The 286,214-nt window shown below is 46.3% G+C and overlaps 8 protein-coding genes, 1 non-coding gene and 1 pseudogene across 16 annotated transcripts; 5 read left to right on the top strand and 5 right to left on the bottom strand.

Annotated features, from left to right (window-relative positions):
• Positions 1-14: 14 nt before the first annotated feature.
• On the top strand, positions 15-11,269 carry SIRT3 (sirtuin 3). Of its 2 annotated transcripts, none has more exons than XM_054027350.1 (8): positions 15-343; positions 1,138-1,318; positions 3,769-3,969; positions 4,779-5,011; positions 5,170-5,270; positions 5,513-5,674; positions 6,322-6,531; positions 9,183-11,269. In XM_054027350.1, the coding sequence occupies exons 1-8, from the start codon at positions 268-270 to the stop codon at positions 9,201-9,203; spliced, it is 1,185 nt and encodes a 394-aa protein (XP_053883325.1). In that variant the 5' UTR covers positions 15-267; the 3' UTR covers positions 9,204-11,269. The 2 variants fall into 2 exon arrangements, with proteins under 2 accessions (XP_053883325.1, XP_053883326.1); XM_054027351.1 differs by lacking the exon at positions 9,183-11,269 and adding an exon at positions 6,977-7,353.
• A 1,524-nt stretch (positions 11,270-12,793) lies between these two features.
• Positions 12,794-34,588, bottom strand: RIC8A (RIC8 guanine nucleotide exchange factor A). Its single transcript, XM_054027349.1, has 11 exons — positions 34,263-34,588; positions 32,094-32,295; positions 23,669-23,716; positions 20,905-21,519; positions 20,085-20,179; positions 19,219-19,369; positions 17,992-18,087; positions 17,545-17,689; positions 16,717-16,861; positions 15,593-15,712; positions 12,794-14,195 (listed from the first exon to the last, which is right to left on the bottom strand). Exons 2-11 carry the CDS (start codon positions 32,175-32,177, stop codon positions 14,075-14,077), a joined length of 1,620 nt encoding a protein of 539 aa, XP_053883324.1. The 5' UTR covers positions 32,178-32,295; positions 34,263-34,588; the 3' UTR covers positions 12,794-14,074.
• A 1,554-nt stretch (positions 34,589-36,142) lies between these two features.
• BET1L (Bet1 golgi vesicular membrane trafficking protein like) lies at positions 36,143-46,976 on the top strand. Its single transcript, XM_054027355.1, has 4 exons — positions 36,143-36,232; positions 38,006-38,097; positions 38,912-38,968; positions 44,627-46,976. Exons 1-4 carry the CDS (start codon positions 36,214-36,216, stop codon positions 44,792-44,794), a joined length of 336 nt encoding a protein of 111 aa, XP_053883330.1. The 5' UTR covers positions 36,143-36,213; the 3' UTR covers positions 44,795-46,976.
• Positions 46,977-47,065: 89 nt separating this feature from the next.
• ODF3 (outer dense fiber of sperm tails 3) lies at positions 47,066-59,958 on the bottom strand. 2 transcript variants are annotated; one of them, XM_054027354.1, is made up of 6 exons: positions 59,642-59,958; positions 57,689-57,889; positions 57,160-57,261; positions 56,164-56,285; positions 54,306-54,443; positions 47,066-49,117 (listed from the first exon to the last, which is right to left on the bottom strand). In XM_054027354.1, the coding sequence occupies exons 1-6, from the start codon at positions 59,748-59,750 to the stop codon at positions 49,028-49,030; spliced, it is 762 nt and encodes a 253-aa protein (XP_053883329.1). In that variant the 5' UTR covers positions 59,751-59,958; the 3' UTR covers positions 47,066-49,027. The 2 variants fall into 2 exon arrangements, with proteins under 2 accessions (XP_053883329.1, XP_053883328.1); XM_054027353.1 differs by lacking the exon at positions 54,306-54,443.
• A 20,364-nt stretch (positions 59,959-80,322) lies between these two features.
• Positions 80,323-82,280, bottom strand: LOC128837358 (uncharacterized). The gene is made up of 2 exons (XM_054028488.1): positions 81,771-82,280; positions 80,323-80,847 (listed from the first exon to the last, which is right to left on the bottom strand). The coding sequence occupies exons 1-2, from the start codon at positions 82,171-82,173 to the stop codon at positions 80,339-80,341; spliced, it is 912 nt and encodes a 303-aa protein (XP_053884463.1). The 5' UTR covers positions 82,174-82,280; the 3' UTR covers positions 80,323-80,338.
• A 1,898-nt stretch (positions 82,281-84,178) lies between these two features.
• LOC128836638 (secretoglobin family 1D member 2-like) lies at positions 84,179-86,987 on the bottom strand. Its single transcript, XM_054027096.1, has 3 exons — positions 86,865-86,987; positions 84,966-85,153; positions 84,179-84,405 (listed from the first exon to the last, which is right to left on the bottom strand). The coding sequence occupies exons 1-3, from the start codon at positions 86,917-86,919 to the stop codon at positions 84,382-84,384; spliced, it is 267 nt and encodes an 88-aa protein (XP_053883071.1). The 5' UTR covers positions 86,920-86,987; the 3' UTR covers positions 84,179-84,381.
• A 27,890-nt stretch (positions 86,988-114,877) lies between these two features.
• Positions 114,878-197,550, top strand: LOC128836099 (NACHT, LRR and PYD domains-containing protein 3-like; annotated as a pseudogene).
• TRNAG-GCC (transfer RNA glycine (anticodon GCC)) lies at positions 180,019-180,091 on the top strand. Its single transcript has one exon. It is a non-coding gene; the product is annotated as a tRNA-Gly (tRNA).
• Positions 197,551-205,708: 8,158 nt separating the features above from the next.
• INCENP (inner centromere protein) lies at positions 205,709-233,177 on the bottom strand. Its single transcript, XM_054024875.1, has 17 exons — positions 232,938-233,177; positions 232,020-232,130; positions 226,749-227,530; positions 222,392-222,443; positions 220,453-220,486; positions 218,625-218,721; positions 217,852-217,903; positions 216,112-216,229; positions 215,889-216,023; positions 212,081-212,190; positions 211,879-211,999; positions 210,761-210,883; positions 209,813-209,988; positions 209,394-209,505; positions 209,021-209,119; positions 206,914-207,073; positions 205,709-206,058 (listed from the first exon to the last, which is right to left on the bottom strand). Exons 1-17 carry the CDS (start codon positions 233,072-233,074, stop codon positions 205,844-205,846), a joined length of 2,634 nt encoding a protein of 877 aa, XP_053880850.1. The 5' UTR covers positions 233,075-233,177; the 3' UTR covers positions 205,709-205,843.
• A 374-nt stretch (positions 233,178-233,551) lies between these two features.
• On the top strand, positions 233,552-269,103 carry LOC128837374 (inner centromere protein-like). Of its 6 annotated transcripts, none has more exons than XM_054028516.1 (18): positions 233,552-233,631; positions 234,055-234,193; positions 234,926-235,039; positions 245,957-246,732; positions 247,746-247,797; positions 248,729-248,762; positions 250,129-250,234; positions 251,291-251,384; positions 252,526-252,661; positions 252,737-252,871; positions 255,707-255,816; positions 256,156-256,276; positions 262,854-262,946; positions 263,803-263,933; positions 264,145-264,232; positions 264,565-264,675; positions 267,590-267,749; positions 268,756-269,103. In XM_054028516.1, exons 2-18 carry the CDS (start codon positions 234,063-234,065, stop codon positions 268,968-268,970), a joined length of 2,607 nt encoding a protein of 868 aa, XP_053884491.1. In that variant the 5' UTR covers positions 233,552-233,631; positions 234,055-234,062; the 3' UTR covers positions 268,971-269,103. The 6 variants fall into 6 exon arrangements, with proteins under 6 accessions (XP_053884491.1, XP_053884488.1, XP_053884494.1 ...); XM_054028513.1 differs by having other exon boundaries at positions 263,770-263,933; XM_054028514.1 differs by lacking the exon at positions 233,552-233,631 and adding an exon at positions 233,652-233,742 and having other exon boundaries at positions 263,770-263,933.
• The last annotated feature ends 17,111 nt before the right edge of the window (positions 269,104-286,214 follow it).

Below are 286,214 nucleotides of genomic sequence, written 5' to 3'. Positions count from 1 at the left end.
CTGCCTGGCTCAGGATCACCTTAAGCAAACAGGCCGGTGCTTTGCCCTGTGCCCTGGATCCCCCTTCTCCAGCCTCCAGGTCACTAGTGCAGCGAGTCCCAGGGGGATGCAGGAGATAGTGGCCGCCCCGTGCCATGCTCCCTGCAACTAGACAGTCACTTAGTCGTCGGGGTGTGGGGAAAAGCAGGGAAGCAGCTACAGCACCTCACTCGTTCTCATCCACATCGCACAAGACTCCACTTTCTGCTACAGGGCAAGGGCAGGGGAATGAGCCTGGGGTTACGGTTCAGAGTCGCGGCTGTTAGAAATGTGTTTCCTGCTGCGAGTCTTCAGGGATTCACGGGTAAGCAGCATATTCGGGGGGGGGGGGGGGGGGGGCGAGTGTGAAAATGATCAGAGGGAAGGGGGCAGGCGGATTTGGGAAGACTTCAGATGAGTGGGAGGGGAACGGCAGGGTAAGTTGGCTGGGGCCTGGGGGAGAGTGGAGTGGCTTGGGCAGCAGAGTACAGAGGGGACTGGGGAGAGCAAAGTACAGTAAATGAGTTTGTAGCATGTAGGGAGGGGAGCTTGCTGGCAGTGGCATACTGTGTAAGGCAGAGTGTATGTTACATCTGTAGCCATACCTGGCTGGTCTCAGGCTTTTCACCTGAGACTCAGGCTTTTCAGGGGTTTCTCAGTGATAGAGCCAGGCGCTGAGTTTGCATGGCATGGGCTACTGGCTTTGCTTGTACCAAGTGTGCCATTAGGAAGCTCTGTGGATTTGGAGGTGCCCTCTTTTAGAGGAGATGTAAGAGTGATAGAGAGACAAGGGGCGGGAGGTACTTTTACTGGACCAACTTCTGTTGGAGAAAGAGACTAACTTTTGTGCCACATTGAGCTTGTCTTCAGGTCTCTTTCACCAACAGAAGTTGGTATCACCTCACCCACCATGTCTCTCTAATATCCTGAAACCAACATGGCTACAGCTATACTGCATGTAAGAGGGATGTCACTTGTAATGCCATAATTCCTGGTAAATGCAGGGAGCTGACTGTTCTTTCCATAACTCTGGGTAGATTCCTTTAAACCGGTCACCCCTGGCCTTGCCTTTCTAAGGGACCGTTGTCAGCTGGTCCAGGTTGTTATGTTTTGTTTCAGCCTGGCGGAATCTCTGGATATGCAGTCAGAGAAATCATTCCAGAAGGCCTGTTGGCTCCATGGGGGGCAGAAATCTTCCCTTAGCTTCCTTGGGATCTGGTTTTATCCCCACAAGTGGAACTTCCCTGCAGAGGGAGCCTCTGGAATGCCATGGAGAGATGGCAATTGCCTGTGGAGCAAGGTACGGCTGTTTTCTCATTTTGTGCTGTTCCCTGTCACTCTCGAACACAATCCTGATAATTCTCCACAAACCAGGGCTCTGTTATCTTATGGACTCATCAGACTCTCTCACTGTCTCAGAAATACTCACCCCCAGGAAGGAGAAGATGAGGCTGTTATAATTAAATTCACCAGATACTGTAAAGAATGCTGAGAGCTTGGAGCTAAGATCAGTGTTTACCATCTAAATGCACGGCTCTCTGTCTCTGTGAGCCACGCTGGTGCAGTATCTGCTGCCATGGGAACTCTTTATGAGTGGATCAAACAGCAGAGAGGCTTTGAAGAGAAATATTGGCCACTGCTAGAGATGGGACATCTAGTCTTATGCTGCAAAGCCCATGCTCTTGTGAAGACAATGTTCAACCCATGGAGGCCACATTCAGTGATTCTGTGCCCTAATAATCACCACCACCAGGAGTCACCAGGAACCTCTGGGCTCTGCTCTCATGTCTGGATTTTGCCCTGATCAGAGTCAGTGCCCTGTGTGACGGGTTGGGTCACAGAAACCCTCTTGGGACTGCCACCTGAGATGCTGAGACCATCTCTGAGCCCGTTTTCCCTGCCAGCTTGGGACTTCAGTACCCTGTCTTGTTGAGCCAGACACGCTAGCTTGCTGCAAACACAGACCCAGGTCTGAACCACGTCCCCCAAAAGCTGCAGACTCAACTGAAAACAGCTTAAAAAGTGCTCCTGTCTCTAGCACCCAGACATCCAGTTCCCAATGGGACCCAAACCCCAAATAAATCCGTTTTACTCTGTATAAAGCTTATACAGGGTAAACTCATAAATTGTCCGCCCTCTATAACACTGATAGAGAGATATGCACCGCTGTTTGCTCCCCCAGGTATTAGTCACTAACTCTGGGTTCAGTAATAAGCAAAAGTGATTTTATTAAGTACAAAAAGTAGGATTTAAGTGGTTCCAAGTAATAACAGACAGAACAAAGTAAGTTATCAAGCAAAATAACATGCAAGGCTAAGCCTAATACATTTAAGAAACTGTTTACAGATGAAATCTCACCCTCAGAGATGTTCCAATAAGCTTTTTTCACAGACTGGACTCCTTCCTAGTCTGGGCCCAATCCTTTCCCTTGGTACAGTCCTTGTTCCAGCTCAGGTGGTAGCTAGGGGATTTTTTTATGACTGCAGCCCCCTTTGTTCTGTTTCCATCCCCTTTTATCGCTTTGGCACAAGGCGGTAATCTTTTGTCTCTCTGGCTCCTCACCCCTCCTTCTAAATGGAAAAGCACCAGGTTTAAGATGGATTCCAGTACCAGGTGACATGGTCACCTGTCCTGTGAGACCCCCAAGCCTTCATTCTTCCCGACCTGACTCATAGGAAGGCTAGCAAGTAAACAGAGCCATCCACAGTCAATTGTCCTGGCTAATGGGAGCCATCAAGATTCCAAACCACCATTAATGGCCCACACTTTGCATAATTACAATAGGACCCCAGAGTTATATTTCATATTTCTAGTTTCAGATACAAGAATGTTTCATTCATACAAATAGGATGAACACTCAGTAGATTATAAGGTTTGTAATGATACCTTACGAGAGACCTTTTGCATGAAGCATTTTCCAGTTACATTAAATTTACACTCATTAGCATATTTTCATAAAATCATATGGAGTGCAACATCACACCCTGGATGAGCAAACATTGCTTAGGTTGTTTGGGGCGATATTCTTCTCATGTGATGGATTGTAGATTCTCATTTCCTCTTCTGCACTTAAGGCTGAGCAGTGATTCAATTAGGTATCTGCCATCTGCACAGGGACTCTACTAAGGGGGGGAATCCTGGATGGGATTCAGGGAGGGTTGAGGTTTCTTCAGTCCTTAAACTGGGCAGCCCTGTCAGAGTAGCATAGAAACACAATCCTAAGTGCTTTCTGGTTGCCAACCAGGATGCAAAAGGGGTTCCCATGTGCATTAGCCATGGGGAATCGTATACTAATTTGGAGATTAAAAGCTCCCTTAACCCCAGTGCCTTGTCCATAATCCACCCAAATACACACATGGTGGTCCTGTGATGCTTACTGTCTTATTTAGATTGAAAACATCTTTGGGGTAGAGACTGACGTTTTGTTCTGCGTTTGTACAACACCTAGCACAGTGGGGTCATGGTCCAAGCCTGGGTGCTAGCACAATAAAACAATAGATAATAAATGTCTGTTAAGTGCTTTGATATCCTCATATGAAAGGGGCTGTAAGTGCAAAGGAATATATTGTGCTCCTGGGGGCTTCATACTAACTGCTACTATGTTTTCTCCCCTGAATTACCAAACAATAGCACATGAACCTACAATTGAAAGATCAGTTCCTGGCTTCCTAGGAAACACTTGGGATGTTTTTCTCCATCTGAGCAGTGTAAGTCCTTTTGTTACCTGCTGCGTTTCCTTTCTGCTCCTAGAAGGATCCAGGGGGCCAGACTGGTCTCCTTATCCACTGCTGCCATGGGCATCTTTGGGATTGGCCGAGGAGGAGATGGCAGTGGAAACCGGAAGCTCACCCTGCAGGACGTGGCAGAATTAATTCAGAAGAAGGAGTGTCACCGGATGGTAGTGATGGCTGGAGCTGGGATCAGTACACCCAGCGGCATCCCAGATTTTAGGTAACACCTCATCACTCTCACAGATGCTTATTGGAGCCAAGCCAGAGCTGGAATTGATGATATTCCAAACCTAGGTAATACCAGGGGTCTGCCACTTACCATTCCTCTCCCTCTCACTAGTACTGGGGGTACTGATCCCAGCTCCAGCCATCACCACCACCTTCTCATTAGTGCTAGTTTGTGGCATGCCAGCAGCATTCCAGACTTCATTAAAAAAATCACCGTGTCTGCTGCTTCTCCTTCCCTGGCATGCTTGGACAATGCCACAGTTAAGATGAGTGCTCCCTTCAGCAGCTCAGACTCCATATGACACCTTGATCCAGATCCTCAGGCCCAGTTGAGTTGTGCTTATTGCTTGATTTTGCCTCTGCACTTCCCCAGTTCTGGGGCTGTCCAGGAGCCAGTCTGGCCATGGCATAAACTAGAGTTGAAACAGGGGCCACTCTGTCAGCCCAGGATCACTGGAGCACAGTGCACTTGCTGTGGCCCTTCCCATCCTCAGCAAATCCTGAACATGCCTCATACATCAGGGGATCTGGAGTTGGGTGGTGTAGAGCCAGCAATGCCAGTTTGACATCACCTGAGGGGGTTCCTCTTACATGCAAGGGAAATCCTCAGCTGCCCACTTAAGGCTCCTTTGCCCTGCCTCAGCTGCAGAAAGCAACCAGATAGGGCTCAAGAATTTGGTCATTCTCTTCCTGAGAGAGTGTCATGTCACGCTCTAGGGGTAGGTGTCTTTAGAAACCTCTGTGCTGGGTTTGTTTTCCTGTGGCATTCTGACTGATAGGCTCCCTTTGTCCCCTCTGCAGGTCTCCTGGGAGTGGCCTATACAGTAACCTTCAGCAGTACAACATTCCCTATCCAGAAGCCATCTTTGAAATTGGCTACTTCTTCCACAATCCTAAGCCCTTTTTCACTTTGGCCAAGGAGTTGTACCCTGGCAATTACAGGCCCAACTACTCCCATTACTTCTTGCGACTCCTGCATGACAAGGGGCTCCTTCTGCGTCTGTACACCCAGAACATTGATGGGCTGGAAAGAGGTGAGTGTCGCCTTCCTGGCTTTCCTTGATGGACTGCAGGGAAAAGACAAGATGGGGTGGAATACGAGAGTGGGGCTGTTGAAACATCAGATGAATTTGGGGCCAGTAGGTTCAATTTCCTTGTACTGAGTTGATCGTCTCTCCATCTTGTGTTCAAGTTGCTGGGATCCCTCTTGATAAGTTGGTGGAGGCTCATGGCACCTTCGCCACTGCCACATGTACCGCCTGTCGGAGATCCTACCTGGGTGAGGACTTCAGGGTGAGTGGCAGTTGCGGGGGCATCAACACAGAGACGACAGAAGCAAATTCAAAGGGAGCCTGCAAGCCAGTTACCTTGTCCTCATGGCCAAGAGACTACGTTCCTGTTCCAGGGCAAATTTTGTTTTGTTGTGATATGATGGCAAACCCATGTGTGCTTGTGGGATGGATGGAAGATGTAATGGTGGAATTGCTATGCTGCCTAGTAAAGCATGTGGCTGCTGATGGGTTTTCTTGTTTCAGGGAGATGTGATGGCAGACAAAATCCCCCACTGCCCAGTCTGCACTGGACTCATCAAACCTGACATTGTGTTCTTTGGAGAGGAGCTCCCACACCGGTTCTTCCTGCACGTGACAGATTTCCCCATGGCAGATGTGCTCTTTATCATTGGAACCTCCCTCGAGGTCTGTGACATAGATCATAAGAGGGCTACGGGGATTCAGCACTTTGGGACTCAGGCAAATAGTGCGAAATTGAACAGGGCGTTAGGGGAAATGGGGGGGGTGGGCGGAATTCAGGGATCAGGAAAACGAAGAGAGGAATTTGAGGACATAGGGTGAGAAGCGGAGTATTCGGACTCTGTGTGGGGGTATATGGAAACAGAAGGCAGCTAGACAAGGTCCATGGAGCTCAGGATAAGGATGTGGGGTTGGATCTCTGGGGATGGAAGAGATGAGTTTTGTGGATACTTGAGGAGGTAACAGTAATAACTGGGGTGGACTCTGCTGGAGAGATGCCCCCTGCCAATTCAGTGATGTGCCAGCAGGGGGTACAGTAGATAATAGCTTTTGTCTGGGATATTCCTCTCAGCCAGTTTTCCCAGGTTATGAGATGCAGCGTAAACTTTGTTATTAAAAGAGGAGCTGTGTAATACGGAAGAGTCAAGCTGTGAGATTTGGGGCCCTCTGAGACCCTGCATTTTGAGTCCCTGAGTTTCAGTTTGTGGAGTGCAGTGAATTCATTTTGTGTGGGCTTTAGACTCCCCTACTGACCTCCACTCCTGGGATGAAGCTCTCTGTTTCTTTGCTCCTTGTGGGGGGATTTTTTTTAGGTGCAGCCCTTTGCCAGTCTGGCAGATGCAGTCCGCAGCTCTATTCCTCGTGTGCTGATCAATCGAGACCTGGTGGGACCATTTGCGTACCAGCCACAGTACAATGATGTGGCCCTGCTGGGAGACGTGATCAGTGGGGTGGAGAAATTTGTGGAGCTGATGGACTGGAAGGAGGAGATGCAGGAGCTAATCCGGAGGGAAACAGAAAAGGTATGAAAGGCTCATGAAGGCCTCCCTCAACCTCGTTATTCTTTGTTTTAAAAAATATTCCAGTGCCAACAGGTAATAGGAATTGTGGGGACCAGAAAGTCACAGCAAATACTCACCAGCAACTACACACCACACCACAGAAACACCAACCCAGGAACCTATCCCTGTAGCAAACCTCGTTGCCTACTCTGTCCCCATATCTACTCTGGCAACAGCATCAGAGGACCCAACCACATCAGCCACACCATCAGGGGCTCATTCACCTGCACATCCTCTAATGTCATATATGCCATCATGTGCCAGCAATGCCCCTCTGCCATGTACATTGGCCAAACGGGACAGTCCCTCCGCAAAAGAATAAATGGACACAAATCGGACATCAGGAATGGTAACATACATAAGCCAGTAAGTGAACACTTCAATCTCCCTGGTCATTCTATTACAGATTTAAAAGTCACTATCATTGAACAAAAAAACTTCAGAAACAGACTTCAAAGAGAAACAGCAGAACTAAAATTCATTTGCAAATTCAACACCATTAATCTGGGCTTGAATAGGGACTGGGAGTGGCTGGCTCACTACAGAAGCAGCTTTTCCTCTCCTGGAATTGACACCTCCTCATCTATTATTGGGAGTGGACTACATCCACCCTGATTGAATTGGCCCTGTCAACACTGGTTCTCCACTTGTGAAGTAACTCCCTGCTCTCCATGTGTCTGTATATAATGCCTGCATCTGTAACTTTCACTCTATGCATCCGAAGAAGTGAGGTTTTTACTCACGAAAGTTTATGCCCAAATAAATCTGTTAGTCTTTAAGGTGCCACCAGACTCCTTGTTGTTTTTGTAGATACAGACTAACACGGCTACCCCCTGATAGAACCATATTCACGTCTACAGTCTATTCCTCGAGGGAGGAAGGGAGAGCAAATTCCAAAGGATAAAAGAAGCCACTAGGGTATTTAACAACGAATGCAGAGAGTTTATATCGGGAGACAAGAAAGTAGCCAGGGTTGTTAAATACATTTTCAGCCAACATCAGACTTGTCTCAACCAAGAAAAGAGAAGACCAAGACTGTGGAGTATAGTTCCCTAATGATGGAATGGTTTAACAGTATTTAACTGAATATCAGGGTGATCCTGATCTAGAATGATGTGGATATTTAAAAAGTACAAGCTGTTTTAAGGGAAGTCTGTTCTGTTTATTTACTGATGCATGTCCAGATAGACTTTTCAACCCCTAAAGAAGTGAAGAGGGTGATGGAGACTTGCCTAAGCCAGAGATCAGTTTACCAGAGACAACAGCTGTGCAGTTAAGAAGCATACAAAAAACAAAGGGTTAGGGTTAGATGCATTTAAAAGACAAATCATCACAAGCCTGATCCAAAGCCTATTGAAATCAATGCAAAGACTCCCATTGACCTCAACAGACTTTTGATCAGACTCCAAGTCCAGGATAACATGCACTCCAGGGTGCAGACTGCAAAAGTTCCCATAGAGATTCTGAAGGACTGGAAAGTTACCAATATCACTCCCCATGCCAAGAGAAATACCCCTGCCGTGTGCCAAACTAATCTGCACACATTATAAACACAAAAATGTGGTGGCTTTTTTCCTCCTCTGTTTTCAGAGCAGAGACTGTCGGGAAGTCTCAGTATTAAACTTCGTTCATTTTAGAATATTCACGGTAGGTCAGATCCTCAGCTGGTGTGAACTGACATCGCTCTCTTGATTTCAATGGAGAGTCAGTAGAGCTAAGCTGCTTTGTGCCAGCAGAGGATCTGGCTCTGTAATTGTATTGATTCCTTCTGAAGTGTTACCATAAATAAAATTAACCTATAATTGCCAAAATAAATAACGTATTCTCTTTGCTTTTTCATGGGTTTGTTCTCTTATTTGCTGATTTATAGAATCATTTCATTTGCAATGACTCTCCCATTCATTTGTATGAAGTAATGAGGTTGTGCAGTCATCCCTGTTACTAACAGGAGTAAAAGCATTTGTCTAGTCTGATAGTAATGAAATGCTAAGCGCCTAATCCTGCAAACCCTCGGTCCTATGAGAAGTCCCACTGACACAGGTGGTCCTTTGAGATCTTCAGAAGAGATTATAAAAGAGCAAGCTATTAATTATTTTATTTTACACTAACATTAATTAGGGACCATTAATAGTTGTATTTTATTTTAGTCTAGTGGAGCATTTAACTCCACGGATCAAACTCTGCTGGTATAAACGGGTACAGCTCCATTGGTGTCAGTACAGTTTTGCCCATTTGCACCAGAAGAGAATTTGGCTCTGTATTTTTAAACAAAGTGCTGTGAGAGGGATGATGTAGTATGGAGATCCCAGACCCCATTTTAACATTGCTGTTTCATTTTTCACTATCAGATTATGGGTCATCTACAGAAAGGATGATTAGTCATTTGTCAGAGGGTTTTTCATGGTAAGCCATTTGAGGGTAACACGAGAGCGCACAGCCCTTCATGTCATGGTTGTGCTGCTGTAACTCAATGAAGCAAATCCAGTTAATTGTGGCATGCACGCTCTTTCTCATCACCCTGGGCTTTTGGCCTGAGTGTCACTAGCTGAGCTGAGGAACACTGGAACACGTGAATCACGTTGACGAGCCATGAACATTCTTTCTATTTTTAGCTGGATGCAAAAGACAACTAGGACAGCTGCTCTCCTGCTGCTGGGAAATGATGTTCACCTTGAAAAGGGGTAGATGTCATCCCCAGCGAGCTGTGACAAGGTTACAGAAGAGAGCTGGGGAAAATGCTCTCCAGCTTTGCAGTGGCTACTGAGGACCCCTTTGGCTGTATCCGAGTGCCCTGCCGCAGTACAGAAAAGATCATCACACAAGACTCTTAGGAAGTGAAGACCGAATGGCAGGCTGTGGACTGGCTATTGCAGGAGATTTTCCCAATCTGACACCTCAGCTGGGCACATGTGCCCACTGAACGCTGTGACCTCTACCTTTTCCTGTCTTCCATTCTCCCAGATCACACATTTGGAGAGACTTTGCCTCTCCTTTTCTGTCACATAGCTCCTTTAACAGCTGTATAAACTATCATCCAACTTTGTGATGTTCACTATTAGACTGAGCCAGAGTTTCATTTCCCTCCCACCAGGCATACTGGACTCCCACCAGAAATTCAGGATCAAATTTTAATAAGTTTCTTGTGAGTCTGGGTGTCCCAAGTTTTGGGTGCCCAACCTGAAATACCCTGGAGCGGACTGTCAGAGGCGAGAGCTCAGAATATCCTGAAAATCAGGCCTATTTATAGTACTTCAAGTTGGGCACCCAAAGTCACTAGTCCGCTTTTGAAAATGTTAGTTGATCTGTCTCATTCTAATGCTGCTGGGATAAGTACCCAGCTCCATCAGACAGGTTCATAGAAAGTTTCTGGTTCCCTGAACCAGCTCTTCGAAAGAGCAGGTTTCGAATGCAAGCAGGGTTTTTTCAATTATTTATTTGTTGCAAATTTGTCATGTTTATTAGATGGGTGAAATTGCTGCTAATCAGGAAGTGAAAGGTGTCAATGTGTCTAGAGATGATGCCTGGAAACCTCACTCCTGCTGAGCAAACAACCCTATGGGCCAATTTAAGCTGCTGTCTGAATGGAACGTGGTTTGATATCTGCACAGCAATAATAATTATTAATACTAGTAAGCTTTAATCCCTTTGCAGATGTCTACACATGGTATTTCAATGTCTGTTTCACACATTTCCCAGGGTCAATGCTTTGATTGCACTTCCCCCAATTTGGTTCATGCCCTTTGTTATCCTTCATTTCTCTTAATTATTCACTTAGCAACTATTCACCCTTTAAATGCTGGCTCAGTTCCTGGCACAGATTTACAACTCACAGAATGCTCCAATCAAGGGTTTATTGTCTATTCACTGAGCCTTATAGGGAGGGAATGTTTGCCAGGACACCAGGGTTATTTCCTCCTCTTCTCAAAAGGTGCCATGGGATATTTAATTTGCCCATCACCAATGGGCAAAAGGGATCCATGTTTAATGTCTCATCAGAGAGCACTACTAACAGTGAGAGGCCCCTTCCCCCTCACACTAGAGAGCTATCATTGCACCTGAGCCCAAGTCCCAGCATAGGATTTGAAATCACACCCTTCTGGCCTAGAGGCGAATGCAGCAATAATTAGCTCGTCTATTACAATGATTTTTCTGGATGTGACCTTTGACCAATACTACGTCTAAAGAAGCACAACAGAGGAGATGCAAAACACCTTGCTCAATGTGGTTATGGTTAATATTTTGAAATGCACAAAAGTCAAGTAATTTGAATGTTAAGGCTTCCATAGCTACTGTAACTCTGCGTCTTTGTACATTTCTCTCCCTTTATATTGTGTTAACTTTTACGCCTTAATATGTATGTGGCTAATTGACGGTTGCGGTATGAAACCTACCTTTGGATTATCTGTCTTCTATGCATTTAGAAACTTCAGGCCAAATCCTCAGCTGGCATAACTCAACAGCACTCCATTGACTTCAATGGATGTATGCTGATTTACACTAGCTGAGGATCTGGCCCTGTCATTCCTACCACTGTAGTAACAGAGTTTTTTGCCCTTGCACTTCTTTTAAATGAAGTCTGTGATTGAGCTCACAGTCAAATGAACAGACTTGTTTATCTGAATGTGTGATTCAAATATATTTGAATGTTCTTACATGGCTGTGGGTTCAGCCATTGAAATAAATGTCATTTGAATTGATAGAAACACTTCTGCTTTTATTTAGGCTTTCACTTTGCAGCGCATCAGACACTTAGCCTAGCTGGAGTTCTGCCCATTTGTACGCAGTTAACATTTTACTACAAAACAGCATATGTTGCTTCTCAACCGTATTTCGTTATACACGTCAAAGGTGCTTTTCTTGACTTGAGCCTCAACTCTGCAAAACCTTATACACAAGATTTACACATATAGGCAGCCCTATTAAAGTCAGTGGGACTACTCATATGTTTAATGTTGAGCACATGTGTGGAGCTTTTGTAGGATCAGTGCCTAAGTCCATTACAAGATTGAGTTTTAAACATGGCCTATTTCTGAGGAATTTGAAAACAAGGAAATGGGCGAGAGGTGAGTAAAATACACCATGTTTTTCTTTAATTCCTTGAGCGGGCAAGGTTTCTGCCAGATCTAACATTTTGAAAAAGATCAGAGGTTTGCACTGAAAGTTTACTATTATTTTTTCCCAACTTCTATCTTAGAAAAATAAATACAATAAAATGGCTTGGCCCAGAATCTCCACACTTGATTGCTCCTGTTCTCCTCAGGGAACCTGCTGTCTATTAGTGAAGATTAGTGGATTAATTTTTGAGTTATTCAATTTTTTTTCTCCTTTTAAACTCCTTAAAAACTTCCACAAAGTTCTTCAGTAGGTGAAGAACTAAACATGCATTTTTAAAGAAGTAAATCTCTAGCCTTTTTCCCTTGCAGAAACAGCCTTTAAAATGTAAACCACTTGCTAAGTATACTTAGAATTGTTTTTCTCCCCTTAAAAATTCACAGTAGGAGACATTTTTAGGAAAAATCCCCAATTCTCCAGTCCCCCCCAACCGCCCTCCACAGCTGCACTTCTGCCCGCCAGGGCTCCAACACTACCTTGATTTCCTGGACCACAACCTGTTCAGCGATAAGCCACAAGGCCCAACCCTTCCTGTCCATCCTCTCTGTACAGGAGAGAAACACCACTATGCTTAACCTACTCTCTCATTCAATATGGGTCAGAAACCCCACTATCTACATACAAGCAGGTAACCATTTTGCCCAGTTTGTCCACTCCACAAACACTAGCTGAAAACCTCATTCTGCAATTCGGTATATGCCCTTAGATATTCTACACAGAGCAGAAAAGGGAACTAACATACATGGACTGTATTACTTATTTTTAATAAATTACAACCATTTAAAAAGTAATTGGAATACTTATGCTCCTATAGCTACAGTACATGTGGCGAGGGATGGGGGGCAGAGTTAAGGGTGTTAGTAGAATCCTAACTTAGAATTTCCTGAATCTCAGGTGCTTAGATGTTTCAAATTAAACATTCAGTGATATGTTTTTTTTTAAACTAGAGATAGTTTCAGCCTTAACTGTCTCTTAATATAGCCTATTATTTGGGAATAAAACTAATGTTTGGAATGATCATGGCTATATGACGGACCCCCAGAAACACTGGCCATTTTCTAATTTGCTTAGAGTTGTGACACCACTCAGATGAATCATTGACACGCACTCGTCTGTCAGAAGGTTTCCTTTATTCTAGTGTAATTCTTTCTATTTGTGCTAATATGTTCTGAAACTCTTGGTACAGGAGACAAATTGGAAGATAGTTTCTCTTCTTTAAACAGAAAAGTCTACACCAGAGTGCAGGAGGGGATTTGATACCAGCCTGGGAGTGCAAAGAGCTGGGGATTTGTGGGAGCTGAAGCAGATGATTCAGCAGGAAACTACACAAGGGTCTCTGCCTTTCGTTCAGAAAGCAGAATGGGAGAAGTTAGTCCAGAAAACTGAGGGTAGTGGAAACAGGAACACTGCACAGTGCTATAGGCTACAAATCAAAGCATTGCTGGCAAACAGTCACCTGCAAATGTCAGTCCTGCAGTCAGTGTGAGTGCTGAAAGTTTCTCACAAGAGCTATATTCTCATACCCCCACATGTGCTCCCCACACAGCACATGTATCCTAACATGAGTCCCGACAGGCAGATGTGCTTAAAAATTACACTCACATTCCCACCTGTACGCTCCACAGCCACTCATGTATACACCCCTCACACGCCCACAAATATTATCTATATGTATACCTAAATATTACACGTTGACGTGCCCATCTGTACATATACAATTGCATACACCCAATATACCCAGGCTCACCCATACAAGTACATACCATCAGTATGCAAACATGTAATGCCCACACTCTTTTAATCATTACACGTATGTCCCAGGCATATACTCCACTTATACATACACATTCACACACATCTCATGTTCCCAAATTCCCACAAATGTTCTCTGACATAGGCATACCCTTGTGTGCCCTTACAAATGTATGCACGCTGCACAAGTGCCTCACATACTATAAACACACCCACACCCCATAAAAACACTCAGATGCGCACACAGTGATGTGCCTACACAGAAGTCAGCGCACACAATGCTCCACATGCTACTGGACCCAGTTGGTGTAAGAAGATATTCCCTCCTCCCCCTTCCCAATGTTTCTTTATAAAAGTCCTACTGGACAATCCTGGGCTTGGGTTGGAGTGTGAGATCCTCAGGGACACGGAGGGAAAGAGACCAAGATGAAACCAAGCTGTGGCGAGCTCTTTGGGAAAGGAGAGGTGGTTATGGGACCAGAGAGGAGGTGGTTGTTATCTGTCTGGGCAGTGGACTCCAGTCCTGATTCAGATCCCACTGGGAAAGTCCTCACTCAGTACTATCCTCTGGATGCAGCACCAGTTCTGGAGGGAGAGTGGAGAGCCCACAGTCCTTGGAGGGGGGTTTGAGAGGTGTGAATCAGTCCAACCCCAAGTCAGAGTCAGACGATGACCTCTCCTCTGCCAGCTCATGCACAGCGTTCTCCAGAGAGGTGAGATTGCCCCCTGGAGTCATCCCCATTGGCTGGATGACTTGCTGTCTGCAATATGGAGGGAAAGAGCAGAGTTAGTTTGGCAAAGGGAGTTCTCAGGAGAAACCACATAATGTTTCTGGAGGGGCTACAGAACTGGGAGACTGGGGAACGCTCACATCGCTGAGCACTCTGAGGGACCTGTGGGCACCTCTAGATGGCAGCCAGGGAGAATGCTTTGTGGGATACCAGCGCAGTAGAGGCCCCCTAGTTAAAGAAACAGGCCTGGTTCCAGCAACAACATTCCCATGCACCCAAGGAAGGAATAAACCTGTGAAAAGAACGAGGGGCTGATTTTCAGAAGTTCTGGGCATCCACAACTCACACTAAGCTCCCCACCTCTGAATATCCAGCTCTGTACTTCCACTTGCAAAGCTCCAAAAGGCAGCAGAGAGAATCCCACAGCCCAGCAAATCAAGTCCAAGGAATGGATTGATGCCTTTTCTCAAGCAACCCGAAGAGTGCAGCCCCTGGGGCAGGGTGTACTAGGGGCCCAGAACCCCAGTCATGTTGGAATTAGCATTGGAGATCCCAGGAGCCGCCACTCTAAGCTCCTGCTACACTGGTTGGGTTCTAGAATCTCCTGGGCATTTCTGGCACCGTCCGGAGTAGCACTGGGCAGAGGCAGGGAGTACTAGCTGAACCACTGTAGTGTAATGTTAGGACTGGCACCAGGATGAGTTTCTCTCTCTCTGACACACATGTGCTATCAGCATTAAATGAGCTGCCCTTTTCCTTCCCATCTCGGTGCCTTCTGAACTCTCTAGGTAGATCCCGGACCCCTGTCTGCAGTGCCCCTTAATGATGGATGAGCGCCTACTAGAGAAGGCTCTCCTGCGGGGAAGAAGAATTGGTGCCACTGGCTGCCATCTGTGGCTGAAATGCTACTTCCTACCAGCAGCCACCCAGGGGCAATGCCACCATCTGCTAGAGAACTCCGAGGCTGAACTCCGGTGAGGTGAGGTGACAACTCCTGATGCACTGGGAGGCGGAGAACACATTATGTGGTAGTTTCTTAGTCTGTTGCTGTCTCAGTGAGGTTTGGCTAAGGCCCCTGAACTCCTTTTGCTGGGGTAACAGAATCCAGCTCTGTTAATTTATTCATGTGTTAAATCTTCCCAGCAATCACCCCAAGTCCATCCCCTATGACCTTCCAGGGCCCTGGACTGCTACCAAACACTCACTGCATGGAGCTGGGATTCCCCTCCTCCTCAAGGCATATACGTAGTTGTGTTCCCATTAAGACTATCCTACTGCACTGACCTGCCATAGTCATGACTCTATGACAAACCTGGGTCTCCCCAATCTCAGTGTCTGACCTATATTAGCCAGGACTTTTTCTTCTAGTGCATTCCCACTGCATCCCCAAACCACAACCGCGCACGCTCCGTTCTCTCTTCTGATACCTGGACAGCTTGTCAAACATGTTAACCAGCTTCATGGCTTCATATTCCTTCTGCTCCTCAGTCATCCCTTCCATGGGGTTGGGGAGCTTCTCCTCCACACGGCCTGTCACTGGGTTAATGCTGAATGCAATAATGGGAATAGGAGGTAGAGAGAGAAAAAGAGACAGAAGAGAGAAACAGGTTAATTGAAAAGCAGCCTGCGTCTATGAGTTTACAATAGCATGAGAGCAGAGCTGGCCACAGAGCACATGCTCTCTTCTCTCCTTGGGATACTAGTGCTGGTGGTATCACAGAGGAGAGCCAGGTGCTCCTGACACTTGCCCATGCTCCACTGCATCATCCCCCACTCTCCTTCGGTAGGAAAGTCCTGCAAAGCCCTCCCGTCCTTCTCTGGCCACCAGAGTGGGAATACACCCTCTCCTCGTCACTTTCTTCCAGAGGCCTCCATCTGTAGAGACCTCACCTCCCTCCTCTTCCACATACATGTGGTCCATGTGATTCCAGAATTGGTGGACTAATGGCCTGATTTGACATGGCCAATCCTAGGTTCAATCAGAGCTCAGTAGGACTGGAGAGTCCCCTCTGTCCACCCCATCACAGCTAAGCACTGCTGAGGAGAGAGAGGAACACATTCACTTTGGCTGCAGACAGGGACCCAGCAGCTGGAGGTGGGTCTGACCAGAGCTCTAACCCAACCCTCATTATACACGCTACCCCATCTCCATTGGTGCAATAAGGGAATCTGTTCCACTGTAGATGACGTGCTCTACTGCCAGTGAGTGGATACGGGCACACTAGCAGCTGTCACGCAAAGGGAGCCATTCCCAAGGTGGGTGAGGCACTGGAGTCGGAAGTAGGTAATTTTTGGATGAAATGCCATCAAATGAAGTGAGTAGTGAGGAGGAGAGAGTGGGTGAAGCCCTGGGCAGGGGGATGCAGGGAGAGGATGGGGAAAGAGCAGAAAGGAATAGGGTGAGAAAAATGGGTAATGGGGTAGGTGAGAGCATAGGGACAGGATGGGAAAGGGAGCTCGTGAGCACAAGCTGGGCATGCAGAAAGGATTTGTGAGCATGTAGGGACAGAGGGACTGTGGGAAGAGGTGGTGTAGGGAAAGGGGTCCTTACTTGGGCTTAGCTTCCTTGTATTCCTCTGTGTCCGTGTCTTCATCCTCAGAATACTCTCCCTCTGCCCGCCCTCCTGCCATGAGGCCTCGTGCTGCCAGGAGCCCAGCTGCATTGCCATATCCTGTGTACTTTACAAATCGCGACACTGACGGGGAGAGAGACACGAGAGTCAGCACATCCTTGTGCTGCCCACCAGCCCTCCTGGGGACAGGCTGGAGTGACAGAGAAAGTGACCAGTTTTAAACAAGAGGCACCAGTCAGCATGGACAGCCACTGAATAAATCCTCATGTGGAAGAGGCAGGTGGAAATGCAGACTGTGGCATTGATAGTCAATACACTGCTCCTGAGTGCTCAAGCAGCAAGTTCAGCTCCGGGTCCTCCTCCCCCAGACAAAATCCCCTAATACCAATTCTTCCCCTGGACTTTTTGACAGCAGAGTGGAGGGTAAAGCAAACAAAACCAGATTTATCATCTGACTCCCCACACTGGGAGGGCTGAACAATGGGTCAGTGGAGCTGCATCTGTTGACAGTAGGTCTGAATGCCCAGTGTGTCTGTGAGGTGCGAAGGAGCTGTCTCCTTGCAGAGTGTTTCACTGACCACTGGCAACTCCGCCTTCCCACAGTGCACTCCTGTACTACCTGCCCCAAGCACCGAATGTCTGGAAAGTGTGTCTGAGAGGTGGCAAGGTGTGTCCTCTAGCCTCGGAAGGTCTGATGTGGTGTAAACTCTAATTGGCTTTGACCGGAAATTGGATTCCATGCCCTGCCTCCCTGGCACTAAGATCCCAGAGGATCTCATCCGTCCTGTGACATTTTCGTTACTCACCGCTCTCCTTGCAGAGCACAAAGAGGAACTCGGCTGCGCAGTGCTTCACGTCGGTGTCAATGTGAGTCATCAGGCGCACAAGCTTGTTCCGCAGCAAGTTCCCCACCTCGGGGCGATTTTTCACGTCCCGCAGCGGAGGCAGCACCTGCAAAGCCACAGCAAGAGGGATGAAGCTGGAACAGCACTGGGATTTCCAGAATACCTTTGTGCCACAATGCAATTTACAGATTAAATAAATGAATAAACTATTGGGAGTGCGGCAAGCGTGTAGGCAAACGTTGCAGGTATTGTGGGGCTCATAGCCTTGGATAGCAGAATCTATATACGGAGAGAGAGGGGTATCTGTTTGGAGGCTGGTGGTATCCATAAAGTTTGTATTATTCTTCTCTCACCTCAGAGGAATCAGGAATGAGTATCATTTGGATTCTCCCTACACCAACACGGTACCTTAGCTTTGAGGAACTTCCTCGTCTGGCGATGGACACGGGCACTCTCTGTCAACAGGTTCAGCACAGGGGTCAGGGTCTCCTTCAGTTTGTGACCCTGTGAAAGAGCCCAGAAGAAACAACAACAGGTCATCACAAGCTAATGTAGTTCTCATTGTCCAGTTCCTAGCAGAGACAGATCCCAAAAGCGCAGGCCTGCGTGGAAAGAAATGAGGACTGAGGATTCCAGTTCTGTGCCACGGCAGCTTTCCCACTGTGTCAGTGCTCAGAGCTAGCAGCTTCTCTGCATTCGCTATATGGCAAGGGGCTGCCAGAAGCACACTGGAACACAGGAGTGACAGCAGAGAGAGCTGGGAAGTCATGCAGCCACGCTCAGAAAAGCTCTCAAAGTATTTCTAGAGATTGAAGACCACACCCAATGCGCTGCTGAGTCGGTGACGTTTTTAACGGATTTGCTTCATATAACACCTTTCTGTCAAAAATGAACTGAGAACTTAAAAACAATTTTATTTTTGGCTTCAGGGAAAACTCAGATTAAGCTGCTGGAGTAGTAAATCCAGGAATTTGAGGGGGGGGCGGGGAGGGACTGGGTGTTAATCCCAATGATCTGCCTTAATGAAGCCCACAAAAACTCCACCAGTCCTCCACCTCAAAGTGAGATTGGTGACAATCAGTCCTCAGATCTGCTGAGTTAGTCACGGGAAAGAAACAGCTAACCAATCAATCAACTGCCTACTGTACAGAAACTCACACTGTCATATCCAAACAGCTGACCAACACAACCAGTAACTAACCAGTTCTAGGGTTTCCAATTCAATCAGCGGTTCAGCACCCTGATCAGTCAGTCAACCAACTCCCATCCAACGAATCTTGCCATGCAAACAGCCAATAAATCTATTACTTTTTAATCAACAAGTTAATCACCCTACTGTCCAGTCAACCAGTGAACCTAGTCAAACACCAACCATAATTTTTTGCCTCTGTCAGGAAAATATCTGCCACTTCTATTAAAGGTATAGCTACAAACTACTCTGGTGAATTCCAAACCAGACATCACTTGCTGACATTCCTGTGGTCTCCTCGTGAGGTGTTCTGGGGTTTTTTAAATGGAAAAAGTAGCTCTGCTTGTCAGGGATGGAGGGCCAAATCTGCCCTACAGTGAGAAGAGAAGGTACTGCATGGAAAGATGGTGCAATGAAAAACTCTGAACAGCATCTCCTCTACCTACCCTGTCAAGTCGTCGCTCTAAGAAATCCAGCAGGACACTGACTGCATCCATGTTGACGCCCATGTACTCAAGCGAGCCTGGCCGCACCTTCGGGGTCAACAGGACATCCAGACACATGAGTGGGAGGTTGCCCAAGAGGTTAACTGTGTGGCTGAACATACAGGGAGAGGAGGAACAAAGAGACAGCCAAGGCTCTGTGTTAATGCAGATTCTTTTACTCTCCAAGGAGTAAGTTAATTTCTAAATTCTAGCAATATGACGCACCGGAGGGTAAGATCAAAAACTATCATTTGCTGGGACCTGCAAGTGGACTCTTCTACAACCAAACTAATCAAAGGGTGTGCACACAAAGGTCAAACATGACCTGATTTTGGGAGGTCTCAGCTCTCTCTCTAATGACAATTGTCAATGTCAGTTGCACAACATGACTCAGGATATGGTTAGATATTTAAGGCCAGATTGTGAAGACCTTTTTCAAGTTGGTGAGCAATTCTTGCTCTGACAAGTTGTCCCATTCCCTTCAGCAGGACTACACCTCTACCTCGATATAACGCAACCCGATATAACATGAATTCGGATATAACACGGTAAAGCAGTGCTCCGGGGGAGCGGGGCTGCGCACTCCGGTGGATCAAAGCAAGTTCGATGTAACGCGATTTCACCTATAACGCGGTAAGATTTTTTGGCTCCCGAGGACAGCGTTATATCGAGCTAGAGGTGTACTTGTAGAGAAAGGTACCATTCAGCATGAGTGAGGGTATCAGAATCTGATCCTTAGTGTCAGGATGGCTTAGATAGTAGCACCTTCTCCTCTGGGTAAGAAGGTTATATGGGTTCAAGTCTTATGCCAGGATAATGATCTTCACCTATGAAATTCTTCTGTCCGGTCCTCTCCATCAGCTGAAATCATCAGGCAGTGACGCAGGAGAGCGCCCAGGCGTCGGTACAGAGCAGCATCTTCCTGGCCCCAAAACAGAAAACAAGAAACCTGATTATGAAAGGGAAGCACATTTCTGCAGTCCCTGAAATCCCAGAGTCTGTTTGCCATTCTGCCGCTCTACTGCTGTTTTGGGAACAGAACACTTCTGTACATTGATACCAAGAACAACCAAATCTTGGTAAAGTGGAGTAAGATACAAATCATGGCAATGTCCCCAAAACTCTCTTTCAGCTTCCTGCCCCACTCATACACTTGCTTGTCCTTTATCTTGCTCCATATCCCTCCCAAATCCTCTATCACACTACATGGTTAATCCAGGGACCAGCAGAGGCCACAGACATTCCCAAGAGTTAGCCATCGGCAACCTCCATCACACCCATTAGCTAATATAGAAGGCGGAAAAGGGCCAGGACTTGGCCATTTCAAGGGCGAGTTACATGAGCGTTTTGCCCTCTTCCAGCACAAAAATTATTTTTAGTCATAAGAAAGATTACAAAAAGTAAGTTTTTAAAGTGCTATAATTTGTTAAGTGTTAACAGTCTATAGGGCAGAGACAGCAGAGTTGTCAAACTGCTCTAGAAGTGAAGGCCCCATGGGCTGTTTCTGTTCCTACATGTGTGTATGTAACTGTGAGTCCACAGACTGGAGGCTGCACCAACATCAGATGCAACAGGGAAGAATTGCTAAGTGGAGGTGGAAAACCACAATCAAACCAAGGCATGGGCAGTGACTTCTGGGAAACTTACCTCATCTACCTCCCTCTTGCTGGAGTCAAATGTGATGTTGAAGAGCACCTTAAGGATCTCCATGGCACGCTCTGTCTCCTGGCGTGGCAGGGGCAGGGGAGGGCTCCCCTCAGTGGCTACTTCATGGGGGTCCAGCCATTTCACCCCTAGTGTCAGCTCCAGGGTGTCTGTCATCAGGCTGATGCCCCTGAGCTCCTGGGCCAGCTGCTGCCGGATGTCCACCCTCAGTGCTGTCAGCAGGAACAGAAGACGCAGGTCAAAAAACTTGACTTCATGGGGGAGGTTCTTCTCATTGTAGAGTTTGATGCGCTCCGTAAGACCCACCACGAGCCGGGCCTCAGCCGTCAGCTCTTGTGCCCGGGGACTGCTGAAGACGATGTTGCAGAGGCATTTGAGGGCCTCCAGGATCACATCTAGGTCTGGGACTTCCCGAATGAGCTCCTCTGAGTAATCAATGCCAGCGTGTCTGGCCAAGGTTTGCAGGCCTTCCCCAGTGGTAAAGGGGTCAAGACAGCCTTTGTCCCGGGACAGGATGCGGATGCTTTCCAAACATGTGACTTGGCAGGAGGGCTGGAGCTCTCTCTCCAGGAACTTGATCAGTAGCTGGGCCATTTTCTGGGGAGTTGGAAGGGAAAAATGAAGACAGGGCAAACAATGCCTTAGTTCTGACATTTCAACAGCTGTTCTCACAAGTGGGCACTGTGTAATGCACCACGCTGAAACAGATAAGCAGTATCTAGAGATGGGCCTACCATAAAGTTCAGATCAAGACGTGAACTTTCCAAAGCTCAAGGGCATTTGGCTCCAGAGTGTGGGTTCTGACCCACATCTAGAAATAATGCATGGAAAGGAGTACAAAATTGGAGGTGGAGGGGGTGATGTAATGGGAGTCTCAAGGTCAGAGAGCAGGTGATACTGTGGATGGGGGAGCAGGCTGAAGGAACTGAGGGAAGGATAATACAAGGTTAAGGGAAGGATGGAGGATCTAGCTGGGCTGAGAAGGGGGGGGGAGAAGAGAAAATATCTCAGAAGGTTTAGATATCGTAGAATGTCACTAATTCTCACCAATGACTAGGAGACTCATTGGCCCAGACTCCCTGCTGGGTAAACTGGGATAGCTTCATCAATACTGATTTACACCAGCTGAGGATCTGTCCCATTGTGAATTGCTGACATCTTGCAGATCAGCGAGTAAGAAAACAAAACAGCAAGAAGAGCAAAGGTACAACCCTGCATAGTTTTGTTTTAATGTGTAACACTTCATATGACACTAGTAAATGTTCTGCATATGTTGCATAAGTAATGATGCCACAGTAAGAGAAGACCTTACTACAGCTCGCTCACTGCCATTCAATCTGTGATGAGAGGTGAAGGTGAGACAGTCATCTGCCATGTGAGTGAATTTTGGAGACTGTGGATCTATGGGGCATGAATCAGTGGGGTTTTGCAGTAAATCTTAAGCCTTTCTGGGGATGATCCAAAGTGAACTAAATGAGGAGGGGGCCTTGCAGAGATAGCCTTTATGAAGAATAATGGATATATGATCACTTCATGCTTTGTTGCAAGATAAGAGTTTCAAAGTCAGGATCCTTCTGCCACCCAACTTTTGATGAAGTTCTTGAAGCACTGGAGTTTTTTTATATTGTATATTTTTAAGGCTGTAAAAACCATTTAGTGTAAAAACACCCCCCCTTCCCTGACAAATAGTGTAGCATCAAAACTCCACAGAGGGAAGTTGGGCCTCTCTAATGGCGTAGCTGCTCTCTTGCAGGTAGCTGGAGTCTCCATTGGGTCCTAATACTGTTTTGTCCTTTTGTAAGGCAGGGTGATGCATGTAAGGGGTTGTCTCTGGTTAATCAGATTGCTCCTTTTAAAAGCTCTTTGCCATAGGATTCATCGTTGCTTACTGCTACAAAATCCAAGGGTATTTGGCATATTTCTCACCCTCTATCTGTGGAACACTTGTGTGTAGACACAAAAGACATTTCCATTGACTGAGGAGGTACAATCATTTTGTACCACAATACATTTCTCCACTGTAGATAAAGGGTCTATGCAGGTGGAGAGTATTTTTCTGGCTACCTGGGTGGTGGCAGGTGTGTGCCTCTGTGTATATTACATTCTGAAGGCCACATTCAACTCTGGCATAATTTCATTGACTGCGGCGGAGTTAAAGGCGGCATGACTTTGGTTTGTGTGTCAGTACAGGTGGCAAGCGTTTTCCTGTATGGTATGTCTATTTAGGTGACGTTTGTGTGGCCGTGTGTACATGCATGCACATGGCGGGCATTTGTCTACCTGTAGGGGTGGTGGCAGGAGTGTGGTAGGGTGTGTATCCAAATCCAAAGTAGAGAGAGTGCAGGCAATGTGACAGAGGAGACAGACAGAGAGTGATTTTCTATTCCAATGTCTGAAATAAGAGATTGAGGCAATAGCTTTTTCACACTAATTATCAAAAACCATAAAAGACGTCTTATGAAAAAGCACTGAGGAATAACTTGCGTGGCCCTGGGGAAGAAGGAGAGGGACAACAGACGTGGCATCGTGCTATGTAGAACCTGCCCCGGATCAGAAATGGACACTGCTGACAAACTGACACAGGGGACCACTGTTCTAACTCAATGCTCCTCCATCAGTGACCTAGTCCCAATGAGAGAGCACTAGCTTCTCTCTGGGATTTGCCATCTCTCACCAAGCCCTTTGGCATTCACTGCTCTGCATTCAGGTACCTCTGGATGGCCATAGTAAGAAACAAAGGACATACCTTCCTCTCCTCCCGCTCTTCATCTTCAAAGGTGAAACACTGAGACTTCTGTGAAAACAAACTAGAAATTACTAGTCTCAAGAGGCAAAAACCAAAATGAGAAAATAAATTTGCTCTACAGGATACAAGGAATGGTTCAGGGACAGCCATTGGGCTGCTTCTACCCAGCCAGACACATAATATGAGAGCTACGGGCCAGTCATTGAACTGAAAGGCAGCAATGAAAAAGGAAATCATTCTTCTTGCAGAGAAGAGCCAATTCATGGAACTCACTGCTGCAGGAAATCAGTATGGCAATGTTTATCAGAAGTTATTAAAAGGGTTTAAGATATTTACATCAACACGTAGAACACAAGTATCTGAAGTCACTGAACCAGGCAAAAAGTTAACAGAGAAATCAGGATTGCTTGCAAAGTTCAGAAAATCATTTCCCCCCACGGTATAGCACAGTTGACTAGACTCATTATGGAGAGTTTCACCTTCCTCTGAAGCATCACGTAGGAGCGACTGAAAGAGGCAAGATACTTATATGCCTAGGAGACAATTCTGCTAGCACTCTGTTGCAAAACTGTTACCCAGGGTTATATATGTTCAAAGAGCCAACCCGCAGGCACTCCACAAGGCATGTTTCCAGCCAAATTAACAAAAGCAACAGGGGGGAGCAGGAGTCACATGAACTGGATTATACCATTACAAGTCCTTTATATATGGTTGCAATTAGGGTCTGATCCAAAAGCTGCTGAAGTAAATGGAAAGACTCCCACTGACTTCAATGCACTTTGGATCAGACCCCTGCTTCCTGGAGTTTGCATTACATTTTAAATGACCACTTACACACCCAGACTGTTCTTCAGACACTTCTCTGCTCCATGTCATCCGTCCTCCTTCTGCTTCCTGCCATCCATCCCATTAACCCTCCTTCCACTCCATTTTCCTGCCATTCCTTCCACGGTTTTGTGTGACATCCTTCTTCTTAAATCTAAGCCTCATTATTTCACATTTCTCTCCATTGCCCTGATCTCGCTCCTTGTCTGTCCAAGCCATTCTGAGATTTATTAACAGGCATATTTGTACTGATCAGCCCCCGATCTTCTACAGGTGCTCTAGTTTTGTACCATTAACAAGTTTCATCCCTTCACTGCATGTTCCTTCTTTTAGGTTACTGAAACGTAAATACCTTTTTAGGATGACACCTCAAAAATGAATTTCTCTTTTGTTCTCTGTGGAGTTTTAAGATCCCTTAGCAATCTGTATATGCAGGTGGTTCCTGTATCATGTCTGCTTTACAAGGTCCTGGGCTTGATCCTCGTGGAACCTGCAGCTCCCCATTTAGCTGGCTAACCTACAGCATGGGATTCTGACTTGTATTGGGTACAAACATTTCCACACGTTGTTAAATTTGATGCAGGAATCACTGTGTGAAATTCTGTGGTCTGTGTTACACAGGAGGTCAGGCAGATGATCACAATGGTTCCTTCTGGCCTTAAAATCCATGACTCTATAAAACAACATGAAGAGTTATGGAAAGAACAGATGAGTAGGGATGAGAGCTGTCATGTAGGAGAGGCTTGTGTCCAGCGTTGCCAATAAATCCATTCTTTTCTAAAGTCCATTGTGATACCTATATGTCTCCCACTGCTGTGTGGTTGTTTCTGAGCACTTCCCAAGCACTTAAATATAGAAACAACAACAACAAACTCTCTCTCTCCTTTTCTTCTTTCCAGGCCCGGGTGAAACGCAGCTTGAGTCATTGTTTTTTATTTGCTTGTGTGAGTGGGTGTGTTGAGTGTCTAGTGCCTTGATTGAAGTAGAGAAATGTTATTTCTTATGAGAATAAGCTGCTTCTGGCTCTTTATTCTGTGGCCTATGAGGCCATCCCGGATGTGAGTGATTGTCTCGGTGAACTAAGAGGATAATTCCTTGCAGGGAGAGGTGCTGCGTTCTGGGGTTGAGTGGTGGCCATCTGAGTTTGCAGTCTAGAAAAATTCTACGGGGCTTTGCTTTGCTACCTCCATAGCCAGGCTCTCTATCTCCCTCATAGCAGTGGCAGAAGTTGGTACTAGAAGCTGGCTGTATCAGAACATATTTTCCACCACTTATGCCTGAGTTTCTTCTTGCTTCTTCCATCACGGTGTGTCAGTGTTAATATCTATAGTCATAATCAGGAAGTGCTTAGCACTAGTGCTAGTTCTTCTCCTCCTTGGCCTCTCAGTTGGTTCGGGTTTTCAATAAGCAAGTTTATGAATTTGCCAGTATCCAAGAGATTCTCGGGATCCACCACATCCTCCAGTTTCTTAGTATAACAGCAAAGCTTCTGCTACTCTGTAGCCCAGTTCCCTCCATCCAAAGGGCTTCAGCTGACAAGGACTGCTCCATGCTTTCAATATCCAAGCAAGCAACTAGCCCAGGACTTTGATAAGTTACCTTATTTGCAACCCTGAACAAAGACCACACCCAGACTGTACAGCACCTTCCCCCTGCACGAGGCCGCTTCACACTGGATCAGAAATGTCTGAGATCTGTCTAAAAAGGTATTTTTAACATTGTAAGTGACATGGGCATTAAGACTTTGGCTGCACTAGAAGTGCTTTACCAGTATAGGAATGTCAGCACACTACACTGGCAAAGTGCTGCTAGTATGGACACAATTTATACTGGCAAAGCTGCACTTTGTACACTGTAAAAACACTCCCCATGAGAAAAACACCAGTAAAAATGCAGTTTTGTTGGCATAGCTGCATCTACATGAGGGGCTTCTGCTATGTCAGTCAGGGATCAAACCTCTTCACATGCCTGGCCAATGTAGCTATGCCAGCTGAAGACTAGTTTAGACATAGCCTTACTCTGCTCTCTTTATCCAGCTCTGTAGGACCCATTGATGCACGTGGACTGGCTGTAAAACACGCCAGAAGCTAAGCAGGCTTCTATTTTGCACATCTTTCTTTGAAGAGAAAGATTCTATTTCTACAATTTTTAAAAAGATGTAAGCTGGGAAGGACCACCTCCCCAAACTAGGAAGGCAAGAGATACATCCCACACCTAATACAGAAGGCTGCTTGGCAGCTAGGTGAAGGCTCTTGGTCTTAACAAGGCACCTAAGGTGGGCACCAGTCACTTCGGAATTTACACACCCTGTTGCATCTTAAATATTCTAGGTCTTGGCCCTACTCTCTCTCCTTGGTGATATTTCCATTATCTCTTCCACTGCCACGTCCTATAGTTTCCTCGATTTGCTCTGGATTCCTTAATAGAGCTGTTATACTAGCTTCTATCCAGCCCCTTTGTTTTCAAAAGGTTTAAAATATAGACGCATAAATTGCCCTCTCTCACTTCCTTCGTTAGCCTTATATTGATCCTGTCCCCACCCTTTGGTTTGCTCAGCTTTCAGTTCTTCTAATTCTTGATTAGCTATTCCGGACATGATCTTGATTTTCAATATAATTTTATATGTATCCTTCATCCCACAGTCTAAACAAAATATACAGCATCACAGCTGGGTAAAAGACTGCCAGGCAAACAATCAGCACACTGCACGAAAGTGGGAGAAGGCTGGGTGATGTCTAGGGACTTCAAAATGGATTACTTAAGATCACTTGACCCATCCCTTCAGCGTGTCATTTTCTCCCCTTGGATCCCAGGCAATTCAGATACACTCAATAAAGCGTATAGGTCTGTGTCTTGCTCTTGACTCTCAATGCTATGATTTAGGGAACTCCCTATTCTTCTGGAACACAAGAGCCATCCCTGAAGCCCCACAGTCTCCTTCATCTGCCTCTCATCCTTCACTCTGAAAACATGCGTGTTTTATCTTGCCTCTGCTTTTCACCCCTCTGGTTTCGGTTTTCATGGCAATTTTAATGCACGATTAACCCCTTCACTGTTGAACTCTGGTACCACTTCTGTATGGCAGCTGAATGCAGCAGCATTGTTTCAAGTGCTAAGCTGGCAATAGATCAGAATTTCATTGGTGGCACACCTGCTACAGCATCTGCAGCATCACTGGAGGTGCATTTTAACCAGGTACGTTAGTCAGCATTGAAGCAGCTAATTTCATTCTATAACCTTTCCATTCCTCTCCTGACCCTATTTTATAGCTTAAAAGTGCCTCCTCCTTACCCCGGATGATTCTGTTCCTTCCCTGAACAAACTGGACTTTGGTTTTTTTTTTTTTTAAACTTTTGAGTGGCAGGCACACAGAATTTGTCCATTTTATTCTCCATCAGGATCGTTTCCATCACATTCAAGTTGTGTCTTGCTCCTCCATTGCTTCAACCTTATCAACTAACCCCAACTTTACACTCTCTTCCACATCTGGCTCTGTGAAATTCATTGTCCCTACATTCCCTCACAATCAGGTTAACTTCATTTACATACCGTACTACCTAGAATTACTGGCACTGTTGCTTTGATGTTTCCCCACCTCTATGGCTCCTGTCAAGTCCTCTACACTACTCAAAACTAAGTCAAGACATTCCTTTCTTCTCAGCTCACTCTTATAAACCGTGCAAGGAAGCCATGTGTTTACGTTTCATCTCTTTGAAGCTGGGGCACTGGGCCAGATCCTTAGGTGTTATGAAATGGGGGGAATGACACAGGTGGCTTTCCACCTCTGCCTCTACTCCTGGAGGCAGAAGGGGACTGTTTTGGTCTCCAGTGCAAATTAGAGCAGCTCCAGAGCTGCTCTAAAGCCAGTTCAGTCAGTCAAAGATTGCCATGCCTCCTCCCCCCGGCACACCCACTGCACCCAGAAGGTGGTCCCAGGAACACGTGATGCGGTAAGCTGCCTAGGCTAACTTTCTGCCACCCAAGGATTCCCCTATGCAAAGGGAATCCTCAGCTATCCTGTTAGCACAACTCTGTGGTCCCTTTGCACTCCAGGAGTGGCACAGAGGGGATGAAGCAGGAGCGGAGAATCGGGTCTTCTTCTAATTGTCTGTAAAGGACCACGTAAAGATATGGCGATGCATGATAATAAGGAATAGTAATAATGTCCATAAATTCTGATTTATTCTTTTTGCTTGTTGTCCAGATATGTATATAGACTTGATTTTCAAACTACGGGTAAGTCATTTTAGCCTCTGCAGCTGGTAGCTCTGGGGTGATTTAAAGGCCCTGGGGCTCCGAGCCACAGCTGGAGCATCAGGACCGTTAAATCGTGAAAGGCCACGCCTCTTCCAGTTGAGGCCACGCCCCCTCTCAGGACTCTGGCATACTGGTAAGTCTTAAGTTACTTTCACCCCGTTGGTACCTTTCACGTAGTCTCTCAATAATACACAGCCAATCTAAGGGTCTTATTCAGATTTTACTCAGTCATTTTCCAGCAAAGTTCCGCTGAAATCAATAGAAGTGTTAAGCGAGTAAGGAAGGAATAACTAAGGAAGGATCAGAGGGTTTGGCCCATTGCTCACCATGGCAGACGGATTAGAGGAATCCCTCTTGAACATCCAAAGCATGGCATTTCAAATCCAATCTTTTAAAGAACTAAACAATTTTCATACCTCGACATGATGCATCATTCAAAGGTTTGAGCCAGATACCAAGATGAGCCCAGTCTATGTAACTCCAAGGTCTCAAAGCATATTATCCTATTCAAATCAGGCAGGGGTTGCTGAAGCAGCTAAAGGAAAACACTACAGCACCGAACTGTGGCTGCACCCTGTGCTAATGGGCAAGGGGTGGAGGGTGGGCGTAGCCTTCTCTCGTTCCCCACCACCTTTGCCATACTGGATCAGACCAGTGCTCCGGAAGCTCCTGCTTCCAACAGTGGCCAAGGATAGATGCTTCAGAGGAAAGGGTAAAATGGACAATTATAAACTAACATTTCCATGGGGGAAGTTATGATTTATGTCCCAACAGAAGAGGGTTTAAAGACTTTTATAAATGTTTTATCCTATCTAATGTAACTGCAGATATCCTTGTTAGGTATGTAAATGTCCAATCCTTGTACCCTCCTCAGCTACTTGTCTGAATTATATCTTGTGGCAGTGAGTTCCACAGGTTAATTATGCAATGTGTGTGTAAAAAGCATTTCCTTTTACCAGTTTTAAAGGTATTACCTTTTAATTTCACTGGATCAGAGAGTCATAGATTTTAAGGCCAGAAGAGATTATTATGATCATCTAGTCTGACCTTCTGCATAAAACAGGCCAGAGAATTTCACCCCTTGGGCCTTTATGACAAGAAAAGGTAAGGATGTGCTCCTGACTGATCTGTCCTGTAGCACTCATTATTTTATATACAGGACCTCTCTCACGTCCCCTTTCCAAACCAAATACACCTCCACCTCGATATAATGCTGTCCTCAGGAGCCAAAAAATCTTACCACGGTCTAGGTGAAACCGCGTTATATCAAACTTGCTTTGATCCACCGGAATGTGCAGCCCCGCCCCCCCAGAGCACTGCTTTACCGCATTATATCCAAACTCATGTTATATCAGGTCACGTTACATCAGGGTAGAGGTGTAGTTCTGTCCTCTCTTCATACGGAACCACTTCCATGCTCCTAATCACTTTTGTCATCCTTCTCTGGACCTTTGCCATTTCTGTTGTATCCTTTGGCAATGCAGTAACCAATACAGATTATAATAGGCCCTGAATTCTCTGCCGGGATAAACTGGCACAGCTCCATTGCAGTTAATGGAACTATCCCAATTTACACCAACAGAGAATTTGATCCACTGCTTAAGGCGAGGATGTCATCAGTGTACATAACAGTATTATCATATTTTTGTTATTAATCTCCATCACATTCTTAATACTCCCCAACATCTTTTTTGACCAATATTGTGTATTGCCCAGATGTTTTTATTGTGCTGCCTACAAACAGGGCCTAGGATTTTTTCCAGAGTGATTTAGAACCTATCAACATGTATTAATAGTTCAAATTGTTCTTTCCAATGTACATCACTTTGCACCAGTCCACAGTGAATTATTATTGCCCCCGTGTTGCTCAATTGCCTATTGGCATCTGATCCAGCACCCACTGAAGTCAGTGATAGTCTTGCCATTTACTTCAATGGGCTTTGGCGATCCGGTCTGTTGTAGGGTCCCTCAGGAATTCCTGACATTCTTTTGAAGTCTTGAGAGACTTACATAATTGTCTGTCATCTGCAAATTTGACTTCCTCCACTGTTCACAATGTCTTCCAGATCTTTATTGAACAGCCTGACATGAATTCTTCAGGCACCCTAATGTTAACTTCCTTTCATGCCCATTTGTTGAAAAGAATATATCTGGGGCAGGGATCTCCCATCATCTTTTGTGGTGAAGACTGACACAAAGACATTGTCTTAGCTTCTCTGCAATGTCTTATCCTCCTTTATTGCTCCCTGACAGTCTAGCCGACTTGCTAACTCTCTCCCCGGCTTCCGATATATTCTCAAAAAATGTCTTGGTGTTTGTTCTGCTATGTTTAGCTATATGCTCTTCAAATTTCCTCTTAGCGTCTTAATTCCTCTTATATTTCATCTGCCACGGTTTGTGTTATTTTTGCTGTACGTCACTTTTATGGGGTTCTACTGTTTCTTAATTGAGACTTCCACTGGATTAAAATTGCCCGGTTGGAACAGATGTAGCACGCACAATTTTTTCCTGGAAAATGACACTTGTGCAACAATATTTGCAGCTTTCTCTGCTCACTTTCCACCTACTTCCGCGTGATGCAGAATGAGTCATGTAGGATCTGATGGGCCAAATTAATTCCCCAGGTGACTCCTTTGAAGTGAATTTCACCTGCACTTGCGTATTGGTTCCTGGGCTGAAAACGTCATGTGAGCCTATTCATGTAATGTTTTGAAACATTTCCAAGCTGGTAGCAGCAATCACTCATTCCAGCAGTTTGTTCTTTTCATGTCCTATTTTTGATTCCTCTTATCGTCAACTTTCAGATGAAGCATATGTGGCAAATCTCTACTGTCAAAGTGCTTCCTTAATTATCTTTAATTGTGAGCCATAATAATTCTGCTCCATCCATAGCTTCCTCCTTAGGCCTCATATGTTACCTCCAAACCTTCCTTTACCATAAAGGGCTCCTCCTTTCTATCGCTCACTATTTAGCCCCTGCATGGAAATTCGTTTCCCTGCCATGTTTCCCTTGCACCCTTGATGCTAAAAATCCAGCCTGAGTGCTTTATTTCCAGTACATAAGTGAAGCAGGAAGGGGAGATGTTTACTAGATGCTTAGGAACAGTCACTGTCAAAACATGCAGGAACCACTGAAGCTACAAACAAAAGATTTACCCGCTAAGCAGCTTAATGGCAGTTTTATTGAAGCGATGCACAGACAGATGTAGGTAGAGGAGACAGACGGGGACAGCTGGGTGGCACAGAAATCCCACAGCATGACTTCTCCAGCCAACCTGCTCCCGGATACGTAAACAGGGAAAGCTGAGGACTGGCTCAGGCCAAGCACAAACACAACACTCACCTCCTGGTTGTAGATCTGCAGCACCTTGAGGATAGCATCTTGTTCCCCGCTTTCCACAGTCTCTACCACATTCTTGAGCTCCATTGCCCTAGCAGCTTGGATATGGATTGGAATGATATGGAGTGGGGTGGGCCGCCTTGCAGCGTTGCCGGATAATTACCCGGATAATTACGGATGCACCGGGACCTTGATACACAGACAACTGGGAGGGAGAGGGGAGGAACAGAGAGAGAAAAGCAAATGAAATGGCTCACTGTTACATCCAAAAGGTAGAGCAGATGGATGACCCCTGTAAAATCAGGCACTAACTCCCTCTCTTTCTCTCGCCCTTTAATCCTCTTCCTCCTCTCTCTGCTTTCCAATGTTTAATAAATGCCCTCCCACCAACGCACTTAGGAAACCTCCCTCCCTTTCCCAGCTGGAAGATTAACACAGAACAGATAACTACAGCTCCCTGCTGCCCTCCTCCTCCACCCCCTATCCTGATTTCTGTTATCACACAGCAAAATCCCAGAAATGACCCTGTGGAGTAAAAGAGATGCACAATAGACAGACAAGCACCATCCAGGCTGGGTTAAGGTGGAGCTGCCCTTTAAGGTGGCATGAAGAAGTTCCTCAATTAAAAGCACTGGGATTTTGCTTTGTTGGTTCAATAAAGAATCTAGAATACTGAGACATCTGTATAGCTCTGTAATTGGAGAAGTTGGGAGGATATACCGAACGCACTATAAAAACTCCTGTCTTGAGGACAGATAAAAGGCATCTATAGGCCAAAGCTTGTATCATCCAGGAAACCAATGTATTTTACTATGATATTAAATAATTAGATGTGTATTTATATGCAGATAATACTCAGATTCCTTGGGGCTAGGCATGTGTTTAAGGTTGTTTGTAAAGCCTTGTGTTGATATATGGTCCTGAGAGACATAGTTAATAAATAATATAATACATTATTGAGTACAATTCCATAAGTTTATGTATGTTTATATTTTCTATAGCTAGATGTTAATTCTGCACTAAATATTGGTAGTGTAAAATTACACAGTAAGGCCACGATCCTGCGATGAGTCCCCTGCAAGCCCCCACCCCCGACTTCAGTGGGGCTCCATCCAGACCTCATTGCAGGGTGTGCACCAATTCTATGGCATTACCACAATAAAGTTGAAGGGTGCCTACTGACCATCCACCATGATGTGCACCCTGAAGTATGAGAGCTACTAATAGGGCAATTTAGGAAGACAGAGAGGAACACAGCTCAAGAAGCACCAACCGCCCCCCAATCCCACCCCCCTCAAAAAACACCCTAAAATAAATTCTATACAGTTGTAGATTTAAAGATGGAAAAGGTGGCTCATCTAATCCACCCCCTTTGGGCCATTGCAGGATTGTTCCCTACAGCGTATTCTCCAGCTCTTTGTCCAGGCCAGTGTGATGGAGCTTCCACCACTTCCCATGGGACTAGGGCATTTAGACCTCACTATTTGTAATTTACATCCTGTTTTTCCATCTTGCATTTTTCTGTTTAACTCATGAGGAACTCATCCCATTAGTTTTAATTCCACACCCAGTACCATTCTCTCTTTGATGCCCACACCCACCAAAAATGTATAGAAGCTGGTCTTTGTGCTCCTCCCTCTGGTTCTGGTTCTGCAAACATTTACACATGTGCTTAACTTTAGTTCTGTGAGCAGTCCCTTGAAATCAGGGGAACTACTCATGGTAGTAAAGTTCAGCATGTGTGTAAGGTTTCTGCAGAATCGGGGCCTTGGTCTTTGTTTAGCCAAACTACACATGTGCATGTTTTTTAACCTTTCATAATAAATCAATCTTTTCAGAAATCATGATCATTTTGAAGGGACAGAATGGGACAAATAGTAACTATTTTACTAAAAGTAGGGCCTGGGACTCTGCAGTAGAGACAGAGGGCATAGAAGCAAAATGTCTGCAACAATTAACAATAACCATTATAATAATTATTAGATTAGCTTTATTTTAAATGATAAAATGTTGCTAAATCAGTTGAAACAATTCCACCTTCCAGATCAATGAAAAAGAGTACAGTATAAACAAACATTAGGAGCTACTATATGTTAAATTTATATATATATATATATATATATATATACACACACACACACAAATAAAAGAGAGAGAGAGCGAGCACATTACCTTTACTTTAGCTTTCCTTGCTCAGGTTTCCTGCCTTATTTCCTGAACACAGCAGCTGTCCCTCCAATGCAACGTTTAGTGAGGGCACCTGCTTTGTTTTTAAACAAAAAAACTTGTTTTTTCAAGCTCGGACGCGGGCGGCAGGGTGGAATGCGGTGTCATTTGTCCGGCTGAGCTGCTGTTCCTAGGGCAGGGTAGGGGGGAAGAGAAGATCTTTCTCTCCTCCCCCTCCCCACTGTCCAAGGCGAGCGGGAAAGGGAGGGTGTGTGTGTGTGTGACTCATACGGAAGTTGTGACCCGTGCTGTTAACGCTGCATCCGATAACCGATTCAGAAGGGGTGGGTGGCAGCAGCTCGGGTAGGGAAGAAGACACAGACAAAGAAAAGCTGCATTACTGGAGGTTTGGAATCGGGGGAGGGGCAGAGTTAACTTCCAGGGATCCGCCATAAGAATGTTAAACAATGGATGCTGAACACCTTTTTCTGGTAGGATTAATGACAAACAATGAAAAATCCTCTCCTCTCCCATTGTGTTTGAGACTGAGAGTCAGATGAAAAACAAATTCCTAACGTAAAATAATCAAGCAGGGCTGGGCAAACCTGTTCTCTCTCTATGTTTTTCTCCTATTCGTTTTTTTTAATTAATATTTAAAGCTATAAAATATAAAATAGCAAACATTATGGAACAAACAAGGCATGTGCTAAATATCACTGCTCAGTCGCCGTTTTTCTTATCTCTTCCATCTCCCTATTTGTTCATTCTCGGTGTCCCAATGATGTAAATACTTACTGCCACGCAGAGAGTTCCTCCCTGAGTGGTCCCGCTGATGGAGCTCTCTAAAGCCTAGATCCTACCAGCTGTTCCCCATCGCTGGAACCTTGCACCTCTCGGGGGCTCTGTGCAGGCGTCTGCTCACACGAATCAAATTGCAGGCTCAGAGATAAATAAATAACATTTTGTCAGTGTGAGAAGGAGACACGGGAAGTTTAGGCCAGGATGTTAGACTTTGTTAATTAAAATAAACTATAAACATGTTTTCTATTCCACTCAAAGCTTATTTTTTTTAAATGTAAACATTCCTATGTTTCACGTTACAACAAGCCCATACCAAACAGCATTGCAGTACTATCACTCAGGTTTAAAAACTGAACCCTGGGGGGATAGTTTGCAGCACTGAGGCCTACCACCAGGTGTGGCACTGTCTAATCTGCAAACCCTAAGCAAAGGTGAGCAGCCAATCAGGATGTTGGAATCTCTCCAGGATTGTCCTGGAGTCTCCAGGAGAAAAAGATTAATCTTTAATTAAAGCTTATCATGTTATGGGATGAAACCTCCAGGAACACCTGGCACCAAAACTGGCAACCCTAAGCTTGACTGACCCGAAAGGGTGAGAGAGCAGGGTGGGTTACAGCCCTACAGGGACCCACACATCACACATTTCAGAGTAGCAGCCGTGTTAGTCTGTATCCGTACTCCTGTTCTTTTTACACATCACACAGGTGTAGTGCTGATGTAGACTTATATCAACACGCAGACCGATGTGGGGCCCCATTGCAATGGATCTAACACAACTAGCGTTCAGCCATCAGACAGAAGGGGCTCATCCACCCTCTTGCCCATGGGTCTCCAGACGGTGGGGCACGACCCCGTACCCTGCTCGGCATAGGCAAGCCTGGCCTCCCTGCCCAGCCAGCCGAGGGACACCGGGGGACTGGATCGGAACTGGCCGGACAGAGGGGCCCAGTTATCCGGTCAGAGGAGAGGGGAGGGGAAGCTGCTGGGCGGGGCGCTCCGGGACCGGTGTCTCCTCCCCCCCAGAGCAGCCCGGGCTCGGTGGCAGGGGAGGCCCCGCCCCGGGAGGCGGAGTCGGTGTGAGGCCCCGCCCCCGCCAACCGGAGCCGCCCGCCAGCGGCCGAAGCCGGATACGGAGGTACCGAGACAAGACGCGGTCATGGCGGACTGGGGTCGAGGTGAGACAGGGCCGGGCTTCGTGCGCTGCCTCCTCCCCCGGGCCAGCGGGAGCCCCGGGCCGGGCCCAGCCCAGTCCAGTCCCGAGCTCAGGGCCGCCGCTATCTGTCCGGGCCCGGGCGCCCGCCTGGGGAGAGGGAACGGCGGGGCCTGGCTATCGGTGGGGGTCTGGGAGTGAGGTGGGGAGCGGGGCCTGGCAGTGGGGTGGGGGGCCTGGCAGTGGCTGGGGGTTGCTGGGGTTTGGAGGAGACTGGGGGGACAATGAGGCCCATGGCACTGTGGCAGTAAGGCACGTGGTGGAGGGTGGGTTTGGGGTGGCTGAGGTGTGGGGAGGGACCTGTCAGTAAGATATTGGGGTGGGAGGACAATGCAGCCCATGTTGGTAAGATTTGGGGTGGGTAGTTGGTTAGATGTGGGTCTGTGGGGCAGCAAGGGGCATATCAGTACAAAATAGGTGTGGATGGGGTTGGCTTGGTTTGCTGGTAGTTTTGAAGTTAGGGAGGGGATCAAAGGATACGACAGTACGATCAGGCAGTCACTTTGGTTTCTTGTTTAAGTATCTTGCGCATGTGGGGTTTTCTAAATAGTAATTTCGTAAAACAAATTTAAAGTTAACATTCTAGGAAATGGGTTACTCCTCCACCTCCCTCCCTCCGGCAACCGCTGCCATGGAGGATGCTCCAATAGGGCTGTCTCTTCTAGATCAGTGGGGGCCGTGAGCAGGTTTCAGGGGGTCTGCCAAGCATGGCGTCACTCTGCTTGCTTCCAGGGCCGGCTCCAGGCACCAATGCAGCAAGCAGGTGCTTGGGGCGGCCAACTGAAAGGGGCGGCACGTCCGGCTCTTCGGCGATAGGTCCCTCAGTCCCTCTCAGAGGGAAGGACTTGCCACCAAAGAAACAGCGGTGGTAGAGCTGCTGCAGAAGTGCGGCCGATCAGTAATGGACTGAGGACTGGTGAGGGATGTTTTGGACTTGTGTGTGCATGCTCATTATGAACTACAGGCTTCCCTGCCATCCAAAGATTTCAGCAGTGGTTCCTCCATTTAAGTAATACTCCTTACTTAAGTTGGCACGGTGTAAGCCAGATAGTCATCCTCATATGGAAATTGTTACAGAAGAACAAACTATTATTATTTATTATTGCATATATACACAAACACACTCTCTAGCCCAAGCTTTTCCAAAATATGCACCTGTGCAGCTAAGGGCAGAATTAGGCATTTTTTTAGAGCAGAGACTCAGATGTAGAAAATGTCTTTGTCAAATGCCTGATGAATTTGCTATTCATTTCAGACCAATGATACCTGGCACAGTAGTTCAGGGCTGAGAGAAACAGTTTCCTGAAATATTATTGCTCATAGTTGCATAACCTTCCATTTAGCATTTGTCTGAAAAGTAGCCTTAAAAAGAAGGCATTTTCCCAAAAGCAATGGTGTGGTGTTTTTTCCGTAGTTCCTTGTAAATGACTCTTGCAAGCTCCATAAGGTTTTAGTAGTAATGTTTTGCAATTCTGTAGTACCTTTTCATCAAAGGATCTCAAAGTTCTTCACAGGCATTGATTTTTACAATACCCACATAAAGTAGGTAAGCATTATTATCCCCATTTTACGACTCTGCAAATGGAGGCATAGAAAAGTTAAGTGACTTGCCCAAGGTGTCAAAGCAAGTCTGTGGTAGAACTGAAAATAGAAATCAGAAATCATGACTCCATTCCTCAATTTTAACCAGTAAAATACATTGCCACTTGTTGTATCATAACCAATAGGACTTTTTCAGGTCAGAGTCCAAATGCTGTGGACGATATGCTAGATGTGGAGAATAAGCGTATGGCGGACAATCTAGCCACCAAGGTCACCAGGCTGAAATCGGTTAGTTGCTAACTTCACATCATACATTTTCTTTACTGTTTTACATGGATGTTGAGAGTACATAGTAGGTTACATGGGGCTGTCTTATTTATTCAGCTTTTGAGAAGCTTTTAAGTACATCACTGTCTGTTACTGGTCAGGTAGCTAACTTTTGCTATTGGAATGTCCTGGGGAATTTTATTGAAATCCTCATCCCTTATTTGGGATTTAACTATGTTACAGGGTACAAAATTGTCTGGTTTTAGTGGCATCCAGAGACGGAATTCGGTTTGGTAAGTGAATGGGGTGTGAGGTCAAGATATGCAAAGATATATTGTTAAGGGTGCCGTCTTTGGAAGGTCTCAATAAAACCATATTAAAAATATTCATGAAAAAGGTGTGTGTGTGCAGTGTTCCCTCAGGATAATATTTCTGAGACTAAATCAGTTCCATTGGCTTGAAAAACCTTGATTTACGTACACTTCTTAATGCAGAGACCACAGTGTTAGCAGAATACTGGAGTCTGTTTTCCATTTTCACTCTTCCGGTATTTGCATGGTGACTTCATACACAAAAGTTTCTGTCTGTGGTTGGTTGTAGGGCAGAATTTCTGATGCTGGAGATCTCAGGAATTTCTACTGCAACTATTGCTGTGTAATAGACATTCAATTTTTTTCATTGGACTGTACAAACACATTGTGTGTATGTGTGGGAGGTGGTAGGAATGGTGGGCCACTCTTGTTTGTGTGCTTGGAATTTCAACAGCTTTTAATATGTTAGGAGTTGATCATTTCACTTGGACACGCTGACACTTGCTTTCCTCTGTCTTGAGTAGCTGGCACTGGATATTGACAAAGATGCTGAGGATCAAAACCGCTATCTGGATGGCACGGTAAGAAACTGATAGAAGTCCATAAGGAGTGAAAACTTCTGTGCTGAATCTCAAGAGTTGTCTTCATTGTTTGAGTTTCATAGCAGCCCAATAAACAGCACCAAATTAAATTCTAGCAATTGGGTTTGGCAATGTCTCAAATGCTGGGTGATAAATGTGAAGCTATTTTGTGTGGGTCTTTTGGTACATAGTCCAACAGATACATACCAGCTGCTAATATCATTGCGTCTGATCAGACTAACACAGCTAGCAACTAGTAACAGGAACCATTGGAATAAAATGGTGTATTTTAGAAATACAGATGGAGATTATCTATTTATTGGAATTAAAACCTCTACCTCTAAAGCTAATATTCAGTTATAGGCCTTTCTTGGACATTTTTGTTTGTAACTTTGGAATTGTTTATAAATATGTCAGGATTACTTCCCATAATCTCTGAAACCCATAAAATTAATCAGGACTTTGTATTCACTACTCTTTTTGGAAGTGCAGAGGCTGGGACTCTGTGCAAATGCGTATCTACTCATGTCATTAAGTATCTTATTCCTTCTACTTACCACCTTAACTTTCACAGGTATTGTGAAAAACAAATATAATTTATAAAACAAAAATAAAATCTGGTTAGGTATTCTAAACTCTGGCTGCTGATGGAAGATCCAGGAACTTCAGGAAAAGCTGAAATTGCTGTGCAATGTGTGGGCTAGCAGATGCCCTAATTTATCATTCTAGGGGAAAAGACCTTAATTTCTAACCTCCATATTTTTAATGTCCAATTTATTTCCCCTTTATTTAACAAGCTTAACTTCACCCCCTATTGCAGTCTTAAATTGCTGTACAAATTGTATGGTAGCAACAGAGAGAGAAGATCTGTAACATAGAGCTTACCCACTGAGGTTTTTGGAAGAATTCTGAAAGGAAGGGAATTCAATGCAGATGTTTGAGGATGGGACTGAGGTGGTCATGCTGTTACTTCATGAGCGAGATCAGGCAGTGGCTTTTCTGCACATGTTGGAGTCTGGAGAAGCTGCGACATGGAGGCCATAGAGAAGGTAACTGCAGGATTGAAAGCAAGATGGGATGAAGATCTATATGAAGTCTTCAACAGGGGTGAGATCCATACATTCACATACAAAGTCAGAATTGGGAAGGAGAGGAGAATGGAGGTTGATGGTGAAGGTTAGCAGCAAGATTATGGGCAAAAGGCCTTCATCTGACTCTTAAATCAACAAGGTATGTTCAGGAGATGAATTTGTGCTTTTACCCAAGAGAAGCATTTCAAATAAATGTCTTGGAGGAAATTGGAGCAGAAGCCACAAATTACGTGTAATTAAGGAAGACTGGAGGGAAGGATGTAGCATTAAAGTTATTGGATAACATGTTCATTTGAGTGTGGCTGAAAAATTATAGCAAAGGATAAAAATGGGAGCGATAAGATCATAATGGAGAGGGAGAAAGTAGATGGAAGACAGCATATGGCCAATAACTGAGCCCTGTTAAGTTCTATATAGGAGGGTTCTTGATGCAGAAGAGAAACCACTACTAGTGACGAACAGCAGTTGGGTAAACAAGGGAACTGGAGATGCCTACACATCTATGGAGGTAGCGTAACAGGAAAGAACGGTCCAAAGTCTGCATTGAAGTCAAAGGTGAAGAGGAAAAAAGAAGTAGCTATCATGAGAAAGGAGACAGTCATTGAACTAATCAAGGGAAAATACATTCTGTGCTATATCCAGAGTCGCGCTTCAGACTGCCGGACTTCAAGAATATGGTTCTCTGAGAGGTGACTGAGAAAATAGCCTTTTCTCCAAGCACTTTGAGAAAGGAAAGGTTGGAGGTTAGGAGAAGCTTTAATTAGCGTGAACAACAGTAGATTTGGGTAAGGAAAAGGAACTGCTGACAATGATAATTATGTGAGAAGGCAGAAACAAAAGATGGGAGAGGAAAAGTGGGGCTTGAGAGGAGAGAATTTGCATTACACTAGGGTCTTTCATTATCTGATGACACAGCACTGAGCAATATGGTGTTCTAGTCTGCAAATACCATTATAATGTAATGGAAAGAAACTGCACCTTTTTCTAAACCTTTGGGCTTGTCTATGCATGGAGTTATCCCCGATTAACTGCATGTATGGGAAGTCTGATTACAGAATAAGTTTCCACACCTGGAATCAGGAATAACTCCATGTATAGACAAGCCCTTAAAGATAGATAAGTAACATTCTGTATTACTAGCTTTACTGTATATGGTGTGTTGTATGACATAATTCAAGTATCAGGGGTAGCCATGTTAGTCTGTATCTACAAAAACAACAAGGAGTCTGGTGGCACCTTAAAGACTAACAGATTTATTTGGGCATAAGCTTTCATGGGTAAAAAAATCTCACTTCAAATGCAAACAGATGGTCATCATACCAAATGGACTGAAGATAAAAAATCCATTGCAATCAACATACTACACTGACTATGCTGAGAGATTGTGCCATACACTCAAAGAAACTGAGGAACCACCTGATGAGCATCCTGTACAGCAGACAGGAGAAGATCAAGAATGAGCTCTCAAAACTGGAGACTCTCATACAATACCAGCCTTCCACACTAACTTCCACATGGCTGGACTTTACAAAAATGAGACAAGCCATTTACAATGCACACTTCACTTCTCTACAGAGGAAAAAGGACAGTAAGCTATATAAACTCCTACCTGCCACAGGGGGCTACAACGGTGGTACCCTCAACTCATCTAACAACATTGTCAATCTTTCCAACCACACACTTAGCCCAGCAGAAGAGTCTGTCCTATGTCGGGGACTCTTTCTGTCCCACCATCCCCACAAACACGATACAGTTCTGCGGTGATCTGGAAGCCTACTTTCGTCGTCTCCAACTCAAGGAATATTTTCAACGCACCTCTGAACAGTGCACTGACCCACAGGAACCCTCCTACCAACACTACAAGAGGAAGAACTCTGCGTGGACTCCTCCTGACGGTCGAAATGACAGACTGGACCTCTACATAGAGTGCTTCCGCAGACGTGCACAGGCTGAAATTTTGGACAAACAACATCACTTGTCCCATAACCTCAGCCATACAGAACGCAATGCCATCCACAGCCTCAGAAACAAGTCTGACGTTATCATCAAAGGGGCTGACAAAGGAGGTGCTGTAGTCATAATGAACAGGTCGGATTATGAACAGGAGGCTGCCAGGCAACTTTCTAAGACCACATTCTACAGGCCACTATCCTCTGATCCCACTGAGGAATACCAAAAGAAACTACACCATCTGCTCAAGAAATTCCCAGCAACAGTACGGGAACAAATCTACATGGACACCCCCCCCCCCCCCCCCCCCAGAACCCCGACCAGGGGTATTCTGTCTGCCACCCAAGATCCATAAACCCAGAAACCCTGGACGTCCCATCATCTCAGGCATTGGCACTCTTACAGCAGGATTATCTGGCTATTTGGACTTTATCCTCAGACCCTATGCTACCAGCACTCCCAGCTATCTTAGAGACACCACCGACTTCCTGAGGAAACTACAATGCATTGGTGTTCTTCCTGAAAACACCATCCTGGCCACCATGGATGTAGAAGCACTTTACACCAATATTCCACATGAGGATGGACTACAAGCTGTCAGGAACAGTATCCCTGATGAGGCCACAGCACGCCTGGTGGCTGAGCTTTGTGACTTTTTCCTCACCCACAACCACTTCACATTTGGGGACAACTTATACCTTCAAGTCAGTGGCACTGCTATGGGTACCCGCATGGCCCCACAGTATGCCAACATTTTTATGGCTGATTTAGAACAACACTTCCTCAGCTCTCGTCCCCTAGTGCCCCTCCTCTGCTTGTGCTACATTGATGACATCTTCATCATATGGACCCACGGAAAGGAGGCCCTTGAAGAATTCCACCTGGACTTCAACAATTTCCACTCCTCCATCAACCTCAGCCTGGACCAGTCCAGACAAGAGATCCATTTCCTGGAAACTACAGTGCAAATAAGTGATGGTCACATAAACACCACCCTATACCAGAAACGTACTGACCGCTATACGTACCTACATGGCTCTAGCTTCCATCCAAGACACATCACACGATCCATTGTCTATAGCCAAGCCCTAATATACAACCGAATTTGCTCCAACCCCTCAGACAGAGACAAACACCTACAAGATCTTTATCAAGCATTCTTAAAACTACAATATCCACCTGGGGAAGTGAGGAAACAGATTGACAGAGCAAGACGGGTACCCAGAAATCACCTACTACAGGACAGGCCCAACAAAGACAATAACAGAACACCACTGACCATCACGTACAGCCCCCAGCTAAAACCTCTCCAGCGCATTATCCACGATCTACAACCTATCCTGGAAAATGATCCCTCACTCTCACAGACCTTGGGAGCCAGGCCAATCCTCGCTTACAGACAACCCCCCAACCTGAAGCAAATACTCAACAGCAACTATACACCACACCACAGAAACACCAACCCAGGAACCAATCCCTATAGCAAACCTCGTTGCCTACTCTGTCCCCATATCTACTCTGGCGACACCATCAGAGGGCCCAACCGTATCAGCCACACCATCAAGGGCTAATTCACCTGCACATCTACTAATGTTATATATGCCATTATGTGCCAGCAATGCCCCTCTGCCACGTATATTGGACAAACCAGACAGTCCCTCCGCAAAAGAATAAATGGACACAAATCGGACATCAGGAATGATAACATACAAAAGTCAGTAAGTGAACACTTCAATCTCCCTGGTCATTCTATTACAGATTTAAAAGTCACTGTCATTGAACAAAAAAACTTCAGAAACAGACTTCAAAGAGAAACAGCAGAACTAAAATTCATTTGCAAATTTAACACCATTAATCTGGGCTTGAATAGGGACTGGGAGTGGCTGGCTCATTACAGAAGCAGCTTTTCCTCTCCTGGAATTGACACCTCCTCCTCTATTATTGGGAGTGGACTATATCCACCCTGATTGAATTGGCCCCGTCAACACTGGTTCTCCACTTGCGAAGTAACTCCCTTCTCTCCATGTGTCAGTATATAATGCCTGCATCTGTAACTTTCACTCTATGCATCTGAAGAAGTGAGGCTTTACCCACAAAAGCTTATGCCCAAATAAATCTCTTAGCCTTTAAGGTGCCACCAGACTCCTTGTTGTTTTTGTATGACATAATTGAGGACCCTGTTGTAATGCATATGTAGACTAGGACAAAACTAAGGTTGCTCTGAGGACCCTTAATTCTGCATTTTCTGATTTGTGTGCAATTAAAATACCTAAAGTTGCATTGACATAGGTTGTTGTTATATTTTTGGGGGTGTACATTGCATTTAATAGAACTTTACTTGCCCTTCAGATATCTAACTGCATTGAATGAACTGAAGGTAATATTCTGTCCCTGGAGCCTGAGTGTGAGAGCAGCAGACAGTGATTTCTTAAAGACGGATTGCTGCTTGTATTTTGCTTTTCCCTTTTTTTTTTTTTTAATTTATTCTAGACTTTAGAGTTAGTCAGTTCCCCGGGCAGCTAGTGACTGAAATGGTTCTGCTTAAAAAAGTAGCACTCTCTAGGGAAAGCCCCATTTGTTTTATAATTTCTCCATTTCACCTTTCTGTCTCCCTCAGGACTCAGATTTCATGAGTGTGACAGGCCTGCTGACGGGGAGTGTGAAGCGTTTCTCCACCATGACACGCTCGGGAAGGGATAATCGCAAACTGCTTTGTTACATTTCTGCTGGACTGGTGGTTGTCTTTTTCATCCTCTATTATCTGGTCTCAAAAGCACGGACTTGAGTGGGGTCCTCATGCTGGAATTTTTATGGAAAGAAAAACTTTGGTCATGATAAACAGAGACTTGCTCAAGGTTATCCTCAATCTACCCTTTCAAGAATAGTTGGGATATTCCTGAAGGACCAGAAAACCTCTCTGGACTCCAGGTTACTGTCACTTTTCTAATCAGTCTTGGAGAGATTCATCAATTATATTCATTTTATGAATATAGTTCATTTTGATCTTTTTAAATGTATGTATACCACAACTTGATCTCCTAGTTGACACTTAGCCTTTGTTTATTGTCCATGACCTTTAGCCTTCATCTATTGCCTGGCTCATAACCATGTCGTGTCCACCTTAATGACGTGCCATGTTGTTAATGTGAAAGTGTCTGACTCAACCCATAGTAGCAATGTGCCTGTGCTCCATTCATAAATGAGCAGAGCTGGGGAGGCTGCATGGTTTAGTCTGAATATGGGACTGGGAGGCAGGAGCTGTTGAGTTCTAATCCAGCTCTGTCATTGGCTTGCTCTGTGGTCTTGGGAAGTCAGTTAATCTCATTTTATGTTTTGAAATACATTAATACCAACAGCATCTCACTAGGCTAGAATTGTTGTATAACACTCTAAAGAACTGAATTGTGTGTGGTAGGTACTGAGTTGAGTAGTTACTACTTGTTACAAAAATCCATCAGCCATTCATGGTATCACAGCAGGATTTTACAACCATGATAGCTTGGTTTTACCTGCTTGCTTGTCTTATAGCCGAGGATGGGGAAAGGCAGTAAAGAGATGGCTGGTGGCAGTAGCACAAATATGGCTCTTGTAACACATACACACGTGCTCAGTTGCAACTGTAGAAGACATGCAAGAGTTGAAAAACTGAAGAGGAAAAATATTACTTTACAAAAGGCTTGGAAACTATTGTTTAAATAATCTAGAAGGGGAAGTTATTTGTACAGTTGGTACTAGCATTCCCATAATACATTTCCACTCCATAGATAAAAATGGAGTTTAGATCTGTCATCTTAAGTGGTCTGATCAGAGGGATGATTTAAAATAGGAGGTAACCTTAGAATTCCCAATTCTTTGTCCCCTCCACAGTACATCACCTGGTAGGTACGCTGCATGTCACTGGGTGACTGTCTGGAGTACATACCTGAGCATGTATTGTCTATTGTTTGTGAAGCCATCACTCCAGAGCTTTCAGCACTTTGAGATACAGTATGTACCCTGTTCTGTGATGATTCTACATAATTCTGTGCATTAGAATGCTGTGTGAATGAAGGATGTTAATTATCTTTCAGCACTACATCTTTATTCTGTACTGTATGTTGGTTAAGAATGCTCATTCCAAACCACCCTTCTCTCCCTTTCATTGACCTTGTTATGTCCCCTCTCATTCCAACCCATGTATGTTCTCCCATCTGAATTATTTATATCTGCCTCCAGTTATAATAAACCATTCTAAGAATACTGCTATTGTTTAAAAAAAATACCCCAAACTCTACACATTATTTTAAAAGGCTCTTATGGTACAAAACGACTCTACCATAATTGTTTTCTAGTGTATATTAATTGTTCCAAGGGCTTCTCTGGATTCTCCTGTAAGATAGCCAATCATCAAGCAAAGCAATCTCTTATTCCTCTTGATGTAGCCACCTCTCTAGGACCAAAGAACATATCCTCTATACAGTTATTCTCCCCAAACAAACTCATATTCCCTAATCCCTGTATATATTGTCTGACCCTGACAAATGACACTGTGAGACAGTGAAGAATTCCTCTCTTACAAGCCACAGAACATTGATCCTTCTGCAGATTTAGATCCAGTTTTCTTAATCTGCTTCTTACCTTGAATATTGATTTTCTAATGTACTAGTTGATGTACTGTAACTTGTGTCCTTATCCTGTTCCAAAGGTAGAATGTGCAATAGGGATGGAGAGAGAAGGATGCAGTGATGATCCACTCTGGCTCTTGGCTCAGTTGACTCAGTCCTGTTTGATTCTTGTCTTTGGTAAGACTTGGCTGTTCTAAGCTCATTTTACATGCTTAAAAAATTTGGGTGGCTCACTTGACTATTCCGTCTGCTTCCCTCAAGCAAATCTTTCCTAACCAAAAAACTCCAAAGCACTAATTCTTGCCAGAGCAATGATTTCTTTATTTTGCTTTTTATGGTGTGAATAAACTTGTACTGTCTTAAGATGCTGCACCAGTAATGTTATATGTATGTTCTTATCATGGTCCGAAGCTGTATTATACTAGCCAGTTTCCAAACATGTACATGATTAACTTTTTATAGAACCTATTGCCTTGGAACCTGCATTGATGCACCAACATTAAATACATCAGTAATACAATACGCACTACACTGGGCAGTGGAGATTACATCCAAGCTCTAAGATGCATTAGACCAGAAGGTGTGACAAGATAGCACCCTATGGGATCTGCATGTATCCATGAAGAAGAAGAGAAATTGTCCCCCACTGACTTCTGTGATGAAGAGGACAAATGACCACTCAAGTACAAATCGCCCATCTTGCTCAGAGTCAATAATAGAGCTGGTCAGGAACTTTTTAAACAATTTTTGTTGTTGGAAAATGCTCATTTGTCAAAACCAAAACTTCCCCTGGGTTTCAACGGATTGTTTGACACTTTTGTCCCAATTTTTTTTGTTTTTGGAATGAAGTACTTTGATTTTTTTATTCAAAATGACTTCTTGTTTTGAAATTTTAGTTTAAAAATATTTTTAAAATAAAGGTCAGCATTGTCCTCTGGAGTCCAACAGTGCGCTTCCCCATCACCACCTTCACACTAACCTTGCCTTGAAAGGCTAAGTAAAACTTTGAGAGAACAAAATAAATGGGGGAAGGGACTGTTCGGGTTCCCAGCTTGGTTAAGTGGGGCAGACAATTTGTCCTTCCCAATAATTGTTAACCTTCTTTGAGTGCCACAGCTGAGCCCAGGCACTGCTCGTAGCAAGGGATGGTGCAGAGTTGCACCATTTCTGCATGGAGCTTGGGGAGGAAGCCTCACAGAGACAGGATTTTCCCCTATAATTCAGGAGGAGAGTATCTACTTCTATACCACTTCAACAGGAGCAACTTCCCACCCCTGCTGTGTCAGGCCTGCTCCAAGTGGTGATGTGTAGCTGCAGGGTGTCCATAGGTCGTCCACCTCCTCTTTAGGGCAGTATGCTTCTCTGGAATAGTTCCTATGCTTCCGGAGTGCAGCCTGCAGTTATGGTTGGCCTGCATGTGGACCTTGCAAGGCGCTGCATGTTCACAGCCATCCGGCATACAGCAGCTGAGAGAGCAAGAACAGCGCTTCTCCTAGGTTAAGGGGATGTTGTTTGGCAATCTAGGCTTACTTTGTTTTAAAAAATTCTAATGAAACTTTGTTCTTAAATTTAATGAAAAGTTTTTTTAATTTAGGATTTTAACATTTTCTAGCAATTCTAAAATGGCAATATTTTGCTAAGGCTTGAGAAGCAGAAGTGGTTCTAATCATCTGCTCCCCATCCCCATTATCCAAGATTAATGAAGAGGAAAATGTAAACTAGGAATGAGTGATGAAAAGCCCATTTAATTTTTTAAAGTTTTGTTTTAATAAGCTAAAGATGTAACACATGTAAAAACTTGTTTTAACCACACAGTATCCCTTTAAACTTTAGTCTGTAACTCCATCTAAAGGTAGATTGAAGTATTCAGCTACTTTGACATGATAAATACTGACTCCCTGATTTATTTTCTTTACATGGTGATACTACAATAGAACACAATAAAAGGGATAAATGACACATACAGTGAGGGTCATCACAGGAGTAAACAAACAACAAAATAGCTCAATAGTACAAAATTGAGTGACTCTTTATGTATACAGTTGTGAATTCCCAGTTTCTGGAACACAGGATCCAGATGCTGCAATGCACTAGTGCCAGGGTTCAGACTCTCAGCAGGTAGATACAGCAAGATCCACACGCCAGGGTAATACTGCTAGCTTCAGCATGTCCTCTTCATTAAGGGGGGATATGGAAAATTTCTTCATAGCCAGAGGCAAGTTAAATTATTGCAAGTGATCATTTTCTGAATATTCGTCATCCTTTAGTGCTAGAACTTGTAGAAACTTATTACTTGTTTGAAGATAGATGATTGTTAATTATAAGAACTTGTATAAAAACTGGCAGCTTTAAAACATAAAGCAACATGATATAGAAAAATAAATGTAGTTTCTGTAAGGCGGCTTGCGTGAAGGTCAATAGACATCCACTATCAAAGGCATTGTATACTCAGAGTGTCGGATTCCAAAGGTAACAACTGGGGCACAAGGCTTGGTCAGTGTTATCTGGAGATGGAAAAGTAAATATAACACATCAGGATATTCGCCATTAACTAGCATCAGGTTTGTTAGTTTCTACTTTCTATGCTACATGACCTCCCCAATCAAGTACAAGATCTGGACAGTCCAGGTCACCTATTGTCTCACACACACACCCCTTTTACTAGATTCCTATCAGTGAAAAGAAAGTTTGTAACTGAAGGGGCAGGTTGGTGCACAGACTGTCTTGATCATACAGCCAGATTAGAATGGTTGAAGAGCAATCAGCTTCTCTGAACTCCAGGTTAGATGTTACAAAATTTCCTAATAAGAGGAGGGGTGTCTGGTGGTGTTTGACCTTTGATGTTGGCAGTCTGAAAGTGCAGCTTCTTCCCTTAGATAAGTAGCCTTGTTCCTTCTGTATGCACCACACCCTGCATCAGTTTCTTTATGAAACAGATTTCTCATAAATGTTAATAGTTTGTGAGGTTTACTTACCCAGATACTCCTATAGATCCCACCTTGTCCACTTTATGCCTCTCTCCTTTTATTGTTGCTAGAATGCATTTAACTGTACCCATTAAGTTGATATTTTTATTCCAACACTCTCTAATCAGTTGTTTCTATAATAACTTTTGACATTACTGCCATTTGGGTTAAGAGTTCCTGTGCTTTTTTTCTTAGACCAGAGATGAGTATTTTAGGAATATTGGTGTAAAATCTATTCAATATCTCTTATTTCAATGGTCCCTTTTAAAACAGTTTTGTTTTTTATTTAATACCCCCTTCCCTCCCCCCCCCCCCCCCCCACACACACAATTAGAATTAGGGATGAGCTGTGAAGTTGTAGGCTGCATTGGTACTTGCCCAAATTTCAAAATACTTCCAATCCTATATTCTATCTTGAGCAGGCTTCTAACTGAAATATTTTAATTATTCTTAATTATGTCCCCTTGTACATATAACTTGCATTATTGAAAGAAAGGGATGTGTGTGTGTTATGATGACACAGCACAGGGCAGAGTGATATAGTAATTGCCAAGTGCGTCTTTCAGGTGAAACTTAAACTAGGGCTTTTCTCTGTGTGGTTATTAAAAATCCCACTGGCACTTTATGAAACAGTTTGCAATTTGCAGTATCTTGGCCACGTTACCAACTGGGATAATTCTGCCTTCCTCCTTGCAGTTTCAATAGGGTACAGTATCTCTGACTTACTTTTCTAAACTCTGCATTGATACAATATTATATGCTGTAAAAATAGTTGCCACATTTCATCATTAGGAGACAGCAGTGGCAGATTAAAATGATCCCCAAACTAGTTTGTAAATTTTTAAAGCTGCCACTTTAAGATACTTCAGGCACTTCTATATATAAGCAAATGTGATATATATTTGTAAAAAATCAATACAGGTGAAAAGCTGCACTAATTTTGATGCTGTTCTTCAAATATGTTTGTGTAAATTTGTGCATTTGTTTAAGTAAATAAAATCTATTTATTCAAGTCTGAATATTGGTTACATCACAGCAGACTTTTCAGAAGCCTTCTCAATCCATCACTAGCTTCGAACACTCAGCAGCTGTCCTCTCACTGATCTGCCACATACCGTTCCTCCATCTCCTTCCCAGTCGTCCCCTATTATGAGGACCTCCCACCGTTCCTTCCAGGATAACTTTATCAAGATTATTTCCATCTCTGTGCCTGATGTGACCATAGGACCTAAATTTACACCTGTTGATTTCCAGCAACATGGTCGTCTTCTCTCTAATAATGCTGCTAATTTAAGCATTTGTCATATTTTCCATCCAGGAGATATGCAGGAATCTTTGCCAACATCAAATCTCAAAGGCTTCAGTTTTCATCTACTTGCCAACATTCATTACCCGTAATTCACATCTATAGGTCGCTCTTGAGAAAATTAAGCTTTTCACCAATCAAACTTTCATACATTTTGAGATGTCATGCTTTTTCTAAATTTTAGTGAGGGAGACCATCTACAATTTAACTATTAATCATGATGTCCACTTTCATCCTGTTTTTGTTAATCGTGTCAACATACATGCACTTAATTTTTACAGTATTCAGGGATAGTCTATGTTCCTCACTAACTTTTTACAGATTCCAGCATTCATTACATTCCACCAGTGGTTGTAGCAACAGGTATTGTCATTGGCATATCTAAGGTCAGTTAAGAGGGGGTCCACCAATGGAAATCCCAGTTCCTTCCACTTTATCAAAATCTTCCAGGTTTGTTTCATTCTGCATACCTCTTGAAAAAGTTTGGGACAGAATACACCCTTGTCTCACGCACAGCCCAGTGGAAAACCACTAGCTATTGCCTGCAGCAGTGTCGTCTGTTGTTGAAGGTAAAGACTTGCAAATCTGCCATTATCCTCCAAAGATGATCAAGTTTGGACAGTATTGAACACTTTTGAGTAGTCCATGAAACACATGATCAATGGTTGGTTGTACTCCCTGCATTTTTCAATTATGTGACTGACTGACGTTCACAGTTTGATCACATGTGTCTTGTTCCTCTCTGAAAACAAGTTGTGGTGGTGGTGGTAGTTCTGCTTCTGTCATTTGCTTCATGCGATCGTGGATTAGGTGGGGCAAATCTTTGGTCAATTGTGATATTGGGCTGAGGATACAATTGTTATTCTCTGTTATGTCCCCTTTCTTTGGTAATGGCAGACAGACTCCCTTTCATCTAGTTGTCTGGCCAATTTCTAGGCGTCCATACGTGGTTGGAAATTTTCCACACGAGTCACTTTAAACAGTTCTGCTGGTACTTTACCTTCCCATGGTGTTTTCCCTGGCTTCATTTTCATAATAGTACACACCACTTCCTCTTGTGGGATTGATGGCTCTGGCTCTGTACTCTCTCCTTTGTTGCCCTATATTCTGAGTGGCTCTAATGAACCATAAAGATTGGCAAAGTAATCTCTCCTTCAGAATTTGATATCCCTTTCAGTGAGGATTCTGCCATCATGATCTTTTGTTATGTTCAATTGCAGGGAAAACTTTTTGGTAAGAAGTCTAATCTCTGTGAACAAATTTTTTGTATTATATTACTCTCTCTGTGATTCGCAAGTTCCATGCATTTTGCCCTGATGTATTCACTGTTGTCTCATCTAATCTGCCTTTGGATCTGTTTAGTTCCTTTTACTCTCTCTTTCATTCTTAAGTCTCTAAGACATTCTTTTTCATTCTGCATTATTGTTCCACTTGCTCAAGCTATTTCTCAGTCATCTGTGGTACACTGCGACACTTACTTTTCAGAATGTATAATTTGGCAGCTTTGAGCATGATAGTTTTCATGTTATTCCAAAGTTTATTCAGGTTGTTCTCTTCTACCTGTGACAATCCCTCAAACCCATTTTGGACAGAAGTCATGTAGTTTTTGATGATTCTGAACCGATCCAAATGTAGCGGACCTGCTGAACATCTTATCTCTTTCAGTTTATGTTTGAGGCTAACGGTTGGTGGTCTCCCAAGTGCAGACTGGGAGTCAGTCTGTATCCATTGGATGCTCTATCTCCAACATTGCTGTATCATTACATAGACAATTTGGTTCTTTGACATACTTTCAGGTGACTTCTATGTGTTTAAATATGTACGGTGATGGGTGAAGATGGTGTTTGTAAAGACCAGGTGATGAGAGCAGCAGAATTCAACTAAACGTCTTCCTTTCTCATTTTGTAAACAAAAAACATTGTTTCAGTAAGCTTCATGAGAGCTTACACTTCCAACTTCACCGTTCATAGAACCCTTCCCTGGGCACTGCACCTTGGCATGATGGGAAGGCTTGCATATTCCAATGAGCTTGATAACTATGCCAGCAGGAGCTTTATCTCCTGACAGAGCCACCCAAGCTGGACAAGTCAAAGGGTAGGGACCAGACAAAAAGTAGTCCAACTGGCTGGTGCTGGGTGCAGAGTGGCATTCAAGTAACTTGGCACACTTCATGCCAGTGTTTTGGCTGGATGAGTGCCTGGGGAGGGTAATGGAACCCTGATGGAGGAAGTGCCATGGGAAGGTGGAAAAGTTCAATCAAGTATTTAATCAACAGCAGCTAAAAACTAGAGGGGAGTCCATAGGAAACCACCTTCTGTACTTCCATGCTAGAACAAAGGCGAAACATTAATCTCCATGTGGTGCTGGATGGCAAGACCCCGAGGTTAGAAAGCACAACAAACTATACTGGGGGAGGAGGTTCTGGCCATTAAGAGTACCAGTTGCAGCTATGATGATTCTGTACCAAATCCTTCAGGATAAACCTGATGTTTGCACCAAGGAAGAGTGACTTGAACCTTTGTAAATGAACGATCAGAGTAGACACATGGAATGTGAAGAGTATGGGTGAAGGGAATCTTTCCATGTTGACCAAAGAATTGGAAAGATATAAGAAATATGTGGAATCTCAGAGCTGTGATGGGGAATGGTTGTGGCCGTTTCATTACAGGGGACACTGAGCAGTGTACTACTCAGGATCTGAGAAAATGGGGTCGCAGTTATCCAAGGAGACATCAAAGTGTGTGCTTGGATAGAATTCAATCAGCAATAGAATCATTATGGTTTGTCTTTGAGTCCACATATCAATCATACAAGTTTATGCTCGTACAACAGCAGCTGACAGTGAAATGATTGAGTTCTATTTGTTTAAACCTTTTTCTTTAATCCCAGATGCACAAATATAATATTTTGTATTTTTGTACATGTGCTTTTGTACACGTGCTCATGTAAGCTCAGATATCTGATGAATACATACCCAAACAGATGGAATGAAAGATCCTGCTGGAATTGATATGCACAAGGATTTCTCAAAGAAACCTGTCCAGTTTCTTGACTCTCTACAATTAATCTGTCTCAATAATGCATTAATATTTTGAGATGTGTTTTTTTAAAATTTAACTTTGACTTGTTCCAACATGGGCTCTTCGGGGCAATAATTAAAACATTAATTGTAGCTCTTCCATGCAGATTGATGTCCCTTCTTACCAATACTCATCTTAATGCATTGGTATATTGAAGGATCTTGTCCTTGCTATATGAATCTGGATTTTTATATGCTGAACTCTGCTGGAAAAAGTTTTCATGATAGCTCTAAATCAAGACTTGTCAACTCAAGGAGTTTAAATACAAACCAGCCCTGTTGCCTGTGTCTGTTTTGTCCTCTGACTCAAGTAAATTACCCTCTAGATTTCTCTGCCTTACCTTTCCGGGATAATAGTCTCCTGGTCCAGGATGTCTAACAGTTCCTGCAGGCTTAGTCCGGGAGCTCATGCTGTACTTGGGGGCTCTCTTTTTGTACACATCAACGTCTGTCTTTTTATATGCAGCTGGACCCGGGGTCTGTAAGAGAGTCAATGGAATCATCCATTGAAAATGGCTACATTCAATATCCCCAATTTGAGAGGAGCAAAGGTTTATCTGTAACAATTAATTCTAACAATTTTTTTATTTTATTTTGTTTTTGTTTTTTTGCAGAAGGGCAAGTTTCCCCTCTCAACAGTGTCATGTCCTTTAGAAGTTTACATTAGATGTCTGAAATCTTATTAGCCTGAGCCACTTCACTTTTGACAGACTGCAAGGGGACAGTGGCTCAAACTGAAATGAAAGTGCCATTGTTCTGTCTCTGCAAACGTTAGGCACCTATGACCGTCATTGGCTTTTATATATGGTTTATAGTAAAAGATTTGTTTAAAAGCCCAGTGTTTTCAGTAGGTTTTAGATAATTAGCAAGAATCTGTACATGATCATTTTTCATCTAATACAAAAATAATCAGTTTGTAAATATGTAACATTCCATGGTATTCAGCTACACAGTCTTATTTCACTTAGTATGATGTTATCATAGGCATGAAATCTGATGATTAGTTTGGAAGGTGGCACTAGGAATGTTGCTACAGCCTTCTACCTAGGGGGATCATTATTTCCAGAAAATAAGCTTGAGCAAGATGTCAATTTTATTTTCCCACACCCCTCATTGTAAAACACAATGCTAATCATTTAAAAAAAAATCATGTTCCAACTCTTACCACACAGCAGCATCTTAGACGTAACAATTATTTGCTCTTGTAAGAAAGCTGTGGTCCTTCAGATGCTGCTGTGTTTACTGCGGGCAATTGTTGACATTTTAATGACTATTACTGGGTATTTTAGAAAGACTTTTTACACATAGGTTTCAGAGTAGCAGCCGTGTTAGTCTGTATCCGCAAAAAGAAGAACAGGAGTACTTGTGGCACCTTAGAGACTAACAAATTTATTAGAGCATAAGCATAAGCTTTCGTGGACTACAGCCCACTTCTTCGGATGCATATAGAATGTCCATTCTATATGCATCCGAAGAAGTGGGCTGTAGTCCACGAAAGCTTATGCTTTAATAAATTTGTTAGTCTCTAAGGTGCCACAAGTACTCCTGTTCTTCTTTTTACACATAGTTATTATCTGGGGACATGGATCACTGTAGGTATTTCAGTAAGAAAAATTCTTTGGAGATGGCAGAGAAATTTGAGTTTGAAATGTTGCTACTGCAGATGCACAATAAGATGTCAAAATACTCAGTAACTATAACATTGGAGCAAAAGATTTTTCCTCTAGAACATAAAAAATATATTGCAATATGTGTCCTGATGTGAAACTTCATATCTGAACTTCTCTTACTTAACACATTTCTTGTCCTCATCCCAGTTCCAACTCCTTTTCCGGATGGAGTTCAGGCAACATGGTGCTTAGGCATAGCACGAGAACTAGGCCTGATCTGAAAACTATGGTAGTCATTGGAAAGATTCCCATTGATTTTGATGGGTTTTGGATGAAGCCCTTAGACAGGTATTTGCTGCAAATACAGTGAGAGCCCTGACTTGCCAATGATTCAGTGACTAAGAACAGCCATGTTTGCTGCCAGTCTTCAGCTGCAGCACTTGTATCTGTTCATGCTGCAGAGCACTTGTATCTCTTCAAGTACTAGGAAAGAACCCACCAATGCTTAAAGGCCTTCAGTCTTGGAGGCAGTGACTGACCACTGGTTGTCAATGAGAGCAGCTGGAAAAGAAATGGAAAAGCAGCTTACCTTATGGAGATCCTCATCAAAGCGACCAAGCTTACTCTTCCATTTCATGGAATAACAAGGGCTAGCAGTTTTGTCCACTGTGTTGGGTCCCATCACCCGAGGGATAGTGTATGCGCCAGGACCTGGAGGGGGGAACCATGATAGTTATGTACAGTGTGAATCCTCAGGGATTAGAGGGAGCATCATATGGGAGAGAGGCTTTCAACAGAGGCTGGAGAGAAGGAGGGATATATATATATATTGGCCTACTAATCTTGACGATAGTATGTCTCAAAGTCTGGGTGTAACACTGACTTCTAGTGAGCTTTTATACCTCTGTGCCAAAGGAGTTCTTCTCAATTTTGAGACATAAGCTGCCTGGCTGTGGTATCAATGTCTAGTAACTCTGAGAGTTGTCACAAAAGCATTGAGTGTTTTCAGTTTTTTTTTTTCCTCCCCTGGAAATATTCCTGTTGGTTTCTGTCCCCCATTGCCCCTTGTTAATTGAGAGGAAGAATTTAGTTTCTTCAACTTTCACCTCTTTTGACACTGAATCAGTTAAATTGTCTCTAAGAGCCCATCTCCACTACAAATACAAATGGGATACAGTCTTGTTATAACATACATGTCCATTGACTCGTTTAAGACATGATTTCTGTTTTAGTGTAGACAGGGCTGTCCTTAACCATGTACTGTAACTGAGCGAAAGCTTTGGATGTGAGCAAGTCTTAAGCCCAGTTACAGAACACTATTAAGGTTCCATTTGCACTACAAATTGGAACTATATTGTAACCAGTGCAGAGGACAACCATATTAAGCTCAGGACCATCTCTAATTCATGGCTTTTAAGAGCCCCAAGTTCAAACTACACATGCTATTACCAAAGCTTTCTTCCTTCATTATAATACTTTGCTGTGGAGTCAGTCTCAGGAATTTCACTTTCTTTCTGGCTTTTAGGTTAGGTGGCAACTACAGGACTCCTAGATTGGTTTCCTTTATTAGTTGTTGGATTTTTACCTGGAGTGCTGTCTACACTGAAGCTCCTAGTCCTGAATGACATGGAGTGCACAGGAGCAGATTCATAAACATGCTTTTTTGACTTCTCTGGTGAATAATCGCCTAGACAAGAGATGAGCAAAGTAACAACAGTGATCCTTTCATGCCAAACAGGTGGCTTGATCTGTAGGTTCAGTCTGTGCAAAATTGCAGTGTCCCAACCAACCACATCATGCTGCACGGCCATTTTCCCCCTACATCCCATCCCCTTCGTCCTGCTTTGCCAGTTCTCCTCCATCCTGCTCCCACCCCCTGCACTGCTGTTCCCCTCCTCCCAGCCCTGTGGCCCTGCACTGCCCTTCCTTGAATCCTGAGTCTACCACCCATGTTGTTGTTCCTTCCACATCCTACCCTCAAATACTGGAGCTGTTACTTTCCATTTGAAAACATCTATACCTCATTTTGCTGTGGTTTATATTCCCCTAATGTAGGACACCCATAGGCACATTATCCTCACCTTGAATAAATGGTTGAAAGAAATATTACTCACTTGGGCCAGGTGTGACCTCAGTTTTCACCTTGGGGCGCCCACACATGGTATAAGCTGGGGCAGCTTCCTTTCCCTTCCTGGTCATTGCGGGTTCCACATAGTAACGAGGACCCGGAGAACAGGCTTCACGGAGCAAAGGCCTTGCCCCCTTAAAAGTGTAGGCAGGGGCTTTCCTTTTGGTGGGGTTGTGCTTCAGGTAACCTAGGAAGAAGGGCTACATTTCATATGCATGTGTCAGGTTTTATTTTAATTCCCCTTTGGGTCTTGTTGCTAAAGTCGTTTTAGAGCTTTTGGAGATTCATTTTTAAGACGCTGGCTTTACTTTTGGTTTGTAAGATGGACATACGGTCATTATTATTGCCCATTCATCTCAGTTTATGGGTATGTCAGAGGTTTCTCTCTTGTTATAACCAAGCCTAAGCTGTCGCCTTCTGAGCAGTTCTGTCACTGGACAAAAGGGATGAATCACTAACAAATGGCAAAACTCATTGATTTCAGTGGGGCCAGGATTTCATCCACGGATTGCAAAAGTGAGCTGTACTGTGCTGTTCTTATTACAGAGACTAAAGCTTGTCTACCTCAGAAAACTTACCAAAATAGCTATTCAGGTAATAATTATTCCAATAGTTCTTTCAGTACAAGCCCTCATGTGGACACTCTGATTCTGAAGCTTATATTGAAACAACTATCCCTGGAATAATTACTCTGGAATAGCTATTTTGGTACCTTTCCCAGCATAGACATACCCTAAAGCCAAGAGAATTTTCTTGCAAACTAGCTTGTAATATAAGAGATTCTAAAAATTACTTCCAATTACACAGAAGAGTAACTCCCAAACAAAATTAGTTTGAAATACTAGTTTTAAATAATTTGGGATCAAACAAGAAAACTCGGTCTTAACAATGTGATGCCTAGTACGACTGAAAAGGTTGACTTTCCCATGTGAAAACACTGGTGATTAGAGTATGCCAAAGTTGTTGTTAAATCAAATTCTGGAACTACAAAATACTTTGGTTATTTAACAACCAGCTGTTTAAAATAACCAAAATAATAAAAAGCACCAAACTCAAATGTAAAGAACACTTATTACTTACCACTAATTTTAAACCTTGTTTTCCAAAGCATTCTAATGGGGATGCTACCTACCATGTGTCCTGCTGCTGGGAAGTACAATACAGTTGTTCAAATGGCAGCTTCCCAATGAGAGTGACAACAACTTCCTAGTGACATTATTTCTAAAAATCTATATTGAAAATTCCTTCTGAATTTATATTCTTATTGATCGATGCCTTAAAAATGTGCATAATACAAATAGTTCAGATGGTGATATAATTCCTTAGCTAAATATTGACACTTTATTCGAGGAAGACAAAAGGTATGCAGCAGCAGAAGTGAGAGGTGATGTAAGAGTCAAGCTGCCTCTTACAAATGTCTGACTATCATTTGCATCACAGTCAGACATCTAACACCTTGCTCTAATTTTCTGGGGAGCTACAGCCATAGGTGGTTGGCAGTGAGGTTAAGCACAGCAGAGATATTCTTTATGAATTTCCCAACAACTTCTCCTTTTTGTAATTTCTACTCCAAGGAAACGTGTTTCTGGTTCATCTTTGTGATGTCATGAAAATTTACCAGCCTACCGACAAAATCTACTCGCCACAGAGAGATTTAAAATAACGATTGATGGTAAAGAAAACATCATTTGAAATGGTTCAGCATAAGTCTGTACTAAGCAGAATCACCCTGTCCTATTTCCTAGGTTATAATGAAAATTAATACAGACATCCCGTAGGAGGGTTTTATTAACTTTCACATCAGAGAAAGTGGAATTATTTGAATAGAATATGTGAGAGTTTGTACTAAATGAATTGTTTGAACTGATCTGGATTTAGTGTGTTTAACTCATGTTATCAACTATGTTTCTTGAAACTCTGTATCTTTCTGTCCTTTTACCTGTTGTCCCCTGTATTGAGTACTTTGGTCCTGGGCTGGTAAAGTGGGCCATTATTGGGCCCCTTGGACGATGAGGCCTCCAGGTCCCCACCCAAGCGCTGTCACCCATGGTGGGAGCTGGTTACAAAGCCTAAAGGGAGAGTAGAAAAGTTAATAGCAGGATTCTCTTAAAGAAGCAAAATTCTATTTCTTTTTTGCATTTCAGTGAAAAATTCTCAGTCTGGCCCTGTAATTGTACTACACCTGAAGCCTCATCTGCTGAATACAGTCTCCATGTTAATGGAACTGAGAGACATAATGTTTTATAGATTGCATTGTATCAGGAATAAAGGACCCCTGCTCATAATAATACATACCTAGTTTATTTGCTTCTTTAGGCCATTGATGCTAACGCATTCAAACTCAGTGGTCTACCTGTTTTGCTAATCTGCATTTTCTTTTATACCCGTTACCCTGTTTATGGTATGGTGAGGAGCAGGGAGACATCAAGGTGTGAAGCATTCTATCAGGACCTTCTTCATTGGTAGCACTGCACAATGGCTGGTGAAATATGCTCAATAAGCTAATATGGGGGAGGGTGTGCATTCTTGTGAAGCATCAGGTGCTAGCCCTGATGGAGGCAAGGTATTCAGCTAAATGCACTGGACCAACAATCTGATCCAGCATGTCAACTCCAATGTATAAGCAAACCCATTGAGACAATGGATATAGGACAGTGGGCAAGTGTTGACGAAGTTACTAGCATATCAGTATTGTAGTAGGAGTATCTTGGAAAGCTCTTGGTATCTGGGTGTCTGCTGCTGCCAGTAGCATGGTGGTACTGAGGCACTAAAACAGCTGTTGGAAGGGAAATTGTAGGTGTTTTCCATCAGTGTGACTTGTCATGTTTACCAGAGGGAGAATCCTCTAGGGAATAGGAACAGGAAACCTGACGCCTGTGATATTAAGAATCTTTTCAATGCAGTAGACAGGGCAAATCCCTGAATCCAGAACAAGGACTCCTCTGACATTGCAGAGGGTCTGGTTTTCTCCCCTATCAGATAATTGTTATAAAGCAGATCCTGGTTTTATTTGGTGACTGCTAGTAACCTTTACATCCTGTATCCTCAGCAATTGTAGGATCCGCCTTCACAGTGTCTTTGCCACTAAGATTTTCTTGTCAGAGTTTGAACTTAATAAAAATCTCAGGTCTCCTACAGGTTGTTCATTAGACAGTATCTCAGCAGAGCCCAGAATCCCTCAGGCTGCAGTTCTGTTCTACTCGGATAGGAAATATTTTCTGCCATGGGCCTATCCCTAAACTTGTACACATAGTAGGGGTGAAATCCTGTCCTTAGTGAAGTCCATGGGACTTTTGCCATTGTCTTCAGTGGGGCCAGGATTTCACTCCTATTCACTAGTATGTGCACTTAGCCCTCTGCCTCCATTCCTTTAGCTATATATCTCCCTATCTCACATGGTTTCATGGGACTTTTTAGATTACACTGCTCTCATCTGTAGCACACTTTTTGAATAACTGGGCTGTCCGGCCCTCAGGTAAGCTACCTTATTATCCCTGTTCAAATTACTCTGTATTACTCTCCTTTGCCTTGATGCTTACAAAAAAATTGACAGCAGTTAGCCCACCAGTATGCTGAGACCACTGCCTATTCATGCTGACCAATATTATTGCATAGTTTCCTTGTACTCTTCTCTGCTTGTCTGTATCTATCTGTTGCCTCTTATCTTTCTGTTCTCTGTCTGTACAGCTTCTCTCACAATGAGGTCCTGGGCTCCTAGGCACTATGGTAAGAAGGAATTTCTAGAAAACCGCTCACTCTACCTCTTTCTTCTGCAGAGTCATTATTGTACCTGCTGGTATCTCACTCATTGGACACCGTGTGCTCACCTGAGCTTCACCTGTACTTGCTGCTTTGCTGCTTTAAGCATCAGCTGTGTGACTCTATTTTCTCTGTATCCGCAGCAAAACTTGCTGTGCTTTGAGTCGTGAACCACCCCGTCTACTGCTGTTCCTTTTTAAATATGCTATGACTCAGGAGATTTATTTTAGAACAGTTCCTGGTCTGGACTGACACAGGTGTCTGAAACCCAAAACATAAGAGCTCTTCAGCTGGATACAAGAATGAAAAACGAAGAAATAACATTAGCATAACAATTCCTTATTTTAAGTCTGCAAGTACATTAACCAAACAAACCTGGAGGTTCAGCTGTTCTCTGTAAGAACTGCAATTTTCCTCTTCTGTATAGGTCCAAGAGGGTTAAATGTGCCTCACATACATTATGTGTATGTATTACACACTTTAAAATGTGGTTACAGAGAGAACAGTGACAATGTAAAAATGACACTCTTTGCTAACTGTCCATCTTTGATTTTTATCTCCTGGTATGCTGGGAGATGCAAAATGTTAACTACAGCTGGCATCTCAGAGCCAGTATAGTTACAGAGAAGGGAGCTGAATGTTATCCTGCCTCTCCAACTCAGCTAAGTTCCTACTGCAGAATCTTTTGTTACTGGCGATGATGTACAGGAAGAGGCAGATCCTAGGTGCAGTTTGCAGCACTGGATGTTAGAAAAATGATTTTTCTTTGGGTTTGTAAATTGAGCCGATATGCTGTGAAAGCCACTGGATATAATGGCCTCGTGCTGCGCTCATAGAACTCCCACTGATTTCAATAGGACTTCTGTGTGAAGAGTAATTGAAGGATCAGGCCTTAAACATAGAAGACCATGATGCCATTTTCCATTCACTTTTCAAAAAAATATAACATACTAAAATATTCCATGATAACCTATAACCCTGATGCTGTACACGTTGGAATTCAACATGCAGAAGAAACAAAGCTAGTTTTGGCTTATTGCTTCTATAGGGAATTCTCAGCAGGTCGAATCTGAGGGAAGCACTCTTCTTCCTAGCAGTTCCAAATTCCATGTAAAGCCATCTCACTATTGGTACACCAGCCAGGGCTGGCTCCAGGGTTTTTGTCACCCCAAGCAGTCAAAATAAATAAATAAATAAATAAACCGCGATCGCGATCTGCGGTGGCTATTCAGCGGGAGGTCCTTTGCTCCGAGCGGGAGTGAGGGACCGTCCGCCAAATAGCTGGACCTGCCGCCCCTATCCGGAGTGGCCGCCCCAAGCACCTGCTTGCCAAGCTGGTGCCTGGAGCCGGCCTTGACACCGGCAGTCCACAAAAAATGCTCAGTGTGTCAATTGCAATGCTAGACTGTCTGGTAGAGTTTTGAAGACTTGCAAAGAGTTTTTTTTTTTTGTGGACCGCAAATGCTTTACAACTATGTTATAAAGCTACTTCTCTGACGCAGATGGTGTCCTAAATAAAAATAATTCTGAGTCTGCACAATGAAGTGTCAGATGTTAGCAGATTGTGTTTGGAATTCGGTGGGTTTGGACTTAACTGTGTTTTCTTGCATACCCTATCTAGCAAATTACAGCAGTTTACTATAGGACAGCTAACAGTTGTGTGAATATAGCATTTTTACACCATTTCCATGATTTTTATCTTCTGCAACACCTTTTTTTGTTATTACTATTCTATATTGAAAAGAAAATACATTAATGCATTATTTTAAGAAGAAAACAGTTTTAAATATACCAGCTTGGAAATATTAAAACGTTTATGGTTTAGAGAGAAAATAATTTGTTAAAATTATCCCGTTAAGCTCAATTTGCAGTAAAGGGCAAAGAGTGGATTCAGTTCTGCTCCTATAGTGACAAAACATGAGTTTCTGAATTAAATCAGACTCAATATAGCTAACTATAGAACTAGAAGCTATACAGAAATGAAGATGCTGTGAAATCTCCAACTAGATAAATAGGAAACAATTCACCTTTCTTGTCCTTTGAAGCCTAATTACATGTGAATAAACCCTGCCCTCTCTGCTGCCCTTCTCACTTTTCTTTCAGTAATAGAACTGCAGAGTTTTAGGAGAAGGTGGAATGCTGGCAGGGCAGGCTTAGGTTTCTCCCTCCATGTGGACTTGGGAAGAACTTTCATGAAATTGTCATAGAAACTCACAATTACTTGTACAGTGGCTCAGGAGGTTCTAGAACACTGTCCAGTATTAGGATTCTAGCCCCTGGTGTATGTGTTTCATGAATCATTCCTATAGCTTTGGCATCACAGTGCTACTTTTTGACCTTCACATCTGCACAAGGACTTTGTGCCCACAGGGTAGTCCAGTTCAAACCGCAGTGATAAGTCTTTCTGTCCACTTCTCTATCGTCAGTGCTGATCCATCTCTTCAAGTGATACTATTTAAATAGTCAAATCCTGCTTACCTAGTGCTTGTGGCTGCTTTGTGTATACATTGAGCTCTTCCTATGAAATTCCAAAAAGAGTGCATTGGGTGTTTTGTAGGTTAGGGGCAAACCTTTCAGTCACCTGAACGATTGAGCCTAAGCCCTGGTTTCAAGAGTGACATAGACACTTAAAGCAAGATTTTCAAAGGTAAAGATGGAGATAGGTGCCTTGTGAGATTTTCAAAATTGCCTAATCAGGTTAGATGCCTAATTCAAATAGATTTCAAAGGAAAAGTCAACGGATAAGTGCATATGTCACTTTTGAAAATGGGACATAGGCTCCTAGGCCACTTAAGTATTTTTGAAAATTTGACCATTAAGATGTAAAACCCAATGAACTTGCTTTGGAAGTTACAAGAACAAAACAAATCAGCCAGATTTGCTCCTTCCATATGATTACATGATGGGTTGCATGGTCTCAACATTGATTCAGGGCAGGTCTGTCCAGGGATAGGCAGATGAAAAATGTGAATTACCTCTCTTCTTTTTCCTAATGATTTCCGTAGGAATGGAACAATGAAGCATTACAGTTCTATAGCAGGGGTGGGCAAACCACAGCTTGTGAGTTGTATGCAGCTCTTTTACAGTTAAAGGGCTGCTTGTGGAGCCCCCAAAGGCGCCCCCCCTCCATTTTCCATCTACCAGACGGGGGGAGCTCGGGGCTTCTGCCTTGCGGCGAGCTGGTGGGGCTGGGGTAGGGTTGCCAACTTTCTAATCACACAAAAATTAATACCCCTGCACCTGCTCACTCCATCCCCTCTCCCTCCCTCCCTCACTTTCACCGGGCTGGGGCAGAGGTTTGGGGTGCATAGTGGGTATGGGCTCTGGGCTGGGGGTGCAGGCTCTTGGGTGGGGCTGGGGATGAGGGTTTTGGGGTGTGGGAGGGGAGTCCGGGCTGGAGTCGGGGATCAGGGGGTGTGAGGGTGCCAACTGGGGGTGGGGCTGGGGATGAGGGGTTTGGGGTACAGGAGGGGGCTCAGACTGTGTCAAAAGCTTCACTGTCACACTGAATGCTTCCCACCATCCACTAGGCTGGTTACCCCACCAAAGAAGGAAATTAGATTAGTTTGGTGTGATTTGTTCTTGGCAGGTCCATGTTGGCTATTATTTATCCCCTTATTATCCTCTAGATATTTACAAACTGATTGTTTAATAATTTGTTCCAGTATCTTTCTGGATATCAAAAGTTACTCATAGACTCATAGACTCATAGACTTTAAGGTCAGAAGGGACCATTATGATCATCTGGTCTGACCCCCTGCATGCTGCAGGCCATAAAACCGTCCCTACCCCTTCCCTAGACTCTGCTGTTGGAGTCCCCAATCCTGTTTTAAGTGACTTCAATCAGCGGAGACCCTCCTGCTAGAGATCCCTGCCCCATGCTGCGGAGGAAGGCGAAAAACCTCCAGAGGCTCAGCCAATCTGCCCTGGAGGAAAATTCCTTCCCGACCCCAAATGTGGCGATCAGTAAGACCCCGAGCATATAGGCAAGAGTCTCCAGCCTGACCCCTGTCAGCCATTATACTATTTACCTACCATTGCTTGGTTTTCCTTGACTACTATGCTTTACCATTAAACCATTCCCTCCATAAACTTATCTAACTTAATCTTAAAACCAGACAGGTCCGTCGCCCCCACCGTTTCCCTCGGAAGGCCGTTCCAATATTTCACCCCTCTGACGGTCAGAAACCTTCGTCTAATTTCAAGCCTGAACTTCCCCACGGCCAGTTTATATCCATTCGTTCTTGTGTCCACATTAGTACTAAGCTGGAATAATTCTTCTCCCTCCCTTGTATTAATCCCTCTAATATATTTAAAGATAGCAATCATATCCCCCCTCAGCCTTCGCTTTGTCAGACTAAACAACCCAAGCTCCTCTAGTCTCTTTCATACGACAGGGTTTCCATTCCTCTGATCATCCTAATGGCCCTTCTCTGCACCCGTTCCAGTTTGAGTTCATCTTTTTTAAACATGGGAGACCAGAACTGCACACAGTACTCCAAATGAGGTCTCACCAGCGCCTTGTACAACGGAAGCAGGACCTCCTTATCCCTACTAGATATACCTCGCCTAATGCATCTCAAGACAGCATTGGCTTTTTTCACCGCCACGTCGCATTGTCGACTCATAGTCATTCTGCGGTCTACAAGGACCCCTAGGTCCTTCTCCTCTTCCGTTACTTCTAACCAATGCGTCCCCATCTTGTAACTAAAATTGTTATTAGTCATCCCCAAATGCATCACCTTACACTTTTCACTATTAAATTTCATCCTATTTCTGATACTCCAATTCACAAGCTCATTCAAGTCTCCCTGCAGGATATCCCTATCCTCCTCCGAATTTACAACGCCTCCCACCTTCGTATCATCCGCAAACTTTATCAGCCCACTCCTGCAATCGGTTCCGAGGTCAGTTATAAATAGATTAAATAAAATGGGTCCCAAAACCGAACCTTGAGGCACTCCACTAGTAACCTCCCTCCAACCGGACAGTTCACCCTTTAATACTACCCGCTGCATTCTCCCCATTAACCAATTCCTTATCCACCTCTGGATTTTCATATCGATCCCCATGTTTTTCAGTTTAACCAATAATTCCCCATGGGGTACAGTATCAAACGCTTTACTGAAATCCAGGTATATTAGGTCCACCGCATTTCCCTTATCTAATAAGTCCGTTACTTTCTCAAAGAAGGAGATCAGATTCGTTTGGCACGATCTGCCCTTCGTAAAACCATGTTGTAATTTATCGCAATTGCCACTAACCTCCAGGTCCTCAACTAGTTTCTCTTTCAGAATTTTCTCTAACACCTTGCACACTACAGATGTTAAACTAACAGGCCTGTAGTTACCCGGATCACTTTTTTTCCCTTTCTTGAAAATAGGAACCACATTAGCTATTCTCCAGTCTAACGGGACCACCCCCGAGTTTACAGATTCATTAAATATTATCGCTAATGGGCCTGCTATTTCCCGTGCCAATTCCTTCAATATTCTCGGATGAAGATCGTCCGGTCCTCCCGACTTAGCCCCATTAAGGCATTCAAGTTTTGTTTCTACCTCGGATACGGTAATTCCCCATCCTGAATGCCCCTCTGTAGTGGTGCTAGTATCCCTAATACCTTCATTGGCCTCATTAAACACCGATGCAAAATATTCATTGAGATATTGCGCCATGCCTAGATTGTCTTTAATCTCCTCTCCGGCAATAGTCTTCAGCGGTTCCACCTCTTCTTTCTTTGCTTTATTCCTATTTATGTGGCTGTAAAACCTCTTACTATTGCTTTTAATTCCCCTCGCTAGGTCCAACTCTACACGGCCTTTGGCCTTTCTCACTCTATCTCTACATTCTCTGACTTCACTTAGGTACGTTTCCTTACTGATCCCGCCCCTCTTCCACTCTTTGTACGCTTTCTGTTTTTTCCTAATCGCCCCTTTGAGTCGGTCGCTCATCCAGCTCGGTCTAAATCTCTTGCTTAGTAATCTTTTTCCCTTTTTTGGAATGCAGGCCTCCGACAGCTCATGCATCTTTAACTTGAAGTAATCCCAGGCTTCTTCTGCCTTTAGATCCATTAATATGTTTGCCCAATCCACTTCCCTTACCAGTCCCCTTAATTTGTTAAAATTGGCCTTTTTAAAGTTATAAACCCTAGTCTTTGACTTAATTCTGTTACTCCTCCCATGTATTTTAAACCGAATTAGCTCATGATCACTGGAGCCCAAATTGTCCCCTACTACCACTTCCTCAACGAGGTCTTCACTACTTACCAGAATCAAATCTAAAATGGCCTCCCCCCTCGTCGGTTCAACTACCACTTGATGGAGGAATTGATCAGCAAGTACATCTAGGAACATCTGAGCCCTATTATTGCTACTAGCGTTTGTTCCCCAATCTATATCCGGGAAGTTAAAGTCCCCCATAATTACACAGTTTCTATTAGTAATTACTTCTCTAAACACATTAAATAGTTCCTTATCCATATCGTGGGTCGATCCCGGCGGTCTATAGCACACTCCAAGCACTATCCCCGGAGAGGCTCTAGTAGTCCTATTACCCAGTGTGAGTATTGCCCAGACGGACTCTGTGTTATCTAATCCATCCACTATTATTTCTTTACAGCTTATTTCACTATTGACATACAATGCCACCCCCCCACCTTTACCTTTGTTCCGGTCTTTCCTAAACAGCGCATACCCCTCCATACCTGTGTTCCAGTCGTGACTGCCATTCCACCACGTTTCTGTTATTCCTACGATATCTGGTTTCAGCTCTTGGACCAAGAGCTCCAATTCCTCCATTTTATTACCTAGGCTTCTGGCATTGGTGTATAAACACCCCAATGTATGTCGTTTAGCCTGTCTCCCATTATTAGCAGTATATGTTGCGGGCCTCCTTGCGTCCTTCCCCCCTGTCCTTCCTATCTCCAATCTCATCTCCCCAGCTATTTCTCCTCTCATTTTACTCACCTTTTCCATACTGGAATCTGGCGTGGAGATTAGCTGTGCATCTCCCAACCATCTCCCCAAACTTCCTAGTTTAAAGCTCTTTTGATAAGATGAGCCAGCCTCCCTCCCAGAAGTCTATTTCCTTCCCTACTCAGGTGAAGCCCATCCCGCGAGAACAGGTGTCTGTCCCCGAAAGCCTCCCAGTGGCCATACATCCCAAAACCCTCCTTATAGCACCACTCTCTTAGCCAACTATTTATTCTCACTATCCTATCAGCCCTTTGCTGCCCTTCCCTTGGAACGGGCAGAATCCCACTAAAGATAATCTGAGCCTCTATCTCCTTGAGTGTCTTCCCCAGCCTAGCATAATCTCCCTTGATTCTCTCTAACGAGAACCTAGCCGTGTCATTCGTTCCTACATGAAGGATTATCAAGGGGTTCTTACCTGCTCCTTTTAGGATCCTTTTCAACCGCAGGTCCACATCGCGTACCTTTGCGCCAGGTAGACAGCACACCCTTCTGTTCTCCGGGTCTGCCCTGGTCACAGGCCTGTCCAATCTCCTCAGTAAAGAGTCTCCAATTACATACACCTGCCTTCGCCTGGCAACAGTGCGATCTAGTAATCTAGTCTCTAATCCCTCTAGTCCTGACCTGTGCCTGTTCCTATCTTCCCTTAAGCTCCCCCTTATGCCTTCCTGATTCCTCCCGGGGCCCAGAATTGGTGCTGTCTCCATCAACTCCTCCCCTCTCTCTCTTGGACTAGCTGCTCTTCTCTTCTTCCTAACTCTCCCACCTTCAGCCGCCACCTGCTGCCCCTCCACCTCGCTATCCAAACACTCGAACCTATTCCTGAGTTCTATTCCCCCCTCACTGGCCCTTCTTTTCCTTTGCCTGCTTCTCACAGTCACATGCTTCCACCTCCCATGTTCTCCCCCTTCCATTCCCCTCTCACCGTCCTCTGCCTCTACCTGCACCGCAGGGCAGTCTCCTTCAGCCCCTCCTTGCCTGTCCTCCATCAGCTGCTCAAACCCCCGCCTAAACTCCACCAGGGTATCTACCTGCATCTCTAGCCCCTTAATCTTTTCCTCCAGTAACACTATCAGGCGACACTTCATACACACATACCTGTGTTCTGGCTCCCCTGCTAGGACCATATACATACCACAGCTTCCACATGCCGCCATCTGCATTCTGTCTGCTGCTGCTGCTTGGCTCATGGCTGCTGTACTCTCTGCCCACAGCACCTGTGGACTCAGAGCACACACCACACCGCGCCCTCCTGCCTCCCCCTTTACCTCCCCCTGCAAACTCCCTCTCAAACTCCCCTGTTAGCCGCCCTGTTTGCTGCCGCTAACTGGTCTATAGTTCCCCAGGTTCTCATCCTCCCCCGCCCCCTTTTTTTTAAAGATAGTTATTAAGTTTGCCATTCTCCAGTACTCTGGGACCTCATCCATCTACTGTGAGTTCTTGAAGACAATTGCTAATGTTCAGAAATTGCTTCACCTAGTTTCTTAAGTACTCTAGGGTGAATTTCATCAGGCCCTGATGATTTGAATACATCTAACTTTATCTAAATCTAACTTTTCTAACTTACTTAAATATATATAAAGTTCTTTGCACTTATTGTATATCACATTTCATCTAATGATCTCAAGACATTTCACAAATATTAATTAAGCTGCACATGTTCCCAGTACAATAAGTATTTTTATCCCTGTTTTAACAGATGGGGAAACTGAAGAGAGAGGATGACTTGTCCACAGCCCTCAGTGACAGAGCTGAAAATAGAATCCAGGAGTCCTAATCCCATCTGCCAGACTTCCCTGTGTTTGCCTGTATCACATATTAGCCAAATGATAGTTGAATTAAAATATTCAGGAACACAACATCTTGAATCTTGTGCTAGGCTGCAGTGGCAATACCTAAACACACAATCAGTGAATTACCAGAAGGTTGACAGGGGCCCTTACATGTTCAGCAGAAAGACCATCAATACTTTTCTTCAGTGCAGCCAAAGCTGCTTTAGTAACGTCATCAATGTTGTACTGGAAAATAGTCCAGCATAAAGCTGTTCAAGCCCTTAATAAGTGTCCAGAGACAGCCAGGAAGAACCTCTCCAGCAGAAGCAATCCCTGAAGCACAAAATACACAATAAAGTTTAACAAGGTAACTAAAAAATATTTTAAGTTATTCATTTTTCACTTAATTGATGCAGTGTTTCCACAAGAGCATCAAACCCTACCGCTGCCCCCAAAATCTAATTAGGTTTATGCTTATTTCACTGGTCTACAATTTTTGAGAAATCGTCTACTTCAGAGATAAAATGCGCTATTTATTATGCATTTTGATGTGCTGAATTCAAATATGACAATTAAAACAACTAATTGGCTACTGTTTCTAAGATATTTAAGTTTTTACATTTTATGTCTATGTATATTGTGTAGTAGAGTTTGAATCATAAATTGTAAACCTAGGTCTTTTCATGTGTTTATGGTTGCTTTACATGATAATATTTCACCTGTCCTGTTTATGTAACACTTTCAAAATCAGCAAAAGGGTTATATAAATAAAATGTATTATGAAACAAAAAGGCAAAAACTATTATGTACATAGTTTAGTCCTATTCAGTGTCTACTCGGCGCTTCTTGGCTTGTCTCTTGTATTCATTAAATGGAGCATCTCTTGTCACTGTCCAGCAATAGTCTGCAAGCATTGATGGGCTCCATTTGCCCTGATAGCGTTTCTCCATTGTTGCAATGTCCTGGTGAAATCGCTCGCCGTGCTCGTCGCTCACTGCTCCGCAGTTCGGTGGAAAAAAATCTAGATGAGAGTGCAAAAAATATATCTTTAGTGACATGTTGCAACCAAGGCTTTTGTATGCCTTGAGTAGGTTTTCCACCACCAACCTGTAGTTGTCTGCCTTGTTGTTTCCGAGAAAATTTATTGCCACTAACTGGAAGGCTTTCCATGCCGTCTTTTCCTTGCCACGCAGTGCATGGTCAAATGCATCATCTCAAAGAAGTTCACAAATCTGAGGACCAACAAAGACACCTTCCTTTATCTTAGCTTCACTTAACCTTGGAAATTCCACTGAGGTACTTGAACGCTGCTTGTGTTTTGTCAATGGCCTTGACAAAGTTCTTCATCAGACCCAGCTTGATGTGTAAGGGCGGTAACAAAATCTTCCTTGATTCAACAAGTGGTGGATGCTGAACACTTTTCCTCCTAGGCTTCAATGACTGTCGGAGTGGCCAATCTTTCTTGATGTAGTGGGAATCTCTTGCACGACTATCCCATTCGCAGAGAAAACAGCAGTACTTTGTGTATCCAGTCTGCAGACCAAGCAAGAGAGCAACAACCTTCAAATCGTCACAAAGCTGCCACTCATGTTGGTCATAGTTTATGCACCTCAAAAGTTGTTTCATGTTGTCATAGGTTTCCTTCATATGGACTGCATGACCAACTGGAATTGATGGCAAAACATTGCCATTATGCAGTAAAACAGCTTTAAGACTCGTCTTCGATGAATCAATGAACAGTCTCCACTCATTTGGATCGTGAACGATGTTGAGGGCTGCCATCACACCATCGATGTTGTTGCAGGCTACAAGATCACTTTCCATGAAGAAGAATGGGACAAGATCCTTTTGACGGTCACGGAACATGGAAACCCTAACATCACCTGCCAGGAGATTCCACTGCTGTAGTCTGGAGCCCAACAGCTCTGCCTTACTCTTGGGTAGTTCCAAATCCCTGACAAGGTCATTCAGTTCACCTTGTGTTATGAGGTGTGGTTCAGAGGAGGAGGAGGATGGGAGAAAATGTGGGTCCTGTGACATTGATGGTTCAGGACCAGAAGTTTCATCCTCTTCCTCGTCTGACTCAGGTGAGAAGGATTCTGGTGCATCAGGAACCAGCAGTCCTTCTCTGTGGGGTACTGGGCGTATAGCTGATGGAATGTTTGGATAATGCACAGTCCACTTTTGCTACTTTGACACACCTTTCCCAACTGGAGGCACCATGCAGAAGTAACAATTGCTGGTATGATCTGTTGGCTCTCTCCAAATCATTGGCACTGCAAAAGGCATAGATTTCCTTTTCCTGTTCAACCACTGGCGAAGATTTGTTGCACAAGTGTTGCAGCATATGTGTGGGGCCCATCTCTTGTCCTGATCTCCAATTTTGCAGCCAAAATAAAGGTGATAGGCTTTCTTAACCACTATGGTTATACTGCGCTTTTGTGATGCAAAAGTCACTTCACCACAAACATAGCAGAAGTTATCTGCACTGTTCACACGAGTACGAGGCATCTCTGCTCACTTTGGCTAAACAGAAATGTGTCCCTTTGCAAAATCAAACACTGACAAATAAGAGAGCACAACACTGTATGATTTCTAGAGCTGACACAGGGCAATTTGTTCAGCAGAGTGATGTAAGCTTCATTATGACTTCTAGGAATAACATGATGCAATTCATATCATGTATGACGCAATACCAGCTTCAGATTGCATCATTCATTGTTTTGCCTAAAAAGCAAGTACTGTCCAAACCCAGTCATAGATTTATTCATAGATCCAGTCAAAGATGTATTTTAGTCATTTTCTGGTTTAAATTGAGATCCCTTCCCTTTATAACTCACTTATCCTCCGCCATTCCCAAGTCAAGGGTCGTATATACTGACCCAATAGCGTTTCTTGAAAACTGGAGCCAATCAATAATTTTAAGCATCATTTTCGTTCTCAGTGACCCAGAATTAGTAAAGTTTGACTACCTTTATTTCAGAAGCATTTTGGCTGTAGAGCAGTGTTTTAGATGTAAGCTATTTTGTAGGGATGCATAGCTCCCGAATCACCAGCCCATGGGCGCGGCAAACTGCTCCCATGGCTACGAGGCAGGAGTGACCTTCAATCCAGCGTTTGTGTTTGGGAAACTTATTTGGCTGATTTGATTGTTTCCTCGCAGCTGGTGTTCACGCGCTCAAGAGATGGGTTCGTTATCTTATGTGCATGTATACTGCCTGGCTTTTCTATGCGCAGGAATGTAACCACTAAGAAGTGTTGTAAACAAAGTAAGGAGAGAAATAAAAACCCCAGGAAAAGTTTTCCTGGGAGGCTTTTTGCAAGAGGCTTGTAAAGCTCTCTGGCTCCCAACAAACCTGGCGTTCTGTTTCCTGCGTCGTCACCACAGCTGGTGACCCCGACGTGATGCCCCTCTACTCACCGGCTGGATACGCCGAGCGCGCCCGCGGCTGTTTGCCGCCCCTTATTCGTGAGTATGGGGGGGAAACTTTCCAGTGCCCAGAAGGAGCACGCAAGAGAGTTACAAGTGATTATATGACAGCGATCATGTGTCGCTGTCCCGGTCGCTCATATTGAGGACCTTCTAAGGGAAATAGATCGCCAGTGCCCCTGGTATCCGGACTGCGGGTCATTACAGCTTTTTGATTGGATACGGATTGGGATCACCTTGTATAGTGAACCCCGTGCCCCAGTTCAGCCCCTGCTGCTCTGGCAGCGTTGTAAGGAGGCGCTGGAGGGGTTCGGCCCCGACGGCCTTAAGCCGGTTTCCCCTTTGCCCCCAGGTGATGGGCCACCCCCCTCCTGCCCGCAGCTGACCCCCCCTGCGCCGCCGCCCATGGCGGCGCCCCCATGCCTACCGGTCGGGCGGGGGGGCGATGTCGCCGCGGCGGTGCAGCCGGCGCGTGAGGCCGGTCTCTTGACCGACAAGGAATCCAAGTGTGGGTTCGAGGCGTTCCCCGTCTCTAGGCGGGATAATGGAAACGGGGGGCGAGTAGTGGACTGGGAGGCTCTCCCCTACTCGGTTCTGCACGAGCTCTGGGGGATCTTGAAAGGTGTGTCAAACGGTTATCACTTGCTCCCCCAAGATTGGAAAGACATGTGTCGCATGGTGCTGTCTCCCGCTCAATATGTTGTGTGGGACAGCGAGTACCAGCGAGAGGCGCTTGCGGCAGCAGCACAAGGTGGAGGGGCTTATCTTGCTGAGCAGTTATATGGCACAGGGCAGTTTTCGGGCATCCCCGAGCAGGCGGTGGGCAAGCCCCGGGTAGCTTTTCCCATCATTGGCCAGTGTGCCCGTCGCGCGTTTCGCAGGGTCCCCGCTGCGAGCGAGTCCTCTAAGTCCTTCGACCCTGGTGGAGTTGCTGCAGGCGTGTACTGATGTAGGCACTCAAACCCATCAGATGGCCCTGCTGACAGCTGCCCTGCACAAGGGGCAGAAGCCTCAGGGGAACTGCTTTAACTGCCACCATCCATATTGATGATTAGGCGTACGGCCCTCCCCCTTCCGTTGGCTCACTGATGAGCCCGTATGGGTTGCGCAGTGGCCGCTTTTCCCCAGAATATGTGCAGTGTATATTGTAGCAGAGGTAAAGGAAATGCAAACCTACCAATATAGGTTGTGTTGTCTTGTTCAGATCACTGTGTGTTTGAAAGCAGGAGTTAGAAGTAAAAGGCAATCAAAAGACTGGGAAAGTTAATTGTGTCCCTTTTAAGTAAAAATCTTTAAGCTGTAGATAGCTTTGGATTTGGAAGCAAGCCAGAAAGCATTTGTATTAATGCAAGTTTCTAACTAATAAGGTAGAAGCCACTGAAATCTAGGCTGCCTATGAACAAATACAAGGAAACATTTTAAGCAACGACTGACTGCCCAGAAGGGGTAGACCTCTGTTCTTTTGTTTTTCAGATCATCAGAGAAAACGGATGCCAGCTGAACAGCATTCAATGTACCATGCATTTACTGGTACAATAGGGATTATTTTTGTGTTGTATGGCAAAAATTGTTGTTAAAAATTGCATACCAACAGTCTTTGGAAGCAAGGACATGGAAGGTTAACCCACTCCCCATATTGCCCATGGGATCCTTCTGGCTACCTCAGATTTCTAGCCAGAGGGCTGGGGAGGGAGGAAAGCAATTAGACACCAGAGGTTGTACCAAGTGCACTCCTCAAAAGTGGGTGTGCTTGTCCCGGTTTGTTGCTCCAAAGCTCTGTAATAAAGTTATTTTACTGGAAGAGTGAAGGTTTCCTTTGTAGGTTAAAAGAAGCCGAGAAAAGGAGAAGAGGAAAAAGCACAGAATGAGTTAACTGAGAGGAAAATACAGCTTGCAGGCTCATCCAAGGCCACAGCCAAAACTTGGCTGACCCCCAAGACAAGGGGGGGCTTAAATGTGCCCGAGCAACTATGAGATCTGCAAAACACTGCCAGGCATTAATGAAATGTGTTAGGTTTCTTTTCTCACAGGTAGAAAAGTGTTATTCAAAGATCCTAGCACCCCTGCCATTTATTAAAACCAGGAGACTGAGTCTATGTAAAGTCCATCAACGAAAGACTGCTTTGGCTCCATGCTGGAAAGGCTCTTTCCAAGTCCTGTTAACCACCAACACCGCTGTGAAGTGCCAAGGACTGACTGCCTGGACCCATGCTTTTCACTGTAAAAAGACCCCTCCACCTCGGGAGGACCTTTTGACTGATGATAAGCCTATTTCTTCTTCTAGCCCTGCTGTGCCTTCTGGACAGCAGGAAAAAGGAAAAAAAGACAAGGTGAAGTGCTAGTAACCTCTCCCTTGTCCACTGACAGACCTACTGTTGCTCTGAATTTTTCCAGAAAAAGCAAAACCATTACAGGGTGATGTGCTAGTAACCTCTCTCCTGTATGATGCTAAACCACACTGTTTCAGGAAAAGAGAAGAAGGAACACTTGCTTCCTTGAAACCACAAAGTCCAGGAATTCCTGACTACAAGAGACATTAAGAACTGACCCTGGTGAAGAAACAAAGAATTATACACTAGCAGGAAGAAATTTGTGGAACCCATGCTTGGGAACGTGGTATTGATTGGATTTTGGGGTTTATTCTACAGGCTGCGCCCTGTGTTTTGAATAAGTCCTTCAGTATGTATTGCCTTCCCTAATTGGATTTTAAATGATAAGTACCAAAGGCACCTTGTTGCCATTGCCCCTGCTATCTTCTTTATTACACTATTACCCCTGTAACACATCCAAATACAGACAATGACCCAGAAGTTGCTAACAGAGATGGTATTGAATATCACTAAGGCTGGGAAGGCATTGCAGTGGGATCTAGCATGTTCAGGCTTGGCCCACTGCCCTTACAGACACATCAGGAGTACCATCTGATCTGTGGCCATAGAGACATACTTGGAGACTTTCTGAGTAAAAGTGCAAACGTTCTCAATGCTCCTTCCAAGCATATGGACCAGTTGAGGGGGTGTGGCCTTCCACATACCGAATCCTGCCGGGTCCAGGGGGAGGATGCATGTGGGATTGAGTAATTCACCAAGACATCTGGGAAATTAGACTACCTGGTATGCCCAGTTAATTTTAGTTAGTGCTCCTGGGATTACACCTGACAGGACGCTTACTTTTTCAAGTTAATGACAGCTGTGTGTATGTTAATGACACCACATTACAAGACATTTGGGTCCACCTGGCACAAGTATTGAATCAATCTGATTCCTACCTGGCCGTTGCCCCGAAAATGCAAGGTCTGTTAAGTACCTGCCTTGTTCCTGTCTGCAAACCACCCAGCAACATCTGGGGTGTGAGACAGTAAAAGAAATGTGTTGTTTTAAGCTTACTGATAATAGTTTTGTATGTAATAGCAAATTGATATGCTGAAATGTTATGTTTAAGCTATCCGCTAGGACGTTTTTCCTCCTTGGTGGGATTATATCTAGTCATAGCCACCCTTAGAGTGGATAAAGACCCTCTTATAGTATGGGGTCCTAGTTTTGATTTTTGGCGTTTTACTTTGCTGCTTTGTTTAATGTTTACCCAATCTAGTGACATTGTGCATGCTACCCTGCGAAAGTGCTTTGTTTAAACACTGCATATAAAATAAAACAGGGGGGGATGTAGGGATGCATAGCTCCCGAATCGCCAGCCCATGGGCGCGGCAAACTGCTCCCATGGCTACGAGGCAGGAGTGACCTTCAATCCAGCGTTTGTGTTTGGGAAACGTATTTGGCTGATTTGATTGTACCCTCGCAGCTGGTGTTCACGCGCTCAAGAGATGGGTTCGTTATCTTATGTGCATGTACACTGCCTGGCGTTTCTATGCGCAGGAATGTAACCACTAAGAAGAGTTGTAAACAAAGTAAGGAGAGAAATAAAAACCCCAGGAAAAGTTTTCCTGGGAGGCTTTTTGCAAGAGGCTTGTAAAGCTCTCTGGCTTCCAACAAACCTGGCATTCTGTTTCCTGCGTCGTCACCACACTATTTCAGCGTTAACAATTTTTAACTTTCAAAGAGATGCAAAATAATACAAAACACTGAAGTCTGCTCTTAGTTATATAAGAAACACCAGTGGTTTCAGTAGAGTTACTCCAGGTTTGCACTGATTTAACTGAGAGTATGTCTACACTACGAAATTAGGTCGAATTTATAGAAGCCGGTTTTATAGAAATCGGTTTTATACAGTTGATTGTGTGTCCCCCCACATAAAATGCTCTAAGTGCATTAAGTCAGCTGACCGCGTCCACAGTACCGAGGCTAGCGTCGACTTCCAGAGCATTGCACTGTGGGTAGCTATCCCACAGTTCCCGCAGTCTCCGCCGCCCATTGGAATTCTGGGTTGAGATCCCAATGCCTGAATAATGCAAAAATGTGTCGCCGGGGGTTCTGGGTACATGTCGTCAGGCCCCTCCCCCTCCATCAGAGCAACGGCAGACAATCGATTCACGCCTTTTTACCTGGGTTACCTGTGCAGACAACATACCATGGCAAGCATGGAACCTGCTCAGCTCAGCTCACCGTCACCTTGTGTTATCTGGGTGCCGGCAGATGTGGTACTGCATTGCTACACAGCAGCAGCCCCTTGCCTTTTGGCAGTAGATGGTGTATTACGACTGGTATCCATCATGGTCGTATTCCAGTTCGATCAGAGGCACCTGGGCAGACATGTTTTGTCTCCTGGAAACTCAGTCCTGCCAGCAGTCCTATTGAACCGTCTTGATGATGATGGCTAGCAGTCGTAATACAGCATTTTCTGCCAAGCACTCAGAAGATGCCGATGGCTATCAGTCATGCTGCACCGTCTGCTGCCAGCTTAAGATGTAAAATATAGATGGACCAGATTTGTTCTGTATTCATTTGCTTCCCCCTCCCTCCGTGAAATCAACGGCCAGCTAAACCCAGGGTTTTGAGGTCAATCTTTGGGGGGGGGGGCATTCAGTGTGACAGTTGTTTGTGTTTCTCCCTGATGTACAGCCACCTTTGTTGATTTTAATTCCCTGTACCTGTACGCCATGTCGTCACTTGCCCCTCCCTCCCTCCCTCCGTCAGACACTAGTTTCACGCCTTTTTTCAGACCAGACGCCATAGCACTGGGATCATGGAGCCCGCTCAGGTCACCGAGGGAATTATGAGCACTATGAACACCACGGGCATTGTCCTGGAGTATATGCAGAGCCAGAACATGCCAAAGCAAAACCAGGAACAGGCGAGGAGGCGATTGCAGTGATGGCAGCGCAGCGACGAGAGTGATGAGGAAATTGACATGGACATAGACCTCTCACAAGGTACAGGCCCCAGCAATGTGCAAATCATGGTGTTACTGGGGCAGGTTCATGCCGTGGAACGCCGATTCTGGGCCCAGGAAACAAGCACAGACTGGTGGGACTGCATCGTGTTGCAGGTCTGGGACAATTCCCAGTGGCTGCGAAACTTTTGCATGCGTAAGGGCACTTTCATGGAACTTTGTGACTTGCTTTCCCCTGCCCTGAAGCGCCAGAATACCAGGGTGAGAGCAGCCCTCACAGTTGAGAAGCGAGTGATGATAGCCCTGTGGAAGCTTGCAATGCCAGACAGCTACCGGTCAGTTGGGAATCAATTTGGAGTGAGCAAATCTACTGTGGGGGCTGCTGTGATCCAAGTTGCCAGGGCAATGAAAGACCTGCTGATATCAAGGGTAGTGACTCTGGGAAACGTGCAGGTCATAGTGGATGGCTTTGCTGCAATGGGATTCCCAAACTGTGCTGGGGCGATAGACGGAACCCATATCCCTATCTTGTCACCGGAGCACCAAGCCACCAAGTACATAAACCGCAAGGGGTACTTTTCAATGCTGCTGCAAGCCCTGGTGGATCACAAGGGACATTTCACCAACATCAACGTGGGATGGCCAGGAAAGGTACATGATGCTCGCATCTTCAGGCACTCTGGTCTGTTTCGAAAGCTGGAGGAAGGGACTTTCTTCCCGGACCAGAAAATAACCGTTGGGGATGTTGAAATGCCTATCGTTATCCTTGGGGACCCAGCCTACCCCTTAATGCCATGGCTCATGAAGCCGTACACAGGCAGCCTGGACAGTAGTCAGGACCTGTTCAACTATAGGCTGAGCAAGTGCCGAATGGTGGTGGAATGTGCATTTGGATGTTTAAAAGCGCGCTGGTGCAGCTTACTGACTGGATAGACCACAGCGAAACCAATATCCCCATTGTTATTGCTGCTTGCTGTGCGCTCCACAATATCTGTGAGAGTAAGGGGGAGACATTTATGGCGGGGTGGGAGGTTGAGGCCAATCCCCTGGCCGCTGATTACGCGCAGCCAGACACCAGGGTGGTTAGAAGAGTACAGTAGGGTGCGGTGCGCATCAGAGAAGCTTTGAAAACGAGTTTTGTGACTGGCCAGGCTACGGTGTGAAACTTCTGTTTGTTTCTCCTTGATGAACCCTCTGCCCCGCCCCCGGTTCACTCTACTTCACTGTAAACTAACCATCCCACCCTCCCCTCCCCCCTTCGAGCACCGCTTGCAGAGGCAATAAAGTCATTGTTACTTCTCATTCATGCATTCTTTATTAATTCATCACACAACTAGGGGGATAATTGCCAAGGTAGCCCAGGATGGGTGGGGACGAGGGAAGGAAAAGGACACACTGCAGTTTAAAACTTTAAAACTTTAACACTTATTGAAGGCCAGCCTTCCGATGCTCGGGGAATCATCTGGGATAGAGTGACTGGGTGGCCGGAGGCCGAGGCCCTCGCACCGTGTTCTTGGGCGTCTGGGTGAGGAGGCAATGGGACTTGAGGAGGAGGGCTGTTGGTTACACAGGGGCTGTAGTGGTGGTCTCTGCTTCTGCTGCCTTTCCTGCAGCACAACCATACGCTGGAGCATATCAGTTTGATGCTCCAGCAGCCGGAGCATCGACTCTTGCCTTCTGTCTGCAAGCTGACACCACCTATCCTCTTCAGCCCGCCACTTGCTCTCTTCAGCCCACGATTCAGCCCACCACCTCTCCTCTCGTTCATATTGTGCTTTTTTGCACTCTGACATTGACTGCCTCCATGCATTCTGCTGTGCTCTGTCAGCGTGGGAGGACATCTGGAGCTCCGAGAACATATCATCCCGAGTCCGCCGTTTTCTCCTTCTAATCTTCACTAGCCTCTGTGAAGGAGAAACATTTGCAGCTGGTGGAGGAGAAGGGAGAGGTGGTTAAAAAAGACACATTTTAGAGAACAATGGGTACACTCTTTCATGTTACATTTTGCTGTTCACATTACACAGCACATGTGCTTTCGTTACAAGGTCGCATTTTTCGACTTATATTGAGGGCCTGCCGGTTTGGTGTGAGAGATCACTCACGCAGTGCCAGGCAACAGATTTCAGCTTGCAGGCAGCCATGGTAAGCCACAGTCTTTTGGCTTTTTTAACCTTCTTAACGTGGGAATGGTTTCAAACAGTAGCTCATTTCCCATACCAAGCACCCGTTGGGTTGGCCATTTAAAATGGGTTTGCAATGTAAAAGGAGGGGCTGCGGTTTCTGGGTTAACATGCAGCACAAACCCAACTACTCCCCCGCACACACACCCAATTCTCTGGGATGATCACTTCACCCCTCCTCCCTACCGCGTGGCTAACAGCGGGGAACATTTCTGTTCAGCCGAGCAGGAACGGGCACCTCTGAATGTCCCCTTAATAAAATCACCCCATTTCAACCAGGTGACCGTGAATGATATCACTCTCCTGAGGATAACAAAGAGAGATAAGGAATGGATGTTGTCTCCATGCCAGCAAACACTGGGACCATACGCTGCCATGCTTTGTTATGCAATGATTCCAGACTACGTGCTACCGGCCTGGCGTGGTAAAGTGTCCTACCATGGCGGATGGGATAAGGCAGCCCTCCCCAGAAACCTTTTGCAAAGGCTTTGGGAGTACATGAAGGAGAGCTTTCTGGAGATGTCCCTGGAGGATTTCCACTCCATCCCCATACACGTTAACAGACTTTTCCAGTAGCTGTACTGGCCACAATTGCCAGGGCAAATTAATCATTAATCATTAAACACGCTTACTTTTAAACCATGTGTAATATTTACAAAGGTACACTCACCAGAGGTCCCTTGTGTGCCCTCAGGGTCTGGGAGCACGCCTTGGGTGAGTTCGGGGGTTACTGGTTCCAGGTCCAGGGTGATAAACATATCCTGGCTGTTGGGGAAACTGGTTTCTCCGCTTCCTTGCTGTGAGCTATCTTCATTGTCTTCATCATCATCTTCCTCATACCCCGAACCCGCTTCCCTGTTGTGTGTTTCTCCATTGATGGAGTCAAAGCACACCGTTGGGGTAGTGGTGGCTGCACCCCCTAGCATCGCATGCAGCTCCACGTAGAAGCGGCATGTTTGCAGCTCTGCCCCAGACCTTCCGTTTGCCTCTCTGGCTTTGTGGTAGGCTTGCCTTAGCTCTTTAATTTTCACGTGGCACTGCTGTGCGTCCCTGTTATGGCCTCTGTCCTTCATGGCCTTTGAGACCTTTTCTAATATTTTGCCATTTCGTTTACTGCTACGGAGTTCAGCTAGCACTGATTCATCTCCCCATATGGCAAGCAGATCCCGTACCTCCCGTTCGGTCCATGCTGGAGCTCTTTTGCGATCCTGGGACTCCATCATGGTTACCTGTGCTGATGAGCTCTGCGTGGTCACCTGTGCAAACAGGATATGAAATTCAAAAGTTTGCGGGGCTTTTCCTGTCTACCTGGTCAATGCATCTGAGTTGAGAGTGCTGTCCAGAGTGGTCACAATTAAGCACTGTGGGATAGTTCCCGGAGGCCAATAACATTGAATTCCGTCCACACTACCCCAATTCCGACCCGCAAAGGCCGATTTTAGCGCTAATCCCCTCGTCAGAGGTGGAGTAAAGAAACCGGTTTAAAGGGCCCTTTAAGTCGAAAAAAAGGGCTTCGTCGTGTGGACGTGTCCAGGCTTAATTCGATTTAACACTGCTAAATTCGTAGTGTAGGCCAGGCCTGAGAATTTCTATACACTCCGACTCCTTTGTTATTAAGTGGGTGTAATTATGCCCAAACAAATGTAACGGTGTGGAAGATGATGTAACTTACACATTGAGGGGCCATAACAAGTTGTGAGTGAAAGTAGGATGTCTGTTATACCTTATATGTTCTCATTTCTAGTAATTTTCTTTCCTTTATTTACTTTTGTCTTCTGACCCTTCAGTTTATGTATTATTCCAGTGTAGACTCGTTTCATTCCGTATCAGTGAGCCTAATTTAGAGGCTCATTTAAAGAGGGAAGGTACAAATTGGTTAGTAAGAGTGAATTTTAAATAATTGAATCTTTAAATAAAAGAGTGAAGTGACTAATTAATTGTAAGGGAGTTTAAGCAAGTCACAGAGGTTGGGACTTTTAGGGCAGTTGTGTGGCTAACTGCCCTAGTCTGCTTTGAAAATTTCTAGTGAGTATCCTGTGGACTTGTGAGGCAGAAATACAGAGACAGAAGGGCAGGGGTTGATTAAAAGAATTTTCAGTAAAACCTTTTAGTTTGTAGTGCATCTGAGCTCACTTGGTTCAATCCTCCAGTTTGATTTTGCACTGAAGAACTGCTGCTGCTTTTTTGATGATTCATTGGCTCATTCTTTGTCTTCCCTGCTTCCTAGCTGTATTCCCTCTTTCACCACTATGTGGGACCTATCAATCTTTTATAGTCCTCATGATTAGTGACCAAGATGTACAGAAACAGCAGGACAAATATGGATGCCAGACAGTTCTAGGTTGAGTGTGTGCAGTCTTCTTTTGTGAAATCTTTTGTCCCATTTCCATGATTCTCAGCTCAGATTCCCCATTTTATTATGTTGTGGGGAATCTCCTCTGTTTAATTTGTGTGTATTATTTTGTGAAGTTTCACTTTTTAAATGGGAGAGAAATTTGTATGCAAAAAATCCACCACCTTGAAGTATAGTGAGTAAATTGTGCTTGGAAACATGAAGGCCCTTTTAACCAGCCCCAGTGTTTGCTTTTATGAAAGTAATTAAACACTTTGGTGCATCTTTGCTGGAACTATGGCTGCATCATTTCCAGGATACTGTCCACATGCATGTTCCAACCCTAGGGTTCAAAGCAACTATCTTGTATGATCTTTTTCAGGTACCAGTTTTAATGTATGTGGTTTAAAGGAAACTCTGAGGAACTTAGTAAATGTTGCCAGTTTGACATAGATTTGCCTCAGTTATTATCATAACAAAATCTGGCATTTTCCTTTCATACCTACTGTACCAACAATGGTAGTGATACATGGATTTCTTCTTTGTAATATTGAATTATCAATGTAAATGAATGACTTGTGCATTGATATAGTGTTTGTCATCCTGTGATCTCTAAGCAATTTACCATCTAACCTTAGTTATTTTTCAGTAATGTATCAAGTATAAATTTTAATAGCTGATTAGATCCTTTTCCAAATCAAGCCCTCTGACTCCTGCACTAATAAAACAGGACACGAACAAAGAACTGAACTGCTTTTGGTTTATTGAAATAAAAAGTTTAAATCTAAAACATCATCTGTGGCTTTTTTATGCATTAGAGATTAAAAACTCTTGATCAAAGAATCAGGAAGAAGAGAAAATTAGAGAGAGGGAATCAACAACAAGCAATCAGCAGGTAGGATTATGATGAGCTTTTCAGTGGTGCAGATCGCTGGAGTTATGGTGCCTCTTAACACTTTTCCAGGATATTTTTCTGAAACAGAGATTAACAACAGTGAATGGAGAGGGCTTAACTCTGCTAAGAAGATAATGCAGGTAAAGTGCCATACAACCAGCTAAATTGAACATTAGGGATCTAGTACAACATTTTGGAGCATAAGAGCTGGCTGCACAGTCACTTTTGTCGTGGCAGTATTAAATCTGGGTGTTTTAAAATCATGAGATTTCATCTTTCTAACAGTAGGTTCTGCCAAGCAAATTTGATTTTAAATATGCCTAAGCAAAATTGAAAGGAATCTATGCAATGACTTGTCATGATAAGCAAGACAGGAGCTATTTCTTACTCTAGAAAGAGGAGTAAAATCTCGTAAAGTTATTTTTTCACCAGTGTAACCCTTTGGATCTGAATATGCTTCACGTAGGGCCTGATACAAAACCCAATGAAGTCAGTGAGAGTCAACTGACTTCAGTTTGTTTTGGATTAGGACTTTACATTGCTTTTACACAAGGGTATTTATTTTGACTTCAATGAAGTTATTCCTGATTTACACTGGTACCCTTTATTTAATAATAATAATTAATAAATGAAATTACCATCAATTCCCCTATGGCTTCTGTATGTTCCCGTGAAAATTTAAGCACACATCCCTTAAACTCGTAAGCAGCAGTCTTCATCACGTCACCGGTTACAAAAGGAGCAATTGACTCCATGTATTCCGGAAGAGAGCCAAAGAGGTACTTGTTAAGAATGTTAATGAGAACTGGACACGTATCAGCAGTAACTGGAATGCAAACACAGGAAATAGAGTTAAGCAGGATAATATCAAAATATTTTAAACTATTTATTGCTAAAATATTTAGTGCAATTTCTCTACTGTCTTAAAACTCATGGTGCCGATGCCATAGTAGAGGTTGTGATGGCTATTCCATTCGAAATGTCTGTGATCTTGTGCTTATACCTCTATCACTGTGTTCGTACGGCTGAAATTTTTCCTCGTTTTCACTGAATGGGGAATACTTGTAGAATAAGGTACTACTCAATGAGAGTAAGGGTATTAGTTTGTCCTGTTGTGGATCATTTCTTGCCAGGCGATAACTCCAAATCAGATTATATTTTGAAAAATCAAACAGACCACGGATGTATATTTTTTCTCAATAAGGTCAAGAACTTTGGATATTTTTGAAGAAATTTGGTTGAGTACAACACAGTGGGCATGTCTACTATATCACTGTTTTTACTGATTTAAGCAAGACATGGGTGTAGATGTCTCAATGTACACAAGTGGGATATACATATTCAAATACCATAAAAAATGACATTGCTTAAATGGTCAGCCTTTCCCCAGCCTGCCCTACTTCGGTGGGAGGGGGAACAATGAAAAGATAGAAAGACTGAAATGCAAATACAGAGAGAGAGAGAGGGAGAGAGACTGAAAAATGGAGATGAGATGGGGAATAAAAATTGTTCATAATTTCTTAGAATCGGTTAAACTATACTTAGGACACCCACTCATCCCAACCAAACTTTTGAGAACATCTGCTCTTTCTAGGACTTGGGTTGGTCTCCTAGTACATAGTATAGGCTTTCTTCTACCAAATCACCCTGCCATTCAGTTTTTTAAAACTGAATCTCACTGGGAGAGTGGGGAAACTACACTGGTTTTAGTTTGCAAAGCAAAATGTTTTGTATATTCAAACTAATTTTGTGAACTTCATGAAACAAAACAAAGCAATGCATGAGGATCCCTTAACCTCTTAAGTTCCCTCTAAGTTCACTCATCCCTATTTTAATCAAACTCTAATAGCCCTTGCTAACCCAAATTCATAATATGTAAGGTAGTGTTACATGTTAGGCTACAATACCAAGTTGATACTAATGCCCATCTTTTTATCAACACTGCTTTGAATCCTATATATACTTATGTCAGTTGACCTGATTCTGCTTCCAGTTTACCTGATGTAAATCAGGAGTAGCTCCAATGAAGTCATGGAGTTGCATCAATCTAAAGCCAATGTTAGAGCAGAATCATGCCGTGCTGCTTCTTAATCAAAGGTGGTAGAAGTTATGCACAGGTCAGAATACAGGTGTAGGTAGATTAAATTGCACAGCTGTGTAGCTTCCACTATGTGACATTCAGGGCCAGATTCCACCACCATCACTAGTGTTGAGTAGTACCTTACTCCTTGAGTACCCTATTGATTTCATAGACTAAGGTGGCAGAATCTGGTCCTCAGTAAGTACAAAATAAGTGTAACTGACCTCAGTTGTTTGTCTTTCCAGTCTAGAAATAGAAATGCATTTGCCGTGGGAACCTTATAAACTTCTTAATGCTGATTTCAAATAGCCTAATTCTTGAGGCTTCAAGAACTTGAGGTTTCATATAAAGACCGGCCAATTATATATATTCCATTGTGAAACACCTACTCATACAAATCATCCCATTGACTTCAGTCACTAAATGTTTTACAGTCTGGCCTGTAAGTAATACTCACCAGAGTAGCAGCACAGTGTCAGGCTGATCAGCAGAAGGGCAACTGGCAGCTTCATGGTGAAGATGATGATTTATCGCGTATCACGACTCAAACTGCAAGAGCCAATGAACTCGCTTAGGAACTTTGCATGCAGCGATCCAATATATAAGCACAGCAGCAACATCTGCTCCTGCCAGCAGCGTCTATGCCAGACCACATGGCCTCATTAACACTGGAATCCATCCCATATTTGCCAATGGAGTGGAAATAAGAAAAAAATGTAAAAGTTGTTCTTCTTTATTGTTCTCTTGGGAATGGAATAGTCTGAAGAATTAAACATCTCCAGTTCTTGTTATGTAAAGGTGCAGCATGTGCACTAGAGATCAAGAAAAGGGCAGGAGTCACATGTTATGTAAAGAACAGCATATAAAGTACAGTTTGTTTGTAAATTAATGGAGATATCCTATCTCCTAGAACTGGAAGGGACCTTGAAAAGTCATCAAGTCTAGCCCCCTGCCTTTACTAGCAGGACCAAATACTGATTTTGCCCCAGATACCTAAGTGGCCCCCTCAAGGATTGAACTTACAACCCTGGGTTTAGCAGGCCAATGCTCAAACCACTGAGCTATCCCTCTTTCTTGTCCAACTGTAATTTCTATGAGTCTGCAGTATTTGTGTTAATATTTGGTTTGATACAAATAAATGTCCCCCTAAGTTACTTGTATTGCCCTCCCCTAACTTAGTCTGATGACAGAGCAAACGGCATGTGCAAACTGAATAGCTTTTTACACTTTCAGCGAGACAGGTGGTCTCTTAAGATACCATCTGCCTAGATTCTCACTCTTGGATCTTAACTCCTTAGCAGGAGACCAGTGGAACTCCCATGGTTCTTAAAAAAAATGTTGACCTCTGAGCAAATGTAAGGGGACTGTTGCCCCCTTACTAACATTCAGTGGGGGTGTTTTCGTTGGCTAGCTCCCAGCACTAAAAGGGGAAGGGTCGATGGGAAATCAGGAGCCTGAGACTGACAGTCCCCAGGAACAATGGGGAGAGGCCAATGCTCCAGATCAGCCTGATTGATACGGCAGGCAGGCTAATCAGGGAGTCAGGAGGGTCCTGTCCTCCATGGGAACTGGAATGGCCTGAGTCAGAGAAAGTGGGCCCGAGCTAAGTTGCTGGAAGCAGAGCTGCAGCCCCAAAGCCAGAGCAGAGCCCAGAGAGAGCAGAGCTGTCCTGGGAGGAGAGCTGCAGCAGCCAGAGCCAGAGAAGCAGCCCAGGGAGCTGAAGGCAGAGCAGCAGCAGCAGCCGTGCTGAGGCAGAGTGAAGCTGGAGCTGGGTGCGGTGAGCAGCTGGGGAGAGGAGGGAGACCCTGGGCGCAGGGAGACACCTCAGCCAAGAGGCTCTGCAGGCCAGACTTGGAGGGGGATCATAACCCTGACAGGGTGGGGGCAACGCTGGGAAGAAGGGTCCTGCCACTTAGAGCCTGAGAGTGTGTGGCCACCGCCAGAGCAAGTGTCCAACCCACAGCGTCTCTGCAGCACAGCCAGAGCCTGAGAAGGAGGCCTGGGACCTACAAGGAACAGACTGTGAACTGCCCTGACGTTCCAGAGACACTGTTTGTGATGTTCCCTGCCACAGAGCGGGGTGATGTTTTCCTTTAACTTTTCCCATTTTTCCTTATTCTTTTTTTAAATTAATTGCTAATTAAACAACTTATATTTGCTTTAAATTGTATGAAATGATCAGTGGGTCAGGGAGGTGCCCAGTGCAAAGAGAGGACCCTGGAGTGGGGACACCCTAGCCCCTGTCCTGGGTGACCACAGCAGGGTTGGGGGTCGAGCCCCCCAGGAATCCTGGGCCCAGCCTTGTTGGGGTTACGAGGACTCTGCCAGACAGGAGAGTGGAAGGGGAGACCTCAAGGGCAGGGAGGCCTCTGGGTAAAGGAAGTGGGAGCGAGGACTCGGATCCTTTCACTAGCCCACTTCACCAGGGTAGTGCAGAAGCCAGGAAAGGTCCCCACAATAGCGGGACCATTCCCCCGCTTACACATAGCTGTAGCATGGTAGAGGGTGAGCCACTGCCCTCCACTCCCTATAGGTATAAATGCTGCCTCTGAACCAGGGCCAGCACAACCCATTAGGTGACCTAGGCGGTCGCCTAGGGCACTACGATTTGGGGGGCAGCGACCGCGGCGGTATTTCGGCGGCGGGACCTTCCGCTGCCTCTGTGGGGGGGTGGGACCTTCCGCCGCCTAGGGCGGCAGAAAAGCTGGCGGCACTCCTGCTCTGAACATTCCAAATAGTTCCTTCTTGTTGTTAGAAGAGCTTCCAGTTTGCTGTGCTTCTGCATTGCTCCAGCTCTTTCTGTTTCTCTTTCCTTTACATGATTTATGCATTCTTCAAGATAGTTTGGTAGGTTGCATGAATTCTGATACCTTGGCCTCAGCAATCCTGTATATTTTTGTAGCACTTCAGTGCTTGTTTTGCCTGTGTTGAGATGAGTTCCTGTCTGCATCCTGTAAAACTTGCCCATACCGGTATTGCCCTAGCCTCTTCTTTTGTCATTCAGTGTTGCACGCATTCGAAAACAATATGCATTTCCTCAGCTTTTGGGGGCGAAGCCAGACTTTGAGGCACCTGCTCCCCTACTTGGTGTAAATTTTGCTTGTGCCAATCAGAAACGAACACAAACAGGTTTTGGGCCCCGTCCCCTATGACACTTCTGTGATGTCATAGTTGGTACTTTATGGGCCTACCTGCCATGTGCAGGCAGGGAGAGGAGAAAGAAAAATGTATCCTGTATACACCCGTAACCGAGCCTGATCACCTCAAAGCCTCTCTCTCAGCTCACGTGTTTCAAACAGAGTGTCTACGTTTGCCGGTCGTAATGCGTTGGTTTGTATTTGTAAGTATCAATTATTACTAAATGCTGCATTTTTGTTTATAAATATTGTTAGTAGATATTTTAAGTTTTTAAGTTTCATTAACTCTATTAGCTAATCAAACGCTGCTCCCTTACCCCTTGTAATTTATCCCCAATAAAACTTTAAATTGATTAATTTTAGTTGTTTGTGTGTGTGTGTGTCTGCAGTTTGCATCGTGACCCATACTCTCCTTGCATCTCTTACCAATATAGTCTATTGCCACATGCAGCCTGGTAAATAACAGGCCTGCATTTTCTTTCGCCCCTGCGTGCCCGTGGCAATCCACAGCCTGGTGCTCTGGATTCCACCCCAGAACATCTACTCCCACACTTTCTTCTTCTTCTTAGAGCACTGCTTCCTCCTCTGCATTTTTGGTATGTGCCTCAGTCTTTCTTGGTGCTTGTACACTTTTATGCTTGAGTTGCCAGAGTTTGTTCCTTTCTGTTTTCCTCACCAGGATTTGACTTCCAATTTGTAAATGATACATTTTTGTCTCTAACCACCTATTTTACTCTGCTGTTTAGCCATGTTGACATTTGTTTAGTCCTCTTACTGTTTTGTTTTTTTTTAATTTGGGGTATACATTTAGTTTGAACCTCTATTATGGTGTTTATAGATAGTCTCCATGTAATTTTCAGGCATTTAATCCTTGTGACTTGTTGCAATGAGTTTTCTGTTGTTGGTGTGTGTGTGTGTGTGTGTGTGTGTGTGTGTTTATACAGATTAGACCATTCGTGTTCAGACTGGACTCACGACATCCATGGAAGCAGATCTGTATCAGGAGAGGACAAATGCATGTAATCTCTGGTTGAAGTTCATGATGTACTGATGGAGGTTTGAGCAGTTACTGGTAAGCTGGATCTGTGACTCTCCTAGCTGTTCAAATCAAGTAGACAGGTATTGTCAACTATTGACAATGAATTCCTCAAGAAGAGTATGCTGCTCGCAACCCTCAAACAAGCCTTTGCTAGCTCCTTGCTCAAAAGGTGCATCTTAGACTGACTTGGTTGTGTTGGCAGATGGTGGTGGATGAAGACCAGGTGTCAGTTACCAGCTGCATTTGATACTCTTGATCATGAGGTGTTGGCTTTCATATGGCCCCTGGAAGGATTAAATGGAGCTGTGTTAATGTAGCTCTGTTTTTTTTTTCTTGGAGAAGCCATGTGGAGTAGTTGGGGAAGCAGAGCAATTGCCAACAAGGGCCCTCAGATATGAGATGCTGCAGGCAGTCATTCTGTTACCTATCTTATTTAATATGTAAATAGAGCCATTAGGCTGGTTAATGATGAGGCATGGGGTTCAGTCTATATGGAGTATGCTGATGACACTCGGCTTTATGTGTCTGCTTAATCTGACCAGGACAGTGCAGTTAAGCTCCTTAGCAAATGTCTGGTTGAGATTTGGGCATGGAAAGGGGCAGGGTGGCCAAGACTTAATCCAGATGAGTGTGAGGTGATGGTGGGAAAATGGGAGAAGCAGCTGAAGGACAAGGCAGAGGTAACACTGTCCCTGTTGACTGTGGGTGTTTGTCCTCCATTGATCACCTGAGTTCACCGTTTGGAGGTGGTGTTAGATCCCCATGGACATATTGCAGCAATGATCAGGAATACGTATTTTCATCTACATCTGGCCAGCAGGCTGTGACCTTTTCTCTCTCCTTTCTCACCCCAAGAAAAGACTAAACTTGCATAAGTTTTCAACCTGGGGGTTGCAAACCCTGAGGAGTTCGCAAACAGCTTACAGGGGACCACGACCACCTTCTCTTTCTTTATGGCTAGATGAGAGGGAGCATGACTCAAACTAGGGGTGGGGGAGGAAGTAATGATACCCACTCATGGTCCTCCCCCAGGCCAGGCTCCACCCACTTGAGGTGCCAAAAAGAGATTAAAGGCTTTATGAATCATCCGATATCACAAATATCATGTGTCACATTTCACATCACACACATCACAATACTGCCCTTGCAGTGAAAAAACTTCCATTGCCACTGGGAGAAGCGTAAATGACAGGGCCATGAGCTCTGTCTGAACTAAGCACGACCCTTCTCTGCAGTAGCTCATGCTCACAGCTAACTCAGACAAATTCTGCTACCCTTTTTCTCATTCAGTATGGTCTTACTCCACAAATAGTTCCATTTAAATCAGTACTCAACATAAGGTGGCAGAATCTGGTCCTCAGTGAGGAAAAGACATGCAAGAGTGTGTTACTATGTCCACATCAAAGATAGTAAAATGTGAGATTTTCCTCTCTGCTTGTCTGAGAATGTGTTATACTTGATTGCTGAGCTTCCAGACATGTAAAACTTAGCCATGGTAGAGAATTTCCTTCCTGAATGGAACTGTGTGGCTCAGTAGGCCAACAAGCCTCTGGATGCCATTATCCTCCATAGGGCAGTATGGCTGCAGGCATTTCTGTTAATTTCCACCTCCCTTATGGTTTTGGATGATGGGAGGACTATTTCCCTCCTCCTTTAAACCACATGTAAGATAAGTTGTCTTTTCCCATCTCATGATAAATTCTTTCTTAGCGGTGAAGCTCTGGGTGGAGTCGTGCCCATGCTTGTTCCGGTCCTTCATGCTAGTGTAAGCAGAGTCAGAATGAGCTCTACCCTGACATCTGGTGGTGAATTATGGCGAGTGTGGAAAAGAACTCCAGGGGCTGATCTTGTTTGCATAGGCACACCCCCTCGCCTGGCATGAAACAACAGCAACTCAAAGTGGTTACTTTGGCTGGTGTGGGATCCCCAGTTTTCTCTGTTATTGGGGCAGGAAGAATAAAGTTTTTTTACCCTGATTCTGTGAATCAAGGCCAGTGGAACTATTGTATGACAGAAGGACTGAGTGAGTCCTTCACCATTACCTAAGTAGCACTTGCTTGACAAGGGGCATGGGTTACAAAACCCAGTGAATAGAGAGAGGATGGGGACAGGCATTTGTACCTGATGGCATGGGCCCTCTCTGAGGGTTTGAAACACCAGTCGCACTACCTCCTCTCTCTACTGTTGAATGTCAGAGCTGACTTTGATTCTATTAGGAGTCTAGTTACAGGCTGCTGAGCTGAATTCACTTTGGGCCAATGGTGCACTAGCACGGGGGCTCCCCAACTATGAGCTGAAATTGCTAAGAGCTGAAATCACAAAAGAGCTAAAGTTATTAAGAGCTGAGATCACTGAGGCTGTGTTAACTAGTGGGGGAGCCTGAAGCTATATTGCTAAGTGGCTGGTGGAGCAGCTAGCAGAGTGGAGCCTCGCGGGGACGGTTGGAGCGGAGCTGAGCAACTGACAGGTCGGTGAGCGGAGCAGCTGCCAGAGCAGTTCGTGGGACGGTGGGAGCGGCTCACGGGACAGCTGGTGGAGTGGAGCGGCTCGTGGTGAAGGCTGCGGCGGAACCCCACGGAGAGGCAGCCGGCCGGCCTCAGATCACATAAGGTGCCCCTTAACACCCTGCGTGCCCCCTCCTTGAACTCTGGGGCTGTACTGACCAGGGACAGAGACTTTGGGGGGTTGTTGGACTTTTGGGACTCTGGGTTGCTGGTTTCAAGAACCAACAGGAAAGGACACAGCCCAATTTGCTGGGGTGGGTTTTTTGCTCATGGTTTGTGTTATGAATCCTGTTTGTGGTGTTTTTCCAATTTAATGCTGATGTCGTTTACCTCATGTTATTAAACATTTTCTGTTACACTCAGACTCCGTGCTTGCGAGAGGGGAAGTATTGTCTCTTAGAGGCGCCCATGGGGTGGTATGTAATTGTCCCAGGTCACTGGGTGGGGGCTCGAGCCGGTTTTGCATTGCGTTATTGAAACGGAACCCCTAGATACAGAACCCGGCCCTTGTTGCTGCCAACTTAGATAGGCAGAAGGTTACACTAGCAACCTATTAGAAGAAGATTGCAAAGCAGGACTGGCTCCATCCTCAATCTCCTCTTCTCTTGCAGCACAAGCTCACCTGGGCTGCATTACAGCCATCCTGCAGGTGTAGAAGCAAGCTCAGTGTTTGTCTGGATCACGTGGAGGTCCTTCAGCCTATGTACAATGAAAACAAACTACATAGCATGGATCTTCACCCTTGTGGTACCAGTGAGCCCACAGAGCTGAGGGCCCCCTTTGGAGAGAACTCCCTGATGTTGAGGAATAAAATAAGGACACAGAACATGATTTAGTTCTTGTTCACATAGGTCAAATGGAACAAAGGTGTGCTCCTTAGTCCCCAAACACAGCATGGCAGGTTTTTGTTTGATTTGGATTCAGAACTATTGGGACAAATCTTCTCTTGTCTACACAGTGTAGGGTGACCAGATGTCCCAATTTTATAGGGACAGTCCTGATTTTGGGGTCTTTTTCTTATATAGGCTCCTATTACCCCCCCATCCCCTGTCCTGATTTTTCACATTTGCTGTCTGGTCACCCTAATACAGTGTAAATCTGAAGTAACTTCATTGAAGTCAGTGGAGTTATCTGGTCTTACATTGGTGTAGCAGAGCAGAATTTAGCCTATTGGAGTACTGGCTGTGTTTTGGCCTATTCCCTGCATGATGCTAGCTTCCATGTGATCTTTGCAGGTTTGGGGAGCATCATGGTGTTATTGCTGAACCAAATTACTCCAAAGTTCCCAACAAAGGGGTAATATAGTCATCTTCAGTATGAGATTGTGCCAAAGTTACTTCAGTCCTGTGTTTTGGGGTATGATTCTTCTCTCATTTACATTGCACTTAGCTGAATGTACAGCAATGGAGCTAATTCTGATTTACACTGGGTTAAGTGGGAGGCGAATCAGGCCCTTGAATTTGTTCTTGCTCTTATTTTCTAGCTGGTTTAGAGAGTTTACAGATGTCAGCAGCCTGTTACAGAGACAGGCCTAAGCAACTGTTTGGATCTGGATCCAGATTTGAATGTCTCCAGAGCTCTGGTGTTCTGGCTCGGGCTCATCTCTAACTTACAGCAAAGGACCCAATTGATAAATAAGAGGAAAGGATAGAATGTGTGACACTGACAAAGTGTGCTGCAGCTGGAAAGGTACAGTGCTTGGCAGAGTTAATGTTGCTACAAAGGCCTGCCAGACCCTGCATTGTGCACAGGGTTACTGTTACAGATACCAATACCTGTGAAACACTTCATACATTATTCACTCCTGCTCTTTCTTTACCTCCTTGGGAGCTTGAATCACACTCAAGCGGCCAATGAGTTGGGTTGAACAATCTCAGTATAAAGTTGCAGAGTGGTAGCCATGTTAGTCCTATCTCAGGGCCTCTCCTTCTGCCCTTCCACCCTCACGAACGTGATAGAGTTCTGTGGTGACCTAGAATCCTACTTTCGATGTCTCCAACTCAAGGAATATTTCCAACACGTCATGAATAGGTCGGAGTATGAACGAGAGGCTGCTGGGCAACTCTCTGACACCACATTCTACAGCCCTTTACCGTCTGATCCCACTGAGGGTTACCAAAAGAAACTACACCATCAGCTCAAGAAACTCCCTGAAAAAGCACAAGAACAAATCTGCACAGACACACCCCTAGAACTCTGACCAGGGGTATTCTATCTGCTACCCAAGATCCATAAACCTGGAAATCCTGGACGCCCCATCATCTCAGGCATTGGCACCCTGACAGCAGGAATGTCTGGCTATGTAGACTCTCTCCTCAAGCCCTACACCTACAAAATCTCTATCAAGCATTCTTAAAACTACAATACTCACCTGCTGAAGTGAGGAAACAGATTGACAGAGACAGAAGAGTACCCAGAAGTCACCTACTACAGGACAGGCCCAACAAGGAAAGTAACAGAAGGCCACTAGCCATCACCTTCAGCCCCCAACTAAAACCTCTCCAGTGCATCATCAAGGATCTGCAACCTATCCCGAAGGACAATCCCTCACTCTCTCAGATCTTGGGAGCAGGGCCAGCTCCAGGTACCAGCCTGGCAAGCAGGTGCTTGGGGCGGCCACTCCCGAGAGGGGCAGCACGTCCAGCTATTCGGTGGCAATTCGACGGACGGTCCCTCCCGCTCGGCGCGAAGGACCTCCCGCCAAATTGCCGCTGCAGATCGCGATCGCAGCTTTTTTTTTTTTTGGCTGCTTGGGGTGGCAAAAACCCTGGAGTCAGCCCTGCTTGGGAGACAGGCCAATCCTCACTTACAGACAGCCCCCCAACCGGAAGCAAATACTCACCTGCAACTACACACCACACAACAAAAACCAATGTGATATATGCCATCATGTGCCAGCAATGCCCCTCTGCCATGTACATTGGCCAAACCAGAGAGTCTCTACGCAAAAGAATAAATGGACACAAATAAGACGTCAAGAATTATAACATTCAAAACCCAGTCAGAGAACACTTCAACCTCCCTGGTCACTCGATTACAGACCTCAAAGTCACAATACTCCAACAAAAACACTTCAAAAACAGACTCCGACGAGAAACTGCAGCTTAGGCATCTGTGTAGCCTGCTGCCTCTTAGAGATCCTATTCTTAGGCATCTCTCTCTCCCCATTCATTGTATAGGGAGCCAGGTCACCTAACTCAGGCTTTGTGGAACCTTTCATTCTTCCAATGAATTTCTAGGTGCCTAAAAGTTAGGTGTTGCGATGCTCAGCATTGCAACACCTACATCTCTGTGGACTCGGGCCAGAGAGACCTGCTCCTCTGTGGGGTTCTGTCGCAAGCTGTCTAGCCCTTTCTGGGCAATCAAGCTCAGCCTTGCCTGTGATTTAGCAGTTCATCACCACCGGATCTAGGGACTGAATTATAGCTGGTGATCCCTGCTGTAAAAGTGTCAGCGAGACTGAATAGGGGGAGAGAAGCAGTTGGAGGAGATGACCCAGGAAGCTAAAAAGGCCTGGTGAAGGCAGCCTAAAGAATATAAGAACGGCCATACTGGGTCAGACCAAAGGTCCATCAAGCCCAGTATCCTGTCCTCTGACAGTGACCAATGGCAGGTGCCCCAAAGGGAATGAACAGACAGGTTATCATCAAGTGATCCATGCCCTTTCACCCAATCCCAGCTTCTGGCAAACAGAGGCTAGGGACACCATTCCTGCCCATCCTGGCTAATAGCCATTGATGGACCTATCTTCTATGAATCTATCTAGCTTCCTTTTGAACCCCATTATAGTATTGGCCTTCACAACACCCTCTGGCAAGGAGTTCCAGAGGTTGACAGTGCGTTGTGTGGAAAAAATACTTTCTTGTGTTTGTTTTAAACCTGCTACTAATATCATTTGGTGGCCCCTTGTTCTTGTATTATGAGAAGGAGTAAATAACACTTCCTTATTTACTTTCTCTATACCACTTATGATTTTATAAACCTCTATATATCCCCTCTTAGTCACCTCTTTTCCAGGCTGAAAAGTCCCAGTCTTATTAATCTCTCCTCATATGGAAGCCATTCTATACCCGTAATCATTTTTGTTGCCCTTTTCTGAACCTTTTCTAATTCCAATATATCTTTTTTGAGATGGGGTGACCACATCTGCATGCAGTATTCAAGACGTACCATGGATTTATATAGTGGCAATACGATATTTTCTGTCTTATTATCTATTGCTTTCTTGATGATTCCCAACATTCTGTTTGCTTTTTTGACTGTTGCTGCACATATAGAATCATAGAATATTAGGGTTGGAAGGGACCTCGGAAGGTCATCTAGTCCAACCCCCTGCTCAAAGCAGGACCAATCCCCAGACAGATTTTTGCCCCAGATCCCTAAATGGCCCTTCAAGGTTTAGCAGGCCAGTGCTCAAACCACTGAGCTATCCCTCCCCCCATTGAGTGGATGATTTCAGAGAACTAGCCACAGTGACTCCAAGAACTCTTTCTTGAGTGGTAACAGCTAATTTAGACCCCATCATTGTAAATGTATAGTTAGGATTATGTTTTTCAATGTGCATTACTTTGCATTTCTTAGCATTAAATTTCATCTGCCATTTTGTTGCCCAGTCACCCAGTTTTGTGAGATCCTTTTGTAGCTCTTAGCAGTCTCCCTGGGACTTAACTATCTTGAGTAGTTTTGTATCATCTGCACATTTTGCCACCTTACTATTTACTCCTTTTTCCAGATCGTTTATGAATATGTTAAATAGGACTGGGCCCAGTACAGGTCCCTAGGAGACACCACTATTTACCTCTCTCCATTCTGAAATTGACCATTTATTCCTACACTTTGTTTCCTATCTTTTAACCAGTTACCGATCCATAAGAGAAGCTTCCCTCTTATCCCATGACTGCTTATTTTGCTTAAGAGTCTTTGGTGAGGGACCTTGTCAAAGGCTTTCTGAAAATCTAAATACACTATATCCACTGGATCTCCTTTGTCCACGTGCTTGGTGACCCCCTCAAAGAATTCTAGTAGATTGGTGAGGCATGATTTCCCTTTACAAAAACCATGTTGACTATTCCCAACAAATTATGTTCATCTATGTGTCTGACAATTTTGTTCTTTATGATAGTAGCCCTATAGTAAGAAGGTCTGTGGGGAGCAGGATAGGCTGCTGTGGGGGCTCTGAAATAGGGCCTGTTGGAAGCAGGGAGGTGCCGTAGAGAAGCTGCTGGAGTTCTCAGGGCGGGGAAAGCAGTTGGGGAAACCTGCAGGGAAGAAGAGCCTCAAGTGACAAAGCCCTGGGAGGCAGTACTCTGCTTAAAGAAGCAAAGAAGAACTCTGCAGGGCACAGGAGGAGCGGTGAAGAGCAGATATGAGATGATAGAATCAGGACCCAAGGATCTTTTGTACAATTTCATGTCTTTTGACAAGTTAGAATTCCTCGGGGAACAAAAGGTCACTAGGATGACTTTGAAGGAGGTCCATCACCGGTACTTAGCTATACGAATTAACATAAGGCAATTTGCTTGTTCCTCCACCATTCACAGTATATTTCAAAGAGAGATGAATACTCAAATATCCCGTGTTTACAATTCATTTAAATGCTAGGATGTTCTTTTGATCTCTGAACTATCAGAATATAGCATAGACAGGGACTGTTGATTACAGTGTCCACCCTACTCATACATATGTAAACACACAAAAACACAAACATTATCTCCCCACGTGTCTTTTGAGGGTTATTTATTTTGCAGGATGTTTAGCCCTTTCTGGCCATGCATCACCCCTGGGAAAAACAGGGCAGGTGGCAACCCTAAGGCCTGGTCTACACTACGACTTTAATTCGGATTTATCAGCTTTAATTCGAATTAACCCTGTAACCGTCCACACAACGACGCCATTTAATTCGATGTAAAGGGCCCTTTAAATCGATTTCTGTACTCCACCCCAACGAGCGGAGTAGCGCCAAAATCGATTTTAGCAATTCGAATTAGGGTTAGTGTGGCCGCAATTCGATGGTATTGGCCTCCGGGAGCTATCCCACAGTGCATCATTGTGACCGCTCTGGACAGCAATCCGAACTCGGATGCACTGGCCAGGTAGACAGGAAAAGCCCCGCGAACATTTGAACTTCATTTCCTGTTTGCCCAGCGTGGAGAGCACAGGTGACCACAGATACCTCATCAGCACAGGTAACCATGCAGGCTGATAATCGAAAAAGAGCACCAGCATGGACCGTGAGGGAGGTACTGGATCTGATCGCTGTATGGGGAGAGGATTCAGTGCTTGCAGAACTTCGTTCTAAAAGACGAAATGCAAAAACTTTTGAAAAAATTTCCAAGGGCATGATGGAGAGAGGCCACAATAGGGACTCTGAGCAGTGCCGCGTGAAGGTCAAGGAGCTCAGACAAGCCTATCAAAAAACAAAGGAGGCAAACGGTCGCTCCGGGTCAGAGCCGCGGACATGCCGCTACTACGCCGAGCTGCATGCAATTCTAGGGGGGGCTGCCACCACTACCCCACCTTTGTTCGTGGATTCTGGGTCGGGGATAGTCTCGACGCCTGAGGATTCTGCCGATGGGGTAGAGGAGGAGGAGGAGGAGGAGGATGAGCTTGCAGAGAGCACACAGCACTCCATTCTCCCCAACAGCCAGGATCTTTTTATCACCCTGACTGAAGTACCCTCCCAAGCCTCCCAAGCCAGTACCCAAGACTCTGACCCCATGGAAGGGACCTCAGGTGAGTTTACCTTTTAAAATATAAAACTTGTTTTAAAAGCAAACGGTTTTTAATGATTACTTTGCCTGACTTTGCATTCGCGGTCAGTTCAGCTACTGGAAAAGTCTGTAGCTACTGGAAAAGTCTGTTAACGTGTATGGGGATGGAGCGGAAATCCTCCAGGGACATCTCCATGAAGCTCTCCTGGAGATACTCCGAAAGCCTTGCCAGAAGGTTTCTGGGCAGTGCATCCTTATTCCCTCCTCCATGGTAGGACACTTGACCACGCCATGCTTGCAGCAAGTAATCTGGTATCATTGCCTGACAAAGCCTGGCAGCGTATGGTCCCGGTGTTTGCTGGCATTCAAGCAACATCCGTTCTTTATCTTGTTGTGTAATCCTCAGGAGAGTGATATCACTCCTGGTAACCTGGTTGAAATACGGGAACTTAATTAAGGGGACAGAGGTGGCCGTTCCTACTGGGCTGTTTGCCTGTGGCGGAAAATAAATCCTTCCCTGCAGTTAGCCAAGCGCAGATGGGAAATTGGCCCTGAAGTTTTCCGCGTTTGGCTAGCAGGGATCTTCCCTGTTACCAGCCACGCGGTGGGGGGAGGGTACCGTGATCATCCCAGAGAATTCATGGCGGGGGGGGGGGGGGTTAGTTTGTTTTCTGGTGCTGCTGAATGTTAATAGAAAAACCGCAGCACTCTACTTGCCTGAAGGGGCCCAGACAAGCCCCCCCACACTGCCCCCCCCAACTGGCTGAGATTGGCCAGGCTTCTGCAGCACTCTACAGGCTATGCTTGGTATGTGGGAAAGGAGGGTGCAGAAGCTGTAAAACAATGGCTTACCATGGCCGCATGCAAGCCGAATTCTGTTGCCCAGACCTGTGATCTCTAGCAGCAAAGCCACAAGCACTCAGCATTAAGAGGCAAAATGCGACCTTGCACAGAAATCACATGTGCTATGTAATGTGAACAGTGTTGGTCACCGTGAAAGAGTATAAGCATTGTTCTGCAAAATGTAGCTTTTAAAACAATTCTCTCTTTTTTCCCCTCCCTACAGCAGCTGCAAATTCCTCAAGCCTCCCTCCTCCATCCCGAAGGTTATCACAGATAAGGCGTCGTAAGAAGAAGACGCGGGAGGACATGTTTTCTGAAATTATGCAATCCAGCAGGAGTGACAGAGCTCATCTGAATGAGTGGAAGGAAACAGTTTCAAAGTATAGGAAAGAAGTCAGTGAACGTGAGGAGAGGAGGGACCAACGTGAGGAGAGGAGGGACCAACGTGAGGAGAGGAGAGACGATCGAGATGAGAGATGGCGGCAGGAAGACCAGAGGATGAAGGATGCAACGCTGGGGCTGCTCCGGCGTCTGGTGGAGGTTCAGGAACGGCTGCTGGAAAACAGACTGCCGCTTCAGCCCCTGTTCCACCCTCCCCCCTCCCCATGTTCCGTATCCTCCTCACCCAGACGTGTAAGAACGCGGGGGGGGAGGCTCCGTACACCTTCCCATTCCACCCCAGTAGACAGCCCAAGCAAAAGGCTGTCATTTTTTTAACCTTTTCTTTGTGGCTTTTTCCTTCCCAGCAATCCTCCTCCCAAATACCACCCGGGTTCCCTCCCTCTTTTTCTAATCTATTAATAAAGAATAAATGATTTTTAAATGATAGTGACTTTATTTGGTTTGAAAGAAAGATGGGGGAAGGGGCAGGGTGGGTTCCTTACAGAAAATCAGTCAGTAAAGGGGGAGGGTTTTCATGAAGGAGAAACAAACAGATATTTCACACGGTAGCCTGGCCAGCCATGAAACTAGTTTTCAAAGCTTCTCTGATGCACAGCGCTTCATGGTGTGATCTTCTAATCGCCCTGGTGTCTGGCTGCGCGTAATCAGCAGCCAGGCGATTTGCCTCAGCCTCCCACCCCGCCATAAAGGTCTCCCCCTTACTTTCACAGAGATTGTGGAGCACACAGCAAGCAGAAATAACAATGGGGAGATTTCTTTGGCTGAGGTCAGAGCGAGTCAATAATGAACGCCAGCGACCTTTTAAATGGCCAAATGCACATTCTACCACCATTCTGCACTTGCTTAGCCTGTAGTTAAACAGCTCCTGACTCCTGTCCAGGCTGCCTGTGTATGGCTTCATAAGCCATGGCATTAAGGGGTAGGCTGGGTCCCCAAGAATAACTATGGGCATTTCAACATCCCCAACGGTTATTTTCTGGTCCGGAAAGTAAGTCCCTTGCTGCAGCCCTTTAAACAGAGTAGTGTTCCTGAAGACGCGAGCGTCATGAACCCTTCCCGCCCAGCCCGCGTTGATGTTGGTGAAACGTCCCTTGTGATCCACAAGTGCTTGCAGCACCATTGAAAAGTACCCCTTGCGGTTTATGTACTCGGTGGCTTGGTGCTCCGGTGCCAAGATAGGGATATGGGTTCCGTCTATTGCCCCACCACAGTTAGGGAATCCCATTGCAGCAAAACCATCCACTATAGCCTGCACATTTCCCAGAGTCACTAACTTTCGTAGCAGCACCTGAGTGATTGCTTTGGCTACTTGCATCACAGCAGCCCCCACAGTAGATTTGCCCACTCCAAATTGATTCCCGACTGACCGGTAGCTGTCTGGCGTTGCAAGCTTCCACAGGGCTATCGCCACGCGCTTCTCAACTGTGAGGGCTGCTCTCATCTTGGTATTCTGGCGTTTCAGGGCAGGAGACAGCAAGTCACAAAGTTCCATGAAAGTGCCCTTACGCATGCGAAAGTTCCGCAGCCACTGGGAATCGTCCCAGACCTGCAACACTATGCGGTCCCACCAGTCTGTGCTTGTTTCCCTTGCCCAGAATCGGCGTTCCATGGATAGAATCTGCCCCATTAACAACATGATCTCCAAAGCACCGGGGCCTGTGGTTTCACTGAATTCTGTGTCCGTGTCCGTGTCCATGTCCTCATCATGCTTGTCGCTGCGCTGCCGCCGCCGCTGCCTCCTCGCCTCGTTTTTCTGGTCCTGGCTGAGCATAAACTCCACGAGAACGCGCGAGGTGTTTGCAATATTCATGAGTGCTGTCTTGACCTCAGCGGGCTCCATGCTTGCCGTGGTATGGAGTCTGCAGTGTTCACCCACCCAGGAAAAAAGGCGCGAAAATGGTTGTCTGCCGTCCGTTGCTTTCATGCAGGGAGGGAGGGAGGGAGGAAGTGAGGCTGTACCCAGAACCACCTGCGACGATGTTTTTTGTCCCATCAGGCACTGGGATCTTAACCCACAATCCCAATGGGCGCGGGAGACTGCGGGAACTATGGGATAGCTATGGAATTGCTACCCACAGTGCAACGGTGCAGAAATCGACGCTAGCCCCGGTACTTGGACGCACACCACCGAATTACTGTGCTAGTGTGGCCGCACTCATTTCGACTTTATACAACCTGTTTCTCAAATCCGAATTATCTAAATTCGGATTAATCCCGTAGTGTAGACATACCCTAAGTGTTGCCAGGATCCTGCAGTTAGGCTGACCAGATAGCAAGTGTCAAAAATCGTGACAGGAGGTGGGGGGTAATAGGTGCCTATGTGAGAAAAAGACCCCAAAATCGGGACTATCCCTACAAAATCAGGACATCTGGTCACCCTACCTGCAATACTCACTCCCCAGTGACAAGAGAGAAGTACTATGGCCACAGAGCACTATTTCAGAAGTAGCTTGCAGGGAGTAGCTCGGCAGCCGCACCACAGTCTGGATGGGAGGATTCCTTCACTTGACCTCACGTATCTGCCCAGTGTCTGACCCAGATCCTAGGTGGGCACATATCTGAGAATTTGGCCCTGTGGAGCCAATTCTATTCTTTTTTAAATCAATTAGATTTGCCATTGACTTAACTGAGAAAAGAATCACTCCCTTTGAATCCTATTGGGCAGTTTATCTGTGCTAGTGATGAAGCCTGGATGAAGAATCCTGTTCTATAACTCAGACTTTGTTTATATTTTCTGCTTTTATCATAGCTAAATATGTAACAATCACGTCCCTTCCATGTCCTGACAGTTGCAGTTCATCGAGAAACTGCTCAAACTGCAGGGTCTGGTCATGGAGTACAGAAAATAGTTCTTCATAAAATCATTTCAGAAACATTTCCATTAAAAAACCGTCAGACTTATATTTGCATTCCCCCGGACTGCATGCTACAAAAGTGCAATGGAATAATTAAATGCAATAGCCCCTCACTGAAGATGTCATGGCTAAAAAATCCCTGTCATATCTGTGAGTTACAAAGAAGAATAAGAGTTGAAAAAATTTACCCCGGAGGCAAATAGATATCTGGGGGTGGGAAAAAAGCTCCAGAAATGCAGTGTGCTCTCTTGGCAAGAGGTACTAGGATTTGGTTTGGCAGGCTGCTTGGGGAGTTGTTCCTTTATTTGTTGTTCTAGGAGCTGGTGCTTTGTGTGACCCAAACAATCGTTTGGGGTAACATAAGGAAAAAGCTGAACTGAAAGGCCACAACAGGTGAGAAGGAGAAATCTCTTGGCCCGTGGAAAGGGAAAGTTACATACGGAAGGAGAAGCTTAGCCAGTTTTAATAAGCTGCACGATATTTATCCCCAATGTTATTGTTACTGTGTTAAATGCTATGGGACAGATTAGGCCCCACCATGGAAATTGGGGAGAGGGTACATGAAGCCTACACCATGGCCAAGCACAGTTCTGTGTGGAGACCGTAGACCCTGGCCCAGGCTATTTGTAATGTTCTGTCTTCTAGAAGGCCAAACATTACAGCAGACAGCCCCCTCCTTATTCTCCCTGGGCTCCCAAACCCAGCAGTAATGGCTGAGTTAGATTATCTCTGAGGGCTTGTCTACACTTAAAACACTATCGTGGCACAGCTGTGCTGCTGTAGTGGCTCAGTGTAGATGCTACGTACACCGACAGGAGGGGTTCTCGCATCAACGTAGGTAATCCATCTCCTCAAGAAGCAATAGCTAAATTGACAGAAGAATTCTTCCATCAATCCAGCACTGTCTACACAGGGATTTAGGTCGATTTAACACCACCACTCAGTGTGTGGATTTTTCACACCCCATGACCGATGTAATTAAACAGACCTAATTTTCTAGTGTAGAGCAGGCCACAGTAATCCCTCAATCTCTACCATCCAAAGCAACAGACTGGTTCTTTTTCCATTTAAAAGCTTTTTTTTTCACTCTTTAGTCCAGGGCCTGGCCATGCCAGAGCTGTGCTGCATGCAACTCTTGAGCGATGGGGGATGTTAAGGCAGCTTTGTGCTTCCTCTTAGACCTTCATAATACTGGCCTGCTCCCAGCACTGGACTGGTCCCTCAGTGCAATTTAGAACTCCCTCACGGCTGCTCTAAATTATGCCTGGCTGCCCACAGCCACAGAGAGCTGTTCTGGCAGCTGTGGATCACCAGGTTATAAGGATGCCTTGGCAAGACCCTGAACCAGATCTGCCACTGGTGTAAATAGGTGTAGCCCCAGTGAAGTCAACAGGACTAGACACCCCCAGAAGGTCTGGCTGCTTATTACACGTACCTTTTCAGGTCTGCAGGAAGGATCCCTGTTCTGCCTGTCTTACAAAATGTGTCCCGAGGTTGTGATCCTGCTGACTCTAGCACTAATGTAAATCTGAGCTAACTTTGTTGAAGTAAGTGGTGTAAAACCAGAGTAAACAGGATCACAATTCAACCCACGCTGAGGCTGCACTGATGTATCTAAAAGCAGAGTCTGGCTGGTTAATTGCAAAATCACAGTAATAAAACCAATAATTAAATATGGCTTGTTCCATATTTTTTACTGACCATAAGTGGTTCTTAATTACCAGAACTGGATTTTTCTCTTGGCAGCAATCTATCTGCCCTTTTAATCTTTTGTTTTGGCTTCTTTTTCAACTCTAACTGTTCTTTGTTCATGAAGTTTTCTAACATTTACCTTTGTTAATTAGCAAATATTGAAATAAAAACCTCCTTGGACAAAGCCTTAAGCACTTGTCTGTAACGCAGCAGCAGTACCTGGCCTGCACTCAGATACCATCCAACATTTCAAGGGCACTTGAGTTCATTAGACCTAAACAGCTTGGGCTGAGGGAAAGGTTGGCCTAGAACCCACATGAAATCAGAGTGGGTTTGGCTGGTGGTAGATCTGTGCACATCAGCTCTTGTTCCTAAAGCTGGGCTGAATGATCTCACAACTTTAAGCCCCTGGCCTTCCCCACAAGTAGACCCCTCAGTCGGTCCTCTTCTTAGATACCTACTGAATTATGATTGCATGATTGTACCTTCTGCCTCTTCCAGGGACCCCGTTTTCCTCAGGAGGTGCTGAGTGGTAGTTTCTCACAACTGTGCCTTCAGAGAAGGCTGCCAAATAAAGGTCATAGGTGCCCAAATTCATACATGGGTGGGAGGGGGTCACGAAGCCCAGAAGGGTTTTCTTGCATGGACGGTACATTAGCAGCTCCTTCAGCCAGATCCTGCTGGGCGAAATCATGTGGCTCTGCAGAGCCAGCTCTGCAAGGGTCATCTACCCCTGCTTAAACCTAGGGTTGCCAACTTTCTAATTGCACAAAACCAAACACCTTGTCCCGCCCCTTCCCTGAGGCCCCACCCCTCATTCACTCCAGCCCCTTCTCTGTGTCGCTTGCTCTCTCCCACTGGGCTGGGGCAGGGGGTTGGGGTGCAGGAGAGGGTGTGGGGTGCAGGCTCTGGGAGGGGGTTCTGACCTGGGGCAGGGTATTGGGGTGCAGGTGGGGGTTCAGGCTCTGGCCAGGTGGCGCTTACCTCAGGCAGCTCCCAGTCAGTGGCACAGCGAGGCTAAGGCAGGCTCCCTGCCTGTCCTGGCTCCATGCTGCTCCCAGAAATCGCTGGCATGTCCAGCATGTCCAAGCCCCTAAGCTGAGGGGCAAGAGGGCTCTGTACAATACCTGCAGGTGCTGCCTTTGCAGCTCCCATTGACTGCGGTTCCCAATGAATGGGAGCTGCGGAGCCGGTGGTGGGGGCTGGGGCAGCCCGTGGAGCTTCCCTGATTGTCCCTGTGCCTAGCGGCTGGACATGCCGGCCACTTCTGGGGAGCTGCACAGAGCCAGGGCAGGCAAGGAGCCTACCTCAGCCCCACTGCGCCACCAACCAGACTTTTAACGCCCGGTCAGCAGTCCTGACCAGAGCTGCCAGTGTCCCTTTTCAACCACAGAGCTGCCAGTGTCTCTGTTCTGGTCAAAAAATGGATACCTGGCAACCTTACTTAAACCTAAAGGAGATGCAAAGCAGAGGCAAAATATCATGTAGCTAACTAGCTTTTAGATCATGGTTAACTTCATAGTATTTGAGGCCTGACACACTTAGTTATTTTTACACTGCTGTAATGCAAATAAATCATCATCATCCTGGGGAATCTAACACATGTATTGAGATATTACCCTCCAAAAGCCAAACATTGGATCTATTTTGTTAACTAGTTTTGCATAGATAATCACTCTAACTGCTCATCTAAAATCATTTTAATAGGCCTTCCATTAATGAAAACATTTGCAGGAAAATGATTATTTCTGCTTTTTTTTTTTTAATTGAAGATAGAAAACTCATAGGACCAAATCACAGAATCATAGAATATCAGCTAATTTAACACTTGCTGGGCCAAATTGAGAGGGGAGGAGAAAGGGTCTGAAAGTTAGATTTCAGTGGATGTTGCACCTGTGAAACAAGGCAGAATTAGATACTTTAGATTCCTTTAAACCTATGTAAACACAGATATTGAGATGTAAGAGAGACTAAGATTGTGAAACTACATAATGTGCAGTCAAAAGAAGGCGCAGGTTAAAACAGGATATGAACTACTTTATCTTGCAACTTCTTCCTCCTTCTCCCAGCTCCTTGGAATTTAAATTACACTAATGTAGACTCCTGTATGCATCAGTCTTCTTCTTAGCATATGTGCAACATGCCTCAGGTGGCATGTGACCTGGATTCCTCATGAAATTTGGTTGGAATGCTGGTTGGATCATTAGCTTCCCCAGCTCAGGCTGGGTACTGATGAAGAGTGTGACATGAACATTGATCCATGCTCTATGCATCTGTAAGGAAGAGAGTCTAAATCAGAGTAAAGCACTTTAAACTAGTATAAAGTGCATCACCTTGCCTTGTTTTCTGCCACAGACTAATGTGATAGCAGAGCCAAGTGAATAATTTGCAGCAAATAATTTGCATACTTTGACTTCTGGGCAGAGCTCTGGAAACCTTATCACTTTTTCTCCAGTTCCATACAGTTATCCCTATGTTCTCTTTTATGTCTTCCATTTGTTCATTAGCTCAAGTTCTAAATTGAGCCTCATATCCAGGATACTGGTCCGAAACCCTAACTACTTCCATTGTCTGAGAAGATTTTCTGATTTCCAAAGGATAACAAAGGAACACTGCATGGTTGCACAGGTGGTGTTGGAGAGAGGGCTTTGGATGCTTCAACCATGGGATGTTGTTCCAGGAAGAAGGATTGCTAGGACGAGATGGGATCCACCAAATGAAGACAGGGAAGAGCATCTTCGCAGGCAGGCTTGCTAACCTAGTGAGGAGGTCTTTAAACTAGGTTTTCTGGGGAATGGAGATCTAAGCCCTGAGGTAAGTGGGGAAGTGGGACACTGGGAGGAAACACAAGGAGGAGGATGCAACAGAGGAGGCCTCCTGATTCATACTGATGTAAGCAGAGTCAGGATGAGCTCTACTCTGACATCTGGTGGTGAATTATGGTAAGGGTGGAAAAGAATTTCAGGGGATGATCTTGGTTGCATAGGCACACCCACCCGCCTAGCCGGGGACAACAGCAACTGAAAGTGGTTACTTTGGCTGGTGTGGGATCCCCAGTTTCTCTGTTATTGGGGCAGGAAGAATAAAGTGTTGTTACCCTGATTGTGTGAATCAAGGCCAGTGGAACTGTTGTATGACAGAGGGACTCACCATTAACTAAGTAGCACTCGCTAGACAAGGGGCATGGGTTACAAAACCCAGTGTCTTGAGAGAGGCGGGGACAGGTATTTGTACCTAATGGCATGGGTGCCTTTTGAGGGCCTAAAACACCAATTGTATCTCTTTCTCCCTCTCCACTGTTGAATAGCAGAGCTAATTTTGATTCTATTAAGAGTCTAATTACAGATGGCAATGCTGAATTCATGTCGAGCCAATAGTGCACTAGCACTGGGGCTCCCCTACTGCAAGCTGAAATCACTATGAGTTGAGATCACTGAGTGCTGTGTTAACTATTGGGGGAGCCTGAAGATTTATTGCTAAGCAGCAAGCTGAGCAGTTTGCGGGACAGTTGGTGTGGCCCATGGGACAGCAAGCGAAGCAGAGCTGTTTGTGGGGCAGTTGGAGTGGAGTGGAGCAGAGCGGAGCGGCTCATGGTGAAGGCTACAGCAGAACTCCATGGAGAGGTGGGGCAGTTGGCCTCGGATCACGTATACCCTGTGTGCCTTAATACCCTGTGTGCCCCCTTTTCCCCCCCCCCCATTTCCACCCAGGCTGGGGAGGGGGGTAAGATTCTGCAGATAAACTTTTGAACTCTGGGGTTGTACTGACCAGGGACAGAGACTTTGGGGTGATTTTTGGGTTGCTGGACTGGAGAGACTTTTGGGGTGTTGGACTTTTGGAACTTTGGAGGTGGATCTTTTGCTCATGGTTTGTGCTATGAATCCTGTTTGTGGTGTTTTCCCAATTTAATGCTGATGTTGTTTACCTCATGTTAATAAACATTTTCCGCTACACTTAGACTCTGTGCTTGCGAGAGGGGAAGTATTGCCTCTTAGAGGCACCCAGGGGGATGGTATGTAATTGTCCCAGGTCAGTGGGTGGGGGCTCGAGCCGGTTTTGCATTGCGTTATTGAAACGGAACCCCTAGATACTGAACCTGGCCCTTGTTGCTGCCAACTCAGAGGGGCAGAAGGGTTACACTGAGAAAGTAGGGCAATCAGCTAGTTATCTTAGGTGCCTGTACACAAACACAAGAAGCCTGGGAAACAAGGAGGAAGAATTGGAAATCCTGGCACAGTCAAGAAACTATGATGTGATTTCAATAACAGACACTTGGTGGGGTAACTCACATGACTCCCCTTACTCTCACAGATATTATGGAGCACACCGCAAGCAGCAATATCAATGGGAATATTGTTTGCGCTGAGGTCTAACCTAGTCAGCAAACAGCGCCAGCGAGCTTTTAAACATCCAAAGGCACATTCTACCACCATTCTGCACTTGCTCAGCCTATAGTTGAACTGCTCCTTACTACTGTCCAGGCTGCCTGTGTATGGCTTCATGAGGCATGGGAGCAAGGGGTAGGCTGGGTCCCCAAGGATAACTATTGGCATTTCAACATCCCCAACAGTAATTTTCTTGTCTGGGAAGTAAGTCCCTTCTTGCAGCTGTTCAAACAGCCCAGAGTTCCTAAAGATGCGAGCGTCATGCACCTTTCCCGGCCATCCCACGTTGATGTCGGTGAAATGTCCTTTGTGATCCACCAGTGCTTGCAACACCAATGAGAAGTACCCCTTGCAGTTTACGTACTGGTTGGCAAGGTGGTCCGGTGCCAAGATAGGGATATGCATTCCGTCTATCGCCCCACCACAGTTAGGGATCCCATTGCAGCAAAGCCATCCACTATGACCTGCACATCTCCCAGATGATCAGCTTTGGGTAAGAACAGGAGATGTTTGTGGTGTGTATGTATAAGAAGGTGATGTATGTAGTTGTATGGCTTTATTCTGTATTGTGGTTTTGCATTCGGTGGTATTTGCCATTAGCAGTTGTAACCCTCCTCCCCCCGCATTCCTGTTCACTGTCCCGGTATGAGCTGGTAATTAAGCTTAGAAGTTTTCATGCAGGCCCCCACATCTAAAGTTCAGAGTGGGGAAGGAGCCTTGACAGTTCTCAAAAGATTTCAGAAACCATTCTCCTCCATTTACCCTGGGGGAAATGATACAAATTCAACCTAAACAAGCTCTCTGCAGGCTTCAAGGTGAGTCTTCAATGCATAAATTCAGTGAGATCATATTTACAGTTAATCAGATGATAAGAAAGCTAGAATCTTTGGCATCGACAGAAAGAGACGCACACAGGTAAAGTCAGGGGTTATGTTATCTGGGGGCATAATTTTCTGTAATCTCTGTTTCTATAGCATTCATCAGAACTCCCAAACTTCCCCTGCAAATTGATACAATTTAAAACAGACCAAATTAGCAGTCAGCTGTGTGAGTTCATAGAATATCAGGGTTGGAAGGGACCTCAGAAGGTCATCTAGTCCAACCTCCTGCTCAAAGCAGGACCAATCCCAGACAGATTTTTGCCCCAGTTTCTTAAATGGCCCCCCTCAAGGATTGAACTCATAACCCTGGGTTTAGCAGGCCAATACTCAAACCACTGAGCTATCCCTCCCCTTGTGTAATGTGGAGCTCCATGGCAATGGTAGTTTTGCCTCGGTCAGTAAAGAGAACAGGAGCCCATGGTTTGTTCTTGTTTTGTCTTTTGCAGATGAGCAGAAAGGGAGGAGTATTGTGATGTTGACTCCTGCCTCTGATTGACCTGTGGTGCCAGCTTGAATTGCCCAGTTATTGGCTTTTCAAATAATGACCTTCATGCTGTCTCCCAGGCTGCCCCTTATAGAGCGCCCTGTAATCCTCCAGCCTAGCTACCTCTTTTTCTTCCTTTGTATGCCTTCTAAAAACTCCCCTTTGCTGTGATGCCCACAAAAAACTTGACAAGTATGCATTACTGCAGTACAAATAATAGTAGCAATAGTTCTCATGTTTAGGAGATTTTTTTTTTCCTGATGTTCATCCTAAATTTTCCTTTCAGCCAGTTACTCCTTTACATAAACCGCCTTAAACAAATCCTGTCTTTGATGTTTATAGCCTTCAGATACTGTACTTCATAGTGATCATGTTATATTATACATAGTTAGCTCTTTTAACCTATTCTTATAAATCGGTGGAGGCATTTGAGTGCCTCAATTAACAGCATTTACGGAATTTTTTTTGCTGTTTCTGGTTTCTCTCTATTTTTTTGGTGCCGAGGGTTTCCATAAATTATTACAGTGGCTCTGGTCCTCAAGTCTGATCAAGCTCTGCTCAGCATGGGACCCAAGGACTGTAACTGTATGCCAATTTTGCACTCCCCCAATCCCTAAGATGGCTAAGTTTCAGCCCCTGGCACAAGTTATGGTGGCTTCACGGCTACTATTGCTTGCATCTGGACTAACAAGCCTCTTAGGGAAGGGCTGCTCTATGCAGCATGCTTCTTCAGCTACTGGTGGGTATTGACATAGGCAACTCAAGCATTAATGCTGATTGAATATGCAGTAATTCTCTCACCGGTGCCTTCAGACTTCAATCAGAGAGAGGCATATGGAGGCATGGGAGATTTAGCTAATGGCCTATAGCTCGTAAGAAAAGTTGGTTGAAAAACACCAAATTAATGTATTTTTTCAACCCTTTACTATGAAAAATATTTCCCTATTTAACTGTAAACAGTCCCTTTCCTAATTTTTGAGGCTTCCATTAGGTACGCTCCACAGATCCTATTCTCCAATGAAATGCAGTCTAGTTGTTTTATTGAAGGAATTTGCTTTTGTTATAGTGCTGATGTGGCTTTTCAGTGACAGTATTGCATACTCTGAACACTGAGACGATTGAAGGAGAGGAAGTACATTGTGCTGATTATGTCTTGTGTATAACATCTTCCTGGCTAACAGTAAGTATGCTTGCTATTTATATATGGGTGCATTTTTAGCTTAACTCATTACATTTTAGTAAATTTGTCTCTTGGAATTTACAGCCTTGTTGGAATAGGGCCTCAGCCTTGACCTTTGTGTTATGTGAACTTCAGTTTGCAGCCTGAAACTTCAGGAGTCAGAGGGCGAACTATTAATTTTATACAACCTTAATCTTTACCATTATCAAAAGGTACTGATTATATTTAACTTTCAGGTCATCACAGGCACGTAAAAGCAGGACATCATTACAAAACAAGTTTGTTTAGTCAATAGGGCCAAGATCAGTGATGGGCAATGTGTGGCCCATCAGAGTAATCTGATTGCGGGCTGCAAGACATTCTGCTGACGTTGACCCTCCACAGGAACGTCCCCCTCCCTGTCCCCCCACAGCTCCCAGGGGCCGTGATTCTCTGGTTCCCAGCCAATGGGAGCTGTGGGAAGCGGCGACCGCATGTCCCTGCTGCCCCTTTGCCTGGAGGTGCCGCCCCCAGTACAAGTTCTGCTGAGAAGACAATAGTAGTATAATATTTATGATGAATGGTGCCACCCTGAGAAACTTGGGTGCTCTGAGAACTGAGTTCATCAAAATTACTAAAAAAATTATCATTTTTAATAGGGGTTTGCGTCTGATCCCTACCACCACCTCCCACGTGCATTCTCAGTCCACTTAAGCACAGATATGAGGAAGATATATAATCCCAACTGGAGAAACATTAATTTCAGTACATCCCAGAATATGTCAATTTCTGCTGTCATCCTGATTTGCACAGATCTCTCATCTGAACAAATATTCCCATACACACTTCTGTAGCAGGTGGCTAACTACTCTAGTGATGGTGAGTGGCCTGGGGAGAATTCTGTTTCTGCGTGGGAAGCTGGTTTATAGCCCTTACCCTAACCCCTGCATTCTGCTGCAGCTCTGTGAGCTGGATGGAGAGTCTTCATCCTGGCACCCTTCACTTTTAATTATACTATCGCTACTACAATCTTATGTTTCCAGAGTTCAGCCAGTAGAAAGTTCTCAGGCACTAAGTAGCTGTTAACCCCTTATACAAAATTGATCAAAATTTGTCCCCCCTTTGATTGTCAAATATGAACATCATAGGCACACCATGTTTCAAATTAAGTCATGTGCTACACTACAGATGCAATTGACCCTTTGTTGCAATAGACTCAAGTGCACATCATAATAATAAACAACTTCTCCTTTAAGTGAGAAATTCAGTTTAATATTCTCTCCTGAAAGCACATGCTGTATGAAACCCAAAGTAATTGGGTGGTAAAATTTCTGTATTTCTTATCTTAAACTGGTTACTGTGACAAAGTTCCTCCTCTACCTTGGTGGGTCCTGCGCTTATTGGCGGATTTGCTCACCTCACAGATTCACCATGTGGGTCAGGTAACAGCCCAGAGACCTTCCCCTCTGGTAGAAGCCACAGTCCAGGTCAATTCCTCTTGTGTCTGATCAGGAGTTGGAGGTTTGGGGGGAACCCAGGCCCACTCTCTACTCCGGGTTCCAGCCCAGGGCCCTGTGGACTGCAGCTGTCTAGAGTGCCTCCTGGTACAGCTGCATGACAGCTACAACTCCCTGGGCTACTTCCCCATGGCCTCCTCCCAACACCTTCTTTACCCTCACCACAGGACCTTTCTCCTGGTGTTTGATAGTGTTGGTACTCCTCAGTCCTCCAGCAATATGTCTTGTCACTCTCAGCTCCTTGTGCCTCTTGCTCCCAGCTCCTCACATGCATGCCACAAACTGAAATAAGGTCCTTTTTAAACTCAGGTACCCTGATTAGCTAGCCTGTCCTAATTGATTCTAGCAGTTTCTTAATTGGCTCCAGGTGTCTTAATTATTCTGCTTGTCTTAACTGGTTCTAGTGGGTTCCTGATTACACTTCTGCAGCCCCTGCTCTGGCCATTCAGGGAACAGAAAACTACTCATCCAGTGACCAGTATATTTGCCCTCTACCAGACTCCTGTACCCCACTGGTCTGGGTCTGTCACATTACATAATAATATTGTATATTTACCTTTTATTTGAGGATCTCAAAGCACTTTACAAATGTTAATTGAGTTTAAAAACACCTGTGATATAGGCACAGAAACTACTGCTATGCTCATTTTACTGATAAATAAACAAGCCCCAGAGAAGTCAGTAGACATGGTCACATAGCAAGTCATTGTCAGAACTGGGAAGGGAACCCAGGAGTCTTAAGAGCTATTCTAGCTCTCCTTTTCTCTACAAGGAAAAATTGTGATTGTATGCTGATTCTTAGTAAATGGACTCTAATCCTCAGTCCTACTGTTATATTTTAATTTCCTCCTGGTTCCAGATGATGGCAATTACAAGCAGCAAAATTAACGACCTTCTCTTACGTGCACTGGATGAACTCTCTCAGGAAAATTTTAAAAGATTTAAAGACAAATTATCTTTTATTGACTTTGATGGAGGAGGTAACATCCCCGAAGGTCCACTGGAGAATGCCGACAGAATAGATACGAAGAATCTCCTGGTGAAATTCTATGGTGAAGACACTGTGTTAGATGTAGCTATAGAAGTATTCACCCAGACCAATCTGAGAGACTCTGCGGTTAAACTTAAAGAAGAAAAAAGAAAAGGTAAATACATATAATTCCTGTAACTCCTTTAAATCTTTTCCCCTTGAATATCCCCAGGTTATGTGTAGTAAAAGAAGCAGCAGTAGGAACGGGCTTTTAGCACCAATTTGAAATTCCAAGACAATAAGACTAAAAACCAAGATGCATACACTTCATTGTCACAAAAAATAGCTAAATAAACATACATCTTTTCTAAGATTTCTAAAGAAAGATTCAGGCAGGAACTTCTTCTACAAGATATATTATTATTAAAAAGACAAATTCAGGCAACTACAAATATTCAGATAGAAGTAACAAAACCTATAGAGCACAAGTCTGAAATGTCCCAGAACTTCTGTACTTTTAATGTAACAGCCTGGTCATAACATCTGATAAGACTTCATTATTTTTTTAAATATTCTACAGTACACTTTACTTCTGGGAGAATTCTGCGCCACTGCGGAATGTGGAATTTTGCACAATTCTGTTTCCCCCACAGAATTTCTGGCCACCACTAGGGGCTGCTGGATTCTGCAGAGCCCAGCATGCAGTGAGCAGAGCATCCACCTGGCCGGGTGGAGGCTGCACGCTGTTTAATCCTCATTCTCCTGGGGATGGAAGAGGGCCTGGGAGACCCAGCCAGCTCTGGCAAAGTGAGAGGAAGAGGGCTGCACCACCCCATGTCCCCCGGCAGGACAGTAAAGAAGTTTGGGGGGAGTAAAAGCTCTGGGGGTGCTGGTGTCTGGGCTGGGGCTGGGAGAGGGGTGCTGGTGTCTGGGCTAGAGGGTGCTCCACAGCTGGGCTCTGGGGGGATGGGAGTGCAGGTGTCTGGACTCTGGGGGCCCCGCACAGCCTCCTCCAACATCCCCCAACTGGAACTGGGTTGTTGTAGGGGTTTCTTTAACTCTCCACTCCTATTGTCTGTATTGTTAACATATTTGTTGGCAGGTATTTTGAAATAAATTACCAAAATAATTGAAACTGGAGTGATTATACTGCATTATTTTGACAAATAAAATATGCAGAATTTTGCAGAATTTTTAATTGGGGGGAACAAAATTTGTAATTTTTTGGTGCAGAATTCCCTCAGGAGTAACACTTGTACATTGTAAATAGAGCTGGATTATGCAAATATTAGAAAAGTGATTTGCAAATAAATTATTTGCCAATTTGTAGGAAAGACAAATAAATATAGTTGGTAAATATTATTGGATCATTCATAAAGCTGGTCAAATGATGAAAAAAATGTATTTACCACTTGATGAAGAGTGAAAATTTAATAAATTTAATTATATTATTCAATCAGCTCTAATTATGATGTGACGGATTGGATCACAGAAAAGCCCTTGGGAACTACCAACTGATGTGCTGAGACTACCCCTGAGCCTGTTTCCCCTGGCAGCTTGGGACTTTAGTGCCCTGCCTGGTTTGAGCCAGGCACGCTTGCCTGCTACAAACCCAGACCCAGGTCTGAACCACGTCCCAGAAAAGCTGCAGGCTAAACTGAAAACAGCTTAAGAAGTGTTCCAGTCTCCAACACCCAGATGCCCTAGCTCCCAATGGGGTCCAAATCCGTTTTACTCTGTATAAAGCTTGTACGGGGTAAACTCATAAATTGTTCGCTTTCTATAACACTGATAGAGAGATATGCACAGCTGTTTGCCTCCCCTCCTCCCCCAGGTATTAATACATACTGGGTCAATTAATAAGTAAAAAGTGGTTTTATTAAATACAAAAAGTAGGATTTAAGTGGTTCCAAGTAATAACAGACAGAACAAAGTGAATTACCAAACAAAATAAAATAAAACACGCAAGCCTTTGCCTAATACAGTAAGAAAGTGATTACAGATGAAACCTCACCATCAGAGATGTTCCAGTAAGCTTCTTTTACAGACTAGCCTCCTTCTAGTCTGGTCCAGCAATCACTCACACCCCCGTGGTTACTGTCCTTTGTTCCAGTTTCTTTCAGGTATCCTTGGGGGTGAGAGGCTATCTCTTGAGCCAGCTGAAGACAAAATGGAGGGGTCTCCCAGGGGTTTAAATAGACTTTCTCTTGTGGGTGGATACCCCTCCCTCCCCCTGTGTAGAATCCCAGCTACAAGATGGAGTTTTGGAGTCACATGGGCAAGTCACATGTCCATGCATGACTCAGAACTTACAGGTAGCAGCCATTGTTCAGATGCTACCTTAAACGTCCTCAAGTAGACTTTTTGTGTGGATTGGAGCTTTCCAAGATTCATTGTCCATTAAGTGTTTCTTGATTGGGCACTTAACTTGCACATTCCTTTCTAAAGAAGCTGCCCAAATGCCTTACTAAGGCTACTTAAAATCAAACAAGTACACAGCCAATATTTGTATGCATGTATCAATTTCGAATACAAAAATGATACATGCATACAAATAGGATGACTATATTCAGTAGAGCGTAACCTTTGCAGAGATATGTTACATGGCATATGTAGCATAAAACATTTTCCAGTTATGTTATATTTACATTCATAAGCATATTTCCATAAAGCATTATGGGGTGCAACATCACATATGAATTAATATAATAACCCTACAGTTGTTAAAATGAACAAAGTACATTTTGTGAGGCATTCATAGTGGTGGTTTTGTTGTTAATATGTTTGTTCACTTCCATCCCAATCCTGCACAGATTTACACATGCTGAACATTACACACAAGTTGTCTCATTGACTTCTGTTGGCTCACGTGCATAGTGTAATTCATGTGGGGCTCTATTTTAGTGGTCACCAACCGGTTGATTGCAATCGACTGGTCGATCCTGGGGACTCTCCCAGTTGATCGTGATCTCCGGTTGTGGAGCGTGGCTGCCGCTAAGGCAGGCTTGTTCCCTGACTGCCCCGTCCCCATGCTGCTCCCATAAGCGGTCCCCGCGGCCCCGTGGTGGGGAGCAGGGATCTCGGCCTGCTGCTCCTGCCTGCAAGCATCACCCCCGCAGCTCCTATTGGCTGGGAACGGGGAACTGTGGCCAATGGGCAGGGCCAGCGTAACCCATTGTAGGGCACTACAATTTGGGGGGCGGCGACCGCAGTGGTATTTCGGCAGCGGGATCTTCCACTGCCTCTGTGGGGGGCGGCATTTCGGGGTGGGACCTTCCACCGCCTAGGTTGGCAGAAAAGCTGGCAGCGCTCCTGCCAATGGGAGCTGAGGGGGCAGTGCCAGCAGAGAGAGGCAGTGCGCAGAGCCACATGCCCCACCCCCAGGGGCCACAGGGGCACGTTGGCCCCTTCTGGAAGCAGCGTGGGGCCGGGGCAGGCCGAAAGCCACCAGCCGGGAGCTGTCTGCGGTAAGTGCCGCCTGGCAGGAGGCCGCACCCCAACCCCCCCCACCCACAGCCATACCCCCTTCATCCGAACTCCCTTCTGCACCCCAAGCCCCAGCCCTGAACCCCCTTCCAGATCCAGAACTCCATACCCCCTCCTCCACCCCTGCCCCAGCCCTGATCCCCCTCTCCCAGAGCCAGCACCCCCTCCTGCACCCCAACCCCATGCCCCAGCCCAGTGAAAGTGATTGAAGGTGGGGAAGAGCAAGTGACAGAGAGAGGGGGGGATGGAGTGAGCAGGGCGGGGTTTCGTGGAAGGGGTAGGGTAGATCCTGAGTTGCCCTTAAATTCAAAAAGTGATCTTGGATGTAAAAAGGTTGGAGACCACTGCTCTATTTGGAGGAGAGGGGCCTTAGTTGCTAATTTGCAGAAATGAGTTATTTGAAATGTGTGTTCCCTCATTAGTGTGTATTAGATTCTGTTGTGCAGTGAGGCCACCAAAGCTAAAACAGTTAGAATAGCTAAACCTCCAGCCAGGAAACTATGATGTCACAGATCTCTAGATGATCTGTCTTCTGAGTCCCTTTGGTGCTGCCCATATCACTCTGAGATAAAAACAATGCAAGTTACAGAGTCGAATCCAAAGGGTCACGTGAGGAGCAAGTGAATATCCTTAGACATTCAATTGTCTGAGAGATTTTTCCTGCTGACAGTATTTTTTTTTTCTTTCCATACATGGCCATGCTCCTATTTTAGAGACAATTGTAATATAATTCTCACTGCCTCTCTGTCTGGTTTTAGGGATCTCTCTTGAAATTACACATGGCATGGTTAAGAGGGATCACCTAGTGGATATCTTGCTAGCATCACTTAAATCTCCGTTCTTTGTTAATAAGCTTATCTTGTTTTATTACCAAACCATCTCAGTGCTGTGGAATAAAATAAAGTGAGAGTCTTTGGCTAACCTAACAGGCTGGTGTGTGCTCTGCCTCTTGGGAGGCAGCAATAAAGCTTAACAATTTCCGTGAGTGTCCAGTGAGAAGTACTGGATGCTGCTGGGAGACATCTCTGGGGAACTCGGGAGCTGGAGTTATCTGCAAGGCAAGGTTGAAACTGGCAGTGTCTTGAAGAGTGCGCTGGCAAGGCACACAGACACACAGGGATCTGACACAGCTTAGTAGAAACGCTCTCACTCTTTCTAAGGCAGAGAGGTACACAGTGGCTCATAGGTTTGGTTCCTTTGAGCAGGACATCACAGTTCACCCCATGCACCATTGTCCTCTATGTTAATAATTTGTTTTCTTTTTTGAGTGTTTCATTGTTCTCACGCTTTTGATTCTTTTTAAAGTCCATTAACACTCTGGATATACATTTGCTGACTGTGTGACTTAATATCTGAACATATGATTTCTTTTTCAGCCCTGGGCCCTAATCCAAAATCATTTGGGACAGCAGCAAATGGTATGTGTTATCCAGTTTGTATGTTGTATAATCAGTGAGGATTGAGCAGCAGTGGAATTGTGTGAGTGAGGGAGTGACTTCATGGCATGAGACCCAGCTGATCATTCATCCCCTAGGAGTGGTCTGTGCTGTAGTCACACGGCCATTACTGACATCCTATGACCTAGTGTTTCAGGATTTCATGTCCAACTAAATGGCTTCATTGTAATGCCTTTCCTTTTGTTGAATGTTTTTTGTATTGTATACTCAATGTTTCTCATGCTTCATGTCACTGAATTAGATTACAGGATGACATACAGTGAGAATATACAGGCAGAACACCAATTTATAGAAGACAGGAATGCTCGTCTGGGTGAGTGTGAGTCTAAACAGAAGATACACACAGCTGCTTATTATAAAGGAACATCGCCATTGGGAGGCCAAACAACATGAAATAATGGCAACAGGAAAGAGACATGCAGAGATCCTGGCTAAGACAGCTACTCCAACTAAGATAGAAAGTTTGTTTGACATTGATAATGGTTCATGGTGTTGGTCTGCGCTTGTGCTTCAGGGAGCTGCTGGGATTGGGAAAACAATGACAGTAAGAAAGATCATGTTGGACTGGGCATCTGAAAAAATCTGCCCTGGCAGATTTGATTATGTTTTCTACATAAGCTGCCGAGAAATGAACCTGTCTACCAAGCAGATAAGCGTTGCTGATTTGATTTTAAACAATTGCCCTGACAGAAATGCGCCAATTAAAGATATTTTGATGGATCCAGAAAAACTCCTTTTTATAACTGATGGTTTTGATGAACTGAAATTTTCATTTGATGAACAAATCACTAATCTATGCACTAATTGATCCCCGTGAGAAGCAGCCAGTGGAAATCATATTGGGCAGTTTATTTAGGAAAAAAGTTCTTCCAAAATCATTCTTACTGATCACAACAAGACTGACTGCTCTGGAAAAACTCCAAAACTGTCTAAAGTTTCCGTGTTATGCAGAAATCTTGGGATTTTCTGAGGAAGACAGGGAGGAGTATTTCCACAAGTTCTTTGAAGATAAAAAACAAGCAGCACAAGCTTTTGGATTTGTAACAGAGAATGAAATTCTCTTTACAATGTGTTTTGTTCCAATTGTATGTTGGTTATCTGCACTGTGATCAAACAACAGATGGAAAAAGGTGAAGATCTCACACAAACTTCAAAAACAACCACTGCAGTGTATATACTCTTTCTGTCCAGTTTATTAAGGGATCATAGCTGCATGTCAAAGCATTCCAGACAAACTAATCTCAGAAAGTTGTGCTCCTTAGCCAGAGAAGGAGTCTGGCGAAAGATGATACGGTTTGAAGAAGATGATCTCAAGAAGCATGGTTTAGATGTATCCAATATTCAATCCCTCTTTCTCAACAAGAGCACAGTCAATATCTTTTTGAAAAATGAACATGCCTACAGCTTCATTCACCTAAGTTTTCAAGATTTTTTTGCAGCTTCGTTTTATGTACTGGAGGAAGAGGAAGAAACAGTGGAAGAGTCAGTGATAGTTACAAAAGATGTGTCTAAACTATTACAAAGTTAAGAAGAACCTAAAAATGATTATTTAATGTTAACAGTGCGTTTCATAGATTCATAGATTATAGGACTGGAAGGGACCTCGAGAGGTCATCGAGTCCAGTCCCCTGCCTGCATGGCAGGACCAAATACTATCTAGACCATCCCTGATAGACATTTATCTAACCTACTCTTAAATATCTCCAGAGACGGAGATTCCACAACCTCCCTAGGCAATTTGTTCCAGTGTTTAACCACCCTGACAGTTAGGAACTTTTTCCTAATGTCCAACCTAGACCTCCCTTGCTGCAGTTTAAACCCATTGTTTCTGGTTCTATCCTTAGAGGCTAAGGTGAACAAGTTTTCTCCCTCCTCCTTATGACACCCTTTTAGATACCTGAAAACTGCTATCATGTCCCCTCTCAGTCTTCTCTTTTCCAAACTAAACAAACCCAATTCTTTCAGCCTTCCTTCATAGGTCATGTTCTCAAGACCTTTAATCATTCTTGTTGCTCTTCTTTGGACCCTTTCCAATTTCTCCACATCTTTTTTAAAATGCGGCGCCCAGAACTGGACACAATACTCCAGCTGAGGCCTAACCAGAGCAGAGTAGAGCGGAAGAATGACTTCTTGTGTCTTGCTCACAACATACCTGTTAATACATCCCAGAATCATGTTTGCTTTTTTTGCAACAGCATCACACTGTTGACTCATATTTAGCTTGTGGTCCACTATAACCCCTAGATCCCTTTCTGCCGTACTCCTTCCTAGACAGTCTTTTCCCATTCTGTATGTGTGAAATTGATTTTTCCTTCCTAAGTGGAGCACTTTGCATTTGTCTTTGTTAAACTTCATCCTGTTTAACTCAGACCATTTCTCCAATTTGTCCAGATCATTTTGAATTATGACCCTGTCCTCCAAAGTAGTTGCAATCCCTCCCAGTTTGGTATCATCCGCAAACTTAATAAGCGTACTTTCTATGCCAATATCTAAGTCGTTGATGAAGATATTGAACAGAGCCAGTCCCAAAACAGACCCCTGCGGTACCCCACTCGTTACGCCTTTCCAGCAGGATTGGGAACCATTAATAACAACTCTCTGAGTACAGTTATCCAGCCAGTTATGCACCCACCTTATAGTAGCCCCATCTAAATTGTATTTGCCTAGTTTATTGATAAGAATCTCATGCAAGACCGTATCAAATGCCTTACTAAAGTCTAGGTATACCACATCCACCGCTTCACCCTTATCCACAAGGCTCATTATCCTATCAAAGAAAGCTATCAGATTGGTTTGACATGATTTGTTCTTCACAAATCCATGCTGGCTGTTCCCTATCACCTTTCCACCTTCCAAATGTTTGCAGATGATTTCCTTAATTACTTGCTCCATTATCTTCCCTGGGACAGAAGTTAAACTAACTGGTCTGTAGTTTCCTGGGTTGTTTTTATTTCCCTTTTTATAGATGGGCACTATATTTGCCCTTTTCCAGTCTTCTGAAATATCTCCCGTCTCCCATGACTTTCCAAAGATAATAGCTAGAGGCTCAGATACCTCCTCTATTAGCTCCTTGAGTATTCTAGGATGCATTTCATCAGGCCCGGGTGACTTGCAGGCATCTAACTTTTCTAAGTGATTTTTAACTTGTTCTTTTTTTATTTTATCCGCTAAACCTACCCCCTTCCCATTAGTATTCACTATGTTAGGCATTCCTTCAGACTTCTCGGTGAAGACCGAAACAAAGAAGTCATTAAGCATCTCTGCCATTTCCAAGTTTCCTGTTACTGTTTCTCCCTCTTCACTAAGTAGTGGGCCTACCCTGTCTTTGGTCTTCCTCTTGCTTCTAATGTATTGATAAAAAGTCTTCTTGTTTCCTTTTATTCCCGTAGCTAGTTTGAGCTCATTTTGTGCCTTTGCCTTTCTAATCTTGCCCCTGCATTCCTGTGTTGTTTGCCTATATTCATCCTTTGTAATCTGTCCTAGTTTCCATTTTTTATATGACTCCTTTTTATTTTTTAGATCGTGCAAGATCTTGTGGTTAAGCCAAGGTGGTCTTTTGCCACATTTTCTATCTTTCCTAACCAACGGAATAGCTTGCTTTTGGGCCCTTAATAGTGTCCCTTTGAAAAACTGCCAACTCTCCTCAGTTGTTTTTCCCCTCAGTCTTGATTCCCATGGGACTTTACCTATCAGCTCTCTGAGCTTCCCAAAATCTGCCTTCCTGAAATCAATTGTCTCTATTTTGCTGTTCTCCCTTCTACCCTTCCTTAGAATTGCAAACTCTATGATTTCATGATCACTTTCACCCAGGCTGCCTTCTACTTTCACATTCTCAACGAGTTCCTCCCTATTTGTTAAAATCAAGTCTAGAACAGCTTCCCCTCAGTAGCTTTTTCAACCTTCTGAAATAAAAAGTTGTCTCCAATGCAGTCCAAGAATTTGTTGGATAGTCTGTGCCCCGCTGTGTTATTTTCCCAACATATATCCGGATAGTTGAAGTCCCCCATCACCACCAAATCTTGGGCTTTGGATGATTTTGTTAGTTGCTTGAAAAAAGCCTCATCCACCTCTTCCACCTGGTTAGGTGGCCTGTAGTAGACTCCTAGCATGACATCTCCCTTGTTTTTTGCCCCTTTTAGCCTAACCCAGAGACTCTCAACACTTCCGTCTCCTATGTCCATCTCTACCTCAATCCAAGTGTGTACATTTTTAATATATAAGGCAACACCTCCTCCCTTTTTCCCCTGTCTATCCTTCCTGAGCAAGCTGTACCCATCCACACCAACATTCCAATCATGTGTATTATCCCACCAAGTTTCAGTGATGCCAACAATGTCATAGTTGTATTTACTTATTAGCACTTCCAGTTCTTCCTGCTTATTCCCCATACTTCTCGCATTTGTATATAGGCATCTAAGATACTGGTTTGATCTTTCCTCCCAGTTTTGTCCTGACTCTCCTTTCTCTCTGCCAATATAGCCCACACTCCCTCTCGTTTCCGACCCATCTCCCCGGTCTCCTTTCCTGTTTGGTCTCTTAAACGTAGATAGAATGAAGGAGATTGAGAAATGCTTAGGCTATAAAACTTCACTTGAAACAAAGCCCAAAGTACTGAACTGGGTTGAAGAAGTAGGCATAGCATTGGCATCTCTGTCCTCTAAAGACCGGAACGAAAATAAGTTGAAGTTTGAATTGTTCCACTTTTTGTTTGAGATTCAAGAAAAAGAAATTGTGACACGTGCAATGGATTGTTTCCCACTCATTCACCTGGAGCGGACTTGTTTTTCAAAAATGCAGTTTACAGTTCTTCCCTTCTGTTTGAAGAACTGTCGAAGAATGCAGTCACTTTTTCTGTCTTTTTGTTCATCTGAAGTCAGTGCAAGAAAACCACAAAGGTAGGGAAAGATAGTTTATTGAGATTTTATCTTTAGAAAGTAAATATAACTTCCTTATAACAACAATTAGTTCTTCTTCCAGTGCTTGCTCATGTTGATTCTTTTCTAGGTATGTGCGCGCTCATGTGCACAGTCATCAGAGATTTTTGCCTTAGCAGTGTCCGTAGGGACGGCTGTGGCACCCTATTGTGCCATGCTCATGTGTCAGTATATCAGGCGCCGCCGACCCTATGCCCTCTCAGTTCCTTCTTACCACCTGTGATGGTTAGTCTTAGCAACTTTCCTGGCCTAGCAAGAACTAGCAGTTTTGTCTCTTCTTACTTCGAGCCTTAGAACCTTGTAAATAGTTTGTTTATAGTAGTTAGTGTTAAGTAGTTGTTAAGTATGTTTAGAAGTTAGACTCCCATCAGGGACTTCGCCCAAAGCAGGGTATGCCCCATGCTCTCTGGGGGTTAAGCCCTGCTCAGATTGCAACAGGCCTAGGGCTGTTAGTGACTCCCATGACAGTTGCCTGAAGTGCTTTGAGGGAATCACATGTGAAGGACAAGTGCTTTATTTGTAAAAACTTTTGGCCCAGGACCCAGAAAGAGTGTGACATCTGTTTGCAGGCTCTCCTCATGGAGGCTGTCCTCTGCCCAGCTTCTGAGCCTTTCCGGCCAGACTCTACCCCTAGTACCTTGGCCTGGGTTTGTAGCACAGCCCTGGCACTGGGCTCTGTCTGGCACCGCTCTCCATCGCCGGTACCCTAGAAGACCAAAAAACACGGCTCCCTGGCGCTGGGCAAGAAAGGCCATGGGGTTTCAGGCAAAAGTCCCAGTTTGGGCCACCCATCCACACCAGAGCCACATGGACGTGCCACCCCAGTCGGGGCCCCTAATCCCTCCAAAGGATCTGCCACTGACTCCCGGGAGCAGTAGGGGACCCAGATTTGTGGCTGGACCAATGCCTTCCCAGGCTCTCCTGGAGCCTAGAGAGCAGAGACCTCTACCAGTGCTGCCGGCACTGCATGTGCCATAGGACGCGACAAAGGCTCTCTATGAGGGCAAGCCAGCCGCCAAGACACCCCACAGAGCAGTTGAGCGTCACCAATCCCCTTAGCCAAGGCAGTGCTCTCTGACTCCATGTTGCAGATCTCTGGCTTCACAGCCCAGATCCTCTGGGGCTCGCTGTAGATCACCGGCACCGCGTTCGCAGTCTCTGCCTTCTTGACATGGGTCACCTAGTAGGAGGCACGGTCACCGTATTACCGGCACCATTCACCCTCCTGCCAGTCATCTTCTTGGCACAGATGGGAATGATCTCCATCATAGTACTGGTCCCCCCAACCCCAGTCCTCCTATTCAAGGAGCTGGTCTCCAGCGGCGATGGTCAGCCGGCAAATGCTGGCATTGACGTCCCCACCATGGTCACCGGAAGGGGATTTCTCCCACATGGAAAGGGAGGTTAGCCCCTCGCTGAGGCATCACCGGCGTGATTGGGCACCAAAGGTTGCGTCGACCTCTACAGTGCCACCTTGGCAACATGGCCAGTGGCCCGCACAGTGGCCCTATTGCAGTGCATGGGGCATGCCTGTGATGCAGATGCTGATGCCCCCTTTGCACCACTCATCTGCTGCTGCCTCACAGCAACAGTTGACAGCACCAGCGGCACCAGTCTCGGTGCAGGAAATGCACTTGGAGGTTGTGGTAGAGGAGCCAGCACCAATTCCAAAACCCCTTTCCTCCACAGGGCATAATGCCCCAGGGCCTCCCCAGTGATACAGTCATCATCCTCATCTCCGGACGAGGTGGTGGCGGGTCCCTCGAGAGCCAGCCTGCCGGGTGATTCTAAAGAGCACAGGCACTGCATTGACGGGTTGCCATGAACTTGGGCCTAGAGCCAGAGGAGATGGCTGAGCACCCTGTTCAATGTAATCTTGGGCATCTACCCCTGCCTGTGTCATACTACCAGTGCATGATGAGGTCCTAAAAATTGCCAAGGCCCTCTGGCAGACCCCCTCATCCATCCCTCTGACCTTCAAGAGGGCTTCAGACCACTGGCCTGTCCCAAGAAATGCAGGCCTCAGTCCAGGATCTCCCATTTGATGGGAATGGACTCTTTGCAGAGCAGACGTATGCGAGGGTGCATGGGTTAAAGGACATTCAGGACTCCATACACCACAGTCTGCAAGGAAGCAGTTCTAGCCGCCCCCTCCACCAAAGCTCGACAACCTCGATAGGGGTCTGTGAGGAGAAGGGATAGAGACATGAGTGTTAGAGGGCTTATCCCTTCACCCTCCCACTTCCCTGGTCCTTCTCATGTAAACAGAGAGCAGCAATACCCGAAGTCCAGAGGTGCAGACAATTCGATGTTTATTGGGGTTAACTTCCAGCAAGCAATGATTCCAGTTTCCTTCCTCAGTGTTCCGTTCCCAGCTCTGACATCGCAGAGCATTTACCCCATGTCCTCCTTCCCAGCTCTGATGCCTCAGAGCCCTGCCTGTGTTCCTGTTCCCATTTCCCCCCTTAGCAAAATATGATTCCTATTTCCCCCCTTACTTCCTGTTTGACCTCAGTCTCTATATTAAAACTTGAGAGTTCTACTTAGCTATACCTTAACCAATCATTTTACTGAAATTTAACTAACCAATCCTAACATATTGTAACATGATTATCTAACCAATTATATCCCACCACCTTAATTGGTTTACACCCAGCAAAATTGTTTCTGTCTGCTGTATAATTAATCAAAGAACCAGACAGAGACCATACAGATAAACAGTAGAGAAGTGGAGACCATAAAGACAAAATAATAAGAAGTGAGTGTTTCACAATCACCACTATTGATAAGTGAGTTTTTGCCAGGCAGGATGCTATCAAACTAAGTTTTCTTTAAATCTTCTAGACTCTTCTCTTTCTCTGGAGGTGATAGATTGGATCATCTTTTTAACAGCCCAAAATTGCCTTATTTCAATGTGACAAGTGAGGATGTGACCGTTCGCTTCCCAGCTTATGGCTGCCCCTGTTGTTTAGCCAAAGGCCTTAGCTTAAGAACAAGGCCTTAGACTATCATAGTGAGAGAAGGCCCATACACAGGCAGACTGTGATTTTGATTCTTGTCTTGTACCTCTATAACTAGTTAAGTGATAAGAATGCACCTACATTCTTAAAGTATAGGTCTTTACCGACAGGCCTGAATATCTATATCCTAACAATGAGCTTTAGTCGTCGCCACCATTCCTCCTCCTACTCACCCAGTCTGGCAAAGCATCCAGGGGGCCAGAAGTACTCATTCTGAAGGTACACTCAAGAGCGACACCCCAGTCAACTCCCCCGATCCACCTTGTTCTTTCCTCAACCATCTCCATCCCTACCGTTTGGCCTGGTCACAGGTCACCTCAGACCGCTGGGTGCTAGAGATAGTATCTTGGGGCTATATCCTGCAATTCTCGGCCGCCCCTCCATACCATGCCCCCTCTTCCCTGTCCCGCTTCGGGGACCCTTCTTATGAGCAACTCCTCATTCAGGAGGTCGAAAACCTACTGCACCTGGGGGTGGTGGAGGAGGTCCCTTGGGACATGGAAGGAAAGGGGTTCTACTCCTGCTACTTCCTAATCCCCAAAGCAAAAGGGGGCCTTGAACCTATTCTGGACCTGTGACGCCTCAACAAGTCTCTCAAGAAGTTGAAGTTTCGCATGGTCGGTCTTGGCTCCACCATCCCTGGATCCGGGAGACTGGTATGCCCGCCCTTGACGGGAAGGACGCTTATTTCCATATTCCAAGGCCACAGACATTTGCTCTGTTTTATAGTCGGCGGATGCCATTTCCAGTTCACGGAACTGCCCTTTGGCCTCTCATCAGCCCAAAGGGTGTTCACAAAATGTATGGTCGCTAATGGCCGCTTACATGAAGCATCAAGGGATCCAGGTCTTCCTGTATCTAGATGATTGGCTCATTGAGGGCAGATCTCAGGAACAAGTGTAGAGGAGCTTCGATTTGGTGTGTTCCACCTGCCATGACCTGGGCCTGTTGATAAATGAGAAAAAATCCACCGTGAGGCTGATACAACTAATAGAGTTCATTGGGCCTGTTCTCGTCTCCATGCAAGCCAGAGCCTTCCTTCCAGAGGTGCATTTCCAAGCCATGTCAGCCCTAATCTCCCATGTGAAGAACCACCCGCTCACCACAGCTCACACCTGTCTATGGTTGTTGGGCCACATGCATGGGTGGCAGGTATCGTAGGCAGGGGAAGGTGTTGCTTTCCCAAACTGCCTCATGTGCCCCCGCCCAGGCTCCACCAGAGTCCAGGCCCCCTCCTGCCTCCTGTTCCCATGCCAGAGGCTGGGGCAGGCAGGCTGGGGGCTGCGCCACGCTGCCTGTCCTCCCGGCGCTGTGGCCACTGTGGCCACCCAGCACTGGGTGTTGGGGGCGCTCCAGCCATGTCAAATGCCCAGCGCTGGGGCTGGCGGCTCGGCTGCAAAGGGGGTGTCTTCATGCTTGGGAGTCATGCCAGCAGATGCGCCCTGGGAAGGCTTGGACTGCGCCACCTGACTCTCCTCTCCAGTGCTCCGGGACTGGGGGAGGCTGCAGCCACGCAACTCTGCTCTCTGGAGCTCCGGGGCCGGGGCAGGCTGTGGCTGCGCTGCCTGGCTCTCTGGAGGTGGGGGAGACTGGAGGTGCTACCTTGGGACAGGAGCCAGCAGCCATAATTGAGTGGGGGGGGCGCTGGGCATGGGCCAGCAGTGGCCACAGTGTGGGGTGGGCTGGGGTCTGGTGGGCATGGAAGGGGCGGGGTGGGAGGCTAGTCTCCCCAAGCTGTGGGTTCACCCACTGCCCATGTACATATGTGGTCAGTCATACCCGGCTATATCTCTGGCCTTTGCAAGTGTGGCTGGCATCAGTCTACATTCCCAACAGGCATGACCTAGAGTGGGTAGTCAGGGTGCCGGATCACATCTGGTTATCCCTGAATTGGTGTTTGGACCCTGGGTCAGTGTTGAAGGGAGTTCCCTTCACAGCCCTGGCCCAGTTGCTGACCCTGGTCTCCAATGCTTCAGATCTGGGCAAGCTCAGCACACAAGGTCATTGGTTGCAGGATGATCTGGCCCTCCATATCAATGTCAGGGACCTCAGAGCAGTTAGCCTGGTCTGTCAGGCTTTCTTGCCCCACCTGAAGGGCAAGGTAGTGCAGGTCCTGATGGACAATACTGCTGCAATGTATTACATCAACAGGCAGGGTGGAGCCAGGTTGTCAGCCCTTTGCCATGAAGGTCTCTGCTTTTCAGACTTTTTTGTGCGGCATGCCATTCATCTGGTAGCCGTGCATCTGCCCAGGACCCAGAACGTATTAGCAGATTGCCTCAGCAGGACTTTCTTGTCTCACCCAGAGGCAATCAGTACGATCTTCCAGAGGTGGGGTATTCCCCAGGTGGACTTGTTCACATCCTGTCAGAACAGGAAATGCCACGTGTTCTGTTCTGCTCCCGTGGTTGGGGGCTCTTGTGTACGCCTTCCCGCCAGTGCTGTTAATTCACAGAGCCCTCGTGAAGATCAAACAGGAGAGGGCAAAGGTTATCCTGATAGTCCCTGCGTGGCCTGGCCAGCACTGGTTTGTCAGGCTGCTGGATTTTTTGGTAGTCACCCTGCTGCAGCTACCTTTCTGGGTAGACCTGCTGACCCAGAACCACAGCAGTCTTCTGCATCCAAACCTGGTGGCATTGCACTTGACAGCATGGCTGAACGCGGAAGAACAGAAATGTTTGGCCCGGGATCAACAGGTCTTGTTGGGTAGCAGAAAGCCCTCCACCAGAGCGACTTACCTGGCCAAGTGAAAAAGGTTCACGTGCTGGGTCTTGGAACAATGTATCTGGGATGAACAGGCCTTGCTTCAGGAGATCCTGAATTATCTTCTGCACCTCAAACTCCAAAGATTGTCCCTGTCATCGATCAGGGTCCACTTGGCCTCCATTTTAGCTTTCCACCCTCCATTCCAAGGCAGGTCGGTCTTCATTCACGACATGACAGCCTGTTTTTTGAAAGGTCTGGAGCATCTCTACCCACATGTCCGGGATCCTGTCCTTCGCTGGGACCTGATTCTCATGCTGTAAGGGCTCATGGGGCCTCCCTTTGAGCTGCTGACTTCCTGCTCTCTCCTGCTTCTCTCCTAGAAGGTTTCATTCTGATTGCAATAATTTCTTCCCGCAAGGTGTCTGAGATCATGGCACTTACTTCAGAACCGCCTTATATGGTATTCTACAAGGATATGGTCCAACTGCGGCCGCAACCCGGCGTTCCTGCCCAAGGTATTTTCCCAGTTTCATACTAGCCAGGACATATACTTACCTGTCTTCTTCCCAAAGCCTCATCCATCTGATGAGGAATGTAAGTTGTATGCCCTGGATGTCAGAAGAGTGCTGGCCTTCTATGTAGACAGGACAAAGCCATTCTGTAAGTCAACACAGTTGTTCGTTGTGGTGGCAGACAGAATGAAAGGTCCCCCAGTGTCTGCTCAAAGGATTTCATCCTGGATCACTGCTTGCATCTGCTACTGCTATGAACTGGCAAAAGTGCCTCCACTGGCAAACCTGACAGCACACTCAACTAGGGGGCAAGCGTCATCAGTGGCCTTCCTGGCGCAGGTGCCAATCCAAGAGATCTTTGGGGCCGCTACCTGGTCGTCTGTCCACACATTCGCGTTGCATTATGCACTTACCCAGCAGGCTTGAGACAACACTGGCTTTGGCAGAGCAGTGCTGCAAGCTGGATGACCGTGAACTGCAAGCCCACCTCCATGGGCTCTGCTTGTGAGTCATCTAGAATGGAATTGACATGAGCAAGCACTCAAAGAATTAAAAACAGTTACCTACCTTTTCATAACTGTTGTTCTTCTAGATGTGTTGCTTATGTCCATTCCATTACCCACTCTCTTGCCCTACTGTCAGAGTTGCTGGCATGAAGGAACTGAGAGGGTGTAGGGCTAGTGGTGCTTGATATACTGACGCATGGGTGTGGCACTCAAGGGGGCGCCACAGCTGACCCTACAGAGATTGCTAAGGCAAAAATCTCTGATGACCACGCACATGGGTGCACACACACCTAGAATGGATTGGACATAAACAACACATCTCTAAGAGCAACAGTTACGAAAAGATAGATAACCATTTTTTATCTTACATTTAGTTATAGCAATACCTACTTATGTCATATTAAATAAGGTTGTGTCATCATTAGATAGAATAATAGAAACTAGTGATTGAAATTGGTTAGGTCCAAATTAGTCCACCTCAAAAGGGCTTTTGCTTATTTTTCCCCCATCATATATTTTCCATGCCAGTCCCTGTTAAATGTCTCCTGGATTGGGGCTTCCACTACTTCCCTTATGGGACTGTGTCTCAGTCTTATCTCTCTCATTTTCAGGAAACCACACTTCCAGGCATTCTCAGTACTGTTAATGGCGATGTTACTTCTATTTTGGTGGTGGCACAGGCCTGACTCCTTAGAGTGTTCATAGTCCATTATTATTTTGGCATGCTACCAAAACTTTCCTATGGAACCCAGCCACAGCAGGGAAATGGTGATTTTAACAGTTTATAACTCAGCTACATGTGAATGGAATTTAATCAGACAAGGGGAAGGCCCTTCTCTAGGTGGAGGGCTCCATGCCAGATTTCAAAGGGCTGCTGCAAACAATGAAGGTGTTTAAGAGCTTATCAAATAAAGGTCAACAGAATATTTAAAATGGGTAGTGTTAGGTATCCCAAATACAGGGATCACTACCAGCTCTACATATAAACCTGCTACCATTCATAAGCCAACCACTAACTGCCTGAGGTTAGGAGAAACTTCCAACACGGGCAGGTTACTTGATAATTCTGTTTTAATTAACCCAAATTTGACTCACAACTACTATTTACTGCAGAGACCTCTCTTCTGTTTTCAGTGCAAACCAGCCCTTGACACAGTTGGATGAGGATGAACAGGCCTGCCAGAGTAATTTAATAAAAAAAGAGCTGGTGGAAGGATTGAAGCATCCAAACTGCAAAGTGCAGAAACTTGGGTGAGTAGTATGATAGTTTTACCTTTACTTGTGAATTTGTCTTGTCATAAAAAACAGACTATTGGGTCGCTGTGCGTACAGAAACACATGGAGGCAGCTGCCAGATCAAAGAGTTGGTGCCCAGTTACTCCCCATCCCAACCTCCATATATACTCAGGTACTGTGCCACGAGTTTATTCAATAGCTTCCAATGCCTTAAGTTCTCTGAATCACTGACACACATTATTAACAAGGGAGGGGAAAACCCAAACAGCTGGATTCTCTGTTAGAAGACGACAAATTTGCAATTAAGAATGAAATTGTATTATTCTCATACATAGGTAGTCCAAGACCACCAGTTCTGAAAGGACTACAAAGAATTAGCAAGTGGTCCAGAACGCAGAGAGGGAAGGAGAGAATAGTTGGAAAGATAGAAATTAAGGACAGATGAAAAATTGCGAAATCTGAAGACCAACAATAGCCTCTGAGGAAGCTGATATGCACCTTGAAGTTGTTTTGTGAAGGAATGGAGAGATGACCAAGTTATTGCAGTTTACAAATTTTCTCATAAATTACTGTGTTTCTCTCTGTCCATTGGATGAAACAGACTGCCCAGACCTGCTGGGAGATGGTTGCTTTGAGGCATTTCTTTGTATCAGTCTAGGACAAACATGGTCAAACCATGGTTCGTGAGCCGTTGGGGCTTTTGCCCCATGGGAGGCGTTGGGGCAGAAGCCCCTAGCCCCACCACCCTGCCACAGGGCAGAACCCCCAAGCTTCCCCCCGCCCCTTAGTCTGGTAGGCGGAGAATGGGGGGCAGGGACTCTGGGAAATACTTCAAGAGAATTTAAGCCCTGAGCTATTGTGAGAGTGAGACCAATAGAAAGAGAAGCTGTCACATGCGCTTTATATCAGGAACTTGTGTCATTCTGTATTCAGACATTGTGCTGTGTGGACCTCATGTGCTTGCGATCTCCCTGCATTCTGCAGAATATAGGCTGTGTTTACTGTTCATAAATTGCATTTGAATAGTTTTAGATTTAAGTGTTAACCCTACTTTAATTTTGCGGATTACAATGACATCTTCAAATTGTAAGAAACACAAGTATGAAGAAGAAAACAGAAGTTTTAAGCCAGATTGGGAGAAACATTTTGCATTCAGCATTACAGGTGGCAAATCCCTGTGTCTTATCTGCAATGCATAGCTTACTCACTACAAAGGGAGCAACTTGACACATCACTGTGACCCGGTGTGCCTAGGGCAGCTCTCACTGGAAATGCCAAGGTCAGGGAGGCTGCAAAAGGGAGAGCAGATATATTCCCAAGACTAGTGGGTAACACTGAAGTTAGACTCCCCAACCAGTCACAAACTGTGCTTCTGATCTCCCACACTGGTTATCAATGTAAGCAGAGTCAGGATGAGCTCTACCCTGACATCTGGTGGTGAATTATGGCGAGTGTGGAAAAGAACTCCAGGGGCTGATCTTGTTTGCATAGGCACACCCACTCGCCTGGCATGAAACCACAGCAACTCAAAGTGGTTACTTTGGCTGGTGTGGGATCCCCAGTTTCTCTGTTATTGGGGCAGGAAGAATAAAGTTTTGTTACCCTGATTCTGTGAATCAAGGCCAGTGGAACTGTTGTATGACAGAAGGACTGAGTCAGTCCTTCACCATTACCTAAGTAGCACTTGCTTGTCAAGGGGCATGGGTTACAAAACCCAGTGAATTGAGAGAGGTTGGGGGCAGGTATTGGTACCTGGTGGTGTGGGTCCCTTTTGTGGGCTGGAAACACCAATTGCACCGCCTCCTCTGCTCTCTACTGTTGAATGTCAGAGCTAACTTTGATTCCCTTAGGAGTCTAGTTACACACTGCTGAGCTGAGTTCACTTTGGGCCAATAGTGCACCAGCACTGGGGCTCCCCTACTACTAGCTGAAATCACAAAAGAGCTAAAGCTATTTAAGAGCTGAGATCACTGAGACTGTGTTAACTAGTGGGGGAGCCTGAAGCTATATTGCTAAGCTAACTTAGCTTAGCGGGGGCGAGTGGAGCGGCTGGAGGAGCAGCTAGCAGAGCAGAGCCTTGTGGGAGCGGCCCAAGGGACGGCTGGAGTGGAGCGGAGCGGCGCGGCTCACAGGTCGGTGAGCGGAGCGGAGCGGAGCAGCTGCCAGAGCAGTTTGTGGGACGGCAGGAGTGGGACTGCGGGTGGAGTGGAGCAGTTTGTGGTGAAGGCTGCGGTGGAACCCCACGGAGAAGCAGCCGGTTGGCCTCGGATCACGTAAGGTGCCCCTTAACACCCTGCTCACCCCCCCCCCTTTGAACTCTGGGGCTGCACTGATCAGGGACAGAGACTTTGGGGGGTTGTCGGACTTTTGGGACTTTTGTGATTCTTGGGTTGCTGGACCCAAGAGACTTTGGGATCGGTGGACTTTTGGGACTTTGGTGATTCTTGGGTCGCTGGTTTCAAGAACCAATGGGAGAGGACACGGCCCAATTTGCTGGGGTGGGTCTTCGCTCATGGTTTGGTCTATGAACTCTAGTTGTGGTGTTTTCCCAATTTAATGCTATGTCGTTTACCTCATGTTATTAAACATTTTCTGCTACACCGAGGATCTGTGCTTGCGAGAGGGGAAATATTTTCTCTTCGAGGCGCCTACGGGTTTGTGTAAGATTTTCCCAGGTCACTGGGTGGGGGCTAGAGCTGGTTCTGTGTCACGCTGTTGGGAAGGGACCCCTATGTACTGAACCCGGCCCTTGCTGCTATCAACTTGGCCTGGCAGAAGGGTTACATCAAGAAGCAAAAGAGAAATCACACAGTCCCCTTTATTGCATTCCAGTACTCTGGCTCCCAATCAGCATATAGGTCCAGTACAGTGAGAAGTTCTTTAAAAAACTCTGCTCACATATACAAAATGTTCTTCTGACCCCAAAGGGTCAGCCACGTCGCCAGGTTTGGGTCTTACCCAAAATACCACGCTGCCAGCCAATCCTTTAGTGTCTAAAACTAAAGGTTTATTGTAAAGAAAAAAGAACAAGAAGAGAGATGTTAAATGGTAAAACAGTCACATATATACAAAGACTTCAATGTGCATCAGGTTCCTAGCAGTATTGGTGAGTTTGCTGTCTTGAAAGTCCCTGAACACATCCACAGCTTGGATGGGTTATTCAGCCCTTTGTTCAAAGCTTTGTTTGTAGAAAGGTTACTCCAGAGGTCATCATTGTCCAAGCTGTGAGAGGGGGTGGAGTGATGGGGAAACTCAGGAGTGCTGTGAAGTGAAAAGGAACGTGTGGGCGTAGAGGGCAATGGGATTGGCAAAGAATTGTGCATGTGCACATGCTGCAGTGGAGGTCGACCACGGATCTGCTCAGTCTGCAGCTGTATTAAAGACTTGAGCATCTCTATCTGATCCTCCATTACTTTTATCATCCGCTCAGTCACTTCCATAGCGAACGCTTGATTCTCCTTTCTGTCCTGCCTTTCGGCTTCCCAGCACTCTTTCTGTTCCCTAGTCTGTTTGTCAGCGTGCTGCAGCATCTCTCTGAGCATATCTTCTTTGCTGCGTCTTCTTCCTTATCTGCCGAAGCCAGACAGCAGGGGTGCATGGTGTGTTCCTTAAGGTCTCAGCTGCTGTGGACAATGCACAGATGAGGGATTGTTACCTTCCAGCAAATGATTGAAACATTTCAGTAACAAGGGCCTTTTGCAACTAGTAGCAATCGCTTTCTCACTGACTCTAAGCAGGCACACAGCTATGCAAGCACACAAATCATGGTGTGTGTCAGATCGGGGGGAGGGCGCTTGTGCATATGGACAAACCAGCCACGGCTTGCAGTGCAGCTTTGCAGGGAACTCATTCTAAAATTATCCAACACTTTTCCACAGTCAGGCCCCCTAGCTGACATCTCACTGCTGCAGGCAAGCAGGGAAACCAGGGCACAACTACTGCATGCTTGTGGCTTTCACCCCGGTCTATATGCAGCTTAGCTATGTGCCGCTTTGGTCCCAGCTGCAGTGACTGCTAAATGGCATGGGACAGTTTCCTAAAATGGGGGAACTAACAAGGCTGCACTCCCTTGGAATTTGTGGCAGAGGATTAACAAGTACTTTCCAGAGCCTCTCTCTGGAGGATTCCATGCAGATCTCGATGTCCATTGACACCCTGCTTGGCCACGCAGATTAGCTACACAGGGCAATGTCAAGCTCACATAAAAACACAACCTGCCTCCCACTTTTCGATTCCCTACACAAGCCACAGCAACTTACCCTGCGTCTCATCTGCTTCCTGCTCCCCAGAGAGCACTTCTGAAGTGGAGAAAAGTTCCTGGCTGCCTGCCCCACCAGGTGACGTCGCTGGGAGCGCCGCATCTTCTTCTACCTCCACTTCTTCATCAAGAATTTCAACCTCTGGGTTAGCTCCTCTTTCTGCTGCCTCCGAAGTATCCTTGGGGCTCTCGGCGATGGAGGTGGGGTCACCACCGAGGGTAGCATTCAGCTCCTTATAGAAGCGGCAGGTCTTAGGTGCACCACCAGAGCGATGGTTTGCCTCCCTTGCCTTATGGTACGCCTACCTCAGCTCCTTTATCTTTGCTCTGCACTGCTGCATGTCCTGATCATAGCCCTTTTCACACAATCCTCAAGAAATCTGCCCATATGTGTCCCAATTCCTATGGGTCACTTGCAGCTATGACTCAACAGACTCCTCTCCCCATATACTGATCAGATCCAACAGTTCCATGGTAGTCCAAGCAGGAGCGCATTTGGTGCGATAGCCATGCCAGGACACCTCTCCATGCTGAGCCAGCAAGCAGGACATGGGATTTAAAATTCCCACGGCTTGCAAGGGGGAGGGGACAGATTGGTTGCAGGACTGCAGAGTTCAAACTGCTGACCAGAGTGGCAGCATGGGAATTGTGGGACACTTTCTGGAGGCCAATAAAAGCAAAAAAAAAACAGGTGTGGTGTCTACACTGGCTGTTTGTTGACAATAAAGGGAGGGGGAAAGACAAAAGTCTCTCGAAGGGATGGAAGTTTTTTGTTGCCAAAACTGGGCTTTTTTTTTACAAAAGTCCCGTTGCAGTGTGTATGCTCTTGCTGTTTTGTCACCAAAAGGCATTTTTTGGCAACAAAACTTGGCAGTGTAGACAAGGCATCAATTGGTCAGTTGCATAGGCGATGTCCCTTGATGGGTCATCAAGCTGACTAGGCAGTGCTAATGCTAATCTGTCTGGGGTGTCACCCAGATGCACAGCACAAGTTTGTAACTACAGACATACCATACATATAACTTACAGTACAAAGGTGATACAAACACAAACAAGCTTATCATATTTGGCAAATTATAACATTTTCGCAGATCCCTTACATGGCATATCTGGCACAACTCTTTACAATTTTACAATATTGATATTCATAATATCCTCAAGTGTTGCCCAGGTTCCATACAGCATCAGTCACTACGAAATGAATCACAATAACTTTAGTCTAAATACCCTCCTGAATCAGAATTAAGGAAAAACAATATATCCGCATTAAAATTATGTCTAAATAGTCAACAGACACTACTTTCAGTGTTGAGTGAGGAAGCTGGCCAAACGACCAAAGCTAGTGTTTTTTTATGTCATGGAATATCGCTTGTGCTAGACGTCCATATTCTGATGGAGAATTTGTTAAGAAGAATGTTGCAGAAGTGGTTGCAATTTTAGATCCAAGTAACAAAAACTTCAGTGATTGATAAAGCAAATTCCAATTTCGCACCACACTATGGAGAAGTGTATATCCCAGATCAGTGCTGATTTTGCAAGAAAGATGCAAAATGATCTAAAGAATTCTCTAGCATTCAGCCTAGCTGTTGACAAATCCACAGATATACAAGATAAACCCCAACTAGCAATATTTGTTTGCTGTTTCCACAGATCTAATTGTGAAAGAAGAAATGTTGGACTTAATGGTGCTAGAAGAAACAACCCATAGTATTGATGTAAAGAACACACTTGACAAAGCATTGACAAATGCTGATGTACTGCTGGATAAACTTGTCAGTATTGCAATGGATGGAGCACCTGCAAAGGTGTGGGGGGGAATTAGGCCTTATCAGACTCTTAAAAAGCGATCCCAAATTTCTGGAGTTTCTCCCTGTTCATTCATCATCCATCATGATCATCTCACAGGCAGACACTTCAAGTATGAAAATGTTACAAAAATGGTCCTAGAAATTGTTAATTTTATCCGCTTGAATAGGAAGACTCATTGACAGTTCAAAAATTTCATCGAAGAGCTGGATCTTGAAGACAAACCTAACAATGTCTCTTTCTACTGTATTGTGAGGTGGTTATCAACCAGCAATGTCTTAAATAGGTTTGTGGAATGGATAGAGCCTATCAATGCTTTCCTTCAGGAAAAGAAAAAGTCCTATCCGTAACTGGAAGATGAGAAATGGATGCAGGATCTCATGTTTTTCACTGATATTATGCAGCATCTGCAAACTCTCAACTTGGCACTCCAAGGGAAGGATAAGATTATTTCTGATCTTACTCAGAGAATCTTCAGCTTCCAGAACAAGTTAAAGCTTCTTCAGGAGACTTCAACCACTTTACCTATCTCAAGAGTAGGGTAAACACATTCCCTGAAATCAAAGTAGAAGATCACAAACTTGAGGAATACAGAGGTAAATTACCAAGGACTGCTTGATGGTTCTGGGCCAGGTTTGAAGACTTGTAGAAATTGAGATCCTGTTTCACCTTTCTTGTAATCCCATTCATGGTTGATGTGATCAATGACAGCTGTCCAATTTCCAAAACCATGGTTATGGAAACATCTACTGTAGAAATGGAACTGTTGGAAATCCAGGAGGACCAGGCTCTAAAGATGATGCATAGCATAAATCATAGTCTACAGTCAAGTTTTGAAAGCAAGTGCCAGGAATGAAGTATTCTCAACTCAAGAAGACCAGTGTGTGACTCATTTCAATTTTTGGCACAACATACTGCTGTGAATCGTTGCTCTCCGTGAACTTTGTGCAGTCCTTACAAATCAACATCTGACCGAGCTCCTCAGTACTGCCTTGACAAAATATCAACCAGATTTTCCAGAGACTTACGACCAGGAGGGAGACCAACAAAGCCTCTGGCTCTAGTAGTAATTAGCCATAATACAGTTACTAACAAGTTAATTTTTTTTAAAATGCATGTGTAAAAGTTGTGTGTGTCTTGCAGCTCTCGAACTTCTGAAGATCATCATATGCAGCTTGGAGGGTTGATAAATTTTGCCACCCCTGGTTTATGATAAAAACAAAGCATCTGTTTTCCTAAAAGGCTCTGCTCTGTTCAAATAGGATTTAATGGCTCAATAGATGTTCAGATGATGCCATCTTATTTCTTTAGGGCGAGAAGAACTGGGACAGAATGAAGGTAGCCTAATATCTTCATTTAAATATGGAAAAACAACGTAAGATAGGAATTCAGGGGTTGTTGGTAGTACCACTTTGTCAGAAGCTGCAAAAAGGGCTTTCTGATTGTCAAGTAGATCTGATGAGAATTTTGCTAATGGAACATTTTTCTGTTGGAAATGCTGATTCATCAAAATCAAAATATCTTGAGGGAATGTGTTGATTTTGACAATTTAAATGAAAAACTGCCTGGTTTCCTGCCAGCTCACTCGCTTCCCCAGCAGCCCACCGGGAGTTCTACTATGAGCCAGGGCTCCCAGAGCTGCCCAATTCCCAGGGCAGCTAATTCGCAGGCTACTCAGAGAGTTGGGCAGCTGGCTCCTCCAGGTTTCCCGCTGGATGGGTGGGCTCCCTGGCTCACCTGGCTTTTCATTTTATTTTTATATTTTTATTATTTTCTTTTTTAATTTGTTCAAAGTGTCAAACTGTTCCATAACAGTGAATAGAGGCAGCTAATAAGAGAGTTTTGATGGGTGTTGCTGCAGACTCTATGCTAGGAGCAGGGGCGGCAGGTTTGTATAATTTTTGGTAGTGCCCAGAATGGGTCCAAGTCCATCCCCCCTCTCTCCCCTGCCTTGTAAGGGTTGGAGGGTGAGGGCTCTGGCTCTAGGTTTGGGCTGGGGATGAGGGATTTGGGGTGTGGGAGGGGCTCAGAGCTAGGGCAGAAGCCTGGAGTTGGGGTGCAGGTGAGGGCTCTGGCTGGGGGTTTGAGCTGTGGGGTGGGGCTGGGCTGGGGAGCTCAAACTTTGTGGTGTAGCAGGCAGGCTGCCCCGGGTCTGGGGCCAGAGAGGAGGACAACCCCTCCTCTTCCTGGCACTCACCCAAGCCCCAGGAGTTCACTCGGAGTCACCTGCTGGGGGGTGGAGAGGGCTGTCATGCACCTCCTCCCTCCACAGATGCAGCAGTCAGCCTGCCGCGAGCACCAGCACTCCCTTATAGCTAGGCTGCAGCGGCAGCAGCCGGCGAGGGAGTGCAGGGGGCCCAGGGTAGCTGCCCGCTGCCCAGGCGCAAGTCAGGTGAGGCAACTGGGGGAGGTGCATGGGGGCCAACAAATGGGGCTGGGGGACACTCCGGGGGAGGCAGGTGGGGCTGGGGGAAAGACCCAGTCCCGACATTGGTGGAGCCTGGGCACCCCTGGCCCATACAACTCGCCGCCCCTGGCTAGGAGGTAGTGGGACATGGTGAATGGTATGTGGTCCATTTGCGGGTTTGTTTTCTGTGTATGGGCTATGTAGCTGGGCCATGGCCCCCCGAGGAAACAGTTTAGAAAGGTCTGTTTGTGGGTGCCTTGGTAAGGGCCCATGCGGTTCTGACCCTTGGAACTTTGATCAGTCCTGATGTTTGAAGTCTCTGAGTGGTTACTTACTCCCTAGTGGTAGGGATAGAACTGAGCTAAGCAGGGAAACTTGGTATAAAAAGTCACTTGCTAGGTGAACTTGAGAGCTGCAAACAGAGGCAGCTAACAGGATAATTTTGGAGGTGGTTGGGTGGGGGGGCCTGTGTGTGAGAGGCTCTCCTTCCAGGTTCAGCTCTACATGTGATTTCAGGATGGCCAGTGATGGAACAGGGTGGTGACCTGCATGAATGTGCCATGTTTTCTTTCCTGCCTGATGCCTTTCCTGAGCATGAAGTGCAAGTTCGTGGCTGTGCTGGAGGAAAAGATTCTTGGATTGGAGGGACTAGTAACAGATGCTATTGAGAATGAGAGACTCTGAGAAGTTCTTATATAGCCAAGTTCAGGAAACATCAGTACCCTATGTTCAAGGAAGAAAAGATATGGCCAGCAAGGAGTCAGAGAGAAAGGAAGTCGGAGGAGACCTGGCAGTTTGTAACCACCAGAGGCATGAGGTCACGGCAGCATTGTACAACATTTGGAAACAGACAAGGATGGGCAGGCTGTGGCCACCAGAGAAAAGAGGACCAGAAGGAATTCCACACCATTCAAAATTTCCAATCAATGCCATATCCTCAACATGGAAACTGTGGAAGATAGTTCTCAAGGTGTAGCTGGTCTAAGGGAATGGAGAGGTGTATGGGACACACCTGTGGAAGGCAACTTGGCCCAACCTGTAAGAAAATTAAGCTTGTCCACAAAGAGTTCTCCAACCATCGAAGGACGACAAATGATCATTCTTGGGTGTACAGTACTCAGATGAATTGAAAAAATATTCTGCAAGGGATGGGAGGACAACAGGATGGCGCGCTGCCTTCCGGGAGCCAAAATACGAGACCTTACTCTAAGATTGGCTTGGGTTCTGAAGCTGATGGGCAAGGATCTATAGGTAATGGTTCATATCAACACTAATGACATTGTGTTGTGGCATATTGCATAGTTAATAGATTACTTCAGGAAACTCAGAAATGTGCTGAAGAAGAATAATGTCCAAGTGATCTCTGAGATCCTTTCTGTCCCACAAGTGAAGGAAGAGAGAAGGCAGAAGATTCTGGAAGTGAACTGTTGGCTAAGTAAGTGGTGCAGGGTGGAGGGTTTTGGTTTTGTGGAACATTGGTCCACTTTCTTTGGGAATCGGGGGCTGTATACTTTGGATGGCCTTCATCACTTCAGTAGAAGGGGGACCAATCTTCCCAGGGATAGGCTGGCTAGAGTAGTCAAGGGGGCATTAAACTATAACAGAAGGGGAGGGTAAAAAGGGAAAATAGCATTCATTTAGCACAAAATCGAGATGTTGAGAACAAAATTAATTAAGAAACAAAGAACATGAAGAGAAGAAAATCTTGAATTGACTATACACCAGTGCTAGGAGCTGGATAATAAATAGGAGGAATTGGAATTGCTCATTTATGAGCATAAATTCAATCTAGATGGTATTACTGAAACTTGTTGGGATGATCCGCACAATTGGAATGTTAAAATCAATAGTTATAACCTATTTAGGAAGGATTGAAGGGAAGCGGCATTACCTGTTTCTGACTCAGAGGAAAATTAATCTCCTCCCACAGTTTCTTCCATTTCAGCTTGTCTTACTCATGTCTACTACATAGTTCTTCTAAATACTGATCAATCTTATACTTTTATCATAGGCAACAACTCTGTGGGTGCTCCAGGGCTGGCCCACAGCAAAAAAATGCTCCGGCAGGCCCCCTCTCCCCCCCGTGCTTCCTGCCTGCCAGCAGGCCCCACCAATCAGCACCTCCCCCTCCCTCCCTCCCCAGGCCTCCCATCCGTCAGGATCAGCTGTTTTGCAGCGTGCAGGAGGCTTTGGGGGCAGGGGGGAGGAACAAGGACGGGCATGCTTGGGGGAGGAACAAGGCAGGAAGAGATCGGGCAGGGGTGGAGCGGGGGTGGGAAGAGGTGGGGCAGGGGCGGGGTGGGGCCTTGGGGGAAGGGGTGGAGTGGGGGCAGGGCCGGGGGTCAAGCATCCCGGGCACATTGGTAAGTCGGCACCTGTCACTTATCCTACAATTCAACTCTGATTAACATACAATGAATATAGGTAGTATAACATTGATTAATCATAACATCACACAATAAATGAATACTAAACTAAAATCATTGGCTACACACAGCATCTCTACAGCATTTATTCCCTGTGCCTTAACCAGTGTTATTTCAGGGATCATTTCATTTATTTAAACACTCATTATACTGTTGTTGGTTTTTTATAGTTTTGGTTAAAAGAATCTATTGAAACAACACATGGCAAATGCCTTCTTTGATGTAATTCTACTGAGCACAATGGATATAGACTGGTGATGAATTTGGTTCACATGAATTTGGTATACTGAAGTGAATTCTCCAGATTGTTTAGAACTAGCCAATCATCTCTCTGTTCTTTTCAATCTCCTCCAGGTTTCCATGGTGCCGACTCAATTATGAGGATTGTAAGAATCTCTCCTCACTTCTTAGTGCAAAGCAGATGCTGACAGAGCTGGATCTGAGAGGTAATAGTAGTTTTTGGCGTTTTCGGAGTCGTAGGATGGGTGAAGGACTGAGACTCCTGTGTGAAGGATTGAAACACTCCAACTGTATGCTACAGAAGCTGGTGTAAGTAACTGCTGTTTTCCTTTACAATTCTCCAGTAAGTGCCCAAAATATTGCCCACTATTCTGGGTGCCACACTCCAAATATTGCCCACTATTCTGGGTGCTACATAACATCATGAATACTCTAGAACTGGGAAGACAGGCCTTTGGTCTGACCCAGTATGGCCATTCTTATGTTCTTAAGAGTGTCTTAATGGGTAATTATGTGTAAGTAGATAGAGTTCCCAACCTGCCATGAGCAGAGTATATGCACACTGGGCCAAATTCTCTGCTAATGTAAACGAGCACAACTTCTTTGAAGTCAATGGCGCTTCACCCATTTACAGCAGCAGAGAATTTGGACCAAAGCACATAATCCAAACTTATCCCTCTCCTGGTATTTGCCTCTATTAGTAACTTACAAAATAACAAACAAACAAAAATTCAGTCTAAGCTTTCTTCTGAGTATGGATTTTCCTAGGGTTCTTCCCACAGGACCCTTCAGCCCCAGCACCTTGTTCCCTCTGCCTCACAGAAACATTCTGACCTTTTTTCTGTGCTGGAGGTAATAGGAGCCACCTGTCAGCACATATTACTCTATCTTTATTCAGGAGTCTACTTTAGCAACTGACATTAGAGGGACGCAGCAGAAGAGCCCTGCCTCCCTAGCATGTACAGGGTCCTAGAGTCTACTCCATTACACCAGAGTAAGAACAGGAGTACTTGTGGCACCTTAGAGACTAACAAATTTATTTGAGCATAAGCTTTCATGGGCTACATCCCACTTCTTCGGATGCATAGAATGGAACATATATTGGGGAGATATATATACACACACCTACAGAGAGCATGAACAGGTGGGAGTTGTCTTACCAACTCTGAGAGGCCAATTAAGTAAGAGAAAAAAAACTTTTGAAGTGATAATCAGGATAGCCCAGTACAGACAGGTTGATAAGAAGTGTGAGAATACTTACAAGGGGAGATAGATTCAATGTTTGTAATGGCTCAGCCATTCCCAGTCTTTATTCAAACCTAAATTGATTGTGTCTAATTTGCATATCAATTCGAGTTCAGCAGTTTCTCGTTGGAGTCTGTTTTTGAAGCTTTTCCGTTGTAAATTAGCCACCCGCAGGTCTGTCATTGAATGACCAGACAGGTTAAAGTGTTCTCCCACTGGTTTTTGAGTATTATGATTCCTGATGTCAGATTTGTGTCCATTAATTCTTTTGCTTAGAGACTGTCTGGTTTGGCCAATGTACATGGCAGAGGGGCATTTCTGGCACATAATGGCATATATCACATTGGTAGATGTACAGGTGAACGAGCCCCTGATGGTATGGCTGATGTGATTAGGTCCTATTGTTACCAACCCAAAGGGCCCGAGGAGGCAAACAGCGGGGTTCGTTGCCCGGTGTGCTTGGCACCAATAAAGACACCAAGGGGAGAAAGCAAGCCAAGTTTATTTCAGAGCTCTGAAATGGCACTAGGAGATCAGCATGTCTCAAATCAAGTGCAACAAATACAAACAAATTTTCCCTTTTATATTCCAAGCAGTTTCTGTGCAAGCCTTTGTCTATTTCACCCTTACCCCTCCCTTCCAGACAACAGTTACAGCAGGTACACAATGTGCATGTTAGAAACTTTCCCATTCACATGCTTATCTTTTGGCCTCGCAAGGCCTGTGCAGCAGTCTTCCCCCGTCTTATCTCTACTGTGTTTGTGAGTGAGCAAAACAGCAGCCATCTGCTAGAAAAGCTGACCATTATATATTCTGCTTCAGCATCAAGGCAATTAGCATGAAAGTAGGTGAGAGTTCACAAGATGGAGTTCTGTGGTTCAGGTAGGCCCAGAGCAGAAGAGCTTCATCGCCACTTTTGGCCTTCCACTCTCCTGAGTTACCTGGTAGCTATGCCTAGTGAAACCAACACTATGATGATGTCACTTGAATAGATATGTGGACAGAGTTGGCATCCGGTTTTGTTGCAAGGATAGGTTCCTGGGTCAGTGTTTTTGTTCAGTGATGTGTGGTTGCTGGTGAGTATTTGCTTCAGGTTGGGGGGTTGTCTGTAAGCGAGGACAGGTTTGTCTCCCAAGATGTGTGAGAGTGAGGGATCATCTTTCAGGATAGGTTGTAGATCTTTGATGATGCGCTGGAGAGGTTTTAGTTGGGGGCTGAAGGTTACAGCTAGTGGTATTCTGTTATTTTCTTTGTTGGGCCTGTCTTGTAGGAGGTGGCTTCTGGGTACTTGTCTGGCTCTGTCAATCTGTTTTTTCACTTCAGCAGGTGGTTATTGTAGTTTTAAGAATGCTTGATAGAGATCTTGTAGGTGCTTGTCTCTGTCTGAGGGATTGGAGCAAATGCGGTTGTATCTTAGAGCTTGGCTGTAGACAATGGATCTTGTGGTGTGTCCTGGATGGAAGCTAGAGGCATGTAGGTAAGTATAGCGGTCAGTAGGTTTCCGGTATAGGGTGGTATTTATGTGACCATCGCTTATTAGCACAGCAGTGTCCAGGAAATGGATCGCTTGTGTGGATTGATCTAGGCTGAGGTTAATGGTGGGATGGAAATTATTGAAATCATGGTAGAATTCCTCAAGGGCTTCCTTTCCATGGGTCCAGATGATGAAGATGTCATCAATGCAAGTAGAGTAGGGGCGTTAGGGAACGAGAGCTAAGGAAGCATTGTTCTAAGTCAGCCAAAAAAATGTTGGCATACTGTGGGGCCATGCGGGTACCCATAGCAGTGCCGCTGACTTGAAGGTATATATTGTCCCCAAATGTGAAATAGTTGTGGGTGAGGACAAAGTCACAAAGTTCAGCCACCAGGTTAGCTGTGACATTATCAGGGATACTGTTCCTGATAGCTTGTAGTCCATCTTTGTGTGAAATATTGGGGTAGAAGGCTTCTACATCCATAGTGGCCAGAATGGTGTTTTCTGGAAGATCACCGATGGATTGTAGTTTCCTCAGGAAATCAGTGGTGTCTCGAAGATAGCTGGGAGTGCTGGTAGCGTAGGGCCTGAGGAGAGAGTCCACATAGCCAGACAATCTGGATGTTAGGGTGCCCATGCCTGAGATGATGGGGTGTCCACGATTTCCAGGCTTATGGATCTTGGGTAGCAAATAGATACCCCTGGTCGGGGTTCTAGGCATGTGTCTGTACAGATTTGTTCCTGTGCTCTGTCGGGGAATTTTTTTAGCAGATGGTGAAGTTTCTTTAGGTAATCCTCAGTGGGATCAGAGGATAATGGCTTGTAGAATGTAGTGTTAGAGAGCTGTCTAGCAGCCTCTTGGTCGTAATCCAACTTATTCATGATGACAACAGCACTTCCTTTGTCAGCCTTTTTAATTATGATATCAGGGTTGTTTCTGAGGCTGTAGATGGCATTGTGTTCAGCATGGCTGAGGTAATGGGGCAAGTGATGTTGCTTTTCCACAATTTCAGCCTTTGCACATTGACGGAAGCAATCTATGTAGAAGTCCAGTCTGTTGTTTCGACCATCCGGAGGAATCCACGCAGAATCCTTTTTTTTTTGGAGTGCTGGTAGGGAGGATTCTGTGGGTTAGTATGCTGTTCAGAGGTATGTTGGAAATATTCTTTGAGTCGGAGACGTCGAAAGTAGGATTCTAGGTCACCGCAGAACTGTATCATATTCATGGGTCTGGAGGGACAAAAGGAGAGGCCCCGAGATAGGACAGACTCTTCTCCTGGGCTAAGAGTATAGCTGGAAAGATTAACAATATTGTTGGGTGGATTAAGGGAACTACTGTTGTGGCTCCTTGTGGCATGTAGCAGTTTAGATAGTTTAGTGTCCTTTTTCCTTTGCAGAGAGGCAAAGTTTTTGTTGAAAATGGCTTGTCTAGTTTTTGTAAAGTCAATCCATGAGGAAGTTTGTGTGGAAGGTTGTTTTTTCATGACAGTATCCAGTTTTGAGAGCTCATTCGTAATCTTTCCCTGTTTGCTGTATAGGATGCTGATCAGGTGGTTTCGCAGTTTCTTTGAGAGTGTGTGACACAGTCTCTCAGCATAGTCTGTGTGGTATGTAGATTGTAATGGATTTTTTACCTTTAGTTCTTTTGGTATGATGTCCATCTGTTTGCATTTGGAAAGGAAGATGATGTCTGTCTGTATCTGAATGAGTTTTTTCATGAAGTTGATGGATTTCCACTCCATACGGCTAAATGCAGTGCCTTGCACAATGACAGGTTTCAGAGTAGCAGCCGTGTTAGTCTGTAACTGCAAAAAGAACAGGAGTACTTGTGGCACCTTAGAGACTAACAAATTTATTTGAGCATAAGCTTTCGTGGGCTACAGCCCACTTCATCGGATGCATAGAATGGAACATATATTGAGGAGATATATATATACACATACATACAGAGAGCATGAACAGGTGGGAGTTGTCTTATCAACTCTGAGAGGCCAATTAAGTAAGAGAAAAAAAACTTTTGAAGTGATAATCAAGATAGCCCAGTACAGACAGGTTGATAAGAAGTGTGAGAGTATTTACATGGGGAGATAGATTCAATGTTTGTAATGGCTCAGCCATTCCCAGTCTTTATTCAAACCTAAATTGATTGTGTCTAATTTGCATATCAATTCGAGTTCAGCAGTTTCTCATTGGAGTCTGTTTTTGAAGTTTTTTTGTTGTAAAATAGCCACCCGCAGGTCTGTCATACTGGACTCAGTATTCCAGATGAGGCCTCACCAATGTTAAATAACAAACTTTATCAGATTCAAGCAAATTTCTCATGTTTCCAGGAGTCTTATTGACCAAACCCTGTCGGTCAGGACACCTTGTCCCAGATATCAGAGGGGTAGCCGTGTTAGTCTGAATCTGTAAAAAGCAACAGAGGGTCCTGTGGCACCTTTGAGACTAACAGAAGTACTGGGAGCATAAGCTTTTGTGGGTAAGAACCTCACTTCTTCAGATGCAAGTAATGGAAATCTCCAGAGGCAGGTATATATCAGTGTGGAGATAACGAGGTTAGTTCAATCAGGGAGGGTAAGGTGCTCTGCTAGCAGTTGAGGTGTGAACACCAAGGGAGGAGAAATTGTTTCTGTAGTTGGATAGCCATTCACAGTCTTTGTTTAATCCTGATCTGATGGTGTCAAATTTGCAAATGAACTGGAGCTCAGCAGTTTCTCTTTGGAGTCTGGTGAAACTGCTGAGCTCCAGTTCATTTGCAAATTTGACACCATCAGATCAGAATTAAACAAAGACTGTGAATGGCTATCCAACTACAGAAACAGTTTCTCCTCCCTTGGTGTTCACACCTCAACTGCTAGCAGAGCACCTTACCCTCCCTGATTGAACTAACCTCGTTATCTCCACACTGATATATACGTGCCTCTGGAGATTTCCATTACTTGCATCTGAAGAAGTGAGGTTCTTACCCACGAAAGCTTGTCCCAGAGTTCAACAAATGTTTCCTTCGTTGCTTTGGGTGCAGTGAATCAGATGGGCATGGAGACAGAGAGGAGTGCCTTGGGGTGTTTGTCCCTCCTTTGTATAGGTTCAGTCCCTCCCTTCAAAAACATGTCCAGCTGGGCACTAGGGAAAAAAGAGTCTATGTGGAAGGACTCTTCCTGCTGGTTTTTTCACCTGTTTGAATTTCCTTTGTCTTTCCTTTCTGCATGATGACTCTGTTTACTGCTTAAATGCAAATTAAGCAGAGCACAATTACTTTGTTTAAGACAGACCTGTTTCCCAACTTCTGTTTGGGCAGGTCTCTAAGGGCTGGTCCACACTAACCCCCCACTTCGAACTAAGATACGCAACTTCAGCTACGTGAATAATGTAGCTGAAGTCAAAGTATCTTCGTTCGAACTTACCGCGGGTCCAGATGCGGCAGGCAGGCTGCCCCATCGACTCCGCATACTCCTCTCGTGGAGCAGGAGTACTGCCGTCGACGGCAAGCACTTCCGGGATCGATCCGGGATCATTTATCGCGTCTAGACAAGACGCGATAAATCGATCCCAGAAGATCGATTGCTTACCGCTGGACCCGGAGGTAAGTATAGACGTACCCTAAGGTTTGGAACATGGGTTAGTGAAAGCATACAGGGAAATCTTATAACTTTACATACAATGTTGCCACACATATTTTATCAGCGCAATACTGACCAGCAAATTATGAGTTTTCAAATGACACACTTTGTACAAATATCAGAGGGGTAGCCATGTTAGTCTGAATCTGTAAAAAGCAACAGAGGGTCCTGTGGCACCTTTAAGACTAACAGAAGTATTGGGAGCATAAGCTTTCGTGGTTAAGAACCTCACTTCTTCAGATGCAAGAGGTGAGGTTCTTACCCACGAAAGCTTATGCTCCCAATACTTCTGTTAGTCTTAAAGGTGCCACAGGACCCTCTGTTACTTTGTACAAAGATCATTATAGTGTAGGGTGTGAATACAGGGGTATATTCTGCTGCAAAGGGTAATTATGGAAATAAGGTTTTGGAGGCTGAAACTCTGAGCACAGAACTTCCCAGTTATGGAGGATTATGGTGACAATCAGTAGTTCATTCGACAGATCTCTCTCCTCGGCGTGCTCCAAAATTAGTAACTGTTTTGACATCTTGAATAAATGAAAGAAACAGCCAATGAGGATTAAGGCCAGATCTAACAGCACTAATCCAAGCCTTGTGTTGTGGGTGGTCACCTGAGTCAGAGGTATCACTAGGACATCCCATACCACATGGCATGTAGGAGAGAGAGAAGATAATTCTCTGCCCTCCCCCATCACTCTCACCCTTGTAGGTGTGAAGATAAGGAGCCATAGGAGGTGGGACACCCTCCCATTACCCATAAAGGTGCATTTGAGACTACTCCCTTACAGAAGCTCGGAGGTGAAGTAGAGGTGTGGTTTTGGGGTCTCAGTGTTATTCTGGACACTATTTAGATTTAATCCATCCCACCTATAAACAATTCCAAACACCTGTAATATCATGACTTCCATCATTAGTGACCAGAACCTGATGAAGAGGCATCACCACATGGACATTTATTTGTGTAATTTTATAAAAATTTTGCTTATAATGTTTGATATTTGTAATGATAGATACTTAGTTCTCTTTGTTTGAACTCATGTCCCTATACAAGGTGCATTTTCTTTAATTTTTGCCTATTTTTAAAGTGTGTCTCTGCCATTCATAAGTGATCACAGGTCCTCTCTATTGTCCATTTAACATCTGACAGATCTCATTTTCCTTTACCAGGAGGTTGAAGTAATGAAGTAAGTAAAGAAAAGGCTGATTTCCAACCCTAACTCTCCTAAATCTCTGCCTGCTGCAGGTTGTCTTACTGCACGCTCACAGCTGCTTGTTGTCAGGATCTTTCCTGTATTCTCAGCACCAACCAGACTCTGAGAGAGCTGGACCTGGAGATAAATAAACTGGGATTTGCAGGGGTGCAACAGCTTTGTGAAGGATTGAAACATGCAACCTGCAAACTGGAGATACTCCGGCAAGTAACACTAATGACTCATTAGTTCATTATACCACAACCTCTAGGGATGCCAGCCTTCCAGTACCACATCCCCAATTCCCTGCCATGAGAAACTGGACATATGCACATGCTTTCTCTATATACATCTCTCACTCCTTTCGACACAGTTCTGCACAGTTCACTAATATTTGGGAAACAGGGTGCTTGTGGGACTGACATCCTCATTAGGGCAGAGCTAGGGCTGTGTGTGTGTGTGTTCTGTGGATCTCTGTTCACTTCCAAGTATTTTGGGGTTCAGGAGGGATCTCCAGACCAGCAGTGGTTTATTTCACACACAAAAAAGAATCTTTGTGAAATTACCCACTTAGTGCAGAAGCTCCTCTTTCTGAGCAGGGCACTTTCAGAAAGATACTTTTCTTCAGGAGAGCAGACACTGCTTTGTGAAAGCCCTTCCTCTACAAAGCAACACAAATGTTGCTCTTATAGAAAAACTTGGGGCCCAGTTTTGCAATAAAGGCATCTGACAATAGGTATCATTGTTCTGCTCTCCTAATGACTAGAGGATGTTTGTGCATGAAAGAACTATTTTTCAAATTAATCTAGATTAAGAAGACAACAGTTTTAGACATAATATTCTTCTGTCTCTTCTAGATAGAATGGCTGCAATCTCACACCTCCTTGTGTCACAGACATATGACTTGCTGTCATTGCCTGACATTCTCTAACAACCTATCCTTTAGTTATTGGTCTGTACAGGAACTTAAATGTAACAGAAAATACTCTAAACATAAGGGTATAAAATGAACGTGTCCTGAGCTATTTCAGGGTGTTTTCAACTTTCAATTGGTTTCTCAACTTTTGGTGAGCTAGTCTTTGAACTGAACTAGTTGAATAAACTAAAATGAAGAAAATATTCTCTCTGCACCTGCACAAGAGGCTACTACTGACAGAAGCTGGTGGAAATCACTAGGTAAATCCATGGAACCAGAGTTTGTTGGAAGTGCTAAACCAGCTTTTGTCATCATCAGCAGCCTATTCTGCAGTTGCAGAGATTATTTTCTTCATTTCAGTTGATTAAGCTACCTTAGTTCTAAAACTAATTCATTCAAAGCCGAGAAACCATTTGGGAGTAGAAAAAGCAGCAAAGCTTGTTTTCTTCGTCCAATCTATGAAAAGAAGTGAGGTGTGAGAGGATGAGATCTGCTAGTTCTGAAATCTTGAAAAACATCATGATCACAAACAACCAGTTCAATTCACTAACTACAGATAAACAAAGGAAGTAGTAATAAATCAATTACTTTTAAACGCAAAATGTTTTGATACTTTTCTCTTTATGTATCCAGCACATTTAAGTTAGTTCTGTTTACTAAAAAAGATTTTTAAAATCCCATTTGTTCATTTTAAATTCATTCTAATTTCCATCCAAATGGAGGTTAATAGAGATCATGAATAAAAAATGAATCTTCATCTACTAAATAAATTCATCATTCACCATTCTCTAGCATAATTAAAAATGTAAAATTTAGGAATCTGAATAAATGTTAAGCTGCATAACTGCTCGGTTAAATGTGTATAGGTATAGTGTAGCCTCCTGGTTGGAAAAGAAAAAGAAAAGAAAAAGAAGAAAAAGAAGAAGGTAGTACCAGATTATACCAACAACTGAGGATCAACCTTTCTTTAGGGGAAAAAACCTAAAAAGTACATATTAAAAACAGATTTAAATTGATTATTTAAATCCGCAAACAGGAAACCTTGATTTAAATGATGATTAATATTGGTAATTAAAATCACTTTGTTTTAAATAAATCCACTGGTGGCAAAGCCATCTATAGAAACTAAGAGTTCATTTTAAAAAAATTCTAGCTATTTTGCTTCTTAAGAAATTTCTGAATTCAAATAGCTACAGTAATTAGGTTTCTACATTACAAGCTTTTTCCTGAAAGAAGTGAAGAAGATGCTGGGATACATGTGGTGTTACCTACAAAAAAAGTTTAAGCACTAAGATGTGTGGAATTGGAATTAAACACACATTTATCTATTCTACACAAACCTGCATTCATTTTCTATTCCTGTCTTCCTGTCCTTGCATGCTGTCATATCTCTTCATTCAGATCAGAACTCTTTTCAGGCTCTGCTGCAGAAACTTGCGCTTTGTTTAAAAAAAAGAAAAGTAATTTGTTTGTTGAACTGAACTGTGTAATGCAACGTTAACTATACAGCTACCACGCCATCCTCATAGCATTGCCATAGTGCTAGGATTCTGGAAAAGAGAACTTGTTGACTTGAAACACATTCATTAATACAGTGAATTGTTGTGCATCAAGGTATCAGCTCCCTCCGTTATTCTGTCCTTTGCAGGTTGGGACACTGTGGTATCATTTTCTATGATTGCAAGTATCTTGCCTTAGTTCTCAGTACAAATCAAACTTTGAAAGAGCTGGACCTGAGAGGCAGCAAACTGGGAGATTTAGGAGTGAAGCAGCTGTGTGAAGGACTGAAACATCCCAACTGCAAACTGCAGAAACTGGTGTAAGTAGTTGGGGGTTTCCTTCACTGTTTTCCATTAAGTGCAGTTCTGCTTCACTCTCCAGTCTGTGTATATGTGGCTCATTACAGACAGCATGTGGACATTGTGCTGGGTGCCATTTTATAAATGATGTTAAAGACCTGAGAAAGGTGCAGAAAGGGTAATTACGGAAATAAGTGTTCTTGGGGCTGAAACTCTGAGCACAGATCTTCCTGGAACTTGAAGGTTGTAGTGACAGGTCACTCAACAGGTCTTTCTCCTCCCTGCATATCTGAAGGGCGCACCAGTGGCCCAAAATATGTCACTGTTTAGAAATCTTGAATAAATGATAGAAATAGCCAATGAGGATTAAGGCCAGATCCAACAGCACTAATCCAGGCCTTGTGCTGTGGGTGGTCACGTGGGTCAGAGGTATCACTAGGACATCCAAACCACACATTGCATGTAGGAAAGAGAGAAGACCATTCTCTGCCCTCCCCCATCACTCTCACCCATGGGAGTGTGAAGATAAGAAGCCATAAGAGGTGGGACACCCTCCCATCAGCCAGAAGTGAGCATCTGAGACTGCTCCCTTACAGCAGCTGGAAGGTGTGGGTTTTGGGGTCTCAGTGTTATTCTGGATGGCATCAGTGTTCTGCTCTCCTAACGACTAGAGGATTTTTGTGCATGAGAGAACTATTTTGCAAAGTGTATTTTAATCTCTATTAAGAAGAGAACACATATATACAATAATGTTCTTCATCTCCTCTAGGTTGGATGCCTGCAATTTCTTAGTTCCCTGCCTCAGAGACTTATCATTTGTTAGTATAAACCATTTCCTGACATTCCCTAACAACCTTTCCTTTGGTTAGTGGTCTGTACAAGGAGCTGAAATGTCACAGAAAGTAATGAAAAAATCAGGATGAAAAAAATCATTTGTTCTGAGCAGTGTGAGGGCTCATTCAGCTCCCAATTGGTTTCTCATCTTTCAGTGAACTAGTAATTGAACTGAACTAGTTGAATAAATTGAAAGGGGGTAGAGCTCAGTGGTGGAGCATTTGATTGCAGTGTCACGCTGCCTGGAGTGGCTCACCGCTAAGAGTGCTAATCTCAGATCAGACTGTCAGAAAACAGGGCAGACACACCCCAATTGATGGTATAGTCTATACTTAGATTTCACCAACCCTGCAATAAATGTATGCTCCTGGATCACTATATTAGTTTTACCATGGAGCCATAGACAGTCTCCCTTAAGCTCTCCAGCCCAATTTACTACCCAGATAAACTTGACTTTATGATGAAAGATTATTAAAAGCAAAATTCACCACACGTTAGGGTCTCCCAGTCATAAAAGGACCAGCCACTTACCCCAGGTCAAAATATACTTCAGGATCTCACCAAAAACAATGTTGTAGCCAATCCTTAGTAAACTAGTTAAAGATTTATTGACTAAGAAAGAGATATGAGAGTTATTAAATGGTTAAAGTAGATAAAATATATACTAGTTGGATCAGAGTATATAGTCCAAAATGAAGAGATATAATAATCTGCCAGTCTCTTAGAATCTTTTCATATGTTCCTCGGGGTTTCCCAAAAATGGCTTTTCAGGATCTCTGTCCAATTGCTTAGGGTTCCCTCTGCCAAAAGCCAAGCACTCCAGAGATCCAGGATCATTCCCAGGCTACATCTTTTATAGTTGAAACAGGCTGACAAGCTGTGAGACATCTTTGCCAGGTGGGCTTTAATAAATAGCAAATGTTGATAATCTGCGATCTTCATTGTTTCACGTTTAATGGACCATTCAAAGATAATGCTTTTGGTAACAGCCATCCAGACTACTAAAATGGTTTGCAGGTGGTTTACCATGAAAATCAACCAGTTTCAGAGTGATGAAGACAATAACATTAGCACTTCGCTAGCTTTCATATAAATGCTAATACATTCTTTGATTTAAGGCTAATTAAGCACAGGATAGAGACATGAAAAAAGACAGTGCAACAACAGGTTAATCTAGCTACTCTAGTATACATTAAACAGGATACATATGCAATGTAAATAGCATTTAGCCAGTTACAGACACATGTAGCCAATAACAGACAAGTGAATTGGGACACTTAACACTGCTTTGAGGATGTGATCTGAGCTCAGGTAGTTGCTAGTGCCCCAGAGCTAGAAACTTGTTTATACAGCCTTACATGAAGATCAGTAGGTCCCTGGTTCAAATCCAGATGCTCCCTTGTGAGTTGTATTAATGCAAAAGTATTTTCATGGAAGATAAGTCCATCAATGACTGTTATCAAAGATGGTTAGGGATGCTCCTCTGTGCTCTGTCAACAAGTTTCAGGTGGGTAGCCGTGTTAGTCTGTTGCAGCAAAAACAATGAGGAGTTCTGTGGCACCTTAAAGACTAACAAATTTATTTGGGCATAAGCTTTCATGGGCTGGAACATCTTCATCTGACGAAGTGGGTTCCAGCCCACGAAAGTTTATGCCCAAATAAATTGGTTAGTCTTTAAGGTGCCACAGGACTCCTTGTTGTCTATGCTCTGGGAGTACCTAGCCTCTGACCGCCAGAAGCTTGGAGGGGACAACAGTGGATGGATCATTCAGTTGATTGCCTGTTCTGTTCATTCCTTCTGAAGCACCTGGCACTGGCCACTGTCAGAAGACAGGATTCTAAGCTAGATGGACCATTGGTCTGACCCAGTATGGCTGTTCTCATGAAATGAAGAAAATATTCTCTGTGTGCGTGCAGAAGAGGCTACTGTTGACATAAACTGGTTGAAGTCACTGGCTAAGCACCTGCAACCAGAGATCGCTGACATGCTAACCCAGCTTTTGTCATCACTCGTTTCTTCTACAGGCACACAGAGAATATTTTCTTCATTTCAGTTTATTCAAGTAGTTCAGTTCAATGACTGCTTCATTCAAAGTTGAGAAACCGATTGGGAGTGGAAAAAGCAAGAAAGTTTGTTTTCCTCTTCAAATCTACAAACAGAAATGAGGTGTGAGAAGATGAGATCTACTAACTCTGAAATCTTGGAAGGACATGGTGACCACAATTTGTTCAATTCATTAACTACAGATCTGGTTGACCTTGTATGCATGGGCAGCATGTGAAACCCCCGCCCCCCTTTGGGGAAGCTAGCCCCGCGACCCTGCCTGAGGCCCTGGCCCTACCTCACCCCTTCTGCCCCCTCTGTGTGCCGGAGCCCCAGCCAAACCACTCCAAGCACCGGCCTGCCCACCCCAGCTACCCCGAGACCTGGGCCACTGGATGGCCTGAGCAGTGGCCTGATACCCAGGCCAATGTGAGCAGCCCCTGGCCACTGACAGGATGGCCCAAGCCACCTGCTGGCCCATGCCACCCTGAGCTCCAGGCCACTGCCAAGCTGAGCGCCCACTGGCTTCAGGAGAGAGGGGGAGCAAGGGCGGGGCCTCTGGGTGGAGTGTGGATGGGCCCATTAGCCTCCCCTGACCTAGTATACCCACCGCACATGCTTGCATGCTCTTATATTTGTTCATTCAGATTAGAACTCTTTTCAGGCTCTGCTGCAGAAACTTGCACTTTGTTTTAAAAAGTTTTTTTATTGAACTGAACTGTTGTGTAACTCAGCCTTAACTTAGGGCAGCTGTCACACCATCCTCATAGCATTATCATAGTGCTAGGACTCTGGAAAAGAAAACCTGTCACACTTCCACAAGAAGTGGAAGATTGGACAAATGACCAGGGAGGAGTATAAAAACATTGCTCAGGCATGAAATCAGGAAGGCCATATCACACTTAGAGTTGCAGCTAGCAAGGGATCTTAAGAGTAACAAGAAGGGTTTCTACAGGTTTGTCAGCAACAAGAAAACGGAAAGTGTGGGCCCCTTACTGAGTGAGGGAGGCAACCTAGTGACAGAGGATATGGAAAAAGCTAATGTACTCAATGCTTTTTTTGCCTCTGTCTTCACGAACAAGGTCAGCTCCCAGACTACTGCACTGAACAGCACAGCATGGGGAGGAAGTGACCAGCCCTCTGCGGAGAAAGAATGCGGGACTATTTAGAAAAGCTGGACGAGCACAAGTGCATGGGGCCAGATGCTCTGCATCTGAGGGTGCTAAAGGAGTTGGCGGATGTGATTGCAGAGCCATTTGCCATTATCTTTGAAAACTCATTGTGATTGGGGGAGGTCCCGGATGATTGGAAAAAGGCTAATGTAGTGCCCATCTTTACAAAAGGGAAGAAGGAGGATCCGGGGAACTACAGGCCAGTCAGCCTCACCTCAATCCCTGAAAAAATCATGAAGCAGGTCCTCAAGGAATCAATTTTGAAGCACTTAGAGGAGAGGAAAGTGATCAGAAACAGTCAGCATGAATTCACCAAGGACAAGTTATGCCTGACTAACCTAATTGCCTTCTGTGATGAGATAACTAGCTCTGTGGATGAGGGGAAAGCAGTGGACGTGTTATTCCTTGACTTTAGCAAAGCTTTTGATACGGTCTCCCACAGTATTCTTGCTAGCAAGTTAAAGAAGCCTGGGCTGGATGAATGGACTATAAGGTGGATAGAAAACTGGTTAGATCATTGGGCTCAACGGGTAGTGATCAATGGCTCCATGTCTAGTTGGCAGCCGGTATCAAGCAGAGTGCCCCAAAGGTTGGTCCTGGGGCCAGTTTTGTTCAATATATTCATTAATGATCTGGAGGATGGCGTGGATTGCACCTTCAGCAAGTTTGCAGATGACACTAAACTGGGAGGAGTGGTAGATACGCTGGAGGGTAGGGATAGGATACAGAGGGACCTAGACAAATTAGAGGATTGGGCCAAAAGAAATCTGATGAGTTTCAACAAGGACAAGTGCAGAGTCCTGCACTTAGGACGGAAGAATCCCATACACTGCTAGAGACTAGGGACCAAATGGCTAGGCAGCAGTTCTGCAGAAAAGGACCTAGGGGGTTACAGTGGATGAGAAGCTGGATATGAGTCGACGGTGTGCCCTTGTTGCCAAGAAGGCTAACAGCATTTTGGGCTATATAAGTAGGGGCATTGCCAGCAGATTGAGGGACGTAATTATTCCCCTCTATTTGGCATTGGTGAGGCCTCACATGATGTGGAAAAATTGGAAAGAGTTCAGTGGAGGGCAACAAAACTGATTAGGGGGCTGGAGCACATGATTTATGAGGAGAGGCTGAGGGAACTGGGATTATTTAGTCTGCAGAAGAGAAGAATGAGGGGGGATTTGATAGCTGCTTTCAACTACCTGAAAGGGGGTTCCAAAGAGGATGGAGCTAGACCAGAGGTGGGCAAACTATGGCCCGCGGGCCACATCCGGCCTGCGGGACCCTCCTGCCCGGCCCCTGAACTCCTGCCCCGGGAGGTTAGCCCCCGGCCCCTCCCCTGCTGTTCCCCGTCCCCAGCAGCCTCAGCTCGCTCCACCGCCGGCGCAATGCTCTGGGCAGCGGGGCTGCGAGCTCCTGGGGCAGCACAGCTCCAAAGCCTGGCCTGACCTGCTGCTCTGTGCTGTGCGGTGGCGTGGCTGGCTGCAGCCAGGCGGTGTGGCTGCCTGTCCTGGTGCTCTGGGTGGCGCGGCTGTAGCGCCGCCAGCCACCGGTGCTCCAGGCAGCACAGTAAGGGGGCAGAGAGCAGCGGGGGTTGGAGAGAAGGCAGAGGAGTTCGGGGTGGTGGTCAGAGGGCTGGGGTGTGGATAGGGGTTAGGGCAGTCAGAGGGCCGGGGACCACAGGGGTTGAATGGGAGCAGGGGTCCCAGGGGGCAGTTAGGAAGGAGAGGGGGGGTTGGATGGCGTGGTGGGGGGCATTCAGGAGAAGGGGTTCTGGGGGCAGTCAGGGGACAGGGAGAAGTGGTGGTTGGATGGGGCAGGGGTCCCGGGGGGCAGTCAGGAATGAGAGGAGGAGTTGGATGGGGCAACGGGGGGTAGTCAGGGGCGGGGAGTCTGGGGGCGGTCAGGGGACAGGGAATGGGGGGGTTGGATGGGGCAGGAGTCCGGGGGGGGCTGTCAGGGGGCGAGAAGCAGGGGGGGGTCGGATAGGGGGCTGGGCCATGCCTAGCTGTTTGGGGAGGCACAGCCACCCCAACTGGCCCTCCATACAATTTCCGAAACCTAAGACCAAAAAGTTTGCCCGCCCCTGAGCTAGACTGTTCTCAGTGGTAGCAGATGACAGAACAAGGAGTAATAGTCTCAAGTTGCAGTGGGGGAGGTTTAGGTTGGATATTAGGAAAAACTTTTTCACTAGGAGGGTGGTGAAGCACTGGAATAGGTTACCTAGGGAGGTGGTGGAATCTCCTTCCTCAGGGTATGTCTACACTATGAAATTAAATTGATTTTATAGAAGTCAATTTTTAGAAATCGATTTTATACAGTCGATTGTGTATGTCCCCACTAAGCGCATTAAGTCAGCGGAGTGCGTCCTCACTACCGTGGCTAGCATGGACTTATGGAGCATTGCACTGTGGGTAGCTATCCCACAGTTCCCTCAGTCTCTGCCGCCCATTGAAATTCTGGGTTAAGCTCCCAATGCCTGATGGGGCAAAAACATTGTCACAGGTGGTTTTGGGTACATGTCGTCAGTCGCTCCTCCCTCCGTGAAAGCAACGACTGTCAATCGTTTCGCACCTTTTTTCCTGGGTTACCCATGCAAAAGCCATACCACGGCAAGCATGGAGCCCACTCAGCTCACCATCATGCACTTTAAAAGCTCGCTGATGCTGTTTGCTGACTAGGTCAGACCTCAGCGCAACCAACATTCCCATTGTTATTGCTGCTTGCTGTGTGATTTTGAGCAGCCAGACACCAGGGTGATTAGAAGAGCACAGCAAGGCACACTGCACATCAGAGAGGCTTTGAAAACCAGTTTCATGACTGGCCAGGCTTCGGTGTGACAGTTGTGTGTGTTTCTCCTTGATGCAAACCTGCCCCCTTTGTTGATTTTAATTCCTTGTAAGCCAACCACCCTCCCCCCTTCGAAATAAAGTAACTATTGTTTTGAAACCATGCATTCTTTCTTTATTAATTAAAAAAAAATGATATAATGGACAAGGTAGCCCGGGTGAGGTGGGGGAGGAGGGAAGGACATGACCACATTGCTTATTGTAGCCACACTAAAAATCTGTTGCTTGGGCCATCCTCTGGAGTGGAGTGGAGCGCCTGGGTGTCCGGAGCCTCCCCCCACGTCTGGGTGAGGAGGCTATGGAACATGGGGAGGAGGGTAGGCGGTTATACAGTGGATGCACCAGGGGTCTGTGCTCTTGTTGGCTTTCCTGCAGCTCCAACAGACGCTTCATCATGTCCGTTTGCTCCTCCATTAGCCTCAGCATCGTGTCCTGCCTCCTCTCTTTGCTCTCACTTAATTCTTTCCTGGCCTCTGCCACTGAATGCCTCCATGCATTAAGCTGTGCCCTATCAGTGTGGGAGGACTGCATGAGCTCAGAAAACATGTCATCGCGAGTGTGTTTTTTTCGCCTTCTAATATGCGATAACCTCAGGAACGGAGATGATAGGGGGAGCATAGAAACATTCTACACTCTATGATTCTGAGGGGACTGCATGGTCACCTGTGCTGCTGAGTTCGCCACGCTGACCAAATAGGAAATTAAATTCAAAAGTTCCCGGGGCTTTTCCTGTGTACCTGGCTAGTGCATCGGAGTTCAAAGTGCTGTCCAGAGCAGTCACATTGGAGCACTCTGGGATAGCTCCCGGAGACCAGTACCATCAATTTGCATCTGCACTACCCCAAATTCAACCCAGCAAGGTTGATTTTAATGCTACTCCCCTCGCTGGGGAGGAGTACAGAAGTCAATTTTAAGAGCCCTTTAAGTCGACGGAACAGGGTTGGTTGTGTGGACGCATTCATTTTTAAATCGACCTAACGTGGCTAAATTCGACCTAACCCCGAAGTGTAGACCAGGCCTTAGAGGTTTTTAAGGTAAGGCTTAAAGCCCTGGCTGGGGATTGGTCCTGCTTTAAGCAGGGAGTTGGACTAGATGACCTCCTGAGGTCCCTTCAAACCTTGATATTCTACGATTAATTAATACAGTTAATTTTGGAGCATCAAGCAAACAATTCCACCTGTTTTTCTTTGTCTGTTGCAGGTTGGGAGACTGTGGTATCACAGCCTCTGGTTGCAAGTATTTTGCCTCAATTCTCAGTACAAATCAAACTTTGAAAGAGCTGGACCTGAGAGGCAGCAAACTGGGAGATTTAGGAGTGAAGCAGCTGTGTGAAGGACTGAAACATCCCAACTGCAAACTGCAGAAACTGGTGTAAGTAGTTGGGGGTTCCCTTCATGGTTTTCCATTAAGTGCAGTTCTGCTTCACTCTCCAGTCTGTGTATATGTGGCGCATTACAGACAGCATGTGGAACATTGTTCTGGGTGCCATTTTATAAATGATGTTAAAGACCTGAGAAAAGTGCAGAAAGTGTAATTATGGAAATAAGTGCTCTTGGGGCTGAAACTCTGAGTACAGATCTTCCTGGAACTTGAGGGCTGTGGTGACAACCAATAGTTCACTAACAGGTCTCTCTCCTCACTGCATATCTGAAGGGCACACCTGTGGCCCAAAATATATAACTGTTTTGAAATCTTGAATAAATGAAAGAAATAGCTAATGGTAATTAAGGTCCAATCCAACAGCACTAATCCAGGCCTTGTGGTATGAGTGGTCACCTCAGAGGTATTGCTAGAATATCCCAGACCACACACTGTATGTAGGAAAGAGAGAGGACAGTTCTCTGCCCTCCCACATCACTCTCACCCACGTCAGTGTGAAGATAAGGAGCCATAAGAGGTGGGACACCCTCCCATCAGCCAGAAGTGAGCATCTGAGACCGCTCCCTTACAGCAGCTGGAGGTGAAATAGAGGTGTGGTTTTGGAGTCTCAGTGTTTTTTTGGATCCTTTTTAGATTTAATCCATCTGACCTGTAAACAATTCCAAATACCTGTAATAGCATCACTTCTATCTTTAGTGTCCAGAACCTGATGGGGAGACATCACCAATTGGACATTTATTTGTGTAATTTTTGTAAAAAAACGTTTCCTGTAATACGTTTTATATTCCCAATGATAGATGCTTGTTTTACTTTGTTTGAATTCCATGTATCTATATAAAATGCATTTTCTTTGCCTGTGTTTGTGTGTCTGCCATTCACTGCTTCTCTCTATTGTTCAATTAACATAAGACAATTCTCATTTTCCTTTACCCCACAAATTAGGTAGCAAAAAGGAAGATTTCAAACCCTAACGCTATTCTAAATCTCTACAGGCTGTCTTACTGCACACTCACAGCTGTTTGTTGTGGGGATCTTTCCTCTGTCCTCAGTACCAATCAGACTCTGAGAAAGCTGGACCTGGAAAGAAATGAACTGGGAGGTTCAATTTTAGTGGGATATTCAGGAGTGCAGCAGCTTTGTGAAGGATTGAAGGATGAAACCTGCAAACTGGAGATACTCAGGCAAGTCACACTAATTATTTTAGTTCATTACATCACATCCTCAGTTCTGCCCTAGGAGGGATGCCAGTCTTCCAATACCCCATCCCCAACTTTCCCCACCATAAGAAACAGACCAGTTTCTCTCTCTTTCACACACACACACACACACACACACACACACACACACACACACACAGTTTTGTCTTTTACCATTTATTGAATGAATTCACACAGAAAAATGATAAGACAAAAACACCATATTACACAGGGGCAAACGTTTTTCACTAAGCAATCACTTCTCTTCTGACCTTTCAATACTCTTCTTCAATGGAAACCTCCACAACGCCTTCAAGAGGGAAGCCTGGGAACTCAACATTTATAGCACTGCTAGACACTAAAAAACAAGGAGTTAGCAGGTGTCATAACTATAAAGGGAAGGGTAATAGCTGTCCTGTGTAAAGTACTATAAAACCCCTCCTGGCCAGAGACTCCAAAATCCTTTTCCCTGTAAAGGATTAAGAAGCTCAGGTAACCTGGCTGGCATCTGACCTAAAGGACCAATAAGGGGACAAGATACTTTCAAATCTTGGGGGGGGAAGGTTTTTGTTTGTGTTCTTTGTTTGGGAGTGTGTTCGTTCTCGGGACTGAGAGGGACCAGATATCAATCCAGGTTCTCCACATCTTTCTAAACAAGTCTCTCCTATTCAAACTTGTAAGTAAATAGCCAGGCAAGGCATGTTAGTTTTCCTTTGTTTTCTCAACTTGTAAATGTACCTTTTACCAGAGTGTTTATCTTTGTTTGCTGTACTTTGAACCTGAGACTAGAGGAGAGTCCTCTGAGCTCTTTAAGTTTGATTACCCTGTAAGGTTAATTTCCATACTGATTTTACAGAGATGATTTTTACCTTTTTCTTTAATTAAAAACCTTCTTTTTAAGAACCTGATTGATTTTTCCTTGTTCAAGATCCAAGGGGTTTGGATCTTGATTCACCAGGAGTTGGTGGGAGGAAGGAGGGGGAATGGTTAATTTCTCCTTGTTTTAAGATCCAAGGGGTTTGGATCTTGATTCACCAGGAGTTGGTGAGAGGAAGGAGGGGAATGGTTAATTTCTCCTTGTTTTAAGATCCAAGGGGTTTGGATCTTAATTCACCAGGAGTTGGTGGGAGGAAGGAGGGGAATGGTTAATTTCCCCTTGTTTTAAGATCCAAGGGGTTTGGATCTGTTTTCACCAGGGAATGGGTGAAGGTTTTTCAAGGCTTCCCAGGAAGGGAATCCATTGAAATGGTGGCAGCCGAACCAGAGCTAAGCTGGTAGTTAAGCTTAGAAGTTTTCATGCAGGCCCCTACATTTGTACCCTAAAGTTCAAAGTGGGGATCCAGCCTTGACAGCAGGGTCATTGGTTTCATGGCTTATTACAAAAATTTGTAACACACACCTGCCAGCTAACTATTAATGGCCCACCTCATACTTCTTTTGCATAAGAATCCAACCCTTATTGCCCACTCCATTTCAGGTGGCCTCCTATGACATGCATTACCCCTTATGCTTAACAATCTGACCCAACTTGTATTTAGCTCAGACACTTTGATTTTCTTCCTGTAATCAGGCGCAGACTCACCCCTGCGGCGCCTCCTACCGGTCATCCTCGGGAATTAGCTCTTCGACCCAGGAGCGCCCTCTGTGGGCCAGTGATCCGCCTTACTGCTACTGGCCCCTGTGTCCCTCCCAGGACCCTGGTGCCCCTTTAACTGGGTCTCCCCCTCCCAGGGGAACCTCCACCCACTATCCCCATCCTGCTACTGCCAGTCTTCATCTAGCCCCACGCCCAGGGGCAGACTGCAGTATCAGCCTACTCATCACTGGCAAGGTTGGGTTTGGACCTGCTGCCTTGGCCTACCCCTGGGTTGCCCTCTGCAACCCCCAGTACCCCTTGGCCTTCTACTAGGCTGCAGGCTGGGCTTTCCAGGCCAGAGCTCCTCAGCCTTTCCCCAGCCCTACTCCACCCAGGTACTCTGTCTCAGCTCCCTGCAGCCAGGCCCTTCTCTCGCTGAGTGCAGAGAGAGACTGTCTTCTGGACCTCTGGCTCACAGCCTTTTATAGGGACCAGCTGGGCCTGATTAGGGCATAGCCCAGCTGTGGCTACTTCCCCAATCAGCCTAGCTTTCTCCTGCCACAGCCCTCTCCCTGGCTGTTTTAAGCCCTTCAGGGCAGGAGCGGGGTAACCACCCCACTACACTTCCCCAGATCTGAAGAAGAGCTCTGTGTAGCTTGAAAGTTTGTACCTTCCACCAACAGAAGTTGGTCCAATAAAAGATATTGCCTCACCAACCTTGTCTCTCTCATATCTCAGGGCCAACATAGTTACAACAACACTGCAAAGAGCCTTTCCTTTAATTATTTGTCAGTACAAGTAGTTGAAATGTCACAGACAGTAATCTAAAGATAAGGATGCAAAAATCACTTGTTTTGAGCAGTTTGAGAGTGTTTTCCTCTACCAATCAGTTTCTCAACTTTGAATGAACTAGTAATTGAACAGAACTACTTGTATAAACTGAAAAGAAACCAGTATTCCTCTCTGCACCAAGAGAAGAGGCTTCTGCTGAGTTGGAAGTCACTGGCTAAGCACCTGGAACCAAAGTTTATTGACGTGATAACCCAGCTTTTGTCATGAGTAGCCTCTTTTACAGGCACAGAGAGAATATTTTCTTCATTTCAGTTTATATAAGTAGTTCAGTTCAATGACTACCCCTTTCAAAGTTGAGAAACCAGTTGGGAGGGGAAAAAGCAGGAATGCTTGTTTTTCTCTTCCAATCTATGAGTAGAAATGAGGTGTGAAAGGATAAGATCTACTAGTTCTGAAATCTTGAAGGACATTGTTGGGACCTGGTCACATGCTACCTGAGGCACACTGCATAAACCCTAAGAAGACACAATGAATCGGTTCAATTAAATAACTACAGATAAACAAAGGCATTAATAATAAAACAGCTACTTTTAAATGTAAAACATGTTTTGATATTTTTTTTCTTAGGCATCTAGCACATTTAACATAGTTTTATTTACTGAGCAAAAACTATTTTAAAATGCTGTTTGTGCATTTTCAATTCAATTCCAATTTCCATTCAAATGTAGCTCAACACAAATCATGACTAAAAACTGTAATCCTCGTGTAATAAATAAATACATCCTTTACCATTTTCTAACATAATAAAAATTGGAAAAAGTAGGAGTCTAAGAAAATGTATGGTAAGCTACAAAAGAGCTTAAATAAATGTGTAGGGCTACAGTGTAGCCTCCTGTTCTTCTTCAAGTGCTGTCCCTGTGGGTGCTCCACTTTAGGTGTTGATGCATCCCTGCGCTCATAGCCAGAGATTTAAGGTAGCCATGCCCGGTTGGGCTGCACATGCGCAGACCCTGTTTCATGCTGCCTCAGGTGGTTAATTGATGCTGTGTGGCCAATCCCCCCCACACTTCCTTCTCTACCGCCCTTGGCTCTAGTCAGAGCATTCATCAGCAGTATGAAGTGCTCTCCTACTGGTTTTTGAATGTTACAATTCTTGATGTCTGATTTGTGTCCGCTCTACACAAAAGAATAAATGTAGGGATGATCCCTCACTCTCACAGACCTTGGGAGACAGGCCAGTCCTCGCTTACAGACAGCCCCCCAGCCTGAAGCAAATACTCACCAGCAACTACACACCACACAACAAAAACACTAACCCAGGAACCAATCCCTGCAACAAACCCCGTTGCCAACTCTGTCTGCATATCTATTCAAGGGACACCATCATAGGACCTAACCACATCAGCCACACCATCAGGGGCTTGTTCACCTGCATATCTACCAATGTGATATATGCCATCATGTGCCACCAATGCCCCTCTGCCATGTACATTGGCCAAACCGGACAGTCGCTACGCAAAAAAATAAATGGACCCAAATCAGACATCAAGAATTGTAACATTCAAAAACCAGTAGGAGAGCACTTCAATCTCCCTGGACACTCAATAACAGACTTAAAAGTGGCAATTCTTCAACAAAAAAACTTCAAAAACAGACTTCAATGAGAAACTGCAAAACTGGAATTAATTTGCAAACTGGACACCATCAGATTAGGCCTGAATAAAGACTGGGAGTGGATGGGTCACTACAAAAAGTAGTTTTCCCTCTGCTGATACTCACACCTTCTTGTCAACTGTTGGAAATGGGCAACATCCACCTTGATTGCATTGGCTCGTTAGCACTACAAAAGTAATTTCCCCTCTCTTGATATTCACCCCTTCTTGTCAACTGTTGAGAATAGGCCACTTCCTCCTTAATTGAATTGGCCTCATTAGCACTAATCCCCCACTTGGTAAGGCAACTCCCATCTTTTCATGTGCTGTAATATATATACTGCTTACTGTATTTTTCGCTCCATGCATCTGATGAAGTGGGTTTTAGCCCACAAAAGCTTATGCTTAAATAAATTTGTTAGTCTCTAAGGTGTCACAAGGACTCCTCATTGTGTTTGCTGATACAGACTAACACAGCTACGACTCTGAAATCTGTTGGCACCATGAATTTCAACCAGACACCTCTGAATACAATGCAACACATTATACTGTGCTCACCTGTCACACCGGCACTGACCTCGGCCACATCACAACAACTCCTGCACCACAGAGACTTATCTGTCTCCTCGGTACCTCGGTCCCCCCTTCTCAGTACCGACGGTGCTTCTATACACAGGGCTGTTTCACAGCCCAGCTCTCCACAGTTCTCAACACACTGCTACAGTGGGGAGGAGGATGTGGTGAAGAGGACATAATAGGCTTGCCTCAACATTCCACGCCTGTAATTAATCTTGCCACACAGGCACCACCAGCCACTGGCTTCTCAGCAAACTTTGCAAATCAATCCTGGTTCAGCCAGCCTTGGATGCCTCCCATGCCATTCCAACCACAGTGGCCATTCTGGCAACCATGGGCACCATACCCACAACAACAACAACAGGAACACCCAACACTCTGCCCGCAACTGGTGCACACCAACCACCTGTGCTGCCATCACACGCACCCCCTGGTGTCTCCAAACAGGGGGTCAATGAACAGGAAGAATTCTTGGATCCAGATAACATAACCAACACTCATCTTTCCTCTTTCTCCCTGGGTGATGCACTTATGCCTCCACCCCCACCACAACGGAGGATTTCAGGCAGTTTCAGGATCTCTTCAAGAGAGTGGCAGCGTCCCTTGACATTTCTCTGAGAGAGGTCCAGAAATCACGCCACAAGTTAGTGGACATATTACATACGTCCACTTCATCCAAAATCGCCCTCCCCTTGAATGAGGCAATTATGGATCCTGTCAAATTACTCTGGCAAACCCCAGCAATGATTCCACCTACCTGTACAAGATCCGATAAGAAATATTACATACCAGCCAAAGGCACTGAATTTCTCTTCTCCCATCCAATGCCAAATTTGCTGGTTATAGATGCAGTAAATGAAAGGGGCAAGCAACAGCACTATAGGAATACCCCATACAACAAAGACTGTAAATGGCTTGATCCGTTTGGTCGCAAAGCATACTCAACTGTGACATTACAATTGAGAATTGCCAATTATGAGGCCCTGTTGGCAAAATACAATCACAATAACTGCGCAAGCCTTTCCAAATGTACAAACTTTATTCCTGAAGACAAAAGAGAACAGTACAAAGCCATCATTACGGAGGGTCACCTCATCACTAGAACAGCACTTCAAGCTGCCCTCGACTCTGCTGATTCTGCAGTGAGATCCATAGCCACAGCAGATGTTATGAGGAGAGCTTCCTGGCTTCACCTGTCTAGCTTTCCAAAGCCAGTACAGTCCACTGTAGAGGACTTATCGTTTGAAGGTGCCAAGCTCTTCGCAGACAAGACAGACACTCTGAAAGACTCCAGGGCTACTTTACAATCCCTAGGTGTCCACACACGTAGGAACAAGAGATGACAAATCACTTACCAAACTCAGCAGCGATTCCGAACCCCTTCACACACTCAGCGCAACAGGTTTTATGACCAGCAGAGCCGCAGACAGAAAACCTCCAGGAGAAGACAGTCCATCTCCTCGACTACTGCTTCGCAGTCCTCAACATCCAGGCAGCAGATTTGAAGGCTTGGTCGAGGGCTCGAAAATCCTGTCACTCTCAATGCTGGCACCATCGCCCAATGGCAAAATCTCTGGAGATAGCCAAATCCAATTTTACTCCATCTGGCATTCCATCACTAAGGGTATTGGAAATAATCAAAACTGGGTACTCCATCCCCCATACCTCCAACGGCTCTACCCACCCTCCTTCCCCGTCCCTCTTCAGGGACCCCTCTCATGAACACTGTAGAGATGCATAGCTCCCGAATCGCCAGCCCATGGGCGCGGCAAACTGCTCCCATGGCTACGAGGCAGGAGTGACCTTCAATCCAGCGTTTGTGTTTGGGAAACTTATTTGGCTGATTTGATTGTACCCTCGCAGCTGGTGTTCACGCGCTCAAGAGATGGGTTCGTTATCTTATGTGCACGTATACTGCCTGGCTTTTCTATGCGCAGGAATGTAACCACTAAGAAGAGTTGTAAACAAAGTAAGGAGAGAAATAAAAAGCCCAGGAAAAGTTTTCCTGGGAGGCTTTTTGCAAGAGGCTTGTAAAGCTCTCTGGCTACCAACAAACCTGGCGTTCTGTTTCCTGCGTCGTCACCACAGCTGGTGACCCCGACGTGATGCCCCTCTACTCACCGGCTGGATACGCCGAGCGCGCCCGCGGCTGTTTGCCGCCCCTTATTCGTGAGTATGGGGGGGAAACTTTCCAGTGCCCAGAAGGAGCACGCAAGAGAGTTACAAGTGATTATACGACAGCGATCATGTGTCGCTGTCCCGGTCGCTCATATTGAGGACCTTCTAAGGGAAATAGATCGCCAGTGCCCCTGGTATCCGGACTGCGGGTCATTACAGCTTTTTGATTGGATACGGATTGGGATCACCTTGTATAGTGAACCCCGTGCCCCAGTTCAGCCCCTGCTGCTCTGGCAGCGTTGTAAGGAGGCGCTGGAGGGGTTCGGCCCCGACGGCCTTAAGCCGGTTTCCCCTTTGCCCCCAGGTGATGGGCCACCCCCCTCCTGCCCGCAGCTGACCCCCCCTGCGCCGCCGCCCATGGCGGCGCCCCCATGCCTACCGGTCGGGCGGGGGGGGCGATGTCGCCGCGGCGGTGCAGCCGGCGCGTGAGGCCGGTCTCTTGACCGACAAGGAATCCAAGTGTGGGTTCGAGGCGTTCCCCGTCTCTAGGCGGGATAATGGAAACGGGGGGCGAGTAGTGGACTGGGAGGCTCTCCCCTACTCGGTTCTGCACGAGCTCTGGGGGATCTTGAAAGGTGTGTCAAACGGTTATCACTTGCTCCCCCAAGATTGGAAAGACATGTGTCGCATGGTGCTGTCTCCCACGCAATATGTTGTGTGGGACAGCGAGTACCAGCGAGAGGCGCTTGCGGCAGCAGCACAAGATGGAGGGGCTTATCTTGCTGAGCAGTTATATGGCACAGGGCAGTTTTCGGGCATCCCCGAGCAGGCGGTGGGCAAGCCCCGGGTAGCTTTTCCCATCATTGGCCAGTGTGCCCGTCGCGCGTTTCGCAGGGTCCCCGCTGCGAGCGAGTCCTCTAAGTCCTTCGACCCTGGTGGAGTTGCTGCAGGCGTGTACTGATGTAGGCACTCAAACCCATCAGATGGCCCTGCTGACAGCTGCCCTGCACAAGGGGCAGAAGCCTCAGGGGAACTGCTTTAACTGCCACCATCCATATTGATGATTAGGCGTACGGCCCTCCCCCTTCCGTTGGCTCACTGATGAGCCCGTATGGGTTGCGCAGTGGCCGCTTTTCCCCAGAATATGTGCAGTGTATATTGTAGCAGAGGTAAAGGAAATGCAAACCTACCAATATAGGTTGTGTTGTCTTGTTCAGATCACTGTGTGTTTGAAAGCAGGAGTTAGAAGTAAAAGGCAATCAAAAGACTGGGAAAGTTAATTGTGTCCCTTTTAAGGAAAAATCTTTAAGCTGTAGATAGCTTTGGATTTGGAAGCAAGCCAGAAAGCATTTGTATTAATGCAAGTTTCTAACTAATAAGGTAGAAGCCACTGAAATCTAGGCTGCCTATGAACAAATACAAGGAAACATTTTAAGCAACGACTGACTGCCCAGAAGGGGTAGACCTCTGTTCTTTTGTTTTTCAGATCATCAGAGAAAACGGATGCCAGCTGAACAGCATTCAATGTACCATGCATTTACTGGCACAATAGGGATTATTTTTGTGTTGTATGGCAAAAATTGTTGTTAAAAATTGCATACCAACAGTCTTTGGAAGCAAGGACATGGAAGGTTAACCCACTCCCCATATTGCCCATGGGATCCTTCTGGCTACCTCAGATTTCTAGCCAGAGGGCTGGGGAGGGAGGAAAGCAATTAGACACCAGAGGTTGTACCAAGTGCACTCCTCAAAAGTGGGTGTGCTTGTCCCGGTTTGTTGCTCCAAAGCTCTGTAATAAAGTTATTTTACTGGAAGAGTGAAGGTTTCCTTTGTAGGTTAAAAGAAGCCGAGAAAGGGAGAAGAGGAAAAAGCACAGAATGAGTTAACTGAGAGGAAAATACAGCTTGCAGGCTCATCCAAGGCCACAGCCAAAACTTGGCTGACCCCCAAGACAAGGGGGGGGCTTAAATGTGCCCGAGCAACTATGAGATCTGCAAAACACTGCCAGGCATTAATGAAATGTGTTAGGTTTCTTTTCTCACAGGTAGAAAAGTGTTATTCAAAGATCCTAGCACCCCTGCCATTTATTAAAACCAGGAGACTGAGTCTATGTAAAGTCCATCAACGAAAGACTGCTTTGGCTCCATGCTGGAAAGGCTCTTTCCAAGTCCTGTTAACCACCAACACCGCTGTGAAGTGCCAAGGACTGACTGCCTGGACCCATGCTTTTCACTGTAAAAAGACCCCTCCACCTCGGGAGGACCTTTTGACTGATGATAAGCCTATTTCTTCTTCTAGCCCTGCTGTGCCTTCTGGACAGCAGGAAAAAGGAAAAAAAGACAAGGTGAAGTGCCTTAGGCTCAGGCTTAGGCACTGGGGCTGTTCTGAGGCCCACATCCACAAAGGTAGCTCACTGGGAGTTAGGCATCTAAGAAGCACCAAAAATTGGGGCCCAACTCACCAATGTCACTCCCTGCAGCCCACAGAGTTCTCCTATCGAAGCCCTGCCCAGCCTAATGCTACTTGGTTTGAGAGCTCTGAGATCCCAGCCCAAGATGGTAACAGGCACCAGCAGGCCCTAAGGATGATAACTCACTGAAGTTCCAGCCCAATAATTACCATGTCCCCTTTTCCCCTGGTGCAGGAGTCAGGATCTTGTACCTCCGGCTTTCAAAGCATCGAAGTCGGAGGGCTCTGGATCCTCGGAGACGTCTTCATCCGCCAGTACTACGTTGTCTTCGACAGGGCGAACAACCAGGTGGCCCTGGCCTCTGTGGCATGAACACAGCGCCGTCCCCGGGACACTGCCATGGAACACTGACCCTGGAGAGTATCCGTTTCTCTAGAGCCCCAACACTGCGTATCGGTCTAGTGATCCCACCCCACACTCACCCTCTGTCCTGTAATCTTACCCCCAGTAGAATAAAGGAATATAAGAGCATTCAAGTGAATTGTTTCTTTGATGGGGTTTAGGATTGGACCCATCTTTTATTCATTTTTTGAACATAAGAACATAAGAAAGGCCGTACCGGGTCAGACCAAAGGTCCATCTAGCCCAGTGTCCTGTCTACCGACAGTGGCCAATGCCAGGTGCCCCAGAGGGAGTGAACCTAACAGGCAATTGTAACCCTTCTGCCCATCTAAGTTGGCAGCAACAAGGGCCGGGTTCTGTATCTAGGGGTTCCGTTTCAATAACACAGTGCAAAACCGGCTCGAGCCCCCACCCAGTGACCTGGGACAATTATATACCACCCCCTGGGCGCCTCTAAGAGGCAATACTTCCCCTCTCGCAAGCACAGAGTCTGAGTGTAACAGAAAATGTTTAATAACATGAGGTAAACGACATCAGCGTTAAATTGGAAAAACACCACAAACAGGCTTCATGAGCAAAAACTCACCCCAGCAAATTGGGCTGTGTCCTTTCCCTTTTGGTTCTTGAAACCAGCAACCCAAGGATCGCCAAAGTCCCCAAAGTCCAACAACCCCCCAAAGTCTCTTGGGTCCAGCAACCCAAGGATCACCAAAGTCCCCAAAGTCCAACAACCTCCCAAAGTCTCTGTCCCTGGTCAGTGCAGCCCCAGAGTTCAAGCGGGGGGGGGGGGGGGCACGCAGGGTGTTAAGGGGCACCTTACGTGATCCAAGGCCGACCGGCTGCCTCTCCGTGGGGTTCCGCCACAGCCTTCTCCACGAGCCGCTCCACTCCACCAGCTGTCCCATGAGCCGCTCCCGCCGTCCACGAACTGCTCTGGCAGCTGCTCCGCTCTGCTCACCGACCTGTGAGCCACTCAGCTCTGCTCCACTTTAGCCGTCCCTTGGGCCGCTCCTACAAGGCTCTGCTCTGCTCACTGCTTCTCCAGCCGCTCCTCCCTGCTCACCGACCTGTGAGTCGCTCAGCTCCGCTCCAACCGTCCCCGTGAGGCTCCACTCTGCTAGCTGCTTTGCCAGTCGCTTAGCAATATAGCTTCAGGCTCCCCCACTAGTTAACACAGCCTCAGTGATCTCAGCTCTTTTGTGATTTCAGCTCATAGTAGGGGAGCCCCAGTGCTAGTGCACCATTGGCCCACAGTGAATTCAGCTCAGCAGTCTGTAATTAGACTTCTAATGGAATCAAAGTTAGCTCTGACATTCAACAGTGGAGAGAGGAGGTAGTGCAATTGGTGTTTCAACCCCTCGGGGAGGGGGCCATACCATCAGGTACAAATACCTGTCCCCATCCTCTCTCCTTTCACTGGGTTTTGTAACCCATGCCCCTTGTCAAGCAAGTGCTACTTAGGTAATGGTGATGGACTCACTCAGTCCTTCTGTCATACAACAGGTTCACTGCCCTTGATTCACAGAATCAGGGTAACAAAACTTTATTCTTCCTGCCCCAATAACAAAGAAACTGGGGATCCCACACCAGCCAAAGTAACCACTTTGAGTTGCTGTTGTTTCATGCCAGGCGAGTGGGTGTGCCTATGCAAACAAGATCAGCCCCTGGAGTTCTTTTCCACACTCGCCATAATTCACCACCAGATGTCAGGGTAGAGCTCATCCTGACTCTGCTTACATCCTCCCCCCAGCCAAAAATTTGTCGTCCCGACAAATCACACTCCCTATTATAACAACTCACAGGTTCCCTCCAAAGGGCCTTAGATAGCCCACATTAGCTTCCACAAGCCTGTGTGCTAAACATATTGGTTCCTCACTAGTCACCCCAGGTGCATCATAAGTCAACCGTTTTACTGGCCTTATTACCCTGTCTCGTCTATTGAGAATCTCTGTTGTCGTGGTAGAGGGGACAGCCTCTTGAACAACAGTTGGGGAGGTTTCCTTTGAGGGCCCCTTGGCTACTGGCATAGGCCCCTGCAGTTCTAGTTCTAACAATGGAGGGTCCAAGGTGCCCAGGACATCCTCCACCTGTATGTCTTCACTGTCCAATAACCTGTGTGTGTCATCACATGGGAGTCCCACCAGTGGTCCAGGGGTGTCAGGAATGGGCCTAAATACTTCTGCCATGGGATTTAGGGCGGAAGAGGAGGAGCTCTCTTTTGATGCTGATCGAGACTGAAATCTTGTCTCCATCCCAGGATACACCATGGCTGTGTCTTCCTCCTCAGACTCACTCTCGCATGTGCTGTATAGGGGTAGTTTAGCTGCAGGGGGCTGGCTGTCCACGTTGGAGGGCAGCTTTGGTCCAGCACCTTCGTTCCGCCCGGTTGCCCTGTTGTGGCCCATCTCATACGGGGTGTCTACCAGTTCTCCCACAGGGAGCAAAAGGTTTCTATGCACTGTCTTTCTCTGCCCTGGACCCTCTTCAGGTTTAATCTTGTAGACCGGCAGGTCTCCTAGCTTTTCCATCACCAAATAAGGTATTGCCTTCCACCTGTCAGCTATCTTGTGTTTGCCAGCAATACCCAAATTTCGCAGCAGGACTCTGTCCCCCGGCTGGAGCTCTTGTAAACGTACCCTAGCATCATATCGCTGTTTGTTGCGGTCTGCGTTCTTCCGAGCAGCAGATGTAGCTAAGTGATAAGCATCCCGCAGCTTTTCTCTTAGTCGGGATACATATTGCTGATGAGTTTCATGGCTATCTCCATCCTCTGATACACCAAAGCACAGGTCTATGGGTAATCTTGGTTCTCGTCCAAACATTAAGAAATATGGGGTGACTCCTGTAGCATCATTCTTTGTGGCATTGTAGGCGTGCACCAGAAATGCGACATGTTGGCTCCAGGTTGCCTTCTGCTCTGGCCGCAAAGTCCCCAACATATCTAATAGGGTTCGGTTGAACCTCTCTGGCTGAGGATCACCTTGTGGGTGATAAGGCGTTGTCCTAGACTTTTTAATTCCCGCTATCCTCAGCACCTCCTTCAGAAGATGACTCTCAAAGTCCCGCCCCTGATCCGAGTGTATCCGGGCTGGAAATCCATAAACTGAGAAATATTTCTCCCACAGTACTCGAGCAACAGTGGTGGCCCTCTGATCACGTGTGGGATATGCCTGCGCATATCGCGTATAATGGTCAGCTGGGGCTGCACTGACCAGGGACAGAGACTTTGGGAGGTTGTTGGACTTTGGGGACTTTGGTGATCCTTGGGTTGCTGGACCCAAGAGACTTTGGGGGGTTGTTGGACTTTGGGGACTTTGGCGATCCTTGGGTTGCTGGTTTCAAGAACCAAAAGGGAAAGGACACAGCCCAATTTGCTGGGGTGAGTTTTTGCTCATGAAGCCTGTTTGTGGTGTTTTTCCAATTTAACGCTGATGTCGTTTACCTCATGTTATTAAACATTTTCTGTTACACTCAGACTCTGTGCTTGCGAGAGGGGAAGTATTGCCTCTTAGAGGCGCCCAGGGGGTGGTATATAATTGTCCCAGGTCACTGGGTGGGGGCTCGAGCCGGTTTTGCACTGTGTTATTGAAACGGAACCCCTAGATACAGAACCCGGCCCTTGTTGCTGCCAACTTAGATGGGCAGAAGGGTTACATTTTTTGGCGTAGTCGGCAGGATAAATGGCTTGCTTGGGTCAGCAAAGACTAGGACCGGAGCATGAGTTAGGCATGTAATGATTTCTCGAAAAGCCCTTTCACATCTCTCATCCCACCGTGGCCCAAATGGTTCGAAGGGGCCATAGTGTCTCTGCACAGGAGGCTTTGGGGACCTCCCCTTATTCTTGGTCTTAGATTTGTTCCTGCTGGACTGGTATCCCCTGGTAAGATCATTCAGAGGTTTTACAATCGTAGCATAGTTCTTCACAAATCTGCGGTAGTAGCCACTAAACCCAAGAAAGGTCTTGAGTTCTCTGTAGTTACTTGGACATGGCCATGTAGTGAGGGCTTCTATTTTATCAGGATCAGTACTCACACCCTCTTGGGACACGATGTGACCCACATACTTCACTGAGGTCCTGCAGAACTGGCATTTGTCAATTGAAAGCTTCAAACCATAATCCTCTAACCTATCAAGCACTTTAAGAAGTCTTTCTTCATGCTCCTCCAAGGTTCTTCCAAACACAATCAGGTCATCCAAATAAACTAGCACTTGCAGTAAATTCATGTCTCCTACAACTTTCTCCATAAGACGTTGAAATGTGGCAGGTGCTCCAGAAATCCCTTGGGGCATGCGTTCAAACTGATAAAACCCTAATGGGCAGATGAAGGCTGTCTTCTCCTTATCTTCTTCACCCAGAGGGATCTGGTAGTATCCACTCCGAAGATCCAACACAGAGAACCACTGGCTTCCCAGCAAACAGTCTAAGGCATCTTGGACGCGAGGCATTGTGTACTGGTCAACCACAGTACGGCGGTTTAGGGTGCGGTAGTCAATACACATCCGGATTTTCCCATTCTTTTTACGGACCACCACAATGGGTGAGGCGTATGGACTGCGGGACTCTGTAATGATGCCATTCGCAGCCAGCTCCTGAAGATGTTGTCGCACATCTTCCATCTCGGAGAGGGCAATCCTCCTAGATCTCTCCCTGAAAGGTCGAGAGTCATGTAGTCTGATGTTGTGCTCTACTCCTTTTGCACATCCCACATCCCACTCATGCAATGAGAACACCTTGGATCTTTCACAAAGTTTCCTCCTCAGGCGATCTTTCCACTCCTCGGACAATGGTGAATCTCCAAAGTCAAACTTTGCAGGGTCTATTGTCGGAACTTGAGTCTCACACTGGGGTTTTACAATTGATTCAGGCTCGAAGAGATCTGCTATCTTTTGTCCTTGCTTCACAACAACATCTCGACTTGTTTCATTAGAAATCAGTATAGTCACCTTTTCTTGGGCTTCAGCAGGTAGGGTTATGACTCCACTGGGGACCAGCACTCCTTCCGGGAGCTCTCCTTCAGCTGGCTGCTCTACCATTGCTAATGCCCCTTTACTGCCTTTCAGCCGAGTACTCATGACAAGCACTTCTTGCTCCGTCCTCGCAGGCACTACTAAGGGGGTTGTGCCCATGTACTTCAGTGCCCCAATCGGTAGCTCAGATGTCTCCTTTTTAGCACCCTCAATCTTCCTATAGGCTTCAGCACAAAGCGTATGGATCATCAGGGTATTCAGGTACTGGTCCCCAGCCCGTCGTCTGCAGTAATCCGCGAGCACCTTGAAGAGACTGGAGTTGGTCCCTATCAGCACAGACACATCAGAGGTCCCTTTAGGGTCAGGGCATATTAATGCAGCTGTGTCCACCTCTTCTCTTACCCCAGCAACCTCCTCTGGGAATTCCAGGTGCACTATGACATACCCTTGGTAGGGGTATTCATCCATGCTGAGGCCACACAGACCAACGCCAGTCAGTGGCTGTATAGGCAGGTGCCTAAGCATTTGTTGGTAGAATGACTGAAATATAATGGTCACTTGAGATCCAGTGTCAAGCACGGCTTTACACTCCTCCCCTTCAATCTTCACCATGACCTCTGCTCGAGGCCCTATCAGTCCTGCGGGGATCCCAGCTGGACGGTCTTTTCTGGGGGAATCTTCAAATCCTGCAGGCCTGGGTGGTACCCGTCCCCGGACTCTCTGGCAGCTACCGGATCTCTCCCAACTGATCCTCAGCTTTCCATACACTAAGGAGGGGTTTTCTTCATTATGGCACTTGGCAGCACTGTGTCCATCCTGACCACATCGGTAGCAGAAGAATTGTCCTTTCCCCCTTCGCCCAGATGGGATGGTGGCTCTAAATGCTGACTTCTCCATCGCCAGGGTCAGAGGCTCCTTATTCCCGGAAGTCTTAGCTCGGTCAATGGTGCTTTGCAGTTCAGCTATCCGTTCTGTCAGGACCTGCACCTGTTGGGCAAGTTCCTCTGTGGTGCTCACCATCAGTACACTGGCCGTTTGCAGTGGTGTTGTGCCGGCTGGCTCCAATGTTTGGGCTTCCCAAAACTCGCTGGCAGCCTGCCTTTCTTCCTCTTCTCTGATCTCCTTTATCAGCTGGGAATAACTTGGGGGATGTTCCCGTCGTTCTCTTAGCCGGAGATGGAGTAGAATCGGGTTCTGATACTGAGCTCCTCTTACAATTTGAGCCAGTCTGGTCCGATCCATCTGTTCAGCAGTCACTGCACCCCTCATGACAGCTCTCTGAAGCAGTCTCTCCAGCCTCTGTATATAGGCTGAAATCTTCTCACCAATTTGCTGTCGGGAATTAAGGAACTTACAGTAACTGTCTTCAGGGCCCTCTACACTCCCAAAGGTATGATCAAGGGCCTCCAGGCAGTCCTTCACACTGACCCCAGGGTCAACGAGCTTCAGGGTGCGAATCACATCTAATGCTGGGCCACTAAGGCTCTCTATTAGACATCTTCGCTTTTCTATATCAGGTACGGCCCACTCCTGCAGCATTTCAGTGGTATGCTCCAACCAGGGTTCGAACTCCTCTGCCCCAGCAAATAACCTTAACTCACGACAAGAGTTTGACCTAGCATGGGACAACACAACCTTTTCCAATATTTGCCCCAGTGCTTTTGCCCAATCATTAGCTGAGGCTGCGGCCCCTGAGCTAGAGGCTGCAGGGCCGGGGCCCAACAAACCTGACATATTAGCCATTATACAAACAGTAATTTCCTCAAAATATAAACCCAATTGTTTCCCAGTGCAGTGGGACACTCAACAGGTGCTTGCGAGGGGTACTGACCCAGGGCATTGGTGGTTCAGTGGTAGAATTCTCGCCTGCCATGCGAGAGGTCCCGGGTTCAAATCCCGGACGAGCCCCCAAAAATGTAACCCTTCTGCCCATCTAAGTTGGCAGCAACAAGGGCCGGGTTCTGTATCTAGGGGTTCCGTTTCAATAACACAGTGCAAAACCGGCTCGAGCCCCCACCCAGTGACCTGGGACAATTATATACCACCCCCTGGGCGCCTCTAAGAGGCAATACTTCCCCTCTCGCAAGCACAGAGTCTGAGTGTAACAGAAAATGTTTAATAACATGAGGTAAACGACATCAGCGTTAAATTGGAAAAACACCACAAACAGGCTTCATGAGCAAAAACTCACCCCAGCAAATTGGGCTGTGTCCTTTCCCTTTTGGTTCTTGAAACCAGCAACCCAAGGATCGCCAAAGTCCCCAAAGTCCAACAACCCCCCAAAGTCTCTTGGGTCCAGCAACCCAAGGATCACCAAAGTCCCCAAAGTCCAACAACCTCCCAAAGTCTCTGTCCCTGGTCAGTGCAGCCCCAGAGTTCAAGCGGGGGGGGGGGGCACGCAGGGTGTTAAGGGGCACCTTACGTGATCCAAGGCCGACCGGCTGCCTCTCCGTGGGGTTCCGCCACAGCCTTCTCCACGAGCCGCTCCACTCCACCAGCTGTCCCATGAGCCGCTCCCGCCGTCCACGAACTGCTCTGGCAGCTGCTCCGCTCTGCTCACCGACCTGTGAGCCACTCAGCTCTGCTCCACTTTAGCCGTCCCTTGGGCCGCTCCTACAAGGCTCTGCTCTGCTCACTGCTTCTCCAGCCGCTCCTCCCTGCTCACCGACCTGTGAGTCGCTCAGCTCCGCTCCGCTCCAACCGTCCCCGTGAGGCTCCACTCTGCTAGCTGCTTTGCCAGTCGCTTAGCAATATAGCTTCAGGCTCCCCCACTAGTTAACACAGCCTCAGTGATCTCAGCTCTTTTGTGATTTCAGCTCATAGTAGGGGAGCCCCAGTGCTAGTGCACCATTGGCCCACAGTGAATTCAGCTCAGCAGTCTGTAATTAGACTTCTAATGGAATCAAAGTTAGCTCTGACATTCAACAGTGGAGAGAGGAGGTAGTGCAATTGGTGTTTCAACCCCTCGGGGAGGGGGCCATACCATCAGGTACAAATACCTGTCCCCATCCTCTCTCCTTTCACTGGGTTTTGTAACCCATGCCCCTTGTCAAGCAAGTGCTACTTAGGTAATGGTGATGGACTCACTCAGTCCTTCTGTCATACAACAGGTTCACTGCCCTTGATTCACAGAATCAGGGTAACAAAACTTTATTCTTCCTGCCCCAATAACAAAGAAACTGGGGATCCCACACCAGCCAAAGTAACCACTTTGAGTTGCTGTTGTTTCATGCCAGGCGAGTGGGTGTGCCTATGCAAACAAGATCAGCCCCTGGAGTTCTTTTCCACACTCGCCATAATTCACCACCAGATGTCAGGGTAGAGCTCATCCTGACTCTGCTTACACAATGATCAAGTGATCTCTCTCCTGCCATCCATCTCCATCCTCTGACAGACAGAGGCTAGGGACACCATTCCTTACCCGTCCTGGCTAATAGCCATTAATGGACTTAACCACCATGAATTTATCCAGTTCTCTTTTAAACTCTGTTATAGTCCTAGCCTTCACAACCTTCTCAGGTAAGGAGTTCCACAAGTTGACTGTGCGCTGCGTGAAGAAGAACTTCCTTTTATTTGTTTTAAACCTGCTGCCTATTAATTTCATTTGGTGACCCCTAGTTCTTGTATTATGGGAATAAGTAAATAACTTTTCCTTATCCACTTTCTCCACATCACTCATGATTTTATATACCTCTATCATATCCCCCCTTAGTCTCCTCTTTTCCAAGCTGAAGAGTCCTAGCCTCTTTAATCTCTCCTCATATGGGACCTGTTCCAAATCCTTAATCATTTTAGTTGCCCTTTTCTGAACCTTTTCTAGTGCCAGTATATCTTTTTTGAGATGAGGAGACCACATCTGTACGCAGTATTCGAGATGAGGGCGTACCATCGATTTATATAAGGGCAATAATATATTCTCAGTCTTATTCTCTATCCCCTTTTTAATGATTCCTAACATCCTGTTTGCTTTTTTGACTGCCTCTGCACACTGCGTGGACATTTTCAGAGAACTATCCACAAGGACTCCAAGATCTTTTTCCTGACTTGTTGTAGCTAAATTAGCCCCCATCATATTGTATGTATAGTTGGGGTTATTTTTTCCAATGTGCATTACTTTACATTTATCCACATTAAATTTCATTTGCCATTTTGTTGCCCAATCACTTAGTTTTGTGAGATCTTTTTTGAAGTTCTTCACAGTCTGCTTTGGACTTAACAATCTTTAGCAGTTTAGTATCATCTGCAAACTTTGCCACCTCACTGTTTACCCCTTTCTCCAGATCATTTATGAATAAGTTGAATACGATCGGTCCGAGGACTGACCCTTGGGGAACACCACTAGTCATTGGCTGCTAGGGCCACAGCTACCTGCCTATGCGTACTAGCAACAACTTTTAACAGCTGTTGCATCCACTGGTCTGTAAGGACCCGGGGTTGCAGTTTATTAGCGATGCGCCACCTACCCACCATTGTTCTAAAAGGCACATGTCTTTTTCCAGTTGTTGCCTTGAATGGGATAACTCCATGAGAGACCACAGAGTCCATTATGACCATAAGAATAAATGGTAGTCGCTGATCCCAATCCTTGCCCTGCTGGTTTACTATTTTGTTAAAAGCTGTTTTAAGAGTGCGGCTAGCCCGTTCTAACTGGCCTGAACTTGGAGGTGTCCTGCTATATGCAATTTCTGCTTAATTCGAATGGCTTGACAAAGCCTTTTAGTAATATTCTTGATGAAATGGGGCCCTTGGTCCAAATCAGTATTTTTTTGAATACCCCACCTGGTTATTATCGGCTCAATCAGAACACGGGCTGTAGTTTGGGCTGTGTAGTTTTGGGCGAGGATTGGTTTACTCCATTTTGTAAACAGATTAACAATTACTAAACAATACTGACTACCCCTGGCTTTTCTTGCTAATGGGCCAATGTAATTAAATTGTAAATGAGCCCAAGGCCCCTCTATTCTCTGGTGTTTTAGAGGCCTTTTGATTATATTAGAATTAACATTACTGGCTGTACAGGACAGACAGTTATTTACAAACTATTTTATAGTGCTGCTTATATTTGGCACCAGCCAGGTGCTTGCAATTTAGCTAAAGATTTTTTTTTACTCTCAAATGCCCCCTCTCATGGGCTAGGGAAATTATTTCTGTTTTTAATGCTGTGGGTACCATCCAAACTACTTTTGTTTGTTTTGTTTTAGTGGCTAGGTTTCATTTGGATTTATGCTGCCACACTGTCCATTTTCTGTATTTTTTTTTGCCACGGTCACTGCTAGATTGGGGTCCTGCTTTGAAGGGTGATTACATCTATTTGTTTAGGGGTTTTTTTTTGTTGATATAGGGGCTATGCCTTTTTTGGTTGCCCTAAGGTTTTTTTTTTATTAGGAGTAAACCCTCTTTCTACTTTATTTAAGGGCATAAGCCATAGGATGGAGCCCTGTTCCATGGTTCTGACTTAGTACCCTCCCCATTCCATTTTTGTAGTTGCCAGTTGTAGCACAAACGGCTGTCCCACCTGGGAATATGCTAAAACTGGAGCCTGAACTAAGGCCGGCATTAACTGGATTATGGCTTCCTGCTGCAAAGGGCCCCTGTTTCATTTCACCCCCTTCTTTAACAACTTATGCAGCGGGGCTGCCTTTTTTGAAAACCCCTTAATAACGTTTTGGGGAAAATTCCCAAAAAGGATTTAAGAGCTGTGACATCTGTGGGAGCTGGTAATTTAAAAATCAGCTTTTCTTTTTGTTGATTAGGGGAGCACCCTTCCTGTCCCAAGTCACTTCAAAATAATTTACTTGTTGGGAACACAACTGGGCTTTTTGCATTTTTTTTAATAAACCCAGCTTCCTGAATTTTTTGTAACACTCTATTTAATACTGTGGGTGCCATAGGTACAGGGCCTCCCTACAGGGAGGCAAGTGGTGGTGGCAGTAGCGGAGCACTCAGGGTTTTCCCTACCTGCTCAGCCAGCCTTAACAGCTGGGGAGCAAGGTGTTAGGAAAAAGTTTTTTAGGATAGCTTTAGACAACAGTTTTACAGTATATTTTATTATTTAGTTTTTTTATAATTAATTTTATAAAACTCACAGGTTATAGTGACTCCTATTGGGGCATTGCCTTTTTAAATTTAAATAAACTATTGATTAACCATTTTAATTATAATGAGCTCTCATATTAAAGGTGCTTAAATTTAAGGTTTTTATTTACTTTTTTTGTTTTAATTTTTAAAAAATTTTAATTAGCAAAAACTGCAAGCCTAGAGCTAGTTTTAACCTCACATTTAAAATTATTTTAATTAACCCTTAACTATATAGTGTATTTATTTCATTAATTTATAATAGCTAAATGCACACAATATAATTGCAATTAGCATAATTAAATTTTAATTTTAATCCGTCGCAACAGTACAGCTGAGTCTCTATGACTGTGACATGGAGGAAGTGGAAGGGTCTGATCCACAGCTGTTCTGACAGCTTGGTCACACAGGGAATAGTAATGTTTGATTCAAAAGCTGACGGTCTGATTCGGTTTATGAGGCCTTCTACACCTAGAGGAGTAACAACAAGCTGCAGTGTAAGACGCACAATCTAACGGCTCCTCCTATTATGGCTTATGTTTACGGCATTAGCCTGAGGCTCAGGATGCCTCAGTTCAATTCCTGGCTGTGCCACAAATGCCCTGTGGGATCTTGGGCAAGTCACTTTCCTTCTTTGTCCCGCAGTTCTCCATCTGTACAATGGGACTAATGATCCTCCCTTTGTCTGTTCAGCTTGGAAGCTCTTCAGAGCAGATGCTGCCTCTCACTACATGTAATGTATAGTGCCTAGCACAATGGGATTTTGATTGCAGCCTCTGGCATTACTCCAGTACAAATAATAACTCTCTGAGTCCATGCAGAGCATCCCCTAGCTGATGGCAGGAACTGCCTCCATGACCAGGGCAGGCAGCAGGGAGGGCAGCATCCTGGGGGTGAGGGAAATTGTATCGTTCAATGGTTTCTCTTACAGCAGCTGGTGAAGTGGAGATCAGTAGCTTGTGTAGCAAGCGCTAACAAAACCTGAGTGTCAATATGCTCAAACAGAGGAGGCGACTTTGACTTTAATCCCTGTTAGTAAAGAATTTCTTGTTGTTATATATATAAGAGGGCAAGTGTGAGCTGAAACTGACTATAAACCACTGATTGCCAAAAGGGGTCTGGCAGATATCCCCCGTGAGAACATAGATAATTTTTGAATTGACAATTGTATGATTTGCAAATCGAATACAAACCTGGGAGAGATTTCATGGTTGTGGACATGCTCTCTAGAGCATTGGATCAGAGTGCAGTGGAGCAAAGTCCAGAATTTGATTTTATATATGCCAATCTGATTTAAAAAATCCCAGTCTCGTCTCCGTGGTATGAAAACTGTGATTGCCCAGAACTAGTGCACAGGATGAGTTGCTGCAGAACGTGATTAAGGCTATCACAGAGAGTTAATCAGGAACAGCTATTCCACTTACATTTACGCCCTCCCTTAACACAAAGGAACTTCCCAGCGTAGATAAGCCCCGAGTCCTTTTCCTTTAAGTGAGAGTGACACGTGTTTCCAAAATAGTTGCTTTTACTGTCAGAGGCCTGGCCCATAGAACAGAGTTAGGTGGAAGCATGGCAGCCGACATTGACCTAGTTATGCATGTGGCTACACTTAAATTTGTCTCCTACCAATGTAAGTGCCCTGTTATGCTGACACCACCTCCCCAAGCAGTGTAGCGCCACGGTCAATGTTCTTAGGTCGACACAATGTGACTGTAGACACTGTGTTACTTACGTCAACCCTAACTGTCCTCCAGCAGCTGTCCCACACCATTGTAAATTTCACTGCCTAGGGGTCACATAGAACGGAAGGCCTCCCCGCCCCCAGCTTCGCAAGCATTCCTAGTAGATCTCTATTGTTGACCACAACTGCCCAGCTGACCATGCTGGCTTCATGCTCCAGAAAATCTCCTGCCAGGAGTAAACAGGAGATATTGGTTCTCCTGGGCTTGTGTGGAGAAGAGGCTGTGCAGGCACAGCCTTAAACCAACCACAGAAACATCGACTTCTATGAGTAGATTGGAGAACACTCCAAGTTCATAGATTTCCATCTTCACGTGGCTGTAACCTGAAAATGGGGGCATCCTTCACAAGGAACAGATGAGAGTTAGAGGACATTTTGTGGCTAAGTTTGAAAAGAAATGCCTCTGGGTTGTTCCAAAGAACAATACAGGCGGCACCAAAGAACTGGAATGGGATACGAAGACATTTACCTCTCAGTCATTGGTTCCTATCTGGCTGGACCCCTGTTGGGAGAGAGGGTACCATCATGGGAATGGAGCTTTCCACACCTTGGGCCCCAGTTGCAATACAGCCATGTAATGGGGAACTGGTGCTGCAGTTAGTGGACTGGAAATAGGATGTGCAGCATGAATCTGAGCAACTGGCTGACTCAGGGGAGTGGGCTCCAGAGCCTGTTACTTGTATGGTGCTGGTTCCAGTTTACCCAGTTCTGTAGCGAAAGGCTTTGTCACCTGACAGCTCTTGGGTGAAATATGTAGGTGCTCTGCCTGACATCAGAATGAGAATCCCATGTGATTAAAAAATGGCATTTAACTTTCCATTTAGCACTATCCGCTCCTAACCCTGTGGGGACAAGCAAACACCAGGGGAAGGATGAGGTTTCCATGTGACTGGGAGTAAAGTCACCTTAGGCCAGTGACAACCCTAACAAAGGGGCCTGGAACTGGGCAGGCCTAACATTTTGTATGAAAAAATGTGTATGAAATCTTATCAGTTCATACAAGTTTATCTGAGCGGAACTGGTCCTGAAAATCAGCTTATCCGATGTCCCCTGATGCCCCACAGTGAGGTCCTGGCATCTGATGTTAGTTTTGCAAATGGACAGGTAATTTCCATTCCCTGCTCCAGGTTTTTCAACAAAGAGTTGAAATAGATCTCAGATTTAGAGAAGGGAGGTTTGCTTTGAGACATCTGACACCAGAGAGACAATACAGGCACCTCATAGCATCCTAAAGCAGTAGGGATAAATCCTGTCATATAGCTCCTCCTGCTTTTCCAGTCTTGGGTCTCCATCCAGTTCTGCCAAGGCCTCTCAATCTTGACCTCATTATTATAGCTCTGGGATATGAAATAGACACCCAGTTCTGCCAAAGCGCCTCAGTCCTGAGCCATAGGCCACCTTGCGGTTCCAGCCCTCAGGTCTGACACATCCACAGCTCTTCTGATGCCCCTCAATCCTGACCTGCAGCACCCCCTGCTAGTCTATAATATAGTTTCTTCTACAGAAAGTTGGCTGATCATAACCAATTGTGCTATTTCCATAGCAGAATTCCTTGCGGCCTGCAAGAATTTGTGACTGATTTGAGGATGAAGAGCTGAACTTTTAATTTTGCGGGGGCTAAAACTGAGTCCCTGATAAGAGTCCAGATTGTGACTGGGATCTGGAACAAAAATCTCAGAGGCTACTGGAAGAGCCATAATTAACTGTTGACAAATCTGTTAGAACTTGTCAAGCAATGGAAGTCACCCAGTCCGGAAGGAAGATTATGGAGGGTGGGCTGTGCTTTGGCACTGTGGACATGGTAGAGAATCCAAAATACTGCAATAAAAGAGACCCGAGGCACAAAGGCATGGAGACTTTCAAGTCAGAGTTCAGCAAAAAGAGCACGTGGCTTGTGTTGGTTGCCACAGTGTGTACAACTCCAAGATAATGCCCGGCATGTGAGAAAAAGATGCATGAAATGCAATGGATTCCAACACTTTGCAAGAGCTTTCAAGAATCTTTTTGTTTTAAACAACAACAGCTTTCCAGTCTCACACAAAATGTGCAGTGTGATTGCCAGAGGTATGGCTCAGGGTGAGACCCTGTAGCAAGTAACGTACAGAGGGGCCTGGACAGCATATTCCCAGTCCCTATTATCAAGTTCAGCAGGAGCTGTCAGTATCAGTGTCAGTACCAGTGGTTCTAGTTCCCAAACCAGATGAGGAAATATGCTTTTGTGTGGACTACTGTAAGCTAAATGCTATAACTCGCCCAGACAACTATCCAATGCTACGCACAGATGAGCTATTGGAGAAATTGGGACATGCCCAATTCATCTCTACCTTAGACTTAACCAAGGGGTACTGGCAAGTACTGCTAGATGAATCTGCCAAGGAAAGGTCAGCCTTCATCCCCCACAAGGGGATGTATGAATTTAATGTGCTCCCTTTTGGGGTGCGAAATGCACCTGCCACCTTCCAGAAACTTGTAGGTAGTCTCCTAGCGGGATTGGAAGAATCTGCAGTCGCCTATCTTGACAATGTGGCCATATTTTCTGATTCATGGGCAGAACACCTGGAGCATCTACAGAAAGTCTTTGAGCGCATAAGGGAGGCAGGACTAACTGTTAAGGCTAAAAAGTGTCAAATAGGCCTAAACAGAGTAATGTACCTTGAACACCAGGTGGGTCAAGGAACTATCAACCCCCTACAGGCCAAAGTGAATGCTATTCAAAAGTGGCCTGTCCCAAAGTCAAAGAAACAGGTTCAATCCTTCTTAGGCTTGGCCGGATATTACAGGCGATTTGTATCACACTACAGCCAAACCGCTGCCCCACTGATAGACTTGACCAAAAAGAAATAGCCAAATGCAGTTCAGTGGACTGAAGAGTGTCAGAAGGCCTTTAACCAGCTTAAAGTGACACTCATGTCTGACCCTGTGCTAAGGGCCCCAGACTTTGACAAACCTTTCCTAGTAACCACAGATGCGTCCGCGCGTGGGGTGGGAGCAGTCTTAATGCAGGAAGGACCGGATCAAGAATTCCATCCTGTCGTGTTTCTCAGCAAAAAACTGTCTGAGAGGGAAAGCCACTGGTCAATCACCGAAAAGAAATGTTACACCATTGTATATAATCTGGAAAAGCCATACCTATATGTTTGGGGATGGCGTTTCCACCTGCAAACCATCCATGCTGCACTGAAGTGGCTTCATACCGTCAAGGAAAATAACAAAAAACTTCCTCAGTGGAGTTTAGCTCTCCAAGATTTTGATTTTGAAATACAACACATTTCAGGGGCTTCTAACAGAGTGGCTGATGCACTCTCCTGTGAAAAGAAGAACAGGAGTACTTGTGGCACCTTAGAGACTAACAAATTTATTAGAGCATAAGCTTTCGTGGACTACAGCCCACTTCTTCGGATGCATATCCTGTGAAAGCTTCCCAGAAGCAGCTGATTAAAATTGTCCTTGAAATGTGAAAAATATTGTTAGTTTTTATATAATCAGTGGTATGTCTAGAGGTGCATGTGTCTTATTAACTCTGTTTCCTCCTAGAGTTCCAGGAAGAAATCACAGCCAGTGTGGAATAGGCTGTCCAGCACCGTCTGTGATTTGGGGGCATGTCATAAATATACACAGGGCAGCTTTACTGAATTGCCTTACCTGTAAGGGGTTAATCAGTTCAATTAACCTAGTTGGCACCTGACCAGAAGGACCAATGGAGAAAGAAAATACTTTCAAATCTGGGGAGGGCGAGGTTTTATTTGGGCTCTCTTTGTTTGTTCCCTCTCTGGATGGAGAGAGAGACCGGGCAGGAAAAACATCTCCAGAAAACATACCTGAAATGAGCATCTAAGATTAAAAAAATTGTAAATAAGGGCAAGGAAATGTGTTAGATTATCTTTTGTTTTAGCTTGTGAATTTTCCCTATGCTAAGAGGGAGTTTTATTCCTGGGTTCTTTTGTAACTTTTGAAGCTGAGCCTCTGTGTTTTAAATCTTTTTATTACCCGGTAAAGTTACCTTTCATCCTGATTTTGCAGGTGTGATTCTTTTACTTTTTTTATACATAAAATTCTTCTTTTAAGAACCTGATTGATTTTCAGTGTCCTAAAAACAAAGGGGTTTGGTCTGTGCTCACATTGTAACCAATTGGTTGGTATATTATTCTCAAGCCTCCCTAGGAAAGGGGGTGAAGAGGCTTGGGGGAATATTTTGAGGGAACAGTGACCCTTTTCCTGAATTTCTGTGTAAATCACTTGGTGGTGGCAGCACTACCATCCAAGGACAAGGAAAGGAATTGTACCTTGGGGAAGTTTTAACCTAAGCTGGTAGAATATAAGCTTAGGGGGTCTTTCATGTGGGTCCCCACATCTGTACCCCAGAGTTCAGAATGGGGAGGGAACCCTGACAAACCCCTTGGGCCTGAGTGTTTCCTGAAGACCACACAGCCCTCCACCCGGACCAGGAGAAGGAACAAACAGGAACAAACAAACTATATAATTTAATAAGGTATCTACATTACAGTATTTTTTTCCTGAAATAGTGAAGAGGATCCTAGTCAGTGCTTTCAACCTGTAGGGGTCTGTGGACTATGTCTAAGGGGTCTGCGAAAGACTTAGACTGAAAACTGACTGAACAAAATTCAACTATGTTTACAGAAAATAGATTTCCAAAGGGGTCCGCACCTCCATTCAAAATTTGTTAGGGGTCCACAAACAAAAAAAGTTTGAAAACCACTGTCTGAGGTTATATATGGGTGTTACAGAGAAAAAAGGTTAAGAAAAGACGGTTACTCACCGTTGTAACTGTTGTTCTTCGAGATGTGTTGCTCATATCCATTCCATTAGGTGTGTGCGCGCCGCGTGCACGATCGTCGGAAGATTTTCTACCCTAGCAACACCGGCGGGTCGGCTGTGGAGCCCCCTAGAGTGGCGCCTTCATGGCGCTGAATATATACCCCAGCCGACCCGGCGCCCCCTCAGTTCCTTCTTGCCGGCTACTCCGACAGTGGGGACGGGGGGCGGGTTTGGAATGGATATGAGCAACACATCTCGAAGAACAACAGTTACAACGGTGAGTAACCGTCTTTTCTTCTTCGAGTGCTTGCTCATATCCATTCCATTAGGTGACTCCCAAGCCCAACTTAGGTGGTGGGGTCGGAGTGAGACATTGCTGTGTGCAAAACCGCTGATCCGAAAGCAGCATCGTCTCTGGACTGCTGCACTAGTGCATAGTGAGCTGTAAATGTGTGGACTGATGACCAAACCGCTGCTCTACAAATGTCCTGGATCGGAACTTGTGCCAGGAAAGCCGTCGAGGAAGCTTGGGCCCTCGTGGAGTGAGCGGTGAGGTGCGGTGCTGAGACACCTGCCAGGTCATAGCAAGTCCGGATGCAAGACGTAATCCAGGAGGATAGGCGTTGTGAGGAGACCGGTGAGCCTTTCATTCGGTCGGCCACTGCAACGAAGAGTTGCGTCGTCTTTCTAAAGTGCTTTGTGCGGTCAATATAGAAGGCCAGGGCCCTTCGTACGTCCAGGGAATGCAAACGTTGATCCTGGCGAGTGGCATGTGGTTTGGGATGAAAGACCGGGAGAAATATATCCTGGTTGATATGAAAAGGAGAAACCACCTTAGGGAGAAAGGCAGGATGTGGACGAAGCTGCACTTTATCCTTATGGAAAACTGTATAAGGGGGCTCGGATGTAAGCGCCCTGAGTTCAGAAACGCGCCTTGCTGAGGTGATGGCTACAAGGAAGGCTGTCTTCCAGGATAGGTACAAAAGTGAACAGGTGGCCAGTGGCTCGAATGGAGGACCTGTGAGCTTGGAGAGAACCAGGTTGAGGTCCCACGTCTGAACGGGCTGACGTTGTTGTGGGTACATCCAGTCTAAGCCCTTGAGGAATCTAACGACCATCGGGTTAGAGAATACCGAGGACGCGAGTTCCCCTGGGTGAAAGGCCGATATAGCGGCCAGGTGAACTCTAATTGAAGATATCGCCAACCCCTGCTGTTTTAGGGAGAGGAGATATTCCAAAATGAGAGGAATGGGTGCCTGCAACGGGGACGTGGCTCGTTGTTCGCACCAACATGAGAACCGCTTCCACTTGGCCAGGTACGTGGTGCGTGTTGAGGGCTTCCTACTGCTCAGCAGAATCTGTTGGACAGAGTGCGAGCATTGCTGCTCTGCCTGGGTGAACCATGGAGCAGCCACGCCGTGAGGTGGAGTGATTGCAGGTCGGGGTGACGCAGCCGGCCGTGGTCCTGAGAGATGAGATCCGGACACAACGGAAGCGGGATCGGTGTCTGAACCGAGAGTTCCAACAGTGTGGTGTACCAATGTTGTCTCGGCCACGCTGGAGCGACCAGAATTACCTGTGCCTGGTCTCTGCGCAATTTTAGCAGTACCTTGTGGACCAGAGGAAACGGAGGGAAGGCATAAAACAGGTGGTCTTTCCAGGGAAGGAGAAACGCATCCGAGAGGGAGCCTGGAGCTCGACCTTGTAGGGAGCAGAACACGTGGCACTTCCTGTTGTCTCGAGATGCAAACAGGTCTATCTGGGGAAACCCCCACTTTTGGAAGATGGAATGTATGATGTCCGGACGGATAGACCACTCGTGCGTCTGGAAGGACCTGCTGAGTCGGTCCGCTAAAGTATTCTGGACTCCAGGGAGGAACGATGCCGTGAGATGGATTGAGTGGGCGATGCAGAAGTCCCACAGGCGAATGGCCTCTTGGCATAGAATTGACGAACGTGCTCCTCCTTGCTTGTTGATGTAAAACATGGCCGTGGTGTTGTCGATGAGAACTAACACACATCGGCCACGTAGGAGGTTGAGAAATGCCTGGCACGCCAGGCGCACCGCCATCAGTTCCCAAACATTGATGTGCAGGGCTAGCTGGGGTGCAGTCCACAGGCCCTGGGTATGGTGTTCGTTGAGATGGGCGCCCCAACCCAGAGATGAGGCGTCTGTGACCAGATGCAGAGAGGGTTGTGGGGTGTGAAATGGCATCCCTTCGCAGACCACATTGTGATCTAGCCACCAGGTGAGGGAGGTCAGGACCGAGTTCGGGACCGTGACCACCATGTTCAGGCTGTCCCGATGTGGACGGTATATTGATGACACCCAGGTCTGGAGTGGGCGAAGCCGAAGTCTGGCATGCCTGGTTACGTACGTGCAGGAAGCCATGTGACCCAGCAGGGTAAGGCACGACCTCACCGTGGTAGTTGGGAAGGCCTGGAGCCCTTGAATGAGGCTCGTGATGGTGCCAAAGCGGTTGTCTGGCAGGATGGCTTGTGCACGTCTGGAGTCTAGAACTGCGCCGATGAAATCTATTCTCTGGGTAGGTTCTAGAGTGGATTTGTCCTTGTTGAGTAGGGTGCCCAACTCGTTGAATGTGTGCACTATTCTGTGGACGTGAGCTTGAACTTGCTCTTTGGTGCGACCGTGTACCAGCCAGTCGTCTAGGTACGGGAACACCTGTATCCCTTGCCGACGAAGGTACGCTGCCACGACAGCCATACATTTCGTGAACACTCTTGGGGCCGAGGATAGGCCGAAGGGAAGGACTGCAAATTGGTAGTGCACCATGTTTACCACGAATCGCAGAAAGCGTCTGTGAGGTGGGTAAATTGAGATGTGAAAGTATGCATCTTTCATGTCGAGGGCGGCGAACCAGTCTCCAGGATCGAGGGAGGGGATAATGGCCCCCAAAGAGACCATGTGGAACTTCAACTTTACTACGAATTTGTTGAGTCCGCGCAAGTCCAAGATGGGCCGCAGGCCTCCTTTGGACTTGGGGATCAGGAAGTAACGGGAATAAAATCCCCTGCCCCTTAACTCTACTGGAACCTCCTCTATGGCCCCCATAGCAAGGAGCGTGGAAACCTCCTGTATAAGAAGTTGCTCGTGAGAAGGGTCCCTGAAGAGGGACGGAGAAGGGGGGTGGGAGGGGGGAATAGAAGAAAACTGGATAGTGTATCCCCTCTCCACTGTGCGGAGGACCCAACGGTCCGAAGTTATAAGGGACCAAGCACGGTGGAAGTGGGAGAGACGATCCCGAAAGGAGGGGGCTGGATCCTGGGGGATGACTGGGGCGCCGTCCTCGACCGCACCTTCAAAAGTTCTGCCTGGGGCCTGAAGGTGGTCTAGGTGGCCCCTGGTTCTGGCCGGGTTGAGGGCCGGCCCACCTTCTTCTACCACCTCGCCCTCGCCTCCGGGTCGAGTCCTGTCTCTGACGAGGCGGGGGGGGGGGGTAGAAGCGCTGAGGCTGCGGCCTAAATGGTCTGCGCTGAGGGCCCACAACATGCATCCCCAGGGAGCGCATGATTGTTCTCGAGTCCTTGAGGCTCTGCAGACGAGAGTCCGTCTTGTCCGAGAACAATCCATGTCCCTCAAAGGGCAGATCCTGTAGGGTTTGCTGTAGCTCCGGAGGCAAACCCGAAACTTGAAGCCAGGAGATCCTCCGCATAGCGATACCCGAAGCCAGGGTCCTCGCAGCTGAGTCTGCTATGTCCAAGGAGGCCTGCAAGGAGGTCCGAGCCACCTTCTTACCCTCCTCTACCATGGCTCCAAACTCTTCCCTGGACTCTTGGGGAATCAACTCCTTAAACTTCCCCATAGAGTTCCAGGAGTTAAAATTGTAACGGCTCAATAGCGCCTGTTGGTTCGCCGCTCTAAGTTGCAGCCCTCCGGCTGAGTAAACCTTACGGCCAAACAAATCGAGCCGCTTAGCCTCTTTTGATTTAGGCGCTGCAGCCTGCTGGCCGTGGCGCTCTCGTGCGTTCACTGATTCCACCACCAGTGAACACGGTTGGGGGTGGGTATACAAGTACCCGTAGTCCTTAGACGGGACAAAGTACTTCCTTTCCACCCCTCTCGCTGTGGGTGGAATAGAGGCAGGAGTTTGCCATATCGTATCCGCATTGGTTTGTATCGTGCGGATCAGGGGTAGCGCCACCCTCGATGGGGCATCCGCTCCGAGGATGTTCACGATAGGGTCCTGTACTTCCACTATCTCCTCCGCCTGCAGGTCCATATTACGGGCCATCCTACGCAGGAGATCCTGGTGAGCCCGAAGATCTATCGGAGGGGGACCCGTACATGAAGTGCCCGCCACTGCCTCATCCGGAGAGGAGGAGGAAGACGCCTCCGGTGGTACTGGATCCAAGGGGGGGTCCTGATCCCCCTGCTCTTGGGCCAGAGCATCACCTGTACTCGGGTCTATGGTGTCAGGTGGCGTGGACACGGAAGCCTCCATGCCCCCTGGCGGAGGTCGAGAGATGGTGGATTCTGGGGCCCTTCTAACCGAGTGACCCGAGCGAGAGGTCGATGGTATTGGAGCCCCTTGCTCCTGGTGGTACGCCCACGGGGTCCAAAATGACCAGTGAGATGGTCCATGGGAGTGGTCCTCTGCCAACTCCTGCCAATGGCCCAAGTTCCGTTCCTCGGCTTGCCCTTGAGGGGGGTATGCCGATCTCGACAGGTCCTCCGAGGAGCGAGACACCGATCTTGACGGCCATGGCGGTGCCGAGAGAGATGAAACGATCCCCGTGTGCTGTGGTGCCGCACGGTACCGGTCCGGAGATGATCTATCTCTGCGCGGTGCCGGCGAACGGTGCCGGGACTGCGATCGGTGCCGATGACCTCGTCGGTGCCGGGAGCCGGATCTGGACCTCGACGAGGACCTGGAGTATGCCCGGTGCCGGGAGCGGCCTCTCGACGTCGAGCGTCGACCGTAGCGGTGCCGAGAACTACGTCTCGACGTTGATCGGTGCCGACGATCATATCGGTGCCGAGACGTAGAGCGGTGCCGCGAAGAAGATCTTGGCCGTGAGTACGACCGGTGCCGAGGCGATATTCGGTGCCGGGACTGCGAGCGGCGTGGGGACCTGCTTCGGGACCTGGATCGGTGCCGAGGTTCCAGCCCTTGCGATGGAGGGCGCATCAAGGCAGGTTTCCCCCTCGACTGGACCGGGCGAGTCAACGGTGCAGTCGGTGCCGGTGGTTGAGGCGGTGCCGGCTCCGTGAGAGCTATTAAGTCTCTCGCCGCCGCGAAGGTCTCTGGAGTCGACGGGAGGCACTGTATCACCGCCGGTCTCGTTGGAGACGCTATCTGCACCGGACTCAACGGCCTCGGCGCCGGAGTCGACGGTGCTGGAGGCACCTGTTTCCGGTGCTCCACCGGCGGACGCGGCTCTACCCCCGGCACTGGGGGAGCCGGCGTCTTCGGCACGGAAGTCCCCGTCTTATGGGCTTTTTTATGCCCCGGGGATAATGACCGGCGCCGAGGCACTGCTTGCGGTGCCGACGAGGTCCGGTGCCGGGGAGGCTTGTCTGACGCCACTCGCGTGGTCGTCATAGCCGGTGCCGCCGGGGCACTGCGCACCGAGGTGCTAGGTGCCGGGGCCTGACTTGTAGATGGAGCGTCCGGACTAAGTGCCGCCTCCATCAGGAGTTGCCGGAGCCGAAAGTCCCGCTCCTTCTTGGTCCTTGGTCTGAAGGCCTTACAGATCTTGCACTTATCTGTTTGATGGGACTCTCCCAGGCACTTCAGACAGGAGTCGTGCGGGTCGCTTGTGGGCATAGGCTTAGCGCAGGAGGCGCACTGCTTGAAGCCGGGAGCGTTGGGCATGAGCCCGGCCCCGCGGCCGGGGGAGAAAGGGGGAGACGACCCCCTTAATCCCCTGAACTACTTAGAACAACTAAAACAACTTTTAAACTATTTAACTATTTAACTATAAACACTAGAACTATAACTATAACTATAACTGTGATACAACAAACTAAGCTAGGGAGAGTGGAGAACAGCTAAGCAGCACTCCACAGTTCCAACGACCGTCAGGGGCGGTAAGAAGGAACTGAGGGGGCGCCGGGTCGGCTGGGGTATATATTCAGCGCCATGAAGGCGCCACTCTAGGGGGCTCCACAGCCGACCCGCCGGTGTTGCTAGGGTAGAAAATCTTCCGACGATCGTGCACGCGGCGCGCACACACCTAATGGAATGGATATGAGCAAGCACTCGAAGAAGAACATCTATTCTACCCCACTAAGGTGTGGAACTAGTTTTAGACCCACATTCATCCATTCTACACAAATTTGTGTTCGTTTTCTATTCCTGGCTTGTTGACCCATGCTGTCATATATGTTCATTCAGAGTGGAACTCTTTTTCAGGCCATGCTGCAGAAACTTGCGCTTGTTTTAAAAAGTGATTTTATTTATTTATTTATTTTTGTTAAACCAAACTGTGTAATTAACCGTAAATACGGGGCATCCAGGACTCCACCCTCATAGCATTACTGTAGTGCTACAATTCTGGAAAAGAGAACCCGTGAGAAAACACTATGGACACAGTGGATATCTGAGAATCAAGCAAACAATTGCCTGTCTTTTGCAGGTTGGGATACTGTGGTATCACAGCCTCTGATTGCAAGTATCTTGCCTCAGTTCTAAATACAAATCAAACTTTGAAAGAGCTGGATCTGGAAGGCAACAAACAGGCAAATTCAGGAGTGAAGCTGCTGTGTGAAGGACTGAAACATCCCTACTGCAAACTGCAGAAACTGGTGTAAGTAGTTGCTGGTTCTCTTTACAATTTTCCAGTAAGTGCAGTTCTGCTTCGCTCTCCAGTCTGTGTATATATAGCTCATTAGACAGTATGTGGAACATTGTGCTGGGTGACATTTTATAAATGATGATAAAGAACTGAGAAAGGTGCAGAAAGGGTAGTTCTGAGAATAAGTGCTCTTGGGGCAGAAACACTCAGTGCCAAAATCTCTGTTACTTGAGGGTTTTGGTGATAACTGATATTTCTCTCCACTGCACATCTGAGGGGCACACCAGTGGCTTAAAATCAGTAACTGCTTTGACATCTTGAGTAATAAAAGAAATAGCCAATGAAGATTAAGGTCAAATCCAGCAGCACTTCCTGGAACATGATCAAACTTTGCTTCCTTTCCCTCCTGTACGGGAAGTATGTGAGTGACTTGCCAAGAATGGCACCAGGGTCCGGTGAAGACCTAGAAAACTCCATGGTCAGAGCTAGAAGCCAACCTGCTTTATGCATAGGCAACAGTCCAGAAACATGTTGTATGGACTTGTAAGAGACTAGGTCAAAGTTGAAATTTTAATACTGTCAATGTCTGAAGCAGCAGCAAATCTACTGGCAACAATCCAGACTTTTGTGTATTCAGAAAGTGTTTGCTTCCTCTTCCCCCCACCGCCCACACACCAGAATCTCTCTTTGTAAGGAGCATTAGAAACACAGGAACAGCTCCAAACTAGACGATCGTAGGATCTGACATGGGAATTGTCTAATGCACCAGCCAGTCAAGTCCTTTAACTGATTCAGGCAACAGGCTAGGAATGAGTGTGAGCACTTTGCCATGACAGTGACAGAGCTGGGGTGCTTCGTATGAGTCCTAGCTGAATGACCAGCCCCCACTCAGGCCTTGACCCTGATTTTACAGATACTGGAGTAGCATGCAGGGGTCTTCAGCAGCTGTTCAGGACATCCTCCTAAGATAGCTATCTCGCTAGAGGGGGAATCCCAAAGTTTAGGTACCCTGCAGTCAGCTGAAATATTCTGCCCTGAGTGTGCAAAGTTGTTCCTCTCAGAAGAACTGGCCAAAGGAACCTGAGAGGAACAGGGCTTTGGAAAGAGATATTAGCAAAAAACCAGAGGCCTGTATCTCTACTGGCAAAATTCAGATCCATCAAGCTTCACCGGTGGCAGTGGAAGCTGTAGTGTAGATGGGGCAGGTGGTTTTTTTTAATCACTAACTCTTGTCTAACCCAGAGCTCCTCCTGGATAGAGCCACACAAGTGATTCTTTTTTCCTTAGTGTAGACAAGGCTGAAGTGGGTGGCCAGGGCAGATGGGTGCTTTCAACTTTCTTCATGTTGCCTATACAGTGCATGCTGTCCCTTTTAGAATAGTTGTTTTAAAGTTTAACACCTAATGATAAGGTGTCTCCATAGTTTTGTATTTCCCTCTTAAAGGCACTCTCCCACTAGGGTCAAGTCCCACCCTACCCTCTCCTTTGCTTGTCTCTGGCAGCTCTGCTACAGAGCTCCTTGGATTTAACTCTGTTCTTTCTCAGGGGCCCCGGGGACCCTGGGATGTCACGTGGTGTGCTGAGATACCATTGAGTCAATCTATTCTACCATCCTGAGCCCCCATCCTGATCTTGCTGTGCCAGGCTCACAAACCTCTTCCAGCCAAGTACACAGGCAGGCCACACCCAACTGCACAGAGAGACAGAGATCCACTCTGAGAAGGCTCCACTTAAGGAACTTGCTACAGCACCCAGATGTCCATCGCCCTTGGGGTACATACCCAAAGTTATATGAAATTCGCCTCTTCCCTCAACGTGGAGGAAGATAAACAAGTTCTCCCCCTCCCCCCTGCCCAGTTATAAATCACATAAACTGGGTTATATTATAAACCAGAAATAAGTTTATTAACTATAACAAGTGTGTTTTAAGTAGTTAAGGAGGTGGCAAACAGAACAAAGCAGATTACTAAGAAAATAAAACAGAGCACACAAACTGAGCTCAATATACTTAAGAAACAGGTTACAAAATGTAAATTCTTATCCTAAATGTTATTTTAGGCAGATTGCAAAGTTTCAATGGTTCAGAGCTCCAGTTATATTCCTTTTCAGACTAGACCCCGGTCTCAGGCTGGACTCTCCCCTTGCCTTCCCTTCAGGTGGCTTTCATAGTCTTTCTTCTTGGGCAGGCAGCCATGGAGGAGAGGAGACAAGTTTGCCTTCCTCCCCACCCTTAAATAGGATTCACATAAGGCAGGAATCCTTTGTCTCCCAAACTTGACCCCCCTTCACCTCTGGCCAGTGTGTGTGCTTGACCCGCCTCCACCCCAGTTCCTGCTCCCACTCCACCCCTTCCCCCAAGACCCCGCCCCCACCTCTCCCTGCCACACCCACTTTCCCAAGTCCCTGCCCCATACCTTCCCACCCCTGCCCCACCCCCATTCCACCCCCTTCCCCAAGTCTCCACCCCCGCCCCACTTCTTCCCCTGAGCACACCACCTCCCTGCTCCTCCCCCTCCCTCTCGGAGGTTCCTCAGCGCAGTGAAACAGCTGTTTCGCGGTGGGCAGGAAGCACTGGAAGGGAGGGGGAGGAGCAGGGATGCGGCATGCTGGGGGGAGGAGGCAGGGAAGAGGTGGGGTGGGGGGAGCTTGGCAATTAGTAGGTGCGGAGCACCTGCTAATTTTTCCTGTGGGTGCTCCAGGGCTGGAGTTGGCGCCTATGCCCCTTCCTTTCCAGTGGAAAGTTAGAAGTCGTCCCAGGTAATATTCAATATCTGTAGTATCCCAGAGTCCACGAGTCCATAGCAGCATGGAGTGGCCTCAGGAAGACCAGGCCTTTTCACAGTTCATTGTCAGTGCTGATGGCCCATCAGTGCTGTCTGGCTTTTCCATTGTTGTACCTGAAGTCTTAGCAGGGGTGTCAACTAGGGTGACCAGATGAGAGGAACAAAATATCAGGACACATGGGGAGGGGGGCGCCAGTGGAACAAAAAAAAACAAACAAAAAAATGGAGTGCCGCCAGCAGAGCAAAAAGAAAAAAACAGAGAGCATCGGTTGGGACGCGGGACAAACAACTAAATATCGGGACAGTCCCGATTTTATCGGGACGTCTGGTCACCCTACTGTCAACTAAAGTAACATAGTTGAAATACAGATACATAGTCAATATTCCTAATTCCAGATACAGAAATGATACAGGCATACAAATAGGATAATCATATTCAGTAAATCATAACCTTTCCAATGATAGCTGACAAGAATTATCTTGCATAAAGCAGATCTTAGTTATGTCATATTCCTACCATAAGTATATTTTCATAAAGAATATAAAGTATACACTGTTCTTGGGGTTTGTTCTCATTATCTCAAGGGGGCATTGGGCTACTTGGTAAATATTGAACTCTGCTGCTGTGATTTTATAATTCCAATGATGGGGAAAATAAAATCATTTCTGTGTTTCAACAAAGAGAGATTAATCCTGACCTTGTGTTGTGAAGGTGGTTATGTGGGTAAGAGGACTTGCTAGAACATCCCAGACCATGTCATGAAGGAAAGAGAAAAGCATTCTCTGCCCTCCTCCATCACTCTCACTCCTATAGGTGTGAGGATAAGGAGCTATAGGTAGAGTTGCCAACACTGACTGCAGCTATTCCGGGAGATTTTTTTCCACCCAACATGACATAATGTTATTTTCTTAAAATGTCCTATTAAAATCTCCCGGTTCACTTTCAATCATCCCCGGGAGACTGATGCTAATTCCAGGAGACTCCAGGCCAATCCCAGAGGGTTGGTAACCCTAGCCATAGGAGGTGCATTAGAACATTAGAGACCACTCCCTTACAGTAGATTGGAGGTGGAGTGCAGGTGTGGTTTTGGGGTCTCAGTGTCTATCTGGATCCTAATTAGATTTAATCCACTCCAGCTCTAAACAATTCCAAACACCTGTGTGCTGTGTCAAACCTTGCTATGGGTTGAATTAAAGCCTTGTTCAAGCTGATGTGTGAATACATTCTTTACTTCAGATAGTTCTAAGAAACACTTACAGGGCCCATATACCTATAACAAAGCCGGATAGTCTCCCCAGAAACTAGCCCCCATGTGGGTAGGGGAGTTCCACTGCCTCTTGTGACCTGGTGGGGTGGGAGAGAACAAACAGAACTGGGGACAGACAATAACAGAGAACAGGGCAAAAGCCAAGCAGTAGCCTGTGAGCACAGTGTGACCCTGGCAAAAGTGAGAGAGCTTGTGGGTCAGTTGGCTAAGGAGGTTTGGGTCTGTAAACTAAGAAACTACTACTTTTGTTCTTGGTCCCTCTCACATTTGGAGTAGCAGGACTTTGTACATTCCTTGTAAATAAACCAGATTACATCAAAGAAAATAGCAGAGTCCATCAATTCCAATGTGAACATCCTCAGCGCCCTGAACCTTGACTGGCTGCTTGGGTTGAAAAGGGGCAACAATGTTATCCCTTCCATCTTTAGTGTCCAAAACCAGATAGGGAAGCATCACCGCATGGCCATTTATCTGTGTGATTTTTGTGAAGGTTTTGTCTCTAATGTGTTTGATATTCTCAATGACAGAGTTCACTTTGTTTGAACTCCAGGTCCATTTTCTTTGCCTATATTTAACGTGTCTCAGCCATTCACATGTGATCACTGGTTTTCTCTCTTGTCCATTTAACATAAGACAGTTCTCATTTTCCTTTACCAGAGGGTTGCAGTATGATTTAGGTAAGAAAAAGGATGATTTCAAACCCTAAGGCTATTCTAAATCTCTGACGGCTGCAGGTTGTCTACTGCAAACTCACAACTGCTGGTGTGGAAATCTCTCCTCTGTTCTTAGAACCAACTAGACTCTGAGAGAGCTGGACCTGGAGAGAAACGAACTGGGATACTCAGGGGCAAATGGCTTTGTGAAAGATTGAAACGTGCAAGCTGCAATAAATGGTTGCTGACCTTTCACAATGGTTGTTTTTCAAGATGTGTTGCGTATGTCCATTACATGGCAACCTCAACTCTGCCGCAGTAGGGATGCCAGCCTTCCAATACTCCAGCCTCAGCTCCCCACCGTGAGACTCAGACCAGCTTCCCCACGCTCACCTATCCCTATTCCTTCTGTACAGTTCTGGAAAGTCACACTTACTAATGTTTGGGAAGAAGGCTGCCATCCTCACTAGGGCTGAGCTAAAGCTGTGTGTGTGTGTTTTCTGTGGCTGTCTGGAAGGTACGGCCTGTCACATGCCTTAGCTTTTCAGCTTATGTTGTGTATAGTGTAACCTGAACCGACACGCCCCAGTGCGGTGGTTGTGGATTCATGTCCCAGCGTTTGTATGTTCAGAAAGGATCTCCAGCCCAGCTGTGGTTACGTTGACAAAAACGGAGATCTTTGTGAAGCCCTTCAGCTGGCAGCAAAACAGGTCTTTCAGGGCAGGGCACTTTCACAAAGATACTGTTCTTCATGACAGCAGACACTGCTTTGTCAAAGGCCTTCCTCTACGATGTAACATAAATGATGCGCTTATAGAAAAGCCTGTTCTTCCCCAGGTTAGGCCCTGCCCTGGTCCTGCAGAGGGGGCACGTGACAGTAGGCAGCATTGTTCTGCTCTCCTAAAGACTAGAGGATTTTTGTGCACAAGATAACTATTTTTAAGGTCTATTAACCTCCATAAAGGGGAAGAGACATTAGTTAATAATGTTCTTCTGTCTTCTCTAGGTTGAGCTGCTGCGATCTCACAGAGGCTTCTATGAGAGACCTATCACTTACTCTTAGTATAAACCACTCCCTGAAAGAGCTGGATATACAGTTTAACCACCTCTCCTTTCCTTTAGTTACTCATCTTTATAAGGAGCTGAAATGTCACAGAAGCAATCTAAAGATAATAATGTAAAAATCATATGTTCTAATCCATTTGAGGATTGTGGGATAGCTATTCATTTACACAAATGTCGTTCTTAACATCTGGTGTCACGACTAACAGGCAGGGTGAATGAAATTGATGACCATTTAAATCCATGTTTAGGAAAAATATGTTTATCGTTTCAGAGGGGTAACCGTGATAGTCTGTTTTAGCAAAAACAATGAGGAGTCTTATGGCACCTTAAAGACTAACATTTATTTGGGCATAAGCTTTCATGGGCTGGAACCCGCTTCCTCAGATGCATCTGACAAAGTGGGTTCCAGCCCATGAAAGCTTATTCCCAAATAAATGTTAGTCTTTAAGGTGCCATAGGACTCCTCATTGTTTAGGTTTCTGATGTGAAATTTTAAATGATGCCAGCTTATGTTAAGAGCTAAACTGATTACCTAATTAAAACGGGTTTGATGTACTGCTTGAATATTGTTTTGTTAGTGTTCTTCATTAGCAGCCTGTGGGCCCTCAGCAGCCTCTAGCAGGCCCTCAAAGGCAACTCCAGCCTGTGTACTCCCCTGCCCAGCAGCCCTTTCCCCTCTTTGGCTGCAGAGCATCCTGTGAGCCCACAGGGTGGCATGCTCAGAGGCGGGTCGGCATGCAGGGGTGCTACAACCGGGCCAGGCAGGGGACACAGGGAGTCAGAGCTGAGTAGCAGGGTCATCCTTATAGCAGAGTCCCCAGGTGGGAGCAGGAGCCAGCCCAGGCAGGGATGAGCTCCGGGGGGAGTTGCCCCTGCTCCTCTGGGGCCTCCCATCACTCAAGCACTATGAAGGAGGCTCCTGTCTCCTGTTGATGCTGCTACTCCTTCTCTCCCCCCTGGGGACCAAAAATCCCAATTACCCAACTGAACAGGGGAAGTACATTGCTCATTTGGATAATCAGGTTTTTCGGTTAATTGAAAATTGGATAAATGACCTGTACAAAATGTGCCCAATTAGATTAGCAGTCTGTGTGCCACTCAGAAACCAACCATCTTTGACACACATGCCAGTTAAGTGAAGAATTAGCGTACTTGCACAAGAGAGCAAACACCTGAAGAGCCCTGTGGTCCACCAACATTTGAACATTGCCTGATGAAGATGCCCAGAATCTGTAATTGAATACCACTGCAGTACATGTTTGCAGCCAAAGTTTTAAAGGCAAACCACTGAACTTCATTAGCTAAGCATGTGGAAAGTTTGAGGTGCTAAACCTTTTGTTAGCATTAGCTTCTTCTGCAAGTGCAGCTAACTAAACAAAGTATTAATCAATTTTAAAATGCAAAATGTTTTAATAAACTTTTTTCTATTTTTTATCCAGCCTATTTAAGGAAGTTTTGTTTAATGAATAAACAGTTTTACAATTCCAAGTGCCATCTAAATGCAGTGCAAAATAAATCATACTTAAAAAATTAACCAGTAAATAAATGCATAATTCATCACTTCCACATAAAATTAATCTGAATAAATGTATGGATATACAGTGTATCTTCCTGGTCTGTAAACATGTACTACCTAATTATACTACTCAATGTGCATCAGCCTCTCTTTGGTAAAGACTAAGGCATACCAGTGCAAAATCAATCCACCTTGCCTACAGGGAGGTTTGTCAAACTTGCTTTTCCTGAGGGGCAATGATTTTGGTAAGGAGCTATGCTTCCATTAAGAAAAGTGTCTAACGCTCTTGGTTATTAAATTGCTGAATGTAAATTAAGTTTGTACACTGCAACATCTTTTTTTCCTGAAACACTGAAGAGGATCCTGGGATGGGGGAGTCAAGGTTAAAAACATCTGTTCTAGCCTATGATGAGGTGTTGAATTAGTTTTAGACATTTATCTACTAGTCAAAGCTGTGTTCATTTTCAGTTCCTGTCTTGTGGACCTTATGTGTTGTCATCAGTTCATTCTGCTTAGAACTCTTTCAGGCTCTACTGCAAGATCTTGCATTTGGTTTAAAAAAAAGTGACTTTTATTAAAATTACAGTAGTCCTTTGTGTTGAAGTCTTTCTGTAGTAGAGGGTCTGCTGGAAAGTGTAGAAGAGAATTAGCCTAACGCACAAACCCACATCTTTGCAAAATTCTATAAGGACAGAGCTAAATCAATGGTGTTTCCTGCAGTTTAGTTAAGGATACACCTTGATCTCTCAAGTGACTGAACATGCAGTGAGTCAAAGGTGTGCAAAAGAGGCTAGTGTGCACGAGAGGGAATATCCCCTGTAGGTTTGGGTCTCTCACCCACGTTCCCACTAGAGAAAATTCAACAAAAATCCCATGTGCGACAAACATGAAAAGCCCCAGTAACATCTGACCTTTATTCATCTACAAACATTAAGAGATTTACAGAGATTGATTATAAAATCCTTTTTCTTCCATAGACAAAGACTAAACCCCACTACTCCATAGGAGACACATTCCTCCATCCTCAGTATTTTTTCAGGCTGTAGGGCAGGCCTAGCACAGCTTTGGCACCTGGAAAAGGTGGGGAATTCCAGACAGCAGAGCTGGTGCGCTTAAAGTATCGCGGCTTGTTCTTGTAGAAAATGTTCTCCAGCTTAGGGCTTATGATGGCCCCAAAGAGCGTGGCGACATCAGGAGGGTTATAGTACTGGTGGATGACAGCTTGACTAAGCTGAGTCCCTGGAGAAGTAAGAGTGAACAGTTTATTAGACTGATTGAACTGGACTTTAATTCCTTCATTGAAACTTAGGTGTGTACAGCCTGCTCTTCAAGCTGTACATCCCCATCCCCTTATCGCCTCCAACACTGCAGATCCCTGGGGAGGAGCAACTTCGCAGTGGCCCACTAGGAAATCAGAACCCTGGCATGGACTTAGGTAGCACAGAGGGTGAATGTGCTAAGCATTGAATTGTGCTTATCAAAAGGATCTGCAGTAAATTGGGGAAAGTGGAGAGGAGACTTTGCCTATCTCAGCAGAACCCTGCACCTTCTCTCTGAGAGAAAATGAAGGTTTCTGTATATTTAGTCCTGCTCCAGGTATCCCAAAGGGGGGTTAATAAGGTAACTGAGTCAGATAGCAGAAGTGCAAGAACAGCAACCAGCATGTAGCTCAGCTGTAGCACTCAGCCTTAGAAAGCAGCACTCAGAGGGAATGGTGGCCTGGACATTGGTATTACCCCTACAAAGGAGCACAGGGTCTTTAACAACAGTCACTGGCAAGCAGGTTTAGGACCAAAATGTAGGTTTCAAAAACGTACATTACAATTCATCCTTTCACTATGTGCTAAGGCTGCTGGTTCAAAGGAAGTGATTTGTTATCTTGATGCTGTCCCATGGGCCTCCAGAGAGGCTGAGCACATCTTGGTATAACATTCCATCTGCACAGCTCCAGGCTGGCATCTTTAACAGCACAACACCTCATCTCCCTATGCCATGGGCAGAGAAAGCTACCACCAAGTCTCATTACCAGTCTGAGGGACCTAGCAGGGGTTTCTGAATGGTCAGGGATAGATTTCACAATGAGCTGGCACATACCATTGGCCCAGGCCGGGATGGGCTTGCGGGGCTGGCTCTCATCATCTGTAGAGTCATCACTGTTCAGATCCATCCCATAATTATTTGGATTGATGGTGGGGGGCTTAGGCCCTTTTGGGCCCTGCGGGGTCATTTGATAGGAGTTACAGACAGGGGAATTCTAGAAACAGAAAGAAGATAAGCAGCCCTAAGCGATCATCACAGCACCACACTGAAGGGTTCTAGTGATACACTGAGCCCCAGGAACACCTAACATTGCATCTTGGGTGGTAGATCAGCTATTTGTAAGGCTCTGTCACTTCTGCATTGGCCCGGGCAGCTGGCCCAGGAGCTGCCTGGGCAGCTCGGGCAGCCCCTGGGGCAGTCTCGGGCCACTCCACCCCCCATCAGCAGGAGTTTAGGTGTGGAGGGGCTCAGAGCTGGGGATAGGGGTGTGGGGCGGTGTTTACCTGGTGGGGGGCTCCCTAGAAGGGCAACAGAAATTCCCCTCCCTCAGCTCCTAGCTCCACATGCTGCCTCCGCCCACAGGCACTGCCCCCGCAGCTCCCATTGGCCTCAGTTCCCAGCTGCAGAGTCGGGGCTTGGGACGGAGGCAGCACATGGAGCTAGGAGCTGGAGGTTGCCGCTTCCCAGGAGCCGGGAGGAAACTTGCCCCAGCCCCGCCAACCCCCCCAAGCCCCTGCGGTGCCCCCCAGGCTATGCCCCCAGGGATTCTCCCCCAAGCTACCCCGCTCTCAGTTTTAGTCAGAGATATATAGTAAAAGTCATGGACAGTGAATTTTTGTTTACTGCCTGTGACCTGTCCATGACTTTTACTAAAAATACCTGTGACTAAAACGTAGCCTTAGTTATTTGTATTAAAATGATAAGATCCTAAAGTGAGTGTTTTGGTACAAATAAGGTACTGGGCTAGCTTGATTATCACTTCAAAAGTTTTTTTTTTTTTCTCTTAATTAATTGGCCTCTCAGAGTTGGTAAGACAACTTCCACCTGTTTATGCTCTCTGTATGTGTGTATATATATATATCCTCAATATATGTTCCATTCTATATGCATCCGAAGAAGTGGGCGAAAGCTTATGCTCTAATAAATTTGTTAGTCTCTAAGGTGCCACAAGTACTCCTGTTCTTCTTCATGTAAAGACAGTTACTGGAATGCTGATAGGGACAACTAAACTGGGGAAGGTGTAGCTAAGAGGAAGAAGCCTTAATTTAACCTTAGAAAAAAAGAAAGGTACTAACCCAGACAAACATTTTTGTCAATCTTTTCCTAGGAGTTTGATTAAAACAGGAGGTTTTAATCAAAATTCCTACCCCAAGCAAGTGGGGAAAAGAGAATTTGTTCCTTACTTAAAGCCTCAACTTCATTAACTTTTGTGCATTTAAAGTTTGTTTAAAAAGAGCCCCACACTCCAGAAAAAATCAAGTATGTTCTTCACCGGTCTGTGTGCTCATTTTAATGTTTCAGCCACAATCATTCCCCTCCAGGATCAGACCAGGAGGGAAGCACTTGAGGAAAGGTCAGCAACTCAGAAGAGTTTTCAGTGGCAGTTTCTCAGCCACATAGTTGCAGATGCTACACTACAGGACAGACACCCAGCACCATCCTGGGGCTATTTCTCTTATTTAAAGCTTCCGCGCTTCACCCTCATTTGATAACATTCCTGATCTATGTGGGGCTCAGTCTCCTTTGAACGGAAGAATTCAGGGAAGAGTGAGAACATCAGAGACTCCTCCCTCCCCGCATCCACCATGGGGCTGCCTGCTGAAGGTCCATGACAAACACTGATATTTTTTCCTTGAGGGCTTTTCATTGAGAACCTCAAAGCCATTTACAGAGGGGAAATGGTGCTCAGGGACCACGGTGATGAGCATGGCATACAAAACTAGCTCATCCCCATGTTAATGATGGGGAAACAGAGATTACATGACTTGCTGTGTGATCTTGGGCAAGTCAGTGCTGGCATCAGGAACAGAAGCCAGATCCCCGGCTGTAACCACTACCCAGCACCACCCCCCTCATGAAAACAAATGGAGACAGCAGGACAGCCCCATTCCTCCCTGAGTGCTGTGCTCAGGCTTGCATCTCACTGATGTCCCCCCCTCACCTCCACATCCACGGTTACATTCAGATGGTTACTGGCAGCAGCTGTGGCTTTCTTCTCTTGCTCCTGCCGTTCCAGCTCTGCTAGACGCTGCTCCTCTTGCTAAAGCAGAAATCACCAGTGTGTAAGTATTAAGATTTTAGGAGTAACCAACCCCCTCCGTGGCATGGGTGGGATACCACCTGCTACAGGGAACAAGCAGCGCTGCCTGTAATGGACAGGATAGCTAGGACTCTCCCAGCGATTAAACTCTATGACAATTTATTCCAGGAGCACCACAGCCCACCTGAGGCTGGTGGCCAAGTTGCTGCTGCTGGAGACAGCACTTGTTATAATGGCTGCTGCCGGCAGATACATACATGTTGAGTCTCCTTACCCGTTTCTTCTCTTTTTCTTCCATCTCCTTTTGGAGCCGCTCCTTCTCTCTAGCTGCCATCAGCTCCCTCTGTAGGCGAGCCGCCTTCTCCTTCTCTTGCCGCTCACGTTCTCTGGGAAACAATGAAACACACCAGGTCACGCTCAGAAAGAAGAAGTGTGCATACTGCATCTCCCCCATGATGCCTATTGCACTTCATCCTTCACCCCAGTGTCCAGGGCCTTCACCACCTGCCCAGTGCATATCTCCCACTCTGGGGCCCAGAACTTCTTCCTGGCTGCTCATCGCTCATCCCCCACTCCAGGGCTAAGCTGACAGAATATAGGGCTTTGCCAGGCCCTTTCACTGGGTCATTCAGCCCCTGCTCTTCTCTGCAGGGTCACGGCAGAAGCTTCAGTACATGGAGGGTCATTTTTCACCTCTCTGCCTGAATCCTCTCCTGTTCCTTTTTCTTCTCAAGCTCTCTCTCTGCTGCCAGCTGCTTCTCTCTCTCTTGTTCCGCCTGTCTCTGCTCTGCAATTTTCCTCACTCGCTCTTGCTCTTCCTCCTCCCTCTTCTTCTGCATTCGCTCCTTGTGTCGGCGCTCCTCCTCCTCCTGACAAGCAAAAGGAAGCAGTTACCTCCACCTTGCAAGGGAAGAGGGGGATATGCAGAAAAGCACGAGGGTCAGCCTGCCTGATGCCTTTCCACAGCTCATCACTACAGCATTGATGGACTGAAGCTTTCGGTGTAGTTTCTGCTTCCCTTTCAGAGATGCACAATCACTTGCTCAGCTCTCCCCATCCCACTGGCACCGGAGAGTGATACCCCTACTAGGTCTCAGCTCTGTCACCCTGAATGTCGATGGCCCTCAGCCCCAGGCTCACAGTGGTTCCTGAGTTCTGGTCCTCTGTTAATTGCAGTTGAGACTCTTTATAGATTACCTGATGTCTGAAATCTCCCCATTTACATCCTGCCCACCCCAGGAACCGGGGAAGATGGATTAACAAGCACTGACCTCCCCAAAACACTGACTTTTGAGGATGTGGTCAGCTCATGGACCATGCGGAAGAAATGGTTAGAAACTCATGAAAAGCACAGAAACTGGTCTGTAGTGAAGGGAAGGATGGGGTGGCAACAAGGAGTCCCAAAGGGACCCGAGGGACTTTGGGGGATAGAAGACTGTACTTTTCCCTCCTGTAGGCTAATTCTCCCTCAGCTACTCACTGTATAGTCCTGCCCTCCTCCCCATGTACAGGGACTGTGGCAGATCAGTGTTACTTTGGCTGCTCCCCTGCCATGTATAGGGCAGAGTGCAGCACTGTCACCACACCCATTCCCCTAGCCCAATCCGTTCCTTCCTGCATACAGGCCCCAGCACAGCTCACCAGCTGCAGCGCTTTCTGTTTTCTGGCCTCCTCCTCTTGTCTGCGCCGGGCTTCAACATCTCCCATCTTCTTGGCAGCTACCTTCTTCTTTACCTTTTCCTCTGCCAGCCTCTCCTCCCGCACCTGAGACAGTCACACATACATCGGGTCTGGATCTTGCTGTTGCACATGGGACAACTCCCCTATATGTATTACGTCCTCTCAGGTACATCAAGCTCATTGGGGAGTCAGGGACATATCTGCCCAAAGGGCAAAAGATGCCCTTCCCTGTACCAGAGAGTCAAGAGGTCCAGTGGGGTCTGTGCATATTTCTCGGAGCATAAGCTCTTTGGGGCAGTGACTTTGTCTTCCCCTGGGTTTGCTCAATGGGATTCCAATCCCAACTGAAGCCTCTGGGTGCTACCTTATCTTAAAGGCAGGCAGCACCCAGTGCAGTGAGTCCAACAGCACCTGGGACAGTTCACATGAGGAGAAGCTCTTCAGAACACACAGAGCATATCTGAAATAGAATGAGTGTCACTTAGCAGAGACTCTGGCAGCTGCAGGGCAAACCAAAGGCCAAGGGTAAGCCAGTTTCCATCTGGTTCAAATTAAGGGTTTCCTAAGAGGGAACATGGCCCACGGTGGCAAAGGGGACAGAGGAGAGCAGGCTCCACAGACAAGGCTGCTCTGGCTCTTCATACCTATCTGAATGCCCCTGCCCTATTTGTAATAGCCCAAGACCTTCACACAGGAGGCTTACGGGGGAGATGGTTTATTTGCGCACATTCTTTGGCTATTAACCAGACTGGTACTAACTGAAAATGGAGTCTCTGCTGGCCTAAATGCACCTCCCCCTGCATTCTCCCTCATCATTCCAGCCAACAGAGACTCCTATCAGGATTAGCTGTAATCCCAAAACACAGCAGGAACTCAAACCCCCTTAGCTCCAAGGTTCAAGTCAGACCTTTAATGAAAGATTTCCCCATTGGTTCCCTGAGTCTGAACAATGTCAGTCCCCTTTTCCCCTATACAAGAGAGGACATGACCCAAAGTGAGGTGACCCCTCTCCACCCTACCCACTCCCATAAGAAAACCATTGTCCCAAGAGGCTCCATGGTCAGATTGGGCCCTCTTACCTTCTCACTCTTCTCATCAAACTGAGCAAGTTTCTGCTCAATCCGCCTTTTCTTCTCCTCCTCCATCTGCTCCACCCGCTCCCGAGCCTGCAGCACCTTGCGCAGACGCGCTTCCCGTTTCCTGTAGGATACACAGACAGCCAGTTATGAAGCAATTCTGAGATGAGCCAGAGATGGAGCAGCTGGAGGGACAGCTACTCACAGTTTCATCTCCTCCAGGCGCTGTCTCTTTTCCTCCTCCAGCTTTTGTTTTCGTTGTTGCTCGGCCTCCTGTTTCCTCCGCAGGCTCTCCAGCCGCTGCCGCTCCTTCTCCTGCAATGGGTGGGAAGCTCAGATTATACCCAGCTGCTGGGGCTAGTTGCTGGTGCAGTCTGGGTGGCCATAGGCAGCCAGAAACAACACACCAGGGAACTTGAAGTTGCAACCACAGTCAATACAAACCTCCCTGGAAGGGGGCACAAAGGGCCCCAGTACCACAGTGGCCCAGCAAGGTGGCTAGCCCAGCTCTAATAACCTGTAGAAGTAGCTGCAATGGGAAGAGACAAAGCAGCAGTGCTAATTCAGCCACCCCATTTTCTAGGAGCAGGAGAGGAACTGTGGGGCACTTGTTGTGTGTCAGAAGCATTACCCCAAGATCAGTATGTTACTGCATAGGGTGCATTTGGGCAAGCAGCACTGTCCGTGATTTCTATGCTGCATTCACCACAGAAGTTCGACTGTCACTAGCCAGCATCAGTGCTAGACTTCAGCATGAGACAAGGGAACAGGTGATGTCCTAGGTAATCCTCTGCTCACATCACATCTCAAGATCCCCCATTGCCCCTACTTTCCACCCAAAGGTTCTCTCAAAGGTTTGAATTGTGGCTTCCATGCTTCCTGCTGAGGCAGACTAGAATGAACTCCCAATTACAACAGTGAGACCTATACCAAATGAATAAATCAATGCAGAGCACTCAGTTCCCTCGCACACATACCACGTGACCCATGCTGAATGTGCTACCAGGAGGAGGGAAATGGAGGCCACTAGCAAGGCCGTCCCTAGTGGGGTGCAGGGCCTGGGACAAATCAGCCTCCCCGCTTGCCTCCTCACCCCCCCACGCACTCCTCCCTGATGTCCACCTGCCTGCCCGCCATCCGTCCGGCACGCCCCGGCCTGCCTGCCGCTCACCTCCCCGCTAAATCTCCTCGCCACCCACCCCCCACACGCTGCTTTCCTTTTTGCTGCCCGCCCGCACACCTGCCTGCTAGTCTCCTCACTGTCTGTCCGCCCCCCCGTCCACCCACCTCCTCACCCCCCTCCCACATCCTGCTCACCTCCCCACCCCACTCGCCTGCTCCCACCTCCCCCGCCGCCTCCTCACCTGAATATCAGGACAAATGGCATCCAGATTGTACATTGGTTGGGATGTGGGACAAAGGGCTAAATATCGGGACAGTCCGATTTTATCAAAGCATGGGGCCCAGGGCAGTCACCCTGATTCGCTCTACTCAAGGGACAGCTCTGGCCACTAGTTCCACAAGAGTCTTCTCATTGTATTAGTGTCACAGTCCATCCCAGGATGCTTAGGTAACTCCTGTGACCCCTCCCTGCTCTTAACTGAGGGGACGGATCTTAACCAAACAAAAACCTATATTGTGCCAAAACATCTGATAAAGGGAGGACTCTCTGGACAGGCAACCTGCCCTGTGGGGGCATTGTTTAGACTTGTGGAATCCTGCATCACCTTTGGCTGTGACTGGAGTGAAGTACAAAGTACCATAGCCCATGCAGGGATGACAAAACATTCACCAAGTAGGTGAGTCAGATTCCCAGAAGGGACTATTGTGATCACGAGTCTGACTTCCTGTATAACACAGGCCAGAGAACTTCCCCAAAATAATTCCTACATCGGAAAAATGGGCAATCCACCACAACCATGGTAAATGGTTCCAATGGTTAGTTAGCCTCACTGTTAAAAATTTACACCTTATTTCCTGTCTGAATCTGCGTATTTTTGACTTCGAGCCATTGAGTTGTGTTCTCACTTTCTCTGTTAGATAGGAGAACCCATTATTAAATATTAGTACCCCATAGAGGTACTTCTAGACTGTAATCAAGCCACCCTTTTACCTTCTCTTTGTTCTCTTCTCTGAACCCTCTCCAATTTATCCTTCTTAAATTGTGGACACCAGAACTGGACACTATTCCAGCAGTGGTCGCACAAGTGCCAAATACAGAGGTAAAATAATCTGTATTCTCCTACTCAGGATTCCCTTTCATGCATCCAAGGATTGCATTAACCTTTTTGACCACGGTGTCACACTCGGAGCTTATGTTCAGCTGATTATCAATCACAACCCCCAAATCTTTTTCAGAGCCACTGCTTCTCAGGACAGAATCCCCCCACCCTGCAAGTCTAACCTATATTCTTGTTCCTAAATGTATACTGTTTCATAAATACTGAGTGATAAATTGTTCTCCTTAACCACTGAGGCCAGGACAAGAAGCTTAAATTGCAGCAAGGGAGTTTCAGGCTAGATATTAGGAAAAACTTCCTAACTGAAGGGTAGTTAAGCACTGGAACAAGTTACCTAGGAAGGTTATGGAAACTAGTTAAGTACCTCCAATAATGAACAAGTTAGACAAACACCTGTCAGGGATGGTCTAGAAAATACTTAATCCTGCCTCAGTGTAGGGGACTGGACTAGATAACCTATCTAAGTCCCTTCCAATCCTTTGTATCTATGGTTCTACTGTTTGCCTGCCCCCAGTTTGCCAAGCAATCCAGATCACTCTATATCATCGATCTGTCCTCTTCATTATTTATCACTCCCCCAATTTTTGGGTCAGCTACAAACTTTATTAGTGATGATTTTGTGTTTTTTACCAGTGATCTGGCAGAAAATGATAACTACCATACGGCCAAGAACAGATCTCTGCAGGATCCCCCTAGATACACAACCACTCGATGACTGTTCCACATTTATAATTACATTTTGAGACCTACCGGTTAGCCAGCTTTTAATCCATTTAGTGTGGGCCATGTTAATTTTAATCTAGTTTCTAGTTTTTTTAATCAAAATGTCAGGCGGCACCACCATCTGTGTAGTAAGCTTGTGTGTGTCATTAGCAGTACACCAGGGAGATTAAATCCTTCACTACTTGTGTGGAGAAGGAAGTCCACCTTCAGAGTACAGCAGAACCCACTAACTGGTGTAGGCCCAAAGATTCCCAGCAACGCACTAGCAGCTCTGCTATCTGTTACTGGAAACAGGCTGTAGATGACAGACAGGACTCAGTGGTCTAGGTTTCTGGAAGCAAGAACTGATTTCATACAATTTAGATTTTAGTACTTTCAATTAATTTTTAGACAATGGAACAACAAGAGACCATCCCAAGCAGATCTCATGTTTATTTTAAAGGCACCCTGTATTAGTGAGCATAAGCAGGAGGCATGCATCCATGGCACCCTTGCCTCTACTGGGCATTCCTGTGAACCTTATCCCTTTGTACTTTACTGATGTTCTAAACAACTGTGACTTTGGCTGGTTCCTGCTGCCCTTTGAATGCTGACCTCTCTTCTCATTGTTGTAAAGCAAAAATATTAGGACTGTGTGCAGGTAGTGAGCAAATTAAAAAGCACCCACTGCCCGTTAGTGATGTGAGAAGTGCACCTACTGTAAGCCCAGTCTATAATTAAGGAGAGTCATTACTTACGACAAATTCACCCTGTATAAACAGAACATGGGGAAAAACAACAGTTACTCCCTTTGGAAATCACCACATAAACCTAGAACCAGACCTTCTTGGCTCATCTAGGTGGCTGCAGGGGTCTGCCTCCAGAATGTCATTGACTTTGGAGGCGGTGGGCAGTAAGTGGCACCACCTGGATTTAATTATCCATTTGCATGGAGCAGCTTGCAGAATCAGGACCCTAATCCCATCCTTGCCAGTAGCTGGTTACAGTTACCACACTGCATGGCAGGCCTTTGCAGCCACTCTGGCTCTCTCCCCTCCCATCCCACTTTACCTTGGGATCGGTTCGGAGTGGAGTGTTGTGTTTGATGAAGGATTTCTTTATACTACTTCGCCCCACCGAACACGGGGTCATCAGCAGCTGGTTCTTCTGCACAGTATGTAAAAAGGTCTTAAATGGACGGACAACCTGTGAAGAGAGCACAGAGAGTACTGGTAGCTGAAGGAGAAGGGAAGAGTCCTAGAGGAAGTATGCTGGGGCTGGGACTCTGCCTCACTTTGCTGGCTGGACAGAGTGGCGATGGAGTCTTTTTTCTTGGAGGGGAGAGCCCGCCTTCCTCCGCTTGCTGCCCATCATACAGCTCATCCACGGCTTTCTTGTAACTTGGCTTTCTCCTGCAAAAGTTAATACACATCTATTACACAGCGACCCAACAGAGGAAATTCTTCTCCTGATCTTAGCAGCACTCATGATTCACACTGTCACAGTTTCAGGGTTAACTGCACCTCAGTATCCTTTGTGGTCTCAAGAGCACCCCCTGAGGACTCAGACCTCTAGTCAGCTCCTCTCTCGGGAAGGGAACATGCATGTCTCTTCCTCCAGACCAGACTTTTAGGGCTGCAGTTCCCTTGCAATCCACTATGTTTACCCCACCAGGTCTGACTTTAATTTAGCACTTGCAGGTCTCTCTCAGGAATAATGACAGTTAATTAGCGACCAGCCAGCTTTCCCAAAACACAAAATGTTTATTAGGATAAAACAGGGATGTACAAACTACGTTTTAAGCCGGCCCGCGAGGTCCTGCTGGAGAGAGGGGTCTGGCTTTGCCCTGGTCCGGCGCTCCAGCTGGGGCACCGGGTTGGGGGATGCACCACACGGCTCAGCCCCACTCCGGCGCTCCAGCTGGGGGCCGCTCCACACGGGTCCCAGAAGCCACGACATGTCCCCACTACGGCTCCTACACACTCCGATGGCCCCCTCCGGCGCTCCAATGGGAGCTTCAGGGGCAGTGCCTGCAGATGGGGCAGCGTGCAGAGCTGCCTGGCCGAGTCTCCGCATAGGAGCCGGAGAAGGGACATGCCACTGCTTCCGGGAGCCGCTTGAGGTAAGCGCCGCTCAGAGCCTGCACCCCTGAGCCTCTCCCCATGCCCCAACCCCCTGCCCCAGCCCTGATCTCCCTCCCACTCTCCAAACCCCTTGATCCCAGCCTGGAGCACCCTCCTGCACCCCAAACCTCTCATCCCCAGCCCCACCCCATAGCCCACACCCCCAGCCAGAACCTGCACCCCTTCCCGCACCCCTGACCCAATTTTGTGAGAATTCATGGCCCGCCATACAATTTCTATTCCCAGATGTGGCCCTCAGGCCAAAAAGTTTGCCCACCCCTGGGATAAAAGCATTACACAGAAAACAAATTAACAGTTTATATGCATGCTAAGCTCTACTAGGTATTACCCATCACCCACATGGGATCTGGGTAGGTCTGTACAGAAAAATTTATCAGTTCTGTATTCCACGGTGAGTCTGTCTGAGTCAGACCAGGCTGACTCTTTATATAGTTTTGGGGGCTCTGTCTCCAGGCCTCCTGATCCAGGTTTGAAAAATAAATAATAATAATAATAATAATCAGTCAAGGGCCCTTCCTCCAGGAAGCAAAGCATCAAAGGGATGAGTATCTGCATAACTTGCACTGGGCATCTGCATTCATTCCCCAAGTGATTCCAGCTACCTACAGACTAGTGCATCAATAACGCTATGAATATCCCATAGGCAAAGCAAAATATTTTAAATCTTTCAAAAATACAAAACTATGTAGCCACAAAACTATGTGTATCAGAGCTTTTAAAGGTAATTATCTGGTACAATTACCTGGCTAATGAGGTATTATAAAGCCATGCTAGGAGATGTGGATTAATACCCTTCTTCAGAGATACAGACAAGCTTTCATTGAAGCCCTATAATGTTGAATGAAATCAGTCCAGCCCACCCAGACTATTTCCCTCTGATGAGAATGTACCTGACACTCTGGGGCTGTTCCTGGGCCTCATCACTCTTATCGGAATGGCTCTCTGCAGAGAAAGAATTACAGTTAGTTCCATCTGAAAGGTTCCCTTCAGGAGAGTCCAAAGCCAGAGTCATCAGGCCTAGCAGCTCAGCCCCCTGAGTACATTGTTGGGAACCTCTTCTGCTGTTGCCATGAACTTAACAGACTGGACCTTCCTGCTTATGGCAGAAAGCGACTTAGCCACCTCCAAACCCCAGCACTCTGACCAATACAAAGTGTTATCTTTACAAAACACTGTAGGGAACGTTGTCTGTGGTACGCACTATGCTTTGGCCTTCTGCATGTAGATCCACCGAGATAACAGCCTGCATCAAACCATAAGAGGTTTCAGATCCTCCTTCCCTACCCACGTAAGATATAACAATCCTCCAACCTTCTAATGGGAAAGCACATTTACCACATTTCCTGAAGGAAAAACTATATCAAAAGAGTCCAGCACAGCCAAGTGTCACTTGATTTAAGACGGGGTAGTCAACTGGCAGACTGTAGACCACATCTGGACCACCAGACACTTTTGAACAGACCACAACATCATTTTATTTATTATCATTATTGTTATTGCCATGTGAAAAATGTTTCTGACTACCCCCAGATTGAGAGATCAGACCAGTTTCTTGCACAAGGAACCTGGTCAATAGAATGTGAGACAAATTAACCAACCCTCAAAGCAAAGTCTTGCCCTTCCCTGAATCTCAGTCAGCAATGGGGCTCTGGAAGAGAGTTACCTGTACCGCTCCCCTCCTGCTGCTCTGCCTGGACATGGTTGCCAACAGCTGTCTTGGCATTCTTAGAACGAAGGGACATCCTGGGGCCTTGGGGATCCTGCAGAAAAGGCAACTGGATTTCAGTGTGATGCCCACAGAGAGAAATAAAAACTCAGTCAGCATTTTAAAGTACTCTGTGTCCTGCTGGCACAAGGCAAAGCACTGGAAATACAAGTGAAGTCCCACCCTGCAACTGTAAGAGAGAGAGAAAGCCCCACCTGAGTAACAAGCTGCAGCACTGAAGTAAATAGCAGCTGTTTGCATAGAACACAAGAGTGGCCACAATATGCAGGGATTTTTTTGCTCACATTGAGCTGGCTGAACACAGGCCATCTGACACCCAAGACAGTCAAGGCTGGATAACTGTGCTGATTGCAGCCTTTTTTTCCAGGCAATGGCAGATCAACATTCCACTTGGTGATTGTGTGCCTGTTACTTCAGATTCCTAAGTCCATGCTAAGAGGTTGGAGGAACATAGAAGATCTCTAATTTATCAATATGATGTGTACCTCTATTTGAATAGTATCTTGCAAGGAAGCTGCAGAGTGTTAGCAGGCTGCTGCAGGAGAGTTTGAGACACCAGGGAACAAGACTCCAGCCAGGTAGAGCTGGGAGCAGCCTGCTAAAAGCAGGGAATTGAGTTGGCCTGGTTATTCTGTGAGCATCCAATGGATGAGGAACTGCTTGGAGGAGTTTGGGATTATTATGTGCCTATAGCAAACCTGTACATAGAGAGTGAGCCCTGGAAGACAGTGCTTATGCTACCAGAATGCTGCTTGTTTCAGGGAGCCGATCCACAGCAGGCAAAGATGAGACTTCCTCAGGCTAAACTAAGCATAGGTGGTGGTGAGGTGCCTCACAACCCTGGGTAGCTCTTGAAAATGTCCCAGGGAGGCAGGGTCTGCAGAGAAACAGACTAACCTGGTCCTCAGAAGAGCATGAGCATGAGGGATAAGTCAGACCTCCCTAACAGTTAGCAATTCCCTCAGGCTTTAGGTACGACAATATGTCTTCTGATTCCTGTATCCCTATGGCAATTGGAGAAAAATACTTTGCTTTGGAGAGGCTGTTGAGAATCCCATTTTCATACTGATCACAGGTCCCCAAAGGGAAGTCTCTGGCAGGTACCAAACACTGTTGGTAAACAGGGATGCTGTAACCCCATGATCCAGTCTAAAAATGGGGTGAATCATAGGATTCTACCCTGAGAGAAGACCTGGTGCTGGGCCAGGGATTTGAGGAATTGAGGACAGCTGAGGAAAGAGCAAGTGATTCTGAAACAAGTGCTCACACAATCGTGGGGCTTTTCCTCATGAGACCAACTGAAGGGAGCACAAATCAGGGAGGGAGTGGTTTCAGACTACATGGTAGTTACAATATTCAATAGTTCTCTAATTGCAAAAATGGACAAGCCCTTCAATTAGACCTAAACATTATTTAAAGGTCAACAGGAAAGTTCTGAAAGTTGCATTCTGTTTAAGTTCCCAATTTAGTAACAGTTCAGTCAAAACACTTTCCACGACCATGAAAAGTCATTTATTTGCCTGCCGAGGTAAGGGCTGAAGATTCTGAATTTTCCCACCAAGTTTCTGATCACCATCAGCACATAAAACTGAACCAGAAAACAGGAGCCAAAAGTATCCCCCCGCCCAAATCCTTGCTGTGCTCTGGAACAGTGATGCCATCAACTTGCCCAGGACAAGTTGAACTAAGGAGCTGATGGACAAAAAATAGCTTTTCATAGCTCTCCCCCAGTATTTATGCTGCATCAGCCCTACCCGGATCTTACCTCCTTACAGGGGGTGGTAGATCCCAGCTCAGACCTGGAAGAAAGAGTTAGATGCTTAGTGGCAAAAACAGTACCAGCTCAGAGCTGTCTGCGGGCAATAATACATTTTATGCCAGGATAACCATTGAAGAAATGCTCCAACCGTGGAATTCAATGCATTTATTTTGCGCTCTTCACCCATCACTTGCATTCTGCACAATAACTCCACTCCAAGCAGACATTGCTTTTAAAATAAGCCACCACGGAAATCTTCCCTTTCCCAAACTCTGGAAGAACGAACCAGATAAGAGCACAAATGAAGGAGTTACTCAGCGCTCTGAAGCAGGGGGTCTCAACCTCTTTCTTGCTGAGGCCCCCCTCAACATGCTATAAAACACCAGGGCCCAGCGGGGTGAAGAGGGGGATGACTCAGGGCTCTGCACTGGGATGGGACCCTTGGACATAGGCATAGTTTTACTTCTATTTGGGGGAGAATGGGGGGACAAGAGCTGGCAGGGCTTGAGCCAGCTCCGCGCAGCGGGGTCCAGGGAGGGAGCACCACCTCCGCCCCCTGACTTACTCAGGAGGCTACCCAGGCTGTCTGGGCTGTGGGGGGACACAACCAAAATATATAACTCAAAGGGGGGACTCAGTTCAAAAAGTCTGAAAACCGCTCAGAGTGCAGGGAGCAGGTAGCTAGGGGCTGTGTGAAGTGAGGGGGTAGCTCAGGGTGCAAGCAGGGGGTAGCTAGGGGCTTTGTACGGGGGGGACGGGGGCTCCCAGAGCAGCTCCCAACTTCGGGAAGGGGAGCGCTGGGGCTCCCAGCTTCAGCCCCCGCTGCTTCTGGCTTGCGGGGAGGGGAGGTTTGCCGGCTTCAGCCCTGCGCCGCTCCCAGCTTCAGCGCTGGGCCTTGGGGCACTGGGGTTCAGCTGCGGGGCTCCGCGGCCCCCCTGAAAGGGTTCATGGACCCTTGGTTGAGAACCACTGCTCTGGAGCATCAGATATTTCTTCCTCTAGCGCAGGGATAATCAATTATTTTTGTCAAGGTCCAAATTCCTTGGTCAAGGTATAGTCAAGGTCCAGATTCCAGAGAAAATACAAAGACAATAATGATAATAATAATAATAATAATAATAAGTAGTGAATAAAAGGTGCTCTGATGCAGAGGACTGATCTGACTGGTCTGAATCTGAAGAGGCCCCTATCCTTCTTAGGACCCTAAAATCCACAGAACCCAAATGCAATAGGGGGATTCTTTGTCGGGGCACCTTTCTTGCCACCCACCTTCTTGTAACTGAGAGCTGCTTTTCTCAGCTGCAGTCAGACTTCGGGACCTTAACTGACCAAACACATTGTATTAGTTCCTTATGGAGCACCTTTGCTAGAGAATGAACCCTCCTAGCCTGGGATTCTTCATCAGGCTTCAGCTCTAACATAGGCTTAGAGATTACTCTCCCTGTGTCCAGAAGCTCCCTTTCGGAACAGGATCTCCCAGAACCTCCTGGAGGAGCAGGCTCTGGAGCAGAGTGTTATAGTTCTTTTGGGCCCTTTTTGAAAAGGCTTTACAAACATCACAGCCTTTAACCAAATGCCTTTCTCCAATGCCTAAACGGCACTTTTCAAGCCATCTGAAACCGAGGAACATTGTGAGGCAAGAGGAACATCTTGTCAACCTAATTTCTTGCATGGGTTTGCAACCTTGGCCAAAACAGAAGGCAACAAAATGTGATGAAATAGTAAGAAATCCACTATGCTAAAATTTAGATTTAATATCAGGTAGTTTAACTATTTACACTAGACTCTACAAGCTCAAATTTGAGAGAAAGCCTGGTTCTGTAGTTGCTCTGGCTAGTAAGGAACAGGAAGACCACTTGAGCAACTCCTCGGGATGTGGCCTGGAGAGCTGGATGGACCTCAAGAATATTTGGGGAATGGAGAAACCTTGCACGAGTAGCCTTACCTGACTTCGACATTTTTTTCTTCATCCATAAGGCTCTCCACAGAGCTGTGACCTGAGGGAAAAAAGAGCATGAAAAACAAAATGTAAATAAACAAGTCTTAGCAAAGACTATTCCTGTCAATCAAGCTCAGAACCTGGGACCTGCACATCTATCAGGCAAGGGTATTTTGAGAAGGTTCCTGCTACAAGTTATCATATTTTAATAAATGCAAGCAGCCACAGGATTCCACAAATTCCTTTACAATTGGGGTGAACTAATTCTGGAACTACAACAAAACTGCCTTCCCTTATTGCCCCAGAAATGGATAAGCTCCCCATATCGCTCAGTTTTAAATAGTAGACTCTCCTCAATCAAGACAACAGCCTGAGTTATACATAGGTCTTTGAGTAAACTACTGAACAAAACCTTTTGCCTGTTCCAGCAACTGATGTATTTATTTTTGTTGTCATTGTGAAGCACTGTGATGAACATTCAATACATGCTGACAGTTATGTATTGAATCAGATTCCCATAGTGCAGTTCTCTCTCTAGAATGGCACACCTCTACCTCGATATAACACGAATTCCGGATATAACACAGTAAAGCAGTGCTCTGGGGGGCGCAGGGCTGCACACTCCAGTGGATCAAAGCAAGTTCGATATAACGCGGTTTCACCTATAACGCGGTAAGATTTTTTGGCTCCCAAGGACAGCGTTATATCGAGGTAGAGGTGTACAAGCAATGTACATGAACAGATTGGCTCAACAAAGCAAGATCTAGCTGCTGCCAACCCCCCATGCCCACATTGTGTATTTACATCAAACGAAGTGTTTAGATTTGGACTCTTTCATTCATTGTGGAAGGCCCTGTCCAACCTACATGGATTTTTAAGCCATTTTACAGCAAGAGGCTTACTCACGGTTTACTCTACTGAAGGCCAAATTGTCAGCAATGGATTCCAATTGATGACAACTGTTTAAATCGGGGTGGGCAAACTACAGCCCGCGGGCCAAATCTGGCCCGCCAGCCATTTTCATTCGGCTCTCAAGCTCCCACTGGGGAGCAGTCTGGGGCTTGCCCCGCTCCAGCCAGGGAGCACGATTGGGGACCGCTCCACGTGGCTCCCAGAAGCAGCGGCATGCCCCCCCTCCGGCTCCTATGCTTAGGGGCAGCCAGGGGGCTCCGCTCTGCACGCTGCCCCTGTCCCAAGCGCCACCCCTGCAGCTCCCATTGACCAGGAACTGCGGCCAGGGGTGGTGCCTGCAGATGGAGCAGCGTGCAGAACCGCCTGGCTGCGCCTCCACGTAGGAGCCGGAGAAGGGACATGCTGCTGCTTCCAGGAGCCACTTGAGGTAAACGCCGCCTGCACCCCTGAGCCTCTCCCGATGCCCCAACCTTCTGCCCCAGCCCTGATTCTCCCCACCCTCCAAACCCCTCGATCCCAGGCTGGAGCACCCTCCTACACCCCAAACTCCTCATCCCTCGCCTCACCCCAGAGTCCACGCTCCCAGCCGGAGCCCTGACCCCCCCCAGCCTGAAGCCCCCTCCCACACCCTGAACTCCTCATTTCTGGCCCCAACCCAGAGCCCGCACCCCCAACCAGAGCCCTGACCCCCTTCCCGCACCCCAACCTCAATTTTGTGAGCATTCATGGCCCGCTATACAATTTCTATTCCCAGATGTGGCCCTCGGGCCAAAAAGTTTGCCCATCCCTGGTTTAAGTGCTAACATAAACTGTACAAAACTGTTTTCAATACTGGCCCATAGAGAGCCATGCTGAGAATATTGTCAGCACTGCTTTCATCTCCTTGTCTACGAAGTGCTTTGGGCAGAGTCTATGCTGCAGAAATTTATACAGAATTCCCCAGATTCTGCTGAGCCATTGTCAGGACCCAGGAGAACCACAGTGTAGACAAAGCCACAGCTTCTAGCATGATTCTAAAGAAATGGTTTAAATGAAACAATTTAGCAGTTGTGTTAATGGTGCATGTTAAACTGTTTGTGAAAGCTCTTCTGTTTGTGCTACAGATCTATCTTCAAGAGTCATGGAAGTCCTCAGCTAGAAAACATAGATCAGTGGCTCCCAAATTGAGGGCCATCAGCAATGACCCCTGTGCGGAGGATGCCATTTTTGCTTTGCACAGTGTGTCCTCACACGTATGTTGCATGCGAGGTCATGATACACAAGGGACACCATTTTGCACTACAAAACTGAATCCACTATAATCTCTGGGATCCCCACAGGAAGTACTTCATCAAAATAGTGATGAATTTGTGATGGCAAAAAGTTTGGGAACCCCTCTGAGGTAGAACAATAGAACTGAAAAAAAAATGTTAGTGTAGCAGCGTTCTCTCTTAGGGTTGGATATTTGACCAGTTGAAAAATAATTGGTTAATTGACCAGTCTAATATTGTCAAATAATGTCAAAAATATTCATATTTTAAAGTACTAATTTATTAGAACAGAAACTAAAGAGTAAAGACTTTATTCTCCAACAAGCGTATAGCCTTAGATACTTAAGCCTAATTACAAAAAACAAGTTACTTAACTGAGTTGTTTTAACTAAAAAATGCAAAACACAATGAAATGCACTGTGATGCAATCAAAAAAGAAGGTCACCACCTACATCAGAGCATTCTTGCTGGAATATTTGATCATGGTCAAATAACAGGCAGTAAACTGACCACCCTGCCAAGTCTATTCTTCCTATTTTCCACAATTAGTCTCATCACATAGCTTATCTCCAACCTTCTTTAGATGCAAGGGTGTTTACACTTCAGGAGTCTCTTACTCATTTACCTGGTGTTTGTTTACTTTTTGCATTTCACTCAGCTCCATAACAGAGCCAGAAAGTGAATCTCCTGCACTAAAACAATGTTTGCTTCCCAGCAAGGCAAATAAGGGATCTTTAAAATCCAATTATTCCCCCACAAACAACCATCAGTTCCCATTGCAAGTTATTCAAATATGTATATTCATGAGCACATTTCTATTCATACTAGGTCTTGAAAACCCCAGCCCCTCCTTGCCCTCCCAGAAAACGGGGGCTCCAAAACCACCGGCCAGTTTCTGTTTAAGCGATTGGGTCACAAAAATAGTTACTTTGTTTCCAGGGGAAAGCCACAGGACTTGAGGAGAGCCCACACCACCCCATGGTCAGCACAATTTAAAAAGGGGAATCATGTCCACTGGCTTTTTCTGCAACTTTACAATGGCAAGAGACTCCAGAGGAATAGATACCTGGACTACGGCTTCATAAATCACACTCTTACCATCTACACCAGGGGTGGGCAATAATTTTCGCAGGGGGGCCACTCCACGAATTTTGGTAAGTCATCACGGGCTGCACATTTCTACTATATTAATGGAGGAGTGTGGGGTCTGGGAGGGAATTTGGGTGCAGGAGGGAGCTCTGGGCTGGCGCAGTGTGTTGGGGTGCAGGAGAGGGTGATGGGTGTGGGCTCTGGGAGGGAGTTTGCTGTAGGAGGGGGCTCTAGGGCAGGGATTGGGGTGCAGGAGAGGGTGTGAGGTGTAGACTCTGGCCAGGTGGTGCTTACCACAGGCGGCGCCCGGCTGGCGGCACAGCAGGCTCAGGCAAGCTGCCTGCCTGCCATAGCCCCACACCACTCCCGGAACCGGCTGCAGCCAGGTGCTGCTGGCATGTCTCTGCACACCCCTTGGGATGAGGGGAGAAGCGGGTCTCCATGCGCTGCCCTCGCCCGCAAGCACTGGTCCCGCAGCTACCATTGGCCGGTTTCCAGCCAATGGGAGCTGTGAGGACAGTGCTGAGGGCGGCGGGGGGGGGGAGGGGGGGACGACACACGGAGCCACCGCCCCCCTGCCAGAGACGCGCAGAGGCGTGCCAGCAGCATCCGGCCACTTCCGGGAGCGGCTTGGGGCCATAGCAGGCAGGCAGCCTGCCTGAGCGCCCCGCTGCACAGTGGGACTTTTAGCAGCCCGGACTCAGAGATTGTGAGGGGGCAGAGGAGGCCAGACAGAAATATTAGTCATGGCGGACTGGACAGAAATGTTAGATGGGCCAGATTCGGCCCGTGGGCCGTATTTTGCTCACCCCGATCTACACGGATACTGACTATTTAAGTGACCAGTTACCGGCTAGAAGTGCTAGCTTTTGTGAAGTTAACACTGCACTATAGGTGTCACTCAGATGAGTCTCTCTAGAACTGGTGCATATTTTTAGCAAGCCAGTTTAAACACATTGACATTAACTGAAATGTATCTAGCCCAAGGATACCTGCTGCATCCACATTGAAGAACTAACTCCATACTATACCTTTCCAGTGCTGAAGAAAAACAGGCAGAGTGCCTGGGAATGGAGCAAAGCAAAACTGCCTTGTAAACCTGAGAAACTTACGGATCACGCAGTTGGAGGCTAGAGATGACTGACGAGCTGCAATTCTCTTGGACCTCGCCCTGCTGACAGACTTCCGGATCATGCTTTCCCTTTTGCTGGCCAGAGAGTACTTCTCCGCCAATGAGGTCCGGCAGCTCATGGAGGTTCTGCACATCAGACTTCGACGAACAGAGTGACGGCTTGATTTGGAGCCTGTAGGGGTCCCCGTGCCATCCTTTAAATTCTGGGAAAGTTCCTTTACTGACCCTTGGTTACCCTCTGGTCCCTGAGCAGAGACATCCATCTCCTCAGTGGCAGGCTCCCTATTTACAGTGGTTTTGCTAGTTGCTGTATTTGCTATTTTTAATTTGGATGCACTCCGGCCTTCTCTTGCCCCCTTTGTGCTGTTGATTCCTGAAACTACTAAGGCAGAGGCTGCAGACATAGGCTGCAGTTCTACCATCCCAGCTTTCTTGGGAGAGTCATCATCTGAGCTCAGGACAATGACTTTGGAAACCATGGCACCTGTCTTGGGCAGACTTCTCTTCAGATGTAACTCAGCGCTATTGCAATCATTGACACTGATATCTACTAAGGGGACCCTCCCTTCCACTGGCTGGACAGCTGACTTCTCAGGGAGTGCCACAGAGCGCATATCAGAAACCACAGCCCGGGATCTTGTCACCCGTCGAGGCGGGGAGGCCTCTTCCATCACAGCCCTGATTATTTCCAGGTCCTCTTTGCTTCGGAGTCTTCTGGAACATCGTTTAGCAGATGCTCGCTTAATACTCCTCCTTGATAACCTAATAACAGAAACAGTGAAGCAAACTGGAGCCACATAAAAGCAAACATTTCATTTACATTTGCCGGCTAGAGTTGGAGATGACAGTTTTCTTTTTATCAAAAAGCACCTTTCTGGGGAGGATTCCATTATTCTTTACTACTTAGGCATTTTACAGAAAAGTTGATGTTGCTGTGTACACATCCATGTGTTGGTGATGATGTGTGGTTTGGGGCACTTACAAGACAAAATTGAGATGATATAGAAAAAAGCAACAAATTAACAGAAAGAGGTGGGCGTGTGTGACAGTCTGTACCCCTATGTGCACCCCTTTTACAAGACTATGATAAAAGTTGTACAAAGTATACCTTGAGGTATCATTTGAAAACTCATGATTTGCTGATCATTACTGTCCTGTTGCACACATTTCAATAACACTACATGTAAAATTATGAGATTTTGCTGTATGATAGTTACTGAAATAGGTTGTATTTCTAGGTAACACCCACAAGCCAGTATCTCAGACACAAAGATATCATGCCAGCAAGGTGTTGAAGAGCCATTACCTACTTACATAAAAACGTCCATACTGGGTCAGACCAAAGGTCCATCTAGCCCAGTATCCTGTCTTCCGACAATGCTTCAGAGGGAATGAACAGAACAGGTAATCATCAAGTGATCCATCCCCTGTTTACCATTCCCAGCTTCTGGCAAACCAAAGACTTCTGGCAAACCATCCCTGCCCATCTTAGCTAATAGCCATTAATGAACCTATCCTCCATATATATGCCCTACTTAATTGGACATTCACCAGCCCGGAGGGGAACGGCCACAAAGTATGTACAATTCACTTGAAGGATAGTTGGCAGCTCACATACCCAATGGAACTGCCTGACCCCATGACCCAGCAAGGACTCATCCAGTACAAAGCGTTGGAGTATAAGAGGGGGAGAAAGGAGGAAGGCCTCCTCTCCTCTCTACCTTACATCTCTCTGCTGATAACATCAGTGAATATCTGAAGAACACTGAACTAAGGGGACCGGTCCCAGGCTGAAAGAAAATCCAGCCTGTGAACTGCAAACTATGAAAAGATAGTTACCTGTTCTGTAACTGGTGTTCGAGATGTGTTGCTCATGTCCATTCCATATTAGGTGTGTGTGCTCACCACATGCACTGGTGCCAGAAGTTTTTCCCTCAGTGGTATCTGTAGGGGACTAGCTCTGGTGTCCCCTGGAGTGGCACACATATCCCGTAGTATAAGGGGCACCGCTGGCTCCCTCCACCCTCAGGTTGCTCCCAGCTGGCCTGGCCTTTCTCGTTCGTTAATGGACGCAACTACCAGGGAGCTTGGGGCCAGGTGAGCATATAAGTATTCATGACCCTTCACCAGCACATAGCATTTTCACTCTGCCCTTTTTGAAACAGGGAGCAGGGATGAGAGGGTCTGCCACAAGGCGTTAATAATTTTAGATTCCCCCTCACATAGGGATAGCGCAACCCTAGCCAGTGCGGTAGAGCAAGGAGTCCTATATTTCCTCCAGCTCCTCAGCATGGATCCCCAAGCTGGAGGCAACGCGTTTCAATAGTTCCTGATGCGCCTTAGCGTCATCTTGTGGAAATGAGGGGTGGGTGTAATCGCCTCATTAGGGGACGAGGAGGACGAGGCTGGTACCGAGGGCTCCGCCCCCTCCGGTGGTGGTCCTAGTGGCCATTCCTCGGGGTCCAGGTGGACCTGAATGGTTCCCCCTCCTGAGATGACTGACTCTGGATGGGGGCGAGACACTGCAGCCTACGGCTTGTCTGAGGCTCCTGTCACCGATCTGGGCACTTGTGATGGGGAGCGATGCCGCACAGATGGGGACTTGCGGAATGGTCCTAAGGTGCATTTACCCCTGGATCGTGGTACTGCCGTTGCCGGTATGGGAAGCACTGGTAGCGCCATGATATCCTGTGCTGCCTGCCGCGCCACAGGTGGTGAAAGGACATCCAGTTGCCTGTGGCCCACATCACGGTCTGGTGAGGCAGGCATGGCTTGGGGAGGGCTAGCCCACTCTCTGTGAGCTGGGGCCCCACCCACAGGAGGAGGATCGGATTCGCCCGCCTTGGGTCTTGGCCCACCTCCCGCCCTCTCCTTGCCCTCACGAGACGTAGCAGATCTTCCTCGCCTGGTCTTCTTTTGTCGCTTGGCAGGTGCCAGGGAGGGAGATCGTCACAGGTCCGTCGATGGTGCTGGCGGGGGCGCGCTCTGCACCAATGCCACAGTGCTGGGACCAGAGTCGGACCTTAGCTGCTCTGGTGCCAGAGTTAGCACAGACTCCATTAGGAGCGCTCTGAGACGGATGTCTCGCTCCTTCTTTGTCCAAGGTTTGAAGGCCTTACAAATTTGACACTTGTTGGTTATGTGGGACTCGCCCAGGCACCACAAACAAGTGCTATGCGGGTCACTGATTGGCATAGGTTTTCTGCAGAAATTGCAGGGTTTGTAGCCTGGGAAACGGGGCATGCCCTGACCCCCGGCTGAATCTGTCTGGCGCTAACTTTTTAATCTAACACTAAGGATTTTCTAAAACTATTTGCAACTATTTACAACTTTTTTTTTTTTAAAGAAAAGATTGTTAACTACTGAGCAAGCAAGAAAGCCAGCCTAAGCAGCAGCTGTTCCATCACTGTCACCAAGAAGGAACTGAGGGTGGAGGGAGCCGGCGGCACCCCTTATACTGTGGCATGTGTGCGCCACTCCAGGGGTGCCAGAGCCAGTCCCCTATGGATACCACTGAGGGGAAAAACATCTGACACCGGTGCATGTAGCAAGCGCACACAGCTAATGTGGACTGGACCTGAGCAAGCACTCGAAGAACTGAGAATTGCCTGGAGCATCTGGTGTGGTAAGAACGATGCCTGTTTCCAATCTTATTTAGCTTGGTAAAGTTTAGGAATTAGCTTGCGGTTTTATCTTTCTATTTCTTTTGTAACCAATTCTGCCTTACCACTAATCACTTAAAATCTGTTTCTCTAGTGGTTAAACTTGTTTTATTGTTTTATCTAAACCTGTGTGTTTGGAAAACTCCACTTGGGGTATCAAGGCTTGTGCATATCATTTTCTATTAATAAATGACAGACTTAATATGAGCTTGGAGTCCAGGAGAGTGCTTGGCAGTGCAAGATGCATATTTTTGGAGCAAAGTCTGGGCCTGGAGAGTTTGCTGGTGTTGCTCTGCAGTGTAATTCATGAGTGGCTGGCTATAGCACTCATGCAGTGTAACTGGGCGTAATTTACATGCTGGAGACTGTGTGAGAGCAGACCAGGAGTGGTTGCTCTCACAGCAAAGCAGTGTAAAAGGCACCCCAGGTTGGAGAACTGAGGGGACACAGCTTTTCAGCAAGTCAAATGTAGGCTGCACCATCGGAAAAATGGATATTTTGTAAGACGGTCTATCAGATTCATGACATGTCTCCAACTCTGTCCTGAGGTAGTCACAACTGATTCTAGGTGGGTAGCGAGCAATGTGAGTAAGGGAATTAATGAAGCAAGATCCTGTTTTCACACAAGTTTTCATGCAATAGTCAAGGCCGGTTGCTTGGCACGGATTCTGAGATTTTTGTAATTGAAAAAGTCACAGGATCTTAGATGCCCTTGAACAATCTGACAAGCACCGATATGTTGCAGAATACTAGCAGTGCATGTATAGTTTGTTTAGGGCTGCTACAGTTAGAGAATATTAATAAGTGTTCATGCAGAACATTTTCTGTGCAGTTCAATATTGTACTTTAAAGCAGCATTTCTCAAATGTGGCCACCAGGGGTTTTTCCTGATGCCACGACAGTCTCCTGGCCAGAGATGAAGGAGGTGGTACAGCAGCAGTCCCTCCCTGCAGCACCGAGGGGCTTGCGGGAGGGCTTCAGCCCCACTCCCCCATCCCATCTTCAGCTGCGGGACTCTAGGGCTGGGCTTTCCCCCCCCGATTAAGCCAGAGGCTCCAGGCGTGGGCTTAAGCTCCACTGCCCCAGCTTCAGCCATGGGACTCCAGAAGCAGGCTTCACCCTCCCTCCCCGGCTTCAGCCGCAAGACTCCAGGAGTGGCCTTCACCCTTTCTCCTCCAGCTTCAGGACTCTGGGGACAGGCTTCACCCCCTCCCCTGCGGCTTCAGCCTTGGAGCTCTGGCAGCGGGCTCCGGGATTCAGCCCCTCCCTCCCCACTCTAGCCATGGGGCTCCTGCTCTAGGCTTCATCCCAGGGCAGCAGGGCTTCAGGATGGCTGGCCTTACCGGATGCCATGGCCAAGAGGCAAGGAGCTGGGTGAGCCTGGGGTGTGAAGCTGCAGAAGGGAGCTCATGGCAATGCGGGGCAGGGAAAGCAGCGGGATCTGGGGGAGGTGGGGGGCGATGGGGCCAGGGGTGATGGGTGGGTGACTGAGGGAGGCAGCAGGGACAAATATTTTTTTTAATGCACAGTCTCTAATATTCCAAATCAGGAGAGTCTACTTTAACACCTGCAGATAAAGCCTTTCTCACCTTTTCCTGATTGGGTCTTTGTTCTCATCCTGAACACTAGAAAGTCGCCTCTTGGGACGATTTTTCTGTGACGGTGTTTTTGGCATCAGCTCTGGCTCATCACTGCAGCTGCTGTTTTAACAAGGAGGTGGCAAGGAAGAGAAATCAACATCACCAGGCAAGAAGGTACTTGCACCTGGGAACATCTGTCATGGTAGGTCTCCAGCTGGCGAACAGACAAGGGGGATGTCTACAAAGTCTTGCCTCTACCAAGTGAGGAGCAGGACCCATGCCCAACAGGATACTACAGGTCACGCAACAGGCTTGGCTCCAGCCAGTCACAGAGCCAGCCACTAGGCACCGGCTATGTAGCTGAGTCTATTAGGGGAGTTCTCTGTACGTCTCTATAGGTGTGTGTGTGGGGGGGTCTCTATATGTCTAGATCCATGTGGGGGAGAGAAAGGTCTCTGCATTTGTGTATCTGTCTCTATCTGCGGGTGTGCGCCTGTCTCTGTGGAGGGTGGGGATCCTCTCTCGGCGTCACTCTGTCTGTGGGGTCTCGCCACATGTTCGTCGGTCTCTATTTGGGGAGAGGAGGGGCTGCCTCCGTCCCCACTGCGTGGCTGGCGGAGTGCAGGGGAAAGCGGACAGCACTGCCGGCGTTCATCACCCCGGTGCGCTCCATTGCCCCAGGCCAGCCCCGGACCAAACTCCTCCTTCCGTGGCATGCCCCGCCCCACCCCATCCGGCCAGGGCTGGACCAATCCCCCCACCAGCCCATCCATTCCTCCCCCCAAATTGGTGATGGATCAACTCCCCCCCCCCCCCGGTTCTGGATCAACCCGCCCAGAGCTGGACCAGAACCCATCCCCCACCACCCGCTCCATTCTCCTCCCCCGCCCCCCGGCGCTGGATCAGATCCCCCCCGCCGGCTCCTACGTGCTGAACATCTTGGCGGCCTCCTCGCGGATCTCCCGCAGCCAGACCATGTCGATGGCGTCCACCTGCCGCAGGAACTCGGCCAGTTTGCGGTTACAGACCGCGGGTAGGTGCGCGGGGCCCGACGCCGCCTCCATGGCTCCGTCCGTCCGCAGCCGGCGCTCTCCCAGGGCAGGCCCGTGGCAGAAACCCTCCTTTTCCTGGTGCGCGCCGCGCTGCTACCCGCTTCAATTTTCAAATCTAACTGTCAGCGGACACGCGTGTCGTCACTCCCCCTCCTGCCCAATCACATAGCGTCCCACGAGGTGAAAGGGGGCGTACGCAGCCCTTATCATAGAGACCAAAACAGGACTTTCTAGCTACTAGACTCTATGAAGCGGAGCCTCTGGGAGGAGCTCGCTGGTAAGTAGCGGGGCGGGATCCTAGCAGTATCGCCCCCTCCCGGCCGTGACGGACAGAGGTGGGAGCCAATGAATATGGCGCTCCGGCAGGGCGCTTTGTGATTGGTGCGGACGCGGATGACCTCGATGGGCGGGGAGCGCGGCGGATCGCTTGACGCGTCTGGAGGCTCGGGTGGTGCCAGAAGGAACGTGTTTCCCCCAAAGCCCCACGGGTGCCGCTCTAGCTGTCCTCTCTGTGGTCTGGAGGTCTTCTCTGCGAGGAATGCACTAGCTGCTGCCCGAGCTGGGGGACGGTTGGTACCTGCGAGGGAGGGGAGCTACCTGCAGGGGCCGCCTTTCCTCTGCCTGTGCACGCGCTGTGCTGCTGGGGCTCGCCCCCCCGCTCCTCCCCAGTGACTGAGGTGGTGGGTAGGGCAGGATGCCTGGGTCCTTTTTTTTTCTCTTTGAGCAGGGAGCTGGAGCTGCTGGGTCCTGTCTCTCCTCCTCTCCCCCCTGAGGGCTGGGGAGCCCTGACAGCCTGGGCCTAGCCCTGTGCCCCAGGGCTTGGCAGGGGGGTGGGCGTCCTGTGCCTCCAGTGCGGATTGAGGCAATGTTTCGTTATCCCCCTGTGGGGGAGTAGCTGGGGGTAAGTGTGGGTGGCTGTGACATCCCAGGTGAACGGTGCTGCAGACAGGTGCTAATGCACTACCTGCTCCCCCTGTCCCCTTGTATTTCAGGCAGAGCCATGGCGGAGGGTCCCACTCACCTGTTGGAGGTTTGCCGTCAGAAACTGTCCGAGTTCTTGTGTAATGTCGAGCACAAGCACTTGGCATGGCTCCGGGAAATTGAGGAGGAGGCCATGAAGATGTTCGATAGGTAGAACCATTTGGGTGGCAGAAGGGTGGAGCTGTCTCTGATGGGCTCATTCACAGGCTGTTCCATCTCTCTCAGCTGTCAGTACTATGGATCCTTCTGATGTGTGCGACAGTACAACATGAGTCTTGAGCCTATCTGTGCAAATGTGCCTCTGTGAAAAGCAGTCTTTGCCTGACTTTTCCTCCTACTGTTTTATAGGATTAGCCAATGGGAACTTTTAACCATCGCAATTGAGAGTTCTTAGGGACTGGTTTATACTGCCAGTCTCAGTGAGATTTCAAACTAAAGGCCACTGGGGAGCCTGGCTTTTCCAGTTGCTACTATAGTAAGCGGAGGCAAAAAGAAATGTTAGTGATTTACTTTATCTATATGCTGGGCAGTTTGTTTTAATCTGTAGTGGTGGTCTTGCTAGAATGTCCCCAAACGGCTTATCAGAAAGACTTCATAGAATCATAGAAGATTAGGGTTGGAAGAGACCTCAGGAGGTCATCCAATCCCCTGCTCAAAGCAGGACCAACACCAACTGAATCATCACAGCCAGGGCTTTGTAAAGCCAGGCCTTAAAAACCTCTAAGGATGGAAATTCCACCACCTCCCTAGGTATCTTGGCCTTATGGCATCGCTTGGTCTTGTCCCCACTGTAATGAACAATATGCTGCTGCTAGGGGTTGAACAGCATGGTGTTCAGGCAAGGAAATAAATTCCTTCTCTTGTGTTCTGTTTTTTGAAAAGCAACTTGAGTGCTGAACCTGAGCTGATGCCCAAAACACCATCACAGAAGAAATACCGTAGGAAGAAGCGCTCCTTATCTCTTAAGGATGAGAACAATGAACTGACCAGAAAAAGGTAGGCGGTTGCCTTGGATCTCCTGTGCCAACAAACTACAGAAACAAACAAGCCAGAGGCAAAAGTAAACTACCCATTTCAGAACCAAACAAAACACCTGTATCAATAACTAAATAAATGTGCTAATTAAGCATTATTAATATACTTACTGAGACACTACCAGGTCAAAGCAGCAAAGAGTCCCGTGGCATCTTATAGACTAACAGATGTATAAGAGCATGAGCTTTTGTGGGTGAATACCCACTTCTTCGGATGCATGTAGTGAAAATTTCCAGGGGCGGGTATAAATATGCAAGCAAGAGTGAATAAGGGTAGAGATAACGAAGTTAGTTCAATCAGGGAGGATGAGGCCCTCTTCTAGCAGTTGAGGTGTGAACACTAAGGGAGGAGAAACTGCTTTTGTAGTTGGCTAGCCACTCACAGTCTTTGTTTAATCCTGAGCTGATGGTGTCAAATTTGCAGATGAACTGCTGAGCTTCAGTTCCTCTTTGAAGTCTGGTCCTGAAGTTTTTTTGCTGCAGGATGGCCACCTTTAAATCTGCTATTGTGTGTCCAGGGAGGTTGAAGTGTTCTCCTATGGGTTTTTGTATATTGCCATTCCTAATATCTGATTTGTGTCCATTTATCCTTTTACGTAGGGACTGTCCAGTTTGGCCGATCTACAAGCAGAGGGGCATTGCTGGCATATGATGGCGTATATTACATTGGTGGACGTGCAGGTGAATGAACCGGTGATGGTGTGGCTGATCTGGTTAGGTCCTGTGATGGTGTCGCTGATGTAGATATGTGGGCAGAGTTGGCATCGAGGTTTGTTGCATGGATTGGTTCCTGAGTTAGAGTTACTATGGTGCGGTGTGTGGTTGCTGGGGAGAATATGCTTCAGGTTGGCAGGTTGTCTGTGGGTGAGGACTGGCCTGCCACCCAAGGCCTGTTGAAAGTGAGGGATCGTTGTCCAGGATGGGTTGTAGATCACTGATGATATGTTGGAGAGGTTTTAGCTGGGGACTGTATCTGTACATAACCTAAGTCGTGCAGAACGCAATGCTATCCACAGCCTCAGAAACCACCCTGACATCATCATCAAAGAGGCTGATAAAGGAGGTGCTATTGTCATCATGAACAGGTCTGACTACGAAAAGGAGGCTGCCAGACAACTCTCCAATACCAAATTCTACAGGCCACTTCCCTCAGACCCCACTGAGGAATACACTAAGAAACTGCACCATCTACTCAGGACACTCCCTACACTAACACAGGAACAAATCAACATACCCTTAGAGCCCCGACTGGGGTTATTCTATCTACTACCCAAGATCCACAAACCTGGAAATCCTGGATGCCCTATCATCTTGGGCATTGGCACCCTCACTGAAGGACTGTCTGGATATGTGAACTCCGTACTCAGACCCTACACCACCAGCACTCCCAGCTATCTCCATGACACCACTGATTTCCTGAGAAAACTACAATGCATTGGTGACCTTCCAGAAAACACCATCCTAGCCACCATGGATGTAGAGCAGTGGTTCCCAAACTTTAACAACCTGTGAACCCCTTTGACTAAAATGTCAAGTCTCACAAACCCCCTCCTAAAAATGTCTATTTCCAGGGATTTTCTCCTTTACCCGAGTATAAATTATAAAAGCAGTGATCTTGGAAACATAAAATTTGTTTTTATGATATGCTTATTACACACTATTTATTATTAATTATCATTACAGCATTTTTATTATTAAAATGGCAACACTCTTCCAAGAACTCACTTTCATAGCTTGTATCAATTTGAATAAGCCTGTTATAAGACAAGGCTCCTATGTTTCATCAAGGAGTATCAGATGTGAAACAGTATGAAGGTATTTAAGAAGCCAACTGAAAGAGTTCCTCCTACACAAGCATTCAGATTTTGAGCAGTCCAGGCCAACACCACATGTTACAACAAAGCTTAAACTTGTTCTTCATAATAATTTTAAAAACAATACTCGCTGCCTATTTCATTTTAAAAACAGAGTTCCTAGGGACAGCTCTGTCCACCATTAGGGAATTCCCCCCCTTCCCCCCCCCCCCCCCAAGAATCCCCTGTAACATTACACGAACCCCCAGGGGTTCACAAACCCCAGTTTGGGAACCACTGATGTAGAGGCTCTCTACACAAACATCCCACACACAGATAGAATACAAGCTGTCAGGAACAGTATCCCTGATGATGCCACAGCGCAACTGGCTGCTGAGCTCTGTGACTTTATCCTCACACACAACTATTTCAAATTTGATGACCATATATACCTCCAGACCAGTGACACCGCTATGGGCACCCGCATGGCCCCACAATATGCCAACATTTTTATGGCTGGCCTGGAACAACGCTTCCTCAGCTCTCGTCCACTCATACCCCTTCTCTACCTACGCTACATTGATGACATCTTCACTGGACCCATGGGAAGGAGGCTCGGGGAAAAATTTCACCACGATTTCAACAGCTTCTACCCCACCATCAACCTCAGCCTGGACCAATCTACACGGGAGGTCCACTTCCTAGATACTACGGTGCAAGTAAGTGATGGTCACGTTAACACCACCCTATACCGAAAACCCACCGACCACTATGCCTACCTTCATGCCTCCAGCTTCCATCCTGGACACACTACACGATCCATTCTCTACAGCCAAGCACTGAGATACAACCATATCTGCTCCAACCCCTCAGACCAACACCTACAAAATCTTTACCAAGCATTCTCAAAACTATGATACCCGCATGAGGAAATAAGGAAACAGATCAACAGAGCCAGACGTGTACCCAGAAGCCTCCTACTGCAAGACAAGCCCAAGAATCATAGAATATCAGGATTGGAAGGGACCTCAAGAGGTCATCTAGTCCAACCCCCTGCTCAAAGCAGGACCAATTCCCAACTAAATCATCCCAGCCAGGGCTTTGTCAAGCCGGGCCTTAAAAACCTCCAAGGAAGGAGACTCCACCACCTCCCTAGGTAACGCATTCCAGTGTTTCACCACCCTCCTAGTGAAATAGTTTTTCCTAATATCCAACCTGGACCTCCCCCACTGCAACTTGAGACCATTGCTCCTTGTTCTGTCTTCTGCCACCACTGAGAACAGCCGAGCTCCATCCTCTTTGGAACCCCCCTTCAGGTAGTTGAAGGCTGCTATCAAATCCCCCCTCATTCTTCTCTTCTGGAGACTAAACAATCCCAGTTCCCTCAGCCTCTCCTCATAAGTCATGTGCTCCAGACCCCTAATCATTTTTGTTGCCCTCCGTTGGACTCTTTCCAATTTTTCCACATCCTTCTTGTAGTGTGGGGCCCAAAACTGGACACCGTATTCCAGATGAGGCCCCACCAATGTCGAATAAAGGGGAACGATCACGTTCCTCGATCTGCTGGCAATGCCCCTACTTCTACAGCCCAAAATGCCGTTAGCCTTCTTGGCAACAAGAGCACACTGTTGACTCCTATCCAGCTTCTCGTCCACTGTGACCCCTAGGTCCTTTTCTGCAGAACTGCTACCTAGCAAGAAAGAAACCAATAGAACTCCACTGGCCATCACATACAGTCCCCAGCTAAAACCTCTCCAACATATCATCAGTGATCTACAACCCATCCTGGACAACGATCCCTCACTTTCAACAGGCCTTGGGTGGCAGGCCAGTCCTCGCCCACAGACAACCCGCCAACCTGAAGCATATTCTCCCCAGCAACCACACACCGCACCATAGTAACTCTAACTCAGGAACCAATCCATGCAACAAACCTCGATGCCAACTCTGCCCACATATCTACATCAGCGACACCATCACAGGACCTAACCAGATCAGCCACACCATCACCGGTTCATTCACCTGCACGTCCACCAATGTAATATACGCCATCATATGCCAGCAATGCCCCTCTGCTTGTAGATCGGCCAAACTGGACAGTCCCTACGTAAAAGGATAAATGGACACAAATCAGATATTAGGAATGGCAATATACAAAAACCCGTAGGAGAACACTTCAACCTCCCTGGACACACAAGAGCAGATTTAAAGGTGGCTATCCTGCAGCAAAAAAACTTCAGGACCAGACTTCAAAGAGGAACTGAAGCTCAGCAGTTCATCTGCAAATTTGACACCATCAGCTCAGGATTAAACAAAGACTGTGAGTGGCTAGCCAACTACAAAAGCAGTTTCTCCTCCCTTGGTGTTCACACCTCAACTGCTAGAAGAGGGCCTCATCCTCCCTGATTGAACTAACTTTGTTATCTCTAGCCTTACTCAGTCTTGCTTGCATATTTATACCCGCCCCTGGAAATTTCCACTACAAGCATCCGAAGAAGTGGGTATTCATCCACGAAAGCTCATGCTCCTATACGTCTGTTAGTCTATAAGGTGCCACAGGACTCTTTGCTGCTTTTACAGATCCAGACTAACACAGCTACCCATTTGATACTTGATACCAGGTCAAAGTTAGTTCAAAATCTCGGTTTTGTATAAGCTTGTGGTTTACAGTAAGGTAAGACAAATAGAAACCTTCCTAGGTCTCTTTTATCCCAATGAATTCTTTTTAAAAATACATTATTTCAACCGTTTGCAATCTAATCCTTTGTGCTAATGCATGATAACTTGAAAGTGAAATTTTTAGAAACTATAAATTAAAAATGAAACTGACTTTTCTATTTTAATTGTCCAAGGTGAGAGAAATGCAAGAAATATTCAAAGGGCATGGATTTAAATTTAAAGTAGACTTCTAGGATCCACTTTTATAAGCTAAGTGTCTAATATAGCTGATCATGTTTGGCTTTTTAAATGACATTTTTAATTAGGGTGTGATTCCAAAAAAATATAGGAAGAGAGGTTTTATGCACCTGTCCTTCAAGAAGAAAACTGTAGAGAAAGCTAACATCTTTGTTCCTAAATATTGTTAAACCCAGGGTACACTACCAATTTAACTGTCAATTTCTATTACTCTTCTTTACCCTAAGGCTTTCTCAGTTTGTTTACTTTGTGTATTTGACAGCCTTTGTGTATAGTCAGTTTCACTATTATCCTTGTATAATTTGTCAGTTTCTGCTGTTGATTGCTGCGGGGTGGGGTGGGTGGGAACCACACACAACAGAGAGAAGAAGCTCTCTTGAAAATAGGAAAACAAAACCGCAGAGTCAGGAAGTCTTGGTACCTCAAATATTTGTCAAACCCTCTCTTTCTCTCTTTATGGCCCAGCAACCATTTTCAACTTGATTTCTGATACAAAAACTAAATTTGAGAGTTGTAAGTAGGATGTTTGCTGGTTCCTTGCTCCTGCCTTGCTGTGCCCTCTAAATTCTCTATTGACTCTTTTCTCTATCATTCCTAAGGCCTTAGCTACACTTGCAGCTGTACAGCACTGTGAGTTAAACTTGTCTTTGTACAGCTGAGTAGGGAAAACGCTGCAGTCTGTCCACATTGACAGCTGCCAGTACACTGTCATGGCCACATTTGCGGCCATTACAGCGCCATTGGGAGCGGTGCATTATGAGCAGCTATTCCACAGAGCACCTCTTCCCATTCTGGCGCCGTGAGTTGTGGGAAGGGGGCATGGGTGCGGGGCATTCTGAGTCCTGTCCCAACGCCCTGTGATGCATCGCTTCGCATCCCAGAAATCCCTTTGTTTCCATCCACCTTTGGCGCCATCTTTCAACGGTTTCTGTGCAGCGCGATCTGCCTGCGGGAAATGGAGCCCGAACTGCTGAGGAGTATGCTGATGAGTCTCGCCAGCACGTCACGTTTGGCAGTCGAGCTATTCCTTAAGATCCAAAGTGACAGTGAGGAGTCAGACGATGATAGCGAGTCGCGTAACGTGTACGACATGAAATTGCTTGTGGCATTCACGGACACGCTCAGCACCGTGGAACGCCGCATTTGGGCTTGGGAAACAAGCACTAAGTGGTGGGATCACATAGTCATGGAAGTCTGGGATGACGAGCAGTGGCTGCAGAACTTTTGGATGAGAGTCCCATGAAAGTGGCTTTTATGTGAGGAGCTCGCCCCCAGCCTGTGGCGCAAGGACACGAGATTGAGAGCTGCCCTGCTAGTGGAGAAGCGGGTGGCTATTGCAATCTGGAAGCTGGCAACTCCAGACAGCTACCGGTCGGTCGCAAACCAGTTTGGAGTGGGAAAGTTGACCATTGGAATCGTGTTGATGCAAGTTTGCAAGGCCATTAATCGCATCCTACTCAGAAGAACCGTGACTGTGGGTAACGTACAGGACATAGTGGATGGCTTTGCACAAATGGGGTTCCCTAACTGTGGAGGGGCGATAGATGGGATGCACATTCCTATTCTGGCACCACCCCACCTAGGATCAGAGTACGTTAATCGGAAGGGGTATTTCTCTGTGGTTCCCCAGGCGCTTGTGGATCACCGTGGGCGTTTCACTGACATTAACACAGGCTGGCCAGGAAAGATGCATGACGCACGCATTTTTCGGAACACTTGGCTGTTCAGGAAGCTGCAGACCGGGACTTTTCCCAGAACGGAAGATCACAGTAGGGGAAGTTGAAATGCCCATTGTGATCCTTGGCGATCCCGCTTACCCGTTAATGCCATGGCTCATGAAACCCTACACAGGGAGCCTTGACAGCAGCAAGGAACGGTTCAACTACAGGCTGAGCCGGTGCCAAATGACTGTGGAGTGTGCCTTTAGCCGTTTAAAGGGCCGCTGGCGATCTCTGTATGGGAAACTGGACTTGGCCGAACACAGCATCCCCGCGGTTCTATCCGCGTGCTGTGCCCTCCATAATATTTGTGAAGGGAAGGATGAAAGCTTCACTCAGGCATGGACCTCCGAGGTTGAACACCTGGAGGCTGAATTTGCACAGCCAGAGAGCAGGGCTATTACAGGGGCCCAGCGCGGGGCTGCAAGGATTAGGGATGCCTTGAGGGAGCAATTTGAGGCTGAAAACCAGCAGTGATATCTGGTGCCCTGCACGGGAGTGAAGTGTAGTAGTTGCAATCTTTAGGAATCAGTGTTTGCTAAGCAGACTTGCAGTGCCTGTTTATTTCCTGGGCTAAGAAATCTTTTACTTTATGCAATATTAAAGAATGTTTTCAAAGCCAAAAAATCCATTTATTGACAAGAAACACAACTGCTTGGGAATCAGAAAGGGCAAGGGAGTGGAGTGGGGAACTGTACAATCACAGATTCGCGTATGTCCTGTCTGGTGTGCTGTGCAGTGAGTGCTGCATTTCAGGATAGCTATACTGCATGGTAATGGGGGTTGAGTGCAGAGGGTAAGGGTCGTGATTTTCAGGGCTGGGTGGTGAAGATACTGGTGTTGGAGGCAGCTGGTGGTGTGAAGAACCCGGAAGTTGGGGAAAGTGTGTTGGAGGTGACAGTGGGGCACAAGGGAAAGAGTTTTGGGACAAGGGCTGTGGGGGGGAGGGGGGAGCGTTTGCATTTGCGGTACAGCTCCTTCTGCATGGCTACGAGCTCCTGGATAGCATCTGCTTGGCGCTCCAGGATGCTTATGAGCCGATCTGTGCTTTGCTGCCAGTGCTCCGTGCTTTGCTGCCGGTGTGCTGTGTTTTCCTGGCGGATCCTGCTTTCTGTCTCCCTCCAGTTCTGTGCTTTTTCATTCTCTTTAATAGATTGCCCTATCACTTCTTGCAGCATGTCTTCTTTGTTTTTTTTGCGGTCTCTTCCTGAGTCTTTGCAGCCTCTGAGCAGGCGATAAGAGGGACGACTGAGGTCTCAAGGTTGTTGCAGCTGTATAGGCAAAATGCAACATTCAACAGAGGTAGCATTGTTTATAGCAGACAGACTAATGATTTCCCCCACACTTAAGGAGGGCACACACAGAGTCTACACAATAGCATAATTTTCCCGTCCCAAACCGAGCACACACAACCCACGGGAGCCTCAAAATGGTGAGTAAGGGGGACTGATTGTTTCAGGGCTGTACTGTCCTCTGGGTTTCTGTGCCTTGGAGAGAGCCAACAGCTGCAGGGGGCACCTACACTGAACACTGTCCCAACGTTTTCCACAGGAGTTCGTCCTGGACGATATCTCACTGCTGAGGGTGACCTGGGAAGCAAGGGAGGGTCTTCTACTGCAATGCGGCTTCTGCCCTGGCCCATATGCAGCTTGCCTGTGTGCAACAATGGTCGTCCCCCCGCTCCCCCCCCGTCCCTCGCGGCACAGTGGTGCGGACACGTTAGCCTGGCTGGGACAAGGACCACGGTGGCTCTCCGATAAACCTGCGCAAGCGCATTGCACATGTTCTGGATGAGACATTCGAAGAGATTACTGAGGCCGATTACCGTGATGTGATAAACCACATCAATGCACTATTCCACATCTAGGCATGCATGCCTAACCTTCCTCTCCCAAAGAGCCCGCACCAAAAAAATTCCTTCCCGGGGAAAAAAAACCCGCTTACCGGGAACCTGCTCTTCTGTTTGTCCTCCACCAAGTACCAGCCGTTGCGACTGGCTACCTTCCTCCTGGCTCGAGAAGAGCTCCTGGCTGCATGGCTCCAGGGATTCCGGGGTGTCTCCATCTGCCCCACCACCCTCACTCCCGTTTTCGTCCTCTTCCTCCTCGGCTCTGAAGTGTCCATGGTGGTGCTCGGAGTGGAGGTGGGGTTAACCCCAAGTATTGCATTCAGCTCTTTGTAGAATCGGCAGGTCACGGGGGGAGCACCCGAGCAGCCGTTTGTGTCGCAGGCTTTGCGGTAGGCACTCCGCAGCTCCTTCACTTTAATCCTGCACTGCAGGGCATCCCGGTCATGGCCCCTTTCCATCATGTCCTTTGATACTTTCCCAAAGTATCGTAATTCCTACAGCTGGAGCGCAGCTGGGACTGGACAGCTTCCTCCCCCAAAACACTGAGGTCCAGCAACTCGCCATTGCTCCATGCTGGGGCTCGCTTGGCGCGTGGAGGCATGGTCACCTGGCAAGATTCGCTGATAGCACTCCACGCCACGCCTGGCTGAGTAAACAGGAAGGGGATTTTTAAAATTCCTGGGGAATGTCAAGGGCAGATCACATAGTTGGTTACCTGAGGCCAGGGCAGTAGAGTTTGAACTGATGACCAGAGTGGCTAGAACAGGCATTGTGGGATACTGCCGGATACTTCTGGAGGCCAGTCACAGCACATTGGGAGGCCACACTGGGGCCGCAGCGCTGCAGCGGCAGCACAATACATGGTATTCCTCTCGGGAAGGTGGAGTACATGCAGTGCTGCAACCACGGAGATACAGCGCTGTAAGTGCCTTGCCAGTGTGGACGGGGAGTGAGTTACAGCGCTGGGGGAGGCTTTATTGCTCTGTAACTCGCAAGGGTAGCCAAGGCCTTAGGCTTGGAACCTCTCCTATACCTCGTTTGCAAAGTACTCATCATTTCCATTCAGATCTAACCTTCCAATCCACTTCTATAAAGCTCACAAAGTGTAATCCATCTAGGATAGGTGTGCTGTCTGATACCTGACATTTGGGGGGTATGTGTTTTTAATGATCTGTGTACAATAGGAAAAAACTGCCTACTCCTGAAGAGCTGTCTGCACTGTATGCAGCTGAACTGCTGCAAGCATAGGATACCTTGTGCTCAGTATTATTTCAATAACCACAGTTAAACCCATGGGGGAAGGAAGGGAGGAGAGATTTGAACTAAAAATGAGGCTGAAACTAGGTGGTTAAGAATGGGAAGGGAGGAGAATATGTCCAGAGCCTAGAGCAGGGAGGAATTGTAAATGTCCAGATAGAAGCTAGCTGCTTAATTACATTGTTAGCCCCCTCCCACCCTCCAAAAAAGAGTGGTGTTTTAAAGAAATTCACACCTCCCTATGCTTAGTCACCTAGGCCAAGATTTTCACAAAGGGTTAAAGGTTTCTCTTTCTCAGAAGTGCTGTAAACCCACCTTCTCAATTGGCCTCTGTCTAACAAGTGACAAATTGGGCATTCCAGAAACACTCTTTCCCACTTAAGGAAATCTCAAGGTACATGAGGAAGTTACCCCTGAACTTTGAGTCTTTCCATTTAGAAAAAGATCTGATTACATGATGCTGGGGATTTTTGTTTCTCTCAAGTTACACAAGGACACTTCGGTGTGGAATCAAGATCTCATTTCAGAAGTTCACTTGCTCTCACTGCTTGCTCTGAACATTGAATCAGTTATGATTAATTTAAGCCTTGATGCTGGAGACACTTCCTAATCTGACAGACCTCATTCGGCAGGGAAAGCTTTTTGATGATTCGGGTAAAAAAATCTTTAGGCAGCTTCATCCTATTTGTACTTATTCCTCCCCCATACACAGCATTGCCACTTCAGATACTGCTACATCATTTTATGTTCCCCTTTCCTGTCCAAGCTCTACACATTTAATTCTTTGGAGCCTATCCACTTTGCTCCTTTCTAGCGAGCCGCCCCATGTTTCATGGTATCCCCAACTGGGACTCTTGTGTATTGAGATCCTATCTGCATGGTAGTATTCCTAGTAAAGAGTGAGAGAATGATCCAGGAAAAGATAATGAGGTTTTAAATGGAATGATAGTTTCTATTACTGGGGGTTTTTGGTATACAATATCTTTTTAAACACTTTGATAGTAGTAATATCTAGCTCTTATCATAAGTAGATCTTAAAGTGCTTTACAAAGGTGATAAGTATCATTATACCCATTTTACAGATGGGGGGGTGGGGGTGGGAACTGAGCCAAAGGAAGGCTTTGCCAGTGTTGCCCAACAGTCAGAGCAGGGAATAGAACCCAGGTCTCCTGAGTCCTGGTCCAGTGTTTTATTAACTTAATCTCATTAAAAATAGTTGTACCTGGACAATAAGCGTAGTTGCATGTAAAAAATACCGAGAGTCATGTATACACTCAGTGATGTCAGTCAATTCTGAAATGGCCAGAGAGAAAAATCCTGCCTCATTTGACTGCCTTTGTTTTAAGGTTATCGAGAAGGAGAAGCAGCCTCAAGCCAGCATCCTCTAAGCAAGTTTCCCAAAGGCTCAGAAGCAAAGAGGGACTGGAAAAACCCAGTGATGTTCACAAGGGAGTCGATGCTTCTTTTTCAACAATGAGATTCCACTCCAAGGTTGAAGCAGAGTTTTCTCTTCCATCGGAGAAAGTGGCTAAGATACCAGCTATCTTGTTAGTAGAAGAGCGGGTTTCCTTGACAGAAATCAGTGTTGACAACCACAGTGGTGCTGACTTGTATTTGAAGAGGAATAGGCCTGAAATAATAGACCAGGCCTTGGAGATCATCTCCCTGAGTATTGATGACCAAGCTCCCAAGAAGCCTAAGATTACTGAACTTCAACCTATGTCTGCAGCCTTGGCACTGGTGATCCCTGACACTCCTGAGGCAAAGGGGACAGGAGAAGACCGGGATGCTGCCAACTTTAGAATAGCAAATACATCCACGCCAAAAGCTGCTGTAAATGGGGAGCCCGGAGCTGAGAGTGATGTTTCTGCTCAGGGGCCAGAAAAGGAGCTTTTCCAGGACTTAAAGGACAGCACAGGGACCTCAACAGGGTCCAAATCGAGCCGTCCCTCTGCACGCAGAAGCCAGAGGGGTAAGTCCCATAAGCACCGCAGGACCTCGCTAGCAGAGAAGTATTCTCTGGCCAGCAAAAGAGAGAGCATGATCCGGAAATCTATCAGCAGGGCTATCTCTAAGAAGAAGGCAGCTCGGGAGTCCTCTTCAGCCTCCAGCCATGTGAGCTGTAAGTTTGTGAAGTATGAAAAGCAATTGTGTGTCCTTTTATTCAGAGCCTCTCTGCTCTGTCTATCCATCAGTGTGCTGTTTGATTTAGAGGGGCTCGGAGCCACCTGCAATGCTGCTTGTGCAGGGGTCGGTACAACTGAAATTTTTAAATCTCATCTTAGTGTCTTAAAGCTTCAAGACACAACAGTTCTCTTGTGTCTCCAGCTCAAACTCCTGCACAGTCTCTGGGCTCTGAAAGTGTCTGCTGATAGTCAGCTCCTTAAACTCTCTTGCTTGTAGAAGCAAAATGGCTTCCAGCTGGGTCAGTTAAGGGCTGAAGCACGTGGATTTTAGGCAAACAAAACTAAATAGCACATGGCATGCTGTCGTCCTACAGTAATAGTAAAAACTGTAACTTTAATTAAAAAAAAAAAAAAAAGAAACCTAACCTATGCTTGAAATACTGTGGAGATCCAATTGAAGTCAAAGCCATGTGTAAATTGATGGGCAAGAGAAACACCAGTCCTGAAACTTCAGATAGTAGTTGCTGAGTCCTAACCTACTGAAGTTACTTGTTAATGCTGCAGAATATTGAATCTGCCCCCAAAGAATAAGTGCACAGTTACCAAAAATACACTTGCTTTCATCCCTAATGAGGATTTAAACCCCTTTTCTAACTGAAATTCTCCACAGCTTCAACTATGGAATTACTAGTGATCTCTCCATAATACAGACTTGAGAACATCTTTCTGTATTTCCAGAGTTACTCCAGCTGATGTGGAAGGAAGCTTGGGAGATACTGAAATGGTTTTTGGGCCATTATGGTGCTTAAGTTCACTGCACTATGTAGCAACTTCTAGCTGTAGAAAGTCAAGCAAGGGTGCTTTGCGCTCATATGGAAATCTATGGGTGGGAATGCAATGTGTCCCTTGGAGAGAGGGGCTGTTTTGCACAGGAATAGCTGCTTATAGGATGCATCCGATTTAAGACCACCAAGCTAGCTAGTGTCTTGCTTTATCCTTTTCCTTCCAGGCCACAGCTCCCTGGAGGTATTTGTGGATGAAGATGCAACCAGCAATGTCAGGTGAGGCTGCTCTGTCAAATAGGCAGAAGCTATGGAAAATCTTGCAGAAAACTCTACAGGTCGTTCCTATGCCCAGTCACTAAATGAATACTTTGTGCTGTAATCTTCACCTGTGATTGGTAGTTGCTACATAGTTGTGGCCCTTCCTCAGACCCTGACTATATCTTGCAAGCCTCTCCGACAACAAGGCTGGTATGATCTCTGTTCTTCCTCTCAGATATCTGTACTGAGCTACCTAAAAAGGCTGATGCGTTGTTTTTAGCTTGTGCAGAATATGACCGTGCACTGCAAGATATTGGCCAGCTTGACTAAGAAACTGTTCCCTTAGGCTCTGTCTGTGAATATTTCCGGTTTGTTGTGTCCCATGTATCTTACTAACTTCCTGAACCCTGTGAACTAATGTCCTTTTCCACTCTCATCACCAGACTGGGGAGGTGTGCAGTTTGTGGTCTCCAAGACTTGCAGGGTAGGGCAGGTTCACCTGTTTGTGCCCCAGGGCTGTGGCATATCCTACCTATTAACCTGAGCAATGCTAAGACCTACAAGGGGCATAAACTCACTAGCATATAACTCAGCAACTTACTGTGCCACCCCCATCTGGCCTGTTCAAACAGGGTTATGTCTATGGGTCTCATGCTGAAGTAAATTCACCCTCTGCCTGAAGATTGTAGAGTTAGACTTCAGTGCATGAGTCTTGACTCTAGCATGTACGAACAGTTCCTCCATTGATCAGAATGAATATCTTGTCCCCACTACACTTAGATATAATTATACTGAAGCCGACTGTCAGATTGTGGTCTTGGTCACCTGTAACATGCTCTTCCAAGGTGCCTAGAAGCCTCTGACAGAAGCACCACAAGAATAAAACCCATAATTTCCTTACTTCCTCTGTGGGAGCAGATAACTTGTCAAAACACCTCTCTCTCTTCAGGCCTGAACTGGAACCAAATGCTGAATCTGACAAGGTAAGGCCCAGGTCAGGCTTTCCAAAGACAAATGGAGTAAGTTAACTATACTGCTTCTTAGCTGCTAGTTCCGGAGTCTAGATCTCTCTGCTGAACTGATAGAATCACGGTCACTGAAACTGGAGAATGTGTCTGGGGGATTGTTCTGTCTCAACTTGGTTCTTGGTATATTAAGGCACTAGACTATGAGACTTCAGAGACCTGGCTTCAAATACAAGACTTCCTGTATTATCTTGGGTGAGTCACTTAAGGACAGATTTTTAATGATATTTGTATTTAAAAATCTGGCCTTTACCCTCTGTCTTGGTTTCCAATCTTCTGCTTTTATGTCATGTCCCTTTTATTCACCCTTCTGTGTATGTTTACAATGTCAGCTTCTTAGGACATGGATTCGTACTGCCCTACTGTTTTGTACAGCGCCTAACACAACTGGGCCCTAGTCTCCATTGGAATCTCTAGGCACTATCATAAAACATGAGTAAAATTAAGGATTTGTATCAGAACATTTTATAATTTCAGTTCCCAAGTCAGCATCCTTTTACAACTTGCTTCCATTGAGCTTTGACAGACCTGTCTGAAGACCTGTGCACCAAGATTGTGTAGGCTTCTGATCGAATCACTCGCTTTCCTCACTTCTCACACGTGTCTGTGCAGGAGAGCTGTGTGGCTTGAGTGTTACGGTGCAGTGCTTGGTTTGTAAGGAGAGGTGCTAATGCCTATGGAGTTTGTGCCTTTTCTAATCCTTCTGGTGTAGGGAAGTTGTTGCCCCCCCCTCCTCCCCCAGTAGCTGGGAATCGCTTGCAGCCTCAATCTAGGGCAGTTTAAAAGTAACTTTTAAAGGTGCTTGGCCAAGATTTTCAAAAGTGACTAGTGATCTTGGATGCCTCAGTTTGTGGGTGTCCAACTAGAAACTCTTGAAGGGACTCTTCCCCCCCTCCCCTGAAATTGCTGAGCACGGACTCTGAAAATCAGACCTCTCTAGCAAGTTTGGGTGCCCAACCTGAGAGAGCTTAGTCAGTCTAGAAAAATCTTGACCTTAAAGTCCCAGTGGAGGAAGGACAAATCTGACTCTTCTGCTTTTTGATGGGTGGTGTCTGTAACACCCCCTCCCTGCTGTGCCTTTGCTCCATGAGCAGGCATCCTGTGTCCGTAGTAGGCAGAACAGCACTCGGTGAGTCTGCCCTCCTGCCATTACAAAGAGAAAAGAGCAGTTCCTGGCTTGTTAGCAGCAGGGCTGCAATCAGTGCAGAGTGCATCCAGAGTCACTGGCTTTGCAACCTTCCTTTTCCCCCTTCCCAGGACACACAATGCTTGCTGAACCCCTGTTTCTGTGGGGGGTCTTGCTAAAGTCTGCTTCCTTCTACAGGCTCCAAAACACCTGCAGAAAACCTTCATTATTCCAAATGAAGGCAGCCCTGTTGCAGAACAGTCAGCTCAGACTGAACCACTGAATGGGGCAGAGCAGCAGGCAGGTAAATATTGCTAAAACTGTGTTGATGGAGCAGCAAGGAAGCATGGGACTGTGGAGGTCCCTTGGGGGTTTATGAAAGATCTGATAGTCTGTCTTGCATCTTTGCCACCTACTGACCTAACTTATCCTGCAAGGGCTCTTTGCTGTCTCCAGAGCAGAGTAAGATTTGTCCTGTGCTAGATCATTCAGCAGAGTTTTTCATAAATGTGCAAGATATAAATAGAAGTATTGGGAGCATAAGCTTTCGTGGGTAAGAACCTCACTTCAGACTTGCATCTGAAGAAGTGAGGTTCTTACCCATGAAAGCTTATGCTCCCAATACTTCTGTTAGTCTCAAAGGTGCCACAGGACCCTCTGTTGCTTTTTACAGATTCCGACTAACACGGCTACCCCTCTGATACTCAAGATATAAATGAGAGCAATTGGACAGACTCAGTACAAACCACTTCAGTCTGAGCAACTAATGGTTGGGGAACTGTCGAGGAAAATATCTTAAAGCTTCAGTTTGGTTCAGTGTCTAGTGTTTAAGAGCAAAAGTAATTAGTGTTTGGACTAGTAACACTATCTTGAGATGCATGAAACAAACTGAGGAGGAACAAGAGGATATTGCAGCCCCTCCCATCTCACTCTGCCTCAAAGTGAGGAGCTATGAGATGGGATCAGCTTTCTCTGCAGTAAGTGTGTAATCCCCTAAGGATACTGTTAGAGCATCTTATTGGGATGGGGGTGGAGTGTCCAGAGTCCTCTTATGGACTAACATATCTGTCTCATCAAGGGTCTCTACACAGAGAGGGGTGTGATCATACAAGTTGCATACTCTAATATTATTCTTTGTGATGTTGGTTAATGCACAGATACAAAACTTGTGTTTTAAAATAGCTAATTTGTTCCTGTTTTAGCTCACTATAAGGTTTCTGATTGGCACAGCTCTTAGCAGTAGTGTTCTGCAGTATTTTTATGAGGCTTGTCTTGGGAGCCATGAAGACAAGAACCTCTGGCATTGGACCTCTGCTGTAGGAAACCTTTCATGTGGAACTAACTGTAGCATTCTTCACAGAGCGCCATTTGAAAAAAAGTGGCACTTCTCAGAGCAGTGGGAGCAAGGAGCAGCCCCAGAATGCCAAGCCACTAGAACAGCCCTCGAGTATCCGGTATGTTCCTCCTTGGCCTCAGGCTGGGGGAGAGAAGAAAAATAAACTAGTGATCTGGAATGACTAAATTGTTATCAAGTACCTTTGTTGAAAGCTTTGGTATGATTGACCAAAGAGGGTTTCAAATCCACATAATGTACCAACATTTTTGGGTTATAGATTTTCATCAGTTTAATACAAAATAGGTCTCTTGAAAGGCGGCATGGCCTAGTGAATTAGGCACAGATGGGACTAGAACCTAGGTATGACTGCAAGTCACTTATGTCTGCTTTCCATTTTCTGGATGGGAATAGTACCCTCTTCCCCCCCCCCCCCCCCCGGGACATAGTAAGGAATTGTGTTTGTAAATCTCTAAGTGCTGGTTGGAGGGGAGGAGTAGGGTGGCTAAGGATGGCTGTGCAGTAACCTCATAGAATAATTTGAACAGACTCTTATCTTAAGTGCCTAAAAGATCTAACAGCTTGGCTCTTTCCTTCGCTTCCCCAGCTGTTGATTCTCCTACATACACAAGAGAATGGTAGTAAAAGATCCACCAAAGCCAATTTAAATGCAGTTGTTGCTCTCAGTTCTGTCCTTTTTCAACTTCTTGTCCCCCTATTGAGGCTCTGTTTGACCTTGTGAAATCTACAACATCCCCTGTAGTTGGGGGAACGTGGCAGCAAATTCTGGCACTACAAAGAAGCTAATGTACAAAAACTCTTCAAAGCAAACTAAACTTTTCACATGGTGCTGGGTATGGACAGTACACAACACACTTTTTGACTATGCCGCGTGCCCTGCCCCACCTTGCATTGCTGATGCTGGCTGTGACAAACAGGTGTCTATCAGAAACTCGCATCTATCACTTACTGAAGCTGGGGCTGGAGAATAACATTGTGGTTGCTTAGTAAGATAGGCTATATCTCTATTGTTTTGTAAGTCTAGGAACCCTCCACCCTTCGCACCTCTTCCCATCCCCTTTTTCTAGCATCTTCATGGCTGCATGTTTTGAATATGTGGTGTGTTCACATAAGCATCACAGATCACTTGATGGTGCTGAGTAGGCAGGAGGGGTTGTATAAAACGAATTAAAGGCTGCAGTGGAGGCCAGGAATGCTGTTTCCTGTGCTGTGTCAATGTAACACACCCTTTACTCTTTCAGGAGACAGAGTTATAAGCAAGCAGTGGATGAGCTATGTAATGGGCAGCAGCTAGAAGACTGTGACCTCTCTCCTTCATATGGTAAGACCACTTCTCCTGCAAGCAAGACTCTAGCCTCGCCCAGCCCAGCCAACAAGGTGAGTAGATTCCATGGCCCCACATCACTCTGCCTAGTCTGGATCCCCTTCTGATGCCCTCTGCTCTCCTCGTAGGTCGTACGTCCATTCAAACACTTTTTACAGACGGTGCAGAAGAACCAGCTGCTCGTGACCCCAGGGTCCACAGGGCACAGTAGTGTCATGAAAAACCTTATCAAACGCAACACTCCTACCCGACCGGATTCCAAGGTAGAGACGATCTCTTTTCCCTTGAGGGTGAGAAGGGAAGAGCAAATGTATGGGGCAGGGTTGTCTGCTTTGAAATGCTCACTGCAAATCTGCATCACAAGCCGTTCAAGGTTCCAAATGAGGAATGGTACCAAGGAGCAAACTTAAATCACAACTCTTCCCATTCTGATATGCTGACTGAATGTCCGATCCAGCACCCAAACTCTCCTCTCTCAGTGGTCTTGGCAGAGAGGCTAAAAACTGTATGGGCCATGAAGATTATTTTTCCCTTTGATGTCTGAAGATGCTCCCTCCAGAGTGAGACACGCTGGTGTTACAGGAGAGTACAGCATAGGCCGTGTCAGGGTAAGGGGTGTACAGGAATGCACTGCCATGCTAATATCTTTAATCAGCATGAAATTGACTGCCTGTAGTCTTTAGCTTAATTCATTGAAAATCCTTTTGACAGTCTCTTCCATGCAAAGTACTGGGTTTGGATAGTTTCCCCTGTAGCAGTTGTCTTTATGGCTGCCTGGTTGGTTTACTCCTGGGGGAATTCTGTGCCAAAAAAATACAAATTCTGTGCACAATATTTTAAAATTCTGCACATTTTTTGTCAAAATAACACTATATAATCATTCTCGTGCCAGTATTTAGCCTTAGATGGAGTTTACCACCAGCTTTGGGCTGCATTCCCAAGCAACCCGACTCCAAGAAGACCTGGTCCCGGCACGCCGGGGGCCGCTACCGGCCTCACATCGTCCACGGGCACCTCTTAACGGTTTCACAAGGTGCCCATGGACGGTGTGAGGCCGGTAGCGGCTCCCGGCGCGCCGGGACCAGGTCTTCTTGGAGTCGGGTTGCTTGGGAATGCAGCCCAAAGCTGGTGGTAAACACTATAGAATCATGCCAGTTTCAATTATTTTGGCAATTTGTTTCAAAATTACCAGTCAGGCAAGTATAGAGAGTTAAACCCCTACGACAACCCAGTTCCTGCTTCTCTGCCCCCACTCCCACAGAGCCCAGCTGGGGGCCAGACACTCACTCATCCCCACCCCAGCCCACACACTCTCAGACCCTGCCCTCCTAGAGCACAGGGATCCAGAGGGAGAAACAGCCTGATGCTGGGTCCCGCACTTGTACAGTTTCCTTCATGCCGCCACCTCCTTCCTTCAGGGCGTGCTAGGAACTGCAGCTGCTGGGAGCCCTCCAGATCCCTCACCCACCCACTGCCCTGGTTTTCTTTTTGCGAGCTGGTCCAGCAGCCCCTAGTGGTGGCCAAAATCTTTGCAGCCGATTTCTGGGGTGGGGGGGAGGATATTCTACATGCCCAACATTAATTTCTGCAAAATTCTGCATTGCACAGTGGCACAGAATTCCCCCAGGAGTATAGGTTGGTCCTGGGGTAGTGGTGGCATCAGATGTTGCATTGGGGTGAGGGGGAGATCATGCAGGGAAACAAAGGTTTGGATGTATTTTTGCATGTTTATGTGCATTTTTATAACCCCTTCATGGTATAGAAGCACCTAAAAATCATAATGAATCTGGTCTTCCATTACCCCTATCAGTTAGCTAATATCAAAGTCTCAACACATATTGTGACCTTGAACATCAACTCCTTAAAGCTTTCCTATGCATGTAGAGAAATCTTGGCTACTCTGTCACATTCAGCCCAAACTCATCATATTCTGGGATTGCCAAACTCTAGGATGGTCAGTGGACACTTCTTTGAATTTGAAATTGGGTCTCTGCTGCCCAACAGGCTGCTGGACAGTTGTAAGACAAGCAGCGCATTGAGATCCACTGAGCAAAATGAGACTAGAGTCCAAAGGTGGTGGTTCTAGGTTTACTTGGCTAGCTCCAAAAGCAGTAATCCTTGTTTCTCCTCTTTTCTATCTAAACAGGGGGATTTTGTTGTAAGTAATGACTCCTTAATCACAGAGTCTGTGGGCTCATAGTGGACACATTTATTTCCTCTCTAATGGGCACTTGCAGCTCTTTAACCTCACCACTAACCTGCATGCAGACCTAATATTTCTTCCGAGTCTCATCTAAGAGCGAAATGATGATGTACTGGGCAGCATGTGGAGGGTGTGTACACCAGGAAGTGAGTAAAATTGTTCAGAGTGGCCCAAAGGGGATCTAACAGTACCTGGATAAAACTCAGCCATGGCAAATACAAACTGAGAATCTCTGATGAAGGGGATTGCTATTGGACATCTCGTGGTGTGTAAAATGCTCTCCAAGGCAAACACTGGAAGTGATACTACTTATGTCACTCAAACTAGGCTGGCCAAAGCCCTGGAGAATATACTGTAGGGAATAATCATGCTTTAGCCACTGGGAATGAACTAGATGACTTAAAAGGTCTCATGTTCTATCTTCTAGACTAAAAACCACGTGTCTAAAAAGGACCTAAAGGGGTCCCCTTCAGGGCTCTGAAAAGAATGGAGGAATCTTCATGTTTGTAGCACTGACACTGGCTAGTAGCATTAGGTGGTTTGTGGTGAATACAGCAGCACAGTCACTGATGGTGTCTTTGCCTGAACATGTCCTCTGCAGTAACTGTTTCTGCTTGGATGTTGGGCCTGAGGTGTCTTACACAAGGGAACTGCCCCACTCACCTTCCAAGCTCCTTTTCTTCTTCGGGAAATGGAGTTGTTGAACTAACACTGCTGCCAAAACAGCACTGTCTCTTTCCTAACACATGTGCCTATTCCGGAGGGAGTGTGAATGTGTCTCTGACTGAAGCTGCAGTTCCTAGGTGTGTTGTCCCTGGCTTCCTGTGCCCAAGTAGCCTAGGGCAGAAACAAGCTCCAGCAGTTGGGTATAATCTGAGCTTCCCACCCACCCCAGGAAAAGGAGCGGCAGCGGCTGGAGAGCCTGAGGAAGAAGCAGGAGGCCGAGCAACAAAGAAAACAGAAAGTGGAGGAAGAGAAGAGACGGCGCCTCGAGGAGATGAAATTGTGAGTGGCTGCCCCTCCAGCTGCTCCTTTTCTGGCTCAGCTCTGAAGCACTTCAAGGTCTTGTCTACACTGGTGACCTGCTCTGATTACTGCCATTGGTAGCTAGCTACAGCTACGTTAGTGCAAACAGCTAGTGTTGATGGTGTACAGCTGCTGCTGGTGCCAGTGGAGCTTACCCCAGTTTGAAGCAAGGGTAGGCTGAGCCAATGCAAGGCTCTTACACTCTGCATTGGGGGTTTGCACCAGTGCACTAGCTGCTCCAGTGCTGGCGCCTTGATAGCTGTAACCAGGGCAAATCCCCAGTGCAGCCAAAGCGAACTGTCCCCACTTGTCCCCCAGGAAGCGTGAGGAGCGTCTGAGGAAGGCACTGCAGGCTCGCGAACGGGTGGAGCAGATGGAAGAGGAGAAGAAAAAGCGGATGGAACAGAAATTCTCTCAAAGTGAGGAGAAGACCGAGAAGGTAAGAGACCCAGCCTGGAAACAGGCTCTGGGTTTTCTCACGGCAATGGGCAGTGAACCTAGTAGGGGATAGCGATGGATTGCCTCACTGTGCAATAAACATATCGGCAGTTACTAAAATTCTCGATGCTAGTGACACTGACCACAGGGGCCATGAGTGAGTAATGAGGCCACTCGGTATTAGCGCAAAAAGAGTCACTTCAGGGCCTATCTGTAGTCCTCTGTTCAACAGGGAAAGGCTCTGCTCTGTCAAGTCCATGCAACAGTGTTGTTTATTCCTATCATGGATTTCAGTGTCTATGGTACTCTAAGCTCTTTGAGGACTAGTAGTGGTGTCTTATCAGCAGGCCCTGTGCCCTGCAACCAGACTACAAGTGTTGAGTGGGGTGCTCAGGTTTGGGTTGGCTCAGTTCTCATCCTCCTGCCTGTGCAGTCAGCCCAGTGCCAGCTGTGTGCCCCACCCCTGCCAGCTGCCACCACTTCACTGTGCTGTGTGTGCACTGCAGAGTGACAGGCCCTGCAGCTCTTTGGCACACTCACTCCACAGCACACAGTATGCAGCCATGGGTGTGCTCGGTCACCGCAGTGCTGACCCTGTGGGCAGGAGCAGGTGGTAGTGCTGAGTCAGGTTCATGGGAAGGGTTGCGCTTAGATCAGAAAATGGAATGGAATGGACTGGGTCACGGCGGCTCTGGTCATTAAAAGTCCCGTCGGCGGTGCTGCCTGGCTAAGGCAGGCTAGTCCCTATCTGTTCCGACACTGCGGAAGCGGCAGCAACAGGTCTGGCTCCTAGGCAGGGGGGCCATGGGGCTCCGCGTGCTGCCCCCACCCCAAGCACCGTCTCTGCACTCCCATTGGTCAGTTCCCGGCTTGCGCACCTCCACCTAAGAGCTGGACCTGCTGCTCATAGACTCATAGACTCATAGACATTAAGGTCAGAAGGGACCATTATGATCATCTGGTCTGACCCCCTGCATGCTGCAGGCCGCAAGACCCTTCCCTGGACTCTACCGTTGAAGTCCCCAATCCTGTGTTTTAGTGACTTCAATCGGCTGAGACCCTCCTGCTAGTGATCCCTGCCCCATGCTGCGGAGGAAGGCGAAAAACCTCCAGAGGCTCAGCCAATCTACCCTGGAGGAAAATTCCTTCCCGACCCCAAATATGGCGATCAGTAATACCCCGAGCATATAGGCAAGAGTCTCTAGCCTGACCCTTGTTGGCCATTATGCTGTTCATGTACCATTGCTTGGTTTTCCTTGGCTACTATGTTTTATCATTAAACCATTCCCTCCATAAACTTATCCAACTTAATCTTAAAACCAGACAGGTCCGTCGCCCCCACCGTTTCCCTCGGAAGGCCGTTCCAATATTTCACCCCTCTGATGGTCAGAAACCTTCGTCTAATTTCAAGCCTAAACTTCCCCCCGGCCAGTTTGTATCCATTCGTTCTCGTGTCCACATTAGTACTAAACTGGAATAATTCCTCTCCCTCCCTTGTATTAACCCCTCTGATATATTTAAAGATAGCAATCATATCCCCCCTCAGCCTTCGCTTTGTCAGACTAAACAACCCAAGCTCCTCTAATCTCTTTTCATACGACAGGTTTTCCATTCCTCTGATCATCTTAGTCGCCCTTCTCTGCACCCGTTCCAGTTTGAGTTCATCTTTTTTAAACATTGGAGACCAGAACTGCACACAGTACTCCAAATGAGGTCTCACCAGCGCCTTATACAACGGAAGCAGGACCTCCCTATCTCTACTAGATATACCTCGCCTAATACATCCCAAGACCGCATTGGCTTTTTTCACCACCACGTCACATTGCCGACTCATAGTCATCCTGCGGTCCACAAGGACCCCTAGGTCCTTCTCCTCTTCCGTTACTTCTAACCAATGCGTCCCCATCTTGTAACTAAAATTGTTATTATTCGTCCCCAAGTGCATCACCTTACACTTTTTACTATTAAATTTCATCCTATTTCTGATACTCCAATTCACAAGCTCATTCAAGTCTCCCTGCAGAGTATCCCTATCCTCCTCCGAGTTTGCAACTCCTCCCACCTTCGTATCCTCCGCAAACTTTATCAGCCCACTCTTGCAATCGGTCCCGAGGTCAGTTATAAATAGATTAAATAAGATGGGTCCCAAAACCGAACCTTGAGGCACTCCACTAGTAACCTCCCTCCAACCCGACAATTCACCCTTTAATACGACCCGCTGCATTCTCCCCATTAACCAATTCCCTATCCACCTCTGGATTTTCATATCGATCCCCATGTTTTTCATTTTAACCAATAGTTCCTCATGGGGTACTGTATCAAACGCTTTACTGAAATCCAGGTATATTAGGTCCACCGCATTTCCCTTATCTAATAAGTCCGTTACTTTCTCAAAGAAGGAGATCAGATTCGTTTGGCACGATCTGCCCTTCGTAAAACCATGCTGTAATTTATCGCATTTGCCATTAACTTCAAGGTCCTCAACTAGTTTCTCTTTCAGAATCTTCTCCAGCACCTTGCACACTACTGATGTTAAACTAACAGGCCTATAGTTACCCGGGTCACTTTTTTTCCCTTTCTTGAAAATAGGAACCACATTGGCTATTCTCCAGTCTAACGGGACTACCCCCGAGTTTACAGATTCATTAAATATAGTCGCTAATGGGCCTGCTATTTCCCGCGCCAATTCCTTCAATATTCTCGGATGAAGATCGTCCGGTCCACCCGACTTAGTCCCATTAAGGCGTTCTAGTTTTGTTTCTACCTCGGATGCGGTAATCCCCCATCCCGTATGCCCCTCTGTAACGGTGCTAGTATCCCTAATACCTTCATTGGCCTCATTAAACACCGATGCAAAATATTCATTGAGATATTGCGCCATGCCTAGATTATCTTTAATCTCCTCTCCGGCTATAGTCTTCAGCGGTCCCACTTCTTCTTTCTTTGCTTTCTTCCTATTTATATGGCTGTAAAACCTCTTACTATTACTTTTAATTCCCCTCGCTAAGTCCAACTCTTCCCGGCCTTTGGCCTTTCTCACTCTATCTCTACATTCTCTGACTTCACTAAGGTAAGTTTCCTTACTGATCCCTCCCCTCTTCCACTCTTTGTACGCTTTCTGTTTTTTCCTAATCGCCCCTTTCAGCCGGTCGCTCATCCAGCTCGGTCTAAGTCTCTTGCTTAGTAATCTTTTTCCCTTTTTGGGGATACAGGCCTCTGACAGCTCTTGCATCTTTAACTTAAAGTAATCCCAGGCTTCTTCTGCCTTTAGGTCCCTTCATACGTTTGCCCAATCCACTTCCCTTACCAGTCCCCTTAATTTGTTAAAATTGGCCTTTTTAAAATTATAAACCCTAGTCTTTGACTTAATTCTGGTACTCTTTCCATTTAGTTTAAAGCGAATTAGCTCATGATCACTGGAGCCCAAGTTGTCCCCCACTACCACTTCCTCAACAAGGTCTTCACTACTTACCAGAATCAAATCTAAAATGGCCTCCCCCCTCGTCGGCTCAGCTACCACTTAATAAAGGAATTGATCCGCAAGCACATCTAGGAACATCTGAGCCCTATTATTGCTACTAGCGTTTGTTCCCCAATCTATATCCGGGAAGTTAAAGTCCCCCATAATTACACAGTTTCTATTAGTATTTACCTCCCTTAATACATTAAACAATTCCTTATCCATATCCTGGGTCGATCCCGGCGGTCTATAGCACACCCCAAGCACTATCCCCGGAGAGGCTCTAGTAGTACTTTTACCCAGCTTGAGTATCGCCCAGACGGACTCTGTGTTATCTATTCCATCCACTATTATTTCTTTACAGCTTATTTCACTATTGACATACAATGCCACCCCCCCACCTTTACCTTTATCCCGGTCTTTCCTAAACAGCGCATACCCCTCCATACCTGCGTTCCAGTCGTGACCGCCATTCCACCACGTTTCAGTTATTCCTACGATATCCAGTTTCAATTCTCGGACCAAGAGCTCCAATTCCTCCATTTTATTACCTAGGCTTCTCGCATTGGTGTACAAACAGCCTAATGTATGTCGTTTAGCCTGTCTCCCATTACTAGCACTGTATGTTGCGGGCCTCTTTGTGTTCGTGCCCCCTGTCCCTCCTATGTCCAATCTCATCTCCCCGGCTATGTCTCCTCTTATTACACTCAGCTTTTCAATACCGGAAACTGGCGTGGAGATTAACTGTGCATCTCCCAACCATCTCCCCAAACTTCCTAGTTTAAAGCTCTTTTGATAAGATGAGCCAGCCTCCCTCCCAGAAGTCTATTTCCTTCCCTACTCAGGTGAAGCCCATCCCGCGAGAACAGGTGTCTGTCCCCGAAAGCCTCCCAGTGGCCATACATCCCAAAGCCCTCCTTATAGCACCACTCCCTTAGCCAACTATTTATCCTCACAATCCTATCAGCCCTTTGCTGCCCTTCCCTCGGAACAGGCAGAATCCCACTAAAGATAACCTGAGCCTCTATCTCCTTGAGAGTCTTCCCCAGCCTGGCATAATCTCCCTTGATTCTCTCTAACGAGAACCTAGCCGTGTCATTCGTTCCTACATGAAGGATTATCAAGGGGTTCTTACCTGCTCCTTTTAGGATCCTTTTCAACCGCAGGTCCACATCGCGTATCTTTGCACCCGGTAGACAGCACACCCTTCTGTTCTCCGGGTCCGCCCTGGTCACAGGCCTGTCCAATCTCCTCAGTAAAGAGTCTCCAATTACATACACCTGCCGTCGCCTGGCAACAGTGCGATCTAGTAATCTAGTCTCCGATCCCTCTAGTCCTGACCTGTGTCTGCTCCTATCTTCCCTTATGCTCCCCCTTATGCCTTCCTGTATCCTCTGGTGGCCCATAATTGGTGCTGTCTCCATCAACTCCTCCCCCCTCTCTCTCGGACTAGCAGCTCTTCTCTTCTTCCTCACCCTCCCACCTTCAGTCACCACCTGCTGCCCCTCTACCTCGTTATCCAAACACTCAAACCTATTCCTGAGTTCTATTCCCCCCTCACTGGCCCTCCTTTTCCTTGGCCTACTTCTCAAAGTCACATGCTTCCACTTCCCTGGATCTCCTCCTTCCATTCCCCTCTCGCTGTCATCTACTACTGCCTCCTCCTGCACCCTAGAGCCTTCCCCTTCAGCCCCGCCTTGCCCATCCTCCATCAGCTGCTCAAACCCCCGCCTAAACTCCACCAGGGTCTCTACCTGCATCTCCAGCCCCTTAATCTTTTCCTCCAGCAACACTATAAGGCGACACTTCATACACACATACCTTTGTTCCGGGTCTCCTGCTAGGACTATATACATACCACAGCTTCCACATGCAGCCATCTGCATTCTGTCTGCTGCTGCTGCTTGGCTCATGGCTGCTGCAGTCTCTGCCCACAACACCTGGGGACACAGAGCACACGACACACCCTGCCCTCCTGCCTCCCCCTGCAAACTCCCTCTCAAACTCCCCTGTTAGCCGCCCTGTTGGCTGCCGCTGCTCGCTGCGGTGCCAGGATAGGCAGGAAGCTGACCGGGAGCTACCCAAGGTAAGCCCGTGCCACAATTCCCTGAGCCCCCCCCAAACCCAGAGTCCCCTCCTATACCCCAAAACCCTCCTACACCCCCAGCCCAGAGCCCCTTCCCATACCCTGAACCCCTCATTCCTGGCCCACCCTGCAGCCCTCATCACCTCATCCCCCAGCTCCGTTGGGTCACAGACATCAACAATTTTCTTCAACTGGGTCGCCAGAAAAAAAGTTTGAAAACCACTGTCCTGGGGCAGCCCAAGAGCTTGGGGATCCAGCTTGGTATGTCTGGCTTACGCTCCGGGAGAAGGTTGACATTAACTGAACCCCTTTTTTCCTCTTTCCAAATGAGGACAAAAACTGAACAGGCTACAGAGCTTGTTCCCATTCTGGGTGATAGGTCATAAAGCAGATCTTTTCAGGATCCATCCTCCAAGGTTATGGGGAAAGACTAAAGGACTGCATCTTTCCCTTGCACTAACAGCCAGAACTGCATACAGTCCTTGGTACTCTTCTCACAACCATGTGTTCCTTTCCACATGTTCTTGCTTATTGCTCTGCCACTCAGCTAAAGTGAAGGAATCTTGCATTTGTGGTCTTCTCACCTCCATGTCCCCTGTTCATTTTGCACATCCGTTTTGCGTGCTAGAAAACTATACCTCAAGCAAAAGGAAAGCCCATCTTCCTGCTGGCTTTTCCTTGTTCTGATGAAGGTCACGTAGCAATATGGCCTCCTGTAATTTGGATTCTGTGTAACTGTTTCATGTACTCTTTACAGTTATTCCTGGTGATGGTCTTCTCCTCCTGTGAACTCTGACTGGGGCTGAAGTCGCTGCACTGGGTGCCATCTGCCTTTAAAATATGTATACGCTTCACTGGGGCTTTGGACTTTCACTCTGCTCCAGAGAAAGGCATCTTCCCCCATGGGATGTGATTGGGGGCCCCATACTCCTGAAGAGCGCCTGACTCTTCTTTCTATGGTAGATAAACATGTCAAGACTGTCCTGTGTGAGGCTCGGCAGGGTCCAGACCTGATGTGTGTGATTCTCTCAGGTGCGAGAAGAGAAGGTGGTAGAAGAAAAGATGAAGAAAAAAATAGCTAAGAAGACTGAAGTGGAGACCCGAAAACAGAAAGTGCTGCAGATGGTAAGAGCAAGATTAGGGCCCATCTTTAAGGAGAAGAGTTCGTAGAGGAAAAACAGAATGATGGGAAATCTGCACAGTGTGCTTCATATGGGGAAGAGGGCAGAACAATAACCAGTAAATAGCTGTGAAGGAACAGGCCAATGAGTATGTCAGAATAGATTTACCTCCACACGCACGCGCGCGCACACACACACACACACACACACACACACACACACACACACACACACACACAGAGACATGCACGCACACAGTCTCTCTCTCTCTCTCTCTCTCTCTCCCCTCCCCAACCTCCCAATATCCTACTCCTTTTGTGACTGAAGTACCTTATCACTTCTTTCCTTCCCAGTGAGGGTGGGGTAAGGTCACTCTCCAAGTATGTTCTAATGCATCTCACCATTATGAGTTGCATAGCACCATAAATGTGCATGGTGTTTTTACTGACCTCTCCTTCATATACACTTTTCCACAGGGCTGAAATTTTCAGACGTAGGTATTAGTTTCCAAACACTCAGCCCTCCATTTTCTGTAAGGGACTAGGAAAGCTCAGGTGCATAATTCCATCCCAGACTTCCTAGCAATTCCATGACTAAATGAATTCTGGAGATGGGTATCTTTGTACTGTCACCTATATCCAGGTGCAATAAGTGCTGGGGGTGGTGATTGTCCCTCTTTATATAACAGCAAATGTGGGGGGCAGGAGGAGGGGCTGCACAACTAAGGTCCAAGACTCTGGTGGTGGTGATGAGGATGGGTCAGAGTAGGTATCATTCAGGCTAGGAAAGGACACTTGACCCATAACTCACCCACCCTCCCCATTTAGCATAGAAGAAGTGGACTGACTTTGCCTTCCCAGGAGGAGGATGAATGCAAGTTGCAGGAGCTCCTGCAGAAGAGGAGAGAGGATGAACAGCAGGACAAAGGGAGGAAGATTGCGGAGCTGAAGAAACTGGCAGAGCAGCAACAGGTGGAACAGGCAAAGGAGAGGTGAGAGCTGGCCTGTTTCCACACCCCTGAGAAGAGGGAAGGGGGCGGAGCGACAAGCATGGCAAAGCAGATCTTGTCAGTACTAGGAGAAGGGTGTGAGCGATGGGCTATAGTGGAGGGTTCTGGGTGCAGAAAGCAGGTATCTGAGCATCCTGGATGGGAAGTGACCTGGGTCCTTTGTGACTCACTTGGTTATGCTTTGATTTGCCAGGAGTCACAAACAGCAAGAGAAGGGGAAGGCCCTTCACCTGCAGATGGAACTGGCAGTGGTTACAGAGGAGGAGGAAAACCAAAAGAAGGTGGGGAGTTGAGACTCTGTGTCATGCACTGGACTTTATTCTATTTGTCTTTGGCCTTGAGCATGCCTTTAGCTTTACCAGCTGCATTCTCCTAGTGAAGGATAGCAGTGAGGCCTATAATCTCCAAATCAGCAAGAGGCTGAGTTGGAGTCTAACAAAGAATTGATGCTGTTCCTCCACTGTGGAGAGAGTGTCTGTCCCCATCATTGGGTAGTGTCCCATCCTGCTGAGGGAGGGGATGAATGGGAGACTAGGGCCTCTCATATAGGACAAGTCAGATTCAATAGACGTGAAAACCGGGTGATCTGTTTATAACTTGGACTTGTTAACAGGAGGAACAGAGTTCAGAAGAGCAGGAACGGCAGCAACCACGGGAAAATAAAACCAAGCCACCTGAATCTGTTGCTATTGTTCCCAGTAAATGGCTGAATATAACAGTGGAGGTGAGTGAGCCAAGAGCCTGAGCAAAGACAGGGGTTCCAATGTCTACTGGGCTCTAAATTCTTGGGTCCGTGGAGGCCTTTCCTCTTTGTATGGGACATTCTCCTTCAAAGAGGGCAGGGATGTCTCTTATCTGAGCAGCCATAAGAAACTTGGCTCAACACAGAAACAATGGAGAGAATTCTTTTGTTTGGAATGTAAAACAAATGATAGGAAATGGCCACATGATGGCACTAGATCCTGAGGAATCCTGGGAGTTGGTGCTGTATTGTAGCCTCTCACTAGTGACATCAGGTAGCTGTCTTCATGAAACTTCCATGCTTCTCCAGTTGCTTTAAACTCTCTAACTACCACCATTGGAGTTGAAACACCATTGTGTTTCTAGCCTAGATGTGTTTGGTGAATCAAACTGAAAAGCTAGACTTAAGGCATAATGGATCAGCTTTGCTTTTTCAAGCAGCCAGCTACTGCCTCTTCCATAACTTCTGGTTGTCTGATGCCTGATACCATCTGAAACTTGATTTGTCTTGTATTCTGTGACTGTATTTTATAGCTCACTGGAAAAATGAGGGACTCTTTATTGGGTTCACATAAGAAATGTCCTTGCAGCAGGTGGTGGGTCTCATTTTGACACACTGCCCCTCTTCAGCCAGGCTGGAACAAAGCCCTTTTTTCTGCTCTCAGCAAACTCTCTATATAGTGAAATTGGCCTACGTGACTGTCTCATGGGTTCTTACGCTTATTTCTAAAAATGACTAGGTGTTGCACTTACCTGTAGTCGGGAGTTGAATGTTAAAAACCTCATGTCTTCTTATGGCTTGTATTATGGCTAGGAATTTCTGTCATAGTCCCACAGTACTAGGCTCTATACAAACAAGTAACACTCCCTGCTCCAGAGAGATTACAGTCCAGGGGTCAGATGGGACGTGACAAGTGGACAAATGGAGAGGGTGAGGGGAATGTAGTTACACAATGAACAGAGACGATCAGAAAAAATGCAAGTCTCTTCTTGGCACTTGCCTCTCCCGTGCCAGATGGAAACAATTTGTAGGCATCACAGCAAGTGAGACTTTAAGAAGGGATTCAAAGGTGGATAAGTGGGTGGCTCTTCAAATGTTGACTTTTGTCCCCTATGCGTAGTATCTGACAACTAATGCAAGACGCTTACGTTCTCTTTGGGTGGGGAAGATGTGTAACACTGAGTCAGCAACTCCTTCCCTTGGTTTGAAAAAGGTCTGACTCCTGAAGCACTTTATGGTTGTATGAAGCCCCTTAGGTGTGTGTGCTTTTCAGAAGGTTTTGTTGCTGTAGAACAGGAGCACCAAGCAGGCTCTGATAAGTCGCTTCCTTGCCTCTGCTGCTGTACGGAGGGAGTGAGATGGAAGGAACAGGTCCTGTGACTGTCCATCTTCCCACCTCCTACCTAAGAACTATCAAACAGCTAATGGTGCTCAGTCCTGTACAGTGTACTGGATAGACCAGCATCAGTGGGTTTACAATCAGAGTAATTGTTGCTGCTGCTTTTAGTTGTACTTTCCAGCCATACTATTCCTGTTGCATGAAAGATGGTGCTGCTGAACACCTATAGGGTGAAAAAACAGGGCAACTTGCTGCTGTTCCAAGAATGATATTGTTGATGTTGATCTCTTGATTGTATACAGCTCATTTAAAAAAAAAATGTTATCAGCAACACATGGCTTTAGATGAGTCTCTACACTTAGCTTGATTTTTTTTTTTTTTCAGGTTAATTATAGAATAGCAAATGTCTGACATCAAATGTGACTCAGATAAACTCAGTAAACTGTGTTGTATACAGCAGTCCTGTAGCTTAAAATGTTACGCTTCAGCACAGCCTGGTAGCTTACTATGTGAGAGATCCACATTCAATTCTTAAATCCTCCCTCCACAAACTCTCTTAGTTGGCATGGGTTTGGAAGCACAGCCAAAGCAGCCTGCTCAGCCCCCACGGGGGCAGGGGGGAGAAGAGAGAGTGCTCTTTTTTTTTTTTTTTTTTTCACTACACAAGGATCTCCACTGGCACATGGAGTGACTTTCTGTGCTGTAACATGCAGTTTAAGACTAGAGCTAAGCTTGTAAGCCTTTTCTGAGTGGCTACAGAGGCTGCTCTCTGCAGTTACAGGGAAGCTGCACTTTCTGTAGGTTATTGCCCTATAGCAATGGCATTTACGTCTCAGAAACACTCTGCAGTGTGTGGTTACTATAGGACAGTGCCCTTTAGTATTGCTTTTGGAGCATGTGGATGCCAGTCTAGGTTAAGTTTATTTAAAAAAAAAAAATAATAATAAAAGCTTTGACAAGAATCTAAGGAAGTTAGGCTCAGTTGAAAATCCCAGCCCAAATTATTTAACCAGTATATTTCTTCTGAATTATCATGTGGCTATTGTTGGCTTCCCATAAACAGACAGGCGTGATCTCTGGATCTGGTGTTTTGGACTGGGATTGAAGATCAGGTATGAACGTGACATTGACTGCCAGAGTCACACCATTGCCACTTCCTGTCTTCCATGGCTCACCTTTGTTTCCTCCAGGGCAGAGTATCTATTTCATTCTTCTGCCCATGGAGACTCATGGCAGAACAGTAATGTGTGATTCAAACCTAGTGTTGTATGGATAGCAGCAATACTGTGTATATATTAATAAACTTGTTGGTGCTGACATTAGCTGTCCTACCACCTGCTGTTGGCACCAGTGATTCTTGGAGTACACAATGTAAATCTCCTGCTCCTAGATCCTTGGATATTTCTATCATAAATAACGAATAGACTAACCAAAATCAACAATGGGTTCTTTCTAGAAACTCAAGCTGTCTCATCAGCACCACTACATAGAAGTATTATTATATAGCCTTAAAAAAAATCAATTACCTTATATCTAACTTTTCTATTTTGGTTTCAGAAATCTCCTGTCTCTGACTCCTATCAAGGGCCCCCGTTAGGATCAAAAGAACACAGATTTCCCAAGGTAAATCCAAATAACTATGGGCTGGATCTGAACAGTGATGACTCCACAGATGATGAAAGCCAGCCCCGCAAGCCCATCCCTGTCTGGGCCACTGGTACGTGCAGATCTTGTTATACCCACTGAAACTTCATCTATGAGAATTTGGAAGACCCCAGATTTCTCAGGGAGGCTTAGAAGTAGAGGAAGCCACAATTTAGGCCAGAAATGCACGAGACTTCAGCTTATTGCAGTTCCATATGGTACTAGCTTTGAGTGGTAATCTGAGCAGGAGCTGCATTCCTGCAGGTGCTATTGTTCAGATGTTAATTTGGAATCCCTTGTGCCCATCCCTAGAGTTGAAGTGCTTTTGCACTGTCTGAAAACCGAAGGCTAGGGAGTTCACCAGTGCCTGGCAATCCTTTCTTTCAGTGATGGGTTTTCCACAGTACTTGGGATACCTGGAATGTGAAAGATGCCTTGGAAGCCAATTATATTCTCTGCATGAGGGGGAATGTAAGGTTCTGTATGAAGCCAGGCAAAACCCTACCTTGATCCAGTACTGAGAATTCAGTATCTGCCATGTCCACCCCAAATCTCTTCCAGGACTGGCTCTGTGGGCAGGGCGAGAGAGCCTGGAGGGTTGCTTTTAGATCTTGACTTTCATGCACTGATTCGCAGTAATCATGATACCAAGGGAGTGAGGTTTAACAGGAGCACTGAGATGCTACCAAGGGCTGGTCTACACTAGGGCCGGGGATCGATCTAAGATACGCAACTTCAGCTACGTGAATAGCGTAGCTGAAGTCGAAGTATCTTAGATTGGTTTCAGAGAAGCAGCCGTGTTAGTCTGTATCCACAAAAAGATACAGATCTTAGATCGATTTACCTGGGGTCCACACGGCGCAGGATCGACGGCCATGGCTCCCCCGTCGACTCCGCTACCACCGCTCACTCCGGTGGAGTTCCGGAGTCGATGGGGAGCGCATTCGCGGATCAATATATCGCGTCTTAACGAGACGCAATATATCGATCCCCGATAAATCGATCGCTACCCGCCGATACGGCGGGTAGTCTGGACGTACCCTTAGACTGCTCATGTAACATGGTGGTTATTTTCGCAGGGGCTCCGCTTAATCAAGCGGTTACATACCAATACTACAACCCTCCAAATATCGAGACACTCTTTGGGCTGATCATAAGCCCTAAACTGGAGGACATTTTCTACAAGAACAAGCCGCGATATTTCAAACGCACCAGTTCTGCTGTCTGGCACTCACCACCCCTTCCCGGTACCAAGTCTACACTGGGCCTGCCCTACAACCTGAAAAAGTACTGAGGAAGGAGAATGTCCCTCTTCTGTCCACCTGCCGTTTCAATGTTGTCCTGGTTTTTGTGTAAAGGAAAAAAAATCTTTTCTAAGATCTGTTTTTTTTTTTTAATATTTGCATAGAATAAAAGCTTTAAAATAATCAGGGCCACCTTCCTTCCTGTCTGGGGTGGGTTTTTGTTGACACTTTGAGATGTGCTGTGGGGAAGAGCAGAGGCTTACTAAACTACAGCACTGCCCTCTGTGTCACTTTACTTCCTTCTATGCCCTCTCCCTTATGTGTACACATGGTGTTGTGTGGCACTTGAGAACCCCTGTCTGATTGTATGTCTCTAAGATGGCAGTGCAGATGTTCTGAATGGACAACTGACAGCATTACGTAGCATATCTTTTTGGGGTAAGCTAAATGCCCAAATAAAAGAGCTGCATGGAAGATTATATCTCAGATGAGTAGGACTTGCTGTCTTCATGGCCTGAGCTCTTCACTTGCTCCTTAGTAGTTAAAATGTACGGCTTTTATAGTGCCCTCGAACTTTTAATCTGAAATCTTCATGCTTGGTCTTAGGCTGGAAGTGACTTTTATTTGGACTGTTTGATATGCCTGAATGGATTTTTATCACCCAGTGTTTTGTTTAAAAAATCAGTTAATTAAATCAAATTCCAGATGCTGCTTTTGCACTCCACTCAAAAGCAGTTCTACTAGTCTGTATATATTAACTGGGAGCCTTTCCTCTTGACTTCTTTCTAATCTGTAACAGCTGAAGGAGCATCTTCAGAGTTACGCTCCTTTTTGCCTGCTCAAGTCAAGTACCAAAGTGAGACGTCCCAGGTGTGTGGCAGTCCATGCAGTTCGTCTCATCAGTTACTGCTGTCTGACGCACTGGAAGAAGTGGGGTGGGCTGAACCCGTGGACTTCTTCACAGGGTGGATTTGATTTAAATCACTAGTCAGGAAGACTCGATTTAATCATGGTTTTCTACATAAAAGTGCATTCATGCAGTTATAACTTTAATACATTTTCTTCACAACTCAGATACATGTAGGTTTCATTTTTAGAAGGTACACACTATACATTTTTAAACACATTTTAAAACAGTGATTTATTTTGAAAACTTTTCAGATTAGTTTTACAGCTATATCAGAAAACGAATGATTGTTCAGTTATTTCATTTACCAAAGGTAATTGAAGCAGATAGTTCACCTCCCAATGACTTCATAAATTTATAATCCCTATTCCATGATGAGATATCTTTGAGCTATAATGTATCTTAATTAAAACTAGGTTAGGTTTTTTCCTCAGAGCATTTTATCAAAAAAATCTTTTTTTTTTTTTGTTTGTTTTTTTAAATCATTGATTTTTATCCACCCTGCTTCTTCATATGTCCTCTAAGGATCTTGATTTTTTCTACTCAGCATGAGCCCTACTCAACAATACAATACTCAGTGCAGTACAGTAACACCCCTCAGCTCTTCAACTTCTCACCTGCACACTGGCTGGATCTAGATCACTAAAGGTCACAGCAGATGAGTAAAGTACCCAAGAAGCTGGAAGTGAAGACACCATAACTGGATGCTGTGAAAGAGTGGAACTGTGCTGCTCTGAATGTACCTGAGCTTTTGAAAGTTCTGTACCACTGGGCCAGGTTCCAATGTGGATGTTGGAGCAAAAATCATTCTGCAACATACAAACCTGTGTCCAACAGCTTGTTGCTTATACGTTAGTTGTTTCTAGAAAAACGTGTTCTCTAGATGTAGCCAAACTCCTTTGGGCTGCAGAGGTTACTAAGTCTTATTGGAAGCTTTCCCTGCCACTGTCTGTGCTGTCCCTGAGGCGTGGCTGGAGGACAGTTTGTTCCATGCTTCAGAGGAGGAAAACACTGAACAAAACCTGCTGACTCCATCTCTGCACAGCTCCTCTCCCAGTTCCCTGTACTGCACAGAGGTAATTAAGAGCTGGGAACTGTCAAGTTAGATATTCAGATCTGTTTCAGAATCTCTCGCTATATCGGCTCAGGTTTGAAATACTGTAGGTGAATGGCAGAGCCCAAGGGGAGGGAAGGGTGGCTCAGTTGTGTTACTGAGGCTGGCTTCATTGCTCAGCATCACTTTGCTCTCCCTAAGTTATCTTGACATGTGGCTCAGAGGTACAAAGCTTTAATTGCCGTCTGTTTGAAGGCTGGCTGAATGTTTCATTAATAAGCCAGAGACCCTATGGCAGGGGAACTTTCCTGCTTATCTAACCCAGTTGCCAACTTGCACAGTTGTGAACTAGATAATTGAGTTCTGGGTCATAGACTGTCGTGTGGTGGGAGAGATGTATACGGTCATCCTTCTACAGAGAGTGTTGGGCAGCCAAGTTAAATGAAAGAAGCATTTAAATACATTCTGCTGGTGAAGTGGAGGGAAGACAGAAGAACAAGTTCTGCTGTGCCGTACCCACTCAGCGGTGGGGATAATGTCCTTTTAAACTTTAGCAAAGCAGAGGGTGTCTTTGGAAACACAGATCTTTGCTTTACAAAAGCCTTGTCTATGCTAGGGAAATACAACAATGGTGGAAAAACTTGTAAATACTACTTCACCCAGCACTGTTGCTGGCAGTGGAGGAGTGGTAATCTAGGTCTACTTCCACTTATGATGTTCTTCCAAATTCCATCCCTTCTAATCCTGCTCCAGATAAGACAAATCACCCATGGAGGCAAATGATGGCAGCTGCAGGAGCCTTGTCTACACTGGAAGTTTCTATCATTGGTGGCACTAGTGAAACTAAACAAGTGTTAGTGATAGTAGGAAAGTGTTGGTAGGAAACTTCTGTAAAACTTTCCCTAGAGGAGCAAAGGCTATGATTCATTTTTGGAGGTGGGGGAGTTCTAAAGAGCCATCATGCCTCGAGCTGTGTAATACAAGCTAAGTGCTTTCTACGTCAAATGGAAATCTCATGACATAAAGAGTTGGGTAGTCTTTGTCTCTGAGATGAAGTGACTAAATAGGGGGGGAACAAGGGGAGAGTGTGTGTGAGAATGAAGCAATCTCTCTTCTTGAAGGAGGAAGAGAAACCAGGAGTCTTCATTGGCTTCCTGGTACATAAGTCATAAAAAGAGGGGTGGGAGGTGGCTGCTGTCTTATCCCAAGATCTGCCCTGGTCTGTCAGAAACCCCTTGATTCCAAAGGAGCCAGGAGGTGCATGACCTCAACTTATTGTCCTAGAGGTGATTACGATATCAGTCAGTAGTGCCTTCTGAGTGAAAAAGAGGAAAATGGGCTGGGAATAAGAGGATGCACTTAAACCTGCGTCTCTTACAAACAAACAAACAAATCCTAGTCCCATGATACTACTGCTCAGCAATATGACTCGCACTCAGGGCAGCATCATTGATTCTGTTGCTCTTTCAGACGGTGTTAATTACACTGGTCTACAATTTTTGAGAAGTCGTCTGCTTCAGAGATAAAATGTGCTATTTATTATGTATTTTGATGTGCTGAATTCAAATATGACAATTAAAACAACTGGCTACTGTTTCTAAGATATTTACGTTTTTACATTTTATGTCTATGTATATTGTGTAGATAGAGTTTTTTAATCATAAATTGTAAACCTAGGTCTTTTCATGTGTTTATGGTTGCTTTACATGATAATATTTCACCTGTCCTGTTTATGTAACACTTTAAAAATCAGCAAAAGGGTTATATAAATAAAATGTATTATGAAACAAAAGGCAAAAAACTATTCTGTACATAGTTCAGTCCTATTCAGTGTCTACTCGGCGCTTCTTGGCTTGTCTCTTGTATTCATTAAATGGAGCATCTCTTGTCACTGTCCAGCAATAGGCTGCAAGCATTGATGGGCTCCATTTGCCCTGATAGCGTTTCTCCATTCTTGTAATGTCCTGGTGAAATCGTTCGCCATGCTCGTCGCTCACTGCTCCGCAGTTCGGTGGAAAAAAATCTAGATGAGAGTGCAAAAAATGTATCTTTAGCGACATGTTGCAACCAAGGCTTTTGTATGGTTTTCCACCAACAACCTGTAATTGTCTGCCTTGTTGTTTCTGAGAAAATTTATTGCCACTAACTGGAAGGCTTTCCATGCCGTCTTTTCCTTGTCACGCAGTGCATGGTCAAATGCATCATCTCGAAGTTCACGAATCTGAGAACCAGCAAAGACACCTTCCTTTATCTTAGCTTCACTTAACCTTGGAAATTTTCCACGGAGGTACTTGAAAGCTGCTTGTGTTTTGTCAATGGCCTTCAAATCACCACAAAGCTGCCACTGATGTTGGTCATAGTTTATGCACCTCAAAAGTTGTTTCATGTTGTCATAGGTTTCCTTCATATGGACTGCATGACCAACTGGAATTGATGGCAAAACATTGCCATTATGCAGTAAAACAGCTTTAAGACTCGTCTTCGATGAATCAATGAACAGTCTCCACTCATCTGGATCATGAACGATGTTGAGGGCTGCCATCACACCATCGATGTTGTTGCAGGCTACAAGATCACCTTCCATGAAGAAGAATGGGACAAGATCCTTTAGACGGTCATGGAACATGGAAACCCTAACATCACCTGCCAGGAGATTCCACTGCTGTAGTCTGGAGCCTAACAGCTCTGCCTTACTCTTGGGTAGTTCCAAATCCCTGACAAGGTCATTCAGTTCACCTTGTGTTATGAGGTGTGGTTCAGAGGAGGAAGATGGGAGAAAATGTGGGTCCTGTGACATTGATGGTTCAGGACTAGAAGTTTCATCCTCTTCCTCGTCTGACTCAAAGGAGAGTGATTCTGGTGCATCAGGAACCGGCAGTCCTTCGCCGTGGGGTACTGGGCGTATAGCTGATGGAATGTTTGGATAATGCACAGTCCACTTTTTCTTCTTTGACACACCTTTCCCAACTAGAGGCACCATGCTGAAGTAACAATTGCTGGTATGAGCTGTTGGCTCTCTCCAAATCATTGGCACTGCAAAAGGCTTAGATTTCCTTTTCCTGTTCAACCACTGGCGAAGATTTGTTGCACAAGTGTTGCAGCATATGTGCAGGGCCCACCTCTTGTCCTGATCTCCAATTTTGCAGTCAAAATAAAGGTGATAGGCTTTCTTAACCATAGTGGTTATACTGCGCTTTTGTGATGTAAAAGTCACTTAACTTCTGCACTGTTTGTGGTGATCTGCACTGTTCACACAAGTACGAGGCATCTCTGCTCACTTTGGCTAAACAGAAATGTGTCCCTTTGATTTTGCAAACACTGACAAATAAGAGAGCATGCCACTGTATGATTTCTAGAGCTGATAGAGGGCAATTTGTTCAGCAGAGTGATGTAAGCTTCGTTATGATTGCATCATCCATGACTTCTAGGAATAACATGATGCAATTCATATCCTGTATGATGCAATACTAGCTTCAGATTGCATCATTCATTGTTTTGCCTAAAAAGCAAGTACTGTCCAAATCCAGTCATAGATTTATTCATAGATATAGTCCAAGATGTATTTTAGTCATTTCTGGTTTAAATTGAGATCCCTTCCCTTTATAACACACTTACCCTCCACCATTCCCAAGTCAAGGGTCGTATATACTGACCCAATAGCATATCTTGAAAACTAGAGCTAATCAACAATTTTAAGCATCATTTTCGTTCTCAGTGACCCAGAATTAGTAAAGTTTGACTACATTTATTTCAGACGCATTTTGGCTGTAGAGCAGTGTTACTGCTAAGTTCAGTGTGGTGAAGTTGACTCCTTTAGGGTTTCCTGACTCCAAATTAGGCTTAACAACAAGACTAAGCAATTTTTCCCCATGTTTTGAATTGAAAAGAGTATAGGTGTAAAATATGAAGAGGGTTGGGGGCAAGTATGGTTGTGATGGTGGGCTGGAGTGGCCAAACTTCCCTCAGTGTTTCATAATAATGGCTATATCACCTAGATGAAGAATAGCGGTGATGAACCCTGCCTGAGCAGAGGAGTTTTCATGCTCAGCTAAACCTCAGGCCACCTGTGGAGGGTGAGGAGCCCCCTGGTCTAGTCTGTATTCCACCCTTGTCCCACAGCTGGACTGGGACATTCATGGAGCTGTGAGCACGGCTTTGTACCTGGCATAGTTCATCCCCCTCCCCGATGCCTACCCCTTCTGTGGCATGAGGGAGACCCTGGTGCACATCTACCCCAACTGTGCCAGGTTGCAGACCCTTTTCCGGCTCCTCCAGCACCTTCTCCTTAGGTTCTGGCTGCACTTTTCACCGCACCTCCTCATTTACACACACCCCATCCATAGCCCCAGGAAGTCACAAGACCTCCTCATCAACCTCCTCCTGGTGCTTGCCTAGGTGTCCATCCACCATGCCAGGAGGTGGATGCTAGACGGGGAGCTGCTGTGCGACTGGGGGACCTATTTCTGCTCCTCCCTTCGATCACGCTTCAAGACAGAGTTCCTCTGGGCTGCATCCGCTGACTCCCTAGACACCTTCAAGGAGCAATGGGTGTTGTCTACGGTTCTCTGCTCAGTGTCCTCCTCTGGTTCCCTGCTTACAGCCCTGTGACCCTCACTTCTGTCCTGTTTTATCATTTGTTGCCCCCCAAACTTCCTTGAGCCCTGGGTTCAGTAGCTCCTGCCCTGAGGCTGGGGGAGGGGTCTTCAGATGTGGGCAGGGCACCCCCAGGGATTTTAATAAGTATACCTCTGTCATGTATTTGGCCATTTTCTCAGGCAGACAGTTTCTTGAGCTAGCCACGTTTTGGCTTCCAGTAAATGCTGACAGCTAGTTATTTTGTGCAGTCATACTGCGAATCTCAGCTTCTTCTGGTAGTGGATATTGCTGACATCCCCTCCGGGTTAAGAAACAGTGCTGTAATTCTGGTTTGTTTTCATGTGATTTAATTACAGAAGTTTTATCTATTTGCACATAGTGTCTTCCTGAGCAACACAGCATGCACTAGGAGACTGCGTCATTTCCCACCTCCTGTTACTTCAGCTGATGCCAGTGCTTAGCCAACTGGCATCTCATGACTAAGGAGGAAAAAAAACTTTTTGACCATTCAAACAGCCGAATAGTGCTTCAAAAGTGTGCCCCTTTCTCACTACAATCGCTTCAGGGCAAAGGCAGTTAAGATCTGAAGTGAGGGTAGTTTTAAAAGGTATCTACGGTTCTTTGGGTTCTTGAAAACTGAATGTGCAGTGTGAATGCTCTATGAAGGGAGTGAATAACTCAAGAGATTGGCTGTGGATCTTTTCACCAGTCTCAGTTAGTAGAGATCGAAAGGTATCGAATGGCTGTTCAGTGGCCAGTAGGGGGGAACTGGAGCTTCAGTCCAAGACTTGATGGATAGCTGTCCACCCTAGTCACCAGATCCCTTCAGGGCAGGCGTAAGGCACTGGCAGGGAAGATTCCACTAGTTGAGCTGTTCCTGTTCTGGGGATAAGGACGTCAGGCTCCAGGGCTAGCATTCCAAGCATTTGTCATGGACTGGGTCTGTCATGGGAGGTCTCCTCCAGTGTGGTAGGAATGTCCTCTGCCAGTGCTGGTAGATGGCTGTCTAGTCAAAAGGGAGACTATCTCCCATGGGCAGGGACTCAAAATTCCTTTGGCAGCTTTTTCAGTTTCAAATTTTCTCCTGCCCGCCTCATACTTATCATGCTCTATCCCTGCTCTAGCTTGTGCCAGCTACTACTCGTACTGTCCTCAATGACCAAAGGAAAATAAAGTGACCCCTCTCCTTTTGAACAGGCCTTATGTAAACATAGTAGAAAGGTTAAAGGTGTTAAAAGTATGTGCTGAATGTTTAGCTGCCTCAGGAGAGAGACATGAACACATCCTACTACTCAGTCCCCTGAGCCAAGGCCATTGCCTCCTGCATTCTTTCTGCTTATTCTTTGTTCCATGTGCATTTTGAAAACATTGACGCAGATGAATCCTTAGGGAAGTGTAAATGCTAGCAATGCAGCTGAGGACAAGAGGAAGGCATCACAGACTAGCGCTACTAGCCCTGCGGTAACTGTACTAGTGCTTTGGTAACAGCTTTCAGAGTAGTCAAGGCTGAGTCCTCACTCTGGCACTTTGAGTGCAGAAGGTGGGGGCCCGCAAGGATTCAAAAAATTAATACTGGCCACTCCAGGTGTGTATTAAGCTCCCAAGGTTACAGCTTTTCTCTGACCTTGGATGGGTAGATGCTACCACCACCCAAGTGCAACCCCCCCCCCTTTTGAGAACCCAGGGAGGAGCACTTGAGAATTCCTTCCTTTGGGGTATCCTCAAGCCCTTTCACCCCCCCCCCCCCCCCCCAGGGAAGAGCTGAGAAAGAAAATAAAGTAAATCATCTGTTACCACCAGCTAATTAAACAACATGTGCACAAACCTCTTAGGACACAAAAAACCCCAATCCTGTTCTTAAAAAAGGTAAATTTTATTAAAAACAAAAAGAAATAAAATACATCTGGAATGTAGGCTTTTTGCAAGGTCTTAAAAAAACAATTACAAAAATTAAGCATCAAGATAACTTCTTGAGGTTCAGCTTAAAGGTTACAAGCAAGACAAAAGCATTTGGGGGTTAGCACAGAGGAGTCCATAAGCCTATAAGAAATAACCCTAATCGCATCTTCCTAGACATTCCTGATCTACTTACATAGCTGGGGTTCACGAGTAGTTCTAGGTATGATTTGATGATTTTTCATACCTGGTTTTTACAGCATAGTTTCAGCCCTGTCCCTGCTTTGTCCCCTCTCTCCAAAGAACAACAACAGCACAGACAAAGGGAAGTTTTTTCCCAATTTTAAAAAGTTCTAGCTCTCCCATTGGCTCTTTTGGTCAGGTGCCCACTCCCTTCTTTTTACCCTCTACAGGTACAGCAAGTAGAGAACAGCTACTAAAAGGGATTTTATAGCTAGCTGGCTGGCTGGGTGTCCATAAAAGGGAGCTCCCTCCCCTCCCCAATTTATCACGAGTCTATTTCAACATAGTGACAGTGAGAATAAAAGGCAAAGATGCAGACTGCATGACAACACCAGCCGTGTTGTCCACTTCAAGGGTGTGTTGGATAAGTAGGGAACTCAGGGCTTATTGCTGAAGAACTAGAAAGTTACTGATTAACTGTTCTCAGCCTTAGTGACTCTTTCTGAGTCAGATTATCTTCTGAATTGTCATAGAATCCATCCTTAAGCCTATACTAACCACTAGGCTGAGGAGGGAGTGTCAGATTTCTCAGCCCAGACAGAAAAGTTGACATTCCTGCCCAAAGCTGAAGCTAAGCTGGCTACTCTCTAGGAGCCCAGAAGGATAAGAGGGCTCTGACAGCCCAGATGGCTGTTGGTTGTTTTCAGCTGGGGGCTGACTGCGTTTGCTGTTGATTATTTTGGAAATGTTTTTTGCTTTCAGTAGCTACTGAAAAGTTGCTATTTATGGGTCTAGTCTAATATCCATTGCACTGGATGGAAAGATTCCTATTGGCTTCAGTGGGCCTTGAGGCCTAAGCTAAAGCCTGCTAAAGCTAATGGGAGTCTTTCAGTTGACTTCAGTGAGCTTTAGACTAGGGCAGAGGGCAAGGATCACTTGCTTAACAGCCTTTGCTCAATAGAGGTGGTGACACACTCATGGGTGCGCCCTCCTCCCTTCCTCCATAGATACTTTCCCCACAAGGAAACAATTTGCAGTGCACTCTATACCTAGCACAATGGACACCTGCTTGTGGCCTTTCAGCACTACTGTAATAAAAATATGAATAATCTACATGACACAAAATTTTCCTCCTAAAATGATGCTGAAGCCTGGTTTCGAAGGGGGTTTCAATACCACTGGGAATGGTGTGCTCAGTAAACATAGATTATGTTTCTTCAGTCATTGTCTCTCACCTCTACAGGGCATGTAAATTAAGTGGCTGTTCTTTCTCTTCCCTGCTCTGATTGCTGGCAATAAAGTGAAATTTAGCCAAAAGCTCCATGCTGGGAAGCAGAATGCGGATTAATTTGGGGGGGGGGGGTAATCTAAGAGCAGCCTCTGTTAAACTTAGAACTTCAGGGCTTTCTTACCTCAAATGTTATGTGATTGTTGAGAGCTGGAGGAGAGACTGGTGAGAGACAATATTTCCTATTATCAGCTGTAATTTTATTGCTTGAAATCTGTCATTTGCTGCATCTCTCAGTGACCCTTGCCACTTCTAAGGCCTTTGGCTGACATACTGTGTGGAGGAATCAGAGCAAGGGCTGGAGATGAGTCAATGATGGAAAAAAGATTCCATGGCTTTTGTCAAATCTCCATAAGCTGACACACAGGATATATACTGCTGGCCTAGAAATGAAAATGGGAGTAGACAGTGTGTGTGTGTGTGTGGGGGGGAATTCCTGGGAGATGCCTGGGGCCAAGACACCACCCTGTTGATGCAGCTGCTGCCAGCCCGACACCAGTTAAGAGTGCTTTGTGCAATGAGTGGGATGTGATTGCTTCTGACAACAGCTGCAGGTTAAACAGTGCTGACTCAGCCTGCAGCCTCACTGGCTCCAGCAAGTTCCAGTCCTCAGCTCACTAAGTGGCTCCTCCTAATCACCGGTATTAACTCCACCTCTAAGCATGTATCACATGGGGAAGTGCTAGAAAATTAAAGTTTACCAGCCACCATGACCAGACTTCATGCTGGTTCCACCAAAGCAAATGGATGCTAGTCCAACAGTGGGATGAATAGCCCTCGCCTGCTGATAAGAAAACTGAAGCTAGTGGATGTGTTTTAAGATATGTGTGTGTTAATAACACTGCTGTACAGCCAAAATGCTTCTGAAATAAATGTAGTCAAACTTCACTAATTCTGGGTCACTGAGAACAAAAATGATGCTTAAAATTGTTGATTGGCTCTAGTTTTCAAGATATGCTATTGGGTCAGTATATACGACCCTTGACAGGTGATGTTAGGGTTTCCATGTTCCATGACCGTCGAAAGGATCTTGTCCCATTCTTCTTCATGGAAGGTGATCTTGTAGCCTGCAACAACATCGATGGTGTGATGGCAGCCCTCAACATCGTTCATGATCCAGATGAGTGGAGACTGTTCATTGATTCATCGAAGACGAGTCTTAAAGCTGTTTTACTGCATAATGGCAATGTTTTGCCATCAATTCCAGTTGGTCATGCAGTCCATATAAAGGAAACCTATGACAACATGAAACAACTTTTGAGGTGCATAAACTATGACCAACATCAGTGGCAGCTTTGTGGCAATTTGAAGGTTGTTGCTCTCTTGCTTGGTTTGCAGACTGGATACACAAAGTACTGCTATTTTCTCTGCGAATGGGATAGTCGTGCAAGAGATTCCCACTACATCAAGAAAGATTGGCCACTCCGACAGCCATTGGAGCCTGGGAGGAAAAGTGTTCGGCATCCACCACTTGTTGAATCAAGGAAGATTTTGTTACCACCCTTACACATCAAGCTGGGTCTGATGAAGAACTTTGTCAAGGCCATTGACAAAACACAAGCAGCGTTCAAGTACCTCCATGGAAAATTTCCAAGGTTAAGTGAAGCTAAGATAAAGGAAGGTGACTTTGTTGGTCCTCAGATCCATGAACTTCTTTGAGATGATGCATTTGACCATGCACTGCATGGCAAGGAAAAGACGGCATGGAAAGCCTTCCAGTGAGTGGCAGTAAATTTTCTCGGAAACAACAAGGCAGACAACTACAGGTTGTTGGTGGAAAACCTACTCAAGGCATACAAAAGCCTTGGTTGCAACATGTCACTAAAGATAAATTTTTTGCACTCTCATCTAGCTTTTTTTCCACCAAACTGCGGAGCAGTGAGCGACGAGCATGGCGAGCCATTTCACTAGGACATTGCAAGAATGGAGAAACGCTATTAGGGCAAATGGAGCCCATCAATGCTTGCAGCCTATTGCTGGACAGTGACAAGAGATGCTCCATTTAATGAATACAAGAGACAAGCCAAGAAGCGCCAAGTAGACACTGAATAGGACTAAACTATGTACATAATAGTCTTTTGCCTTTTGTTTCATAATACATTTTATTTATATAACCCTTTTGCTGATTTTTAAAGGACAGGTGAAATATTATCATGTAAAGCAACCATAAACACATGAAAAGATCTAGGTTTACAATTTATGATTAAAACTCTACTATCTACACAATATACATAGACCTAAAATGTAAAAATGTAAATATCTTAGAAACAGTAGCCAATCAGTTGTTTTAATTGTCAGATTTGAATTCAGTACATCAAAATACATAATAAATAGCACATTTTATCTCTGAAGCAGACGACTTCTCAAAAATTGTAGACCAGTGTAATCTGTAAGTATAACAATGGAAGTGAACCCTAGGCCCCTTGTCTTCTATCTTGTTCCAAGTGGAGTGAGTCTGGTGCTCTTCTTCATTTCTGATCACAGACCTGCAAATTCCTGTGTGGTGGCAGCTTTGTGGTTGGGATGCACCTAGTCCCAGAATAGCAGCGTATGCGTCAGTGGCATGAGCTAAAGCCCATTTAAATCCATAGAAAGACTCCCACCAACTTCTCAGTGGGCTTTGGATCAGACTCCAGTTCAGCAGTGAGGTGCACTGGCAGACATGGGATATCAGAGATGCCTCAAGTCAGGAATTAGGACGTGTATGGTTGAGAAGTGCTTATAGTGGTGCTTACTGAAAAAAAAGCGGGGGGGGCTATCATAATCTGGGAACAATGGTTTTGGTAAGACTGTGCTTAAAGTGTGCCCCTCAGGGACCTGCCTTGATTATTTTTTTGCCAAGTTTGTGACCCCACAACCACCACTTTAAGCACTGGGTTTGGGGGTGGGATGTCAGGGTGGGTTATGGTCAGGAGGGAGGTGCAGCAGCAGACCTGTGCCAGTGGCCAGGAGTGGAAGAGTAGGGCTGGTGAAGGTCAGTGCTGGGGTACTTTGGCAGAGCTCCATGAGAGGAACTTAAACAGCTCCTCCCCCACCCTGTTTCTGTCTGTGTCCAATCCCAGCAAATTCTTTTAATAGCACTGCACTTCACTGTATTTGAACAGTAGGCAGCAGCTGTTATTTTATACCAAAGTTTGTCCTAATGAAGTCAAAAGCAAAACTTCCGTTGATTTCAGCAGGACCAGATTGGGTCCTAAGTGAACACACTAGATCAGGGGACTCAAACACATGGCCTGCGAGATAATTTTCTGCGGCCTGCGAGCTCCTCGTGGCCCCACCCCTACGCCCTCCCCCAGCGTTTACCTAGAGCGGCTCTGGCCCGACACACACTGGGGGCAGGGCAGGCTCCCTGCCTGCCTGCCCTGCCCCCACACCGCACCAGGAAGCAGCCGGAACGTGGGGGGGGGGGCACGTTGGTGTGTGTGTTGATGTTGCTTCAGGCACCGCCCCCAGCCAATGGGAGATGCTGGGGGCGGTGCCTGGAGCAACAGCAATACACACATCCCAGAGCAGCGCGGGGGCGGGGCAGGGCAGACAGGCAGGTAGGGAGCCTGCCCTGCCCTGCCCACGGTGCGTGCTGGGCCACAGCCCGTCCCCCGAACTCCTCCTGTAGCCAAACCCCCTGCCCTGAGCCCCTTGCCGCACCCTGCACCCCAACCCACTGCCCTGAGCCCCCTGCCACACCCTGATCCCGTGTGGTACCCAGCACCCCGACCCCCTGCCCTGAGCCCCCTGTCACACCCCACACCCCTCCTGGACCCCAACCCCCTTCCATGAGCTACCTGACGCACCTCGCACCCCTCCTGCACCCCAATCCACTGCCCTGAGCCCCCTTCTGCACCCCGATCCCCTGCCCTGACCACCTGCCGCACCCCTCACCCCTCCTGCACCTCACACCCCAACCCACTGCCCTGAGACTCCTCCTGCACCCCTCACCCTGCGTCTGATGAAGTGGACATTCACCCACAAAAGCTTATGCTCCAATACCTCTGTTAGTCTTAAAGGTGCCACAGGACCCTCTGTTGCTTTTCTTGGGGTTCAGATCCTCTATCTAGCACTCCCTCCAGAGAGCTGCGGACCTGCAGAACACTACTCAGCCTGAGCCCTCAGACTCGCCCATAGCTTAAATGCCTTCTCCCAGAACTCCAGCTGTGTGACTGTTTTGGGCCCACACTTTGGGTATGGCTACACTTGCAGCTGTACAGCGCTGTGAGTTAAACCTGTCTTCGTACAGCTGAGTAGGGAAAGTGCTGCAGTCTGTCCACACTGACAACTGCCAGCGCACTGTCGTGGCCACATTTGCAGTACTTGCAGTGGCATTGGGAGCAGTGCATTATGGGCAGCTATCCTACAGAGCACCTCTTCCCATTCTGGCGCCGTGGGTTGTGGGAAAGGGGTGGAGGGTGCGGGGCATTCTGGGTCCTGTCCCAGCGCCCCGTGATGCATCGCTTCGCATCCCAGCAATCCCTGTGTTTCCGTCCACATTTGGTGCCATCTTTCAACGGTTTCTGTGCAGCGCAATCTGTTTGCGGGAAATGGAGCCCGAACTGCTGAAGAGTATGCTGACGAGTCTCGCCAGCACGTCACGTTTGGCAGTCAAGCTATTCCTAAAGATCCAAAGTGACAGTGAGGAGTCCAACGATGATAGCGAGTCACGTAACACGTACGACACGAAATTGCTTATGGCATTCACGGACATGCTCAGCACCGTGGAACGCCGCTTTTGGGCTTGGGAAACAAGCACTGAGTGGTGGGATCACATCATCATGCAAGTCTGGGATGACGAGCACCGGCTGCAGAACTTTCGGATGAGAAAAGCCATTTTCATGGGACTGTGTGAGGAGCTTGCCCCCACCCTGCGGCGCAAGGACACAAGATTGAGAGCTGCCCTGCCGGTGGAGAAGTGGGTGGCTATTGCAATCTGGAAGCTGGCAACTCCAGACAGCTATCGATCAGTCGCGAACCAGTTTGGAGTGGGAAACTGGACTATTGGAATCGTGTTGATGAAAGTTTGCAGGGCCATTAATCGCATCCTTCTCAGAAGAACCGTGACTCTGGGTAACGTACAGGACATAGTGGATGGCTTTGCACAAATGGGTTTCCCTAACTGTGGAGGGGCAATAGATGGGACGCATATTCCTATTCTGGCACCACCCCACCTAGCATCTGAATATGTTAATTGGAAGGGGTATTTCTCTATGGTTCTCCAGGCGCTTGTGGATCACCGTGGGCGTTTCATTGACATTAACGCAGGCTGGCCCGGAAAGGTGCATGATGCACACATCTTTCGGAACACTGGCCTGTTCAGGAAGCTGCAGGCCGGAACTTTTTTCCCAGAACGGAAGATCACAGTAGGGGAAGTCGAAATGCCCATTGTGATCCTTGGAGACCTCGCTTACCCGTTAATGCCGTGGCTCATGAAACCCTACACAGGGAGCCTGGACAGCAGCAAGGAACGGTTCAACTACAGGCTGAGCCAGTGCTGAATGACTGTGGAGTGTGCTTTTGGCCGTTTAAAGGCCCACTGGCGATCTCTGTATGGGAAGCTGGACTTGGCCGAAAACAGTGAAGGGAAGGGTGAAAGCTTCACTCAGGCATGGACCTCCGAGGTTGAACACCTAGAGGCTGAATTTGCACAGCCAGAGAGCAGAGTTATTACAGGGGCCCAGCGCGGGGCTGCAAGGATTAGGGATGCCTTGAGGGAGCAATTTGAGGCTGAAAGCCAGCAGTGATATCTGGTGCCCTGCATGGGAGTGAAGTGCAGTAGTTGCAATCTTTAGGAATCAGTGTTTGCTAAGCAGACTTGTAGTGCCTGTTTATTTCCTGGGCTAAGGAATCTTTTACTTTATGCAATATTAAAGAATGTTTTCAAAGCCAAAAAATCCATTTATTGACAAGAAACACAACTGCTTGGGAATCAGAAAGGGCAAGGGGGTGGAGTGGGGAACGGTACAATCACAGATTTGCGTATGTCCTGTCTGGAGTACTGTGCAATGAGTTCTGCACTTCAGGATGGCTATATTGCATGGTGATGGGGGTTGAGTGCAGAGGGTAAGGGTCGTAGTTCTCAGGGCTGGTTGGTGAAGATACAGGTGTTGGAGGCAGCTGGTGGCAGTAAGAACCCGGATGTTGGGGAAAGTGGGTTGGAGGTGACATGGGGGCACAAGGGAAAGAGTTTTAGCACAAGGGCTGGAGGGGGGGCGGGCGCCGTAGTGCTCCACCTGCATGGCTACGAGCGCCTGGATAGAGTCCGCTTGGTGCTCCATGATGCTTATCAGCCAATCCGTGCTTTGCTTCTGGTGCATTTTCCTTGCAGATCCTGCTTTCGCTCTCCCTCCACTCCTGCGCTTTTTGATTCTCTGTAAGAGATTGATGCATCACTTCGTGCAGCATGTCTTCTTTGCTTTTTCGCGGTCTCTTCCGGAGTTTTTGCAGTCTCTCAGACGCTGATAACACGGACGGCTGAGATCTCAAGGTTGCATCTGTAAAGGCAAATTGCAACACTTAACAGAGGCAGCATTGTTTATACCAGACAGAGTAATGATTCCCCCACACTTAAGGAGGGCGCACACAGTCTACACAATAGCATAATTTTCCCGTCCCAAAGAGAGCGCACATAACCCATGGGAGCCCCAAAATGATGAGTAAGGGGAACTGATTGTTTCAGGGCTGTACTGTCCTCTGGGTTTCTGTGCCTTGGGGAGAGCCAACAACTGCAGGGGGTCCCTACACAGAACACTGTCCCAACTTTTTCCACAGGAGTTTATCCTGGAAGATATCTCGCTGCTGAGGGTGACCTGGGAAGCAAGGGAGGGTCTTCTACTGCAATGCAGCTTCCGCCCTGGCCCATATGCAACTTGCCTGTGTGCAGCAATGGTCCCCCCGCCCCTCGCGGCACAGTGGCGCGGACACGTTAGCCTGACTGGGACAAGGACCACGGTGGCTCTCTGTCATAACTATAAAGGGAAGGGTAACAGCTGTCCTGTGTACAGTACTATAAAATCCCTCCTGGCCAGAGACTCCAAAATCCTTTTCCCTGTAAAGGGTTAAGAAGCTCAGGTAACCTGGCTGGTATCTGACCTAAGGGACCAATAAGGGGACAAGATACTTTCAAATCTTGGGGGGGGAAGGCTTTTGTTTGTGTTCTTTGTTTGGGAGTGTGTTCGTTCTCGGGACTGAGAGGAACCAGACATCAATCCAGGTTCTCCACATCTTTCTATACAAGTCTCTCCTATTTCAAACTTGTAAGTAAATAGCCAGGCAAGGCGTGTTAGTTTTCCTTTGTTTTCTCAACTTGTAAATGTACCTTTTACTAGAGTGTTTATCTTTGTTTGCTGTACTTTGAACATAAGACTAGAGGGGAGTCCTCT

This window comes from Malaclemys terrapin, chromosome 4, assembly GCF_027887155.1.
Source record: "Malaclemys terrapin pileata isolate rMalTer1 chromosome 4, rMalTer1.hap1, whole genome shotgun sequence".
Classification (NCBI taxonomy): Eukaryota; Metazoa; Chordata; order Testudines; family Emydidae; genus Malaclemys; species Malaclemys terrapin.
Note: the sequence above shows the minus strand (reverse complement) of the source record. Positions and strands in the feature narration are given on the sequence as shown.

What these genes read in the sequence shown, in the direction of transcription:
- SIRT3 (XM_054027350.1), top strand. Translation starts at nt 268, where the DNA reads ATGAGCCTGGGGTTACGGTTCAGAGTCGCGGCTGTTAGAAATGTGTTT. An exon ending in GAGTCTTCAGGGATTCACGG is followed by an intron (nt 344 to 1,137) that starts GTAAGCAGCATA and finishes GTTTTGTTTCAG; the next exon opens with CCTGGCGGAATCTCTGGATA. An exon ending in TCCGGAGGGAAACAGAAAAG is followed by an intron (nt 6,532 to 9,182) that starts GTATGAAAGGCT and finishes TTCTATTTTTAG; the next exon opens with CTGGATGCAAAAGACAACTA.
- RIC8A (XM_054027349.1), bottom strand. Translation starts at nt 32,177, where the DNA reads ATGGAGCTCAAGAATGTGGTAGAGACTGTGGAAAGCGGGGAACAAGAT. An exon ending in GCAAGAGGGAGGTAGATGAG is followed by an intron (nt 20,180 to 20,904) that starts GTAAGTTTCCCA and finishes TTTTGGGGCCAG; the next exon opens with GAAGATGCTGCTCTGTACCG. An exon ending in TAGAGCGACGACTTGACAGG is followed by an intron (nt 18,088 to 19,218) that starts GTAGGTAGAGGA and finishes GCTCTTTCACAG; the next exon opens with GGTCACAAACTGAAGGAGAC.
- BET1L (XM_054027355.1), top strand. An exon ending in AGGTCACCAGGCTGAAATCG is followed by an intron (nt 38,098 to 38,911) that starts GTTAGTTGCTAA and finishes TGTCTTGAGTAG; the next exon opens with CTGGCACTGGATATTGACAA. An exon ending in ACCGCTATCTGGATGGCACG is followed by an intron (nt 38,969 to 44,626) that starts GTAAGAAACTGA and finishes TGTCTCCCTCAG; the next exon opens with GACTCAGATTTCATGAGTGT.
- ODF3 (XM_054027354.1), bottom strand. Translation starts at nt 59,750, where the DNA reads ATGGGTGACAGCGCTTGGGTGGGGACCTGGAGGCCTCATCGTCCAAGG. An exon ending in CTCAATACAGGGGACAACAG is followed by an intron (nt 57,890 to 59,641) that starts GTAAAAGGACAG and finishes CCTTCTTCCTAG; the next exon opens with GTTACCTGAAGCACAACCCC. An exon ending in CAGTGTAGACAGCACTCCAG is followed by an intron (nt 56,286 to 57,159) that starts GTAAAAATCCAA and finishes TCCCCCCTCCAG; the next exon opens with GTCCTGGCGCATACACTATC.
- LOC128837358 (XM_054028488.1), bottom strand. Translation starts at nt 82,173, where the DNA reads ATGAAGGACAGAGGCCATAACAGGGACGCACAGCAGTGCCACGTGAAA. An exon ending in GGGCACACAAGGGACCTCTG is followed by an intron (nt 80,848 to 81,770) that starts GTGAGTGTACCT and finishes CTCCTCCACCAG; the next exon opens with CTGCAAATGTTTCTCCTTCA.
- LOC128836638 (XM_054027096.1), bottom strand. Translation starts at nt 86,919, where the DNA reads ATGAAGCTGCCAGTTGCCCTTCTGCTGATCAGCCTGACACTGTGCTGC. An exon ending in GACACTGTGCTGCTACTCTG is followed by an intron (nt 85,154 to 86,864) that starts GTGAGTATTACT and finishes TTTGCATTCCAG; the next exon opens with TTACTGCTGATACGTGTCCA. An exon ending in AAGCCATAGGGGAATTGATG is followed by an intron (nt 84,406 to 84,965) that starts GTAATTTCATTT and finishes TCTCTGTTTCAG; the next exon opens with AAAAATATCCTGGAAAAGTG.
- INCENP (XM_054024875.1), bottom strand. Translation starts at nt 233,074, where the DNA reads ATGGAGGCGGCGTCGGGCCCCGCGCACCTACCCGCGGTCTGTAACCGC. An exon ending in GAAAAAAATGTCGAAGTCAG is followed by an intron (nt 220,487 to 222,391) that starts GTAAGGCTACTC and finishes TCTTTCTTCCAG; the next exon opens with GTCTGAGCTGGGATCTACCA. An exon ending in TTGATGAGAAGAGTGAGAAG is followed by an intron (nt 210,884 to 211,878) that starts GTAAGAGGGCCC and finishes TGACTGTCTCAG; the next exon opens with GTGCGGGAGGAGAGGCTGGC.
- LOC128837374 (XM_054028513.1), top strand. Translation starts at nt 234,063, where the DNA reads ATGGCGGAGGGTCCCACTCACCTGTTGGAGGTTTGCCGTCAGAAACTG. An exon ending in TGGGGCAGAGCAGCAGGCAG is followed by an intron (nt 250,235 to 251,290) that starts GTAAATATTGCT and finishes CATTCTTCACAG; the next exon opens with AGCGCCATTTGAAAAAAAGT. An exon ending in AACAGAAAGTGCTGCAGATG is followed by an intron (nt 262,947 to 263,769) that starts GTAAGAGCAAGA and finishes CTCCCCATTTAG; the next exon opens with CATAGAAGAAGTGGACTGAC.